The sequence below is a fragment of the Gouania willdenowi genome, chromosome 19 (assembly GCF_900634775.1).
Source record: "Gouania willdenowi chromosome 19, fGouWil2.1, whole genome shotgun sequence".
Lineage (NCBI taxonomy): Eukaryota > Metazoa > Chordata > Actinopteri > Blenniiformes > Gobiesocidae > Gouania > Gouania willdenowi.
This window is the reverse complement of record NC_041062.1, coordinates 5,918,907-6,154,434: the sequence shown is the minus strand read 5'-3', so window position 1 is coordinate 6,154,434 and position 235,528 is coordinate 5,918,907. Positions and strand designations below refer to the sequence as shown.

Genomic DNA, 235,528 nt, shown 5'->3' with positions numbered 1-235,528 from the left:
CAGGTGAAGAGGAGTGACATGATGTGATGAAAGGGCGTCTGTCACTCGGGCTGGAGACGGAATATTCCGCGTGGACAGTTGACAGTTTCAATCACCAGAGAATATATTTGTCGTGAACTATGTCTGTCTTTTTTAGAGAAACTTAAACACACACACACATATTCACGCGGATACCAGCACTTAGTTTCACGGGTTCTGAGGGAATGTTTAAGAAAAACGTGAATGAGAACATGCAAACTTCTGTAAGAGAAAAGAAACACTGAATTTAAATCTATGGGTCACCACAAATGAGGGCTGCACGATTATAGAAAAAATTATAATCACGACTATTTTAGTCATAATTGAAATCATGATTATTTGTCAACATAAAAAAAATGTAAAATATATTCTTTAAACATGAATAAAATCCTTCAAACAGTAAAATCAAGTATGTTCACAAAACAAAATATATACAAAAAAACATTACTTGAATGCAAATAAATAAAAAGGTGCAAAAAGGTGGAGGAGCTTGCATTAAACAACTTAAAATTTGCATTAATAAGTGTTTTTTCACGTGTGTACCATGTTTTATTCTTGTAGATATCCTAAATCGTGGACATTTGTTTTATTTAGCAAATAAACCATATGTATAATTTTTTTAAAAAAACTATTAAACCTGAAAACGGACCAAAAATGGTAAAAATGGTTAACAGTCAACTTATGTTATTCATTTTACATTTAATATGCTTCAGATGATTTACAAAAAAAGGGAGATTACGCTATAGAGCGACATCTTGTCTTAAACATTACCCTATCCACTTAAAACAATCTATGAATAAGATTTAATTTAAACGTATAATTTTACAGGGGAGAGCTGCCGTAAAAAAAAGACACTAATACGGTGTTTATTTAAAAAAGCACATTTGTTTTTAAAATCATTAATTAAATCGTTAAAAAAAATAGTGAATATACATTTAAAAAATCTATTTGTCACATGGCTGTCAATGCAGTCGAATAAAATTGTCGATTATGCATTGAAACGTGGGCAGGTATAACCTATAAGACCACTTCAGATTAAAAACTAGCTAAAGTAGCTCCTAAGAATTTGGAAAATAAGTGCATTTAATCGCTTCACAATTGAAAAATGACAAGATCAATGCCACACTTGTGCAGCTTCTTTGGATGAATGTTCATGCAGCGTATAATTAGTTCAGCGACGAATGAGAAAACTGCAGATGCACAGAGCTTGCTTCTGATAGTTCAAAGAGGGAAAGAGCTTCCATCAGCACCTCAATAGCCCACTAATGAACACATTGTATCTTGATTTTGTAGAGCCCACGATAACAAAGTGTACAAATGAAATCTCTTCCACAAGAAAATGCACAGCGGATTTCTTTTGTCGTTTCATCTCTCTCCCATATAGGTGCAACATAATGTCAATTGATCTCATGACCTAGTTGAAGAAAAATGTGTATCTTTTGTGCAGGAAACTATTTTTAAACTCTTCATTACATATAAAAAGTAATACTTAGTAAATCAACTGTATAGATTAAAATTCTAGGTTTTATAATGAAAAAAAGTTGTTGAGGATGATGAGTATACTTCAAAGCATTTGGAACCTACAACAACAAAAACCTGAATCACACTGAGGCTAAATATCTCCGTTGATTTTCCACCGTTGCAAGTTCTGAAAACATTATAAGTGAGAAAGTGACCAAGTAGAATATCAACATGTGCTCGTTTGATCCATAAAACTCGCGCATACACATTTAATTCGGACATTTCTGATATTTTCAGAGATTACTGACTGGTTAACTTCAAAACAAGAGCCCGATTTACAAAAGCGTTCAAAAAATAATGGAAGAAAAGCAGAGATTCTTTTGTTTTGAAAAGGGGGATGTATGACTTTTAGCTTGAAGGGCCATTTTACGTTCCGCTTGCAATGCATTATGGGGTGGTTGAGTATGACTAGTGTGTCCACCATGCATACTTAAAAAATGTCCCGATATAGTATACTGTACATCCGGGTATTTATCACATACTCAATCTTTGCATATGATCTAATGCAGGGGTTTCAAACTCCTTTTAGTTCAGGGGCCGAATACGGAGCAGTTTGATTTCAAGCGGACCACAGCTTTAATGGAGGAAAACGAGTAATTTCACCGCCACTGTGCCCTAGTTTGCACTTCTACGTATATAAAATACAAAATATTTAAGAAATCAACCCTATTCAAGCAATAAGAGACAGATATCAGTCCCAACAGGATATTGACTTTACATTTCCTAGATTTTGTGACCAATTTGTATTTAATAAAGGGAAATATTATGTTATAATTTTAGGAAAATTTTCTCTGTGTCACTTTTACTTTCTTCTACAGTCCGAATTGGATGCGCAAAAGGGCCGGATTTGAGTTTGACATGTGATCTAATTTTGATGTCAAACTTAGTATGAGTAGTATGTTAATATGCAATTTCCAACAAAGCCAATCTCTCTAAATTGAAGTAGCCTATTCTAGTCAGACATTTTCATATTCAGTTTAAATTGCCAAATAATTTTCTTTGTGACTTTAATATTTGGTTGCTTTGCGAGTTGTGTGCGTTGATGGTTTAATATCATGGATACCAAACGTTTCGGCTGTAATCCATGCAGATACTCCAGTTTCCATCCATGAGTTTAGAAGACAGAGCTGAACACTGAATGACCAAACTGGACATTCCTAAAAACCTTTCAGTTCATTGAATTATTTATTGTTCATCTCCTTTTCACGTTATTGTGACAGAGTGAGTAATACGTGCTGAAATCGAGGCCAGAATGGAACGAAGCCAGTTTGTAGCTTGTGTTGATGAGGTGCCCTCGGCCATGTGATGGGTCAGATTGGATATTTAGCTAAACCACCAGGGAAGGTAATTGTTTTCCGGGAATGGCAAAGGTTACATGGGAAAGCTGAAGGAAGACATTTGCGAACGGGGAGCTTCAGCAGGAGGGGTACGGGTTGGTGATGAATATGAGCTTTCTCTTTCTCCTCTCTCTCTCTCTCTCTCCCTCTCTCTCTCTATTTCCTTCTCTTCGCCTCCTGTTTCTTGTCGTTGATAGACAAGCGGATGCCTCCCGTCGGAAGGTGCTACTAGACATCGCCAGTAACATTGCATCTATTTGTGTGTGTGTTTTCATGACAGTTACGGGAGCTTGTCATCATGCTCCCCTAGATCAATGGAGAACAGTTGCCTAGCAACTTGCTGATCGGGAGAAAGGAGGCAGAGGAGCAAGAGAGAGAGAGAGAAAGAGAGAGAGGGAGAGAACGAGAGCGGCATATGATTAACAATGAGGGACGTGGAGAGGTCTGAAGAGGGAAGGAAAGACAGATGAGAAGTGGGTGAGATCGACAGTAAAAAGAAAAGCGGTGGTTGGATGAGGAGAAATAAGAGCTAAGACATACAAGCTCAGCGTGTCCAATCCCTCTTTGTGTGTACAGTAAGCGTGGGAGGGGGAGGTGGGAGGTAGTGAATGGATCACTGGGTGTGAATGCATGAATGTCTGCAATTGTGCAGTGAGTGTGTGCAACAGCAGTTTGGGGACTGACGAGTTGATGTTGATAGTATCGCGCCGAAATAGAACATCAAAGGGCCGTACCAAAGCGACGCCAGCAGCACAGTCGCTCTCATTTAGCGGCTGATTTAATTATCTTTATCTTAAAGGAGAACAAAGTGGTTAAATGCAATGCGTTGGAGGCGAGCGTCAGTGGAGATAAACAGCGGGAGGGGTGGTGATGGTGGTGTGGGGGGGGGAGTATAAATGAAGAGGAAACTTGGGAGGGAGATGGATTTGGACAAGAGGAAATGAGAAGAGGAAGGAGGGCAAGGACGAGAGGAGAAAGAGATGGATGGGAGAGAGTGCGGTGATCAAGTGTTGGCTGGGCCTCATGAGATGCACACATATGCTTGGGCTTGTCTGTGATATTTCCACAGCCTCGCTCCTCTCTCAACTGGTGATGGAGGGTGTGTGTGTGTGTGTGCGCGCGCGTGCGTGTGCGTGTGTGCATGTGTGTGTGTGTAGAGCGAGGAATAGTTGCACATCTCAGGGGTAAACTGTGTGACTGAGTTAGAATAACATGTGGAAGCAGAGAGGCAGTTAAACTTTATGGGGGATTGAAAATGGACAATTAGCATCCCAACGATTTCACCGTCACCTGGAACAGTCTCCTCGGTTGTCATAGTAACTCTGCTCTCCCCCTTTCTCACACTTCCCGACTCATGCAACCCTCTGTGCTAACCTCCATTATCCTTTGCATACAGGGAAACCCTTTATAGTCAGATCATCTATGTCATCGGTAAAAACGGTTTGGGGCGGATTTCTCAAAACACCTGATTTTTTTCAAGCTTGTTTAACATTACACGGCTAAATTAAAGCGATGTGCAAAGATGTCAAATTTTGCACAATTGGAACTTAACTTATTTTCCACAAAGGCATCTGTAATTAATAAAAGGTTTGTCAAAATGTAATTAAAAAATAAAATATAATAATAACACCAACAAATTAAATTCAAAATTTTAAAAAATGTATCAGGCTCTAAGTATAGCAACATTTTTTTACTCTAAAACTAAGAAAAAAAAACCCTCCATTCAATGATGTTTTGGCCTGGTGCATTACATTTAATCTGATTGGTCGGCTATGATGTGATGCATTTAGTTGTTGTCTGGTCATTTCATTATTTGTAGTTTCACAATGTCTGTTGATCATTTTAAAGAAAAAATATATATAATTTACTCAGATACGGATGGGTGTAGAAATGTAACAAATAACGTACATAAGTACAAGTAAAATTACTGATTTAGAAATATAGTCAACAAAGTACAAGTACCCTGAAAAGAAACACAGTACTTCTAATCCGTTACTTTCACCTCTGGTGATCAAAGAAAGGGTCGTGTGTGTTTGTGCAGAGATGTCAAAAGTACTGATATCTCCTACTCTAGTAGAAATACTGTTATTTAATTGAAATTGTACTAAAGTACAAGAAAAGTCACACATAAAATACTTGAGTAAAAGTAGCTCAATTAAATTGTAAAGTAAGTTACTTGTTACTTTCAATTCCAGGTTTATTTTTTGTATAACAAATTTTGCCACTGTGTGTGTGTGTGTGTGTGTGTGTGTGTGTGTGTGTGTGTGTGTGTGTGTGTGTGTGTGTGTGTGTGTGTGTGTGTGTGTGTGTGTGAGAGAGAGAAAGAGAGAGTCAGAAAGAGAGGAAAAATCAGCTTAACTCAGTGCCTGAATAAAGAAAGTCAAGGATCTATAGTTCATTAGTTCTCGCGTCACTGATTCACGATTGTGTGTGAGGACAGTGTGTGTGTGTGTGTGTGTGTGTGTGTGTGTGTGTGTGTGTGTGTGTGTGTGTGTGTGTGTGTGTGTGTGTGTCAGTATCAAAGTGGCAATAAATCCTGACCTGAGTACTGCTGCGGGTTGTCATGGCGACGTAGACCCTCTGAGCCAGCAGCGCCCAATGCCCTACAGCGAAGGGTCAGAGGTGAGAGGGGTTTTATGCAGTGGACGTGTCCTTTAGATGGAATAATGAACAGAAAAAAACTCAGGAACAAGAAACACCGGCTCACCTTTAACTCCTTATTCCTTAGCTTTTACCCGACGGCCTTAAAATGTCCCATTAGCGACACATCATATATGAACGACTCAGACATTACTTTGAGCTGATGTAAAGGACACACAAGCTCTACACCATGCACACACTCATAAATCTGTTTTTTTTTTTTATATACCTAAGATACCTAAGTCAGCAGAAAGTAGGTGATAAAATAAAATGGTCTCAAACACTGTCCTATCTATTCTAAAGTGGGAAGTTTTATACCTAAAATTCATAGATCTCATCAACTATGTTGCAAATCATTTCATGACAAATAAAGGCTACTTAAATATTTATACTAACTTCATGTGCAGTGTATTTTCTGACAAACCAGATTTGGCCTTGAGTTTGACACATTTCAGTAGGCATTAAGTTCTTTCTTTGTAAAAAACAATAATATATATAACAGAAACCTTTTTCTTTGTCATAGTAGCAAGCGTGCCACTTGTGTAACCATTGGCGAAAACTGAAAGCTTATAAACAGTACCTATTGACTATATCAACCCATTGATACATAATAATTACAGTCTTTATTAGAATGGTAAAAATCACCAAATTATGTAAAATAAATGTCAAAGTGTTGATTACGTCATACTTGGGCCACCTTTGTATATCATATAGGTAAAAGAATGGATGATCTGATTCATATTAAGCTAAAATGGCCACAAACACTATTAGCAACACTGTCAATCGTATTGTCTGCTTACATTAATCCAGGAGGGATTGTCCTGTTACAATAACCTGTTTACAAGCATTTAAAAACCCAGTTGCTATGTGACGAAGCTATCTATTGGTGTCCTTTAAACTGGATGGAATGGAAACCCACTGACTGAACCCAAAGTTCCTCCCATTTGGACCAGCAAGTTGAATCATTCGGTATTGCCATTTAAATTCAATTTAAAGGTTTAAATTACCATTAAACAGGTTTGTCATGAGTTGAATGCAACAAAAAAAAAAAAAGAAAATCAGGGACAATCTTTTCAATGTCTCACTGGTACGATTTATCATGATGCTGCGCTGGTGATCGATTGAGTCTTTCACCCATTGTTGGCTTGGATAGGCTCCGGTGACCAGCAACCTTAATATAAGATGGTATAGATTACAGAGGAATGGTCTGTCTCATTCATTTAGCCTTGATGTTGGGTTGTTTCACAATAAATGCAACGAGTGAGATATTTGTCTTTTATTGTTTAGAGCAAGCACTGGTGTTCTAATAAATAATCCCTAAATTTCACCCCTGGCCTTGAATGTAGATATACTTAGAGCATGAGAATTTATTTTATTCTAAAATTAATTCATTGGTGTTATTTAAAAAAAATAATTGTACATTTTGACAACCTTTTATTTTATACATGCCTTAGTGGAAAATAAATTAAGTTAAAATTGTGCAAGATTTTATGTATGACTATGTACTTCTACTTGAGTAGACAGAGGTAAAAGTAATGGATTACAAGTACTCATGTTACTGTAATTGAGTTACTTTTATGGGTGCTTTTGCTGCTTTTTTGAGTATATTTCTAAATCAGTAATTTTACTTGTATTTCAATATGTTTTAAAATAAGTAAAGTAATTTGTTACATTTCCACAACCAACCGTTACTGAGTAAATTATCATTTTTTGTGATAATTGTTTTTATTTACATTTCATTGTCAGTTCATGAATTGAATTATTTTGAATTGAATTCATTTGCATTATTTTATTTTAAAAAAGAAAGAAATGTACATTTTGACAAATCTTTTATTTTATACAGATGACTTTATGGAAAATAAATTAAGTTCCAGTCGTGCAAGATTTGGTCTCTTCCTTTTTAAATTTATACATGAGATGTTTACTGTATGCAAGGGAACCGTGGGAGGGTGACAGTAACTAGTAACTTTGACTCAACGTCACCCATTTCCCACCCACCCACCATCATCCATGCTTTGTTTGGTCCTTGTCGGTCATTCTCCATCCGCTGGTCAGATGATCAATGCTAATGCCTGCTGTGAGTCCTAAGGACACACCGATCCATACACAGATGGACTGCATGCTTGCACTTGGGCGTGCACGTGTGGCGTGTGCACGTACGGGGGCATTTATGTGTGCACACGTGAGCTAATGTTATTTGTGTTTAGAAACGGCAATTCTTTGATGAGGACAGGTCAGCGCTATTGTTATAAATGAGAGCAAGAGTGGGAGGTGACCTCTACTATACCTCACACACACACACACACACACACACACACACACACACACACACACACACACATGCCTGTTTGCACTATTGGCAAGTGGAATTAGTAAATGTATGAGCTACACAGAAACTCATTACAACGCGATTAGAGACAAACCTCCCATTTAATCTCATTTAGAAAAGGGTGGTTGCCTGTCAAACACACACACTCACGCACACAGACACACACTTATACAAACTCACTTATGGAAATGCAAAATGGACACATGCCCTTACCCCAAGACTTACTTTTGTGTATGACAGCTGAAAAGTATCACGTAGGGGATTTAAACTCTATTAATATTTAAATTTGGAGTTCAAGTACTCAAGTTTAGTTAACTAGAGTGAATTGACTTTACTAGTGAAGCAAAACATGTCGTTAGTAAGCATTCAAAGCTGTCAAAGGGGTGGGGATAACATCCCAACCAACCAGGGAGCTGTATTTGGTTAAAATCCCACCTACCTCATTTGAATTTGGTCTACTTGTAATGAATCGTTTGGCTTTACTAGTACTCCTAGTGACATTTTGAGTGTACTAGTAGTACTAGTAATCAGAATCAGACAAAACTATATTTATTCCCGTGGGGTAATTAGAAAGGCAAAGAGCGGCATATAAAGAAAATTAATGAAACAATAATAATATTACCTAGAAAAACAATCGGAGAATGCAGACCTTCGACAAGGAGCTCAAGCTCAGCCAACACGCTCCGGTCACGGTAACATGGTAAACTCGGGATTACCATGACTACCTGTCAACATTGAGCTATTGACTCATCATCACAGGTTCCACAGTGTGGATGGGAAAATGAATGGGATATATATATTTTCTTTTGGAAGCCAGAACATCACTAAAATTTAGACACCTGTTCTTTGTCCCATTTATCAATTTTCCTGAAAATTTCATCGAAATCCATTCGTAACTTTTCAAGTTATCTTGCTAACAGAATGACACACAGACAGACAGACGGACAAACTGAAAATGGTAAAACATAACCATACCGCTCTATGCTTCGTTCCACTCTTGACGGAGGTAATGAATCAAAACAGCACTAATAATAATAATAATAAGCTGAATAACAAGGAGCAAATGAATGATAAGGTGCCAAATGCTAACAAAAATGTTGCCCTACTTGCTAGTACCCCAAAAACAATGAAGCATAATATTCTAACAATGTTATAGGTAAACACTTTTGAAGTATTACCAAACATTTATGAGGAATGTTCTTCTGAAACATATTAGGAACTGAAAAAAACTACCCGCAAACATTTTTTAGAAGGCATTGAAACATAATAATGTTATATCTGAACACCTACAGAACGTTTTTACCAAACGTGTATAATGTTTATAAAGAATGTTCTTTTCTTACTTTTAAAAAACGACCTTCAAAAATATTACCATAACATTAAAGGCGACATTCTGAGAACCTTTATAGAACCAAAAAAATCTAGCTGGGAGTACCGGAGTAGAACTTATTAAGAAAGCAAGACTTAAAGGAGCATATGGAAGGATTTATGAAAAAATAAACATTCATTATAAGTCTTTTAATGCTAATGAGTGATGAAGCGCTCAAAACCAAAGAGAATGAGCCCACACACATACCTGCCTTGAACAGATTGTGTGATACATTTTGTACTGCCGTTCCGGGCACAAATTTCAAGCGCAGTTCTGCAGACGTGATGTCAAACAACAGCTTGGAGAGGCAGCCCAATACCGAAAATAAAAAAGAATGAGAAGAAGACGACTTGGAGACTGAACGAAGACAAGCACAGTGGACTAAACTACTGTTTGGTTCCACAGATGAATGCAGAGGCATGTGCAGAGGCATGTGCACAGGTCTTACAGTAAACAGTCACAAATAAATAACCGTGTCACAGTTGGAGTGCGGAACGGGCCGCATTTTCTCATCCGAGTCCGACCCAACAGTGAAAACCTCGTTTTCTTCTTAAAGAAATTACATACTGTATGTACGTTTGTTTTAGTGGTAAGCACCGATTTGATTAACAAACAACTGTTAATGTCAACATCAGATCAGCGCACGGGTAACAAGTGAAAGTAAAACACAAACAAGAGACACGCAAGAGACCCATCAGATCTATTGACATAATCCATGTATCAAAGATAAGGATAACCCATGTGATTGGGCAGAAAAAGGAATGTTTCAACGGTGTATTCTTTTATAATCATCTAAACAGATTACATGAACATGGAGCCGCTTTCGTTCCGTGAGTACCGCAAGATGGCCGCATCTACAAACACATCTACAGACTGTGGAGACGTTGCTCCCCACCTGCCGTCAGAGAAAGATATTTTGCTACTAAATGCTAACAAAGACATTACCAAACTACGGGAAGAGATTCGTTGCCTTTCTAACGAGCTAAAAAAGAAAGATGAATTACTCACCAAGTATACGGGCACGGTTGTACAACAGTCAGTAGCGCTGTCATCTGGCATCCATAATATTCCATGTGACAACGACACAGTTCCCTGGGAGAATCCGGACCCAGGACTGTCCTGTTCCACACCACGCGGGCTGAGGTTGTTGTCCGCGGACATAGACGACAGAATAACACAGAAAATGGCGTCCCTCCTCCTCCGGTAACTCTCCACAATTGTTTTGAAGCTGAATACCTCCACCACCACGTGGATTCAATTCCCACTGGCCAAAAACCTCCTCTGCAGCCTGTCGAAACCTCCTCAAAGCTGCAGTCCAGAGACATGCTATTGCAGCACCACTTCAATGCCAGCTGTTGACAGATGATGGCTGCTCTAACTGTTACAGTTAAAGCTACAGCTGCTGCAGCAGGAAAGGAAAAACGCTGCGTGCAAACGACACTATGACACCAAACCCGACCACCAGTTCTAAATATCTGTCCGAACCCGACCCTTCCAGTGCCGTCGGGTCCCGTAGGGTTTCTGTCGGGTATCGATCCATCCTCTCGTCACACTATCAGCTGTGTTTTGGTGCTAAACAGTTGATGCGCGCCCCCGCGGCAGCTTGGCTGATGGCTGCAGTTACACTAACCACCGTGGTGTCACTATGGATTTCTAGATCCTGCCCTATGCTATATGTTGCTCAAAAGATTACCAATGCTGGTAGACTGTTTAAGTCTACCAGCATTGGTAATTGGTAATTCCAAGCAATGAGTGTAATTTAAAGTGGAATACCAGAAAATACAGTATTTTATTGAGCACTAGTACTGTTAGTTTGTAGTGAATTTGCCCAAAAAATTGCCTAAAAAGGGACTAAGAACATTTCCTGATTATTTTTAAATTAATTGAATCTTTCGGAGTACCCCTTGCAATGTGTTCCTGTACACGTACCTCTGTTTGGGAACCACTGATCTACTTGATGTCTATACATGTAAAACAAAAATACATATAAGACAAGCCTCTCCATCCAAACACCGTAGCACAAACTGACATTAATGCAAGCACATAGCAGGTTGCTGACAGATGACTTTTTATTTTCGGTCGTATATTTTCTCTGCTGGCAGCTCAGACACATTACCCACACACACACACGTATATATGTACAGTGACCTTCCCTTTGCTGAGTAGGCAAAGAGTCAGGGGTCAGTGTCTGCTGTCAGCCTGTCAAAGGAAGGAAGAGAGAGGAAGTAAACACAGGAGGAGGAACGCAGTGGAAGAAAAGTAGAGAACGGATCTCCTCATCTACCTCATCATTTAATATAGACTAATGCAATCATATCTGTCATGGTTCATGTTGGCTGATAGAGGCAGTGATTTAAAAATGCTCATGGTTTAATGCATTTTCCTGGTGCCTCTTAAAATCTGATGATGCATCACATCACGCCTTGATGGCTCTTGAAGAAACAGATTTAACCTGTGCTGCATTGTGCTGAAAACAGCCTCCATTATCACATAGTTTCATCTCTGTTAATGACAAAAGCAGCTGTCATACTAGAATTTATTTGATATTACAAAAGTCACCGGTTGTTCGGAGATGTCAAATATGACAATTTCGTCATCTAAGATCATTTCACAGCTTTTTAATTTTACCTCAATGGCAGTACGCAAATCAGTGTTTTTCAACCTTGGGGTCGTGATCCCATGTGGGGATGCCTGGAATTCAAATGGGGTCGCCTGAAATGTCTAGTAATTGATTTAAAAAATGACTGATTAAAATGATATTTTTGTAGATTAAAAAAATAAAATAAAATTCCTTTACAAATTAAAGCACCACCTCAAATATAAATCTAGTTTAAAAAAATACAGTATATAAATTAAATAGTTAATTAAATAATCAAATAATAAAAATGTAAATTCAATTTTTGTAATTATTATTCTTTTTCAAATTAAAACCCCACACACAATCTCAAACAATAGTATCTAGTAAATCTAGTAAAAAAAAATAGTATATAAATACCATATAAATATATATAAATACCAAATTAGTTGGTAATTTACATTTTTTACGTTGTCGAGCGGGTCGGATTTGGCCCCCGGGCCTTGAGTTTGACATTTGTGCTTTAATGTGTCACTGGACGCAGGGACATGAATAGAGTGGAGTGAATGGAAAGTAATAAAATAAAACATGTACAGTAGCTGGCGATATGAGCCTATTGAAGTTTGTTGCAACACACCAATAACCAAGAAAGAAGAAGAACAAACAATAATAGATCCTCATTATATTTATTTTTTTACGTTAATGTCAAATTCAGTCTGTATCTTTTATAAATCTGTGCAAGTCTTTACTGTAGCAGTAATTCGCTCTACATAGGATTGCTACCTTTATATAGTGTATGATATTTCGACTCCAAAAGTGCTTTAAACTGAATTTTCCGCAGTGTTTTTCCTCTCAGCAGGAAGCAAATGCAAGTGTGTTGATATTTGATAATGTCATTAGGTCCAAAAGGTCAGTTGGCGAAGGGTAGGAGCAGGTATGAGGTATTAGTGGTGGTGGTCAGTCCAATTGGAAACCAGGTGCTGATGTTGAGATAGTTTCCATAGTAACTCTTCCTCCTCCTCCTCCTCCTCCTCCCTGTCGACATCTCTCGCTAACGCTCCCATCACACATGAGGACACACACACAAAAATGTGTGCACAGCTGCACACTCAGACCTCCCATTTTTATCACAGCGCATATTTATGTGGTCATGCCCTTCCGCTGTCGTATCTGTCACTCAAATCAATTTAGCCTTTGCTGTTCCAGCTGTGTGGTCACACTGATATTCTGCGGCTCAGACGTGAGGCTATACCTTTCTCACACTTGTACACCACGGTGAATTAAACGTGCAGATATGTCATGCCTCTAAACAGCTCACGTGTAAAGAAGACTACACTCTAAACAACATTTAAAAGGGAAAAACCATGTTCTGCCACAGCTTTACAGCAGTAAACAGGCTCCATTCATTGCGTTTTGAATTAGCATCTCAGGCGGTGAGGATTGCTCTTTTTACTGGACTTTGTGAGTATCACTTCTTTGCTTTACAAGCAGCTACTCGTCCATAAGCCTCGTAGTCTGAGAAGGTGGCGAGAGAAGTAAAGCAGACGTGTAAAAACAGATACATCCAGCTTTAGTGGAAGAGCGTAGGAAAATAGAAATGCAGCAGCTGGCTCAGGGAGCAGAAGGAGAGGACCTCTGAGCTGCTGCTGAAGCCCCTCCCAAGGACACACTTCAAAATGAACTCAGTAGAAGCATTTGCATGGGGTTTTATCTCTTTCTGAATGGATCAATCAAAATGCATGAAATTTGGAGAACACTTAAATACCCTTATGGTCTGCTGTCTTTGAGTCAACGTTTAGAAAACCAGTGGTTCTCAAATGCTTTTGGCTCAAGTACCCCTTTTCTCTTATTTCTGAATCCAAGTACCCCCTTTGTCCGATTATCATGATGGAATGAATGAGTGATAACACACATTTTAAAGAATCTAATTTAAAAGAATTTCTGGCGACCCCAAAGACATTTTTTTCTAGAATTAGTTTTTCATCATGTTTGAACTCAGATTTCTTTTCTTTTCTTTGTTTTTTTAACTGCATTTTAATTTAACTAGATTCACAAGGTTAAAGTACATAAATAGAGTTGTTTAAGACTGTGTGTTATTCTAATAAAAAAAAAAAATAATAATAATAATAATATTTTTTTAGAAGTGTCTATTTGTATGGTTGCGGTACGGAAAACCACCGGTGCTATTGGTACGATAACCGAAGTACACGTACGTAGCGTCTTAGGGTTAGGGTTAGGTAGTTGATACGGCAACCTTACAGATAACCACTGCCGAAAAAAAAAAAAAAATGTCATGCGACCTCATTTAAACTCCAGGCGACCCCACATGGGGTCCCTACCACAAGGTTGAAAAACCCTAATTTAGTGACTCCTGAATAGATTTATTTCTATAGTTTATCATTTCCGGTCATCTCATGCCTGGGGTGGGACAAGACAGGATATGGACCAAAACTCATATCTCGATATTTTTTCTCAAAATGTCGATATACAATATAAATCTCTCACCAGAACATTTTTGGGTTAAATTTGCTGATGAAAAATGCCACACAGGCACATTTATTAACAAAGCAGCTGCACAATATGTGCCACTGTTGGCTTTTTCTCTATATGAGAGACAGCACGTGTGAGTGAGTTCTGTAGTGTGGCTTGTTTAGGGGAAGGTCTGGGTTAGGACGCACACAGTAATCCATCTAACTGTGCTTTTTATGCTGTTCTGAGAAGTAGTGAAAGCAGTGACTGCTAAAACAGGTATTTTAATACATAAGCTATAAAATAAAAAATATATTGTTATAGGCAATATTGTAATATTCAATATATCGCAAAAATAGAAATCCTGATCTATTTTGAATCTCCGATATATTGCCCAGGCCTGCTGTGCAAGTGGCTAAATATTAAAAACAAGAGCACTCAGAGAGCATTTAAATTCACAATCTGGATCAAACTCAGTGCGATAGTTGAGAAACCAATCCGACATAACGGAGTCAGCTTTCATAAAGATTGATCAATTATAAACCGAGATATGAATTTTTGAAGTTTCACCAATGATGAGCGCTAGAAAAAAGGGAGAAACCACTTGGTTTTCTAGACTTATAGGATTATGTGCATATTCTGAAATATGGAGACATCCTCTGGATAGATAGATAGATAGATAGATAGATAGATAGATAGATAGATAGATAGATAGATAGATAGAAAGAAAGAAACATGGATATGTTCTGGTCAAAACCCAAAGAGAATTCTTGGTTCTTTGCCTAGGCTAAGAAAATAAATGGTGTGCTCTCATTTAAAGGGTATGTATGAATTATTCAATGCGTTTACAATGTTGTTGTTTTTTTAGTATTTACATAAAGATGAGATAATCAGAAGAAAAGATCATTTTACTCACATTTTCACTGATTTACTTCCAGGCTTTCGATTCAAAGATACCTAATTAAGAGTACTAATAAAATGTATTTCTTTTAGCATGATGACCTGCTGGTAGTTTTTTTTTTGAATGTGCAGCTGCCATTAGTCTAAAAAGAGTGTTTATCAAAAGGTTCATAACGTTGATTTCCAACTGTGTCGCCTGATGACGACTGCACACAATCAGCAAACTTGTTCAACAGTGTGAATCAAACAGACAAACAGTCTGCATGTAGAGGTGAAAGTAATGGATTACAAGTACTCACGTTACAGTAACTGAGTTGCTTTTATGGGTACTTGTACTTTTTTGGAGTATATTTCTAAATCAGTCATTTTACATTGTTTTGTCAACACCCAACCATTACTGAGTAAATTATGATTATTTTTTCATTTCCATTTCATGGTATATTCATGAGAAAGGGAACTGTGGCAAAACGTATTACCAATTTTAAAAATGGGGGTGGTGGTGGTGAAAGTAACTAGTAAGTTTAACTTTGAGTACTATTCAATAGTGATGGTGAGATGAAGCCTCGTGAGGCATCGTACAACTTGAACCAAATGGTTCGAGAAAGGGTTCATTTCTCGAAGCTTCTTGTGCACACGAAACCACGTACTGGTCAGGTTTATAACCACTGGTCAGGTTTATAATCACTGGTCAGGTTTATAATCACTGGTCAGGTTTATAATCACTGGTCATGTTTATAATCACTGGTCAGGTTTATAACCACTGGTCATGTTTATAATCACTGGTCAGGTTTATAACCACTGGTCATGTTTATAATCACTGGTCAGGTTTATAATCACTGGTCATGTTTATAATCACTGGTCAGGTTTATAATCACTGGTCATGTTTATAATCACTGGTCATGTTTATAATCAGAATCAGAATCAGAATCAGAAACAACTTTATTGACCAACTAATGTATGTTATACACGCGAGGAATTTGACTTGGTTTATTATCTTCGCCACATAACTTGTGAAGCATTGAATTTTTGTGTCGGAAAGTTTTGTGGCTCTTGGGAATGACTATTAATCCCAAAAATGTATGAACAATATATTTCTCCACATAAATAATCACAGGTATCTGTGCATAAATTTTCACAAAAATGGTTCTAATGACATATGAACCCAGACCCTCTGGATCTCCAACACATTTTTCAGCCCTGTTCTCTAAGCACTAAGGCCACCAGTCTCTTAACATGTCTTGGTGTAATGTTTTGTTTGCCTCACCTCTCGTATATGTACAGTATATAACAGTGGAGATGATGTATAGAACAGGAAATATTTTATTCACAAATAATACAAATAAATGTATATAATTATAATTATATATAACTGAATTGTGAGACATACGTAATCTCTCGTTTCATGCGTACATCCAAACTCATGCTCTCTCATCACTCATAAATCTTCCTCTCTCCATCTAAACTTTATCTAAACTATTTAAACACTATCCAGAGTCTGGCATTGTACTAAATATGTAAATATATCTCTGTGCCCCCACCTGTAAATATGTATATGTCTGTAACCTTTATTCATTTTATATTTTTTTGTATTTATATTTCTATTTATTTATAGCTTCTGTTATTGTATTGCTTATTGCACTTTTTTGGGGGTGTCTTTTGGGTTTTTCTGTTGTCTTTTTTACTGCAATCTATCTGATGTGAGCTGTCAAGACGGTAAATTTCCCCACTGCGGGATCTATCTATCTGTCTATCTATCTATCTATCTATCTATCTATCTATCTATCTATCTATCTATCTATCTATATAAACACTGAACGAATCGCAACTCTAAATAAATAAATAAATTTAAAAAAACCTACAGGTTAAACCAAACCTAAAGCTTATGATCCTGTCAAACCACCCGACAAACTCTGAACCACTTCCTGAAGCGGTCACGTGGTACAGCCGGCAGCAAAGCTTCGCTCGTCATCCTTTTGGCTCCTCCCCCAAACGAAGCAAGCCTCGATGCATGCTTTACGGAAACTCCATTACGCGACACAAGCTCCGTAGCCTCAGCACATCTCATAGCATCACTACTATTTAATTGAGCTACATTTTACTTGTACATGAGTATTTTATGTATGACTTACTTGTACTTCAGTACAATTTCAATCAAGTAACAGTACTTCTACTTGAGTAGAATATATCAGTACTCTTTACACCTCTGTATGTATGTTATTTAATGTATTGTAGGCCTATTGGCAGGATGCACATGTATCTGAATAAAACATACAGATGTTAAAAGCTCTTGTGCTAGTTTTAATGCACATATGCTTCACATTAGCCTGACCCACTGACTACCGTATACCTGAACAACGAACGCCTCCCATGAGTCAGTGGAGTAATTTGTGTACGTGTCAGCACAACTGAGGTGAACAAACTACTTTGTTACGATTAACTCCGGACCACTCATATGTTAAATATTTATCTGCTTTTCCTGCTCTTTAGAACAAAGTGTATTTACTGGTTGTTTTTTTTTTTTTTTAACCTGTCAGCTTAAGGTTGTATCTTGTACAATAAATGCTTGTGCTCCTGGGGAAGCACTCAAGTTAAGCTGCACTGAGAAAATCTAAAGTGTGTCGTTTTATGGCATATTTCAGCAGTTGTTGGTCGGGTTCAATCTTTTTCTGATAGAAGTTGTAATACATCTTTGAAATCTATTTAGAAACAAGAGCACTCAGAGATCGCTCCGCCAAATGACTTCTATGTCAGATATTGGCAGTTATCTGGATCAGTGATCCTGATCATGGTACCATGATCATTCACACTAAACAGGCATTGAAGAAATTTCTATCCCTATTAATAAAGATACAATAGGTCACAATGTATGGGCACCCCTATTCTTTTGAAAAATCACATAGAGAGGCGCAATCCGGATCCGATCTGGATGAAAGTCTGTTGGGTACTAAAGGAACTCCACGTCAAATTTCATAAAGTTTGGTCTTACAGTAAATCTAAATGACTTTAATCATGTGGTAAACCTTCATGCTTCTGTATTGTGTAATAGTTTAGCTTCATATCATGGACCTTGCCTTGCCATAGACCACAACACTGTGTAAAACTCGTGTCAAACTCATGGCCCGGGGGCCAAATTCGGCCCTTAGGAGGATCCAATTCGGCCCGCAGGTGAAAGTAAACATGAATCATTCTTTAAATGAACCTCATTAATTTTTGCAGGGGCTCACACTTATATTGCATGATTGCAGTCATTTTTTATGTTAAACAGTTGAAAAAACTCAAAATTCTTACAAAATCCTTAAATTTTCCTCAAATTATGACATATTTTCTTTAATTAAATAGAAATTGGTCACAAAATCTAGGACCTTGTCACTTATGGCTTGGATATGGTCATGGATACGTAGAAGTGCAAACTATCGGGCACAACAATGTTGAAAAAATTACTTGTTTTCCCGCATTAAAATCTGTGGCCCCTTTGAGATCAAACTGCTCCATTTGGCCCCTGAACCAAAATTAGTTTGACACCCCTGGTGTATAAGATTACCTGGACCCATTGAGCACATTTAATGAGTAAGTTAGACACTTTCTGACCTGTACATGTATGTACAGGTGATGTAAAGGGGGAACAGACTGAAAACAGGAGAATTGCTATAGTTGAGAGCTCTTTCGCTTTCTATCATTCCTACTTTTCACTGAATAAATGTCTTATTTCAACTCGCTCCTGTGGCACAACTGAAGTGGTGGCCATCGTCATTGTCACTTACGGATGTAATCAGTCGGATCCTCCCCGTTCTTGCCTCATTTTCCGCCTCCGATAATCGCGCTTTTTGTTCTGACGTGTGCGCGCTGTCCAAGGTGCTGCGGCAGCAACACGCGGCCCCGCCCATTCTCCCTAGCTCGCCCTCACACACACACACACACACTTTCTCTCTCGTAACCACGTGACGCGCTGTGTGCCGAGCCCAGCGGAGAGCATCAGACTGCACCTTTCCATCCGAGGCGCGCACACAGACACAGAGAGGAGTGAGGGAGACACTGACTCAGCGCAGGATAGATAGCTCGGCGTGGCCCGTCTCACCTCCATCGGCTCCTCTCTGCTGGATTTCAGGTCCTCCTCAGAATGGGAGGCGGAATCGATGCGATGCGCGCGGCACCGGTGCCAGCGGACCACAGGATGTGCGTGAGGTAAGGTTCTGCTTTGCTTTCCAGCTCTTGCGTCGAGGAACACCAACGATCTATGGCTAGACTTGATGTTGCTTCCATTATGTCATCTCCCTTCTAACAGTTACAGGTGTAACATAGGAAAACCCTATTATAATGACACCTTAACGCGCCGCTCTTTGTGCGGACTCTTGCACCAATTGAGCGCAAATTTGCCATTTTCCACAGGAATTGGCAATAAATTCACATTTTACGCGTCAATGATATTGTCCTGGTAATGGATACGATAAATATTTGGTTTGCATTGAATTTGTAACTTGTATTTTAGACCGTTTTACCTGGAGTTAAATACTCAAGTGAGAACCAGAACGGAGAAAAGCAGGAAAAACGGTGAAGCGCCATGGCTGCAAATCGACAATCGATATTTCAACCGCATTCATTCACCCCCCATCACTGACGTGATGTCCCCGCTTTCCGCCCTCTCAAAACCTTATAACGGAGATTTGCTGCTCGCAGCCCTCACACAGAGCTGCCCGACGTGTGTTCGGACATGTTTACGCGTCAGGATGCCTTTAGTAAATCGGTGAAAGGCGCGTTTGAGCATCCGCCGCAGAGCGCGTGCTGCTAATGATCTGTGGGGTACCACGATCCCCTTTGGAAAGACCTAAATGTGATAAATACATTTGATACTTCCTGTAAAGTGCCTGAATGTGAATATTTGATGCGTAAATGATGGATTAAGTGTTGATTTAAAGCGGTGAAGCAGTGGCAGGTAGAGCCTAAAAAAGCCACCTTGTGAGAATCTCCTGCGGCACGATGGGAGTCCTACTGAGGTGGTGCTCTGTGTGTGTGTGTGTGTGCGTGCGTGTGCGCGTGTACGTGTGTTTACACATCAGGCTTGACTGGGCCTGTGATGTATGACGAAAATTTATAAATTGGGTAAAATTTAAATGGAGTTGACTCTCTTTCTGTGTGTGTGTGTGTGTGTGTGTGTGTGTGTGTGCGTGTGTGGTAATTGGAGACTCACAGCAGCAGATTGTGCATTTCTTGGATGTGTGCATGTGTGTGTGCGCGGAAGGTTGTGAGTGTGTGTATCTCCGTGTGTGTGTGTGACCCTGGTTGATTGTGTCCTCTCTGTTCTCTCTGTAGGTTGCTGGAGAGAGTGATGACACGGCAGTGAGCGACACACACACATATACCTCAGTGACACGCGCACACACACGCTCAGGCAAGCACACACACTTCAAATGTTACCCTACTAAGGCAGAAGAAGGGGGGGCGGGAGGTACTGCTATGATGGTGTCATTTCTCCCTTTTACCAGTCTGTGAGACACACACACACAACCACACACACACATGTTGTCCATGGAGAGTTGACTGTATGGGGGAAAGCGCCGTGTATAGAACACAAAGATGGAGCCCACTATCAATTCATCACATATCTAGCCCTCACACAAGCACACAAAGACACACACTCCAGGTAGCTCATATGTCAGAGGAGAAGAATGAAAGACTGAGTGGAGAGGAGACTCTTGACGTCATCGAGAAAATACAAATACAAGGGCGATGCACGAGAAGATGCCCTAGGAGTGCTGAAAGGACAGAGGGAGCCGCTGTCTGTCACCCTCTGGACTGGAGCTGAATACAGGCCCACAGTTTGATTACCACTGCTACACTTGAGGAGAACCTGCAACACCTACAGAGGGTCCTACCGAGAGCCCTGCCATGACCCACAGGCCAGAGGAAACACTCCTGCTCTAGCCTTTTCTTCTTCCTTGTGTGTGCGTGTGTGTGTGTGTGAGAGAGAGAGCGAGACAGAACGAGTGTGTGTATGACTGTGATGGCGGTTTGTGTTTGGGTGGCAGCCCCCCTCCTCTTCCTCGGGCTGTGCCTGTGCAGCGTGGGGGGGCAGGCCCAGGGAGAGGTGCTGGAGTTCGGAGGTGTATCCAGCCAGTGGGGGCGGTTCCCCGTGTGGAACGCCTGCTGCGAGAGCGTGCTGAGCTTCAGTCTACGGACTCACAGCCAGGAGGGCCTGCTGCTCTACCTGGACGACGAAGGCTTCTGCGACTTCCTGGAGCTGCTTCTCCTCCACGGCCACCTGCGCCTCCGCTTCTCCATCTTCTGCGCCGAGCCGGCCGAGCTCCAGTCGGGCGTGGCGGTGAGCGATGGGCGGTGGCACGCAGTGCGTGTCAAGCGGGACTGGAGGAACACCTCACTGGAGGTGGACGGACGATTAGAAGGATGGGCGGAGGTGAAGAGCAAGAGAAGAGACATGACGGTGTTCAGTCACACCTACGTGGGCGGGGTTACGCCAGACCTTCACTCCTCGCCACTGCGCCTAACGTCCCCATCGGTTCGGGAACACCCGGCTTTCCGTGGCTGGATCACGGCAGTGAGCGTCAACAGTTCGCTGGTGACGCTGGAGAGCTCGGAAGGCATCACGGTAACGGCCGGCTGTGGGCCAGACCACCAGTGCCAGAACGGAGGGGTGTGCAACGTGGTCAACGATCAGGCTGTCTGCGACTGCTCCGACACAGGCTACCAAGGCAACGACTGCAGTGAAGGTAAGGCCCCAAATCATGCTGACTCATCACATATACATCATCTCTTATACATATGCACACATTAGCTGTTTCCATTACAGATTTTCGCCACCCCACTCCCCCAATATTTCTAGTATAATTGCGCTTTGATCGTATTTCCATTGGAGGTTTGGTAACATTTTACCTGAAGTTTAATAGGCTGACATTACGCTGTCATTATCTGTTATTAGAATGAATAAGTTGTCATGAAGGCTGTCATTAAGTGTCGTTCGCTAAGTTATGATACCTTTAGAGCTATGTTGGCATTTTCTGGGTTTGATGGAGGGATCTATTGGGGTTAGCGTTAAGGTTAACCTCACTAGATCACTCTATCTAACCCAAAAAAATGCCAACATAGCTCCAAATGTGTCACAGATTTGCCAACAATACTAAATGACAGCCTTCATGTTACGTTATTCATGCTAATGACAAATAATGCCAGCATTATGTCAGCCTTTATGTATAAAACTTCAAGTAAAGTGTTACCGAAGGCTGTTTTGGAGCCTCGTAACTCACGCGAAATCTCATCCCACATGTTTTCTCGGAAAGAAGTGGTCATGTGACCAGGTACGTCACATTCTGTAATGTGTTATTGTGGAAAAAGTGTTTCCATTGAGCGTTTGCGTTATGTGTCAATATCAAAACGTCTGAAAACCTCCTCATGAAAGCGTAAAAACATGTTGGCGATATTTTAGTGTTTTTTTCAAAATTCAGGTGGTTCTATTACCGATTTAGTTTTTGCACATTTCTAAGGGTAATGGAAACGCAGCTACTCGCTCCAATGCAAACATCCATACATACTGTTTTAATTGGCAATTGTACAAATGCTTCCCTTCAAACTCAAACAGGAAGTTGTCTATTATTCCACTCATACTAGCAAAGCAAAACATTCACACAAACATGAATAAAGTAGATTTCTGATGCCTGCCTGTAGCTGGGTTTCCATTACAGATTTTCCCAAAATAAAAGCGATATTTCTAAATGGTGACAAAGTGTAATTGCGATTTGAACGTGTTTCCATTGAAGGTTGTTTTAGAGCCTTGTAACTCCCGTGAAATCTCATCCCACAAGACTTCTCTGCAGGAAGACGGACGCTTAAACACTACTTATTACACTCTGCATTCCTTTGTTGTTTGCTGTCTAATCTGGCAGTAATAATTTTAAAGTATAATGCTAAGAAATGTCTCGTTCTCCTCTTCCGCGCCATGTTTTCTCGGAGAGAAGTGGTCACGTGACCGGGTACGTCATGTTCTGTGACGTGTTATTGCGCAAAAAGTGCTGCCATAGTGCTTTTGCGATATTTTTCAATATCAAAACGTCTGATAAACCTCCTCGTGGAAGCGTATAAACCTTTTAGCGATATTTGAGTGTTTTTTTTTAATTCAGGTGGTTGCATTACCAGTTTTTATTGCGCTATTTAGATTTTGCACATTTCCAAGGGTAATGGAAACCCAGTTACTCACTCCAATACAAACATCTATACATATTATTTTGCAATTGTACAAATGCATCCCTTCAAAATCAAACAGGAAGTTATCTATTATTCCACTGCTACTAGCAAAGCAAGAGGAATAAAATGGATTTCTGATGCCTGCCAGTGATCCTGCTTGAGTATAGACCTATAGCAGTCCATAGATCAGTGACTTTTGCATATCTTTAGTCAAAAGCTGTAGAACAGCTGCTGAAAGCTGCAATCATAATGTGAAAACTAATTTCATGAAGCTTAAAGCAAAGCCTTCTCTATGGTAAAGCTTTTGAGGAGCTCAGTCAGTGTGTTTGGCAAAGCTCACAGACCCTATAGATCAGGTATGGATGTGTGTGTGTGTTTGCTTGTGTTGAGAGACTTTAATTGAAACTGCGCTGAGAGGCTGGAAATCAGCGGTAGTTACATGCGTGACACCTGGCTGCCTGTGTTAATGGATTTGCATTGATTTTAAATGGCATTCACTGGTATTAACGGGTGCTGGAATGATGTGTGGACAATACATCACCGTGCCTTTAATTTAAACAGCTTCCAGCCTCACTCAGAAGACGCTGTGTTTGTGTCCGTGCAGCTTTTGTGTAGGTCTGCTTTTTTGGTGTCAGTGTTCCTATAATAAAAAAAAAAATGAAGTAGTTTTCTATCAGGAGCGACGCTGGAAAGTGTTGTAAATAGGTTTTTGCAAAAAAGGTGAAATTTATATCCCTCAGAAACACTGTTTCCTGCATTTTAAGGGCCAAAAGCTAAAGTTTTTTTTAAATATTTGTTACAAATGAGGTATTATTACAACGATACCGATTGAAACAAAGCGTAGGGGCCAAAATCACAGCATAAGGGCCCCCTACGCTCAACTGCACTGGCTAGAACCCTGTTCAGTAGAGCTGGGCAAAGTTTTCAATTTTGGCAATATAGAAAAAGACAAAATCTCATATATTGAAATATATGCATATTTTTTTTTACTTGTTTTTATTTATACAATCCCACAGCACAAATCACATCATAAATGTACTTAATTTTAATCATAAAGTACAGCCAAACATTGTCCTTTACAATTTTTCCATATTTCTTAGATACTTATTTTATTGCTTATTTGGTATTAAAACATTTTAGGAGTGGTAGCGATCTCCATATCTCAGAACATTAGGAAAAGAACAGTTAGATGATCACTAAGTGCATTCTATGCCAGACCTTCCCCTAAACAAGCCACACTACAGAACTCACTCACACGTGCTGTCCCTTCCAAGAGACCCTGTGTGAGACTATTGAGTTAAAAATGTTGAGATTTAAATCATATACAGTATATATAGCCATTTTGAGAAAAATTATCGAGATACGAGTTTTGGTCCATATCGCCCAGCCCTACTGCACAGTGTTTTGAATGTTTGGGGAGGAACAAACGTTTCTTCATACTGCCTAACAAGCATTTGGTCAGTGCAGGTGCCAAATTACAGGCTTGTGTAATGACGGTCATTACAAAAGGAAACACCTGCTTAATGTACCCGACTATGTTATGGCCAATATTCAAATGCTTTTCATGTCCAGCGTACTTATCTGTGCTGTTACTAGGGTTGGGGTCAATTACATTTTTTCAGTTACAATTATGTTTTAAATTACCCATGTTCAATTACAATTACAGAGACCAGCATTTTTTCCAATTACAATCAAATTACAAATATTTTTTATCTCCAGAAAGTCAATTAGAATTACGTTCTCAATTATTAAAGTTCAATTGCAATTAGGGCTGCAACTAACGACTATTCTAATAGTCGACTAGTCATCGATTAATGATTGGATGACAAATCAAACATTTATTTGCTCTATGTTGCTAAAAAAAATTTAAATTTGGCCTCCTGGGTCAAATTACAACAAATAAAAACCATAAATAAATAAATAAATAAATAAATAAATAAATAAATAAATAAAACAATTCCCACCTTATAGTGTAAACAGGTTCCTTACAAACACACTAGAATGTGCTTCAGTAAAAAGCTATAATAGCTGCCGACTCAAAGAACTGATGGGCTGATATTTTATGGAACATGTTTGTGCATATGGGTCACTCCATTAGTGTTATTGTATATAATTTATTTATTTCCTCATTTATACTGGAATTATTTTCTTAAAAAAAAAAAAAATTAAAAAGCACGTGAAAAGCAAAAATAACCACAATCATGTTTTTATTGTTTAATATGAACCACTGCTGCTGAATCTAGTTTATTGTATATCTGATAATGAGTTGCATAAAGTTATGGTTGGTAAATATCTCACTGATTTCCTATAATTAAACCAGATCAAGCTTGATGATTTAATCGTTAATATACTGAGAGCATTACTCATGGGATATTCTGGTGTAATAATCACAATATTTACATTACTGTCTATAGTTACATTACTGTCTAATAAGACCAGCTTTGTATGTGAACACGTGAAATATAATTTAAAAATATTGTGTTTCACAAGTTGGGACGGATGAATAGTGACGATAGTTTTATGCCAAAATGTATTTCACACACACGCTGTTATCTTTCCATAAAATTGTTAAATAAATCTGTGGCCCTTTGTGGTTTATTGACGATATCACGTGGACTTTTTACTTGTCTCTTCCTTTCATTAAGTGGTTAGCATTAGCTCTTAGCCCAGTCTTATGTGTCGGTGGTTAGCTTAGCTTAGTTAGCTTTAGTCCTCAGTCCTCTTTCCACGTGAAACACACGTAAAACACACCTAAAATACACGTAAAATACACGTAAATAACACGTAAATAACACGTGAAAAATTGATGCGTTCTTTACGTGTATTTCTCGTGTTCAATTCACGTGTTTCTGACCTCGATGGCTTTACGCTGAGCTCCTGGTAACAGCAACATGTTCTTACCAGTGAGAATGTTTTTGATTATAATCTCCCTCTAATCACGTCCGTAACACGCATACAGCTGTGAGCACAGATATATAGAAGGTGGGATGAAAAACAATGTCCGGCTCCATCCAGAGCTTTAGGAAGACGGTGATGACGTAACAACACATTGACAATTGTCAACAAAGACATTTGTCTGTGACTAATTCTGTTATCAATTTTTGTCGATAATGTTGACTAATTGTTGCATCCTTAATTACAATTAATCACAATTACTGAGCCTAAAATAAATAACCTAATAAAAATTAACCTCCCTCTTGTGTTAGCGTTCTGTTAGCATCTCTTCTGATAACAAGTCCTAAATCAGCTGTAAAATACACTAAAAAACAAATATCTTTCATCTAATGTATTTCTACTGGTTGCCTTGTTAAGCTTCCGAATCAATGAAAATATAGGTATTATTATTTTTTGATGTGGGGGACGGGGTCTGAGCCTTTTTTCTGTCAGTATACCCGTAGATTTCACTTTTTTTAAATGGTAAAATGTGGGAAAGCTTAATATGAAACATATTTATACTGTATGTGTAGAATTACATAGAACTGAAATATGGTTCCCCGGTTTTGTGTTAAATTCTAATTGTTTATTAAAATTTTTCATGGAATTTACAATTCCAAAGTGTTTTATCTCGACTCAAGTACAATTTTATTAAGATTACGGCAGTAACATATTTGTAAAATGACAATCACATTTATAATTACGCCATAACTGTAATCAGTAAGCAATTGTGAAATTACAGTTACAGTATAATTGACCGCAACCATGGTTGTTACTGTTTCAGATGAGCTTCACCTGACGCGTGGCCAAATTTCTATTCTGGATCAATAATCCTCCAAATTGCTGTTTATGTATTTTCTTCAATTTATTAATGTAAATTCTCCATTTGGGCCCCGTTAATTGAATTTATTTAATGGCCCTGAGCGGCCCCACCTCGCTGCATGGTCGCTGTTTGTCACCAGCTTGACGTTAACACCTCGCCCAGTGCTGCTATCAGCAATCACACATCCCTTTTAGCCACCTAGCTAATCACACCCCCAGCATTTACCAGACACTGGGATGACCTGGGTTGCCATAGAGACAGGACTAATAAGGAGAAGACCTCCTGCCAGGAGCCTTTCTTCTTCTGCTCCAACCTCACGGGTACCTTCAGCTGCCTCTCGGCTATTTCTCTCTGACTTCAAACATCTCGATGGCCACGTGTAATTACTTTATTTCCATGTGGCGGGTAATGATGGTGTGTTTGAGGCTTTTAGGAGGAGTGGAGATTCTTCAGCAGTGACTTTAAATCACTAAACATGAAGGGAAGGTGTTGTTGTTGGTTGTTTTTGTTGATCTGAGCTGAAATAATAATAATAATATGCAAGCACAGTCCTGTTTATAGCATTTAATGTAGTATTTGATGGTTTTCTGCTGAGATAGATGAGATTGAACTGGTGTTACAGGAGATATTTGAGTGTTTAGATTAGATTTTAAGTAAAACTATTAAAGCATTTCCCATTTGGCCCATTTACAGTATTTTTCATGATGTTTATAGTGGATGTTATTGTTGGACATTTTTGATTCTTATATAGATTAGTGTTTAGTGAATAAGTGACGCTAATAATTGATCCATCGTTGGCCAATTTTCTAATTTGGGTTTTCAGTTGTTTTTGATTATATATAAAATGTGTGTATATACATATATATATTAAACCTGGGCAATACATCAAGATTTAAGATGGATCGAAATTTCTATTTTGGCAATATAGGAAATTACAATATATATTTTTATTTTGTAGCTTATTTTGTATTAAAATGCCGCTGCGTTTGCTATGAAAAGCTCACTCGCACATGCTGTCCCTTATTGGAGAAAAAGCCAAAAGTGGCACAGATTGTCCAGATGTTTTGTTTATTAATGTGTAATAAATTTAACCCAGAATCGTCTTTCTGGTAGGACTTTATTGAGTTACAAATATTGAGATTAATATTGTATATTTTTGATAAATATATACAGTACATATATATATATGTATAAATAACTTTAGATTGTGGATTGTTGTTTAGTAAAAAAAACAATTTGGTGATGTGCTGTGGTAAACTGCACCTATTTGCATTTTTTTTAAAGACTATTAAAGCCTAAAAATACACACATTTTTAAAGTTATATAAGTACTTTCCTGTTATGTGTGTTTGTTGTCAGTATTTTGAGGAAATGGTTGCTTCAGTTTGGTTTTTCTATGCATAAATTCGGCGCTGCCCTTGGGATTTCCATTTGATCCCAGCCAGTTTAATCCAGTTTGCTTTTTAGCTTCAGGTTAGGGCATAGTGCGAGACACATAAAGCACACACATACCTGCACTGACACAAGCAACACAAACCCACAACGCACACAGGGAGAAACACATTTGTGCTGCGCGTGCTTCAGCAACACATTAGTCACATCTCTGCTGAGGTTTTTTTTTTTTTTTTTTCCGTTGGGCCGTACATCTCCAGGCTAAACAGGAGGCGCAGACATTTTACATCAAGGCTGTGTTTGGATAAGGATACAAAGTCTACGTTGCATTGATTCATTGATTCGTTGATTCGTTTGGCAGTAGAGGCTGGTTTAGAGTTTCACAGTTTGCTTTAAAGGTTATAAATGACTAATTGAACTGAAAACGCCCATACTTTTATACATTTCTTCATTTTAAAATACAGGATTACACTGAGGCTGCACAAGAAATCATTTTAAAACCATAGATCCCACGTGATGAAATGTGATTGATGTTTAAAAGGTTTGCGTTCTATTACAATAACTCTTCTTAGTTCCATAGCGTAGACGCCCAACAGTGTTCAGGTAATTGTACTCTAAATCTTGCAATAAGCAGAAGTGAAAGAAATAGAGTACAAATACTCACGTTACTGTAATTGAGTTGATTTTATGGGTACTTGTACTTATTTTGAGTTTATTTCTAAATTAGTCATTTTACTTGTACTTAAGTACGTTTTAAAATAAGTTAAATAATTCATTACATTTCTACACCCAACCGTTGCTGAGTCAGTTATTATTTCTTTGTTTTAAAATGATCAACAAACATTGTGAAACTACAAAAAATTAAATAACCAGCCTACAATCAAATGCGTGACATCATCGTAGCCGACCAATCAGATTAAACGTAATGTTTAATTTTTCCAAAAACACGTATATTCCGTGTCATTTAGCTATAGTTTATATTTTAGGAAGTTAATTCTGTGACGTAGATCTGTTTTGCATACGACGCCCCAGATTTGAAAAGAATAAAAACAACTTTGAAGGTTCGTATTTATTTTTTAACTACATTTAAATGCGACTCTTTGGATGTAATACAGCTGTTTAAAAAGCAAATTTGTTGTCACTGTAAATAAAAAATATGTGTACTGCTGTTTAAATCACAGTGCCTTTAGAATAAAAAGATCTTCCACACATACATATATATACTGTATATATAACATTTAGTTCTACGACAGCGTTCTAAAAAAGCAGAAGAAGAAAGAAAAAAAAAAAAGATAAATCAATTTTGCAACATCAACAAACTCATTCAGCCCTAGTTTGCTTCTACAGATTTCCTTGTTTTTCTTTTAATTACATAATTACGTTATTTCGCTTTAGTATTTAACTATCAACCTATTGGGGTTTTTGTTACATTTGTTAATCATTTTGAGAGAACTCAAAGGTGTTTAGCTGTGAGGGTTTACTAATGAAGGAATTTAGGGTGAACACTTGTGTGCGGTTTAAAAAAGGGTCTTTAGTGGCTTTTATTAGGCTAATCGCTGATAGCAAAATTGCTGCTGTGTCATGAAAATTGGTTCCAACTGGAACGGAGCTGTTCAATTAAATGATTGCAATTCAGAACCTGTTGACAAAATAGAGCAACAGAATCTTAAGAGCATATCTATTCACCTGTTTAGAGTTCAGTTTTTAATGGATAATTACTTAAATATCCTAGAAAGACTGAGAAGACTGTTTTATTTTTAATATCATGTGGAGCCATAATGTTTTCATGTTATTATCATGAAATAATGGCCTGGAGCCTCTGAATGTTCCCAAATTCCATTTCAATTTAGTTTTTATCGACTTTCTCTAATTTGATGTAATTACGGACACAAATGCTCAAAAGGGATCATTTGAACTAAACTTTATTGCTAATGATTTTATTAATTATTGCTTACGATCACGCCAAATCTCATCCGACCACATTTACTACACATTTAAAACCTGTTTAATGGGGGAAAAATATAATAATAATAATAATAATAATAATAATAATAATAATATGTGATATTCTCCCAAAACATGTAGGTAAGGGTATATATTCCATGACATATTCCTGTACATTTTGACGTTAACAAAGGTTAAAATAAATTGGACAGGATAATTATTTAGTTGATCATTGGCTGTAAAATAATAGTTGAAAAAATGATGGGAGTGTTTTGTTTAATGAACCATGCGCGAATTGAGCAATTTGAAGTTTATTGATTTGAAAAATTATACTTTTGTGAAACAGGGCTAATGAATTACTTGCTGAAAAAGTATTAATTATATTAGAATAACTTTTACATGAAGGATCAGGGTCAGTTTTCATCAATAATTACCACAATAAAATTAGAAATTAAGACATTTTCAAGCAAAACAATTATGTTGTCATGATGAATTAAAAAGCCTTCTATTCTGATTATAATACGAGACCCTCGGTAGTCCAAGGAAAAGAAGAAAAAAAAAAACAGATGGATATCTCAGGATTATTATTATTTGTTTGAACATTTCAAACAACTTTTTAGCAATTTTAAGTCCATCCATATTTGTTTTTAGCAGCTTTATGCCTCCAGCCTTTGTAATTGTTGTTGTTTGGCTGAAAGCAGGTATCATTATAATGTTAAGAATCAAGTTCATCTCTCCTCTGGTAACTTGAAATGACTGTCTTATTTTGAGCTAAGCATCTACACCGCAGCTGCGAAATTGAGAGATTAAATTATAACCCCTTGGAAATTAGAGAAACTCTGAATAATGAATCTATAAATGTAGACTGAAAATGCTCAGCTACAGGAAATAAAGGGATCTGTACACGGATGGTGTTGGAAGCAAGAAATAGCAGTTTGATGACTCTCAGTACTCACGTTACTGTAGTTTTTTGAGTATATTTACTATTATTATCTATTTATAGTTTATACATGAGATGTTTACTGTATGCAAGGGAACAGTGGCAAGATTTATTACCAAAAATAAACATGGGGGTGAAAGTAACAAGTAACTTATAATCTGAACTACTTTGTACTTGAGTATTTTATGTATGACTTACTTGTATTTGTACTTGAGTACAATTTCAATCAAGTACCAGTACTTTTTAATTGAGCAACTACTTGTACTATGGATTATTTTATGTATGACTTACTTGTACTTGTACTTGAGTACAATTTCAATCAAGTAACAGTACTCACACTTTAAGAGTAAGTAAACCCCTGCGTTCTGCTGACCTGCCACTAGGAGGGAAATGAAAAAACTGCTGTACCAGTAAGACACGCCCACTCTGATAGTCGGTGTGCGCAGAGACAGACTGTAATACACACACATAGCGAGGTCCTAAGCTGAAATTTGTCACTACACACAGCCTCATGCTGCGTTCACACCGGATGCGTCATGAATTGTTCGTGCGTGCAGATTACATACAAAGCCAATGGATAGACGCAGCCCAGAAGCAAAATCTGCCCTGCGCGTAAGTGCAGTCCGATCCGCACGTCAAGAGCGTTGGCCGTGCGAGCACACTCACGATTTTTTGTCATTTTTGCACATTCGCAAGAGTTGAAAATATTGAACTCCTGTGACCGTTTCACATGACGAAAGCCAATTAGAGTTTTTGTTGACACCGGTCTGTTCACCCATTCAACCATGGAGTAGAAGCTGTGTGTGTAAAATCTGTAAAACACAGCCTTTATAACCGTGACTGGACCAGGAAGGATTTGGCGTGGAGGAGAATCAGCGAGGAGGTGGTAGTAGCAGGTAAAAGTTCTCTCTGCAGCACTGCGCTAGGATAGAATTAGCCGCTAATCACACTGGCTTTTTTCCTTGGTGGTTTATGTTGATGAGTGGAGAAAAAGGAGCACTGCTCCTCGCTTCAGCAGACAGTGAAACTCATCAAGTTGGATGTGTCGCTGGTGGGCGGTGCTTCGCTTCAAACGCACATATGAAGCGAATGGGGACATTGCGGCAGAACGTTTCATGCGGCGGACGCGTCCGGTGCCGCAGCAGACGCATTCGGTGTGAACGCAGCATTGCAGACACCACTCAGGGCCCAGCTCTCCCACCACCCCGCGCACATAGAGATAAGACGGACACACACGTCCGCGCACATGCAAAGAAAGACGGGAATATGCACACTGTCGGTAATGACACGCATAGCTTGATGAACCCTCTGATTAGCGCGGAATCTGCTTTTTATAGAAGCACAGAGTCAAAAACATCACAGAAGGAACGCACACAGCATTAGACTTCCTTAGTGAGGCTGTCAATCAATGCTCACCGAGGGCTGTGATTGGAGGAAACCCTCCTCCCTCCTCTCAACATTAGTATACCAGACATTTTACAGCTAATTACGCAAAATTAAAATACTTTCACTAAAATGTGTAGAGTGGGACTAGGATCATCAACAGCACTACTTAATACCCAAATACATATGTAATCAGCAGGAAAAAGATGGTTTGTGGATTACTTACTCTTTAAGTAGGATATATCAGTACTCTTTACATCTCTGGTCAATACACATTTACAATTATCTTTAAGGTTGGTTAAAGAAAGCATCCACATTTATTTGTTGGATTATTTTTCTGAGATTTGTAATAAACTTTAAGCAATTCATTCGTAGATATTACAGTAAAGATTTTTACTCGTGACATAATTTCATGCTAGCATGAGGAATGAGCTACGCGTGTGATTTTTTTCTCTTTCTTCACATCAATATGTTAGCTGTAGCGAAACGTAACGATTCGATATATGCAGAACAAAGACGTATTAGGTGAAGACGGCTTCAGCAGGTCAATGCATAAATGTAATTACTGTCTAAGTCAGTTTGCCCTCCAGTGAAGGCAGAGTGAACTTGGCTTGTTAGGCCTGGACTGGCTTGCATTGTCCTTGAGGGCAAATCGCTGTTAGCATGCTAATGGCTGCACCTGTTTCTGCCATGCTACGAGCACAAGGGCAGAGGGAAGCACAGCCTTAAATCAGACTTATTATAACACGCACACACACATGCACTTATTAACATACACACTGACTCACAAAGCAATACAAACAAGCACTGTGTGTCAGTATTTGATCATGCATGCTCCTCGTGTTCCTGCACTGCTAAGTCATCCCCTACATGTTTTACCTCATTACTACTGCCATAGTCAATGTGTGTGTGTGTGTGTGTAGAGGCGTGCAGGTGGAAGGAGAATGGGAGAGCGAATGTGTATGTATGAGTGTGTGCGTGTGTGTGTTGCATGCTATTTGTCCTGGGCTCTGGGGAGAAGAAGCTACTCCAAGGTAAGTTCTGGGGTAAAACGGCTCTTGAATCCAAACCTAAAGGTAGGCTTGTGTTTTTACCCCCCACCCAAACAAATCTCTTCCACTAACCCCACTCGTACCCTTTCCAAACTACCAGTGTGGGTGGATATCTGTCCGTTTTTAGCTATATGTACCTGTCCATGTGTGGAGTGCTGGGAGAGAGATATACAGTGGGGCAAAAAAAGTATTTGGCAGCCACTGATTGTGCAAGTTGTCCCACTTAAAAAAAGGAGAGAGGTCTGAAATTTCCATCATAAGTTACACTTCAACTGGGAGAGACAGAATGTGCGGAAACAATCCAGGAAATGACATTGTATGATTTTTAAAGAAATTATTTGTATAATGGTGCAGAAAATAAATATTTGGTCAATAACACAAGCTCAACTCAATACTAGACAGAGGTCAAAGGCAGGGTTGGGTTGGATTATAATTGTAATCGCGTAATTTATAATTCATTACAATTATGGTGTAATTATAATTATAATTCTAGCCATGTTACAGATCTATATACAGTTCGACACACATGTAGTTAAGAATTGTTTAAAAAAAAATGTTTCATATCAAGCTTTCCCACATTTTACCATTTAAAAAAAAAATTAAATTGAGGGGGTGTACTGACACAAAAAAGGCCCAGATGCCCATAAATATAAAAACCTATATTTTCATTGATTATGAAGCCTAACAAGGTAACCAAGAGATAGGACACAAATGAAATGATAGATATTTGTTTTTAATGTATTTTACAGCTGATTTAGGACCAGTTAGCGTAAGAGATGCTAACAGAAAGCTAACACAAAAGGAAGGTTAACTTTTTATTACGTTATTTATTTCAGGCTCAGTAATTGTGATTAATCGTAATTGAACTTTAATAATTGAGAATGTAATTGTAATTGACTTTCCAAGGATAACAAATAATTGTAAGTTAATTGTAATTGGAAAAAATGCTGGTGACTGTCATAATTGAATTGTAATTGAACATGGGCAATTGAAAATGTAATTTTAGCTGAAAATTTTAATTACAATTGTAATTGCATAACTGATAATGAATTACAATTATGACACAATTATAATTGTAATCGTAATTGAAATAATCTGTTGCTGTTGTAATCATAATTTATTTGTAATTGAATTTAGATAATTGACATTGCAATTGGAAATGTAAATTCTATAAAAACTGTCAATTACAGTCAAATAAACTGGGGAAAAGTAAATGTAATAATTGAGAATGTAATCGTAATTAACTTTCAGGGCAAAAATGTAATTGTAATTTTAATTAGAATTGGGAAAAATGCTGGTCACCGTAATCTTAAACGAGTTGTTATTAAACATGGATAATTGAAGATATAATTGTAATTGAAAAATGCAATTAATACAGGTAACGAGTGGAGGATAGAAGATATTCTTAAAGAAGAAGTAACCGGTCTGTGAGAGACAGAATTCTTATTTTAAGCAAGAATTTACAAATAAATGATTTAAAAATCATACAATGTGATTTCCGGGATTTTTTTTCTTCACATTCTGTCTCTCCCAGTTGAAGTCCACCGATGACGAAAATTACAGACCTCTCTCTTGTTTTTAAGTGGGACAACTTTCACAATCAGTGGCTGTTAAATACCTACTACTGTATATATGCATACTTACATACATGAACTAAACTTATGGACAGTTTTCAGTAGCAATGCTGCATGTGTCCAAAATTGTGAGGTCTATGCGTGTGTGTGGACTTGGCATGTGCGTTACAACGGTAATCGAGGACAGGTGTGCATGCACAGTAAGTAACCATGGTGACCAAGGGCTTAGCATGCATGTTAATGAATGTTTGTCTCTCTTTCTCCTCGCCCGGCCGCAACATCCCTCCAGAGCACATCTACACTCCAGGTAGGTTGTAATGTCTGTCTATCTATCTATCTATCTATCTATCTATCTATCTATCTATCTATCTATCTATCTATCTATCTATCTATCTATCTATCTATCTATCTAGTCCGCTTCCGTAGATTTGACTTTATTTGCAAACCTTCGACTTTTATCACAATGTTGTATTTTGAGTTTATTTTCAAAATTTCGACTTTAATCTTGACATTAAATTTCAACTGTATTCTCAAAATATCTATCTATCTATCTATCCATCTCTCTATAAGACTGTTGTTGGCTATGGTGAATTGGTCCTAGTCCGCTTTCGTAGATTTGACTATATAAACAAACCTCACGATATTGTGATTTGAGTTTATTTTCGAATTTTCGACTTTAATCTCAACATTATATTTCAACTTTATTCTAAAAAATGTAACTTTGATCTCGACAGTTTGACTCTATTGTCAAAATTTTCGACTTTATTCTTGATTCAAAATCGGCCCTAATCCGCCTCCAATCTATCAATCTATCTATCTATTTATCTATACGACTGTTGTCGTTTATGGTGAATTGGCCACTAGTCCGCTTTAATTTCGACATTATTTTTTAACTTCATTCCTGAAATTTCAACTTTACTCTCGACTTTTTGACTTTGTTCTTGATTTGGGCAAATGTATTTTCTCCAACAAAATTGGCCCTAATCCACTTTCATACACTCAATCTATCTATCTATCTATCTATCTATCTATCTATCTATCTATCTATCTATCTATCTATCTATCTATGTTTCTTTACTCTTTCTTATTCCGTAGCTTTATTAGGTAGATACTTTCACCTCCATTATCAGATTCTTGACATTTTCTCCACTTCCTCGCATCTCTCTCTCTCTCTCTCTCTCCAACCACACTTGTCCTTAACACTCCTGTTCTTGACCTTTGTTACTTATCAGGCCCCTTCATTGTAAATAGCCGCACTATCTCTTCAGAGTAAAACATAGGTAGTATCGGTATATGTGTTGGCCTTTGTGGGAATGTAGGGGTTGGTTGCTGACATATGGTAAGTACCACATCTCATGAGCAACGCACCTGAAGTGGCTCCTGCCTCAAGGTTACTAAGACACAGCAGAAATGCGAGTGGCGTATACTGTAAGTGGCCTAGTTCTAATAAATTATGGCTCATGCTTACCTGTTTGTGCGTAAGTGTCACTCGCTGCCTAGGATAAGTAAGTGGCTCTGCTTCGAGTCTATTTTTTCTAGACATTATACAAGCAGGAAAACACATTTAAAAAAAATATAGAACTTTCTTTAGCTACCGGGACCATATCACACTAAACACACTCCCGTATTCCAGCAACACATACTGTAAATGCAGATACACGCGCGCACGCATGTCTCACACCTCAAGATCCTCTGCTGTGCTGACTGTGCTCTTGTTTTCCTTTTAAGGTCTGGCACACCTGATGATTGGCGACCAAGGTATGACATCCTCTTACTTCCAATTTCCTGTTGTACGTCCTCTGCTATACCATGACGCCTCACCCCTCCACTCTTAAACCCTCTCGTTACCCCCTCCCCCCAACCCCCCACCTTCTTCCATCTCATTACCACCTGGCACGGGAGGAAGTTGTCTCTCTAGGCAGTGAATGAAGGTCAGTTTTTGTTCTCTGGAATGGAGATGTAAAAAAAAAAAACCTGTCCCATTTGGTGTCACTTTAAAACAAAGCAAAAAGAAAAAAGAAAAGCTAAATTTAAAATTTTGGGTAACACTTTACTTGAAGTTTTGTACATAAGGCTGACATTATGCTGTCATTAGCATGAATAAGGTGTAATTTAGTATTGTTGGCAAAATGATGACACATTTGGAGCTATGTTGGCATTTTTTGGGTTAGGTAGAGTGATCTAGTGGGGTTAGGGGTTATGGTAAAGAAGAGTTAGGGCAGTGTTTCTCAAATGGGGGTACGCGATGGCACTACAGGGGGTACTTGAGAGAGTGAGGAAAATTAACAAAGCATTAAAAAAAATATGGGGTTTTATAATTAAAAATTATAATACTGACTATTACCAGCAACTGACAAAACGACAACAAAAACAGACAAAAAAAATATACTGAATAATAAAAAGAACAAACAACAAAACACTGGTACACAAAAATAACAGAGAAACATACAAAACGACATAAGAAACAACCAAACAACACCAAACACACACACACACACAATATAGTTTAAATAATACCAACAACACACAAAACTGACAACAAAAATACACAAAATAAGAGAAAACTATATTGAATAATAAAAACAACAGACAAACAACAACAAAATACACAAAATTGCAGAAAAAACACACAAAATTAGGTTAGAACATGAACTGAAGATACAAGGATGAGTCTTGGTCTCACACCAGGCGGAGATGACTGGAAATGATAAAATAAATATAGAATAAAAACTATCCAGGATACACTAATTTACAGTTGTCACTCATTCATTCCCATCTTTATGCTGTTTTTTCATAGTATTCTGAGCCAAATGTTGTAGTCGGACAAAGGGGTAATTTGACAAAAGTTACTTACTAAGGTACTTGAGCCAACAAAGTTTGAGAACACTGGGTTAGGGTAACTAACGACACTTAATGACAGCCTTCATGACACCTTATTCATGCTAATGACAGGTGTCATGTCATAATAATGACAGCGTAATGTCAGCCTTTTGGATAAAACTTTAAGTAAGTGATTGTTATAGAAGAAAATGAACAACCTGAGAGAAACTTCTGCAGAGATAATGTACAAGAGTCATGGCTGCTGATGTGGGAGGCAGTAAAGGGAGGGTGTAGCTGTCTGCTGCTGCTGCTGCTGCTGCTGCTTCTGCTGCTGCTCATGGTCATTGGGAAAGGAGCTGAGGGTCAGCTGAGCGACGGCCATCATGGTTTGTTTGATTAGTAGTTTTTCTTTCCCCCCCACCCGCCACCCCTCCTCTTCTCTCATCTGTGTGTCCGGTTCTGATGAAGGTAAATCAGTGTGTTTGACATTGACATGTGGAGGTGTTTGGGATCAATGACTGTGGCAGGATTCACAGCTATGCACACATGCACTCCCATATGGCTTCTCATCCGCCTCCGGCATGCAGTCCCAAATGTAAATCCCAACTCGTTTCATAGCAGTGTGAAAAGTAATGCTGTTGGACCAAATCCCCCCCAGAGTTTTGACTGAAATGCATCTTAGTTTTAGTACAACTTTGGTCATCAGGACTATTTTAGTAATAGTCTAGTTTAAGCAAACTAAATGACATTAAAGTGTAAGTACACCCCCAGGTTTTTGCTGACCTGCCACTAGGAGCCTTCATTATGGGTGTTGCTCCTAAGACACGCCCAGTCACAGCAGCCCCGCCCACATGGAGCTGTCAATTCATGCTCACAGAGGGCTGTGAGAGGAGGAAACCTAGTCCCTCCTCCCTTTTTTTTTTTTATAAGAAGGGCGGGGCCAGACGTCACTGATCTAATCTCAGCCAATAGCAAAATTCAATTGCAATAGCCACCGTTCAACCCATAGAGGGCAGTCACTCTGACATTTTACAACTAAAAACACTAAATTTAAATACTTTGACTAACAATGTGAAGGGTGGAACTAGGATATTTTTTTTTTATTTTGAGCATTTTAATACAAACAGAAAAAGCTTTAGTAGTATGTGTACATACATGTTTCCATTTGTAGCCTACATGGCTATTATGTATTAACATAAATATTGTATATAATAAAATACACTGCTCGAAAGGGATCAATATTACTTCATACCTACTCATATATGTATTCAGCCAGAAAAAAAAGGTTTTAGGGTGTACTTACACTTAAAGATTTTAGTCGACTAAATCTGTTAGCATAAGAGTTTATGCATTTTTTAAAAGATTTAATAGTAATTTTGGATGATATTAGTGTTTTTAAATAGACAGAGAGGTCTGATGTGATCAATGAGTAAGAAACATGAGTTCCAATTGGATTTCGTCACATGTGATTAAATTATAGATGAGTTTTTATTGGTTGGCAAAAATATCAATATATGTTAAATATAGTTTTCGTTTACATGTATTTTTGTTTTGTTTTTTAGTCGTAGTTATTGTCACTTAAGACTGTCTGTTTTCACTTCTTACCAAAAACTCACAGTGCTACCTCTTTCTCTTTCTTCTTCTTTCTCTCTGTTGTGGAAACCATCCTCTGTGATTTTAGGAAAGCTCAGAGGTACCCCACATACTTTATTTCATTCATATAGCTAAGAAGCTTTTTTGTTAGGATTGTTTTGATGTTGAAAATATTGACTATATTATAAGTCAGACATTTTGCCCACCTTTTTTAGCCCTAAATTTTGAATCCCAGTTGACATTATGCCTGAATGTTAAATATCTTTGGTAAGTTAAGCTCTAAATGCATGTGTGTGTGTGTGTGTGTGTGTGTGTGTGCGTGTGTGTGTGTGTGTGTGCCGAGAATCAAGCATTCATGCATGGTAGAATATAAGCTCCAGTCCTGCTGCGCTTTTGAAAATCTGAAGGTAGGTGCCGGTTCTCCGTCCCGGCTCTGCATGACGCTGATGAATCCACTGATTGGCTCACATAAAGACAGGCCTGGCATGGTGACAGGCTGATCTATGACTATTGTTGCTCTTTGATTGGATAAGAGAAGACATAATAACGGCTGTCTCCCATTGTGACGACGACGACGCTATGTGTTTTGTGCATTATGTACTATTTAATGAAAGTAATGTTCATTTGGGATGCCTGATATATAGATATATATATATAGAGAGAGTGTTTTGATGGCGTCTCAAACTATTTTTCAGGCCAAAGAAGTGACGAGCGTTTGTCTTTAATATGTTATGGTTTCATTTATTCAGACAACTTTGTTTTTGGAAGTTGACTTTGAAATTGACTGAAATTGACTTTGATCTCCTGACATGTTTTGACTGCCAATTGCCAGTCTTCCTCAGAGGCATCTGCTGAATGCTTTGATGTAAGCGACAGGGGGGCGTGGCCAGCCTGACAGAACTATCAAGTTAGCTACGCACAGAAAGAATTTATAAGGACTAAGGATGAGTACCTTTCACATTTTTACAAATACTCAATACCTGTGACTTGGTATCGGTACACAACCAATTTTCGGTACTTTTGTGTGATGATAAATGGTAAATAATAAAATCTTGCAATGCTCTGTTTAACATATTATTAATAATAATAATATTAACAGGAAATTGGCTACTCTTCCTCTCCCTCATAGTCAAAATAATGCGTTTAGGTACCAAAACATGGTATTGTTAGATTTTTACGTGAATCGGTATACCAGGTAGTACCGAGAGAATTAGATCGATACCTAAAAAAGTACAGAATTCGGTACCTATCCCTAACGAGGAGTAGGACACATCAAAGCGATCAACAGACGCCTCTGAGGAAGACTGACAGTTGACAGTCGAAATGTGTCAGGTGATCAAAGTGAATTTCAAAGCAAATGTCCTGAAAAAAGTTGCCTGAATAAATGAAACCAAAACATATTATTTCAAGATGAAATGAACTTGCTGAAGTGTTTTTTGCCACTTGTGCTGCTAAAGCTTTGAAAATGTCTGCCATGAATCATCCAGGTGGCAGGGAACATTTTTAATTGCGTCGGCTGGCTTATGCTCAGCATTTTTAAATAACCTACTTAAGCACCAACATGCATAACATATGTACACGGCATTAATACACAATCTATTTATGTGTCTGTGTTTAGTGGGTTCGACTGAAGGGCCTCAGAGTGGAACTGTTCCTCTCTTTGTGTCTTTTTCTTCAAGTAGTGAAGCATCTCAGAGCCTGGATACACAAAAGTGTTTGTGTGTGTGTGTGTGTGTGTGTGTACAGCATGTGCGAGTGTGTTTTTTTCCTCTGCATACTGAGATGTAAAGGCTGTCAAATGGTGTAGACGAAGCCTAGCTTAGGCTAGTTCAGCGTAAAGAGGCTTTTGAGGAGCCTGCGAAGCTGAAATGAGTTTCTTTGATGGGGCGGATTTGGTGTGGAGAGGGGAGTCTTGGAAAGATATACCGTGTGTGTGTGTGTGTGTGTGTGTGTGTGTGTGTGTGTGTGTGTGTGTGGGCTGGAGAATCGAGAAAAAGAGACGGTAGAAGACGAAGAGGAAGAAAAAGAAGCGTTAAAGGAATGAATGATGGAGGGAGCGTAGCAGGAAGAAGGGAGCGAGGGAGAGATAAAGCGAGTGGTTCTCCTGTGATGTAGAGCGACTGCCTGTATCTGCAAAGCAACAGCGGCTCTAGCGTCTGCCCTCCCCTAGCCCAGCCCTTCTCCAAGAAACACCAGCACTGATTGGGAGCTGCGGACCTTCCCCCCCTCCTCCTTCATAAAGCACAGTTATCATTCTTCCTGAAAACGATACCCAAAGATCACTAATCACTCTGAGTGGGTGAAAATTCAGAAATAGTGGAGGGTGGAAAAAAAAGAGGGAGCAAAATTGGATTTTCATACATATCGAGGAGCTAAAGGAAGAAGTGGGTAATGGATGTTTTTTAGAATTATAATCTGAATTAAATGCAAAATAAAAAAGATTCTCAGGCTATAAGTATAGCTATATTTACGAACTCTAAAACTAAGAAAATAACTGGCGCGGTGGATTAGGTTTACTGGTAATCCGATGGGTCGGCTATGATGTGAAGCATTTGATTGTTGTCTGGTTATTTCATTTTTTTGTAGTTTCGCAATGTCTGTTGATCATTTTCAAACAAAAAATTATAATTAACACAGTAACGGTTGGGTGTAAAATTGTAATGAATTACTTCTTTTAAAACGTACTTAAGTTTGAGTAAAATGACTGATTTAGAAATATACTCCAAAAAAGTACAATTACCATAAAAGCAACTCAGTTACAGTAATGTGTGTATTTGTAATCAGTTACTTTCACCTCTGCCGTTAATCATTTCAGAACAAAAAATAATAATTTACTCAGTAGTGACTTGGTGTAGAAATGTAGCAAATCACTTTACTTCTTTTAAAATGTACTTAAGTACAAGTAAAATGACTGATTTAGTAATCATTACCTATAAAAGCAACTCAATTACAGTAAAGTGAGTACTTGTAATCAATTACTTTCACCTCTGTGTACAACCATAGCTTTTTCACAGCACAAGATAAGACTTGTTGATGAATTAAATTTCAATTTTAGTTGCAATTACAATTTTTGGATGAATTAAATCAATTAAATAGTACTCAAAGTAAAAGTTACGAGTTACTTTCACTCCCCACGTTTATTTTTGGTAATAAATCTTGCCACGGTTCATTTGCATACTTCCATGATTGTTCCTGAAAACGATACCCACTACTCACTAATCACTCTGAATGGGTGAAAATCCACAAATTGTGGCAGGTGGAAATAAAAGAGGGAGCAAAATTGGATTTTCATACGTATCGAGCAGCTAAAGGAAGAAGTAGGTAATGGATTATTTTTTATTTTTTTCAGAATTGAGCAGCAATAATCTGAATGGATAATGTGCTTGAAGGAGCAGATTTGTTTTTTTTTTTCTCTTCGTGTCTGGAAAGTTGTGGTTAAGAAGGCGTTTGTAGATTCTGAGAATGTTGGAGAAGTTCTCTGGGAACGTAACGTATACAAACTCTGCTTATTGATGATATTTTTGATGTTCGTTACGCTTCCAGGCAGCTTGTGCAGTTAATAACAGCACTCACGTTACTGTAATGAAGTGGCTTTTATGTGTACTTATACTTTTTTTTTTTTTACTGTATTTCTAAATTAGTAATTTTATTTGTACTTAAGTATGTTTTAAAAGAAGTAATTTGTTAGATTTATTGCCAAAAATAAATGTGGAGGGTGAAATTTACTTGTCAGTGAGTACTATTTAATTGAGCTACTTTTTTATTTACTTACACTTAATTTTATTATTATTATTATTATTATTATTATTATTATTATTATTTTATGTATGACTTACTTACAATTTAATTCAAGTAACAGTACTTCTACTTGAGTAGGATAAATCAGTACTCTTTAAACCTGTGGTAACTTGTAACTTTAACTTTGCGTAGCATTTAATTCAGCTATTTTTACTTCTATTACATGTATGACTTATACATAATACTTGTACTTGAGTAGGATATATCAATACTGTTTACACCTCTGATTTTCGATAGCAATCTATTCTACGTAGACAAGTGGCCAGCCTGGGTCTGAGTGACCTTTAAAGATGTGCGTACGTGAACGGACGGATAAAAAGACACACACACACACACACACACACTCTCACACACAATAACCTTTAGAAAGTGCCCGCTGAGTAGGTGAGTGAGTGTGAGTTCAGTGTAAATATGCATGAGTAAGGCTGCCTGCACGTATTCTTCGCGGTCAGTGGATGGAGGCAGTATAGTGGGAAGCAAGGTGTGTGTGTGTGTGTGCGTTTGGGTGTGTGTGCTGTGCTGTGCTCAGAAGAGGGGGGATCATGACTCATCACTTACTCATAAAGCGTTGGCAATCAGAGCAGCTCATTTTAACACATTGTCTTAGTGGAGAAAATTAAAAAAAAAACACACACACAGATGGAGCCACACTGTTTAAGTCGCACAAATTCTCTCTTCTCATGTTTTTTTTAGAGTTTTTTTTTTTTTTTTTAATTCTCTCCTGCACGTACAAAGGCTTGTGTTCTGTTTCACACACACACACACACACACACACACATACAAACACGTGTGCGCACAGCGGAGGATCTTTGTGCTGACTCTAACATATGTGGGGTTGGGAATGTTAGCAGACGCCAAGGCAGGAGGAACCAGTCCGTACCAGTAAAGTACAGCATGTGCCCTACCTCTTACTCATCATCATAATCATCATCATCATCATCATCATCACCTAACAGTCCTAATAATAAATAGCACAAGAGCTGACGGTAATATTAATCATGCAAAAGCCTCCAGAAGCATATTCTGTTAATTTTATACAATGACGTAAATGATTAGTTTTGTTGTTTCTAATTGAGCTCAAATATTTGTCTTTTTATTCAGCAATAATTGAGCCAACAATTGAAAAAGTTGAATTATTAACGTTATTTTATACTGTAACCAGTGTTCATTTTGTTTTACGCATATTCCTTTGACGTTTTGTCATTTCAGTTATATATTCTAGTTTTAATCAACTAAATGACATTAGGTTTTTAGTCGACTGAATCTGTTACAGATAGAGTCCATTGATCAACCTGATTTTGAAAGGCATTAATGTTGTAAATACACACAGACAGAAAAATGATCACAAGTTCTGATTGGATTTCGTCCCATGTGACGAAATTTTAGTTAGCAAAAAATATCAATATTTTTACAAATTTTTAGTATTTTTTTAATTAGTCTTAGTCTTGTTATTGTCACTTTGGTCAGCAACATTAACACTGTCTTTAATTGAACCAATAATTTAAAAAGTTCAGTATTTTTTATACTGTTACCAGTGTTAAATTTTGTCCTAATTATAGTTTTTTTTTACTAAAATGCAGCTTAGTTTTCATCAAAATTGAATCGTCAGGACTATTTCAGTTATATATTCTAGTTTTCGACGACTAAATGACGTTAGGATTTTAGTCGACTAAATCTGTGACTGATAGTCGACCAAAATAAAAACGAGACGTCATCACATGAGTCGTCTTAGGTCCTCAAACACAATCTACTTACTTCCTATTGGATCAATTTCCAGCTTGTCCCGCCTTTAGTAGGTTTGATTGGATACCTTCCAAAAAATAAACTTATTTCTGACTGTATTTCGTCTCATGTGAACATTATAGTTTGGTTTTTATTAGTTAACAGAAATATCTATATATTTTGGTATTGTTTTCGTTCACATGCATTTTTTTTTAAAATTATGTATTGCAAACCCAATGAGTATATACTGTCGACTATATACTAATATGATTAGGATGATGAGTGTTCCCACTGAAGTGTACTTCCAAGTTTCCCAAGATGCATTTGGAAACAATAACTAAAAACCTGAATCACACTGAGGCTAAATATCTCTGTCGATTCTCCAACTTTGAAAGTCCTGAAAATATTTTAAGCGAGAAAGTGATCAAGTAGAATATCAACATGTGCTCATTTGATCCATAAAACTCACGGAAAAACGCATTTAATTCCCACATTTCTGAGATTTTCAGAGGCCCGTCATTGTGCTACTGACAAAACGTCCGGTTAACTTCAAAACAAGAGTCCTATTTAGAAAAGGGTTAAAAAGCGGATGGAAGACAAGAGGAGATGCTTTTATTTTGAAAAGGGAATGTTGGATTTTTTGCTTGAAGCCAGTCCCAGGACCATTTTACATTCCGCTCACAATGCATCATGGGGCGATTGAGTACGACTCGTGTGCCCACCGTGCATACTTAAAACATATATATCCGGGTAGTTCTTGTGTGCTCAAACTTTTCATACTATCTAATGTGAACGCACTACATACTCATTTTGACATCAGACTTAGTATGAGTAATACGTTAGTATGTGATTTCGAACACAGCAATAGTCTTGTTACCGTCACTTTAAAAAATGTAGTTGACAAAAACTATACGAACATTTTTAGTCAATAAAATGAACACTGACTAAAACAAATAAGTCTAAATATTTTCAGCTCTCCAACTATTATTCCCATACTACCAATGCAGGTCAAAGATATCTAACCAGACATTATAATCAACCTAATATTATTTAAAATGCTCACATTTTTTTTTTTTTTTTTTTTTACGTCACCTGACTTCTACTTCCTCAAAGCAAACCTCGTCCTTTGGGTGAAATCATGCAGCAAACCAAGCTATTTACAGAATGGCACATTGCAGGTTGAAATTGCCACGTATCGTCACCTAATGACACGGAGCATCATTCAATCACCTCACACTTTACCACGGCTAAATAATTGAAGTAATAATTGAATTTAATCATCTTTCCAGTGACTGATTAAATGTGGCGTCATTATCACTCGCTGTACATTAGTGTTCCATGGTACAGAGGTTAAAAAAAACACCACTTTACACTACATCAAACCTCAAAGGCAGCCATTATTGTGCAGCGCAATCAAACACTAATTGCTTTGCTTTGTAACTGTCTTTACTCATCCAAACTCAAACTACAATTTTATGATTCTTCTTGTGTTACATTTTGTCACAACGTTGTATTTACCACCTAGAACTGTCAAACGGACAGAAAGTAAGTGTTGCTTCAATTTAAATACTTTGTCGGTAACAATGCTTCAGGAAAGCAGCAATGCTAGAGGGTGAAAGCTTGCGTGCAGTCCTGTTATTATGGTATAGCACAATTTTAAGCACTCGGATGAACATGTCATTGCTTGATAGCGTTTAGACACATGAGCAAAGATATTTTCTTTTGCAGGAAGGAAATAACGCACTGGAATAAACATGTGATGTGTGTGGATGGTGTTGTAGAGCAGGGGTGTCAAACTCATTTTAGTTCAGGGGCCAAATATGGACCAGTTTGAGCAATTTGAACATTATTGTGCTCTATAGTTTTTCAATATCAGCGCCTGAAGCAAAAATTCTTCCTATTTTGTGGAATTATTTGTAAGAAATTGCCTCAATGGATTAGCATTAGCACTGTGCAGCACAATATTTAAATCCTGTAATGATCATACATGTCTATGGAAAAAAAAAGAACAATAATATAGTATTCCATCAATGGGTTTTCACTTCATCATGATTTTTTTTACATTATAACGTCATAATTACTTTACTTTACTTAAGTTATTTATTTGTTTGTCTGTTAGTAGGATTACATCACACCTGCAAAATGGATGTTGACAAAATTTTAAACAAGAATAGACCTTATGCCATGTAAGATTCCATTTTTAAGGATATCAGGATCAATATATTGATTCTGGATCAGTTTCATTTGGATCGGACCCGGATGACAGAATTATCCTCTATTTGTCTAAAATGTATGTGAAATTTTTTTTTTTACGTTGTTTTTGACCAGATTTACAGCAGTATTTGTGAGATTTGTGATATTTACTAAAAAATATAATGTTTCTAAATCGGAATGTTACATATGAAATCTAAATCTAAATGTTACGGGTGAAACTAAATATTTAGCTAATATGCAAATTAGCATTTAGATTTCATATTCAACATTTAGATTTTCATTTAATATTTAACTTTTAGATTTAACATTGACATTACATTCTTACGAGAAAAGAAAACATCACAAATTTCACAAATATTGCTGAAAATTTGGTAAAAAAATTCACATATGTGGTTTGTTACTTAATGTTGTTAGATTTAACATTTAGAATTAATATTTAGCATTTAGATTTAACATTTTACATTTCGATTTAACATTTCGATTTTTACATTTAGATTTCGATTTTTACATTTCGATTTCGATTTTTACATTTCGATTTAGATTTTTACATTTAGATTTAGATTTTTACATTTAGATTTAGATTTTTACATTTAGATTTAACATTGACATTATATTTTTATGAAGAAAAAAAATCAGAAATTCCACAAATACTGCTGTAAATCTAATCAATAATAACATTAAAAAAAAAAATCACACGTTTTTTAAACATGTTTTGTTGCTAAATGTTTATTTTAGCATGCGCAACTTTACAATTAATTAATTTTTTTGAATGTTATTTATTTCTTCGATCATAAAGAAAGAAAATTGTGAATCTAAATTCCTACACATGAATGAGTACATTTCTAACTTCTTATCAGTTCTGGTCCAATAACTAGATGTTGAGAATAAATAGATGTTCGTTGGCCCTTGTTCTGATAATTCTTGTGTATTTTCATGAGATTTGCAAAGTGAGCAGCACTCGAGGTGAGAGGAAGGAAGAGATTCTTGGTGTCAACAGGCAAGCGTTGAGTGATTGGCCGCTTGCCTTACACTGACTGGCATAGTTTTTGCTCCTGATGGTCACATCCTTGGCTGTGAAAAACACCACCAAAAAAACCAGTGAAAACAAACTTGTGGCCCCTCTGACCATCAACAGGAGCAAAGTAATCATGGCAAAGTTTTTTTTTACTGCAAAATGTGCGATTTTCCTCCATTTTCTCCCTCTCTACACTAATAGGGCCAATTTACCCTTGAATCTTCAAGACTATAACACCCATTACAGTGTTGCTATACAACACTCATTAGCGCTAAACAGTCACGCAGCTCTTGTAATGAAAACCACACACAGAGCTTTGCCCTCACTTCATCACAGAGGAGCATGGATACCAAATTCGACATTGGGGGGAAAAAAAAAAACCAAAAAAAAAAACCTGTGCATTCCCACTGGTAAATGTATAGTTTAACTCGTAATTGTGTGCAATTACAAATCCAGTTTGTGAGTGTGAACATTAGCATGTTTGAACAATCACAGCAGCGCTAATGGGGATCACGCAAAGTCAAGGCACCCTGTAATCACCTAAAAAAAATGTAGACATCAAACGGGAAGGATGAAGGAGGAAGATGGAGTGGAGGGAGGAGGAGGAGGAGGCGGAGGAGGAGTGGAAAAGAAAAGTGATGGTGAGGAAAGATAGGAGCACATACGCAAAGTGGGAAAAGAGAGGTGGAAAGAGAAGGTCGGAGACAGGAAGGGTGATAAGACTGACTGCAGCATTTCTCAGCAGGAGCGCCGCGTTTCTCCTTGGGACTCGTAGACACAGTCCCACGTCAGCCAGAATAGGTCCACCACTGATGTAGATAAACACACACACACACACACACACAAGTGTAAAGAGTACTGATATATCCTCAAGTACTCAAGTAGAAGTACTCTTCAGGGTTTGGTGTCGATTCCATTTTTCATTTTCAACTACGTCTTTGATTACCCATGTTCAATATTAACTCAATTATGATCACGTTGACCTTCATTTTTTCCAATTACAATCAAAATTACAATTATTATTTTCCCCTGAAAGTCAATTACAATTATGTTCTCAATAAGTCAAATTAAAATACAATTAATTACAATTACTGAGCCTGAAAAAAAATCACCTAATAATAAAAGGTGGTCCTAAATCAGCTGTAAAATACACTAAAAACAAATATATATCATCTAATTTCTTTCCTATCTATTGGTTACCTTGTTATGCTTCATAATCAATGCAAATATAGGTTTTAATATTTGTGGTGTGAGCCTTTTTTGTGTCAGTACACCGATAGATTACAAAATAATAATAATTGAATGGTAAAATATGGGAAAGCTTGATGTGAAAGATATTTTGATAATTGTGAACTACATATGTGTAGAACTGTACATAGAACTGTAACGTGGTTCCCCAGTTTTGCGTTAAATTATAATTGACATTTTTTATACAATTTTCATGGCAATTACAATTACAAAGCCAATTATTTAAACTCAATTTATTATGATTATGACAGCAACAGATTTTTAAAAATTACAATTAAAATTATGCCATAGTTGTCATTAATTATCAATTATGTAATTACAATTATATTTGATTCCAACCGTGGTACTGTTACTTGATTGAAATTGTACTCAAGTACAAGTACAAGTGTCATACATAAAATACTAAAGTACAACTAAAAAGTAGCTCAATTAAATAGTGCTCAAGGTAAAAGTTACTATTTACCCATAAAGAACCCGTGAAAGCAACTCAATTACAATAACGTGAGTACTCCATTACTTTCACCTCTGCACACACCATGTTTTTTGTGGCAAAAAAAATGTAAATATACTGCTAAGTTGATGCTTCGAACCTGTTCTAGAACTTTTTGTTTTTTTTTTACCTGGTGCTGGGAGTAGCTACCCAATTGGCGATTCACTTCACTACCCCTTCTGGCATTTGAAGTTCATTTCTATGCTGTTTGCAAAAAAAACAAGAACAAGCACACAATCTTGTGCACACACACACACACACGCACGCACGCACATGCACACACACACACACCGACATGCAGGGAAAATCACTAATTTACTTGTGATTCTTGTGTGGCTACTTGAATGGCTGAAATAGCCACTGCATTCATTAAAAAGCCATTACGTTACCTGTATGAAAAGACGTTTTTATGCCCCCGGTGTTTTTTACCGACCAGCTGCAAAAGGGATTCATTAAATGTGTGTACGTGCGTGTGCGTGCGTGTGTGTACGTGCACAACGGGGATATGCCTGAGCATTATATTGTTGAAACCAGAGGTATAAAGAGTACTGATATATCCTAGTCAAGTAGAAGTGCTGTTACTTGACTGAAATTGTACTCATGTACAAGTACAAGTAAGTCATACATAAAATACTATACATAATATAAGTACAAGTCAATTAAATAGTACTCAAAGTAAAAGTTACGAGTTACTTTCACCCCCCCATGTTTATTTTTGGTAATAAATCTTGCCACGGTTCATACAGTAAACATCTCATTTATAAACTTAAAGAGGAAAAAAGAGACCAAATCTTGTGCAATTGAAACTTAATTTATTTTCTACAAAGGCATCTGTATAAAATAAAAGGTTTGTCAAAATGTACATGTATTATTTTAGATAAAATAACACCAATTCATTAAATTCAAAATAAATTTAAAAAAAATCAGCTAAATTCTAGTACTCACGTTACTGTTATTGAGTTGCTTCTATGGGTACTTGTACTTTTTTTGAGTATATTTCTAAATCAGTCATTTTACTTGCACTTAAGTACATTTTTTAACAAAAAGTAAAGTCATTTGTGACATTTCTACAACAATCAATTAGTAAGTAAATTATTATTATTATTATTATTATTTTTTTAAACGATCAAAAGGACAAAATGAAAACGTATTGCACCGCGGTAAAACAACACTGAATGAAGGTTATTTTCTCAGTTTTAAAGTTCATAAATGGAGCTATACTTAATTCATTTTATTCTGAATTGAATTCGTTGGCGTCATTTTATTTGAAAAACAATTGTACATTTTGACAAAATCTTTTATTTTTACACAGAGATGTATTTGTGCAAAATACATTTGGTTTATACATGAAATGTTTACTGTGTGAAAGGGAACGTGGCAAGATTTATTACCAAAATTAAACATGGGGGGGGTGAAAATAACTCGTAACAATTTTACTTGTACTTGAGTATTTTATGTATGACTTACTTGTACTTATGCACAATTTCAATCAAGTACCAGTACCTCTACTTGAGTAGCATACATCAGTAGTCTTTACACGTCTGAAAAGCGGCTCAATTACAGTAACGTGAGGACTTGTAACGCGTTACTTTCGCCTCTGGTAGAAACGTGTTTAACTGCACACGTTTGAGTCGCGCACGATGCTTTGAGACAACACGTTAATCTACGCCGCACATGTGTGCCAATGGCGTGTGCACGTGTGTTGTTTTTTTTCCGCCTCCTCTGTGTATGTCTAAAAGGGATGAAACTGACTCTGATCTTATCCAGCTCAAGACAAATACACTGTTCTGCCCAAAGACATTGTCATGGAAACAAGCCGGTTTCCCTGGGTACCAGAGAGAGAGAGAGAGAGAGAGAGGGCCAAACAGACGGAGAGAAAGGCAGAGGATGAGAGAGATAAGAGGAACAAAAAAGGAACAATAGGCACAAGACTATATAATGGCAGGAAGTGAGCTGATCATTGTTTTTCCATGAAATGAAATTCAAAGCGATGGATAGCATCAGGACTAATTTAGTTACCCTTTGTTTGCGTCTGAAGAAAATTCACTTTAACGTTCTCTTAAACAATCCTATTGGCTCGGTAATAATTTTACATTAAATACAGGTTGCTCTTTATCAAATAAAAGTCCTAATTTGTTGATCTGCAAGCACAGTAAACAAATTCTGTCTGATTTTGTCGTATTTTATGTATGATGTAATGTCTGAATTCTAAAGAATTACCCTCCATCCATCCCTTTTCTATTCCTGGTTATGCTGTTAATGGCTCCAGGGTTGGAAGTATGTCATATTATTAAGGATGGACAATACGGCAGACACACAGTCCTTGATATAATCAATTCAATATCATTTAAATTCTCCTCATCTTTTACTGATTTTGTCTTTGCTGTTCCTGTTGGAGGTTGTCATTGCAAGTCATCTTCAATCATGCTCAAAAACACTAAGATAAACTGTTCCGAACTTCTGATTTATCGTAATATTTATAATTAACTCCCGTGTTTTTTTTTTACCAAGGAAGAGCACAACTCAGTGTTGCTAAACCACTAGGACAAGAACTGGTATGAATTCATAGACCATTTTGTAAAGCACTGCAAAGCAAGAACAAAAAAATCTCTAGAAATTAAATGTATTATAATTTCATGAGCATTCCAGGTATTTTATTTTGAAAGATTACACACTTCCGCTCATTAATTTGACTGCACCTGATTAGACGCAGTGCAGACCACTAGTCTAACTCACATTATTCTTCATTTCGATGCTTCCAAATAATGTTTGCATTCTGCTGCTTAAAAGTTGTTACCATTTTGTTTTCATTAAATCTTGATTTAAGATTATTCCTGTCAAACTCAAGGCCAAAGCTGATCCTTTAGAGCAGTGATTCTCAATTGGTGGGTCAGGACCCAAAAGTGGGTCGTGGACCTGTACTGAGTAAATAAACACTTCATGTCTCTCATGTTGAACTTGTCTTTTGTTTTGAAAGAAACTCTTCTTTTGACAGGTATGTTGCACAGGAAAATATAGAGATTAATGTTTTTAAAAAGAGTATAAATATGTGTTTTCAACAGCTATTTTTGAAAAATTGAATTTGGTTGGTTTGAATCACAATAAATGTGGGTTGCCCAAATTTAGCCCAAAGAACAAAATTAAAATGACAGAGAAAACTATGCTATTTTTTAATATTTATTATTTTTATGTGTACATTGTTCTACATGTTACACTTGCTTTTTGCAATTGTAAACGTGTTTCCCATGCCAATAAAGCTGTTTTTGAATTGAATTGAAAACATAGATATCTCAGCCACTACAAATACACAAAATTCAATAAAACTCCAAAATATTTGTAAGAAGAATCACAGTTTCCTCATGCTTATATCACACAGTAGCAGTCGTTTTTAATCTCAGATTGAAAGATCGCTCAATTTTTTTTTCTCCAATAACCTCTAATTTTCCTCAAATTATTGTAACAAAAATTCCCTAAATTAAATAGAAAATGGTTACAAAATTAAGGAATCTTTAAGTAACGATAAATCAGAGACTGATACTTTTCATTTATTGCTTTGGATATTGTCAGTTCCTTTACATATCTAAACTAGAGCACATTAATGTTGGAATTACTCATTTTGCGGCAAACTACTCTGTATTTAGCCCATGAACTAAAATGAGTTTGACACCCTGCTTTAAATTTAATGAAAATGTATAATAAATAGCATCTATACTTAAAGTTCACAGTTTTTTTGGCAGTGTGTGAGAATACTGAACCAGGTGTAAAAAAAAAACAGCTGAAGAAATAATAATAATGTACTTATACACTACCAGCACTGGCTGCATGTGTTTGGTATAAAAAAGAATAAATCAAACTTTTAATTCTGATGTGGTTTTTCTGTTGACATAAGACGATGGTAATTCCATCCATCAATCAATGCCGATAGCGATGAGGGTCCAGTCGCACTGAGATCTCTGTCAGATTACTCATGGTGCACGTTGGACAGGTCGCCAATCAATCAGGATTAACCCGTAGCTATAGACAATCACAGGCTAACACGCTTTCACTCCTGCTGTCAGTTTAGAGGCTTTAATTAACCTCAGATTGGTTTGTTTTACGTCAAAACTGATGTTTAAAATTCACAAATGTTCTCACAACCTGAAGATGACGAATACAAATAGCTTTTTATATAATATTATATTAGGTCATTTTAGGTCATTTTTACTATTATTTTTCACATTGTAATGTGAATAAACATCTCAGTGACTATGAGCAATATATACGTAGATTTAACAAAATAACAACAAAAACACTGAAAATAACTCCAAAAACACATGAAAAATAAGACCAAATACACAAAAAATGACACCAAAAACTCACAAAAACAACAACAAATACACTGAAAATACACACATTTCTTAACCAAATTAACGTTGGTCTTAACTACGTGAAAAAAAAAAAGTTGGTAAGTTGTTTACACTAATCAATAATACAAATTTACATTAGGGAAAAAAAAACTATGGAACTACACAAATATATATTGTATATACACATAAATATGACAGTGTACTGTATAAATATTGTCAATCAATGCAGTTATTGATGACAAATTACCAAAAATCCCAGTTATGTCACTAGGAATCAATGGATTTGAATGGTCCGCCATTAACTTCCGGGACAAAATTCACTCTTACATGAATCACGTGACGATCAAGCATTTTGGACGTCCGTTGTCGCAACTCTCTCTCTCTCTCTCTCTATACGGCTCTGGTCTGTTTTGTGTCACATGGTGAAAGGAATACTTTCAGTTTGGGTTGTTTCTCCAACAACAACCAAAAGAAAAGGGAGCAAAAAAAGAAATTGCAAGTCAATGTCCCTAGAATCCTCAACACTACTACTGTGATATCACCAGTCTGTTCCATAGTGTCACTGAATGGAGGAGAAAAAAGGCAGCTAAACTCTGCCAAACTGTGTGTGTGTTCACACTTTAAACTTAATACGTAAACTATGCACGCGTTAGCATATACTGTATGCATGCTCAAATCCAAATGTGGTCATCTATCACCATTGCTGTAGGAGTGTGGAGTTAATCCACCTGGCTGCTATTAGGACGTGATGCCTTCATGCAGAATGTTTGTGTGTGTGTGTGTGTGTGTGTGTGTGTGTGTGTGGACAGTCTGAGAGGAGCTGATAGCAGAACTGCATGGTGGGCTAAAAAACCAGGTTCAGGGGAACTGCTGTGTGCTATCTCCAGAATGACAGGGCGGCCATGATTGAAACTTGCTACACTAGGATTTAGATACATAAGCATTTTTTTTTTTCCCCCGTCTCCCTCGTCGTTTTCTCCAGTCGTCCTTTCCTTCCTTCCTTCGCTCTCCGCCACCACTCCCTTTCCTTATCTCGCATTTCAATCCTTCAAGCCCTCTTCTTCTTCTTTTCCATTCTCTGCTGCTTCCCATCTCAATGATTCTCACCGTCTTTTCGTTTTTTATTCCTCAAATACCCCCCACCTTTTGCTTATTTCCCCCCTTTCACTTTTGTCACCCTGCTCCTTCGATCAGGTGCTCTATAAAGCCCCCCCCCCGATGTGCTCCCAGCCTCGATCCGCCATTTTGATTCACTACAGCTGTCCATGATAATGTACTATTCACTCAATCACTTTTTCTCCTCTCTCTCTCTCTCTCTCTCTCTCTCTCTCTCGTCCACCTCCATCTCTCTTCCTGTTCCTTCTCTCTTTTAAACACACGTCCACATTTGCTATAACGGATGGTTGCCATGGAAATGCCTAATTAATGAGTGAAATGTTAAGGAGAGGACCCACGAGTACAATGCACGAGCAATGCGGGTTTGATCAGTGATGCTACTGATGGAGAGACAAACAGATCAGTTACACACACACACACACACACACACACACTTTTTACGCCTCCTCTGTGTTGTATTCATATTTCAAATGTCGACCCCCCTCGTTTACGTTTACTGGTACTTTTAATGTGAGATAATCATTTGTTTACTTCTAGAATTGTTTTTCTAGCATTTTTTACATTAAATCTAGGTGCATTTTAGACTATTATGTTTTTTTTTAAAAAAAAAAAAGAAGTACTGGACTTAGTTTGTCATATTTTGTGTTTGAGGGACAGATTGAGTTACTTGTAAAAGATAAAACATTAGTCACGATAATAATCTTTCTCTTACAAAGGTGTATTAGAGCAGATTAAAAGAAAAATATTGGCACTACAAGATTAAGGTTATAATATTTTGAGAATAAAGTTGTAATTTTATAAGAATAAAGTCGTAATATTTTGATAATAAAGTTGTAATTTTATGACAATAAAGTTGTAATTTTATTAGATAAGTGATAATATTTTGAAAATAACTTAATTTTATGAAAATAAGGTCGTAGTTTTATTAGAATAAAGTTGTAATATTTTGAGAATAAAGTTGTAATTTTATTAGATAAGTCATAATATTTTGAGAATAATGTTGTAATGTTATAAGAGTAAAGTCGTAATTTTATTAGATTAAAGTCGTAATATTTTGAGAATAAAGTTGTAATTTTATGAGAATAAAGTTGTAATTTTATTAGATAAGTTATAATATTTTGAGAATAACGTTTTAATTTTATTAGATAAGTCATAATATTTTGAGAATAACGTTGTAATTTTATGAGAATAAAGTCGTAATTGTATTAGATTAAAATCGTAATATTCGGTGTTAGTTGCGTTCAATTCAACGGGGAATTCTGAGCACTATACCATACCATTAGTTTTGTAAAATACAGCTTTACTCTCATAAAAGTATGAATCTATTCTTAAAATATTATGACTTTAATCTTGAAATATTACGACTTTAATCTCATAAAACTACGACTTTAATCTAATAAAATTACGACTTTATGTTTATAATATTACGACTTCATCATTATTATGATTATCATTTTTAAGTAAAAATGTACATTATTAAACCCCATATTTTTAATGCTATCATTTGTTAATAAAATAACATGGCGTACCACTATTCGAGAAACACTGTTCTATGTTACTAATAGTAATTCATACATTGTGCAATAATGATGATATTGTTTTTGGTATTTTCGGGGTTTGGCCAATGTGTAATTAAGCTGGGTCATATATGGCCCCTGAACCACAAAGCGTTTGACGGAACAATGTGTATTTTTCATTGTGAAAATCATTTTTGTTCCTCTTTTGAACCCAGTGTTGAAGCATTAGTATTTCCTTCCTGTTCCACTGCATTTTTCATCACTTTGATCGACACTGCTTCTCCACGGGATAAAGTGTGACGTGTGCTGTGTGTGTCAGTGTCTGTCTCACTGTTTACTCAGAGCTAATACTGACTCACTCCATTAATCTGAGCCACACCAGATCTACTCCAAACCTGCCCGCTTTTAATGACGTGTTTTAGGCTCGTCCCGAACGACACGCGTTTACAACACGCGGCGGTACCATTTTTTCTGTTTGCCTATTTTCCCATTTCCATTTGCGTGCTCTTTAATGTGTGATGTAATAGAATGGGGACGGGAGGGCCACGGTGTTCCAGATCGATGCAGAGATGTTTTATGTGCTGCTGTCTGTTTTAATGACATGTCGGTAAATTAGCGACAGAATGGTGCAACACCACGCTGAAACCTTAATGGCACCTCAGTAAATTATCGCTACGATGCTGCTGGTCGGCTGCGTGTGTTCTTCTCATTGTGAGCAACTTAAAAAATAAAAAAACCTTACCCACCCCAACTCACCCACCCACTCACGCCCCCCCCCCACCCCGTTATGCCACCTCATTTACATTCGCCTGGTGGGTTTTTTTTTTTTTTTCATCAGTGGGAATGTGTGAGTGCGTTAACATTTGTGGCTGGTCTGTGTGTGTGTGTGTGTGTGCGTTTCTCCTCTCAGTATAGCCTGCAGGCACTGAGTTAGTAATAGCTTTTCTGACAGCAATACAACAATATTTACAGGAACCAGAACACACACAAAAAAAAAGTACATAGTTGTTTCATTTCCTCAATTTAAATCGTATATTTTTCCCCCGTTTTGATGCACACACACGTGCGTACACGCACACACACGTGCGTACACGCACACACTTAATTAACATGCTGGGAGGAAAGGAATCACACACTAGGGGGAACTCACACACATGCTGGCAAACAACGTGTTTTTTTTCTCACTCATGTATTGACATTCACACTTTGGGGTTTTTTTTTCATGCAACTGAAGCAAAGAAACACAACTTTATTTTCACTCCCTTCAACACTCGCCTTTTTTTGCTGGAATAACTACTTACACTTTGAGTCTACTTCTTATTTCACCATCTTTTTCTATAGCCGCCCACCCTCTAGTGCAGAGATTACCGCCCCTTTTTCAGGTCGTGACCCTATTTTGAAATCGCAAATGACCCCAGAGACATTTACAAATACAGAGTAGCCAGGATTAGTGCACAAAGTGACAAGATGCACCACCTCAGATATTTTTATTTGAGAGCGTTTAAGTATAGAAAATACTTGTTTGATATTTATTGTGTGTGGTGATAATAATGGCGATATACAATATAAAAACTAAATAAAGTCTGACCAGGGTCAAATTTGCTAAAGCAAAAAGCCACACGGGCACATTTATTAACAAACTACTGCACAATATGTGTCAATTTTGGCTTTTTCTCCCATAAGGGACAGCACGTGTGAGTGAGTTCTGTAGTGTGGCTTGTTTAGGGGAAAGTCTGGGTTAGGACGCACTCAGTAATCCATCTAACTGTGCTTTTCATGCTTTTCTCGATATATTGCCCGGCCCTAGTGTGTGATGTGTTAATATGAAAAAGAATAATGTAAAAATATATTTTTAAGCAGTTTTTTTTAAGCTAAATGTTTTTGTTTTTTTGTTACTAGACATTGAAGGCGACCCCATTTTAATTCCAGGTGACCCCTTCAAGGGTCCTGAGCCCAAGATTGAAAAACCCTGCTGTAGTGCCTAGGTATGGGTACCTCCAGGGGTACGCAAATTGTCATCGGGGGTACATGAATAAAAAATACAAATTGGAAACTAGAATATAAATAGACCAACGGTCAGGAGCCTCCATGCATTACCACAAAGTACACATTAGCCAATGTAAGACAAGCCATGGTTTAAGATTATTATTCTTTTTTATTATTATTATTATTACAGTATATATTGTTCTTTAGGAGGATTGATCACATTCAGAGACAAGTGTCACTGTAGGGCTACACTGCATATGATTGAGAGAGAGATTTTTTGTCACATTGTTGATGTAATGATGATTTCACTGATGATTTTAATTGATTTTACTGATGATTTTAAATGTTCTTATTGATTTTACTGATGATTTTAAATGTTCTTATTGATTTTAAACAAATGAATGTTTTATCATGTAAAGCACATTGAGTTGCCTTGAGTATGAAATGCGCTATATAAATAAATTTGCCTTGCCTTGCCTTGCCTATGTGACATTACATCAGTGGTTCCCAACTTGTTTGGGTCATGATGCCAATTTAATATCACAAATTATCGGCGCCTATTTCAACTAGATTTTTGAGAAAGTGAAAGTATAGATTACCAGTTCTTTAAGATTGTTTTGTGTGTGATGTTATCATTCATACAGTAATTTACTTCCTGTAAAGTGTCTTTGAGTTTGTTTGTTTTTTAAGTGCTAACTGAAGTAGTATTATTATTGTAAAAGAATCATAATTAAAACATTTAAAAAACATATTTAAATGTTTTTTTTATTATAATACATTATTAGACCCCATTTGAATTCCAGGCGACCCCACATGGGGTCACGACCCCAAGGTGAAAAAACACAGCATTACATTAATACATTACGTCAGGTTAAATGTTAAATGCCTGATAGTGTACGGGACTGTGAATAGTTTGGGAGCCGCTGCTCTAGTGCATTGTTTCAAAATGGGGGTGCGTGTACCCCTAGGGTTACGCATTAGGGGGTACTTGAAACAGAAAAAGTGGAAAATTTAAAATAAATGTGTTTGAAAATATGTGTTTTATAATGTTTATTCTTAGTTCAAATGGAAATGACATTCATTATGAGAGAAATCTATGCAGGAGCCGCTAAACACCGTTTTATTCCACTTTTACAAAATGAGACTTTTTAAAATGATGTGTAGACGTACAAAGTGGGTACTTGGATTCAGAAATAAGAGAAAGGGGGTATTTGAACCAAAAAAGTTTGAGAACCACTGCTGTAGTGGCTCCTTGCCAGTTGTCGGTCGTGCTCGCTCTGGCTTCACCTTGCATGCATTGAAATCCCCCCCCCCACCCCTCACCCACTTACCTCCTGGTTTCCCTTCTTATTTCAAACTACAAGATGGTGGTTTTTGCCTGAGGCTCCATAAGCAGAGAAAAAGAGGCCAATGAGATGAAGACAGAGGAACAGAACAGAGGCATGAGCCAGAATAGATGTGTGAGGATGTGAAGAACACACACTAGATTAGATGCAGAGGAAAAAAGGGTGATGCTGGTGTGAAGGAAACAACGTCGGCCCTTGTTTTCCAATAGTTTGATGAGTGAGTGTGTGTGTGCGACGTTTGCGCTTATTTGTTCTCCCGCCGCCTTGCGTCAACGCTCGTTTGATGGTGTGTGAGTACGTGTGAGAGATAAGTGAGCGCGAGCTTAAGGATGATGGATTGCCGAACCTTGTTCTAGTGTCCTTGGGGGTCACTAAAGGATGTGCAAGGTAAGTCGCTATTGGCTGTCTGCCTGTTTTGCAGAATCCTAATAGGCTATACCCCCACCCGCTTCGGCTGCTGCGATTCTCCATCTTCATCATCACTTTTTTTTTTTTTTTTTTTTTTTACCCTCCCCCTCCTCCGAACTTTTCCACTGCGGCTGCACACACAGATCTGCACTCGTGTACACATACACAGATACATTCAAGCATTTAGCAAACATTGTGAAATAAAAGAATCGCTACAGATTGATAGAGAAGCCGTTCTGTCCAAGTATAGGATGCAGGGGTGGACAGGCCTTCTGGTATAGCAGTTGTTGTTTTTGACAAGCGAGTGGAGGCAGACAATAGACATGGTGACCAAAAATGGTCCAAACGTGGTGAGAAAAGAGTGAAAAGTGGGTAATATGAGCCAAAAGCAGTCAAGAGTGGCCAGAAAATGGTCAAATAAAGAGGAACCAGGTGGTATGTAATGGAAAAGGGTAGCTTAAATAGGCAAAATGTGGCAAACAATAGTGAAAAAGGGCAAAAATTTGGATCAAAAAGAGGCAAAATGTAAAGGGAAATGGAATAAAGTGGTATTTATTGGTATTTATAGCTTATTTGGAAAAAAATTGAAGAAAGGACAAAAATTGGACGAAAGTGTCAAAAAGAACTTGCAAAAATGGACCAAAAACAGTAAAAAAGGGATATTTATCGGCAAAGGGCAGCTAAAATCTGAGAAAAGTGGGAAATGGGACAAAGGAAGTTGCAAAATAGCCAAAGAATATTAGAATAAAAGGGGTTGAAAAGTTTCCCCTTTTAAGGTTTTCTCGGGGAATAATAATTACAGGTACATTTAAGATGGCTTCGATATGGTGTCTGATAATGTAGTGGGCTGAATTTTTGTCCCTGTCCATCCCTGAGTACACGTACCCCCAATTGAGACAAAAAGAGGCCAAATGTATGTTTTTTTGATTAAAAAGTGGCACAAAAAAAATTAAAAGAAAATGCAAAAATGGACAGAAAGGGGTATTTATTGCCAAAAGGTAACTAAAGTCTGAAAAAAGTGTCTGAACTTTTTGAAAAGGGGCAAAAATGAGAAAGAAAGTTGCTAAATGGCCAAAGGAAATAGGTAAAAAGGTGGTAAAAATAGGCAGTGGCTATCCGTACGGTTGCCGTATCAGTATACCGACATTCTATCCTTACGTTGCGCCCCTCATTGGCCAGTTTAGGTCACGTCACTAGGACTAAACCTAACCGTAAACCTAACCCTGACCCCAAAAATTGTTGCGATATAAGGTTGTAACCTAAACCTAACCCTAAACTTAAGACGCTACGTACGTGTACCAATAGCACCGGGGGTTGTCCGTACGGCAACTCTATCAATACACAATTTCTTAAAAACATTTCCCATTTTGAGGTTTTCTGGGGAAATAATAATTAAAATGAATACATAAAGAGCCACATGTTGAACATCACTGCTGACTTAATAACAGCTTCTACGTGGTATTACATGTTTAAAACACCTCAGTGTCTCTCCTGCATCCATAATGGTTGATTTCTAACCCACGACTGATCAAAGCCTGTTTGCACACATCCCATGCTACGATTAGCAGCAGCAGAGTGAAGTGTTTCCTGCGAGTACTAGCATCATCGTGGCTTTGCTTGACAATAATAACAATTTCAGCCTCATAAACAATATGCTTGTTCTGCACATCAAAGTGAAATCCAAGCAGACGCCGCTAAGCTCTGTTTTTTCCTCTGCCGTGTGCTGTGATGATGAACACCCACCATTTTATCACCTCTTGAGCATTTTTGTGAGAATCCGTGTGGGAGGTGGACACTTTGCACATACATTGTATTGTACTAATCTATGATAATGTCTAACAGCGTTATAACAGTTCCTTTTTCTTCTACTTCTTCTCGTTTTCTATATCTTCATCTCAGCTCGAGAGGAATACGTCGCCACCTTCAAGGGCTCCGAGTTCTTCTGCTACGACTTGTCGCCCAACCCCATCCAGTCCAGCAGCGACGAAATCACGCTCTCCTTCAAGACGCTGCAGCGCAATGGCCTCATGTTGCACACCGGGAAGTCGGCCGACTACGTCAACCTGGCGCTGAAAAACGGTGCCGTGTCGCTGGTCATTAACCTAGGCTCCGGGGCCTTCGAGGCCTTGGTGGAGCCCGTCAATGGCAAGTTCAACGACAACACCTGGCACGATGTGAAGGTCACCCGCAACCTGAGACAGGTAACCAGACAACGGGGGAGGAAGGCGCGAGGCAGCTCCACGTAGGTCCACATAAAGTGGAGGATGAACTTAGCAATCAATCGGGTCAAATAATTCAGCTTTCAAGAGAAAAAAAATATGCTGAAGCCTCCCACTTCAGCACATGTCCTCCTTTTATCCCTTAAATATTTAAACAGACTGATGGAAAAATCTGAAGCTCCTTTTTTTTTTGCGCCCACTTTAGCTCAGATTTTGTGAATCTGCTCTTCTTGCTCCTGTTGTGCTAACGTAGCACCAGAAGCAACAAGGCATACGATAATATATCAGCAGATTATTAATTTACTTCATACATTACTGACAATCTAGTACAGGGTTTTTCAACCTTGTGGGGTCGCCTGGAATTTAAATGGGGTTGCCTGAAATGTGTAGTAATTATTTTGAAAAATGGTAATACTTGAAGTGATATACATAAATGAGGCTGACATTACGCTGTCAATATTATGACCTGACACCTGTCATTAGCATGAATAAGGTGTCATGAAGGCGGTTATTTAGTGTCGTTCGTTACCCCAACCCCTAAGCCTTAATGATATTTTAAAATTGGGTGGAGCAATAGTCTAGTTTTTAATATCACAGGAAGCTGCAGACCTTTACCTCTTACTTTTATTGGGACATGGACCTGCTAGTTTTTTTTTACTTTGTTCTTTTATTTATTTTTATTTGATTTTAGATATACAGTAGAAGCTTTATTGTCATTCCACTGAAAACAATACAACAAAATCATACAGCAGAAATATCAAAATATGTGGTCATAAATAAAAGTAAATAGTAATAAATAAAGACAAGTGTTAAAAGTACTGGCTAAAATGCACAATAGTATAAGGCAAATGCATGTTTTTATTATTTTAATTTACTATTATAGGGGGGGAGGAGGGGTTCCTGTGGCCCGTGTCCATTACATTTCTAACCCTACCTAACCCAAAAAAATGCCAACATAGCTCCAAAGGTGTCATAATTTAGCGAACGACACTTAATGAACGCCTTCATGACACATGACAAGTGTGACCAAGAAAAAAAACATTATTCACTGATTTGAAAAGTATTATTCTTTTTCAAATTAAAACGCACAATCTTAAACAACTGTGTTCTAGACTTTCATTTTGCTAAATGTAACTTTAATTCAAATAAAATGCAGTAAATAGATTAAAATAAAAATGATCTGAGCTGGCCCAACTTGTCACTAATCCTGTCTACTCTGTATTTGTAATACATATAACAAACATGATCCAAAACTAATTGTAGAATTTTTGGAGTCGCCAGAAATTCTTGATATCAAAATGGGAATCACTGTTCCAGTCAAAGTTGGTTAATTTTTGCTCCTTTTATTAGTTAGTTTGAAGCTGCTACACATGATATTTTTTCTATTAGATAACTTCATAATATAGGCCTCATAGATCAATAATTGAAACATTCACTGGGAATATCAGCAACAAACTAGAACAAAAACAGGGTCAAGTGAATCCCTGTCCTCTTTCTCTGGTGAAGAAAAGAATGAAGTAAAAATACTTCTATGCATCTGTTTATGGTAGTCCACATCCCATAATGCATTGCAAGAAAATGTCAACAAACGAGTGGTTATGGTGGGGATGAAAACTAAATTTCAATCTTTTTTCTTTTTTTTTGGAGTAGTGTTTGATTCATTGATCTACGAGGCAAACACTGGTTTTATCTGGTAATAAAAAAAATATATTTAAGTGTGTATAGACTTTGGTGAACCAAACCAACTTCTGCAGATATTCTTCAGGTAGCGCACATGAAGTCTTTAGCATGAGATTAATCAATGTCGAGCAGGGGTCACCAACATGGTGCCTGCAGGCACCAGGTAGCTCGTGTGGACCATGTGAGGTGTCCTCAGGCCTGTTCTGGAGCTCTCGTCACCAATGAACTCCATCTATAATCTGATTTACTTGCTAGGCTTCAAACCAACACAGATAAAAACAGATGTAGTTAGCGCCTTAGAGTTACATACTGCTACACTGTATTAAATTAACATCTTTAAATGTTTATTTTCACTAAAACATTATGATAAATGTGTTTAGGTGTCGTAGATCTGGTATATGGGTTTTAACAAGATAAGTTTAAAAAAAATATGACACAATGGTTAAATTGTACAAACACGTTACATGTTTTACGATAATTTAAAGTTGTTAGCGAAATAGGAACGGGAGGTTTTTTGTGAAACGTAATGACAATGAAGCACCTCGATAAATTAAGAGAAATAAAATCTAAAGTAAAAATGTGAAAATTGAGTATTTAATAAGTGCTTTTTAAACTGGTAGACTATTCACTAGCTTTGAAGTAGATTGCAGTTTCAGAAAGGTTGGTGACCCCTTGTGTAGAGGCTGCGCTCAGTGGTCGGTTCCCCAACTGTAGTGAAAAAGCTCCTGAGGTTTTGGTCTTAGTTTACAGTGGGTTAACCACCAGACCAGCACTGTTTTCAGCTCTAGGTGAGTGCTTTTATAAAAGTCTGAGTGCATGTGTGTGTGTGTGTGTGTGCGTGTGTGAGAGCGAGAGAGATTGCGTACTAGACACTGATGCTGAAGAGCGTCCAGGTTCTCCAGGACCTTCCTGTGCCGTGACTCTACCGTTTGCTTGTCTGTACTAACTTGACTACTAACGTTACTAACCTGCAAGTGAAACTAACCACCATCCATGGAATGAATCATTCTACTAACCTAACCTGTGCCCTTCTCCTTAGCGAAACCACTCCAACCAACCTACTAACCTCACCAGAGGCCTTCTAGCTTTTTCTTTTTTTCTTTTTTTTTTCTTCTTCTTTTTTTTGTTCCCGAGTTGTTCTGTTCACAGTTTTTTTGCTTTCCTTTCTCCCCCTCTCCTACAAAGCACTCAGGCATTGGACACGCTATGGTAAACAATCTCCATTGTTCGGTAGATATCATTCTAATTGTTTCTTAGTTTGGGTTTGCCCCCGTGTCTATTTCCTTTTGAATCATAGACATCAAAAGTAAACCAATAAAAGGATAAATGCGGTTGGTAATCTCTTACGCTTTAAAAAGCCCCGCCCCTACTCTTTGCCAACCACTTTTTTTCTTTAGTTTCCCCTCTTTCCCTGCTTTTCCCCTCCTATCTACTGTTTTGTTTTGTTTTTTCTCACCACATTACTCTGTGACTTACATGTAGGCGTGCACTGATTGGCTCATTTCTCACCTGCACGCTAATGGAGAGCCTCCCTCCCTGCATGGCGTGACCTAAAAACCCTTCCTCTAACCGATTGGTCCGTAATGTAGAAAGAGAGGTTCCCTCTTCTCTTTTTTTTCTTCTTCTCTACCTCTCCCCCCCCCCCTCGTTCTTCACAATTCCATTGCATGCACTCCATTGTGCCTCTGGTTCATGCTGCCACTTCACAACCTATGGTGCCCGCTTCACCTGCGGCTGCATGCAGAGAGAGGAACAGGCTGCATGCTTTTATATTTTATGGACTTGTATTCGTGAGTGTGCGTGTGAGTGTAACACCTAACACCTGTACATATCTGTGTGTGTGTGTGTGTGTGTGTGTGTGTGTGCGCGTGTGTGTGTGTGCATTTATATCCGTGTGTTTGTTTATGTGTCATATCTCATTCAGACTCGCTGATCTAACAAACCCCCCCCAAGACCACAAACTAACATCATCAGATCTCACAAAAAACATGACATCATCACAACTACTAACAGCATCCAAACCATCAACCCTAACCTCAGTAACCCAGCACAAAGAGACAGCACTGTGGCTGCCAGCAGTGCAACTACTAACAGCTACTAACAAGTGAACAACACTAACAGATACTAACAACTGTTCTGTAGTGAAATGATGCTCGTGGAGACTTACTAACACCTGCATGGCCTGGCACAGAGCCGTTTAGACAGAGAGTTGCGACAACAAAAGTTCGACACGCTTGACCGTCACGTGATTCATGTAGACTCATATAGTTCCTGGAGGTTATTGGCGGGCAATTCAAATCCATTGATTTCGAGCGACTGGGATTGTCAGTAATTTATCATCAGTAACTGCATTGATTTACAATATTTATACAGTACACCGTCATATGCACACGTTAATAATGTATTATTAAATCATTCATAATTAGTTAATAATGCACACATTAATGGTTTATATATGCTGCTGATAACAATAATAACAATATCCAGTATGATTATTTAAAGCAGAACTAAGTAACTTGTGCTTAGCGCTGCCCCTACTGGTCCCTCTTGGTCCCTTCTGGCTATGTCACTGTCGTAAACACTCCGCACTCCCCGCCGCATGCCCCACCCCACAACTACATTGCTCTCCCAAGATGGTAGAAGAAATGTCTGAAGAGGTGGGTACTATCGAACACGAACATCGCCAAGTCTGCGTCCAATTTACAGCCTTCTTCTTCTTTGAGCTCTCGCCATCCAGCATATGCCTTCCCCAAGTGGATTTGTGTTTGAGCCCTCGATTCCCGTTTCTTTTTCCTCCCCTCCTCGGATAAAGGTCTTTTCTGCATTTTTTTTTTTGCTGGCTACGCCATGATATAAGTTTGAGAAAAGTGAATTTGTAGGCAACCGTGAGCAGCCACGGGGCTGGTGATAGTCTAGCATTAGTGTGTATTGGGATGTCGTGAAGCAGTACGTCTTGACGTGAGAACGAGAACAGAGCTGCGAGACTGGTACCGGTTCGGAGGCAGGGAAAGTTGCAAGCATGGTTTTCTAGCCAGAGACAGTAGGGGGAGATGAAAGACCCCCCAATCACCCCAAAAACACTTGTATTACCCTCAGACGGACTACAACAAGGATTTATTAAGGCGGAAAAAGTTACTTAGCTCTGCTTTAAACGTCTTACCATTCAAAAGTGCATCACAAACGGTCTACTTCACTCTAGCTCCATTGTGCTGCAATAGTCAACTGTTCACTTCCGGGAACTATTGTGAGGCTCCATGAACCGCCATTGCTGTAAAAAAAATAAAAATGGTTCATTGGCATGAACGGCTCTCTCTGAACGGCTCTGGCCTGGCAAGAATAGGCTTGACTAGATAGATAGATAGATAGATAGATAGATAGATAGATAGATAGATAGATAGATAGATAGATAGATAGATAGCACGGAAGCGAATAGGGCCATTTTTCATTTTGATGGAGAAAATAATTTTGGGAAAATCAAGAATAAAGTTGAGATTGAAGTCGTCGAAAAGTCGAGATTAAAGTCAAAAGTCAAAATACAATATTGTGATAAAAGTCAAAGGTTTGGCCTTTAAAGTCAAATCTACGGAACCTGACGAGGGCCAATTCATCATATACGACAACAGTCTCCATCAAAACTGGCCCTAATCTGTTTCCATACAGCTCCACCATTTCCAAGTTTGACTGGTTTGTCCTTCTGAACAGATTTTAGTTTTTGGCAATATCTCTTCAAAGTCCTTAAAGAGATTACAACGCTGTGTTTATGAGCTAAAAGAAAAATAATCTCTTTGTTATGAAACCCAACTTTGAAGTATAGTTTAAAGCATTCATATACAATACACAGCATTTTGTAGACAACCACGATCAGTGGTGAATTGGCCTAACTCAGCTTCCATAGATTTAACTTCATGAGCAGACCTTCGACTTTTAACTTTATTCTCAAAATTTCAACTTTATTCTCAACATTTCAACTTTATTCTTGATTTGCCAAAACTATTTTGATAGATAGATAGATAGATAGATAGATAGATAGATAGATAGATAGATAGATAGATAGATAGATAGATCATCTTTTTTTACTATGCAATCCTTTACTAATGGTTCAATCAGATTGAATACACTATAACATACATTCTTGGGGTAAAGGATTATTTTTAAAACGCAGAGAGTTGTGATCCACCAGGCACAGTCCTTGAGGTTATTTAAAGGCTCAAGTTATCATTCTGGACACTTTAATTACATGACGATGCAGCTTAAATGTAGTTTTAACATATGTTTGAAGGGACTCCAGAGACCGGCGACACATGTAGGAACTTAGCATAAACATGCGGTTTGTATAGCAGCTTAATACCATTACAGGAATCCAGTTACATCACACTGATTCAAACCTAAACCAAATGTCCCAACATCTCAACTGGTTCAAACCCAAAAACAATTGGGCCCTTTCTCCAACAAATGCACATACATTGTTACCAGAGTAACGGGGGCTAATTTGGCTGGTCAGCGCCTAGCTAGCGCTTAGCGCTACCTTTGGTGTGAGTATATAGCGTGTCCTTTCCCTGTGCTTTGTTGTGTAGGTGACCATCTCTGTGGATGGCATCCTGACCACCACTGGCTACACCCAGGAGGACTACACTATGCTGGGGTCAGACGACTTCTTCTATGTGGGAGGGAGCCCCAGCACTGCTGATCTGCCTGGTTCCCCAGTCAGCAATAACTTCATGGGGTGTCTCAAAGAGGTGCGACGACAACGCTAGTTGTGATTTTGGTTAGAATTACAGTATACGGTGTAATCCAAAGGGATCTATGTTTAATTTGTTATTATCTCTCATTATATCGACCATGAAGCCACTTACTGATGCAGATTAAACAATAGGCTATAGTTTGCTGACCATACGTCCGGATTTTCCCAGACTTGTCCTCTTTTCATGTCTTGTGTGAGGTTTCCCAGGGACCTTGAACGCATCTCGGATAACATGTGAATTTAAATGACCGTAACTCTGCTAATATTTGCTTTATCTAAGAAATGCCACCAGTTTCTGAAAGCCAGTGAGTTGCTTTTTGAAGCCAATATGGTTCATTATTGCGTTTTTATTCCCACGTGACATAATTGTCAAAGATGCAGCTTTGTTTTGATGAAATCGTCACACGAGACAAAGAGAAAGAGGATTAAAGTCCAAGAGAAAGAGAGAAACAGATTAAAGAGATCAAATAGAGGTGGATTTAATTGAAAAGGTAATTTATTGAAGTGTAAATGTATTGATTATTTAATGTTCTGTAAGTGTTGAGTTTTTTGTTTCTAGGAGGCAATGTTTCTCGATGATTGAGAGATTTTAAGAAGGTTTTTAGGATATTTTTGAAAGACAGATTGTTAAAGGGCATAATAAAGGTGACTGACTTGAGTCACCACTGATTTCAGATTGTTTTAAGTACTTGTTTTTAAACCTTATGGACAAAAACAACCTCTTTATTTATTACATTGTGTTTTGCCGTTACAAGAAAACGTTGAGTACTTTGAGTACGCCGAGGTCGGCCCGTGTCCTCTTTTTTGGAAATCAAAATATGGTCACTCACCCAAGACTATAGAAATGCCTAACATTAAATAAAAGTTACAAAACTGTAGATTTTTATTGTAGGCAATGTACTGTTTATTAATAAATCAAGTATCCATAAGCTGTGGACTGAATATACCAAATATTTAAATTGGTTTCCTAAAATAACAAAGAACTCAGAATCTACATAAAGACCATCTGTCTCAAACTGGAGAAATAACAATATTAACTCTTCCATGGCCTACTTTATCTGCGGCACACATTCCACCACAGACTCCAGTTTCACTGCACACCCGTTTTTCTCAGATATCTCTCATTTCTTTTGCCTCAATTCTTTCACGGATCATGCTAACGCTTTTCATACTTTATCCCATAAAGCAACCCACTCAGAAAAGCCAAAGCTTCTTCCCTTTGGCAGACCCACACAAACAGTCCCAGGCTCACACATGTATACACACAAACGCGCTCGCCGGCATCAGAGAGAATCAGTGATGAGTGTCGTTGAGGGAGAAGCTACAGCGCTAAGCACAAACATGCTAATTAGCTACGCCACAGAGATGCTCCATCCATTCGCTGTGCTCGAAATGGGCCACGGCACAGCACAGCACAGCACCGCAGCAGCTAAAGAACCCACATGACACACTCATGAGTACACACTAAGAGACATGCATGCACACACGAACATGAAACGTGAAGAGAAATGTCAAAGAAAGACGCAGAGAATGGAGAAAAACACAGATAAACATGTGTCTAGTTAACATCATAATTTGCTTTAAATATACATCCTGTCGTCGTTTACTTTTCATTGGTACAGACCTGCACAGAGACATAAGCAAACAAACCAACGGGCCGACACATGAGACAGAGAGCTATTTGTATCGGCAGTGAATGCACTCTGTGTTGCTTCATTTAGACTGATGGCATTTAAATGAGGCCGCCACTGTCAAAGTGAAACCCTCCGCTAACACATTTACATATTCAATACAATGAGATGATAATCTCTGTGAACAAATTAAGATGTATCGCGTCGAATCACATGCGTGAGCGATCGTGGTCATAACTGGATACAGTATTACTCCAACACACGTATACACACACACAAAAGCACACGATCAGCCAATTAAAAACTGAGGTGAAAAGGAGGTTTTAGTTTTTTTGATCACTGATTAAGGTGTGGATTAATAAACCAGCGCCTTTGTTTGTGCTTATCGTAAGACATCAAAATGCTCAGCACAATCCACCTTCTTAAAATCAGGGCGCTTATTGAAGGAGGAAAGGGGGGGTGGGCAATGTATCGAGATTCAAGATATATCAAGTTTTCTATTTTGGTGATACAGAAAATTACAATATTGCCTATATTTATATGTATATATATATATATGTTTTTTGTTTTTTTTTATTAGAGCTTATCTTGTAGCAAAATTCCCGTTTTGTTACCAGCAAATTGTCTTCCTGGTCAAAGTTAATTTGAATTAAAATTATCAAGATTTATACCATATATCGTCATTTAGAGAAAAATATTGAGATATGTGTTTTAGACCATATCGCCCAGCCCTACCCTCTCAGGAAATAAAAACTAAACAAACATTGATCACACCCAGGGGTGGAGCAGCCATTTTAAAAGTGAAGTTGTTCTAAAGGTAGGTCAATCGTCGACTCCCAATTTAGTTTTTAAGATACTCTAATTGAAAATCAATGCATTTTTGCTTGTCTTTACAATAGTATGAATATTAATACATTAATATCAAGTTTCAGTATGTACATTGGAGTAGCACACACTTCAAGCCAACATCCTTCGACACCTGTCTTGTTCGGTTATTGTTGAATTTTGCAGCTCAAACCATGCGCATGACTCATACCCAGTGTCAGTTGGTGATATTTTCAAGAATACTGCAGCTTTCAGAAAACAAAAACGTTCTTTACCCCCAATGAGCTTTTTATCGATTCCTGAACAAACAATGCAAAATTATTGGGATCATTCAGCCTGTGAATACAGCCAAAGCCTTACCGTCAGTTAACATCGCAACACAGTGTTTTATTGTTTCATTAATCAAGCCTGTACATCTGAATCACACAACGGTAAATTGAATCAACAAATAAATGTCAAATACAAAACAACTGACTGAACAGTCCAATAACTCTAGCAGCAATTTATATTTTTTTCTAGAATACAAGCATTCTGGATTGTTGGAGTAAAATTGCATCAAACAACAAGTTACAAAAGATCTAACCGGACCAATACGTAATCAATAATGAATCCTTCTGTAAAAAGTGAAGGAGAATTTTTGTTTTTACGAAAGTGCAAGTGTCGCATCCCCCACAGGTGAGACACGCCCAGAGGTGTAAAGAGTACTGATATATTCTACTCAAGTAGAAGTACTGTTACTTGATTGAAGTACAAGTAAGTCATACCTAAAATACTCAACTACAAGTAAAAAGTAGCTCAATTTTTGGTAATGAATCTTGCCACGGTTCCCTTGCATACAGTAAATATAATATCTCAGGAAGACACCAAATCTGGCACAATTTCAAATTAATTTATTTTCCACAAAGTCATCTGTATAAAAGAAAAGGTTTGTCAAAATGTAATAAAAAATCTTAAAAAATAATAACATTATTATATTTTTATGTAGTTTCCCAATGTCCGTTGATCATTTTTAAAACAAATAATAATTTACTCAACAAATTACTTTACTTTAAAACTTACTTAAGTACTAGTGAAATTACTGATTTAGAAATATACTCAAAACTGTACAAGTACCCAATACCCATAAAAATAACTCAATTACAGTAAGGTGAGTACTTGTAACCCGTTACTTTCACCTGTTGACAGATGTCTGGTAATGGTCAAAACCTTTTTCTTATTTTTTTGCTTTAATTCCAGCTCAGTTGTTAGCTCTCACATATTTCTAAGTTCTGCTGGCCAAACCTGAAGATGAAAGTGTTTATTTGAAGTGAATTCAAGTCTGGTTTTTTTTTCACTCTTCAATCTGCTTCCCTGAAGGTGGTGTACAAGAACAATGACGTACGGTTGGAGCTGTCCAGACTGGCCAAGCAGGGAGACCCCAAGATGAAGGTATGGACTTTCAATCAGCTGTGTACTGTCTTTGAGCCGGACAGTTTATTATTCTCTCAAACATTAGAGCTCCAACATCCTTTGTATCTCTGCCCCCTGTCAGACCCTCTGAGACCTACACTGAAGGGATTTTAATTGTCGATGAGTAGCCACGAGCAGCTTTTGTCTTCACTCTCTTTTCAGCGCAGCCGTGACTATGATTTTTTTTTTACTGCAGTGTAGAAGGAAAACCTCGGTTTTTCTGTTTCTGTCACTGTCACAGGTCAGTGGGGTGGTTTCCTTCAAGTGTGAGATCGTAGCGACGCTGGACCCTGTGACGTTTGACACCCCGGAGTCTTTTGTGGCCCTGAACAAGTGGACGGCCAAGAAGGCCGGATCCATCTCCTTTGACTTCAGGACCACGGAGCCCAATGGTTTGATGCTCTTCAGTCACGGGAAACCCAGACAACTGCAACGCAAAGACCCACGCACGCCTCCCACTATCAAGGTGAAAATAACTGATGACTAACAAAACTAAATCGATGAGAAACTTATGACAAAATCTGACCAAGAATTGCTGTGAGGAATCCCAATTCTTACAGTTACATTATCAAAATCCTGATACCGAGTCATTTTCCGTCTGGTAACTTTACAACACATATGGAGCACCTCAGGAAAAAATTTAAAAAACAAACGTTCAAACGTTTTTCATGTATATATTGCAAACTGTAAAAACAACAGTTGTCCTTAAAGGAGATATCTGGAGTTTCTGAGAAATCTATGTTCATGAAAAAATACCTAACTAGTATTTTTCTATGGTCTACTGATGGTGGTCATTCATATACGTCAATGTACAGTATATAAGTCCCGCCTTCGTCCTATAGACCCCTATACAAATTGAAAATACTGCTGCGATCGCCCAGCAAATAGGCTTCAACTTCCTGTAGCGGAGACTGCCAATTAAAGTGAATGCGCACGCGTAAACTGCACGGAAACAAGGCTGCGCAAACATGTATCACTCTGAGCAGCACAGCATTATGGAGGAGTGCTCAGAAAAAGAAATGTCCATCGCAAAAAGAATAACGATGACCCATAGACCTATATCAACGCGACCCGATGCGACCTTGTTATGTTCCGCTATGCACGTGCACAAAAGTAGAGGCGTGGCTTCTGGTAGATTGGCAGAGGCAGGGGGAGGAAGTGGAGCTGCTTAGGGAGGGACATCGAGATGTTCGCTTTTGAATTTTCCCTCTCTCTTAATCACTTTAATGGACATGTACGACGAAGCAGGACTTCCTTCTGTTGCGCTAACTACTGGGATATATTCAGTGTGTCCTGTACTATGATACTGGCTAACTTCTTGCTAAACTTAGTCTGAACACCTAACCTGGTCGGGATTAGGTTATGAAGTGGAGTACAAAAGTCCCGCCCCCTGACCAATCAGTTCTCTTGGAAAATTACCTGCCCATTCTTGGAAGATCCTGGTTGTTTAGGAAAGAAAGTTTATTAATGGATTATTGCAATCCTGTCCGTTTATCATCCGATGCATTAATATTACGTAATCTCACGCTTTTACGCATTAACAGTGTCAGCAGCTTCCTGCCTGTGTTTTTTAATTATATATTATACTGTTTTTAAATTGTATTTTTTATCATGTACAGGGTTTTGGTCAATTTTGGTTGTTGTAGAGCGCTTTAGAAGTAAAACTTGATTTGATATAAAGTCCAATGCATTATTATTATTATCATTATTATTATAAACTTAGTCTTACAAAATAAGTCTTAAAAGTATGTATTATTCGTGCCGATATCGCATCGGATCGATATTGGTATCGGGCTGCAATATCGGTATCGTATCAAAGGTGAAAAAGTTGTATCGGGACGCTAAAAAAAACCTTTTGCGGTTTTGTTGCTAGACATTGTTGCTGTTTTTGACAAACTGTGGCGTCTTTTTCTCATCTGACGTCCAGGTGGATTTTTTCGCCATCGAGATGCTGGACGGTCACCTCTACCTGCTGTTGGACATGGGCTCAGGAACGACCAAAACCAGAGCCATCGACAGAAAAGTCAATGACGGGGAGTGGTATCACGTGGACTTCCAGAGGGACGGGCGCTCGGGTAGGCTGACGTTAACAGAAGGGGTATCATTGGACAGCAAGGGGGGGGGGGGGGGGGGGGGGTTCAAAAGGGCTTGTATTTAAATATGAAAACGACAGAAGCATCCATTTCCTGGTGGGAGTAATTTCTCCTGTTTTCTTTCTACTGAGCGTTGTCTTTGATTGTAGATTGACTTACTTTAACATAACTCATACGGTAAAACTGTTAAGTGTACTCTCATATGTAGGTGTAATTACCCCAACATTAAGACGACAATTATAGTCATCACTGGTCTGTTTCCTCCTACTGGTTTAAGAAAAACTGAAAGCGCACACTCTTTGGTAAAACTATGTAAATATCTTGAAGGACTTTTTTCTCCACTGTGAAATATTCCTGAGTGTCAATCATTCTGCTGCTAATGATCCGTCATTGTTTATAGGTCCCTGGTAATTACCTGCTGAGAACTCCTCTGTAGAGACTGCGAAGTTGTCTCAATGGGTGTCTTGTTTGTGCACTGTAACTGTAGCAATGTTTAAAAATAAATCCGTCAATGATTTATTGGTGACAAAATGTTGACTGCTGCAGTTTCAGACCAGCGTGTCGCTGATGACTGAGGGGTTGTGTTGTTTCAGTCGTTTCTGATTAAAGCAAGAATGTGTTTTGATGTTGTCAAAGGTGACTATGACGGTCTCATTAGTTTGTTTTTTGGTTTTTTTTGGATTTTCATCAGGAACCATTTCGGTGAACAGTGTTAGAACAGCGTACACGGCCCCGGGAGACAGTGAGATCCTGGACTTGGAGGACACCTTGTACCTGGGGGGACTACCAGAGGACCGAGCTGGGCTCATCTTCCCTACGGAGGTCTGTGTAATGATTCCAATCTGGGTTCAGTGTGTGTGGGGCGCTGATTGTAATGTTGCACATGCTAAAATTAACAGCAACCTTTTGCAGCAATTAGCAGCAAACAACATTTGAAAAATTTGTTAATTTTTGAATGTTACTTTTCACCAGATTTACAGCAATAATTGTGAAATGTGTGATATTTCTTTTCTTGTAAAAATATTTCAATGTTACATCTAAATCTAAATGTTAAATAACAAATCTAAATATACATTTTAAATCTAAATGTTAAATGTAAAATATAAATGTTAAATATAAACGTTAAATCTAAATCTACATGTTAAATGACACATTTTAAATCTAAATGTTAAATGTAAAATATAAAAGTTACAATCGGCGCCTCATAAGTTTATTACTAGTGTTTAATATCGGAACTGCATCAGGTTTTTTGTAGTTGAAAGGTTTCCTGTGACTGCTTTGTTTGACTAAATATTGGTATCACGTGTCTTATTTCACAGTATATTAAGTCAATTGACAGCACCAAGGGGGGCCACAAGTTGGCCTAATTCTGTGCACCCACCCCCCCTCCCAAGGAAATGCACAGAACTACTCCAAAAACCCACAAAATGACAGAAAATATATACGGAATATAAACAGAAATATAAAAACATACTGCAAAAGCACATAAGATGAGAGAAAAATGTATTTCTGTTGGTAAAAAATCAACTGAAAATAAACACTTTGTGTATATGCTTGTAATTTATTTTCTAATTATGTTAGTTTACACGAGATTAGCTTCAGAAAAAGATGCAATAATTAGCACTTATTAGATACTGCTTCATATTTTTTGGCGTTATCGTTAAAGCAAACATTTGAATACAAGATAGTTCTGCAGTTTTACATTTTATTATATAGTTATTAGACAGAAACGCTTTATATTCTATGGGTGGATGAATTTTACTGTCAATACAACAGACGTGGGCCACTGGCGGCAAGGGGGCTACAGCCCCAAAAGTAAATGCGCAAAATGAGAAGAAAAACACACAAAATGACAGAAAATACATAAAAGGACAACAAAAATACTGCAGAAAAATGTACACAATGAGAAGAAAAACACACAAAAAACACAAAAATACACTGAATAAAATCAGATGTATTTCTGTTGGTGAAAATAAGCACTTGCAATTGTTAATTTGCGCGTATGCTTGTAATTCATTTTCTAATTATGTTAGTTTACACTAAAGATGCAATAATTAGCACAAATTAGGTGATACTTCTTCATATCTTTTGGCATAGAATATTACAAATTATTAAAAATTTACAAAATGACAAGAAATGAAACACAAATAAACAAGAAAACACACAAAAAAGACTCACAAACACAAAACTACAACCAAAATACACAAAATAATTTAATAAATGCATAAAATGAGAAGAAAAACTCCTAAATAACTCCAGATGCTGACATGAAAGACGATATTTTTTCTTACTTTTCATCAACATGTCAACAAAACGTTTTTTCTATTGTCGCTGTACTGACCTACCCACTGTATATGATTACTTTTCTCCAGGTGTGGACGGCTCTGCTTAACTACGGCTACGTGGGCTGTGTCAGAGACCTGTTTGTAGACGGCCAGAGCAAAGACATCAGGCGGCTGGCCGAGGCCCAGAGGGCGGTGGGTGTGAAGCCCTCGTGCTCCAGAGAGCCCCCCAAGCAGTGCCTGTCCAACCCCTGTCAGCACAACGGCATCTGCCGGGAAGGCTGGAACCGCTACGTGTGTGACTGCTCTGGGACGGGGTACCTGGGACGCTCCTGTGAACGAGGTGAGGGCTGGAAAATCCCTTTCAGATTCAAGTTAGAGAGAATAAAACACAAAACTTTTTAGATTTTCACTTGTGTTAGATCAGAGATGGGCAACCTTTATCACAGTGGGGGCCACAAAACTGTGATTGTCTGATCTGGGGGCCACATTATTAACATTATTGTGAGAAAAATGACCATTTTGAGCATTAAGACAGGAAAGATTCAAGGTTTTTGTGTGTTTTTATTGTTGTTTTGTGTTTTATGAGTCATTGTGTGTATTTATGTTTTCATTTTATGTTTTTGTAGTCATTTCTGTGTGTTTTAAGGAGTTTTTTTTTTGGGGGGGGGGGTGTCCACTTGTGTGTTGTTGGAGTAATTTCGTGTATTTTTATTTCTGTATTTATGTTGTTATTTTTGTGTGTTTTTCTGTAATTTTTTGTATATCTGTTGTCAGTTATTTTTGCAGGCTTTTCTTGTTTTGTATATTGTGTGTTCTTGTGGTCGTTTTCTGTGTTTTTGGAGTAATTATGTGTATTTTGTTGTCCTGTTATGGGTTTTTTTGTCCTTTTGTGTTAATCTATAGTTCTTTTGTGTATTTATGTTTTCATTTAGTGTTTTTAAGTCATTTTTGTGTGTTTTTATTTTTGTTTTGGATTTTTTGTAGTCTGTTTTTGGAGTGATTTTGTGTATTTTTTGTAGTCACTTTCTGCATTTATGGGTTTTTTTTTCTTTAATTTTGTTGTATTGCGTGTTATGGGTCATTTCGTGTATATCTGTTGTCATTTTGCGTCTTTAAAGTAATTATTCTGTATTTTTGTTGTTGTTTTGCATATTCTTGTATTCGTTTTATGTGTTTTTGAAATCATTTTGAGTATTTTGTTGTCTAATTATGTTTTTTTTGTTTAGTTTGTCCTTTTGTGTTAATCTTTATTCCTTTTGTGTATTTTTGTTGTTGTTGTTGTTGTTATTTTTGCTGTTTTTCTGTAACTGAGTGACTCAACAGTAAAAAAAATATACCTCGGGCTAAAGAAATGTTTCACCAAAAAATGTAAATATATATAGAAATATCATAAAAGTTTTATACCAATGTGAAGGAAAAAAAACTCTCAGAAACACCTCTGGTGATGGATTAAAATAAAAGCTGGCAGATAGTGAAAATATGCCAGCGAGTTTAAAAGCGTACAGTGAAGCTGGGAGAGTTTTTCTATCTTTATCCATACCTGTTTAACACAGTGTCTGTGTCCAAACACAAACTTGTAAAATGGAGGCAGAGGCAAAGTGAGTGGGAACAAAGGTGAAAGAGAAAAGGTGGGAGGAAGCTGCAGACATGTCTGTCGGCCCGCTTTGGTAATCGATGGGAGAGGAAATGTGCGGAAAGCAGGAAGCTGTGACAGAGGAGGGTGAAATCACCAGGCTGGAACGCCGCGTGACAGCAGGTGAGGAGACGAGGAGCAAAACAGGAGGAGAGAATCTTGACAGAGAGAAAGAGAGAGAGAGTTATGTGAAATTCAGGCGGAGGATGAAATGGAAATCAGGAACAGATTGGCAGAGGGACTGATACAGGACTGTAGAACGGAGCGAGATGGAGTCAGACAAGGAAAAAAGAAGAAGAAGAAGAAACGCTGTTTGCACCACAACTGCTGATGCGTCTCAAGTGATGATTGTACTGCTATATCCAAGAGGAGATACACACAGATGCACACCGACTCACACACAGATACACACCGACTCACACACAGATACACACCGACTCACACACAGGTGCTTTGTGAAAGTGTTGATCGCAAACTCTTTTATTTCTGAGGACAAACATCCCAGCACTAGCCTAGCCTTCCTCCTCCTGCCTGCATGTCTTCCTCAGTCCATCCCTCTCTCTGTGTGCGCGTGTGTGTGTGCGCGTGTGTGTGCACTGAGGGGTCACTAACGGGTGCTTCACTGGATTAAAGGAAGCACAGATGGAGAAGCAGATGGAGAGAGTGATTGGCTGTGTTTCTGCTTCTACCTGCGGTTTCTTCCTCCTCTTGTTCCCTGCTTTGTTTCACAGCTCTTCAATAGATTCATATTTATCTTGCAACTAAATAAAAATAAACAACAAGGCTACAGTCTTTAGGGACATTACACAATAAATAGCCTATAATAAGTTAGTTATGTCAGCATTTTGAATAATGAAAAATCTCAGCATTGATACAGTTTTATTATTATTTTGTATATTATACTCTCATTTTGTGTATTTTTGTTGTCATTTGTTGTATTTTTCTCTTACTGTGCATGTTTTTTTAGATTGTTTTGTGTGTTTTGGTTGTTATTTTATGTTTTGGAATCATTTTTGTGGGTTTTTGTTGTAACTTTTGTGTATTTCTGTATTTTGTCTATTTTTCTCTCTTTGTATGTTTTTATTGTCGTTATGTGAATTTTTGTTGTCATTTTGTGGTTTTGGAATTATTTTCGTGTGTTTTTTTGTTGTACTTTATGTGTATTTCGATTGTATTTTGTATGTTTTTCTATCTTTTGTTCATTTTTGTTGTCGTTTTGTGGGTTTTTGGAGTCATTTTGTATCATCTCTGGAGTCAATTACTTTGGGGGCCACATAAAATTAAGCTAATGGCCGTATGTGGCCCCTGAGCTACCAGTTTATTAATTTATCATTTTTATTATTGATTATATTTCCATAAACCCTAACAAAAAGTGGAATATAAACATATATACAGTATGTATCCCTTGCTGCCTTGGTTACTATAGTGTTTCTGGTTGGAGCCGCAGGCGTGTGTGCATGATGCAACAGCAGCATGCATCATGCACACATGCAGTCAGTGTGCATTGACTAGTCTTCTTTCACTTCCTGTATCAGTGGCTGTGTTTGGCTGGTGCTGAGTCAGGTGCTAGGCTGAGGGAAACATTAACCATCTCTCTTATTTAAACATCTGCAAATGCATTTGGATATCAGCTGTTTGTTTGCAGCTTTCAGTTACGTTTGTTATGATATCACAGAGCAACCATCCTCCTTTTATTTCTCCTTACGTTTAATGAGAGTTCATTTGCATTTCAGCCAAAAGCTTCTCTCTTTCCACCCCACACACCTCCTCCTTGTCTGTTTCTCTTCTCCTTCTCTCACTTTACTAAACCCTCCTCTGTTCACACTTAAACTCCCTACACACACACACACACACACACACACACACAATCTCCCTTTTTTTTCCTCCTTCTCACCTCATCTGAATTCATGACGCCTTCTTCCTTTCCTGTTTCTCTTATTTTTGCCTGTGCTCTAAAGCGTCTGCCACAGAAACAGGGAGAATGTCTCTGGAGTTTAGTTTGTTGCATGTATTTTTGTTGTCCTTTTGTGTTTTTGGAATCATTTTGGGGGGGGGTTGTTGTCATTTCTTATATTTTTCTTTCATTTTGAGTGTTTTTTTGAGTCATTTTGTGTGTTTCTGTTGCCATGTTATATATTTCTCAGTTATTTTGTGTGTTTTTTGTGTCATTTTGTGTGTTTTTGTAATCATTATTGTGGATTTTTGTGTCATTTTGTAATCATTATTGTGGATTTTTGTGTATTTATGATGTCATTTTGTACATCTCTAATTTTGTGTATTTCTCTTTCATGTTGTGTTTTTTGGGTCATTTTGTGTAATTCTGTGTGTTTTTGGAATAATTTTTGTGGATTTCTGTTGTCATTTTGTATATTTCTCTTTCGTTTTGTGTTTTTTTGGAGATATTTTGTGTAATTCTCTGTCATTCTGTGTGTTTTTGGAATCATTTTTGTGCATTTCTCTTTTTGGAGTCATTCCGTGTTATTCTGTCATTTCGTGTGTTTTTGGAATCATGTTTCTGTATTTCTCTTTCATTTTGTGTGTTTTTGAAGTCATTTTGTGTAATTCTGTGTCATTCAGTGTGTTTTTGGAATCATTTTTGTGGGTTTCTGTTGTCATTTTGTGTATTTCTCTTTTATTTTGTGTGTTTTTGGAGTCATTTTGCGTGTTTTTGGAGTCATTTTGTGTAATTCCGTGTCATTTACTGTGTTTTTGGAATCATTTTTGTGGGTTTCTGTTGTCATTTTGTGTATTTCTCTTTTATTTTGTGTGTTTTTGGAGTCATTTTGCGTGTTTTTGGAGTCATTTTGTGTAATTCCGTGTCATTTACTGTGTTTTTGGAATCATTTTTGTGGGTTTCTGTTGTCATTTTGTGTATTTCTCTTTTATTTTGTGTGTTTTTGGAGTCATTTTGCGTGTTTTTGGAGTCATTTTGTGTATTTCTCTTTTATTTTGTGTGTTTTTGGAGTCATTTTGTGTAATTCCGTGTCATTTACTGTGTTTTTGGAATCATTTTTGTGGGTTTCTGTTGTCATTTTGTGTGTTTTTGGACTCAATTACTTTGAGGGCAGCACAAAAAAGGCTGACGGCCGCATGTGGCCCCCGAGCCACCCGTTGCCCATGTCTCGCCTCATCTAAATTCATGACGCCTTCTTCCTTTCCTGTTTCTCTTATTTTTGCCTGTGCTCCAAAGCGTCTGCCACAGAAACAGGAAGAAAAAGTGAGAAAGGAGTTAAGTGGAGAGATATAGGAAGACGGGGGGAAAGAACAGAGGGATGATAAAGACGGGGAAGGCATGGAGAGTGTCTTTCGCTGTGTATGTAATTGGCCAATAAAAAAAAAACCGGGTCCTTGGAGGTAAACAGTTTAGCGGTAGGGGATTGGCCCCAGCAGGCAGCAGAGCAGAGAAGATTATGAATATGTAAATGAGAATACAAAAGACATTAAAGCGGGATCACCTGAGCTTGTTACATTATGACTTCAGGGCCTGGGATGTCAGTGATGTGGTGACTAACACACACCAACCAGCTGCAGCTATTTTTATATCCTGCTCTCTGGAAGGCGGAGAGAAAAAAGATGATGAATTAAGAGAGAAAAAGTGATGGGATAATTTCGCAGCGAGCAGGTTTTGGGTTTCAACATGTCGTCGTGACGAGGGAAACAAGGGAGTGAAGTGACGCTGTAGCGAAACTTGGTTAAAAATCTGATTTACACCCTGTCAAGATGTCTCAGACAAACTCATGTGTCTATTCCCTTGTCAACGCACCGTCCTCTTCCTCATCTCATGTATGAACCGAAAAAGGAAGACACCAAATTTTGCACAATTGGAACTTCCTCAAAAGCATCTATATGAAATAAAATTATTTTTAAAACAAAAATGCAAAATTTAAAAAAAATCCCAGGCTCCAAGTATAGCTACATTCATGAACCTTAAAACTGAGAAAATAACCAACTGGACAGGACTGGCCATCTGGCATACCGGGCATCTTCCCGGTGGGCTGTCGACCCAAAGTGGTCCGGTCCGCTACGTTTTTTTGACGATCGAGTGGAGGCAGACATGGTAACAGGTGGCCAAAAATGGTCCAAAAGTGGCAAGAGAAGAGTCAAAAGTGACTAAAATGGGCCAAAAGCAGTCAAGAGTGGCAAAAAAATGGGCAAATAAAGAGGAACCAGCTTGTATGTAATGGCAAAGGGCAAAATGTGGCAAACAATAGTGAAGAAGGGGAAAAATGTGGAACAAAAATAGGCAAAATGTAGCAAAAAAAAGGAAACGTGTGGTATTTGTTGGGCAAAAGTTGGCTTATTTGGATGAAAAGTGGCCAAAAATAAATGTAAAAAAGGACTAAAATTGGATAAAAATGCCAAAAAAAAAATGTGTAAAAATGGAGAAAAAATATGAAGAAAGTGATATTTATTGACAAAAGGATGCTAAATTCAGAAAAAAGTGTCAAAAGGGGCCAAAATTAGACAAAGGAAGGGGACCCAGGTGGTATGTAATGGCAAAGGGTAGCTTTAATGGGCAAAATGTGGCAAACAATAGTGAAAAAGGGCAAAAATGTGGAACAAAAAGATGCAAAATATGGGGGAAAAGGGAAACAAGTGGTTAATATTGGGAAAAAGTTGCCTTATTTGGATGAAAAGTGGCCAAAAGATTTTTAAGAAAGTACAAAAATTGGATAAAAGTGTCAAAAAGAATGAAGAAATGGATAGTTATTGGCAAACGGAAGCTAAAGTCTGAAAAAAGGGGCAAAAATGGGACAGAAGTAGCAAAATGGTCAAAGGAAATAGGTTAAAAAAAGAGGTTAAAAATGTTTTCTGGTGGAATAATAATTAAAATTAAGACAAAGAGCCACATGTTGAGCATCACTGACTTAATAACGGCTTCTACGTGGTGTCCTCTGATAATGTAGTGGACTGGTCTGGACAGAAAATGCCAGTCCAGCCCTACATTCACAGTATTATGACTCTGTATAAACTAAGAGCAAAAGTGATGGGATTGTTTTGCAATGAGCAGGTATCGGGTTTCAACGTGTCGTGACAGGGGAAACAAGGGAGTAAAAACGAAGCTGTGGCAAAACTTTGTTAAAAATCTGATTTACATGCTGTCAAGATGTCTCCGACAAACTCATGTATGTCATCTATTCCCTCCTTTGTCTCATTCTTACACTCACTTCCTGTCTGTGCGTCTCTCGTCCCTCTCCTGCACAGATGCGACCATCCTGTCATACGACGGCAGTAAGTTTATGAAGGTGCAGCTGCCTGTGGCGATGCACACCGAGGCAGAGGACGTCTCACTGCGCTTCCGCTCCCAGCGGGCATACGGCGTTCTCATGGCAACCACATCCCGGAACTCCGCAGACACCCTGCGTCTGGAGCTGGATGGGGGCCGCGTCCGACTCACTGTCAACCTAGGTAACCAACACGCTACCAGATGCACACATGGGAGAATCTTAAAAAGCAGTTTAATTACTTGTCAGTGGGTGGGGGTGGGGGGTGATGCAGCTTATGCTTGTTTTCATGTTGTCAGCAAGTGTATTGGATATTACATGGTATCATCAGAATAAATAGGTGTTTGTAGCTTTCACAGAGTCACAGTTTGAAGTGTAATATATAGAGTACTGATAAATCCTACTCAAGTACAGGTGTTGTTACATAATTAGTGAGGATGCCTTGTTTTCCGTGTTTTTCTTCCGTCACTGAATTTTTGCCCGTTTCAACTCCTTCAGCAATTGACCGATTTTGACAAAAACCAAAATGTGTCAAAAATTCAGCACAGGGGTGATTGTACTTTTGTGATTTGTAACTTTTATTTTTATTTTTTAATTACAAATGTTTTTGATTAAAAAAAAATTCCCCATGAATTTCGATTGGGAATTTTAGAGTTTTTTCATCTTTGAACTTCAGTGGTTCAGCCATTTTTTAATGTATTTCAACCATTTCAACTTTTAAAATATTCAGCTGTTTGATTGCTAATGTTAGGCTAATGTTAATGCTAGGCATATACTATCGCTAGGCAAAAGCTAGGCTAATGTCAGCTATTGATATTGCTAGGTTAATGCTAATGCTAGCTAATGCTAACAAATGTTAATATTAGGCTAATGTTAATGTTAGCTATTGCTAGTTAGTGCTAATGCTAGCTAGTGCTAATGTTAGGCTAATGGTAGCTAATGATAATGGCAGTTTAATGTTAGGCTAATGCTATTGCTAGGTTAATGATAATGCTAGCTAAAGCTTTTATTAGACTAATGCTAGCAAAAGTTACTGTTAACTATTGCTAGTTAGTGCTAGTGTTAGGCTAATGCTAGCTTTTGATAATGGTAGTTTAATGTTTGGCCAATGCTAATGCTAGTTAATGCTAAGCTAATGCTAGGCTAATGCTAATGCAGTGTTCAATGATGCAGGTTAGCGCCTGCATCCTCACTTGCATTTTCTTCAAGAAATGCAAATATAATAAGTAAAAAGTAGCGAAATTAAATGATACTCAAAGTAACTGTTACTAGTTTCCAGAGGTAGTAGAAGTACGTGATTTTCATTATCCATGATTTCTGCGTAATAAGTTAATTTTTTTTCTTTTTTTAATAATATGTTCAGGTTTCAGTTATTCAGACAATGTTTTTTCAGGAAGTTTACTTTGATCTCCTGACATGTTTCGACTGTCAACTGCCAGTCTTCTTCAGAGGCGTCTGCTGATCACTTTGATGTGTCCAATGCTTGGACACAGTTTTGTCCATGACTTCCGCGTAATGAATAAATTAAACCTTAACAGATAAAATGAACTTGCTGTAATTGTCACATCGACTTGCTGATACTTTAAAATCAGCCAGAAATTAAGTCTGGTTGATTTTTTTGGTCTTTAACAGCATTTTTGTCTAGTTTATATTGATTGATTAAGATTGTAGACATAATATTAGTCATGCCGCCTTTGTTTGCATTGAGATGAAAAGAATATGTCAACAAAAAACTGTGACAGAAATGATAAATCAACAAACACACACACAAAATAAGGATTGTTGTTTTTGTGTTGAACAGAGGGTCTGAAGCTGCACTCTCTGCTCACTTCCAGTAGACCTGTGCATCCCTAGCCCGCACACACAACTCACACACACAACACTACACACATGCACTAACCACTAAACACATTTTACAGAGGGGTGCATGTGTCGGTCTCTGGTTGTCTGCAGCCACGTCTTTTGAGGTTGACGCCACAATACACACCCGAGCACGATGGGGCTTTCTATACCAAAATAAATTAAAAAAAAAACATTGTAATATTTTGATTTGCTGTGGTGCTCTGGATGTTCGACAAATATTATGGGATGTGTTTACTGTCGTTTGACAAGTTGACACATGCAACCCATCTCAGTCATCCTGGTGATTTTGATTTGGTGGCTGACACTGTCGCACAGGCCAGAGCATTAAACGTGCACGAATCCCATTTTAAAATAACAGAGGGGAAAAAAACTATTTTGGCTGTAAAGAATAGAATAAACTCATAATTAATGTTGTTGATGTGCCGTGCACTGGTGGAATAAAGCACACAATCCATCCTCCATTGAAGGAGTGTGTGCGTTTTTTCTCAACAGTGCATTTTTTTTTAAATACAGAAAAGAAAAAAAAAAACGAGGAAAAGGTGTGTATTGACGTGTGCGTCCCCGAGGCGTGGAGCGCGTGTGTGTTTGTGTGTGCAGCATTAACCCTCTGCTCTGCTCTCCCTCCAGACTGTATCAGGATAAACTGTACAGCCAGTAAGTGATCCTCCATCTCACCCTAACTCCTCCTGCTTCCCTCTCCCCATTCAGTGAGTGTGTGTGTGTGCGTGCGTGCGTGTGTTTGTGTAATAATGCGCCTTTCTCACTTGGTTCATTTCTCTGTTTGTGTGTGTCTATGTGTGTGTGTGTGCGTGCGTGCGTGTGTGTGTGCGTGTGTGTGTGTGTGTGTGTTTAGCTACACTGCAGGAGAGGTGTATTTTTTGCTGAGGGCCAGGGTTTTCCAGGTCGGCCATTTTAGCGAAGAAGGATAAATGGAGGAGCGGGTGTGAAGCAGGGTTGGGGTCAATTCCATTTTTCAATTACAATTAAGTTTTCAATTATCCATGTTTAATTACAATTCAATTACGATTACAGTGACCAGCATTTCTCCCAATTACAACTAAATTGCAATGATTTTTATCGTCAGAAAGTCAGTTAAAATTACGTTCTCAATTACTGAAGTTCCATTACAATTTTACTAACTGTTATTCATATATAGCAGCCCTCAAATGGGGGTACGTGTACCCCGAGGGGTACGCAATGGCACAACAGGGGGTACTTGAGAGAGAGAGAGAAAGTGGTAAATGAACAAATGAAGTGTCAGTTTTGATCCCACCACAGGCATGAGATGATGAAAACTATAGAAATAAATCTATTCAGGAGCCACTGAATCAGTGTTTTTCAACCTTGGTGTCAGGATCACATGTGAGGTCGCCTGGCGTTTAAATGGAGTCACCTGAAATGTTTTTGTGTGTGTCTGTGTGGTGGGGGGGGGGGGGGGGGATATATTGCATGATGCTTTTTGTGGTTGAGAAATAACAAAAATGGGTTGCATGCACCTTGAGAAGAATATTTGTAAGAATATGTATGAAACCAAATTGATCCAAACCCTGGTGTGAAGTAAAGGGTAAAAATGAGAAGTGAGAAGGATGTGTGATAAATTCAGGTGATAAATGAGAGTTAAAGAGGTACACAGTTGCAGAGGTGTGAAGAGTACTGATATATCCTACTCAAGTACAAGTAAGTCATACATAAAAGACTCAAGTACAAGTAAATGTATTTTTGGTAATAAATCTTGACACGGTTCCCTTGCATACAGTAAACATTTCATGTATAAACTTAAAACAGACCAAAATCTTGCACAATTGAAACTTAGTTCATTTTCCACAAAGGCATCTGTATAAAATAAAAGTTTTGTCAAAATGTACAATTGTTTTTTTTTTGTTTTTTTTTTAATAAAATAACACCAATTGATTTAATTCAAAATAAAACAATTCTCAGGCTTTAAGTATAGCTACATTTATTTACTCTAAAACTAAGAAAATAACCAGCATTCAATGGTGTTTTGGAGCCGTGCATTACGTTTAATCTGATTGGTCGGCTATGATGTGATGCATTTGATTGTTGTCTGGTTATTTACTTTTTATGTAGTTTCACAATGTCTGTTGATCATTTTAAAACACAAAATATTGATTTACCCAGTGATTGTTGGGTGTAGAAATGAAACAAATTACTTTACGTCTTATAAAACATACTTAAGCACAAGTAAAAAAAAACTGATTTAGAAATATACTCAAATGGGTACAAGAACCCATAAAAGCAACTCAATTACAGTAACGTGAGTACCTGTAATCTGTTACTTCCACCTCTGCAAAGTTGTATAGCTGGTGGATGAGTGCAACCCAAAGTTAATGTTAATTATTTCACTGAAGAATCCCTAAGTTCTTCGTCATCCTTTGTTTCTTCTAGAAACTGTTCATGAGGGATTTTTTTTCGAGGTAGTGTTTCATTTAGTTTATTCTGGTGTGTCGATGGCCATCTGTGTCTGTGCGTTTACCAGTGTGTGTGTGTGTGTGTGTGCGCTCATGCTGTGAGTAAAGCTGAATCCCTAATGAAGTTATATTCCCTCGCGTGGAGTTTCTCTCTGTCACGACCACAGAGAAAGCAGCAGAGAGAGAGAGAGAGAGAGAGGGAGGCTCGGTGACGGTGAAGTGGTGGTGAAATGGACGACCGCAGTTGCCATAGAAACCCCACTAGCCACACAGCAGCACTGTTGCACTCCCTGCATGTCTTACCGGCCAATTTTAGACCAGTTGTCTCAATGAACATTTCAGTAGGCATCGACTTTTCTGGCACACCGTGGAGCACATGATAAATTATACATATAATATTCAAGAAGCTGAAGGAGAAATTTATTTAACAGCCACTCGCTGCTGAAACAGTCGACTCAGCAGTCGAAATAAAAGCCTCGGCATGGGAGAGATTTGAGTCTCATTCTTCCCGAAAGCCATTTGTTATTTGCGGCTAATGAAATATGAAACACTTTTTTTGCTATTTTGTTTTCATTACACTGCTTCATACATCCAAGTAATGGATATATCTTTCATTTAAGACCTAAAAACCTTTAAGGACTGTTTTAAATGTAGTAGAAAAAATATGTTGTTGTTGTAATCGTAATGTAATTGTCATTAAGTTCAGATAATTTACTTTTTAATTGTAGTTGGCATTGAAATTCTATAAAAACTGTCATTTAATCAAACAGAAAACTAAGGAACCATGTTACAGTTCTATGGCTCACACACATGCATAGTTAAACAATAAAATGTGTTTCGAATCAACTTTTTCCACTGTCACTTCTCTTAAGGATCATTTTTAATTGAAATCGAGGGGTATACTGAGAGAAAAAAAGGCTCAGACGCCCCCACATCAAAAATATTAATACCAATATTTTTATTGATTAGAAAGCCTAACAAGGTAAACAAGAGATGAGAAACAAATTGGATGATAGATGATATTTTTTAGAGTATTTTACAGAGGATTTAAAACATGGGTCAAAACAGACCCGCTATCAAAAGAGATGCTAACAGAAAGCTAAGAGAAAAGTTACGTTTGATGGGTATATTTATTAAAGGGTCAGTAATTGTGATTAATTGTAAATGAACTGTAGTACAGTAGTCCCTCGTTTATTGCAAGGGTTATGTTCTAAAAATAACCCGCAATAGGCGAAATCTGCGAAGTAGTCAGCTTTATTTTTTACAATTGTTATACATGTTTTAAGGCTGTAAAACCCCTCCCCACACACTTTATACACTTTTCTCAGACAGACGTCGACATTGTGGGTTTTGTCGGGGAGAAAACTTGCAAACATACAGCACTACAGAGTGCGCAGGATCAAAAAATTTCCCCATTCGCTTCATATGCACGTTTAAAGCGAAGCACCGCCCACCGCAAGGAGCTGCGGTCCTTTTTCTCCTCCTGATTGGCTTTTGTCATGGGAAACAGTCGTAGGAGTTCAACTCCTGCTAATGTGCGAAGACGAAAAAAAATCGGGAGCGCGCTCCCACGGCCAATCTATCCATGTAATGTGGTCGCACGAACATCTTGTGACGCATCCGGTGTGAACGCAGCATTAGCCAATCAGGACGCAGAACACAATGCGCGTTCATACGCTGTAAAAAAAAATGGATGCAAAATTGCACTGTAAAAAAAATCCGTGAAACACAGAGGCCGCGAAAGGTGAACCACGTTATAGTGAGGGACAACTGCAATGGAGAATGTCATCTGTAACTTTAATTGGAATTGGAAAAATGCAGGTCACCGTAATCGTAAATGAGTTGTAATCAAACATGGATAATTGAAGATGTAATTGTAATTGAAAAACGTAATTGAACCCAACCCTGGTTAAACCTCACTAATCTCACATTGTTCACTGACCTCTATTGAGGCACAGACCGAGTGTCAATGGCCCAAAGCTGAACATAGGAGAGAGTGGGTAACAGTTATGGAATGCAAGCCCAGACTTAATCACCCTGTAGCTGGCCACCTTTGATGTGGGAGTCTAGTGTTAAAAAGGCTGAAACGCCCCCTGATTCAAAGGAACAATAAACCCATATTACATCCTTCCTGATTCTGATTCTGTGATTATGGATAATTGAAGACGTAATTGTAATTGAAAAATGTAATTGACCCCAACCCTGGTTAAACCTCACTAATCTCACATTGTTCACTGAGCTCTAGTCACATCGAGATCCGACAAAAATCTGCTTGCCAAGAGTTTTTTCTCCATGAAACCCCAATTAGGTGTGTTGTGATGTGTCTGCCTCTCCCAGGTTGATGCAGATCACTGCCTCACTCTCCCGTCCGTCTGCTCATTCGTTGAGTATTCAGTTACTGCTGCTAAAACACACACACACACACACACATATACACATATTCTCCCTTTCCCTCGGTGCTAGGCAGTGATCCATGGTAACAGGATGAGATGCTCATGCCCAGAGCACAGCTGAGTCTCCTCAGGGGAACCCAGCGTCTTTCTCTGAACGCACAACGCAAAGATTTTGTCAAATCCACAAATCTCACATCGGGATATGCATTTTGATTGACTTCTCATTCTGCAATTACATTTTGCCTGACAGCGTATCACTATTTTATTTGCTACATCGCATCGCCTATCTAACTGAGAGTGTGGTTTTGGTGTTTGTTGCTGCCTGCGTGTCTCCATGATTAAATGTAGGGAAAAGCTTGACATTTTTCTGCAGCCGAATCCTTTAGGGTCAGTTTACTTCTAACCTCTGTCATTAGCTACTATAGGTCGCTGTAAGCCGAGTCTGTCACACTCCTCAAACCGCAGAGCCTGAGTGAACAAAGAGTGTATGTGTGTGTGTGGGTCCTGTGTGATGGTGGGTGTTCTGTTCAAGGTTGGTGGGGCGCTTGTAGGGAGTCGGAGGGAGGTGACAGTAAGGTTTTAGGTACAGTCAGTCTGTCAAACGTGTGCAGTCAACGATGTGGAGATATGAGCTGGCAGATGGGCAGAGAGAGAGCCATCATGAGAGGATAGCTCAGCTTCTTTCATTCTGCTGCACATCAGCACCTTGGAGAGCGCCGCTATGCTTCACTCTGTGTGTGTGTGTGTGTGTGTGTGTGTGTGTGTGTGTGTGTGTGTGTGTGTGTGCGCTCGAGGCCTAAGGCACACAACAAAGCACTGTGCTCCTGTGCTGTGTGCCCAGTGCCACCCTGAGGCTCACTGCTGCATTGCTGCCTTTAATGCAGGCAGGTGTAACTGCCCTCAGTAACTCGTAATCCCTCCCCATGGGATCTGGGCACACATTAGAAAAAGTATTTTTAACTTCAGGAAAATTTGCCCGATTTTGGGAAAATTATGTTGAATAACTTGAGGAAAATTTGCCAGATTTGGGGAAATTATGTGGAACAACTTGAGAAACAAATTTTGGAAAAATTAAGTTTTTTCAACAATTTGAGATTAAAAATGACTGTCGTCATGTGATATAAGAACTGGAAATGAAGCTCTGCAAATATAGTGGTTTTTATTTGAATTTTGGTGTGTGGAGGGCCTGAGATATCTAGAACTGAATTAGTTGGTAATTTACAAAATGGTTCACGTTTCTTTCCCATCATTCTTTCTTTCTCGAGCAAGCCAAATTTGATGCTCTAAAAGGCCGGTTTGGGCACCCGGGCCTTGGGTTTGACACGTGCTCTAAAGCAAAAAAGGATTTTGTAGTAATTTGTAACATGGAATTATAACGTTTTCATCTTCTCAAGATTTCAAAATTACTGAACACGATTAAATCTGTCAGTGATTCAGTCAGACTTACAGGTAAAAGCTGGGTTTTAGCAGGAATTTTTAAATCTCAAATTATGTTTTCACATTGGAGCAGCTGAAATATGAAAACAGAAGAGGAAAGAGTACAGAGCCCTGAGGGACACCATGACAGAAACAAAATCGGTAACACTTTATTTGAAGTTTTATACATAAGGCTGACATTTCGCTGTCATAATCTGTCCTGAAGGATGTCATTAAGCTGTCATTAGGTGTTGTTCATTAAATTATGACACTTTTCACAAAATGATGATACTTTTGGAGTTATGTGGCATTATATGGGTTAGGTGGGGGAATCTAGTGGGGTTAGATAGGGTATAGGGTTTGGGATTAGGGTCAGATAGGGTTAGGATTAAGATTAGGATTCAGGGTTAGCCTTCATGACACCTTATTCATGCTAATGACAGGTGTCATGTCATAATAATGACAGCGTAATGTCAGCCTTTATGCATAAAACTTCAAGTAAAGTGTTACCACAAAATCAATAGGGGGGGGTTGAGAACCAATATACTTGGCGTTCCGTGCTGGTGAGATGAGAATAAATTGATACGCTGGTAAAAAAAATTAAAAAAAAAGAGCTGAAATGCGCACGGACTGCATGAATATCTTGAGACGTGAAGGCCCCCATGGTGGTCAAGAGCGTGTGGGTGTGCAGACTGCGCGCGTGTTGGATGTAGGTGGTCATCTTGGCCTGGATTTGTTCACAGATGGATTGTCTCTGCGTAGGATTGTTGTGACTCATTGTCTATTTTTTTCTCTCTGTCTGGTCACATCATCTGTCTCTCTAACGTATATCTAGAATAATTTATCTGTTTTGTGTGTCAAGAGAATGATTGGAATGGTTGCTACCCTCCCCCCACCCCTCTCTTCCTTCCCACTTCATTTCCTCACTCTGTCCTTAAAATTTGACTCCACCTGCCTGGATCTTTGCTTCTGTTCTTTCTCTCTCCCTCTCTCTTTCTTTCTCTTTGTCTTTTCAAACCTTTGTGATTTTCGTTAATGGTGATCTGGACTATGTGTAGGTAAAGGCCCAGAGACTATCTTTGCTGGGTCGAGTCTCAATGATAATGAGTGGCACACGGTGAGGGTAGTACGACGTGGCAAGGGCCTGAAACTCACCGTGGACGACCTGCAGCCCGTTGAAGGTAACTGCTAGCCTACTAACATGCTAGGTATAAGTGTAAAAGAGTCCTACTGGAATAATAGTTTATTATTCAAAGATTTCATTGAGGGATTATCTCTACCAACAAGATGATTATCTTTGGCTGTACCCTATAGGGAAAGATTTGCCTCAAAGATATTCAAAAAAATACCCACAATTTTAAAGTTTTTTTTAAATTTTCAAGTGTTATTCAGCTTTTTAGATTTTCACAAAAATTTTTTTAGATTTTCACGTTTTTCAGATTTTTACATGTGTTTTTAAGATTTTCAAATGTGTTTTTTGGGTTTTCACACAAATTAAACAAGTGAAAAATCTGAAAAATACATATGAAAATTGTGGATATATTCGTGAATATTTTTGAGACAAATCTCTTCCTATAGTGCCATGTTTTAAATCTAAAGTTTACCCCTACCACCAGGTCAGATGGCAGGCGACCACACCCAGCTGGAGTTTCACAACGTGGAGACGGGAATTGTGACAGAGAAGCGCTTCATGCCCGCTGTGCCCTCTAATTTTATCGGCCACCTCCAGGGCCTGACGCTGAACGGCATGCCCTACATCGACCTTTGCAAGAATGGCGACATCGACTACTGCGAGCTCAACGCTGTCATCGGTTATAAGAGCATTGTGGCCGACCCTGTCACCTTCCGATCGCGCTCCAGCTTTGTCACACTGCCCACGCTGCAAGCATACTACTCCATGCATCTGTTCCTGCAGTTCAAGACAACGTCTCCCGATGGTCTGATTCTCTTCAACAGAGGGGATGGCAATGACTTCATTGTGGTGGAACTGGTTAAAGGGTAAGCTGGACAAATAAAACTGGATTTAGTTCAGTTGATGCCCCAAACAGAAACTAACTGGTTAAGAACCTAATCTAAACTGTGATGTATAGAAAAATCAAAACGAGATTGCTCAGAGAGAGTAAACATCCACCAAATGCCAAATCTCCTCATCTCAGTGATGCTGTTCATGTTATCATGATGATTCACACTTTAAAGGTTTGGAAGAAATGTATATCCTCATTAATAACATACAGTAGGTCAAAAGGTATGGGCATCCCCATTTATTCCAAAAAATAGCGATGAAATGTGAATAAATACGCAACTCAGATCTGCTCCAGATGAAACTTTTTTTTTATATTTTGCCAATGAGGAGAGAGATATTATTAGTATTGACGCAGATCCCTACCCCAGTTTAATGGAATCTTCCAAGGCGTGAGATTTATCTTTGGTTAATCATGCCAACAGACAAACAAATAAATAAACACAGCTGAAAACATTACCTCCTCGGTGGAGGTAAAAAGGTGAACCCCGAAAAGGTTCCTCCAGTATTTCATTTAATTGGATCGAAGCTGTACGACCTACCAGTAAAAAGATCTGTAGGGGTCAAAATTCATGATGTCACAAAAAATAATAAAATGTTTTTCTCTATAACTTGGTCACTGGTACCATTGAACAACATTTTCTTTCAATGTGTGACCTTCGCTGAGGGTCATATTTAAGGTCAAGAACTCCTCAGAAAAGTGAACAGTGAGACCTCAATGCTCTCAGGACAATGAAGCTCCGCCATAACTTGGCCACAAATTGAGATACAGTGCTCAGACTGGTACCATTGAACAACATTTCCTTTCAATGTGTGAACAAAATATGACCTTTGCTCAAGGTCATATTTATCTCCTATTCTAAAAGAACTTCATTGGCTACCAGTGTCTTATAGGATACATTTTAAAATTCTGGTTCTAGCCTTCTGAGCCTTGCAGGGTCAGACTCCTTCTTACATTAGTGATCTAATCCAGCCTTACACCCCTCCTTGGGCTCTGACATCTGTGGATCACAATCTGCTGATAGTTCCTCGCACTCGTTTTTGGACCAGAGGAGACAGATCTTTCCAGGCTGTTGCTCCCAGTCTTTGGAACGATCTTCCTCTCTCTGCGTTCAATCGTCTCTGTCGACACCTTCAAAAGCTAATTTAAGACCTTTTTATTTGTTCAAGCTTTTAATTGGGCTGCTATGTTGTCATGGCCTTTTATACTGTGTGTAATGTTTTTTTTTTTTTTTATTATTATTATTTTGACCTGTGTTGTGAAGTACTTTGTGTCTGAGAAAGGTGCCATAGAAATAAATGTTACTTACATATTGAAAGTCAAGGTCAGTCTTCTGTTTTTCCTGCAATATTACTTTCAATTTCATTTGTAAAAACAACAAACTTGTCAACAAATCCAGATACAAGTTGTCATTTTTGCCAATTTTCAATTGCTATTGCTATTGCTGATTCGTCCAACCATGTTGCATATGTGGACCCATTATTGTCACTTTTAACCTCTTTTCACCATAATTCATGCTTATTTTTTTATTATATTTGTCATGCCCATAGTTTGCCATTTTTGCCACTTTTTCTGTCAGTTTTTGTCCACTCTAATTTGCAACTTTTAACCAATTCCTATGGTTTCAAAAATCCCATTTCTCCACGGTCACTTTTGATCCATTTTATTTCTGATTAAAACAAGGATTTACAATCAATTCGATCAATTTGACAATATGCTATGGCACAAAAAAATAAATACTTTGTGGATAACAGTGGATATTATTCAGACAAATAAATAAATGTGGTTATCACAGATTCATAGAACAGTCTCAGTCATTGTGTCGGCCTTTGTTTCATCCTCTGCCGTCTTGTACTTTGTTTCCTCACAGCTACCTTCATTACATCTCTGACCTGGGTAACGGGGCACACCTAATCAAAGGCAACTCCAACAGTCCTCTCAATGACAACCACTGGCACAACGTGCACATATCCAGGGACACCAACAATCTCCACACGGTCAAGATTGATACCAAAGTCACCACGCAGACCACCATGGGAGCCAAGAACCTCGATCTGAAAGGTATGTGACCAATCAAATGTGTGTTCCGTTGCTAGCTGTGTTGTGAAGCATTATCATATATTCATTAGTCCTGAAATGATGGGCAGGAAAAGTTCGACCATTGGGAAATAGACTTATTTGCCTTTTAATTAGACGTAGATGTGAAGACTGATGTCTTGATTAAAAATAATTAGATCATACCAGCACTTTCATTACTCACTAATAACCTTTTTACACAATGTTTATAGCTAGACAAAGTGTAAAAGTTTACTTTTGGATGAAACAACAAGGATACATGTTTATGTTGTTCTACTTTTTAGGAAATGTAATCTAATGTTTTTGCTCTTCGACAGGTGATCTGTACATCGGGGGTGTTTCCAAAGAGATGTACCGTGACCTGCCCAAGCTCGTCCACTCCCGCGAGGGATTTCAGGGTTGCCTAGCAACAGTTGATCTAAATGGTCGTCTCCCAGACCTTTTAGCCGATGCCTTGGCAACCATGGGACAAGTGGAGAGAGGTTGCGAAGGTGAGGAGCAAACCCATCAGCAGATCTGCCCGAGCATGCACCGCCCCGCCCCGCGGCTTTCGCTTTCATTTTTCTTTTAACTCATGCACTTTGTTTAGAGCAGGAGTTCTCAACCTTGGGTGTTGTGAGACACTGGGAATGAGTCCCCAGATGCTTTTAAGAAACAAAAAATCATCTTATTTTTAACCGTATTCTGCAACTACGCCAAACTAGCCATATTTTAACCTATTTTCATCACTTTTTCTTGCCATATTTTTGCTCCTTTTAATGCACTTTTGCTACATTGCTCCCATTCCTGCCACTTCTCCATCAAATTTCAATGTATTTTCTACACATCTTTCCACTTTTAAGACATTTTCAGCACTTATAAACCCTTTCCACCACTTTTCCCACCTAATGTCGCATATGTTGACCCATTATTGTCACTTTTAACCTCTTTTCACATAATTTAACAATTTAACCACATTCACAATTTGTCATGCCCATTATTTGCCAGATTAAACTAATTGTTCCTACTTTTTTCTGCTATTTTTAAGCCAACATTGACACTTTGAACTCTTTTTATCACTTTTTTTTCATTTGCAACTTTTAACCAATTTCTGTGGTTTTTAAAATCCCATTTCACCACCTTTTTTGGACACTTTGAACCCATTTTATTTCTGATTAAAACACGGATTTACATCTTTACGGTGACTATATACTATGGTGCAAATAAAATACCTGGATAACAGTGGATATTATTCAGATAAGTAAATACATGTGTTTATCACAGATTTATATAACAATGGACCATCATTTTGCTGACTTTATGGATGGACCCCAAAAAGCTGGAACCTTTTATTGGGGGGTTGCGGGCTAAAAAGGTTGAGAACCACTGCTTTAGAGGATAACACACTAACCCAGCTCTTATCTTTATATTTTCATTATTTCTTCTCATCATATCTATCTCTATCTTTGTCTTCCACTCTCTCGGCAGTTCACAAGCGTCTGTGTGCATTGACTAACCATCTAACTTGATTTGCTTGTTTTTTTGTTGTTTTTTTCGTTGTCGTTTGTTTGGCCAACAAAAGTTACATTGATGAAAGCTGATTTGCAAGGTATAACCATTTTTTGTGAGCACATGTGTGTGTGAGGGGAGGAAAGAAGGTGTGTGTGCGTGTGTGTGTGTGTGTTGATACTACCCAGTGCTGTCCAATGTGCTTGTGGATCCCTGTGATCCAGAGTCAAAGGTCAAAGGTGACCTCTCCTCTACCACTAGCCACTGTAGTGATCTCATCACTGCAGTGACATTTCCACCGCTTGACTTGGGTTGACCGCAGCTCTACCACCAGGGTTGTTTATAGCAGCATGCCTCTCTGTCCCATCCTGCGCATCAATACTCAGCCTGTGAATCATCCACACCCTCTCCTCCTCGGAGTAGTTCAAAGTGCCGCGGAGGAGAACTAAGTTTAGAGCTTGACCTTCTCCCGTGTGCTTTGAACACAAGGCAAACACAGAGCGGTGAGAGACGGAGAGTATTGAGGAAAAAAAGGCCTCCAAACGTCACTCTGTGCTTCATGTTTAACTACTCATTACCTTGTCTTACCACCTGCATGCTCTACATTTCCCTCTTTTCAACTTTTAGTTTATCTTCTCCAGTAAAGAATGGAATTTTAGTTTCACTTATTATCACCGTCACCACACAAAAGACCTCTCGGACAATTTAAAGTAATTGGCCAAAGGAAATACAATTAGTAATTAGAGTATTTAAGCCCCAGACGAAACCATTGTGTTGCTTTATCTCTCTCTGTCAGTGATATTTCTATATTTCTGCTGCACCGTGTTTGTTCTGCAGGGCCCAGCACCACCTGCCAGGAGGACTCCTGCTCCAATCAGGGAGTTTGTTTGCAGCAGTGGGAGGGCTTCACTTGTGACTGCAGCATGACTTCATACGCCGGGCCATTGTGCAACGATGGTGAATGATTCTATCCTTGATTTTAATCCCATGTGCAATTTTTTTGTATGTAGGAGGTATGATTTTCAACTGATGCTAATGTTAATTTCATAAAAGAGGGGATATTTACTGAAGTTGAATATTATACGTTTTTAGGTTTTGCTTCGAAGTTTGAGACAATTCAAAATTGGGAAAGGATTTGCACCTTTTAACATTTTCCAACCTGAAACTGAAAACTAATGATGAAAACACGGTATTCGGGAAAAAAAAGTCCCATCGGTTGGCAATTACTGAAAAAAGGAGCTAATTACTGCCTCCTACTGGTAGATTTTTAAGGACAGACGCTATTCGCTAAAAACGCACTACAAAAATGGTTTTTCAAAATAAAAGAAGCACAGGGTTGTTCTCATTACTTTAGCCCACCAAAAATAGCTCCATGACCCACTGTTGGGCATGTGACGGGATCCTTTAAACCATTGATTCTCAACTGGTGGGTCGGGACCCAAAAGTGGGTCGCGGAAAGCTGGTCAAAAATAAATAAATACTTAATATGCCTTTTATTTTTAAAGAAACTTTTCTTTTGACAGGCATGTTGTGAAATGCACGTTGCACAGGGAAATATATAAATGTATGTTTTAAAAAAGATTATTCATTTGTGTTTTCAACAGCTGTTTTTTAAAAACTGAATTTGGTTGGTTGAATTCTAAAAAAAATCGGGTCGCGTTTCAATGACCGTATTAAAATGTGGGTCCCAGGGTGAGACTAGTTGAGAACCCCTGCTTTAAACCCAATAGAACTCATGATAACTTCACTTCACAACATCCACATGACCATAACAGCAGGGCTTATGAGCATTAATACGTTCAGTACATATGGTTATGCCATTTTGAAGTCAATCAAACAGACATGAAGTCTAACAAACCAAGAGAACAACATAAACATTAGGCTACCTGGAATCTCATATAATAAAGACAAATTTACAGTTCAGCACCACGGATAGCGACAACATCAAACTTTAACTGTTGAGTTGTTGGCTACTGTATCAATTGCTCCATACCCACTAGTTGCAAACCACTCAATGAAACCATCGAGAATCATTTTTAATATAATTTAGTTCAGTGCTAGTGTTTATGAGTGGTTTGCATGTGCTCCCTACCCTGAGTGGAAGAAGTAGTTCCCTGTGTCACCTACTTTCCTGCTATGGTGCAAAAAACCAAATGCAGTCTGGTATATTACACGTGCTTCACTACGTTGGCTGGAGGGCACCAGCAGGGGTGCACAAAAGTAGCAAAGGAGGGTCATATAATGGTTCACATGAATACAGGATACTTGGCTCTGAAGTCAAACATCCCCTTAAAAATGAGTTTTCTACACAATGAAATGAAAACATTATCCCAGCGTAGGCCTGCAGATGTGAATTCATTTCTTATGGTGAGAATTTGCTTTGGAACTATGCAGAGTTTGCATATTCTGCATACATCGTTAGACTTTAAGTTTGACAGTAGCCAGGGTTACGTACTGTATATATAGAAGATGGATGTTTCACTCTATGCATTTCACTCAAATTGCCACAAGAGGGTGCTGGCAGCTGTTATTGCGTTACTATCACCTTCTCAGATTAAGACTATAGTGTAACCTATTGTCCTCATGTAAAATAGAACATTATCCACGTTATGTACCTTAGCATCAGACTGAACCCAGCTCCCAGAAAGGCTTAATGATTGTATAATCACAGCGTGAGTCAAACAACTGTGTGTCTGTGTGTGTGAGCGTGTGTGTGCGTGTGTGTGGTTCTCGTGAGTCAGACGCGTGCAGTTATTCTATAATTAGTAAAGCTTTTAGGAAGAACACTCACAATGTTTAAAGCCACTTAGATGTGATATTTTAAATGCTGTCATTATTTTATCTCCTGTGAATACATTTGGTTTAATAAGAGAATTGACTCATGTAGAATATATATTCAGCATTACTGTTAGAGCTGGGCAATATATTGAGATTCAAGATATATCAAGTTTTCTATTTTGGCGATATAGAAAATTACAAAATCACCTATATTGATATATATATTTTTATAGCTTATTTTGTATGAAAATACTCATTTTAGTGCTTTCTCTACTACTCAGAACAGCATGAAAAACACAGTTAGATTGTTTGCTAATTGTGTCCCAACCCAGATCTACCACAAAACAAGCCACACTACAGAACTCACTCACACATGCTGTCCCTTAGACGAGAAAAAGGCCAAAAGTGACACATATTGTGCAGCTGTTTGTTAATAAATGTGCCTGTGTGGCATTTTGTATCAGAATCAGAAATACTTCATTTATCCCAGGGGGAGTTTGTTTTTTTAAAGATGTTCCAGAATATTTCAAATGAGAAGAAGAAACACTAAAACAAAGAAAAGAGAAAACGTACATAATTAAATAAAGAACTGTTAATTAAATAGAGAATAAATTCAAGTGCACACCTCCAGGAAAATATAATACAAATTTACAAATTAGCTACAAACTACACTGTAGTCAGCAAATTTAACCCAGATTTGTCTTTCTGGTTAAAATGATTGTGATTTATATCGTATATTGCCATTTGGAGAAAAAATATTGAGATATAAGTTTTGGTCCAAATCACCCAGCCATAATTCCTGTTGTGTGTCTGTGTCGATCAGCTGGGACAACTTACATCTTTGGCCGTGACGGAGGCGTGGTGGTGTACACATGGCCCCCCAACGAGAGGCCCAGCACCAGGGCCGACCGACTCGCCCTCGGGTTCAGCACCCAGCAGAAAAACGCCGTTCTGCTGCGAGTGGACAGCGCGTCAGGCCTGGGAGACTACCTTCAGCTGCAGATAGTAAGCACAACAAATCACTTTTTCACTTCACCTTAATTCAGCTCCATTTGAAGCCCTGTTAGCTTAGCCAATGTATTTGTTGTACATTTATTATTTACCAGCTAATGTCCAGAAAGGACATGGAATAAAAGCCCCTTATTCAATCCCAAATATTAAACAATTGGTCTGCCAAGCAAGTTTACAGTGACATAATGATGATACAGCATTATTTAAAATAAATAATGAATAAATAATACATTAACAAATTCAGGGACTTACATGCCTACTCTCAGCACCAAAATAGGAAAACAAATAACACCATGTTCACATTGTCTAAGGAGTCTCTTTTTTTTAAACTGAAATACATTCAAACTGCTTTTTATCTGTAAAAAAAATCCACATTTTGACCCCAACAACAGAAATGCACATCTGCTTTAAGGTTGTTTGTGCAAATTGATGTTTGAAATAAAATAATATGAGAAATCGATGCCTGATGAATTACTGTATATAATTTACCAAACGCAAACATTGAAAGTAAAAAAAATTCAAATTTTGAAAAACACCCCAATTGCCCATATTGTTTTGCACTAAATAATTAAGTAACTTAATTTTGATAACAGACCTACCTATATTTACTGTTAGTCCTTTGATTTTTTTTTTTTTTTTTAAAGTCCACAATTTAGTCATCATCAAGTTTTAGAATTTCATTAACTGACTAAATCTATTGAGGACTAATCAATTTTGTCATTAATAATATAGTATGCATTTTTATGATGTTTTCAAAATGTCCCCTGATAAATTAACTGTATACAGACATTTTAAAGCTTTGATCGGCGCATCTTATAAAGCATATGTAGACTAAAATATCAGTCTTGTTTTATTTTGTTTCAAATTTAAAGCTGGAGCATATAAGCTGTAGTATTAACACATGCACAAAATTCATGACAGGTTATGTACGACTTGTGTTTTATGTTTTTATCGGGACATTTCGGCTTCAAATGTATATTTTACTCACACTGTGGTTGTTTAGTTGTGTTTGCTTTACGCGCACGCGTGACATCTCAGACAAGAACTCTAAATAAATACAGTACGTAAGTAAGTAATACAGTACATTCTCTAACCACTGAAAACAATACAATGAAATATTGTTGGCAGCAGTCAATCACCATACAGCAGAAATATTGAAATAAATAAACATGTGGTCATAAATAGAAGTACAAAGTAATAAATAGAGACAAGTGTTAAAAGTAACGGCTATACGTTTACTATCTCAAATATAAATCTACCTCAAATAAAAAGCAGTTTGAAAATATCTTGTAACACAGAATAACAAACGTTTTTTAAAATGGGGTCACGACAACAAAAAGGTTGGGAACCATTGGTTTAACAAATCATTAATGAATTAATGATTTTTTTGTCACGTACCGCCAAAGCTTGTTTTAAAAAAAAAAAAAACAGTTTTGGCTAAAAGTAGAAACGCTACACATCTTACAACCTTGGCTTTTCAAAATAAAAGCATTACTGACGATGGCGTTTTCCATACCTTCCCTTCGCCTCCTCAGGACAAGGGCAACATCAGGGTAGTGTTTAATGTCGGCACTGACGATATCAACATCGAGGAGAGCTCCAAGTTTGTCAACGACGGGAAATACCACATAATTCGGTTCACCCGCAGCGGCGGTAACGCAACGCTCCAACTGGACGACCTGCCGGTCATAGAGCGTTACCCCTCAGGTAGGCCCAGCCCCACCCATGTAAGCTCCACCCACTTATTAAACCCCCTACAGCACTGCCTATCCAGGGGGCGGAGATTAATACACCTTAATAATAATTTATACCTTTTGATTGATGATTATTGTTTGTTTTTTTTTACTGTTTCTTTTTAAACATTGAGTAAAACTAATTTAACAGCAGCTTGTTTTCATGTTATTGTGTTTGAAATGATTCTACTGTATGTGATCGGACTCGAGCATTTATTTAAAAAAATGAAAAATAATCAATAAAATGAGATATAGTTGTAATAGTTTGTACGCTAGCCAGCCATGTCATGTTAGAAGCTGTTAAATAGTGTTTAAGGTAATTTATGAAAATATTCAATAGTTGTTTTTCTCGCTATAAAAGACAATAATACCAGTTGGTGCATTTCTGGACAAATAGTGATTTTAAAAAATGTCATATTTGGAGATTAATGTTTAACTAGTGAGTTAAAAATAAGGAAAAATAAGTGTATTTTGTTGAATGTAATTTTTCTGTTTTTACATTTTGTTGTTTTATATATATTTAAAGTGGTAATCCTATAAATTCAATGAGGGTTAGGGTTAAATGCTAAATGCTAGTTGTTGTGAGGTGTGTGTTGAGGCTCTTCCTGTATTGTAACACTAAACTCAGTCAGTATGTGGCAGCTGTAACGTTATTTCCCTGTGCTCTTGCAGATGTTAACCGCTGAAATGTCTCTTTAAATTAAACCCAATGAACAGAGAGTAAGAGTCCGCTCACTGGAAACATGGTGAATTCAGCTCCTCTTCTTTTTCCTGCACACCAAGGCTTTATACTTTAACACAGTCACATGCCAATGATGAGCAGACCATTACTTTCTTTTCATTGCTGTTCTTTTTGTATCCAGCTCCTGTACTACGTTTGGATGTGCGTAATTACTACTGTGTTCTCATCTCTAAATTAAAGGCAACATTGATAACGAGCGCCTGGCCATCGCCAGACAGCGAATCCCCTATCGGCTCGGTCGAGTAGTTGACGATTGGCTACTCGACAAAGGTAAAAACCCTGATTAAAATTCCTTAAAATTTTCAGCTTTAAAAAAGAAAAAAAAAAAACAATTTGAAGACATAGTTGACTTTACTGTGCACCATCAACTAACATCTAAAAAGAAATCTTAAATCCATAATTAAGTATTTAAAAAGTTGAGCAGCTGTAGTGTGTAATACTGTGTAAACTGTCTTGTTAGTGTGTTATCTGATAATATCAGGTTAAAGGGACGATGGAGAGTATTTAAATGTGAATAAATCAGAAAGTAGTAAAAGAAGTGCTGATAAAAGATGGTAAATAAAGTGGTTTCTCATCAAATTGTAACTATTAAATCATCTCCTAAAGATTTTATGTTGGGAAAAACATGTTTGTAATCCATTTAAAGTACAAGTAAAATAATAATGTGACCTGTAAGTATGATGTAAATTTGAAATGACTTTAAAAGAGTTCCCTTTAAACTTCAGCAGCTCCTTAAATAATTAGCCTCTAGTCCCTTTAACAGTGACTTTATAACCTGTGCATGCTTCATGGGGCTGTGACAGCAGTTCTCTCTAGATCTCTGTCTGTCTCTGTCTATCTGTCTGTCTGTCGCTCCTTCAAAACTATGATGTCGTGCCGCACCACCATCACCACAGCAACCATCTGTCAGCCCCGTCTTTTGCGAGGCCTTTCTCTGACTCCTCTTCATCTGCAGACTCTTCATCCTTCTTGTTCTGTTGCCTTTTCCTCACCTTTCTTCCCCTTCTTTTCCACCCATTTCTCTCAGTCTTCTTCAGCCTCCTTCACGGCTTCAGTTCGTTCTGTTCATGCTTGATCTTTCCCATCCTCTCACCATAGCTTAGGGGTGCTGGATTTTGTAACCTTCTTCTGTGTGTGTGTTTGTGTGTGTGTGGTGTGTGTATGATCACTGGAATGCACTGGCGCGTCCATCTTTCTCTCTCCCCCCGTGTGTGTGCTTGGGGTGTGTTTGTGCAGGTCGACAGTTGACCATCTTCAACAGCCAGACGACGGTGCGGGTGGGTGGCGGGGTCCCCGGCGGGGCCATGTTTCAGGGCCAGCTTTCAGGGCTCTATTATAACGGGCTTCGCATCCTCAACATGGCGGCAGAGGGACACCCACACATCAGGGTGGAGGGCAGCGCGCGGCTGGTCGGAGACATGCCGTCATCGTCCATCACGCCACAGTCCAGCGCCTCGGCTGGCGGCAACCGCTCTGACTCCGCCCCCTCCATCAGTGACATCACAACTACCACAGCCACCAACAGGAAGCAGGGAGCCACACAGGTCAGAGGGCACAGACACTACATGGTTTGCAGCTTTTCTGTCACTACTGGGGTTAAAATGTATCCTCACAGTGTGAAACTCCTGCTACTCATATGTAGGGTGACCATATTTTGATTTCCAAAAAAAGATGCCACTTGGGCCGACCTCAGTATACTAAAAAATCTACCTTGTAATGGCAAAATACAATTTAGTAGATAAATAAGTTGTTATTGTTCATTTGGCTTAAAGATCAATTTCTCTCTTTAAAACAAAGACTTTAAAAAATGACTGAAGTCAATCACCTTAATTATGCATTATAACAATTTGTCCTTAAAAAATCGGTAACACTTTACTTGAAGTTTTATACATAAGGCTGACATTATCTGTCATTAGCATGAATGAAGGCTGTCATTAGGTGACGTTCGCTAAATTTTGACACGTTTAGCTAAATTATGACACCTTTGGAGCTATGTTGGCATTTTTTGGGTTAGGTGGAGGGATCTAGTGGGGTTAGGTCGGGTTAGAAATTTAAAAGGTATATGGGCTACAGGAGCCTCTTCTCCCTTCCTATTAGAGTAAATTCAAAATAATAAAATAAACTAAAAAGTAAAAAAACAGGTCCAGGGTTCAATAAAAGAGGTCTGCAGCTTCCTGTCCAATTAAAAACCAGATAATTGCCCCACCCATTCTAAAAATTCATTTAAATAAGTAATTAAGATTTGGGTATAAAAGGGAAAATGCTATACAGGGAAGTGAAAAAGGAGTTAGGGATTAGGGTAACATGGGGTTCGGGTTATGGTAATGAAGGGTTAAGGTAACAAAGGGTTAGGGGTTAGGGTAACAAAGGATTAGGGTAATGAAGGGTTAGGGGTTAAGGTAACAAAGGGTTCGGGATTAGGGTAATGAAGGGTTAGGGGTTAGGGTAACAAAGGGTTAGGGGTTAGGGTAATGAAGGGTTAGGGTTAGGGTAACAAAGGTTTAAGGTAACAAAGCCTTAGGGTTAGGGGTTAGGTTAACAAAGGGTTAGGGATTAGGGTAATGAAGGGTTAGGGGTTAGGGTAATGAAGGGTTATGGGTTAGGGTAATGAAGGGTTAGGGATTAGGGTAATGAAGGGTTAGGGGTTAGGGTAATGAAGGGTTATGGGTTACGGTAAGGAAGGGTTGGGGTTAGGGTAACAAAGGTTTAAGGTAACAAAGCCTTAGGGTTAGGGGTTAGGGTAACAAAGGGTTAGGGATTAGGGTAATGGAGGGTTAGGGGTTAGGGTAATGAAGGGTTAGGGATTAGGGTAATGAAGGGTTAGGGTAACAAAGGGTTAGGGTTAGGATAAGGAAGGGTTGGGGTTAGGGTAACAAAGGTTTAAGGTAACAAAGCCTTAGGGTTAGGGGTTAGGTTAACAAAGGGTTAGGGATTAGGGTAATGAAGGGTTAGGGGTTAGGGTAATGAAGGGTAAGGGGTTAGGGTAATGAAGGGTTAGGGATTAGGGTAATGAAGGGTTAGGGGTTAGGGGTTAGGGTAATGAAGGGTTAGGGGTTAGGGTAATGAAGGGTTAGGGATTAGGGTAATGAAGGGTTGGGGGTTAGGGTAATGAAGGGTTAGGGATTAGGGTAATGAAGGGTTAGGGGTTAGGGTAATGAAGGGTTAGGGGTTAGGGTAATGAAGGGTTAGGGGTTAGGGTAATGAAGGGTTAGGGATTAGGGTAATGAAGGGTTGGGGGTTAGGGTAATGAAGGGTTAGGGATTAGGGTAATGAAGGGTTAGGGGTTAGGGTAATGAAGGGTTAGGGGTTAGGGTAATGAAGGGTTAGGGGTTAGGTTAACAAAGGGTTAGGGATTAGGGTAATGAAGGGTAAGAGTAACAAAGGGTCAGGGTAATGAACAATACTTAATGACAGTCTTTGTGACACATTATTCATGCTAATGACAGGTGTCATGTCATAATAATGTCAGCCTTTACTGTAAGTATAAAACTCTCATGTATACCTTCCTATAATCTCATGAAACAATCTCCTCCTAGAGAAAACTTTAACTTCCTACATTCCAAGTTTCTCCATCAGTGGCTGTTTCGTTTTCAAATCCCTGTCTGAACCTCCATGGAGGTTTTATCATCCAGGAGGGTCTACCTGCTGATATTGTTTAATTCAATCAACCAGTATTTGATCTCCTTCATTTCATCTTGGACTTGAGTCAATCTTCTGTTTTCCTCATGTGTGACAATTTGGTCAAAACGAAGCAGCATCTTTAATGATTGTATCACGTGCGAGTAAAATTACCATAATGACATGATACTGGCTGTAAAGTGCAACTCACTAGAAACTGCTGGATAGAGCAAATATTAGCAGAGTTATGGTCATTTAAAATCACGTGTTCCCAGAGATGCAAAAGAAAAAACCTGGACAATTTGATGAGTTTGGTCCAGACCAGACATGAAAACAGGACATGTCTGGGTAAAACCGGACGTATGGTCACCCTATCTCATGTAACGCCATAATTCTCCTCCTCCTATGTGACAATAGATGATTAAAAATGTGTAATTTCCTTTGATGAATATCTTTCCCAAGTTAATAAGAGGATGAGCATGAACATTAATCAAGGTCTGGAGGAAAGTAATATATGTTGAGCAAGTGGGAGGTTTTTTTAATTTAATCTTATCGTGTATTATACGGAAGCTAGTTATATTCATCAGAATTTAAATTAGAAGCTCAGCTTGATAATGAGTACAAACAGATAATGACTGTGAGTTAGCAAAATAAGCATTGGGGTTAATTACACTGTCGGTTTATTATGTAGATAAGCAAACCACCAGAATATAATGTGTTTAAATCAGTATAATACCAAGTGTTACTTTCATACACACTTATCATGTGGCTCAAGGTGGTTGTTGCCTTGGGGCTGGCATTCCTGCACCCCTGACAGTCTATTGTAATCCACATTATAGCAGGCTAATCTGGCCCTAAATCTGATTTTTATTGTCATTTATTTATTATTTTATGTTTTTATGTATGTTTTTTTCTTTGTCTTGTGTGTTTTTTGTGCCAATTGTGTGTTTTTCTTTTCATTTAGTATATTCTCTCATTTTGTGTGTTTTTCTTGTTTTTTGTGTGCTTCTGGGGTGATTCTGTGTGTTTTTCTTGTCATTTTGTCTATGTGTATTTATTTTATTTATCATTTTGAGTGTTTTGGTGGTCACTTTTTATATTTTGGGGTTGTTTATGTGTTTTTGGTATCATTTAGAGTTTTTCCTGTGTTTGTCTCTTATTTTGAGTGTTTCTGATGTCATTTTGGGCATTTTTTTTTAATTTAATGTGCAATATGAATGAGCATACAAAAAAATTCAAATTGTGCATTAAAAGCTACTGTCTTAACATAGCACAAGTGATGTGGAGTTTGGTTTGACATGTTTGGCTAGCGTTGTGTCAGTTTTCAAACAGCACAGTGGTTGATTCTGGACACTGGATTGCAGTGAAAACCATCTGGCTATCTTCACACGGCACATAGAGTTCTGCTTTTGCGTCACAAAGCTAAATCCAAACTAGCCAAAACTAAAATAGAAACACGTTAGAAAGCTGAAGAGTAGATGCTGAAGCTTTTTTTTTTTTGTGGGCGCTGCAGTCATTTTCACACTGACACAAGTTGCCATGGAGATTACGAGCCCCACGGCTTGCTTTCCTTCTCCCTCCCATCCTCGACTCCCACAGCGACCAGCTCCTCTGTGGATAAACCACCAGCTGTGTTAGACATAAATAATAGAACGCAGAGAGCTGTGAGCAAGGCCTCAGGCATCAATAATGGATATGAGAGCTGGATGGATGGCGCTGAAGAGTGACAGGGTCTTGTTTTCAACCCCTACCTGTTTATGCAAAGGTATTTTGAACAAACCATGCCTGGCGATGTTCTAAAGTGATGCCTGAGCTAAAAGTGGGAGCCAGTATCACTGTTGGAGAACTAGGTCAGACAGAGTGAGCTCAGCATACTGCAGTGTTTGCATTTATTCGTCTGCAAGTGGAAGCACTCCCATTGGTGCCCTAACCCTTTCTTTTTGTGTAAGTGTGTACATGTATTGTGTGTGTGTGTGTGTGTGTGTGTGTGTGTGTGTGTGTGTGTGTGTGTGTGTGTGTGTGTATGTGTGTGTGTGTGTGTGTGTGTGTGTGTGTGTCCTTGAAGAAGAAATCCACAGCTTCTCCATTGAGGCTCTTGAGTGTTGCCTGGCAACCACGTTGGCCTTAGCTAGTGCACACATGAATTTTGCAGAGATACACAGACACACAGACACACTTCTTTAGAACAATAGTCTTCACTTGCAGCACGTTGCATCACACTCGCATTCCAAGTTTTTGATTAATTTCATGCACGCGATTGCATGAGTTCATGTTATAGGTGTCTAATTTGCCCAACGGGTATAGTGGTGCATCATGCAGTAGAAAAGTGTTATTTCTTTTTCTCCTTTTGCATGTTAAAAAGTAGAGGAGATTAATAATGCATGATAGCCGAGCACCAGCCAGGAGAAGAGAGGGAGAGAGTGAGCAGGAGTGTTTATGCTAGAGGCTTTTTCTGAGTCACAGACATTGAGTTTTAGTTTTGATGTTCGCCGTCCTCCGTCTGTGGATCAACTTCGTTTGTCTGTGTTCTATGGAGCGCCGAGGCTCACTTTAGCGTCTCATTGGCTCCTGGGCGACCACCTGACCCAGACTCCTGAACAAGCTCAAGCTTTTCCTTTAAATCTTTGCATCTCTTATCTTAGTTTTCCTATATATTTTTCATTACCGTCACCTCTGCTTCTCTCTTCGCTGTCTCTCCCTTGATATCTTTCCATATTTACCCATCAATCCCCGCCCTCCTCCTCCCCTCCCTCTGTGTCTGTGGTTGAGCTCCAGTGATAGGCTGTTAATGCAGGCGGTGTACGAGTCTATCTCACCATCTGCAGTAGTGGAGCTATAGCTCCTCTCCTCTCTCTCTCATCCGGATCTCTTCATCATCCGACCAACTTCCGCCCGATTCCGCACTTGTATGCCTGCGTTGAAGTGGCTGTAAAGAGAGGGGAAAAAAGCCAAATGGAGCATGTGTGGCTTTCGTAGAGTTTCTTTCTAGTTGTGAAAGTCTAGCAGACAAGCTGTTGAACCTTCAGCGAGAGCACAGCCACTATGTGTGAAATAGGCAGTCAGGGAGGCATTGACGGTCGTTGGCACTGTTCGGCTGCTCAGGTAGATATTTCGCTCTTTTTTTTTTTACTTTTCACTCAGTCTCTGTCTTGATTTTCCTTTTCGTGTCCATCTTAATATCTGCATGGTATAGTAAAGACTATGAAAAGATGGGGACAAAAGGAGGGCGAGGTTGTTGTTTTTTTTTTCTCCAACATTTATTTAGTGGTCATCTGTGATGTCGTTTGTCAGTGTCCCTATTAATCCCTCATGTCCGCTGCTTCCCATGTGATAAAAAAAAAGATCAATACTCCAATTGACACCCTGTATAATTTGAAAGGGGAGTGTCACCTGATGAGGTGATGTCAGATCAGAGGAGGAAGAGACTTTTGGGGAATCTGCTTTAAAAAAAAAATAATCAGAGCAGATCTGAAGGTGTTTTTGAGATTAACAATGAAGTGTGGTGTTGTGACATTGATCGTTGACGTGCCTTCTGCTGGCTGATTGGTTCATCTGCTATTTAGACACCCTGGAAATGTCACAAAGGGCTATTGACTGGCTGGAGACCAGAGGCCAAGCTAAAACTAGTAGCATTTGACAGCCCAGTGAGCAGAAATGATTGGAAAGGCAGTAGAGGAAAGAGTCATTGGTTGAGCATCAATAGTTGATGTGTTTTAGGGGCCAAACCAGACCTATCAGGACCAGCAGATGATTGGACAGACCGTGTTTGTGTCTGGGACACAGACAATTTCATCATCTCTTTGTTTCCGCTCTGCTCTCCCTTTCTTTTTCTAATTCTGCCATGGCGGTTCTTCTTACATTTACTGCAATGCATCACAATCCAATTTTAATTTAGTGCCGGCACGAAGCGCCCAGTGTGGTTTAAGCGCACGCACACGCACGCACACACACACACAGGCACATTTATATCTCTCATGTCGAAACGTCAAGGCAGGCGATATTTAACAGTAGTTCATGAATATGCACGGCACATTAGCACAGTGTTAAGTAAAGACCGCAACACTTTGAAGTCCTCCTCCTCCTCCTCCTCCTCCTCCTCCTCCTCCTGTTCTCACCCCTTTCTCCTGACTTGCTTCCACCTAAATTTCCTTTTATCATCCATCTATCTCGCACTCACACCCCGCTCTCTCTTCTCTCCTCACACTGGTAAAAAAAAAAAATCAATGCACAGGTCCCCACTAAGAGTAACAAGCACACTTTTTTTTTTTTTTATCCTCCATCATTTTAACAGCCTGAACTTAGAGTTGCCATGGCAACAAGAGGAGAACGGATGGAGAGGGAAAAAGGGCGCCTTTTTCCATTGAGAGGAGCGTGAGGCACAAACGAATGGTGTTTACAGTGATGTTAATGGAATAATGAAGGGTAGGGGTTGAGTATGAGTACAATAAATGCGTCTCCCCTGCACTGAGGGGCTGAGTAAAGGAGATTCAAATTAGCCGTTGAGAGCTGGACATGAATGATCTCAAGTGGGCCACAGGCTTTTGGCAGAGAAAAATAGTCATTTCAACCCTAATGTGCTCTAGTTTTCACTTCCACGTTTAAATGACGGGTAAAATACGTAAGACCTTGATTATTTGACAAACTTTTATTTAATTTTGGGAAATTTTGTGGAATAATTTAGGGAAAATGGCAGGATTTTGGGGGAAAATTGAGAATTATAAAAATGACTACCATCATATTATAATCATGGGAAAACTGTGAGCCCTGTGAAAAGTGTAGAGCAGGAGTGCCAAACTCATTTTAGGTAAGGGGCCAAATACAAAGTAGTTTGACCTCAAGTGGGCCGCAGATTTTAAGTGGAAAAACGAGTAATTCCAACATTATTGTGTCATAGTTTGCACTTATATAAGTACATATTAAATATAAAATATGTAGGAAACTGACAATATCTAAACAATAAGTGTCAGTTCCTAGATGTTGTGACCAATTTCTATTAAATGAAGGGAAATACTGTATATGTGATAATTTGAGGAAAATTGAAAGATTTTATAAGAATTTTGAGGATTTTTTTCCACAGTTTAACATTAAAAAGGACTGCAATAATGCAATATAAGCACTGGGAAAACTGCAAATAGTTTCATTTTTACTTTTTCCTGCGGTCCGAATTGAATTGTCTAAAGGGCCGGATTTGACCTCACGGTCCTAGAGTTTGACATATGTGGTCTAATATGTCAAACATCTTGAATAATTCGTAATCAGAAGTGTTCAGTCTGTGCCTACTGAGGGGTAGCGTCAGTGTTGTTTAGTTTTCAATGCACTATAAAATGTAGATTTGAGCTCCTAAAAGTAGCAGATGTAATCTTTTCCACCTGAACTGGTTTTCCACAACACACATGAACATTTTCCAGTATCAGATAGGAGAGGTAGAAGAAGTGAGAGCCAGGGGAGAGACTCTGTGGAGATGGAGGGAGGGTTAGAAAAGCTGCAGATTAAAACCAACTGTCCCCTTGTGGTTTTGAAAAGGATTCATTGTTACTCTCCTCTGCTCTGTTCTCCATTTCTTGGCGTCCATGTTTTGGCCGCCTGCCATCACCGGGGGCTGACGCTGCCATCACTGTTTGTGGCTAACTGGAAAGCTAGTGGGCGTCAGATTGGCGCTGTGAACTCACACGTAAAAGATTACCAGGAGGGGTGTTGAGTACAGAGCTGTTGTAAATAACGAGTTGGCGCCTGTATAATAACGTGATGTTTTTCTTGCTCTTACAGTCGGCCGACGACCTGTTAGTGGCGTCCGCTGAGTGTCCAAGCGATGATGAAGACATTGACCCATGTGACCCCAGCTCAGGTGAGAAAACTCTCCATTGTGATGCCATTTGGGTTCATTTCCAGCCCATGTTTTCTTCTACTTCCACTAAGGTTCAGTTTTTGCTCCATTTTTGTGCCTCGCAACGCTACATTTTTTATATCCACTTTGGTTCATACCGTCAGGCGGGCACAAACACTTGGCTAGCAGGCTTTTTTTCCTTATTTTTTATGTTATTACTCTATGTTAACATTTTTGATCTTATATTATGATTTATCTTGCCTCATGCTTCTTATTTCTCCTGGCTGTAATTGTAACAAAAGTAAATTCCTCCTGGGATTATTAAAAAAAAATGTATTCAGATTTTTGCAATTTCTTTTCACCTTCTTTTCTATGTTATTACGATCTTTTTTTTCTTATTTAATGGAATCATTTGACCTCATCCTGTCAAATATTCTCATCCCGTACGGTCTACTGTATCTTATAAGCCTTGATGTAAAGAGCACCTGTGTTCCTTTCTCAGTAATGAAATCTGTTAACACATTACAGCATGTGATGACATGTAAACAGCTTCAGCTCCCAGCGTCAGCTTTCTCCCGCCAGCATGGAGTATTGTATGCAAAACGCTTGTCAAATAATTCATCACCATGATACATTGTGTTATTTGGCTTCATCTTCCTGCCATACTGTCTGTGCATGTCGGAATCAATAACCATTTCCTGATGCTCCAAGATACGGTTCATTATAATAGTAGAGTTCCAATAGGGTCGGATTACACAGTGCTGTTGATTTGAAGCCTTGCCTGCCGCTAAAAAACTTACATTCTGTCAGTATTTAAATATGTGTTAATTTTGATGAGAACTTTTAATCTCATTTTAGTCTTGATTTAGACCAATTTTAGAATGCATTTAGGTTAAGTAACATTTCATTTTACTCCTTTTTTTAAAAAAATTATTTGACAGTTTTGTTTTAATGTAATAGATTTAGCTAAATTATGTTTGATATGGTAGTAAAAACTCCATTGTAAGCATAGATTTAACTAACTAGTCCTAAAACTGAAAATGTGCCATGTTACTCTTAATAAAACATTTCTAAGGCCTATTAGAGAAATTGAAATACATAATAATGTTAAGGTTTCATTTATTCAGACAACTGTTCTTCAGGAAATTTTGTTTGATCTCCTGACATGTTTCAACTGTCAACTGCCAGTCTTCTTCAGAGGCATCTGCTGATGATGTGTCTCTGATTTCCACGTAATAATTCCAGCAAGTTCTTTTTGTCTTCTTTTTGAATAAAGACAAAAAGAACTTGCTGGAATAATTGCATAATCATGTTCTTCACAAGTCGTCGTTTATTTTCTGTATATTTCAATGAACGACTAGAAAGTTTAAATTTCAGTTACGATAATTATTTGGATAAAAAGGATTGGTTGGAATCTAACTTGTCCGGTCGTCTTTTTTGTCACATTTTACTCACCAGATAAAGCAGCGTTGAATTAAGGGTTTTGTATACGTTTTAGTTGACTTAACACTGGTTGATATAGTTCAGTGTTTCCCAAACTTTATTGCTCCATGTACCCATGAGCCTTCATTTCTTATCGCAAGCATCCCTTATTTAGGCATTTTTTTTCATTTATTTTGGATTTTTTTTGCTCATTTTACAGTTTGAACTTCACCTTTTGGTGTATTTTAAAGATCTGTGCCAATAAACCTAAGGCCTCAGTAACCACAAACAAAATAACATCCCAAAGCTTCACACTGCAGAGGGGAACCAGACAAGGCTGTCCACTCTCACCTTTGCTTTTTGCAATATTCGTTGAACCTCTCGCAGCAGCTGTACGTCAGAACTCTGTTATTAAAGGAATCCACTCATCCATCTCAGAACACAAAATTAATCTCTACGCGGATGACATTTTACTCTATTTGGAAGAACCGCAATCCTCTTTAGAGGAAGTATTTAATCTAATAAACAGCTTCTCTAAATTATCAGACTATTCCATTAACTGGACAAAATCATCAATCCTCCCTTTGACAAAAAACTCTTGGAATCCTGCACACCAAAATCCACAACACCCCTCCACCACAAATACAATTAAATATCTAGGCTTAAATATATCACCAAACTTAAATGAATTAATTAAACTAAATCATGATCCGATGTTGGACAAAGTCACAGAAGATCTGCGGAGATGGAACAATCTCCCCATCTCACTACTTGGCAGGATAGCCTCAGTTAAAATGAAAATCTTACCAAAAATAAACTACTTGTTCTCAATGATACCACTAAAACCACCAAAACAATGGTTTCAAAGATTAGATTCTACAACTACAAAATTCTATACTAGAAATAAAAAACCTAAAATAAGCCTTTCTACCCTTCAAAAAAACAAAGACGAGGGTGGTTTAGAAGCCCCTAATTTCATGCATTATTACTTAGCAAACCAAATACTATATTTAACAGAATGGCTAAATCCAAAAGAATACTACAACACCTGGCTAGAAATAGAACAGTTAGACTGCAAACACATTAAACTCTCTGATCTCCCTTTTATCACTGCGACCCTCAAACATCACAACTGCTTTAAAAACCCACTAATTGCCTCCACACTGACTGCATGGTGGAAAGCCCTGGACATCACAAATGGCCAATTAAAAACTAGTATACTCTCTCCAATCTGGCACAACCCCGACTTTAAAAATAAAAAAACACCACTCTATCTGAAGACATGGGAAGAGAGTGGAATCACTCATCTCCAAGACCTTTTTGAAAATGACAAGATCAGGTCATATAACAATCTAACCCAAGCATTCGATATAAATAAAAGTAACTTTCTACAGTACTTACAAGTAACAGAGACAATAAAGAAAACCACTCCACTAGACTTAACTACGTTACAACCTCCAGAACTGGCTATATATGAAAAAAATCTCAACAAAATCAAAAAAACTCTCAAAAATATACAGAGCGCTTTCGAACACTAACTGTAATTACTTACCAATCGCGAAGTGGGAGGCCGAACTCTCAATCACCCCGAGCACTGATTTCTGGGCAGAAATTTGTTGTAATACTTTTAAGATGACAAAAAACACAAACCTTCAGCTAATTCAATACAAGGTCCTCCACAGATCCCACATTACCCAACAGAAAATGCATAAAATGGGCTTCTCAGCAACAGACATCTGCTCTCAGTGCACCCAGAATACAGCGGATTCCTATTTACATGCCTTATGGCTTTGCTCCCCAGTTCAACACTTTTGGATTCTAATCACTGAAAAACTGTCCTCCATTTTGGACTACAGAATTCCTTTATCTCCAAATCTTTGTTTGATTGGAGACCTGACAATGCTTCAACCTCCAGCAAACCAATCACAATCAATCCTTGCGGCACTAGCCATAGCAAAAAAAACAATATTACTAAATTGGAAAGACAAAAAATCCTTAAACATAAACCAATGGCAAAATCTCCTCACAGAATTTATTTCCATGGAAAAGATGTCTGCTCTCAGAAAACAAAAAAAAATAACGTGCTTTGAGGAGCGTTGGACTCCTTTTTTAATTGCATTAAATCTAAATTTTTAAAAGCCTGATGATCTAGCCTGCAAGCGACTGCCAGCACCACTCTTTACTAACGCACTAGCCCAACTGTAGGCCGGGGCCGCCTTGGGCCTCTGGGGTGGTCTTGGTCAGGATGGCTGGGGTGGGTTGCCGGGGTGCCTTGTTGCCTCAGCACGGGTGTGCATTCCTTCTGGGTGTTCACGGGGTCCCGGGGCTGTTTGATTTGGCGCCGTTGCCCCTTGCATGCGCATCTGGTTGGTCTCTGGGGCTGGGGCCCTGCGTGCTCCCCTGCCGCTCCTTCCCCTTGCTCCCTGTCCCCCTGTCTCGTCCTCCCCCCCTCCTCCTCCTTTGCCCTTGCGCCCGCCATCCTGTGGGGTTGGGTTTGGGGGGCTCCCGTTGGCCTGGGGCGCTGGTGGGGGGGCTGTGGCTCCCGCCTGGGGGGCGGGCGGTGCAGTGCCGGGTGGGTTGGCTGGGGGGTGGTCTCGTTGGGGGGCCTGGGGTGGTGGGGTCCTTGGCTCCGGTCCGGGGGGATCCGGGGTGGGGGTAGCTTTGGGGGTGGCTGCTGCCCGGGGTCGGCGATTGCCTCCTGGGTTGCTGGGTGGCGGGGTGTGGCTGTGGGTTGCTCCGTCGGCCCTTGCGGGTCCTTGGCTTGGCTCCCTGGGGCGCACCTTTGCTAGGGATGTCGCTTGCGCGACGGGCTAGGCGGGGCCCCCTCGGGGGCTTTTTGTACGACCGCAATGGCCGGGGTGTGGACGTTATGGCTAGGGGGTGGGGTGAGGGGTGCTATGGGGCCTCCCCGGGGGTCGTATTGGGCGGGTGTGCGGGGGCGCGGCGCGTGGTTCCTGGCCCGGTGGATCCGCGTTGGGATTGGCTGGTCTGCTGGCTGGGTGCACCGGGCGCCGTGGGCGCGATTCCGGGGCGGGGGTGCCCCGGGGGCGGATCCTTGGGCTACGTGTCCGGGGAGGTGCTCTCCGGCCATCTGCCCGGGGACCAGCCGCGGCTCGTGGCGGCGCTGCGCAGCCTTGGGCGGGGCGGGGCTGGTGGCCTTGGGCCCGCTGTTGTTTGGGGTGTGCTGGCGTCGGGGGGGTGTCTCGTGCCGGTGCGTGGGTCGTCGGGGATTGCCTCCGTGGGGGGGGGGGGGCTCTATTGGCGCCGTTGGTGTGGGGGGGCGGTTCCGGGCTGGGGGTGCTTCGGTACTCTGGCTTGCCGGTCCGTGGCTGGCGGGGTGGCCCTGCTTGGCGGTGGATGGCGTCCTCTCTCGTCGGGGGGGCCGGGGCCGCCTCCCGGTGGAGAGTGTTGTATCGTGGCGCCGGGTGGGCCTGTGCTGGCCCTGGTGCGGGCATGGGCCTCCCCCCCGCTCGGCCGCTCCCCTTGGTGGCGGGGTGGCGTTGCTCCGGGCCGGCGGGCGGCGGGGGTCGCCCCCTGGGGCGCCGGGGGATGTTGTTGGTGCCTGGCTGTGCCCGGGGGTGGGGGGTGTCGCCGTGCTCCGCGGGGCCGGCGCGGTCTGGGGGGTGCCGTGGGGGGGGGGGTCTCCGGCTGTGCTGTTCCGGGGCCCGCAGTGCCACTTGCCCGTCTGCGCCATCTACCCTCTCGCGTGGCCCGCCACGCGGACGGGCCCGGCTCACACTGGACAGGCCTCCTACATGTTCACTTCACCCCACTCCCAGCTGGTCTGGCTCACTCACAAAATGCACCACACACCAATATCCAACCCTTGGGGGGCTGGATGGTGGGGCTGGGGGTGGAGGGGGCCGCCACCTGTGTTACTATGTAGTGGCGTGGGGGCGGCCCTCCCACCTCTAGTTGCCTTACTAATCCCTCCAATTTTAATCGCATCTCAACATGTCACCCCCCGGAGGGTGTATCATCTTTTACACCCTCCGGCCTATTACACCACATACACATAAATCCACAGAGGCTGGAGGGGGAGCACCGCTCCCCTCCATCCCCCTTCTTTTAATTACACCCCATACATTCACCAAACACACACATTCACACAGGGGATCGGGAAGTGCCTCTCCATTGGGGAATGGAGAGGCACCATAACAGGGTGGTGGGTTGGTACACATATTTGGGCCTCTCCGGTGGGGGCCTGGCCCCTCTGTTGGTGGCTGGGCCACTGCATAGAGCAAAAGCACATCAAGATGGTGCGGTCGGGCGTGGCGGTGGGTCTCGGGGGGGCTTTGCCGGGGTCTCTCCTTGGGCTGTGTCGGCCGGGTGGGGCGCGGGGGTGCCTCTCCCCCTTGGGTGTGGCTTGGTGCTTGCTTTGTCTCCTGGTGGCCTTGGGGGCGGGCCCCGCGGTGTGCGGGCCCGGGGCGGCCTGCCTCGCCGGTTTGGGGGGTGGGTGTGCTGGGGGGGTGCTGGTGTCCTCGCCGGGGTTGGGGCGGGGTTGCTTGGCGCCTCGGGGTGATGCTGTTTACTGGGGGGCGGCGCTAGCTGTTCCGGTGGTGGAGGTTGCTGTCGGCCGCCTGGTGGGTCTGTCCTGCCGTTTGCGGACTGGTGGGTGGGTCCGGGGCATCTTTGGCTGGGGGCTGCTGTCCCGCACTTGATGTGTGCCGTTGGGGTGCCTCCGTCCCCGCGGTGGGGATCGCCGGTTGCTCGCGGGCCGGCGGGGGGCGCTGCTCCGTGGCTGGCGCTGTCCGGGGGGCGGCGGGCCCTGGGCTGCTGGCCGTGGGCTGTCCGGGGCTGTGCGGTCCTGCTGGGCCGTGGCCGGGTCCCGGGCGGGGGTGGGGGATGCGTCCCGGGGGCTTGGCCCGGGGGCTTGCCCTTGGGGGGTCCTGGTCCCGGGGGGTGCTCCTGGGGCCCGGGGTGCTTGGCCTGCTGGCCGGGCCGGTCCTGGCGGGGGTCTTTCGGGGCGGGTGGCGCGTGCCGCGCCCTTGCGTACCTACTGGTACGGCCCCTGCTTGGGCAGTGCCCCGTGAGGTAGGGTGTCGGGGGCCGGAATAGGGGGCCACATCCCGGCGGGGCGGTCTGGCTTGGCCCTTGGAGGGGGCCCTGGCTTTAAAAAAAAAAAAAGAACTGAAGCTCGTGGCGCGGGCGGCATCAGTGAAGGGTGATCTGGGGCGCCGTGGGGGGCTAGGTTGGGGTGCCTGGGGGCCGGCGGGGAGACTCCCAGCGGCCCCCTGGTGCCTTATGCGGCTTGGGGTGTGGTCGTCCTCCCTGGGCGGGCTGCTCCTGGTGCTGCATCCGTTCCGGGTCCTTCTGGCCTGGGGTCGGGCCCCTGCTGGCTCTGGGCTCGCCGGCGGGTGCCCACTGGCTGCCTGTTCGGCGCGGTTCTGGTCGTCTGCTGGGTGTGGGCTTCGGCTCCTCCGCTGGGGCCTCGGGCAGGGAGTTCTCTGGGCCCTCCCCTCGGGGGGTTAGGCGCGGGGGTGGGGTGGGGGGGTGGGGGGGTCGATGGGGTGGGGGGTCTGGGGGTTGGGGGTGGGATCGGTGGCGTGGTGCGCTGGGTCCTTGGCTCCTTGGGGCTTTCTCGGGTGTGTATGGGGGGGTGATGGCTGCCTCTCGGCTTGGGATCTTGGGGGCGTTCGGGGGACTGCTTGGCCGTGGGGTGGTCGCCGGGGGCCCTTAGGCTGCCTGCTCTTGCTGCTGGCCTGACTGCTTCTTCGGGCCCGGGGGCGGCTCTTGGGTTTTGCAGTGGCGGTACTTGGAAATACATTTGTCATGGATGCACTGGCCTTGGGCTGTGGGATAACACTCATACTGGGCTCAACCTTAGACACGTTGTTCCCAAATACCTGTTTTATGGAATTTCCACTCACCTCTTCCTCTGTTCACAGCCACCACCATTATTCCTAAACCACACACTGGTCACCAAACTGGCTTGACAACACAACAATAAACACAATATACACAACCACAATTTCACATCGCATCACTTAAAACTATTCCTCACCCATTCCATATCCTATCTTGTATCCCTCTTCCCTGCTAACTTCCCCACCCCCCTCCAACCCCTCACCTTGGTGTAACACTGCCCTCTCTTTTTTACATCCTCCCTTTAATAAAGTATTTCTTACCCTTCCCTAGGGAGGGCTGGTGACGGTCACAATTATGCAATGAAATAAATAAATTTATTTAATTGCAATAATAAAATATGCATTGCTGTCAAAAGATTGCACTTCTTGTAGTGTTAACCTTCGAAAGCATGTGCAGACAAAGTAAAAAAAAAAAAAAAAAAAAAAAGATCTGTGCCACAAATTATTATTGATGGATGAGAAAAAAGTCTGCGTGCTGACAAATGTTTCTGTGCACCTCCTGAGAGATGTTAAAGTACCCCTAGGGATACACGTACCCCAGTTTAGGAACCAATGATAATAGATCACGATATTGTGTTGTATTGTCCTTAAGGCTAACGCATGCTCCTCCCTTCACAGCTCGCCCTCCCCTGCCCGAGGTGAAGGTCTTCCCGGGTCCGTCCGAGGTGGTGCGAGAAAGCAGCAGCACCACGGGCATGGTGGTGGGGATCGTGGCGGCCGCCGCTCTCTGTATCCTCATCCTCCTCTACGCCATGTACAAGTATCGGAACCGCGATGAAGGCTCCTACCACGTGGACGAGAGCCGCAACTACATCAGCAACTCAGCCACGCAGCCCAACGGCAGCGCCAAGGACAAGCCACTGGGCATCGCCAAAATCTCCAAAAACAAGAAAAACAAAGACAAGGAGTACTACGTCTGAGGCAGAAGACAACACCCGACGCGCCGGCATAAAAGCATACACCTTTATATATAATGGTATATGTACATAAATAGATATATTCGAAAACAACAACACACACACACACAGACAAGCTGATGTTAATGTTTACTATCCAATAAACACAAAATATACACACACACACACACACACTGAAGCACAAACATCCACGCACACGCAAAGACTGACCCTGGGGGCACGAGCCCTTTACTGTACAGTATTTACCAATGTGCAGAGCCTTTGCACAAGGCTTCTTTTAATGAACTTAAACATCATTCCAAATGATAGAGAAAGCACCAGTTGAACAGCGGAGGAGGAGCATTTGACCAACACACTCTGCTGCCTCAGAGAGGTGGAGAAAGACTTTTAGGCAAAAGCACAAAGGCAGACGGAGTGTGTGGAACAAGAGGCAGAGCATCAGAGATATATCAGAGCACCAACAAGTGTCTCCTCCAAGCTTCTGCCTTGGCCTTCCTTTCTTTCCTGAGATCAGACATCAGGCATTGACGAAGCACAGAAGATGAGGAGGAAACAAGCGCTCCCAACGTTCCACATCCAACGCCCTCGACATAACAGGGCAGGGATTCAGGGTGTTTCGCTATGGAGATGATGTACCACAAGCAAAAGAGGTATAGAAGCCAAACAGGTGCCTGTCAACACAATGGATGGGGATGTGGATGCCATGCTGCAGAACTGGAAAAATAACAAACACGGATGAATCAGTGATTGACTGATTCCTCCTTCTTCTTTCTCCTGGTCAGGATACTTGAGACTTCTGATGCTACCTACAGACACCAGTCACACATGACTGTTGTGTCACAGTCACACACAGATACACAGAAAAAACAAACAACCCAACACGTGCAGATACGCTGACCTGCAACGTGAAGGAGCATTGGTATCTTCTTGAACCACACTACTGAGGACTATACAAGAAGATAACGGTGAAGGCGACAAAGACCTTAATGATTAATGTTGTCAATGACTATGAGGAACATTGGGACAGTGGAAGGGATGGTGGGGAATCTTATTGCACGTGAATTATCTTACTCCGTGTGATTTATACTGCATTGAAACTCCAGAGGTTAAACCATCAAGCACCATCCATCGACTGGTTTCCAATTGACTTTAGGCTCAAATCTAAATTTTCAAAATGAGACTCATCTCATGTGTGCTGCATGCCTGAGGTTGGGTCAGGTTCGTCTGTAGGGGAAGTAAGTGGATGTGTGTACAACAACAACCATGTGTAGGCTATGTTTTGTTTTCCAGCTTGAGAGCTCATAGGCCACGCCCACTCTACATGCTCTAACCAACCTGCTTTTTATTTATTTTTTTTTACTAAAAAAAAAAAAAGAAAAAAAGAAACAAGCTGAGGAAAAGAATCAGTCAATCACAGGAGGTGACTCATTGATGATTCACAGATCAAAATAAATGTTGACATTTGTTGCTGATCCGCTTCATTGATGCTAATGGCTGCAGGTTGCTTTATTTCAGTAAGTCTCTTCATTTGTTGCTTTCTCTTCGCATTGTCATGTATTCACGCCGTTGGTTGGGTTGACTGATCTGATAATACACGATCCAATTGCAGCAAAGACTAATACTTCTCCTTTGGGCAACAGTTTATAGACGTTTACTACGAGTCTGAGCCCACCAAGTGTAGCCCCTCCGATGAGATATCAGTACAAAACAGTGCCATGACATGAACACGCCCCTCCAGTTCTTCCAATAGATGTACAACTCGGATGCATGCCAAATGGACCCGTGCAAAGACAGACGGGAAACTGACTGTGCGTGAGATTTCAGAGTGAACTGTTGAAATTAACTTTTTTCGAGTTTCTCTCCATCCTTTCCGGCCCCCGTTCTTGTTTTCCTCTTGTTTTTCCCCGTCTGGCCTCTCAGTTTCTCTTTATCCTTCCCCCTCCTTTCCCTTTCTATCTCTGTTGTATTGCCATCTAAAACAAAAAGGAGGTGTCTGAACCACTGGCATTCTAGATTTAGGTGTTCATTAACCATGTTTATTTTCTATATGTACAATTTTTCTACAGTATTTACTTTTATTTTTATTGTTACGGTTCTTTGATGAACATAAAGTGGAAATTTATTATGAAAAATAGTTTTGAAGATTAATGAGTAAATAAAATATTACCCAAGTGAGTGCATTGGTGTTCATTTTTGCTTACCTGTCTTTTTTGTGGTCTACTACAGGGGTGTCAAACTTTTAGTTCAGGGGCCAAATATGGACTGGTTTGATCTCAAGGGCCACAGACTTTTGGTAGAGAAAAGGAGTCATTTCAACTCTAGTGTGCTCTAGTTTGCACTTCCACATATAAATGATGTGTGAAATATGAACGATACAGACAATATACAAGCAATAATTGACACAGATATCACTTCCTGTAGGACATTTTTATCTCATTTGAAGAAATTTTGTGGAATAATTTCAAGAAAATGGCAGGATTTCAGAAAAACTGAGAATATAACAAAAATCACTGCTATCATATGATAATCATGGGAAAACTGTGAGTTTCATTAAAATTGTGTATTTGGAGGGACAGAGATAACTGAATTAGTTCTCTTTCATAGTTAAATTCTCCTAAGGACGGAATTGGATGCTCTAAAGCAGTGGTTCTCAACCTTTTCAGCCTGTAACCCCTGAAATAAAGGTCCCGGGTACCCCCACTGTACCCAAAGGTGGTTGAACACAGACATGAACATTGAAGAACAGTCATGTGGTGGAAAAGGTGGTGAAATCGCACTTTAAAAACCACGGAAATTAGTTAAAAGTGGCCAAAAACAGACAGTAAAAGTGGTTTAAAAATGGTTCAGTGTTAACATTAGTTAAGAGGGGCCAAAAAAAAGAAAGAACAATTACTTTAAACTGGCAAATCAAATAATGGGCATGAGAAAATGTGAATGTGGCTAATTTGGCAAAAATAAGCATGAAATATGGTGGAAATGGGTCAACATGTGTGACCTTAGGTGGCTCATGTGCATAAAAGGCATTGAAATTTGATGAAGTGGCAGAAATGGGAGTCAGTGGGGTAGTTGCAGAAAAAGAGTAAACATTTGCAGAAATGGTCTCAAATTGTTCCAAAAATATTCTTGGTTTCTTAAAGGCATCTGGCAACCGCCTCCCAGTGTCTTGTGACCCCCCTGCTCTAAAGGGCCAGATTTGGCCCCTGGGCCTTGAGTTTGACACGTGGTCTAAAATGTCAAATATCTTGAATAATTTGTATTCATTAGTGTTCAGTCTGTGCCTACTGAGCACGAGCGTCAATGTTATTATTTCGTTTTCAATGCACTCCTAAAAGTTGCAGATTTGATCTTTTCACTCTCACCTTTAGTTTAAAGAAAGCACAAACTGCAGCTTAGTCACATGAAAGTCTCACTTTGTCAGCCTGAGACGTGCAGACACACTTAAATATCCTCACACGTCCCGAGCTGCTCTTTGAAGTGTGACTCAGTGCTGTAAAACTGCGTAAAGTCTCTGCAGATTTGCTGTTTTGCTGGATGACAGCTCGCTGAGATTGCAAAAGCTGAGCTCAGGTGGAAGATGCTATATTTCAACAAACACCTCCCATAAGTCCTGCTATCTTCTCCTCTTCTCGCTGTATCTACTGTCACTATTTGTCTCAGCTCAGCAGTCTGAGCTCAACAAAAGGTTTTGTATTAGGCCTCAGCCATCTGCTGCTCGGCTGACCTTGGCTACAGCCAGCTGGCACTGAGATGTGGAAATAACATTGTTCAATTTATAAAAGGTGAGGAGCAAGGTATTTAAAACGCTCTACACCTTCTTTCATAAGCCAACCTCTTGTTTTGATTTATTTTTAAAGATAAATATGTCTGAATTTAAACATAAATGCATAAAATGTATATTCTCAAAGAGTTAAAGAGAAAAAATATATAAATAGCTGTGTGTATACGTATGTGTATGTTTGGACAGATGAACGTATAGTGGATCACATGAATGTATAATTTATAGATATATATTAATGAATTATGTCTCTTTTTATAGTGTAAATAAGTGCATACTACATATAGGTTTATACTTAATCCTACTCCTTTTCGAACACGTACAGGCTTCACGTGCAGGATTTTGTAACCATTTTTTCTCACTTTGCTTTATTTGATTTATTTTTTTTTTAATGACTATTACTATTACCATTTTTATTGTGGTAAATACACTACTGTTGCGACAAAATATACAGATTAACCATTTCATGATGTATGACTGCTGTCATGAGAAGTAAATACTAGTTGTGTCCTAATAATTGTTTGACAAAGGTGACAAAACTACATTTTGTATACGCCTATGTATTCAAATCATGCTTTTTTTCTAATACATGTGTCAAACTCACAGTTCTGGGGCCAAATTCGGCCCTTTGGAGCATCCAATATAGCCCGCAGGAGAAAAAAAAACATAAATAATTGTGTAAATGAAAATCAACAATATTTGCAGGGGCTCATATTTTATCTTTGGTAATAAAACATCTCATGTATAAACTTAAAAAGGAAGAGACCAAATCTTGCACAATTGGAACTTACATTATTTTCCATAAAAGCATCTGCATAAAATAATAAGTATGATTCTTTTTTTTAATAAAATAACACCAATAAATTCAATAAAAAATAAAAAATCAGTCTCTAAGTATAGCTAAATTTATGAACTCTAAAACTGAAAAAAATAACCAGTATTCAATGCCGTTTTTGGCACCGTGCATTACGTTTAATCTGATTGGTCGGCTATGATGTGATGCATTTGATTGTCGTCTGGCCATTTTTGTAGTTTCACAATGTCCGTTGATCATTTTCACAAAAAATAATAATTTACTCAGTTATGGTTGGGTGTAGGAATGTAATTAGTGACTTAACTTTTTTTTTTAAACATACTTAAGTACAAGTAAATTTACTGATTTAGAAAAAAGTGCCCATACTCACAGTAACGCGACTACTTGTAATCCATTACTTTTCCCTCTGCCAACAACTGCCATGTAAACGTCAAATCTAAAACATGGAGCAACAGTAAAAAGGCGTCCTTGTCTCATTAATCATGTTTCTCATTTACCTTGAAACCAACTGGGGGGGCTTCCTTTCGCACGAGTGATTCAAAAAATGTAGAAACCTTCAAAATACATTAGCAATGTCTTTGTTCTACTGGGTTTATTCAAGTGCAGCTTAGGCTTTGGCACCAATTCCCGCTTTGAGCGAGAAAACATGGGCTGCTTTCCATCGTCTCCTGCACAGGTGGACGGTAATCAGTGACAGATTTAGCAACCGTTTCATATCAAAAGTGAGAGCGTACACACACACACACACCAACTAGAAGAGCATCATTTCCACAAGATTGCATTTTTATGCAATATCGCTATGTACTCATTTGTTTATTGCTTCCAACACTCAAGGAATAATATATATATGTGTGTGTGTGTGTGTGTGTGTGTGTGTGTGTGTGTGTGTGTGTGTGTGTGTGTGTGTGTGTGTCTAGAACTCAAGGCTACATATTTCTTCCTGCTTTGGAATAAATGTCAAAGAGTTTCTTTCCACGATGATGAAGTTCCCACACTACAACACACATGGACGTGCATGAAAACGCGTGGGCGCACAGATTTACACACTCATCAGTGTTCCAATAGAAGAAGAATCAAGCTCAACGTCTTTAAAGGATGCAGTGTGAGGAACACACACTTTGTTAAATGACTGTGTGTGTGTGTGTGTGTGTGTGTGTGTGTGTGTGTGTGTGTGTGTGTGTGTGTGTGTGTGAGACATGGACTCAGCCACAGTGTCCTTGCGAGTCGGTTCTGTGTGCTGTTGATGTGTTTTGAGCTTTATAGAAAGTATTATGTCCATTGTTATCCAATGGTATTCATCGTTCAACACAAGTGTCACACTGAAGACTAAACATTGTCCCACCTGGACCATTGGGCTATTTTTATTTCCAGTTTGTTTTGAGAGAGGCACATCTTCTACCCCGCAGCATTCCAGGTTATTGGTTAACAATATTTGAATGTTTCTGATTTGAACGCTTTCATTTAGTCATTATTATTGGAATTAAACCAATCCATACATACCATACAGACAATTTTTCCTAATGTAACCAATTCCCTTAACTTGTTGTGACATCAGTTGTTGAAAGTTACAGGAAAGAGAGACAGCAAAAATCCCTACTTACACTATTATTTATAGAGACATCAGCCCAGGAGCTCCCTCCAAAATGTTGATTAAAGCTAATTTTTTTTTTAACCCTACTTAGTGACTGATAGGTCACATTTGGTTTTTGAGTATAATCCTGTGAAATTATTTCCATAAACATAGTCTCAAAGTCACACAGAGTCCATGGGTAAAAAAAAAATATTGTTTATTTAAAGTGCTTATAGACTACATTTACTTCAATCCTTACATTATCCATGAACTCATCTAACAATAAAGATTGAAATATTTTTGACTAACTCCCGTTGATGAGATACATTTTGATGAAAAAGCACGAAAAAACAAAAACAAATAATGTTCCTCTCCCACTGCAATGGCACACCGGTGCCTGAAAGTACTGTTAGATTTACTATATTCAACGGTTCAATTTGTCTTAAAAACGTTTGGTTTTTATTGTTATCATAGTATTTATTTACAGGTTATACTGTGCTATTGATTAACATATGTGAATTCCAACTTATGGGGGTGACTGGAAGGGTAAAAAACAAAAACAAAACAGTCCACGTAATCAGTAGGTGGCAGTAGGCAGCACATTTGGTCCAATATTATACATTTTACATGATTTAAGCAAGTTGCATGCCATTGGGTGTCCTCCAAAGCTAATTCTAGCTGATGTAGAATACAAGGAGGCAATTTTAGGAGTTATATATTATTGAAAGATCCGTTTTTTTGTGTGCTCGTTAATTTGTACACATTAAATTAGTCTTCTATCAGTTTGAATTTATGAGCGGAATGTGATCCAGAAGTGGCACGCATGCGCAAAAGAGGTCCTGAGGTACGAGGTGGAGAAACAGCTGAGGTGTTGCATTTCAAATGCTTTAGGATTAACATTAGCCTTGCATTACAATTAACCTAGCAGTAGCATTAACCTAGCATTAACATTAACCTATCATTAATATTGGGCTAATATTACCAAAAACCTGGCATTAGCATTAGCATAGCAATAGCATTACTATAGCTATAGCATGGGCCTAGCATTAACATTAACCAAGCATTAGCAATGGCCTAACATTAGCATTAACTTAGCATCAGCAATAACCTTGCATTAACATTAGTCTAGCAATAGCATTAACCTAGCATTAGCTTTAAGCTAGCAATAACAATTACTTTGCATTAACATTAGCTAGCAATAGCTTAGCATTAACATTAATGTAGCATTAGCATTGACCTAGCAATAGCATTGACATAACAATAACCTAGCATTAGCTTAGCAATAGCAATGATATTGCAGTAGAACAGGAAAAACCAGTATAACCAAATAGAAATTTGCACAGTAGCATTAGTTAAAACCCAGTATAAAGTATAAAGTATAAAGCCAGTTAAAAATCACTCTCAGTGAATATGATGCGAATCCATGAATTTTCCAGTGACATTATAGGCCCCTCCCACTGATCACAGCCTGTTTTTACTTCATTAGCAACCTGCGCCCATATTATAAGATTCATCCAACACTATGTTGAAGTCAAAACGACATATCGTTTTGAACGCAAAGCATGATGGGAAATTTTCATATTGATTCTTGCTTAGGGCTGGACAACCATCATGTGTATCAAATATAAGGCAGTTTGAACTTTTTGTATTTGAGTTATATTTTTCAATTATGTCGTGCCATAGTTGCTAACAGTGAACATGACTGTAAATGGCGCCAGTCAAAAAACGCAAGGTATGATGGGAAATGTTTCAAGGCAGTCATGAATAGACTATAATTTGTGTGAATTTGAGGCTGATTGAACTTTGTGTGTCAGAGTTATGGGGGTTTTTTTAATTGTGGCGTGCTTACGAAAATTAGCATTGCAAATTTGCAGCAGCGCCACGATCAAACCGTTAGAGATACACCAATTCCTTTGAAGTATTTTAATCTTCAGTGGCTCTTAAGTCTTCTGGTCGAGTTTGAAGCGAATCGGGCGAAGCCCCTCAGACTAGTTTGCGCAAATAAGTTTCCAGGGTGGAACGCCATTTTTGACCATTGACCCAAGATGGCTGACTTCCTGTTTGGTTTTGGGCAGGGTCATAATGCAACTTTTTGCTCATCCTGGGGTCAATAACATACGTATGTGGCGAATTTCGTAAGCATTGGTCAAACCTGCCGGTCGTACGGTTCCATCGTATTTTTTAACGATTTTTTTCATTGTGCCAAATTATCAAATTTTTCAGCAGGCCTGAGGTGCGTGCAATTTTTGGCGAGACTTCAGGCATTTTCAGGGGGTCATATTAGCGATCAAATGGGAACTCAGAATAATAATGGTAAATTTGAGTAATTACAATTGGGTCCTTTCAGACCCCAATAATGCATTGGATTTTATATACAGTGCTTTATCATAGACACTCAAAGTCGCTTCACCGAATTGAGGGAATTATTCTTTCACTCCACACTTAGTGGTGGTAAGCTACTATTGTAGCCACAGTTGCCCTGGGGTAGACTGACAGAAGCGAGGCTGCCATAGTGCACCACCAACACTCACTCACACATTGTCTTGCCCAAGGACACAATGACAGACACTACTGGAGCGCCTGTCCCCCACTGTGGCATCCGGAATTCCCAGTGGTCTCCCATCCATCAGTGTGGCACTGATAACATGTATAATATCATAAATATTTATTAATTCTAAGAACTCGCTCTCCTTCCACCATCTTTTTTATTTACGTCTGGGACGCAGAATTATGATGCTATCTCATTTAGATGACGTACGGGTGGAATTGTACAGTTCACATTGACATGAAAAAACTAGACACAGGTCACATCTGGGCTAAAAAATAAAATAAAAAAAATCGGAAATCACCTGCAGTGTGAACATAACCTAAATCCTCCACTGATTAATGCTAGATTGTTTTTTTTTGTTGTTGTTGGTTTAGTCAAAACCAAAAACTTTGTGTGAGAGAAAAGACTAAAGTGAAAAGTATCAAGATCAACAAAACTGCAACAATGAAAGAGGGTTTATTATAATTTCATGTTTATATTGATTCCCTTGTACCTAAACCTAACAAATACACAAAGTCAGGCAGGTCATAAACCAGTGTTGCAGACCCCACAAGCAGAGCAAAATACTCTAAAATAAAACACATGCACACACACACACACACACACACACACACACACACACACACACACACACACACCCTGGAGCAGAGACCTCCTACATCCTCATACACCCATGTAGCTTTTCACACGCCCCCCAACATTCATCAGTGCATGGCAGGGAAAAACTCCCAAACACCTCAGAGCTGCTTTCCTCACTGACCTTACTCTGAACCTAAAGTCCACGGGCAAACAAGTCGCAAACAAACCCCCTCTTTCTTATGAACGTTGAATCCAGCCTTCCTCCATGTGAAGACTGCCTTGGTGGAAACGGCTGCATCTAAAGGATCAAGGACAGAGTTTTTTTCCACAGTGAGCGACCATCATCGTGGCCGTGTGGATGATGGGGATGATTCTAATCATGCTGATGGTGGTTAGGATGGCGTCGGCCTCAGCGCCCAGCACTAAAATGGACCTCAAACCTGGACCAGAGTTGTCCAAACCATCGTCATGCTCCTGGTACCAGATGAGAGTTGAGGTCCCAGAAATGACCTTGAACATCTCTAAAATTGTAACGTATCTGTGAGTAGACACATTTGAACACAAACGCCACTAAAAACCAAAAAGACGACATAGATCTGTAACTGGATATTGATAATGCGCATCTGATGAATATTCTTACAATTCTACTTTTTAAATTATCTTGGACTTTTTTGTCTGTTCAAATATAATTATTATGCTTCCCCTGTAATTATTTTGTATTTGTAGTCGTTTCTTGTCTATTGATGATTTTTTCTTCTTCACTGAATCTTAATGTCGGTGCACCAACTAATCCAGAGGTTCCCAACATTTTTTGGGTCGTGACCCCATTTTGATGATATCACAAATGTCCAGCAACCCCAGAGACATTTTTCTTTCTTCTAGAATTAGTTTTTGATTGTGTTTATTAAACTGTGCTACAAAATAAAGCAGCAAGTGCGCCACCTCAGATATTTTTATACTGCGTTTAAAGAAAAAATGATAATAATTTGTATTTGAGAACATTTAAGTATAGGATAGTTATTTTATATTTAATGTGCATTTAAAAATAATCATTCTGAGATTTTTAGTTTGTTTTTTTTTACCCATTACTAGACATTTCAGGTGACCACATTTTAATTCCACATGGGATCCCAACCCCAAGTTTGTAAAACCCTGAACCAATCTGACCAAAACCAAATTCAAATTAAAAAGACTCATATTATTGCTATTGCTTTTGAATAGATGTGTTTTTTTTTGCTAAACTCCAAGCATCACGTGTCAGTTTTCCAAGAGAATACATGTAAAGCTGTAGCTTCCATTCATCATCATCCATCACACAAAATGCAGAGGACGGATAATGTTTATTATTCCATCATTCTATACTCTCTAATCCTTACATACTGTATGTCCTATTGAATACAGTGTATAGCAACATAGCAAGGGCTGCTTTTGCAAATCATCGTCAGTTTAGGGGGAAATCAAAGATTCCCAGTGGAGCTTTTTTCCCATAAACAAACAAATGTGAGATCCCGCTGTTCTTATCATTGTGCAGCATTTGCTTGATGACCGATACTTTGTAGGCTACTATAATGCCAGCCACAGTTTGAGTGCAGTGTAATAGTAGACTGGACTATTGTAATGGTCTTCTGACATGAATCACCCCCAAAATAGACTTTAAAGTTCTGCTGCTTTATGCATATGACTGGGAGCGAGATTTTTAATCATATTATTGTTGATTTTAGGGTTTTACTGCTGATTTGAAGTGTTTTACTGCTGATTTTAATATTTTTACTGCTGATTTAACTGTTTTTACTGCTGATTTTAATGTTCTTATTGATTTTTAAACTGTTAAATGTTTTTTGTTGCACTTTTTAATCATCTAAAGCACATGGAATTGACTTGTAGAAATGCGCTATACATCTGCATACATATCTGCAGGGCACAAAAGCACAAATCTACAGTTGAGCTTTTTCACATCAGTAATTGTCTTTTTTCTTCTTCTTTTTTTTAATCCAAATGTTGATTGAAGAAGTGCACGTCTTTCATATGTCCTTGGGGGTACAACCAGTCAGCTGCTGAAGGCGATGGACACTCGGAGTACACATCTACCTATTTTTTTCATTTTTTGCAGTCAACAAGCTATTTTCAAGAGATCCCAAGGACTTTAAAAAAAAACTGGAGGGGTGGCGTAATGATCTGAACCACCTGAAGCAGTTGTAGAAATTTGCACAAACTTTACGTCACACAATGACAATGTGACCTAATTAAAAAAGGACAACATTTCGAGGCGATGCAGGCACAAGTAGTTGCTATTCACTGGAGACATGCAGTGGATTCCTGCGTGACGATGTGTGTGTTCTCTTCTGTTCTCTTCAGTTTGAAGGTCAAGGCTTAGGAACGGTGGAGTTGTTTACTAGCATGTTGCGGCGATGGAACAGGATGAGAGGAGGGGATACTGAAATACTTTTTAAATGAAAATACATTTAAGCTTGAAAGAAATAAAAGCATTCTTTACTGAAGCTGTGAGAAATGTTTGAATTAGGGAAGTCAACAGGTTTGCTGTCAAGACACACTTCAGGATACATTTATACACTATTGTTGACTAAGACAAATGATTTTCAGGGTGTGATTTGTATGTGCGTGATGAAGTGTTTGTGCTTCAACAGAGAAATCAAGCGGAAATCAATCCGAGAAATCCCCTCAGGAGCTTTCGTCAACTTCAAGAACCTCACCAAGCTGTAAGTGTGAGTCTTTCTCTCGTGTTTCTTTTCCTGAATAATCCGCAGGAAAGCAGAGGATTTTCAAAATGCCTAAGATATTAATCATAAAACACAGGAGATTAAATGGATTACAAGGAGGACTTTTCGAAGCATTGACTACAGTTTGTGAGTTAGATTTCATATAATTTATTGACATAAATGCCATTATCATGGTCAAAATGATCAATTATGACCATAATAACATTGTAACTTTCTATTCTGGTACAAATTTTACAAACTTTGGGTACTTTTTGTGTTGTGTTCTCCCACATCCAGTTAACCCAACAATCCAAAACCATGTATGTTGAGTTAACTGGCATCTCTACATTACTCACTCAACTACTCATACTGTTAGGAGTGTGTGAAGAGATCCTCCACTGTTTTTACAAATGTGGCCTAAAACATTTGAAATGTATTTATTAGAACATCTATGCCTTAAAAAAATGCAGTATTTTGCACCATATTTGTTTTATGAACTTTTGAAAATGGGACTACTTCACAGTTTTAGAGCTTGTGTTCCGCCATTTGGAAATTACATGATTGATGATGTCACATTGCCCCATTTTGCCTGTAAAAATCCCATTGTTTTCTAATGGAGTGAAGCATTCTGCCTGCTTTTCAGATCATTTACCAGCTTTTTCGGTCAAAATACCGATTTCTGCTGCTTTTGGTTGCCCTAAATATTCAGGAAACGTTAAAGATGCTGATGTAACCCTCTTTTGTTTACGGAAAGAGGATAAAAAGAATAAAAACAATCTGTAGCCACAGAGGGCGACACTTCTAACTGTGTGGTTTGGTAGTAGACAATGAAGCAGAGAAGAAGAGCTCTTAATAAGCCCTTAACAGTGTGTGGTTGATGTACTGATGGATGCTGACAATGGTTACATCAACATCTTTATCTTTTCCTGGTTTTTAGAGCAACCAAAAGCAGCACAAGTTGTAATTTTGACCTTAAAAGCTACTAAATGATCTAAAAAGAAGGCTAAATGCTTCACTCCAATAGGAAACATGGGATGTTTACAGGCAAAAGGGACGTAAGACATAATCAATCACGTGATTTCAAAATGGCGGAACATAGGGTTTAAAACTGTAAAGTAGTCCCATTTTTAAAAGTTAACAAAACGAATATGGTGCAAAATAATTCTTTTTGTTAGGCATTTATCTTCTAATAAGGACATTTCAAAGAAGAAAAGTGGAGGACCCTTTTAATGCAATGATCCCAGATACAAAAGCACACCTTCAGGAATTTTTTGTGGTCAATACCTGGATGGGTGGAAGTTATTTTGGCTGAAAATTATGGCAAAAACAGAATAAATTAATTTAATTTAAAAAAATAAAACAAAAAAAAAATTGAAGACATTTAATATTGGTGCTAAAAGAAAAATGAATGAATGAAGCATTGTGTGTTTTTCATGAAAAGATTTCAATCGCTCAGTTGTAGAAAGACCCTGACTCATTTTCGTGTTTTTTTTTTCTTCTCTGTTTGATGTTCACGGCCCTGTTTCATCTGCCCGCCTTACATTCTCCAAATCTGCTGTTTGTATAGATCAGTCCTGCCTCCTTTATGACTGAATCCTTAAATTCAACCACTTTTCCATGTTCCCTCTACCTATACAGCCACATACTGGAGAACAGCATGCTACAAACAATCGGACCCTGTGCTTTTGCTAATGTCCCTCACCTCCGTTATATGTAAGTACTGCTTCACAGACGTGGCATGCAGTCAAGGTTGGAGTATACATGTGTACCTGCATCAGTGTGGTGTAAAATCCAAACCCCAAATGTTGTAAAATCATTGCACGTTGTGTCCCAACGCCCCTGGATGTTTAGTCTTTGTGAAGGAACACAGAGAGCTGTGAGCTCTGGGAAACATCGTCCCCGCAATAGTCGAGTTTGGAAAAGTGACTGAGACACAATATGTGAAAGACTAAGTAACGGGTGAAGGTCTGACAGTTTAAAAATGTACATACATGTCTTTTTTTCCCCTCAGTTTGATATCTGAACACGTTGCTTTGACGACTATAGGACCTTTCGCTTTCTCCAGCCTCCCTAAACTCACTGAGATGTAAGTATTTCATGCAGGTGATAGCAGAGGAATTACATTTTTCAATTACATCTACATCTTCAATCATTTATTATCAATTGCAACTTCATTCTAGGGTTGTGCATTGCCATGAACCTGGCGATACGATTTGCTTGTCACGATACGTTATATCCCGATACAATAAACATTGTGATATATCATAATTACAAATTTTACCTTTACAGTAGTAAAGTACAAAATGGTATTAAATACAATTTATAATTTTTTTTTAAACTTGCAAGAACAAGTAAATGATAACTAACTGTAATTCAAGTGATATCAAAAACAAGTGGTACAATTATCAAACTGTGAAAGACTTTCCAATAACTTTTGCTTCTACAACAGATTCTGAATTTGTGAAGTTCTTAAAAAAAAAGTAACCACACATCTATAAAAGTGCCCAGTATGTTTTATGAAAATAAAGTTGCAAGTGTCAACTTCCAAGCTAAAATGCACTGAAGAGTGAGGTAGTTAAAAAAGGTCTGATGTGGTTCACTGACACCTAGTGTCGTTTGATGTATATGTATGTGATGTATATGTTTTTGGTTAAAAACATGATAGAAAAATAATCGATTTGGACAATTTTTGGATCATTACCATAATCACGCGGTGAAATATCACAATATATCATCAAATCCTTTTTTTCTTACACCCTTATTCAATTTTTACATACTTTTTTTATTTCTTTACCAATTACTAGACATTTCAGACGACCCCATTTTAATTCCAGGTGATCCCACATTGGGTCCCGACCCCAAGGTTGAAAATCTCTGGTGTAATTTATAGAACTGTAACACGGTTCCCCAGTTTTGCGGTCAATTAAATTGTTATTGACAGTTTTTATAGAAAAAGTCAATAGTCTGAACTCAATTACAATTCAAATGTGATTTTTCAATTATGTCATAATTGTAAGCAATTATCAATTACAATTATAGTTGACCCCAACCCTGTAAGCAGAGCATGTTGGAAGCAAGAGGCTGACTTCTTCTTGTCTATTTCAGATTCATCACCAAGTCGATCCAGCTGACTGACATCCATCCAGACGCATTCACAGACATCCCACAGCTTCGATTTTTGTGAGTACTAGAAAAACCCCAAAAAAAGCAACAATGAGCCTGTTTTTCTTTGAGGACAGTCAATTCAAACTGGGTCATGGCCTGTTACAGACGACCCACTGGACCTGAACCATCGTTCGCTTTTTGTGTTGGATTTCCAGAAATAGAATTTAGTCCCGTACGTACCTCATCACAAGGAGGTCAAAAAAATACATAATTTCACAAAGTTTTGCACAACAGAGTGCTTTCATCTATAGTTCTATCTTTCAAAGGGAATTTCAAAGTAACTGTCATGAGAACAAAATGCCTCACAGTCAGTGCCACAAGTCTAACTTTTATGCCAGTTGTTTGTGCTAAGTGGGACACATGAGCAGAGCCCCCAACAGCACGTGTCAAACTTGAGGCTCGGAGGCCAAATCTGGCCCTTTAGAGCAGTGTTTCCCAACCAGGGTTACGTGGAAAAATTAGGAATTTATTTCCAAGATAATAAAAAAATATTCTCAGTCATTTCACAAGTCCGTCAATAAAATGGTACGAGTGTACTACGATTTATAATACAAACGTTTACCATAACATTATTTCTTATATTTATCTTTTTATTGCCTTGAAGGCAACATAATTTTATGTTTAATTTGAGTTAAATAAAAAGATAAAGCCAGAATATTAATTAAGTTCAATTTATGAGGATGAAATAAAATTACTTGCGTTGAATATTCAGTTGTGTTCTGTTCTACTTTTGGAGAATCATGAACACGTGAGTGAGTTGGTACTCATGGTATGACAGAAAGGCTCAAGGCGTACACAAGGCAAGAAAGGTTGGAAACCACTGCTTTAGAGCATCTAATTCTGCCCGCAGGAGAAAGTAAAAATGACAGAAAAGACATGTATCATTGTGTAAATTACATCTCAGTCCCTCCAAATACACATGGATACAAATTTACAAAATTTCCCACGCTCATATCACATGATGGCAGTTATTATTAAAACTCAAATTGATGAAAAAACTAAAAAAAAAAAATTACCGTAAATGATTCTACTAAATTAAATAATTGTTCATAATATCAAAGAAATGTAAGTGCTTTTAAGTTCAAGGTCACTTAATGCTTGGGTATTGTCGGTCTCATATCCTTTATATGTAATTTATATCTGGAAGTGCAAACTGTGGCCCACTTGAGATCAAACTGGTCTGTATTTGGCCACTGAACTAACTAACACCCCTGTTCTACAGTAAAAAAAAAATGCATCAATACAACTTTTAAACATAGAACAAATTGGGACAAACACATGAATACATTTTACCCAAAGCTATGACTTGTGTTTATTTCAGTTCATCTAAAAAGCAGAAATTATTGCCTAAAAAGTGTCTAGTGAAGTTTTATACAGTGTAGCAGTCGGCCAACAGGCGTGTAGAGCCTGATAGTGTTTCCCACCTCTGCACTGCTTGCTTTTAATGTCACTAAATCACATGCTATTCCCTGTACGCACTGCGTCATGAAAAGCATGAATCCAACCCAGCGTTATTGCACTGCAAGGAAAACAACAGGCACAGAGCATGTAGTTTAATGTAAAGGCACAGACAGAAATTAGTCTTGTGATGATTGGTGGCCTGCTGTGTCTGTCGCTCCCTCGTGTTTAAATTCATTTATCATCACAAAGCTTGGTAGAAAAATCATTTTCCATTGTTTACAGCAGCGAAGGAAGAGAGGAAAGGAAAAAGCAAATACACGATTTATCCTCTGCAGAAAGGAATACACAAAACAATTTAAGCAATATATTAAAAAGTGAAGTTTTCAACAACATACAATAAACCTGAGTGAAGTGCGGAATGTAACTGAGTATGATGGATAAAAATTATGCACAAAAAGATTTTACAGCAGCATTTATGGATACTAAAAAGGCAGTGGAGGATCTGTTTTCCAGTCATTTTTGTCAATCCGTGTGTTATTGGAGCCAATTTTGTTTACATTTTGTATATATTTATTTTTTGTTGTTTGTATTTTTTGTGTGTTTTTTGAGTAATTTGTGTATTTTTGTTTGTTTGGCTGTAAAAAGTTTTTTGTGTTTTTTGTGTCTTTGTTGTGCATCATTTTGTGTGTTTTGAAAGTCATTTTGTGTATCTATGCTAATGTGTTGTCTTTTTTGTGATAATTTTGTATATTTTTCTCTCATCTTGTAAATTTTTATCTTTGTTTTAACCATTTTTGTGCTCATTTTGTATATTTTTCTCTTATTTTGTTGTTTAGTAAACATGTTTTGTCCTTTTGTCTGTTTTTGTCTTTTTGGAATCATTTTGTGTATTTTTATAGCTGTTTTTGGAACCACTTGTGTATTTTTGTGTTTTGGAATTAATTTTATTTTATTGTTATTTCCCCCCTGTTATTTTTGTATATTTTGTTGTTATTTTGCATATCTTTCTGTTATTTTTGTGCATTTACTTGCACCGATGTCTGGTCTACAATGGGACCCTGGTCCAAAACTAAATATTTGCAAATAAATTCATACTCATCTGCCTCCTCTGTTGATCCTGAAATATTAAAATACAAACCAATTAAATCAAACACACTTGAAAATGCATGTTTAACTTTATTGTTAAACTAATGAAATGACGTCTAATTAAAAAAGTTTTATTGCACCTCGATGTGTCGTGATTCATTCTCCCATCATTCCACTAAATCACTCTGGCCTCCTGGGTATTACGTTGTGTTTCTGTGTGTTTTCACTATGCTATAATCACAGTATTTTTCTCTAATATTTAATGGTTAAATCTCCTCGTCACAGGACCATCTCCAACACGGGGCTCAGAATTTTTCCGGACTTCTCCAAGATCAACTCAAAGGCCTCCGGTTTTCTGCTGTAGGTGTTTGTGCGCTTTCCAAATGAGTCACAAACACATGCTGAAGTACACCCACAGACACACATGCACCCTTTTTCTCCCCCATGTGCACCAGAATTTATAGACGATTGTGTGCGAGCAAAGGATTTAATAGACCTAGAAGGAATCACCTCAGCCGACATAAAACACGGGCTTGCTGAGGTCGAACTTATAGAACCAAGCATCAGCAGAATGAATCTTCTCTCCCTATAGTCTCCCCCTCCCTTACTTTATAAAAATCTGTGTCAACAGGCAGATATCAGCTTCAAACACACACTCAGTCACACAACCCTTCACATATTTTCCTTTTGATGATGCACTTCTATCCATAACTTCTCAGTGTTGTCATTTATGGTGTGTTGTGTTTTGAATTCTGTGCTACTTCAGTAATCTGGAGGATAACAGTCACATAGAGAAAGTCCCAGCCAATGCCTTCAGAGGCCTCTGCGCTCAAACCATCATGGAAATGTAAGGGATTCATCTTTTTTTTTTTTTCTCACAATGCTCCATCTTAAGATGTGTGGGCACTCACACACTGATGAATATTTCCTGAAATGTTCTCTCTGCATCTTTTGCTGAGCGATTCCTCTCTCTCGTCTCCCTTTTTCTGCAGTTTTAACTCTCTGCTCTCCGTGCTGCCGCTTCCATGTTTGATTGATTTGCTTCTTTAGCTGCAAATTACAAGTGAATCATGCTATAAAACAAAAAAAAAAACAAAAATCATGCATCAAATCACAAAAAATCTTAATGAAAATCTACTGCTTTGTGTTTGCATTGTTGTTTGTTATTTTTGTGTAAGTAATGGCAAAGAAAGTGTTGTTGTTTGGTTGATCAGCTTCATTGAAGTCCTTTATTTTTTCTAGTTTTGAATTTTTTGCCAATTATTTCACTTAATCCTGAAGATAAGCATGACTGGACAAAGAATTTATAGTTTTATGTCAAAATATCATTAAATTACAACTCCTGATAGGTTCATTTGTATACACGGTGTAGGGCTCATAGATCAATAAATCAAAGATCATTTACTAGGAAAATAAGATATAAAGGGTTGAAATTGCGGCACAAAAATTGGTAACTGTAAACACTCACTTATTGACATTGTTGTTAAAGTTTTACACATTGCATTGTGGGATGTGGAGTCCCGTATAGGGATGCTAAGGATTGTTTTTACTTCATTCTTACCATGAAGCAAAATATCTTTGATTTATTGGTCTATGAGACCTATACTATGTCTTTAACTGTTGAAAAAAAAAAATAAACGTTTCACATCAACTCAAATAAAAAAAATTAAAATAAATAAATTTTCTAAAAACATTTTAAAAAAACACCTTTATTCCTTCCTTGTGGCCTATCATCAAATGGTTCACGGACTAGTCTGCAGCCCAGTTGTTGGAAACCACTGCTTTACATGGTAGTGCAACATTTAGTCAGAATTGATCAAGTTAAACTGTGCAAGATTTAAAAACATAAGGACAGACATTAGACAGTTTTGTTTGCATTCAATGTTCCCATCCCTAAATAATAATGGCACATCTTTTAAGCACTTTTTGGGGCAGAAAATCAGTCATTGTTACAGTATTTTGGAGCATGGCACTGTTGTTAATATCACATACATTACTTGTGGATTTTTCTGTCTACAAAAACACTGTAACAATTCATTTTTAGAAATAGGTGCTGATTAACTAAAATTCGAATTCTCTACAATAAAAAGCAAAGACTTACCAACTTTCCTCAGGGTTTTGAGTGAAAATCCTCCTTATTTGTACAGCTTTAGCAGGTGGGAAAACATAAAGGCCGAACGCCAGATCTAGCATTGATATTTCACTAAAGTTGGCGGTTGGTATTGGTTTGTGTTCGAGGCACATGACTATGATTTGGCTTGTTTTTCTTCGAACAGACGGCTCACCAGAAATGGCATTAAGGAGGTGGCGAGTGACGCCTTCAATGGGACAAAGATGCGCAGATTGTGAGTCACAGACAGCAACACAATGGTTTGTTTACCAAAGAAAAAAAAAATTTCTATTCCTAATCATCCTTTCACTCTTTCTTTCTTTTTTAGGGACTTAAAAGGAAACCAAGAACTTAGTTACATCCATCCCAATGCTTTTGTGGGTTCCCGTGAGTTGGTAGACCTACTGTAAGCATGACTAGCCTCTTTTTAATTGATGTGTATTCAGGGTGTGCTCTGGGAAAACAAAAGTGTTTTAATGCAATTAATACTACAACTAATATTGAAAATGTATACAGGTACAAAAGAGAGCTGGAAAAGATTATTCTTCAATTAAAGCAGTTTCTTTTTCATTGAAAGATATATTTTCTCCCATAATTTATAGTCAGTTTTGGGAGTAATTTTGTTGTTTTGTCTCATTTTTAAGCCATTTGTGTATTTTTTGTGTGGTTTAAGTCATTTTGTATATTATTGTTGCCGTTTTTCTTTTGTTTTTGTTTTACTGGTTGTCATTTAGTATGACTAATTTTGTGTAATTTTGTTGTCGTTTTATTTTTTATTTTGTTGTCGTTTTTCTCGGGGTTTTACTAGAGATTTGTGAGTTTTGTTGTCATTTTGTATATTTTTGTTGGTTTATTTGTCATTTAGTATGTCTTATCTTGTGTAATTTTATTGTTGTTTTATGTATTTTGTTATTGTTTTGTTTTTTTTTCAAGGCATTTGTGTATTTTTTGTATAGTGTTTTTTGTTCTAGTTGCCATCTTGTGTAATTTAGTTGTTTTATTTATATGGGCATTGCATGTATTTTATTATTGTTTTGTCCGTTTTTAGCTTTTTGTGTATTTTTGTTTTTTATTTGTTCTAGTTGTCATTTATGTATTTATATTGTTGTTTTGAGTGTTTTTGGAGTCTTTCATGTATTTTTGGAATTCATTTTGTGTATTTATTGGTAATTATAATTTACCTCCTTTGTTAATGTATTGTTTTGTCGGCATGTTTTTAGACACTGCCTCTCTGAAATGCCAGCTTTTCTAATAAAAATAAATAGTTTAATACCTGATCACAGGTTAGAGCTCTTTCACGCGCAGTGAATTGATGAGTACCCCTCATTTTAATAATAGAATCCTTTCGTTGTCCTACAGGGACGTTTCACAAACAGCCCTCAGCTCTCTGCCGCACTCCATCCTCGGGGGACTGGAGACGCTGATAGCAGAGTCGGCCTTCCATCTGAAAGAGCTTCCTCCTCTCCGACTCTTTACTAAACTCAGCTCGGCTAACCTCACATACCCGTCACACTGCTGCGCCTTCAACAACACAAACAGCAACGGGTAGGCTATGCCAGTCACACAAACCATTAAAAATGTTCAGATATATTTGTTACATAAAGTATTCCATCCTAAATTATAGATGGCTTTCACTTATGGGTCATTCCATGTCATTTCAACAAATTTTCAGGACATCCCACGCACTTCGGTCTGAAAATATTCAGAATTTTTTTTACCAATTGTTCCGTGATTATTCAATAGGCAAACTTTAAGTTTTTAGTTTGATTGGATGAATACTTTTTGAGATACGGCCAATTTAGTGAGGGGTGTATGTGTCTATTTTGGTGCATCCCTATTTTTCTTCCATTTTAAGCTTCCAATATCTCAGGAGCTACGTCATATAGGAAACTGTAACTTGTTACAGTAATACAGCTCCACCTACTCTTTCAGGACGTATAGCAGATCTTTTTATATATTCTATTTAATGGACATGACAGCCCCTCAAAATTGGAAAAAATGTGTCAGGGTTTCAGGTTGTTTGGGTCTTCAGTACACCATTTTGCATATGCCTCAGCTCCCTGTAATTTGATCATCTTTCAACTATGTACATAGACTGTTCACAGCACTAATGATTAGTCAGATATATGCATTAGTTCTTGGGTGACAGTGTCTTGAAATATAAAAAAAGTACCTTTTTTTTTTTACTATTTTCATTGGCCCATAACTGCATGTGGGAAAGTAAGAAAAAAAAATCTGATCTCCATTTTAATTTATAGTACAAATATTCCTCTTTCTCGGGATAAACAATTTTTCTTGATGCGATTTCTTAATTTTTTATTTTGGACCCCAAATACTGTGGATATTGAAAATATTTCACTAGTAACATAAAATATATGAATTTCAGACCAAAGTGCGTGGGCCATTTGTGAAATGACATGGAATGACCTTCATGTCACATGTCCTTCATTAGTGGAATAGCTTCTAAAGAGCTTTACATTGTCCATCACATTCACACACAACTGATCACTTGCTATGAGTTGGAAAATGTGAAAACTAACTACCTGTTCTGTGTGTTTTGTGTGTGGATGTCATTCAGCTCCAAGTGGAACTTGATGTGTGCTCATCCTGAAGCTAAAGATAACCATCCGTTCTACGAAGAAAACTGCATCAACTCCACCTCGGTCACCTGCAGGCCAGTGTCTGACGAATTCAATCCTTGTGAGGACATCATGAAAATGAGGCCTTTACGAGTCCTCATCTGGATCATCTCCATCCTTGCACTGCTGGGAAATACACTTGTCCTCTTTGTATTGTTAGGTAAAATATAAAAATAACAACGTATATCCAATACATTTCTTAAAATTACATGAAATAAATGGAAAATGTATATTTATTACATAAAAAAACCCAAAACTAAATAAACAGTCTTTTAAGAATCTTCTCAATGAAGGATTATCCATGACGTTTGCTACATATACTGTTGTAATTTGTATGTGGAAATGCCACCGGGGGGCGCAAAAACCAACTACAATGGCTACTGCTATTGTTTTAAACCATAACTGTAGTGAATTTTACTCCATCAAAGATAATATATAATAGAGGTTTTGTTAGGTTATATTGTTTAAAAGTCCTTCTAGAGCAGCAGGAGATAAATCAACACTTCCATTTGTGAGATTCGTTTGCAGCTATTTTGCTTGGAGAAGTCATATTGGCTGTAATGACACAGTTTGTAACCAGGCTAATTGATGATTAGGGTTGCTCTGGTGCAGTGGTGGACAAGCGATCTGGTATACCAAATAGAAATCATCCCGGTGGGCCGTAAACCCATAGAAGCGAGTGGGCACTATGTTTCTGTTTTTTTCTTACCAAGGAGTGGAGGCAGACATGGTAGGTGGCCAAACATGGTCCAAAGTGGCAAGAAAAGAGTGTAAAGTGACTAAATTGGGCCAAAAGCAGTCATGAGTTGTCAAAAAATGGGCAAATAAAGAAGAGCTATTTAATATTTAATGGCAAAGGGTAGCTTAAAAGAGCAAATAATAGTAAAAAAGGGCAAAAATGTGGAACAAAAAGACGCTAAATGTAGGGAGAGGAAGGAAACAAGTGGTATTTGCAAAAGTTAGCTTATTGGAATGAAAAGTGGCCAAAATAAATTAAAGACAGGACAAATATTGGATTAAAGTGTCAAAAACAACTTGCTTTTTGAAAACAAGCAAAAAAATTGGACAAAGGAAGTTGCAAAATGGCCAAAAGGAAAAAGATTGCTCCGGAGACAATCTGGCCAAAAAAAGCAGCGTTTCACCTCCGCATACCACAGTTTCCATTTTCTGCATCTTTGTCACGCTAAAAAAAAAAAAAAAAAACACTTAACGCTAATGTCCGAGCACGGCCCAGTGCTTGACAGTTTCCGCCGGCTTTGGAGCTTCAGTAGCTGATGGTGGCTTTTTTTATATATCATATTGCACAGTATTAGTTCCTTGTAATGCATTCTTGACCCTCTGTGTTTACAGGCAGCCACTCCAAGATGACAGTTCCTCGATTCCTCATGTGCCACTTGGCCTTCGCCGACCTCTGCATGGGAATCTACCTGTTAGTCATCGCAGCAGTGGACACGCTTACTCGTGGCATATACTACAATCACGCCATGGTCTGGCAGATGGGTCTGGGCTGCAATGCTGCGGGCTTTTTCACAGTAGGTTTTGGCTTGATCGCACTCATCTGAGACACCATGACACCCTCCAACATGCACATTAAAGCTGTAAACCTTGAAGTGGGGTTTTTTCAGGTGTTTGCCAGCGAGCTGTCAGTGTTCACGTTAACAGCGATCACTGTAGAGCGCTGGCACACCATCACACACGCTTTAAGGCTGGACCGCAAACTACGACTGAGGCACGCGTGTATCATCATGACGGCGGGCTGGATCTTCTCCCTGCTGGCTGCACTTCTGCCCACAGTGGGGGTCAGCAGCTACAGCAAAGTATGTACTTTGATACAAATGGATGCTCTCCATTTACTATGATGCAGTGTTGACATTTCATAGTTTGCAGAGGTGTAAAGAGTACTGATATCCTACTCAAGTAGAAGTACTGTTACTTGATTGAATCTGTATTCAAGTACAAGTAAGTCATCCATAAAACAGGGTTGGAGTCAATTACATTTTTCAATTATCCATGTCTAGTTACAACTAAATTATGATTATGGGAACCAGCGATTTGTCCAATTACAATTAAAATTACAATATTTTTTTTCTCCTTCGATGTTAATCACGATTATAAAAGTCAATGCAATTTCAATTAGTTTTAGTTATGTCATAATTGTTATACGTAATATAATTTCACAATTACAATTGTAATTGACCCCAAACCTGCATAAAATACCCAAGTACAAGTAACGAGTAGTTCATTGAAATAGTACTCAAAGTAAAAGTTACTTTCACCCGCCGTGTTTTTTTTTTTTTTTGGTAATAAATCTTGCCACGGTTCCCTTGTATACAGTTAACATCATGTATAAACTTAAAAAAAGAATAGACCAAATCTTGCACAATTAGAACTTAATTTATTTTCCATCTGTATGAAATAAAAGGTTTGTCAAACATGTAAAATTATTTTTTAAATAAATACCAATGAATTCAATTAAAATTTGAAAGAATTGTCAGGCTCCAAGTATAGATACATTTATTAAATCTAAAACTGAGAAAATAATAAGCATTATGTCTAATCTGGTTGGTCGGCTATGATATGATGCATTTGATTGTTGTCTGGTCATTTCATTTTTTGTAGTTTTACAATCCCTTTAAAACAAATAATTTAAATAATTTACTCAGTAACGGTTGGGTGTAGAAATGTAACAAATTACTTCTTTTAAATTGGAGATAAGTACAAGTAGAATCACTGATTTAGAAATATCCTCAAAAAGTACACATACAAGCAACTCAATTACAGTAACGTGAGCACTTGTAACCTATTACTTTCACCTTTGCTAGTTTGTAACGGTGTTGATGTCTTGCTGTAGGTGAGCATCTGCCTTCCTATGGACGTGGAGTCTTTGATGTCACAGATCTATGTTCTATCCCTCCTTCTCCTCAACATTCTGGCCTTCTTCTGCATCTGCGGCTGTTACCTCAGCATCTACCTGACCTACCGCAAACCTTCATCAGCGCCGGCCCACGCCGACACCCGCGTGGCCCAACGCATGGCCATCCTCATCTTCACCAACTTCGTCTGCATGGCTCCGATCTTCTTCTTCGCCATCTCGGCTGCCCTAAAGCTCCCGCTCATCTCCGTCTCCGACTCCAAAATCCTGCTGGTCCTTTTCTACCCCATCAACTCCTGCGCCAACCCCTTCCTGTACGCCTTCTTCACCCGAAAATTCAGGCGCGACTTCTTCATCCTCTCGGCTCGCTTCGGGTTGTTCAAGACTTGGGCTCAGATTTACCGGACAGAGAGTTCTTTGTGTCAACATCCAGTGTGGATGTCGCCAAAAACCAGTCGTTTGATGGCGTCCTCCCTCGCCAATACAATGAGTTCAGATGGGAGGCAAGGATATTGATGGACATCAAACGATCTACTTGTACAGACTATTTTCTGATTTATGAACGGAGGCCTTTTACTCTCCATTTAAACCACAACAAAACAGAAAAACAATCTGTAGAACAACTCTTGTCTTCCACTAGTTTATCGCTTTTGTAAATAGGGCTCTTGTTAAGTTAACCAAAAGTTTTGTCAGTAGCACAATGGCTGTTCTCAGAAATGTCAGCATGAAATCTGTTTCTGAGAGTTTTATGGATCAAATGACCACATGTTGATATTGTACTTGGTCACTTTCTTTCTTAAAATGCTTCCAAAACTTTCAAAGGTGGAGAGTCAGATATTTAGCCTTAGTGTGTTTCAGGTTTTTGTCATTGTAGGTTAAAAATGCATCTTGGGAAACTTGGAAGTATACTTCAGTGGGAATGGTCATCATCCTAACCATAGTTATAGTTTATAGTTGACAGTATATACTCAGTGAGTTTGTAGTGCCATTTCAAACACAGTATTTAACAACAGACTCTATAGTGACCCACAAAACTGAACACATATCGTACAGTTTTATCTGGTCCCTCAGTTCTGCTTCACATAAACATTATAATGCTTCATCATCAACATTTTCTGTGATTGTGTGAATGTTTGAATTCGAGCAGAGTTAACACCAAGCACACAGTGTACCTTTGAAGCCCTGCTGTGACCTATGCGCTAACCCAAGAACAAACATGAATAAAAACAACTGCAGACAGTGTTGATCATAACAGAGGTCAAAGTATTGTGTTAAGTTAGGTTGAACCTGATAGGCCGTGATGGATTGGATGCATTTCTACTTCTCATTCAAGCTAAGGAGGCAGCAAAGTCACAACAATGTCACTTCTTTAAGTAGCATAATCTGCTTTTCAAACAGTTGGCAAAATGCTGGAAGAACAACATATCAAGCTATTAGCATTCATTCAGGACACAGTATCATTGATATTGTTGTATGCAGTTTCTCAAACACCCAAAATTTCTTGAGCGCCTTTATTTTTGCATCTCAAAAAACAGATGAAATCTTTTGTTTTTTTGACCATATTTGTAAATTAAAAGAAACTTTTCTACCTGTGTTGTTGAAATAAAATATATCTTTGAGAAATGTCTTATTGCATTTCATGAAACACTAACATATCGTGTCACAACAAATCTCTACCCAAAACACACACCCAAAAAAAAAAAAAAACACTATCAAGCAACGCCGTCCTTCGTAGCATCCAAAGCTTTCAAGGACAAATTCAACCCACCATTCACCACGTTGTGTATCAAGATGGGTGGGCAGGTGTGGGAGGACAGGCTACACAGCTGCTCTCTCGGCCTATTGCAGGGCATGGAAATGGAAGCCAGATTATGTGCAAAGACTGGGGAGAGTTTCAAGGCTGCAGCTGCAGGAAGGAATCTGGGTCCACCTCATTGGTATGGATCCAATACCCCCACAGCATTGGACTAGGGAGACAATTTACAGGCTTTAACCCCTAGGAGGCGCTGGTTATTAATAATTTGTTTAGTCTCTTGCACTAGGTGTCCATTCAGTAGTGAACAATACATGCAAGGTCACAACTTTCAACAAGCACGCACACACACACACACACACACACACACACACACACACACACACACACACACACACACACACACACACACACACACACACACACACACACACACACACACACACACACACACACACACACACACACACACACACACACACACACACACCTTGTTGATGCAAAATTATTTAAAATAAAGTTAAGGGATGGGTTAGTTTATTTGAAATGTTCTGCTTTAACCTAAAATTGACCCACTTTTTCATTTTTAAAAAAAAAAGACAATTAAATAACTATATTATATTGTATTACCCCGCGACCCTGAAATAGGACAAAGCGGGTCTGAAAATGGATGGATATCTTTCATAACTTATATCGTTTGGTCTCAAAAAAAAAAAAAAAAAAAAACATAAGTTAACCTGTTTCAGTATTTTAAAACTATTGGTAATTTTCTTGCTTTAAATTTAAAAAAAGTGATTGTTTTTTGGGTTTTTTTTTAATTTAACTACATTATTTACACCTGCTTTGACTAATGTCATTCAGACAAGTCAGTTTATTTGACTTGTCTGAATGAATTACCCTTTAGCTTAAGGAATAGGAATTTGTAAATAATAATCATACAAAAGAGAGACTCAACTGTATTATTATTATTATTATTATTATTATTATTATTATTATCATTATTATCAACTTTTTGGGGTATTTGAACACACACAAACTACAATTATTCATACTTTTTAATAAAACAAGTAATTCTAAAAACAATGTAGTTGTAAGTTGTTTGTTGTGTTTTGCCCAGTTTATTAAAACTATTAAATCTATAAAAGCTAAACAGCGCGCTCTAATGGCCTTATGGATTAACAGCAAGTATCAACCGCCAAAAAAAAAAAAAAAAAGAAAAAACATTTTTAATAAAGTTGTATTCATTAAAAAAAAAATAAAAATACATTAATGAAATCTATTGAGGCAGAAAATTCCAATGAAGACACTGTTTTCCATAGCAAGTAAGATAATATGAGTTGAAGCAAAAGTTAGCATTTGGATGACCGAAAGGTTAAAAATAATAATAATAGAAAGCACTGTAGGTTCTTCATTCCATCTGCTGCATTAAGGCTGTATTTCACCCACAGGAAACATGATGGCACTCTGCAATAACCGTGACATCGCCATAATGATTAATGTTTCACATATGATGTACATTAGACATATGCACAGTATGTATGTTCTGGCATTGCTTTGCTTTTCTGCTGATCTGTTTTGCGCCATTTCAACTAGTGATAGGCCGATACATCGGCCGGCCGATATTATTGGCTGATTTTTGCTTTTTTCTCCCGTGTTTCGCATCGGCCGATGCAGGCTGCTGCGTTCACCGATCCGCGTTATTTACAGAGAGCAGAAATATTTTTTACTTGTTCTACGTCACCTGTTTTTAATATTTTTTTTTTTTTTTTTTTTTTTTTACTTGTCGTTCTACCTCACCTTTGTTAATTTCAATAAATGTTCTTTTTAAAAAATTGAGACTTGTACCATTTGTTATCGTCGTGTAATTTTTATGAATGAGGGAGCAAAAAGTGGAATCGGCTCAAGAAAATCGGCAGTCCGTATCGGTCATCGGCTAAGGCTGGCGGGGGACAAAAAATAAAATAAATCAGTATTGGCATCGACCCAAACTATATGAACTATGTTTGAAAACTGAGCAGTAAGCCTTTAGGGTATTTACTCTACTACACATCTAAAGATAGGCTGTAATAGAGTAGCTGGTAAATATTTTTAAAAAAAATTAAAAAATCTTTATTACTATGATATTAAGGTTATGTTATAGCTACATTATAAAATGGTTATGTTTAGGGCAAAAGCTCAAGTTAGGGCTAATTGTTATGAAATTGACCTATTTTGGAGGAATTTTATTGGCTGTGACAAAAGGAACTCTTTCTGAAAGTTTTAAACTAAATGGATTAACCGTTATATATTGATCACCATCAGATGTTCTCCAATATAAATGAAAATCTAAATGCTTGCTCATTTTTCATGCATTTAGATTACATGCTTCAAACTTATGGCCAGGGGGCCAAATCTGGCACTTAGAGCACCAAATTCAGCCCGCTGGAAAAAGGAAAACTGATGAAGTAAAACATGAAAACGTTTTCTAAATTACCAATTAATTCAGTTGTAGTCATCTCAGCCCCTCCAAATACAAACATTTAATTCAAATCCACAACATTTGCTCTCAAATGTTCCAAAATCTGGCAAAAAAATAAATTAATTAAAATGATTCCATGAAATTTCCCCCAAATCAGGGAAATTTAAGTGAGATCCTGCAGGGACTGATGTCGTCACATACTATATCATTTATACGTGGAAGTGCAAACTAGGGTACATTAATGATGAATTTGCTTTTTCCCCCAACTAAAATCTGTTGCCCACAAACTGGTCCGTATTTGGCCCCTGAACTAAAAAAAAAAAAAAAAAAAAAAAAAAAAAATAGTTTTAAAGCGTGCAGGTGGGATTCTAGACGCTGGGGAAACAAGTCTGAGTTAATTATTTTTAACTATGCATTTGCAATGGGTTCCCAGTACAACCTTTAGGTGTTAAGGGGACATGTCGGTGTGTTCATACTTTGATCAATTCACCGCTTGACCGATCCCGAACCCCAACAGAAAGGTTTGTCAAAGCAAATGTAACAAAGCTGTTGATTGGCTGCCCGACGATGGGCTTGTGAAAGACTATCTGTGAATGGTAAATGTAACCCTGCTCTTTTTTTTTCTCGCGATTGTTTCCCGTGTGGGTTAATGGCTCCTCCTGCTTCGGAGTGAGACGGAGCTGGCACCGATCACTGAGACGGGGGGAAGGCACTCACAGCACGGAGGAAAAACACAGCAATCACACCCCAAAACACAAGTGGCTTTCCTACCGCTGCTGTCCGGGTGCATCTGGGAAGACAGACAGTACGGGTGGCGGCTCGGTTTCGGGGCTAAATTTAGCAGCGGGTGGTCGAGGATAGCAGGCTATTTTTCTAACAACCAGCTCCCCAGATGAACTCCGTCCGAGCCACGAACCGGAGACCGAGGCGGGTGTCGAGGCCGCGCCCGGTACAGCCAGAACGAAACAACGGGGAGAGAGGTAAGGAGGGCTGAGACCAGCTACTAGTTATAAATTACGTCTGAATTAGGTGTTAGCCGTCTTAACGCAACCCTTACCCTGTCTTTGACGTGCCAGTGGGTGCTCCGGAAGCCGGTGGTGCTCCGCAGGAAAACCCCAGGCTTCTGTGTCTCGGGCCAGGCCGCGCTTTGTTTGGCTTGAGTGATCGGGGCTAGGCTAACCCTGCTAGTTTAGCTTGTCAGGCTAGGCAGAGGTGGGGGGTTGTCTTCTGCTAAATGCGTAATATGGCTACACGATCAGCAGTCGGAGCTCCTTTTAAACTAAAAACAGTGCGTCTTGTCTCTCCAGCTACTTACTTCTTTTATGCATTGCTGCTGTCATTGCCGTGGGTCGGGGTGTTAACTTGCGCTGCCATTTTTGGGGTGTAACGTTAACAAAAACATTAGCAACCAACGAGCTAGCTGCCCCTGCTCCGTGAGGCCACACACAGATCAGCTGCCATTGATGATACGGCGTAAATTCTAAGGGACGCAACCTAGTCCATTTTGGGCTTTTATGGCTGCAGATTTACCACCACTTGCAGCTTTTATTCTCTCTCTTGTTCCTCCAGCCCCCAGCAAAGGGTTGTTTACACCGCGGATTTACCAGCTACGCACTTCAGTTCTTTAGCCTTTAGCTGCATATCTGATAGACACCATCGCCGGTTCCTGTTTTAATTGCACTGTCAAAGAACAGAGCATGAATTAGCACACATGATACCAATCAAAGACAATTGCACACCGGATGAGAGCGGCTGGGGAAACATGTGCTGCAGAGGCTGCATCTGTCAGTATCAATCACAAACCTTTGTCTGCCTGCACCAAGCCGGCTGATAGCCTGCATAGTTGTCATACTGCTAAATGGAAAAAGGGAGCCTAATGCCCCCCTTTTCTAATAAATACAAGTACAAGCTCCTGGCCAAGTAATCTATAAAAGAAGTGGAACCATTTTCTGCAGGCTTTAGACACATCAATGTGTCTTCATTTGTCCCTGTAATTCATCCACTGTGCTATCAACGCCAGTCTGTCAATGGACCTAAATGGGCAAGCAGGATCTTTGTGAAACACTACTTACACCAGTTCTGCAAAATACCCACTGATCATCACATTATTAATGATTGCAGACATGTATTTGCTGTACTCTGCTCCAAGAGATGTTTTAGTTGCTGTACATTAAAGCTATAGCTTGCTTTAGGACAAGAAGTCCAGGAAAAGGTGAAAGGATGATTAGGATGCCCCCGCCCACCCTCTCCCCCCCCACCCCCAGTTCCCATCATGTTCTGTTGGTTTACCTCAAGGTCGTCCCAGGACATCCCGATGAGGATTCATCCTTTCTAATTGGGAAGGATAGAGACAGGTTGTCATTGTTTATTTCATGTTTCGAGGCATTCAAGATAAAGAAGTTATTGGCACTCTTTTTAGTGGTTTAGATGTTACTGCTGCAGCTACGGTTAACGAACACATCATGTAAACGTACATAGATAGCTTTTTATTGTCATTGTACGCAGTCATACAACACAATTTAATAGATAGAATAAATAGAATATAAATAAAATCTTAATAAATGAAGCCAAGGCAAATTTATTTGGATAGCGCATTTCATACACGAGGCAATTCAATGTGCATTACATGAATAAAAAAGTGCAACAGAAAACATTTAACAGTTTAAAAATCAATAAGAATATTAAATTCAGCAGTAAAAACTTTCAATCAACAATAATATGATTAAAAAATCTCCCTCCAAGTGTAATGTAATATTTTGTTTGTTTTTTTCTTAGTGTATGTTGAGTTTGTGGGAAGAAGCTGTTTCTGAGTCTCTTAGTCCTGGTTTGGGTTTATCTGTAGCTCCTGCCAGAGGGCATTGGGTCAAACAGGTGGAAGGCAGGATGGGACGGGTGGGGACAACCCCATGATGTTGTCTGCACTTTTTTTTTACCACCCTCTGAAGCCTCTGGTGCTCTGCTACAGTGCAGAGGGTGAACCACCAGCCTCCTGAAGTCTAGGATGATCTCCTTGGTCTTTGTTGTGTTTAAAATTCATGTCAAATAGAATCATATAAAGTGTGTGCAAGAGATTTTATTTGGATTTTTCATTTAACTACTAAGGCTGTTTTGGAAACTGCATACTTAATGTACTACTCATACTAAGTCTGATGATGTCAAAATGAGTATGTAGTGCATTCACCAAGATTGCGTATGCAAGAAATACCCGGATGTATACTATATGGGGACATCTTTAAGTATGTGCGGGAGGCACACTAGTCATACTCAACCGTCCCATGATGCTTTGCAAGCAGAATGTAAAATTGTCCTTTAAACTTTAAGCTAAAAGTCAAACATCCACTTTTCAAAACAAGAGCATCTCTTCTTGTTTTCGTTTTTTTTTTTTTTTTTTTTACACTTTTGTAAATCAGAATCAGTTTTTGGACACTACAAAGAATTTCATTTGGTGGATGATGTGAAAAAAACAAAAAAAAACCAGAGACAGTATAATAATAATGAATATAAAGGTTGATTATAAATATGAGCATATATACAAATAGGGCGCTTGTTTTGAAGTTAACCGGAAGTTTTGTCAGTAGTACAATTGAATTTCTCCGAAATGTCGGCATGAAATGTGTAGACGTGAGTTTTATGGATGTTCATATTCTACTTGATCACTTTCTTGCTTAAAATGTTTTCTGAACTTTCAAAGGTGGAGAATAAACAGAGACATTTAGCCTCAGTGTGCTTCAAGTTTTTGTTGTTGTAGTTTCGAAATCCATCTTGGGAAACTTGGAAGTATACTTCAGTGGGAACGGTAATCATCCTAACCATAGTTGTAGTAAACAGTATATATTTGTAGTGCATAGCACGTAGTATGCCATTTCGAACACAGTCATACTCAACCGCCCCATGATGTATTGCGAGCGGAACGTAAAATGGTCCTGGGACCGGCTTTAAGCTAAAAGTCATTCAGTGGGAATGGTCATCATCCTAATCATACTTATAGTCTATAATAGACAGTATATACTCATTGAGTTTGTAGTGTATAGTATGGAGTGTGACATTTTGAACACAGCCCAAGACTGTCTCCCTATGATCAGTTGGCTGTACATTATTCTAAAACAAAAAATCTTTAAACTCCAAATAGCCTTTGAAACAACCGTATTATCATTTGTTCTGTGTCTACTTTCCTTCCCAACAGATGAGGAGGCTCCTGCAGCAGCCGCAGCAGAAATGGCTATTGAGGAATCTGGTCCAGGAGCTCAGAACAGTCCCTATCAGCTTCGCCGAAAGACCCTGCTCCCCAAGAGAACCGCCGCTGCCTCCGCCACTGCCACCGCCGCCTGTCCCAGCAAGGGTCCAATGGAGGTAAGATCCAGCCACTCTTTACAGGTGCTCGCTTGTCATTCAGAGTAAAAAGTTGTGGAATATGATATATTTGTAAAGGAGGTATGGTTAATGTAAAAAAAAACAATTATTGCATGGTTTCAGTGTGAGCATTATATTGTATTTAGGCCTGGGCAATATATCAAGAGCCAAGATACATAGTGATTTCTATTTTGGCGATTTAGAAAATTACAATATTGCCTATTATGTTTTTATTTTATAGCTTTTTTTTATTTTTAATCAAATTACTCATACGCTACTTCTCAGAACAGCATGAAAAGCTCAATGCATCCTAACCCTGATCTACCACAAAACAAGCCACACTGTAGAACTCACTCACAGGTGCTTTCCCTTATAGGAGAAAAAGCCCAAAGTCGCACAAATCTTCTGTTAATAAATGTACCTATTTTGCATCAGCAAATTTAACCTAAAATTGTCTTTCTGGTAAGACTTTAGTAAGTGAAAAATATTGAGTTTTATATCGTATATTGTCATTTTGAGCAAAACTATCGAGATATAAATTAATATATAGATTAATTTTAGTCTTTTTTGCCCAGCCCTAATTGCATTAATTCTTTATTCACATTATAGTTTACAAAATGTTAATAAATGGAGACTTTGTTAATGTTTAAGTTAGGAAATCTAGTAAAAATTAAAGGGCTAGGATTAGATAAGATAAACTTCTTCCTCCTGCTTTTCATTCATGTAAACTGTTTTGCTGTCATTTCTTTATTAATCCATTTTATTTTAAATTGTCATTTACAAGAATAAATAATACAAAGTTTATAATTATATGTGACTCAGCAGTTGAATGCTTCGGTAACGCTTTACTTGAAGTTTTATACATAAGGCTGATTACGCTGTCATTAGCAGGAATAAGGTGTCATGTAGGCTGTCATTAGGTGTCGTTTGCTAAATTATGACACCTTTGGTGCTATGTTGGCATTTTTTGGGTTATGTGGAGGGATCTAGTGGGGTTAGGGTTACAAACAACACTTAATGACAGCCTTCATGACACCTTAGTCATGCTAATAGGTGTCATGTCATAACAGTGACAGCGTAATTTCAGCCTTTATGTATAAAACTTAAAGTGTTACTAATGCTTCTGACTTTAACTCTGCCATGACGTTTTTTTTTCCTACTATGTATTTCCACAGGGAGCCTCCACGTCGTCCACAGAGGCCTTTGGCCATCGGGCCAAGCGGGCACGAGTGTCCGGTAAGAGCCTCGACCTGCCAGGTGTGTGTTAAACCTCTGCAGCCAGGCAGTTAGATTGCTTGGTTTTTCATAGCAGAGCATGTTGCTTTCTTTATTCTCCTCTTTGCTGCCAAATCAGACTTAGTTTTCTTGTTTTTGGAAATCCATTTAAATGCATGTCTACATACTATATAATAATACCTGAAGTATAGGGATTCCTAACTTATCTTGTACCATATGTGTGTGTATATATGTTGTTGTTTGTGTATTTTTAGCAGCCCCAGCAGAGCAATATCTACAACAGAAGCTCCCCGATGAGGTTGTTTTGAAAATTTTCTCCTACTTACTGGAGCAGGATCTTTGTCAGGCCGCTTGTGTGTGTAAGAGATTCAGCCAACTGGCAAACGATCCCATCCTATGGTCAGTGTCAGCTCAACAGATTTACGTTTTTTTTTTTTTAAATATCACAGCCTCTTCAACAGAAATGGTTATAGTTGTTTTTGTTTGTTTTTTTTCTACTAGGAAGCGGCTATACATGGAGGTGTTTGAGTACACGCGTCCCATGATGCACCCAGAGCCAGGCAGGTTCTACCAGGTCATCCCCGAAGAACACGAACACCCAAACCCGTGGAAGGAGAGCTTCCAGCAGTTGGTAAGTCAGTCTCACTGATCGTTTCATGTTCATAGCAGTACATCTGTGTCCGCGTAGATATTTATGTCTCATTCTCTTCTCGTGATTAATTTCTGGCCACCCCAGAGACATTTTTTACTTCCTCTAGAACTAGTTTTTGATCATATTTGTTATAGTGTGTTACCAATACAGAATTGCCAGGATTAGTGCACAAAGTGACATATTTTTATACTGGATTTATATTTGAGAAAATTTAAGTATAGAAAACAGTTGTTTGATATGTATTGTGTGTGATGTGTTGATTTGCAAAATAATATTTTTTACACAATGTTAAGTATAATTTTAGTCCGTAAAGTGTTTTTTTTTTTCAGGCGACCCCACATGGGGTCACGACCCCAAGGTTGAAAAACGCTGTGGTTAAGTGGTTTTTCTTATGAAGAAAAGATTTTTCTCTAGACAAAATAGTGGCAGCTAACTTTTTTTTTGGGGAGGGAATCCTGCATTTAACCTATTTTTTAGTGCACATTTGTTTTTGTGCTTATTTGTGTCATTTTAAATTTTGAATAGTAAAAAAAAAATAAGAGCATAATTAGTTCAGTACTGACATGACAGTGATTTCTGAACAGTTAGCGAGCAGTAAGAGTTTAAAGTCTTTGTTTCAGGCAGTTAGATCTAATCTGAAGCGTAGATATTTTGTATTTTGTTTAGATAGTGTAAATATGATTCCATAAGTGATGACGTACAATAAATGTGAAAACACTTCAAACTAAATATTTGTTTTGTCTGTTTCCTACAATGTTCTGCAGTTGAGTTTACCACAGAGCTTTAAACTGAACCGCCTGTTTTTGTTTTGTGTCACGTATAATAGCATGTTGCTGTTAGTTTTTTTGCTAACGTTTTTAAATATGCATTTGTTAGTTTGTAGCAGATTGATTAAAATGGTTACTGATTCCTATTGTTACCCATTAGATGCCATTGAGGAGTTGTTATTGTTTTGGAAAGATGGTAATGCTTAATAATGTGATCATCACCATGATGATCTTGGATTGTGTACTGAATCAAAATTATGTAATGTTAATATTTTTGGCTCTGCTGAAGTTTTTTGTTGACATTTTCTGTCACATCATCTATATATGGCAACAACATATAGTGACCATGGTGTATTCTGTGTTCCAGTACAAAGGTGCACATGTAAAGCCAGGCTTCGCTGAGCATTTTTACAGTAACCCTGGGAGATACAAAGGCAGAGAGAATATGCTGGTAAGGAGACATTATTTTTTGTGTATTAGTATTAAAATAGTTTTCAGCTTCTAAGTATTTTGCCGTTTGTTTCTGTCTCCATCAGTATTACGACACCATCGAGGATGCACTGGGTGGCGTACAGGAAGCTCATTTCGATGGTCTTATTTTTGTTCACTCCGGCATCTACACAGACGAGTGGATTTACATAGAATCCCCCATCACCATGATCGGAGCAGGTCAGCAGCTTGTTTCCTCTCAGAAAGGCTGTGATCACAATTATAAAAGTGTTTAACGCACAGTCACTGGTTTTTTTTCTCCCTCAGCTCCCGGTAAAGTTGCTGACAAGGTGGTGATAGAGAATACCCGAGATTCAACGTTTGTTTTCATGGAGGGCTCGGAGGATTTATATGTGGGATACATGACTATCAAGGTGAGACGTGGAAAAGCAAAACAAAATAACACCATTCTTTGTGTCAAAAACCACACATTTATAGTTAGGAGAATGTTATTACTATAGTGACAAGGTTTTAGTATCTACATATAAAGCAGGTGTAGGCAACTTTTATCACAGCAAGGCCACAAAAACATGTTTGTTTGATCCGCGGGTCACATGATCAACATTCATGTCAGCATTTAGAATAATGAGCGATCTGAGCACTAATACAGGAAAGAACAAAGAGTTTTTATAGTACTGTTGTGTGTTTTTCTGTCATTCTGTGTTTGTTGTCTTATGCATTTATGTTGTCCTTTTGTGTGCATTTTTCCTGAAAAACATGTTTTTTTGGAGTCATATTGTATATTTATGTTGTCATTTTGTGTTTTTTTTTTTTAATCATTTTTGTGTATTTATGCTGTTATTTTTGCTTGTTTGTTAGTACTGTGGGTTTGCAGAGTCATTTTTCATGTTTTTCTTTCTACTTTTGCTGTCATTTCCTGTAATTTTATGTATTACTGTTGTCGTTTTGCTCATTTTTGGAGTAGTTTTGTGTGTTTTTGGAGTATTTTCTGTATTTTTCTCTTGTCTTTTACTGTATTTTCCTGCAAGGCTCACATACAAGAATGAGTTGGTTTCACTGTTGCTCAAAGATCTCTAAAACCAAATGGACTGGATGTTTAAAATGGTTTTGTAGGTTTGGAAATTTCAAAAGAAAATTATTATTTTGGATATAAATTGGTAAAGGATTTGTTGCCAAATGTCTCTGTGTCTATTTGTATATTACATACTGTACATAAATACAATAGTAGTTATTAAAGTAAAAGACTCGAAAATTTAAAAACCAGGGAAAGGGGTATACTGAGAGAAGAGAGTTTTAAGTAAGTCATGTCAGAGACATCTTATTTTACGGTGGTTCTTTTCTCATGTGTGTAAACGTGACTGTTAATGTGTGAAATGCCATTGAACTTTTCATGTAAAAAAGAAAAGAAAATTAAAAAGTGCAATCAAGGCTTTAGGAATTATTTTTATTTATTTATTTATTGCTGTAATGCTTTTTCTCAGTGGAGTTGATATTTTCCCTTCAGTCGCATTTAATGAGCAAATTGACTTGGTCAGGACATTAGTTGAACACTAAACTGTTTTGTTGGAAGTTGTCTTCTTGCAATCGATTGAAACTATTTTTCAACTTGACTTTCATTATTCTAAAAAGCCTCTTAAGCCATCTCCATAAATTTAGCAATTGTTTGTTATTATAATGTCACTTGATTATTGGACATTTACTGATAGATAGAACAAGTTTTCATTTAGGTTTATTACATTTCCTAATGGACTCATTGCATAGTAATAACATTAAAGGGCATGCTATGCTGCATTGCTGATAAAACCAGTCCAAATCTTGTTTTCTACAGTTTCAAATCTAGTGTTATACGTTTGGCAGTAGAAATTAAATTCATTTGCCTTCTCTTCCCAGTTTAATCCTGACGATAAGTCGGCGCAGCACCACAACGCCCACCACTGCCTCGAGATCACAGTCAACTGCAGTCCCAACATCGACCATTGCATCATCCGCTCCACATGCACAGGTAACACATGCTCCTTCACAAGCACAGGCCTGTTGAACATCTGAAGTTATTGAGTTAGCACTACGCAAGTTGTGCTAATTTGATGTGCTCATGTGTGAGACTAATTTGTTAATTGAATTTTAGAGCGAAAGACAAAGGTGCATGTTGTGTTTTAAATGCTGTGAGTGTTGCCGGGAAGGATTTTTTCATCAATTTGTTATCTTTCTTTGTTCACGCTGTCTAAAAGTCATAATGTTTTTGTCAAATAAAAAACTAAATGAAAAGTTTGCTGAAGGCTTAAATTAATCAGGATTTATTTAATCTAATCAGCTGCTAACGTGGAGGTAAGGGGTTAAGTTTGAGTTGAAAAAGTGAGAAATGATAATGGGGCCATCAGAAGTAATCTGAGTAAGAAGTAAATACATGTCAGTTGAATATTATATTTAAACATGCCAACGTTGCATTAACAGTTTATAAATGATTTTAGGCTTACAGGAGTATTTTTCAACCTTGGGGTCACCTGAAATGTCTAGTAATAATAAGGTAAAATAACAGTTTTTTTTTTTTTTTTTTTAAACTTCATTTATTGATTTATTGTATTTATCTATTTTTCACAATTATAAAAACAATACATAATATCATAGAAATAGATATGCCGTGCAGGAAGAGGCAGCAAGCTCAAATAGCTTAAATAATTATTCTTTTTAAAAAATAAAACACCTCACATAATCTCAAAAAACTGTATTCCATACTTTCACTTTTTTCAAATATAAATCTAGTTTAAATAAATTGAGAATTTAAAAGAAATTTAGAGAAAAAAAGTCTCTGGAAATTTGTAATACAAAAATGGGGTCACGACGAGAAAAAGGTTGAGAACCACTGGCTTACAGTATATTTTATCAGCGTAAAAATGTGCACATAAACTCATAAACTGAATTTAAAGGTGGTGATTGTTTTGTGCTGATTGGCTGTAACCTTTTGTTGGTTTGTCTTGTGTTCAGTTGGTTCAGCTGTGTGTGTCAGTGGACAAGGAGCATGCCCCACCATCAAGCACTGCAACATCAGCGACTGTGAGAACGTTGGTCTGTACATTACAGATCATGCACAGGTAAAACAAGAAGAAAACGTGTCAACAAAGTGGGTTTTTTAGTTGAGTTTTTTTTCACTTACAAAGTTTTTCTTCTTTTGTCTTACAGGGCATTTATGAAGATAACGAAATTAGCAACAATGCATTAGCGGGAATTTGGGTGAAAAACCATGGTAACCCCATCATTAGACGTAACCACATCCACCATGGAAGAGATGTGGGCGTGTTCACGTTTGACCATGGAATGGTAATTGGCATAATTTTTTTTGTTTTAACGACAGCAAATCACACAGGATGAACTCTGGAGCCTTTTTTCTCTTTTTGTTTCAGGGTTACTTTGAGAATTGTAATATCCATAGAAATCGTATAGCAGGCTTCGAGGTGAAGGCGTACGCCAACCCCACAGTGGTGCGCTGCGAGATTCACCACGGCCAAACGGGCGGCATCTACGTTCACGAGAAGGGGCGTGGCCAGTTTATAGAGAACAAGATTTACGCCAATAACTTTGCTGGGGTGTGGATCACATCCAACAGTGACCCGACAATACGGTACAGACGCACACACACACGTCACACTTTGTGCGACGACTCAGACTTAGTTTGTTTCAATACGTTTGTTTTCTGTGAATTCAGGGCAAACGCAATATTCAACGGTAACCAAGGTGGAGTGTACATATTTGGAGACGGACGAGGTTTGATAGAAAGCAACGACATCTATGGCAACGCTTTGGCTGGAATCCAGATTCGAACCAACAGCTGCCCCATAGTACGGCACAACAAGATTCACGACGGACAACACGGAGGCATCTATGTGGTGAGAAAGCAGCCAGATTTGTCCTGTAAAGTATCACTTATTTCCACTAAGTTCTTTAAAAAAAAAAAAACACACAAACTTCTTGTTAAATTATTTTTTTCTCTACTTGTTCCATTTTTTTTTTTTTTTTTTTTTTTGTAGCACGAGAAAGGTCAGGGAGTGATCGAAGAGAACGAAGTTTACAGCAACACACTCGCAGGCGTGTGGGTGACCACGGGGAGCACGCCGGTTCTCCGCAAGAACCGCATCCACAGTGGGAAACAGGTGCAGAACTTTTGGGTTCAAAGAGAAATTAATGAGTAAAATTCAAACATGCTTCAACCAATATGTTAAGGTTTTCTTTTATTACTTACTTTTTTCAGGAAATTTACTTTTATCTCCTGACATGTTTCGACTATCAACTGCCAGTCTTCCTCGAAGGCATCTGCTGATCGCTTTGATGTGTCTTTGTTTTCTTTCTGGGCTAAGTTAACATTTTTACTCTTCCACACCTGGGACTTTCTTCTCCAGAGACCATTTGGTGAAAGGGGGCGTGGCCATCCTGACGGAACTATCAAGGTGGCCACTCCCAGAAAAAGTTCATAAGGACACATCAAGGCGACCAACAGATGCCTCTGAGGAAGACTGGCTGTTGACAGTCGAAACATGTCAGGAGATCAAAGAATACCATAACATGTCATTCAAAAAGACGAAAAATATATGAAATATTTATATTATATATATATATATATGTTTTCTCTAAATATTAAATATAATAATGTTGACGCCTTTAGTGCTGCGTCAGTGACTATTCATTTTATTATGGTTGCACATTTCTATCTCTCCAATCTTTTTTTAATCATCTATTTTCTTTTATTCTGGTAAAGAAAGTGACAAAGTTGGGTTGCAGATCCAAACTATCCTGTACAACTGAAAATGTTCATACATTTCTTAACAGTAGCATTTTAAAACCTAAATTTGTGTTTTTCCTCCCTCTGCCTTTCAGGTAGGAGTATATTTCTATGACAACGGTCATGGAGTGTTAGAAGACAACGACATCTACAATCACATGTACTCCGGTGTCCAAATAAGGTAACATTTGGGTACTTTAGCATTAGCTTTTTTTTCAGAACTTAGTTTTTAAAACATGTACCGCATGTTGAATCTTAACAGGACGGGGAGCAACCCAAAGATCCGGCGCAACAAGATTTGGGGAGGCCAGAACGGGGGGATCCTAGTCTACAACTCAGGTGTGTATGATGAACTACTGTCTGCGCAGAGCAGGGATGGGTTCAATTACAATTATGTCTTCAAAAGATCCATGTTCAATTACAACTAAATTACAATTATGGCGACCAACATTAGTTCCAATTACATTTACGATTACTATTTTTCCCTTTAAAGTCAATTATAATTGTTTTGAATTACAAAACTTAAAATCAGAATTACTGAGCCTGTAATAAATTATCCCATAAAATGTCTTAAATTAGCTGAAAAATACACTACATTATATTAACCTTTATCCAATTTTTCTTTAATTTCTTAGTTACCTTGTTAAGCTTCTTTATCCGTATAAATATTGGTATTAATAATTTGTGGTGTGGGTGTCTGAGCCTTTTTTGTGTCAGTATACCTCTTGGATTTTATTTAATTTATTTATGGTAAAATTATGCTCAAGAGAACTGACGGGGAGTAGGAAAACTTGATATGAAACATGTTTTAATAATTAACTACATAATGTAAGCTGTAAAACTGTAACACGGTTCCCCGGGTTTGTGTTTGAATTGTAAATGATATGAAAAATGTTATTTTGAACAAATGCAATAATACAAGAAACAATAATCAAAAGATTTAATACAGAATAATTACATATATTACTGCACACGCATATATTTTGTGTTCGAAAGGAAGTGGGTGGAATTTTAAACTTATTAGCCCCACCCCCTTTTTTACAGTAACAACTAATCAATTTTTAAGCATCCTATTTTCCAGCCATTGCTGCTGTTAATAAATTGTCATATCTTTATATGATTTTGATCAAATATACAAAAAAAAAACTTATTACACACTTTCAAAATTGTCACACAATGTAAAGATATGTTCTTTATATTTTCTTTCACATTTTTTGATATTTGTACACTCACTTACTTTACTTTAAATGACAGTTTATATGGAATTTCAATGCCAATTACAGTTATAAAGTCAATTATCTGAACTCAATTACAACTAAATTATGATTACAATAGATGTTTTAAAATTACAATTAAAGTTATAATTATGTCATAATTGTGATTAAACATGAATTACGCGATTATAATTGACTCCAACCCTGCAGGTCTCGGCTTCATCGAGGACAACGAGATCTTCGACAACGCCATGGCTGGAGTTTGGATCAAAACGGACAGCAACCCCACGCTGAGAAGAAATAAGATCCACGACGGCAGAGACGGAGGCATCTGCATCTTTAACGGAGGCAGAGGTATTTAGATGGCGATGGGTGGAGTGTTTGTGTATGAGTAGCTCACTGTGGGACGCCCTCAGGTCTTCTGGAGGAGAACGACATCTTCAGAAACGCTCAGGCCGGAGTGTTGATCAGCACCAACAGCCATCCCATACTACGCAAGAACCGCATTTTTGATGGTTTCGCAGCAGGTGAGTTCGTTAGGAAACAACTTGATGATGACATTCAGGGTTGGGGTCAATTATAATTCTAATCACGTAATTGATAATTAATTACAATTATGACATAATCATCTGTTGCTGTTGTAATTGTAATTGAGTTTAGATAATTGACTTTGTACAGTAATTGTTATTGCCATGGAAATTCTATTCAAAAATGTCATTTACAATTTAAATAAATGCAAACCTGTGGATCCATGTTACTGTTCATACGTAGTTAGCAATTATTAAAGTGTGTTTCATATCAACTTTTTCCACTGCCTGTCAGTTCTCTTGAGGATCATTTTACCATTTTAAAAATAAATACATCTAGGGGTATACTGACAGGAAAAATGCTCAGACCAAAAATAATAAAACCAATATTTTCATTGATTAGGAACTCTAACAAGGAAACCAAGAGATGAGAGATATTTTTTTAGGGATGTCCCCATACAACTTATTCACTTCGATACGATAACAGCACAAATCAAACATACTTTTATTACTTGTTTTGTAGTGTGGAATGTTAGAAAAGGCTTGATCAAGTGATGTTACTCAACCGGAGAACATTAGTCAACAACAGTAGGTATGAGAAAAACTGACCCGTTTATTATTAACCAATTGGTTACATACATTTTACCTTTCAACATAATATCTACAGTTTTCTACAATTTAATAAATATATATCTGAGATTTTAGATGCAGTCCGAGAAAATCTGATATTTGTTGTCTGGCTGATATTGGACGGTCACAGTTTTTTTTGCCTATTTATTAAAGGCTCAGTAATTTTGATTAATTAAATTAGAACTTTAGTAATTGAGAACATTATTGTAATTTATGTTCAGGGGGAAAATAATAATTGGAATTAGAAAGAATGCAAGTTGCTGTAATCGAACATGAATAATAAAGACATAATTGACCCCAACCCTGACTGACATCATTCTTCCGCATCTCCCCTCTGAAGGTATCGAGATTACCAACCATGCCACTGCGACGCTAGAAGGGAACCAGATCTTCAACAATCGCTTTGGGGGTTTGTTTCTGGCCTCGGGGGTCAACGTCACCATGAAAGGTAAGACTGTGCTTTTGTTTTAGGATTATTTCAGTCTGTGATGATGTGTTTGTGCCGTCAGACAATAAGATCCAGAATAACCAGGACGCCATCGAGAAGGCTGTGAGCAGAGGACAGTGTCTCTACAAGATCTCCAGCTACACTAGTTACCCCATGCACGACTTCTACAGGTAACCAGCAGCACATTCATCATACAGTAGCTCTGTGTTTAATCCTCCTTTTACAAGGTCAGGTTTAGATACATTCATGTGTTTCAGGTGGAAAGGCTTTTGATTGATTGTAGTTTGTAGGGATGTGAGGATATGTACTAAATCAGCTAAAAATCGATGCAGAAAGAGGGGATTAAAATGGATACAGCGCAGTATGTGCTTTCATACTCTGCTTAAACAATAGGGGGCGCTGTGACTGTTTTAGTTCTAAACCAGAAACATAAGCTGCATTAAAAAGTAAGTCACTTCTATTTTTTCTACTGCATTAATGATTTGAAAACATTTATTATATGTTTATTTTAAAAAATAACTTTGCATGGTGTTAAATGAAGAAATGTGCAGTTTATTTTAGTTTATGAATTCAAACACTTTGTAAGAAGGTTATAATAGGAAAAAGTTACTGGTAGTTTAAAAAATTCTTTTCAATTTAAATGAAATAATAGTCAGTGCATCATTACATCCCAATCTTTGATTTTTGAGTTTTGTGTTTTTAAATCAGGATTTGAATGGAATCATTGGTTGAGTTTATTTTAACACCCCTGGTTAGTTGTCATTATAATGTAGGTGATCACTGACTGTTCAGTGAAGTTTGTGCAAAAACATTTCACGATTAACTTTATCTGTTCGCTTTTAGCAACAACAAACATACTTTTTTTTCCTTCTAAATTGAATGAAACACCTTTTTTTAAATGTAATTAATTAACTTCAATACATTTGAACAAATGCTTACCTGATTAGATGGTTAATGTGAACCCAGATATGGAGGACAAGTTGGTTAATAAAAGACAGCCAATGGTTCCTTTGCAAAGGTTTTTTGTTACGATGCCCTTCAGCTGACACCTTTAATCTTTCTTTCACTTCCCTTTTACTGGATGACCTGTAATGTAATGTGATTGTGTTTTCTCTCCCCTGCAGATGTCACACCTGTAATACGACAGATAGGAACGCCATCTGTGTCAACTGCATTAAAAAATGCCACCAAGGACACGATGTAGAGTTTATACGGCACGATCGGTACAGTTGACTTTCTTATCGTTTAAAAATGTGTTTTTCAGCTGCCTTCATTCTTACAGAGATTATACGGTGAGGGAACATTTTAGTCTAGGTCAACAGTTCCCAACCTTTTTCTTTGTTGTGACGTCATATTTAAATGGATTCTTCTGAAAAATCTTTTTTTTTTTTTTTTTTTTTGGACCCCAGAGCTTTTTGGGGCCCATCCATAAAGTCAGCAAATGATGGTCCATTGTTCAATAAATCTGTGATAACCACATTTATTAATTTATCTGAATAATATCCATTGTTATCCAGGAAGTTTACTATTATTTGTGTCATAGTATTTGGTCATCTTAAAGATGTAAATCCTTAAAAGTGACCAAAAACTGGTGAAAAAGGCGGTGAATGGGATTTTAAAACCCACAGAAATGACACAAAACAAAGAGAAGTGGTAAAAAGGGTTCAAAGTGTCAATATTGGAGTAATTAGTTTAAACTGGTAAGTTATGGGCATGACAAATTGTGAATGTGGTTAAATTGGAAAAATAAGTGAGAAATATAGTGAAAATTTGTTAAGTGACCATAATGGGTCAACATATGCGACATTAGGTGGAAAAAGTGGTGAAAATGCATTGAAATTTAATGGAGAAGTGGCAGGAATTAGTAATATAGCAAAAATGCATTAAAAGTAGCAAAAATGTGGCAAGAAAAGGGGGTGAAAATATGTTAAAATATGGTTTGGTGTAGTTGCAGAAAAAGGGTAAAAAGTGGTGGAAATGTCTTGAAAGTGGAAAAAAATTGCAGAAAAATGCATTAAAATTTGATGGAAAAGTGGCAGAATTGGGAGTAATGTAGCAAAAATGTGTTAAAACCCTGGTCTAGGTCCATGTTGACATGATGCAACAGTTTACATATCTGAAAACTGTTTAAACCTAAAAAAAAACTGATGATAAATCTTAATGTGTTTAATTTTTTTTATAAATCATTCCAGGTTTTTTTGTGACTGCGGAGCGGGGACATTGTCCAACCCGTGCACGTTGGCCGGGGAACCCACGCATGACACGGACACTCTGTACGACTCGGCGCCACCAATCGAGTCCAACACGCTGCAACATAACTGATCCCGAGCAACCGAACGCATCACGTTGTCGGCACACAGTTACACACACACATACGAAAACACACACGCGCGCGCTTATATATACACACACACACACAACATCGGCCTGCAGCCACGAGGAGGGAAACCCCCGGAGAGACTCTGTTAAGCGGCGCTCTCAGTGGGACGGAGGAGCTGCAGTGGAGGCAGATTCCACTCGAGGGAGCAGTGGAACCTCTAAATGGATACAAGACTCTGCAGGAGCTATTTTTTTTTGCAGTCTGGGAGACGCAGGAGATCAGAAAACAAACGAGAGGCAGAAGGCAGGATGTCGACAATGCTGCTGCTTTTTCTTCTTCTTTTGTTTTTTTCCCTCAAGAACTGCCGTCAAACACTTCCTGCTTCCTCACTTCCTGTGGCTGCACCGGCTGTCGTTACCCGGCAACAAATGGACACATGTTGCTGTAAAAAAAAGTGTGTGGGTTTTATTTTTTTGTGTAAAGGACAAATGGAAAGTGTGTGTGTGATGGAGCACTTGAGCTTTTTTTTTTTTTTTTTTTTAATGGAAAAAAAAGTTCTGATTATTGATTTTATTTCAATGCTTTATCATGTAGTTTTGTATTTTTAAGCAAAAAAAAGCTGACTGTATTTGAATGTGTTTTATTTTATTATATATTATTATTATAATTATTATTTTTCTTCGGTTAGCGTCCCCCCCTAACTCCCCTCCCTATTCCTCCTCCTCCTCCCCCCTATTGGAAGGCTGCAGAAACTCAGACGTCTCAGTGGTGAACTTCTTTCTATGAAAGAGAATCTGATTTTAAACACTACAAAAACCCTCCTCGGTCATTCACGCATGTGGAGCCTCTTCACGGTTGTATAAAGGTGTGTGTGTGTGTGTGTGTCCTGTACAGTACAAGTTTGTGTGTGTGCGTGTGTTTACATGTTTCTACGTTGATGCAGTCAGTGTCGTGTGGGGCGGGGTTTTTTTTTTTTTTTTTTTTTAGCTGGGACTGATGAGTTTCTCTGCATGGCCTTCCCCCTTCCCCCACCCTCCCCTCCCCCCTGTGTATTGTGGTGACTGTGGCTCCTCATGCAGCCTGAATCGTATGCATGTACCATAACATCTAGACTTAATATATTGTGAAGTATTCAATAACCATTATGTAGATGCTAGTTGGAATTCAAAAAGGGGCTATACTTTCTTAGAAAGACAAAAGAAGCAAACAGGAAACTGGCCATTTCTAAGAAAATAAAACTTTATTAGATCAAGGTGTTTGTGTTTTTTTTTTTTTAAAGAGATAAATGTCTATCTAAATAATTTTGTCATGTGCGCTAAAAATTAAGTAGCAATACACAAAAAGAAAACAGACCATGTGTATGGAGCGCCAATTGTAAAGTTTGGCAATTGGCACAGCAACTTCTTGCAACATTTAGCAATAAACCACGTTTAAAAAAAAACGTATGTGAAATGTTTTGTTACTACTTACGTTCACATGTTTTTACAAGAAAACTAAATATCACATGTCAATAATAAATCTAAATGCTAAATGTTAGAGCTAAATGTCACAGGTTAAACTAAATCTTGAATACTTAATATTTACAATAGCATTTAGTTTTAATATTAACATTTGGATTCATATTTAACATTTAAAGATTTAGATTCAATATTGAACATTTAGATTTAACGTTGACATTTTTACGGGAAAAGTAAATATTCCAAATTTAATAAATATTGCTGTAAATCTGGGCAAAAGTAAATAAAATATTTCACGCCTTTTTTAAACGTGGTTTATTGCCAAATGTTGCAAAAAGTTGCTGTGCCAAACTTTACAATTGGCGCCCCATACGCCTATATACTTACTTTTTTTTGTAAAAAAAATATGACGATGTTAAATATTAAATCTACATGCTAATTTGCGTATTAGCTCCACCCGTGACTTAAAATTTACCTTTAGCATTTACATTGATCACAAATTTCACAAGTACTGATGTAAATCTGGTCAAAAGTAACACATCTAACGGGCCATTTCTAAAAAATATATATATATATTTTTAAAGATATAAATGGTGTTTGTCTTCCATTATCTTAATATTCCTGTCATGTGCTTTAAAAAAAAAAAAAAAAACTACAAGAAAGCTTCACACACCGCATCGATCCTTAACCTTTACCATTTGTTCTGCGGTATAAGTGTTATGTCCCTCCGGTCGGTGCTGAAAGCATCTTGTGACTCATTTAGTCGAATTTTCTTCTCATTGATGTGTTTGTTTAGCAATTGCTTGGATTTGTCAGTTTTTCAATTGTTGGCACCATAAATGAACAACAAAAACAATCTTTTGTCCAGAATAATCCACCCAACAATCAGATTAAACACTGACTGTCCAAAACAACATGTAAGCAGTGCTAGCGATGTTGTGGAAACTAAAAACTAAAGTGTAATAAGGTTAGAAAAGCCTCTATTTTTTAGTGACAAATCTAACACTGTGCCAGGTTTAAGTGTCTGCTGCTTTCCTCAACAATTTGATTAGTCGGATTATCTGTGATGCATTGATTACACACACACGTAACGCAATTATTGAATTGTTTACAGCAGCTGAAGAAAAAGAGGTCAAACACAAATCGAGTGACATCTGTATCCACGACAAATACTTTTATTGAAAACTGTACAACAATAGTTTTTTTTTTTTTTTTGTTTTTTCAATAACAAGAGCAGTTTGAATTTTCATACGACGTCACATTCAGACACTTTTCTTAGAAACGCAGCGTGAGAGAATGTCGCTGATGTACGAGTTATTCTCATGGAGCAGCTTCTGTTTCATCTTCTTTAATTCCGACTTAACCTCGTCTTCAGTCATGGTGGCCACAGGAAGTGACTTCACCCTCTGCAGGAAGTCCTCAATAAGGTTTTCGCCAACCTGCAGGACACACAGGAAGTCATGAGCACAAAAAAAATCATCTTAGCAAAGACAACTTCCTTTAATTAACATCATTCCGTGGCATTAGACGACTATTTTTGCTTATTCTGAGGTGGATTTTCTTTCAATCCTCCACAAAAGTCCAACTGTACTTTTTTCCCCCCATTATTTAATCAGTTTTTCACCAAGGTAAAGATAACTTTTGGCATATTTGTCGCAGTTGTGTTGGGAAACAAACAGTAGGAAAAAGAGAGGAAAAACTACTGTGGGAAATTTAACACATTTTACGGTGGGTATTCCCCACTTTAATACATCAAAAACTAAATTAAATGTAAAAGTGCAGCACTCAAAAATACAGGAAATAACCAAACATTGTTTGTAATCTGTGCCAAAAAGCTTCAGGAAAAAAAAGACATATATATATATATATATATATATATTTTTTTTAAGTCAGCTATTGAAAGTTTATTGTTCTGCTTCACTTCACATGTCGACCTTAATCATTATTTTTGCACTTTAGTTCCACATTTTGATCTATTGCAGTCTAATAATTTAAAGCTCTTTTAATTTCCGCTACATTTTTATGGTTGTTATGACTTTCTTTGTGTGTAGGTGTTTTGTTTAGTGTTTTTGATCTTTATTGTCAGAGAAGAAAGGTATTTTTGAAGATTGGCATGAAATCTAAATTTCCTCCGTCTGTGGCGCCCCACCTGTCATACCTCCGTTCCCCACTAGGGGAGCGCGCCGCACACTGAGAAGCACTGGGTTACACAGTTTAATGTGAACAAGCTTTTCCTGCGGCTCTTTTAACAAACATTTAAGAAAAAGCTAAAATAAGAGTCGAACCTGTTTGTCGCTGCGACGCCTCTTTGCTTCAGGCTCCTCCCCCTGTTCAGAATCACCCACTAGTTCCTGGAACTCCTCCAGTTCCTCCGCCTTCTCCCTCGCCATGGCGAGCACTGACGGTGGGAAACTAGCCAACTCGGCCACGTGGATCCCAAAACTCTGGTCGCACACGCCTGAGAAAAAAAAACGTTATAGCAAATACGTTAAAAAGGAAAAGAAACAGAAACCATAGTGTGTGTGTGTGTGTGCGTGTTCACCTGCTTTGACTCTGTACAACATGGTGAGTGTGTTGTGAGACGTCAGCGCCGTCACGTGCAGGTTGTGGACGGTGAGCTGCTGCGTCGCCAGCGCCGTCAGCTCGTGGAAGTGCGTAGCGAACAGGCAGAAGCAGCCGATCTTAGAGGCCACGTGTTCGCTGATGGCCCAGGCCAGGCCGAAGCCGTCGTACGTGGACGTGCCTCGGCCCAGCTCGTCGATGATGATCAGAGAGTTTTCCGTGGCCGAGCTGGAGGGGACGCACGCACACGGGGAGAAGGGAGTGACGCGTAGGGCCCTATAAAATCTATTTGATTTTTTTCCCCCAAATTCCAAGTTTTATGTTTTTTTCGAATTCCGTTTTTATTTTATTTTTAAATTCTGTGTTTTCCACATTTGTTTTTAAAAATTTCAGAACACATTACTTTTTAACTCTTGTGAGAAAACAAAATAAATCATAATAAAAAAGAAAACAATAATTAAACAAAAATGTATGTAAATAAACCAAAATGTAATTTAAAATAATGTATAAGCTACAATTCAAAGGTAGATATAAGTTGTACTGACATTTAATTATTTCTTTGTCATATAAAGATGTATGAGAGCAGCATTAATGTCACATAATTTTACCTCAGAGTTTTGATCAACTTAATTAAAATGAACCCAATTTATATTAATGACATTATTTCAAATTAACCTAATTTAATTCATCCTCATGACATCATTCCAGACCGTAATGATAAAACAAAAACAAATGAACACAAGGATGCAGCAATTATTTTACCACTAGGGGCCAGAATATTTAACAGTATTAGAAGCTATTAAGTTAACGTGAACCTATGATGTTTAAAGCTCCATTTCCGCGTTCAACAGTGGATTCCGTTTTCATTGGTGGATTGGTCGCCCTAGATGCGGTTCTTACCGGAGGATGGAGGCCGTCTCCAGCATCTCGGCCATGAAGGTGGACACTCCTTTCACCTGGCTGTCTCCTGCTCCCACCCTGGCCAGGATGCTGTCCACCATGCTGAGCTCTGCTTTCTCGCAGGGCACAAAACAGCCGATCTGGGCCATCAGCGTGATCACGCCCACCTGTCGGATGAAGGTGGACTTGCCTCCCATGTTCGGCCCTGCGGGGAAAGTCATACGCTGATGGTCACGTTAACTGAAAGGGGGAAAACTAAAGGTTTGACCCTTTAATTAGTGCAATATGTCACACTCCGTCATGTTCCAAATGTAATATTTACAAAGAAAAGATACAATACAACAAATGTATAAAGTATAAAGAGTTTTCTCAAAGCTTAGTATTGAATGCAGAATAACATATGCTTTTACATTGTACCAGGACCAGTTTCAAACAAAACCCATGATAGTACATACAGTATGTATGTGTGTGTTATACATGGGTGGGGGTTCATGTTCCATCATCAATCAGAACTACAATAAAGAACTTCGCCATGGAGGTCATATTTCTACCAACGTTTATGATTAGTTTGTCTGTTAGCAGGATTACATAAAAAGATCATGCATTTTGACAACATTATATCAAAGATAGGCCTTATGCTATAGAGGATTCCATTAAATGAAAGGGATCCAGATTAATGTACTGAATCTGGATAAAACATCCCAATCTCTCATCATTGGCAAAAAAGTGGTTTGTGATGACTCATTATGTCAGGTTTGTTACCCAGTTTCATCCGGATCAGATTAGGAATCAGGATTGTGCATTTCATCGTTATTTGTCAAAAAAATAAGAGCACACATACATTTGAACCTATTGTACCGTTATACTGGGGATAGATGGGTAATTTCAACCAATTTTTAGGACATCCCACGCACTTTGGCCTCAAAACATTCAGAATTCTTTTTCAATTTTTTCGTGATTATTCAATAGGCAAATTTTTGAATATTTTTTGCGATATGGCCAATGTAGTGAGGGAGGTATGTCTTGATTTTCAAACAAATTGCAGTTCCCTATGTGGTGTAGTTACTGAGATACTGGAAGCTCAAAATGGAAGAAAAACAAGGAAAAATCTACCCATACCGCCCCCTCCTCACTAAATTGGCCATCTCAAAAAGTATTCATCCAATCAAAACAGTAATTTGCCTATTGAATAATCACAGAAAAATTGGTAAAAATTTTCAGAATTTTTGGGACAGAAGTGTGTGGGACATCCTGAATATGTGTTGAAATGACCCAGAAATGTCTCCCAGAATCACTGATCCAGATAACTTCCATTATCTGGATAAAAGCAGATTTAGTGCTTGGTGGAGGTTTGTTTACGGTATTAGAGTTTGAACTTTAATTTGAAAATGTCAAGAAAGGACAAAAGCTCACTTTATTCTAGATATGAGAGACTGATTAATGTCTGACCTTTAAAGCTGCACTACTGCCAGGATCAAACAAGCTGATGTTTTGTCTCTTTATGTGTTTGAGTGTTTCCAACGCTGTCGTCACCTGTGATGATAAAGAAGCTCCTCTCGCCCTGCACGAAGCTGATGTCGTTGGGAATGAAGGCAGTGTCTGCGTCCGTCTCCATGCACGGGTGTCTGGCCTGCAGCAGCTCCAGTCGGCGCTGGCCTTCGCCTAGGAGACGAGGCCGCACGTAGGGCACGGGAGCGGAGACGGTCACCACGGCGAAGCTGGCCACCGCGTCCAGCTGAGCCACCACGTCGCTCAGCGCCTGCAGGGGATCCACGTAACCTGGTTCACGTGGTTTCGACGAATGATGCGGTTATGGAAAGATATCAAAGTGTGCAAAATGAGTTCCAGTGAAAGGAAAATGCCATCAGACAAACCATCTCCTGCCTAAAAGCTGAAAGCAATGAATGGTTTGGTGACCTTTGTAAATAAAAATGTGAATAAAATCAATTATCAGTCGTAATCTACTAGTATTCATGCTACACACACCTGAGGCTATGTTGATGATCTCCTTAACAATGGCGTTCTGGGCTTCCTCATACTCCTCCCTGCTCTTAGTGTACTCTTCATTCAGAGAGCTCAGTTTACTGTGGACCAAAGAATGACAGACACAAACAAAAAGAGTTTAGTCAGCGATAAAAAAAAAAACAGGAAAAGATCAGCACCGTGTGACACACACCTGTTAGTGAAGCGCACGCCGTTCTTCTGCACGTCCAAGGTGGTAAACTTCTTATTGTTCCGCAGACTTTTCTCCTCCTTGCAGGTCACTCTGAGGTAAAAACCAAGCATGCTGTTGGACTCCAGCTTAACGCCTTTACCTGCATCCATGCCTGAAACACAGGACGGGAACGAGTGAAGCATCCAATCAACTTCTGTAGTCTAAATATTACTATGGAGCAATAAACAAAGTAGAACATGCAGCATTTAGCAACAAAAACACGTTTAAAAAACGTATGGGAATTTTATTGTTACTTCTGACCATATTTACAGTAAGATTTGTGAAATTTGTGATATTTACTTTTCTCGTAAAAATATAATGTCAATGTTAAATCTAAATATTAAATATGAATGACAAATATTAAATCTAAATGTTAATTTGCATGCTATCTAAATATTTAGTTTCATCCGTGACATGTAGATTTAGATTTAACATTTAGATTTACATTTAACATTTAGATTAAACATTTAAGATTTACATTTAACTTTAGATTTAGGTTTAACATTTAAGATTTACATTTAATATTTCACATTTAGATTTAACATTGAAAATATATTTTCACAACGTGGCCACTGTTTCAAATCCCATTCGTCCCAGCCATTGTCGTCGTGAGCCAATTCTTCAATGATTGACTTTAATCCTCCTGTAAGTGTGAATTATTTCTTCCTGGAAGTCAGAAAGACTTCAAGCCAACCGACCTCACAGAAAGCATGAATGTGGTTTGAATGAATAATGGCTTGTGCGACAGGGCTGCGAGTTACAGACGTCAAAGCTAAGATAGCATCAGCAGAACAATGTAATAGCTAACAACGTTACTCGTGAATACTACATCTAAATGCATTTCTAATAGAATGAGAATGAGCGTTTAGGATTGAGTCAAAGTGATTTTATCTGGGCTATAATAAGCACCGAGCTCTCTGGCTGCACTGTTCAGCACCGCCTGCATGTTCTTCTCCAGCTCGTCCATCTTCTCTCTGAGCTCACTGAGCACTGGATCAAATGAGGCCTTCACCAGGAACTCGTGGTGGTCGATCTGCAGAGAGAAAAAAAAAGCTATGTTTTTTTTTTTTGACGAGCCAGTGGAGGCAGACATGTAAACAGGTGGCAAAAAATGGTCCAAAAGTGGCAAAAACATGGCAAGAAAAAAGTGTAAAGCGACTAAAATTGGGTACAAGCAGTCAAGAGTGGCAAAAATGGGCAAATAGGAGGAGCCAGGTGGTATGTAATGGCAAAGTGTAGCTTAAATGAACAAAATGTGGCAAACAATAGTGAAAAAGGGAAAAATATGGAACAAAAAGAGGCAAAAAAGGAAACAAGTGGTATTTATTGGGGAAAAGTTAGCGTATTTGAATGAAAAGTGGCTAAAAGAAATTAGAGAAAGAACAAAAATTGGGTAAAAGTGTCAAAAAGAACCTGTCAAAAGTTTTTGAAAAGGGATAAAAGGGGACAATGAAAGTTGCAAAATGGCCGAATTTGGTTATCCTATCTTAAACGGTTTCTGAGAAAAGCTGTCCCCTTTAACTCAGACGAACGGACGGAGCTCAAACCTATATCCCCCTTCCACACTTTGTGGGGGGGGGACACCTCTGATGTTGAGACAAACACTTTGAAATCTCACATGCATGTGTCAGACCTGGTTCATGTCCAATGTGGTTTCTATCATCTCCTGAAACTTGGTGAAGTCCGTCTGCAGATCCATGAACGGAGTGAGGAATGCCGCCTGCAGCAGGACCAGATGATTTCCTGGAAATTAGAGGCAAATCCAATCATTCAGGCCTGTGTCAAACAGTGTGAGCTCCTTCCTTCCAAACCCACCTGAGTGCTTCTCCAGGGCAGAGATCAGCGCTGGGATGTGGCTCACAGCCTGGTAGGCGCGGTAACAGTCCTGCAGAGTGGCCGTGTGACGATGAAACTTCTTGGCCAGTCGGTGAAGGTCGGGGAAGCGTCTCAGCAAGTCCTCGTGACATGTCTGCCTCAGCTCAGAGTCGCATACAAAACTCTCCACCAGGTCCAGCCTGTGGACACACGAGTCCATCAAAAGTGCCGCAACAGTTCCTGCTCCACACCAAACATCTTCCATCCTGATGCTGATCCCCTTTTTTAATCTTTTACCTCTCTTCTATCTTGGTTTTGTCCACGAGCGGCTGTTTGATCCACTGATTGACGAGCCGCTGACCTTGTGGCGTGCGACACTTGTTCAACAGTCCAGCTAGTGAATGAGCTCCACTGGTGTCCTCAGGGGAACCCTACATTACAAAAAATACAAGTTTCACTGCTCTCACATGGGTTAAAACCACAGTTTCTGTCAAACTCGAGCTGCGTTTTTCTTTTTTAGTGGAAATGTGACTTGTTCATCATGACAAGGGTTGTTCGCACTGACCTGGAAGAGGTTCAGGGCCCTGACGGCGGCGTTGTCCAGCCTCATGTACTGACTCAGGTCCAGAGTGGTCAGGCTGAAGGAGTTGAAGGTCGACTCGTCAGAAAGTAGCTCTAGAAAACGCACCACAGCAGCCAAGCACGACATCGCCACCTGGAAGGAAAACCACAGCAAAAGTGGAAATGCATCCAAAAAAAACAAATGACTAGTTTCATTTATTTTTTTTTATCCTTGTTTTTAATCAGGAGAAAACTGGGTTAAATGTGACCAAATATAGTGGAAATGGTGGTGAAATGGCTTTAACTGCAATTGGTTAAAAGAATCTAATTAGAGTGATCAAAAAAGGACAGAAAAAGTGGTAAAAAGGGTTCAAAGTGTCAATATTGGAACAAAACTGGAAAATTATGAGCATGACAAATCGTGAATGTGGTTAAATTGGTAAAAATAAGGATGAAATATGTTGAAAAGAGGTTAAAAGTGACAATAATGGGTCAACAAATGCAACAATAGGTGGGAAAGTGGTGGAAAGGGTTTATAAGTGGTGAAAATGTGAAGAATAGGCAATGAAACTTTGATGGAGAAGTGGCAGTAATGGGAGTAATGTAGCAAAAATGTGTTAAAAGGAGCAAAAATGTCATTTCTTTTTTATGAAAATAGGGTAAAATATGGCTAGTTTGGTGTAGTTGCAGTAAAAGGGTGAAAATGAGCAAAAATGGGCTTGAATTGTTCCGAAAATATTTTTAGTTTCTTGAAGGCATCTGGCGACCCCCCCCCCCAGTGTCTCACGACCGCAAATGGGGTCTTGACCCCGAGGTTGAGAAGCCCTGCCTTACAGGAGAAAAAGCCAAAAGTGACAAATTGTGCAGGTGTTTGTTAATAAGAGTGTGTGTGTAGCATTTTGCGTGAGCAAATTTAACCCAGAATTGTCTTTCTGGTATGACTTTATTGAGTTAAAAATATTGAGATTGATATCATATCGCTATCTAAAACTGCAGAATTGCAGCCTTCGAGGACGTTTTTTGGATATTAATTTTACATTCTACCATGAGTCACAGTTTATCAGCGTGAGATCGTCGTCTAAAACCTCTGATGGGCTTATTTTTAGTTTCTATGAGCATTCTCATTCAAATATGCTTCATTCAATCTATGCTCTATTCAAGTGTTCAGAAGGGCTTTAATTCCCTGCTTGTGTACTGCGTGAGGAAAGAGAAACACAAACAATATGGCAAACACAGAATGCCGCGCATCGCATTGATTCCCTCCTCGTTCAAGTGTTCTCAAAGGCCGGGAAAGAAATGATCTGATCGGGTTTTTTTCCCCACTACGTCCACCACACCGTTTCAAAACTGATAATATCCTGCGCTGTGACGCTAATGAGCTGCTCGTAGCGACGTGCACATCCCCGAGAGACGGAGAGATCATCGATGTTGCTTAATGAAGTATTGGCGAGCCGACCTGTTTGTCCAGCTCAGGTAGAGTGTTGCTAGACGCGTTCTCTCCTCGTTTGGCTCGCAGCAGTCGGTTCAGATCCTGGACCATGTCTTTGCTGCTGAAGTCGGCTCTCTTCCTTTCAGAAAGCAGCATCCCACCTCGCTGTACCACCTAGAACAACAAAAATAGTGATTTACATCGTCATTTCTACGATAATCAATAACCGTCGTATTACAGTAGGGCTAGTTTAAAAAAAATTATTATTATATCAGTCAGAATTCAAATCACCATTATTCAAATGATTATTTGTCAACCAAAAAGTGAATTAATTGTAAAAACAATGTAAAATATATTCTTTAAACATAAATAAAATCATTTTAACACTAACATCAAGTACGTTGACTTTTGCACAAAACAGAAAATATATTATTTGAATGCAAATAAATAAAAAGGTGCATAGTATTAATTAAAATATTTTTCAAGTATGTTCCCTTCACTCAGAAATCCATCAAACTGTGATTTTTATGCTGTTCTGAGAAGTAGTGAAAGCAGCGACTCCTAAAACAAGTATTTAAAAACAAAATAAGCTATAACTAAAATATATATCTGTATAGGCAAAATTGTCATTTTTTATATCCCCAAAATAGAAAACTTGATATATCTTGAATCTCGATATATTGCCCAGCCCTAATGTGTGTGCATTAAACAACTCAAAGTTAGCATTAATAATAGTTTTTTCTCGTGTGCCTAGCTTTATTCTTCGTAGAGAACCTAAATCGTGGAAGTTTGTTTTACTTAGCAAATAAACGTGTATAACTTTGAAAAAATTGTTTTTTTCTCGATTATGCTATTTTTGTAATCGTTGAGTGTAATAATCCAAATGGTAATCAAATTTCGATTAATTGCACAGCTTTTTATCAATGCATTCATGACATACCTCGCGTAGTTTGGTCCCCTCCGCGCTATTCTCGCCTTGGACCAGGAGACACTCTTTGGGGCCGATCTGTACCAGCAGAGACTCCAGGTTAGAGAAGATCTCGTTGTCTGGAAACTCAGAAACTCCCATCTTCCTCTGTGCCGCGTCGACGTAGCCGACTCCGACGACGCGCTGTCCATCAGCTCCAGTGGAAAAACGAACAGCCACGACTCCAGTGCAGCCCTCGGCTCCCGATCCACCGCCAAACAGGATGTCCTCGAGCTGGGTCAGGTTACCTGGAGAGGCCTGGTGGCATGACCGCGAGATACATGTGCTTGACTTTTTATGCAGGTTTTGTTGAAATTTCAAAACTGATACCTAGGGATGTAACGATTCACTCAACTCCCGACACGATTCGATTCACGATACTGGATTCACGATACGATTCTCTCACGATTTATTTTACAAAATGAGACTGTAGACAAATGATGATTGAAAAGTATTCCTTTATTTTTTGGGGGGGAAAAAAAAACAGAAAATACTGTTTTCCTTTTATTTTTCATTGTCAAAAGAATCCCTTGATAAACTATTCAAAATAATGCAATTTAACTAAAAATAAATCTTGAATTAAATAAATAAAGGAGTAATACACATGAAGAAGAAGCTTATTAATTTAAATTCTGGTTCTATAATAAACAACGCAAAACTGCAATAATAGTTCTTTTTCTTTTTAAAAGTGCAACTGAAAATGTATTTTGTGCCTTAACAATTGGACTTAAAAAAAAAAACGTCATTGCCCTGTATTTACGTCAGATATTTGTTTGGACCAGCAGAGGGCGCTGGTAACCCAGTGGTCGGTTGGCATGCAGCTAATCTAGCAGTGAAGAAGAGATGCTATGCTAGCAGACAGAGCTAATAGAATAACGTGACTTTTACAGATATCCATGTAATATTACAGATATTCTATCGGTGCTAAAGGGGTAAGGAATCATTTATTAACATATTTAAGAGTAGAAGGCAGCCAGAAAGAAAGTATTAGCAGACTCCGCCCGCCGCCTACACTTTTGGATAATCTTGGATCTGCTGGTTAAAAAAGATACTGCGATTCAATTTTCAGAAGATCGATATCAATCGTGATACTTCTGAATCGATTTTTAACTGCCTTACGATTAATCGTTACATCCCTACTGATACCACTTTTTTGGTTTTCCTTTCAAGCGCATAAAATCCTAAATAGGAGCTATTTCATGCTTTTAAATATACGTCTAAGAAAATAAACGTACCTTAAACTTTTAAAAATGCGCCCCCGCTGCAGTATTTAATCAGTAATGTGATGAAATATAAGTGAAATTGGCTGATGGCCTAATAAACACAGACAAAGGACAACATTTAGTCATTTTAAGGCTGTTTTTAAGGGTTTCGATAGCTCATTTCTTTTAATGTGATATTCATTGCCTCAAGCTTTCGGACGTAAGGCTGATATAAACGTCATATTTCGGTGTCTCTCTCCAGGATCTCTGTTGTGAAGCTGTTCTCAGCGCACACAGGTGGGCAGACTTCACCTGCTCAGCAGCTGATCCTCTTCCACAGAGGGTCTAAATGATCTCAGAAGTTTGTTTTGCTCCACCTCAGATGTGAGGATGCCGATTTTCATCTTAGAACAGCTTCTTTGCTTGTTTGACCTCAGTGGGCGAGGCCTCCAAAACAGGAGGGCGTAACATGTTAATGACAATCGAATTCAGCCGCCGCATTTATCAACATTTGTACGCTAGGATTGGTCAGATACGAATGTTTCATAAATCAATGCTGTACGATTCAAATGTGCACTCAAATTTGCACCCATTTTAACGCAAGGTTGATAAATGAGGACCACTGCGGTTCGAGTCGTCAAATTGGTAATAATAAAGGCCTACAAGTCATTTTTATTACCGGTAGGCTTCTAACTGGTGAAAATACCTCTGGTTGTATCATCTCTACCATTGAGAGTACTGATTGGTACCTTGTACTCGATCCTCCAGTCATGGTCCTTGTTGCTCTTGCCGTGGTTCCTGTACACTTCCACTCTGTACTGCCTCACCAGCAGCAGGTCTCGGACAAAGGCCTCAAAGTTCATCTTGCTCAGAATCACACTCTCCAGCTTGTGACTTCCTATTGATCAGTAGAAAGACAAAGAACAACCTCAGCGCACGCAATTATTTCAGGGATCGCACGTCGGGAAAAATGAAGAGAGGTACGATTGTAAGTGATTATGGAATGACAGTAGCAAATCGCTGACACGGTGCTATCAGATGATGTATTTACAGTAAATCTCTGAACCTGTGCACCTCACATGAACTCGTGCATCTGATAGTGAGCTTTGGTACAAAAGGATCTTTCTGTTGGAAGTCCTCAGAACAATGAATCACAAAAGCTAGGGGTGCAGCATCTTAGGCGAGACAAGAGTGGAGCACATGATTCGAACAAAAATTTCTCATTCATCTTCCACGTTTGCTTTTCGTCAGTGTCGTCGTAGGCTCTGCCTGAGCTAGACCCAGATAACTCTGACACAAGGGTGTGCACACTGTACAGCTACAGCAGACATGGGTAACTGGTGGCTTGGGGGCCACATTTCGCTCTAGGTCTAATTTTGAGCTGCCCCCCTCACTTTACAACTTAGAAAAACATCTAGAATTGAAGAAAAATACACTTGATGATAAAAATACAGCTAATGACTGCAATAACTCACAAAATGACAACAAATATGCACCCAAATGACTCCAAAATCACAAATTCACAAAAATACATGACTCATAACAAGTACAAAAACACAAAATGACAACAAAAAGACAAAAAAATGACCACAAAAACGGATAAAAGCCTTTGATTTTTGTTGTATTAATACTCGGGTTCTTATTCTAAATACTGATGCATATATTGATAATTTGACCCTTAGATCTAACACAATCATGGATGGATTTTTTTTTTTTAGGGATGTGAATCTTTGGGTGTCTCACGACTCGATTGCGATTCTTAGGGTCACGATTCGATTCAAAATCCAAAAATTGATACAATGCATGGTGTGTTAAGGCAAATTATGGCATCAAAACAATACAGTTTGTATAAGATCATTTTAATTAAAATTATTCCAATGATGTAATCACACAAAGGCAAACTTAAGACAAAAGGTAACATTTGTTCATGCTAAACAAATAAAAAACTTACTAACTGTACAAGAAATAACTTGCATAAATAAAATTGCGTGTGCGTGTGTGTGTGTGTGTGTGTGTGGTGAATAATAATTAAAATATTTTTTAAATGCATTTTTAATCAGTATTTTTTTCAATTACTAGACATTTCAGGCGACCCCATTTGAATTCCTAATAATAATTACCTGAACCCAAATACTTGATGACGCCGTTCGTTTTGAAAACCTCTTTAGCTGCAAACACAGCGTCTTTGCCGTGTACCGTGTAGTAGTCGTTGCGGTCAAATATCCTAAAGGTGGTGTCAGGTTTCTCCGGCATGGAGGAGATAAAGCTGAGGAAGCCATGCTCGGTCGCGCTGTCCATGGACAGGTTCTGTTTCGGCTGCACCGCCATGATGGAAACTCCCGCCACTGCCGAAGCCAAACAGGAAGTGACGTTTCAATTGTGACGTTGTTGCTGCTCAAAAACTGACCGCTTCACACTGAAAAACGTTATTTTTGAGGCCTAGTTATGTTTACAATTAGTCAAATATGTAATTTTACCACCAAACAAAGTCAAAGTTAAAACATATAGTTGTTTAAAAATGCAAGGTAGATATTGAAGGTACCAGAGGTGTAAAGAGTACTGAATCCTACTCAAGTAGAAATACTAGAGGTGTCCCGATCCGATATTGATATCGGATATTGGTCCGATGTCAGCCAAAAAAACAAATATAAAATTTTATCGGACTGCATCCAAAATCTCCGATATAAGCGCTCCGATAATTTATTTATTTTATTCAAGTGTAGAATACTATAGATATTATGTTGAAGGTTAGTTTTTCCTCATACCTACTGTTGCTGACTATTGTTCTCTGTTTGAGTAACATCACTTGATCAAGCCTTTTCTAACATTCCACACTATAAAATAAGTAATAAAAGTGTGAGTGCAACACGGACCAGCACCTGCATCCTCATGCAATTTTTTCAGGAAATGCAAATATTCTTGTTATTATAATTTTACTATCAATATCATTAGAATGCAATATTATGCTGTATATTTATTACAGATCGGTGTATGGTCTCAAAATGTTATATACAGCATGATAATACACCTGTGGTTCCCAAACGGTGTGTCACGGCACACTGGTGTGGCAAGTCCGGGTGTGCTGTGGGATTTTGTGACAACCATAAATTTATTGTAATATACAACTACACAAAAATAATTATTTTTTTCATTTACTACTTTGTATGCACTCATTTCGTAAAACATTCTTTAAAATATTATAATATAATAAATATTTCATGAGTAATGTAGTTGTCTTTGTCATTTTTTATTTGGCATTAGTGAATAATTATGCACATTTACAGTTATTGTACATGATATGATTGATAACACGTGTTATAAAGGCTATTTTGCAGAATTGGTGTGCCTTCAGATTTTTACTTGTCCTTTGGTGTACCTTGGGCACAAAAAGTTTGGGAACCACTGTATTACACAATGGAATTGCACATAAATCAACTCAAGCGCTAAATTGAGGTTTTCATATGAGAAAAAACGTCATTGGTGCTGTACTGTATAGTTCCCAACCTTTTTTTGGGTCTTGACCCCATTTTGATATCAAATTACATTATAACACATTTTTGGCAACCCCAGAGGCATTTTTTTTCTTCTAGAATTAGTTTTTGATTGTGTTTGTTGTTGCACAAAGTGACAAGTAACAAAATGCGCCTGCTCAGGATTGTGTGTGGAGCAGAATAATTACTAAAACATTTTTAAAATTTTTTTTTATCAGTATTCCAGGTGACCCCACATGACGTCATGACCCCAAAGTTGAAAAACACTGCTGTAAGAGCATCAGCCATTGATCTGCTGACTTTTTTTGTTTGAAAGCACAATAAAGATCATTACGTGCCTCAGTGTCATATGCTGCATCCAATCTCTCTGTTTTCCCATAATGACACAGTAATCGTGTTTCCAAGAAGAAAAATAATAGTTTCACATATGAACGCATGAATGAGACACGGTCTTCTAGAAAAAAAAAGGTTTCATAGAAAAATATTAAATGGGGCAAGGAATACAATGCTATATGACTTTAGTCATTATCATTAATATTATTATTATTAGAGGGAAACTTTTTGCTATCATTTTAACTTCATTGCAACTTGACAAAACCCAATGTAAAATAAGCCCATCTGTAAATAGCTGTATGAATATGTTCTTAAACTGTGAATGTGATTATACAGGGTCTGTCTGTCCTATATGCTTATGTTATAGGACTTTCATATGGCACTGTCCAAAAAAAAAAAAGAAAATAATTTACTGGAAACCATTGAAGGATCATTTGTCTACGAGAACAAACATTTTTCCTGGAAATTCACAAATGAGTATTAAAGCAGCACAATATCAAAATATCCTGATACGCTACACTAATGTAAACACATTATGTCAGAAATAAAGTGTTCAAATGCAAAAAATATATATATATATATATTTGAGACCCAAATAATTGCATTTTATTTTGACTGACTTTTTGATTGAAAAGGTTTGTTTTGATTGAAGTGATTTTTTTAAAAATTTATTAATTGAAATTTTTTTTTTAATTGAATAATAAAGACACAAATCTACCTCCATAAAATGTCATATATTATACACTTGGGTTATTTTTCTTGTTTTGTGTTTTTTTCTTTTTCTCTTTCTTATTTTTTTATACTGAATTTTATTTCAACTGGATTTATATTTGAGAAAGTGAAAGTAAAGAATACAGTTGTGTTTTAATTTGATTTTTTTTTTTTTTTAAATGTATATAGCTTATATTTTTAATTAGTAATAATTTTCAGCACATTCCATGTGACCCCATTTAAATTTCAGGCGACCCCACGTGGGATCATGACCCCACGGTTGAAAACCACTGCATTATGATGTGATATTAACTGAGTTCGCAACATATTTTTGTAACAACTTTGTAACAATCTTTATAACATGCTTTTCTTAAGACAAAAATCAATTTAAAGGAAGATGGACGAAAAAAGTGTCTGAACTGAAATACTTTTTTCTCAAATAAAACTTTGCAAATATACATAGCAATGCTTTTTTTTTTTTTTTTTTTTTTTTTTTAATAAAACCTGTATTTAAGGGATGCATTATTTTGGGATAGAGACATTTTGCCTATTTTATACTGAGTTTTATTTTACCTTGATTTATATTTGATAATGTGAAAGTATAGAATACAGTTTAAGATTGTGTGTTGTGCTTTAATTTGAAAAGTAATAGTAATAAAACATTTAAATAGTCTATATTTTTAATTAGTAATACTCTTTTGTAACACATTCCAGACGAGCCCATTTAAATTTCAGGCGACCCCACATGGGGTCATGAACCCAAGAATGAAAAACACAGCATCATGATGCAAGATGAATTGTGAGTTCATGACATGATTTTGTAGGAACTATGTAACAATCTTTACAATATACTTTTCTTAAGACAAAAATCAATTTAAAGGACAAAAAAAGTGTCTGAATTGAAATACTTTTTTTTCAAATACACTTATCAATGCTCTTTAATAAAAGCTTTATTTAAGGCATGCATTTTTTAAATTTAATTTTATTTATTTATTTATTTATTTGTTGTTGTTGTTGTTAATGTAATGTGTTTGTTGATGATTTTAAATGTTTTTTCTGATGATTTTAAATGTTTTTTTCTGATGATTTCAAATGTTTTTTCTGATGATTTTAAATGTTTTTTTTTTTCTGATGATTTCAAATGTTTTTTTTGTTCTGATGATTTTAAATGTTTTTTTCTGATGATTTCAAATGTTTTTTCTGATGATTTTAAATGTTTTTTTTTTTTTTGATGATTTCAAATGTTTTTTTTTTGTTCTGATGATTTTAATTTTTTTTTTGTTTTGATGATTTTAAATAAGCCTGACCTTGGGAGATGACTGAGATTCACGTGAAGTCATGAGCTTTATATCAGCTTCGCACTAGCCTAACATGATCGGAACAAATCAAGAAGAATAAAGTGGTGTTGCTGTGGAAATTGTCCCAATGCCTTCATAATGTGGGTTTTCGTGCAGAAAAAGAAAAGAAAAGAAGAAAAAAAAAGGTGTTTTCCGCACGACACTGACGCGTTGACGCACGCGTATCTCTGACCAATGGGAGGCCGGTGCGCACCCAGCAGAATGGGAATAAAAACCCAGCCTCTCATCAGCTTCTCATCATCCTCTGTCTGTGTGAACAAAATCTCTCCTTATCTCCACATCCTCCTCCAGAACCACTGACTCTCACCGATCATGAACGGACACTGCAACGGGAGCGTGAACGCCGAGGCGGAGGAGTTCTGCAACAGCTTCGGAGACCTCATCATCGACACCAAGAAGTCATCCGCCGTTCACCGCCAGCACGAGACCTCCCGGAAGGAGTCCGAGGACAAGTGTCGCTTACCGGCCCTGGAGGCCGCCTACACCAACATCCTCAGGCAGCTCGGAGAGGACACGGACCGCGAGGGGCTGCTGAGAACCCCGCTGCGAGCCGCCAAGGCCATCCAGTTCCTGACCAAGGGCTACCATGAGACCGTGGAGGGTGAGTCATTGGCACATTGGACACTTTCACAACTTAATGAGCATGTGGGCAGGGGCGGGTCTAGGAAATCTTGGTTAGGGGGCACTGCAGGGGCACAGACTCGGATTATGGTGGTTTACTAAATTTAAAATAACAAAACAACCACTTAAAATCCCTAAAATGATATAATTATTTACAACATGTGCATTTCCCTTATATGTTGAAGCAATGAAGTGTTAAACATCTAAAGAAAAAAAAATGCATGTGATATGTAGTTAATGCTATAAAAAAAACTATAATAATTATTTATATACAGTATATATATATATATATATATATATATATATATATATATATATATATATATATATATATATATATTAGTTAAAGTTGTAGATTTATCACTGTTTTAACAAAAAAAATAATACTTTACAAGATACAATTTAATTTGTCTTTTGTGAATCTGGATGGGGTGGCACTTGGGGTGGCCAATCAGATTTTAGGGGTTGCACATGCCATTCTATGCCACCCCTTTGGCCCCGCCCATGCATGTAGTGCAGTGTTTTTTTTCCAAACTTGGAATGTGTTAAAAATAATTACTGGTGAAAAAAAATTATATATATGTTTTAATATTATTATTTTTGTTACTTAAAACACACAATTTTAATCAACTGTATTCTATACTTTCACTTTCTGAAATATAAATTTAGTTCAAGTAAAATGCAGTAAAAAAAAAATAAAAAATTGAAAGTAGAAGACAGAAAAAGGAAGAAAAAGACAAAATACAGTATAAGAATATCTGAGCTGGTGCATCTTGTTACTTTGTGCATTAATCCTGGTCTATTTGTTACACAGTATACCAGGGTTTTTCAACCTTGGGGTCACCTGAATTACATTTAAAAAAATAATCATTTTATATTATTATCCTTTTTTTTTTTTTTTTAATTAAAGCAACACACAATTTTTCTTCTAGAATTAGTTATTCATCATGTTTGTTATACTGTGTTACAAATACAGAGTGGCCACAATTACCCCAAGGTTGCAAAATCCTGGCCTAACCCCTCTGAGTCAGAATTAACCCAGTGTCAGTATAACCTCTCTGAGTCATAGTTACCCCTCAGAGTCAGTATTATAAATTCAGTAAAATGTATTAATAATGACTAACAGCAGGGGGCACTGTGCTTGCTGCCCAATTTCCCTTTTTGATTCTGTTTATAAAAGTTCTGATTTGTTTGCAAACCAATTTTTGATCGATAAATTATTTTTTTAGTTAGTTTTTGATTAATGCTGATTATTGATCTGAATTATTTGACTTCTCATGTGAGTAACATCTCACGGCCCCTTTAATATGGTTCAGTCTAATTGAACTTTCCAACGTAGAAAGATTCGCGTGGTTTGTAAAACAAATTGAAAAATGTAAATAAATGACTTGAAAACCTAAGAGTCAATTCATAATAATAAAATTGCAAATAATTGATAATCGATCTCAAAATATTATTTTTCAATTCTACCATTTCCCTTAATGCTGTGAAAGTTAGCTCCATATAAATACTTGCTTGTTTTTTTTATAAGAAATGCTAATTTTGTTCCATCTTTTCTACAATTAATGAAATTCTAATAATGCACCACATTAGGACTCACTATAAAGGAAAACACTCAATGCATGATGAGTATTTACTTTGATATCTGTAAATAACTGTTTGGTTCAGCTTAAAAGGCACAACAAGGCAAATATTATAGTGAAATAGCTTTATTTAGCATTTAGATTTGGTGGTAAGGCTCTGTCCTGGGACCTCTCTGCCCTTTCCAACAGCTGAGTGGAAAGTCCAACGCGAAGGAGCTCCCATTCGCTTTTCCATGAGCTACATGAAGAGGCATAAGCAGAGAGAGCGGTCAGCAGGACCCCCTGGAACGGAAGCACAGATGTTTAGATGGCAACAAAAGACAGTGTTTAATTAGACAGAAGAGGAGGAGCTGGGGTGGGGGTGGGTTGCGAGGCGTTAGCAGACAAAGCGTGCAGAAGTAGGCGTGTTTCCGTGGTTAAAATGCAGCGCTGACACCAACTCTAACCAATGAGAAGCACAGAACATGATCAGCTGGATGATTAACTGATTAGCGGATGGATGCTATCAGTTGTTAACTGCTACTGACAGATGAAGGGGCTGGACTAGCTTGACTTCCGAACTAACGCAATGCTCATTTTTTTTCTTCTTTTTTTAACTTTTTTGCCCCCAGACATCCTAAACAACGCCATATTTGATGAAGACCATGATGAGATGGTGATCGTGAAGGACATTGACATGTTTTCTCTGTGTGAACACCACATGGTGCCATTTTTTGGGAAGGTTAGTGTGTCCACGTGTTTGAATATATTTGTGTTGATGCTGTATTTGTCGACTCTTGACCTCTGTTGGTTCTTTTCAGGTTCACATTGGGTATATTCCTAACAAGAAAGTGGTGGGACTGAGCAAATTGGCGAGGTACGGCACTCACTCCCACACCCATCCATCCATCCATCCATCTTCTCCCGCTTAGCCGTTTCCGGGTCGCGGGGGCAGCATCCTTAGTAGGGAGGCCCAGATTTCCCTCTCCCCGGCCACTTCCTCCAGCTCTTCCGGGGGGACCCCGAGACGTTCCCAGGCCAGCCGAGAGACATAGTCTCTCCAGCGTGTCCTGGGTCTTCCCCGGGGCCTCCTTCCGGAGGGACGTGCCCTGAAAGCCTCACTAGGGAGGCGTTCAGGGGGCAACCTAATTAGGTGCCCGAGCCACCTCATCTGGCTCTTCTCGATGCGGAGGAGCAGCGACTCTACTTTGAGCCCCTCCCGAATGACTGAGCTTCTCACCCTATCTCTAAGGGAGAGCCCAGCCACCCTACGGAGGAAACTCATTTCGGCCGCTTGTACCCGTGATCTTGTTCTTTCGGTCATGACCCAAAGTTCATGACCATAGGTGAGGGTTGGAACGTAGACCGACCTGTAAATCGAGAGCTTCGCTTTTTGGCTCAGCTCCCTTTTTACAATGACGAACCGGTGCAGACTCCGCATCACTGCAGACGCCGCACCAATCCGCCTGTTGATCTCTCGCTCCATCCTTCCCTCACTCGTGAACAAGACCCCGAGGTACTTGAACTCCTCCACCTGGGGCAGAACCTCATCTCCCTCCCGGAGAAGGCACTCCACCTTTTTCCGGTCGAGAACCATGGACTCGGATTTGGAGGTGCTGATTCTCATTCCGGCCGCTTCACACTCGGCTGCGAACCGATCCAGTGAGAGTTGAAGGTCACGGTATGTTGGAGCCAACAGGACCACATCATCTGCAAAAAGCAGTGATGCAATACTGAGGCCCCCGAACCGGACCCCCTCAACGCCCTGACTGCGCCTAGAAATTCTGTCCATAAAAGTTATGAACAGAATCGGTGACAAAGGGCAGCCCTGGCGGAGTCCAACCCTCACCGGAAACGATTTCGACTTACTGCCGGCAATGCGGACCAGACTCTGACTCCGGTCATACAGGGAACGAACAGCTCCTATCAGGAGGTTCGATACCCCATACTCCCGGAGGACCCCCCACAGGAATCCCCGAGGGACACGGTCAAATGCCTTTTCCAGGTCCACAAAACACATGTGGACTGGTTGGGCAAATTCCCATGACCCCTCAAGGACCCTGCTGAGGGTGTAGAGCTGGTCCACAGTTCCACGGCCAGGACGAAAACCACATTGCTCCTCCTGAATCCGAGGTTCAACTATCCGGCGGACCCTCCTCTCCAGTACCCCTGAATAGACCTTACCGGGGAGGCTGAGGAGTGTGATCCCTCTATAATTGGAACAGACCCTCCGGCCCCCCTTCTTAAAAAGGGGGACCACCACCCGGTCTGCCAATCCAGAGGCACTGCCCTCGATGTCCACGCGATGTTGCAGAGTCATGTCAGCCATGACAGCCCCACAACATCTCACTCCCACACTATGGGCCTATATGATTCTAGTGTTAGTGCCAGGCGAGTGCGTTCTTCTGTTATCTCTGTGTATTGACCTGGAGGCTTAGCGTCTAAACCCACTGACCATAATTCAGTCCCCTCAGCAAACCAAAGTCTAAACTCTGTCCGCTCTCAAGCCACGATAGGCAAAATTCCTCTCAGGCCTCTGGAACTCACAGAGTTTGGTCTACTTTTACAAATGTATGAACATATCTTTAAAACAGTGGTTTTTCATCTGTCAATAAAATGGGGTCACCTGAAATATCTAGTACAGTAATTCCTCATCTTTTTTGTCCAGTGAACCCACTTTGCACTTTTTTTTAAATCATGTGTACCTAAGGCTGCACGATTAAGGCCAAAATGATAATCATGATTATTTTGATCAATATTGTAATCACGATTATAATCACAATTATTTATCATGTTAGGGGAAAAAAGTCTGTTTCTATTACTTTTAAACAAAATATATGTGTACAGTTTACAGTGCAAGATAATGGTTTAAATAAGAATTATACAAAAAAAAAAAAAAAAACTTGAAAAAAATTAACCCAAGATTTAAAATGTACCAAAGGCTAACAAAATAAATACAATATTACTATTTATTTTAAATGTTAATATTGCCGACAATCAGACTAATTTAATCGTGGCAACCGAAATCGTGATCATGATTAAAATTAGATTAATTGTGCAGCCCTATGTGTACCCCCTCTTCATATAATAAGTACCCTCTCCATAATAACATACAGTATGCTTTTTTATTTGTGTAACAGTGGGCTCTTCTAAACCCCTAACTTTGTCTCGAACATTGGTTCCCTAAGGCTTAATGATCTAAAAATTCAAAACAATAAGTGGAATTTAATTTAAAAAAAAAAATGACAATGCAACTTTTATGTGATGACTTCAATAGTAAGTAAATACAGTCCCCTTTGTAAAACGTAGCTAATTATTGTCTCCTTTTTTTAAGTGTGATAAAATGGCCTCTACAGCATGAAACAATCCCGTATCAATAAATTACAAGAAAATATAGTATTTTATAGAGAATAATACTGTTAGTTTGTGGTGAATTTATCCAAAAAAATAACCTAAAAAGGAAATATGAATATTTACAGATTATTTTTTAATTAATTTTGAAATCTTTGCATTCATTTAGAATTTTTTTTAAAACTGTATTTATTTTCCATTTTTATTGATCTATTTTTGCACAATTAAAACACCACACAATCTCCAACAACTATATACTTACTTATTATTTACTTTCTGAAACATAAATGTCGTTCAGATAAAATGCAGTATAAAACATATCTGAGCTGGTGCATATTGTCACTTTGTGCCCTAATCCTGGCAACTCTGTAACACAGTATAATAAACCAATTTTAGAGAAAAAAAAAAAATATAATAATGTAAAATGGGGCCACAATAACAAAATGTTTAGCAACTGCTGCTTTAAAAACAAGAGGTGTAGCCACTATATTTTGACAAACTTATTGCTAATTCTGGATTTCCTGTTACTAAGTTTAGGACATAATGATGGTTGATATCTACTCTAACTGCTTTACTTGTGTTCTGGTTTCTTCAGAATTGTGGAGATCTTCAGTCGGAGGCTTCAAGGTAAACTCTGCTTGTTTTAACCCTAATTTTTGAATAAAAACTTGTGTTTTTCTGATTAACTATTTCTACTTTTTTGTTTTTTTTAGTCCAAGAGCGTCTTACCAAACAGATCGCTTTGGGAATCGCTGAAGCTTTGAAGCCAAGAGGAGTTGCAGTGGTTATTGAGGCAGCGTAAGTATCATTAATATCAGAGGTGAAAGTAATGGATTACAAGTTATGTACTCACGTTACTGTAATTGAGTTGGTTTTATGGGTACTTGTACGTTTATGAGTATATTTCTAAATCAGTCATTTTACTTGTATTTAAGTACATTTTATAAGAAGTCAAGTAATTAGTTACATTTCTACATCCAACCGTTACTGAGTTTTGCTTCCAAATTATCAAAAGATATTGTAAAACTGCTAAAAATGAAATGACCAGACAACAATCAAATGCATCACATCATAGCCGACCAATCAGATTAAACGTAATGCACGGCACCAAAAATAGCATTACATGGACGTAATTTTCTAATTGTTAGAGTTCATAAATGTAGCTATAATTGAATTCATTGGTGTCATTTATATTTAAAAAAAAATGTACACTTTGACAAATCTTTATACAGAGGCCTTTGTGGAAAATAAATGTTCCAATAGTGAAAGATTTGGTCTCTTCCTTTTTAAGTTTATACATGAGATGTTTACTGTATATAAGGGAACCGTTGCAAGATTTATTACCAAAGATAAACGTGGGGGGTGAAAGTAACTAGTAACTTTTACTTTGAGTACTATTTAATTGAGCTACTTTTTACTTGTACTTGAGTATTTTATGTATGACTTGCTTGTACTTGAGTAAAATTTAAATCAAGTGCCAGTATTTCTACTTGAGCAGGATATATACTGTAAGTACTCTTTACACCTCTGATTGATATCAGATAATCAAGTTAAAAGGTGTTTTTTTAATGGTGCGTTCAATGGTCAGAAAAAAAGGGTGAAAACTCATCATTTACTGTGATTTCCAGGCACATGTGCATGGTGATGCGCGGCGTCCAGAAGATGAACAGTCGCACAGTGACCAGCACCATGCTCGGACTTTACCTCGAAGACCCCAAAACCAGAGAGGAGTTCCTGATGCTCTCACAGCGTGCCTAAAGGACCCCCCCACACACACACACACTCCCCGTTCCCCCTAATGCCATCAGAGTCCAGGGCCTTGGTTTTCAGCATCACACTGTCAGCGCAAGAGGGAAAACTACTGCAATTTAAAAACAACGACGACCTAAAACAACACAAACCAACAATTGCTGGATTTCTGCCTCTGGATCAAAACCTCAGCAGCAAACTGAAGCCCGACCCCTGAGATCCATTATTTTAAATCACTGTGAACACAACACAATCACATCTGTGGTGCCTTTCGTACATATTTTATTGCCAATTGGTAATATGTGTAAAAAAAAAAAAAAAAAATCAATCAGTATTGTAATAGTGAAGATACTAACGTTTGTCTTTTTTTCTTTGTTTTTTTCCTATTTGACGGGAAATTGAACGGTGCTTTTGCCAATCGGCACATTTGAACCTTTCTGTCCTTTATAACTCTAATTTGGATTCATTAAGTTGATAAGTTTATATAAAATGTGTAACATTTATAAACATTTAAAAACATTTGTATTATATGTAACTTTAAGACTCAAGCAAATTATTGTTATTTGAGTGGAATCTATGGATGCACTGAGATGTTTTTAATCAAAGAGCACATTATGTAATGTTTAGGAGTCTTTGCTGAAATAAAATTTGCTGCATTATGAAAGCTGTCAGTTTTTCTGTTTTTTTATGTCACAAGACACTGGGAAAGTTGGGATAAGTCCACTTTTAAAAGGTGCTTTGCTTCAATAAGACGAGATTCTGTTACGCTGATGATGACAGTAAAATCGTATGTGAAAATTTTGTGTAAGTAGCAAAATACAGGGTGGCGACCTGAAATGCTCAAATGCAAAAGTTAAATTTGCATACCAAAATGTCCATGACTAATTAATTTGGCGTCTAAGAGATTAACAACTCCATTCATTCATACATCGAGACTACAGGTAATTCTGGTGCCTAATGTCCATCTAACACATACAAAATGACTTCAAAAACACACAAATTAACAAAAACATGCAAAATTACAACAAAAACATTAGAATGTGACTTTAAAACACTCAAAAGGTCAGAAAGATTACACAAAATGACAACAAGACTATAAAATAAGACTCCAGAGACACACAAATGGACAACAAAAATACACAAAATCATGCCAAAAACTCACAAAATCATTCTACCAACACACCATGACAACAAATATACATTAAAAGCCTCATAATACATAAAATCACAAAAAAAACAAAACCAAAAATATATAATATGATTCCAAAAACACAGAAAAGGACAGAAAAATTACACAATATTTCAACAAAAATATAAAATACAACTGCAAAGACACACACACAAGGACAGCAAAATTACGCAAAAATACACAAAATCATGCCAAAAACTTACAAGATAATTCTACACAAAAAAAATGGAAAACAAAATTACACTAAAAGACTCAAAAGACATAAATCGAGAACAAAAATACTAAAAATTGATCGAAAAACACACAAAACAAAAACCTAGATATATAATACGACTCCAAAAACAGAAAAATACACCAAATGATGACAAAATGACACAAACCTCCACCAAAATCACACGAAAATGACAGAAACACAGATTAAACCCTTTGTTCTGGCCTGCATTAATGCTCAGATTGGTCATTATTCAAAATGTTACATCAATGTGGAATCAGACAATCACATTTTTTGTGGCCCTCGTTGTGATAACAGTTGCCCATTTCTTATCTGAACCAATCACACTTTCATAACCTGAAAATATTGGAGCGCTTAATAAATCCCAGACACTAAAACTTCAACCAAACATTACGTTTTACCATCCAACATCTTCACTTTTATTTTTTCATATAAAATTACCTTTTTTTCTTAAACATTACGAATACAAAGGGTTTGTTGTACAACCTTTTCACATTCTTAACCATTGGTGACAGTTTGTTGGACAATGTCACAGGTTTTCAATATTTTGTCGACGTCATCCATGTTCGAAATGCTTGATCTTTGGAAGCAGCAATAGACATTCTATTTTTGCAACATCAAACAAAGGATAAAAACCTAAAAAAAAATTCAAAAGCTTTCATTGTCTGATAATACTGAGGAAAAAAAACATTTTAATGAGCAGGGTGTAATATACAATATTCAAATCCAACAAACGGGTGTTTGTTCATTTTTCCAGGGGTGTGCTGGTGCCTATCTCCAGCTCTCATTGAGCGTTAGGTGGGGGTACACCCTGGACAGTGCGCCAGTCCAACTCAGGGCAGCACACATACAAACAACCACTCACTCCATCCACTCAGCCAATTTGAGACTCCAATCAACCTAACAGTCATGTGTTTGGATAGCGGGAGGAAGCTGGAGGACCCATATAAAACCATCCAAGAAAACATGCAAACTCCACACGGAGAGAACCCAAATGTCCACCCCAGGACTTGAACCCAGGACCTTCATGCTACAAGGTGGACGTGCTAACCAGCACACTGTCTAGGTTAATTAATGATGTTTGTCAGGTGAGGGGCTTGCAGTCAGTCAGTTCAGGGTCTTCCTCACCACTAAAACTGTGTAAAGTGCAAAGGAGAAAATGTTATCAGGAACAATGTCAGAGTCAAATGTTTTATAGACATTTGGCTTTTTGTTCTCAATGGTTTTTGGTTACAGAGTGTCAGATTCTGTTCACTGATTCTATGAGCAAAGGTTATGATGTCAAAATGTTAGCGTGTAACCTGAATGCTTATGTAAAATCATGTTTGGGGGATGTAGACTTGGTAAATGTGTCAACATATACACAGCATCGTAAAAAGGAGTCAAGGAGAGGTGAAGATGAACAAAGACCATGGAAGACACCCCCGTCATGTTGGACATCACAAGACCGACTGTGGCGAAGAGTGTGTGTTGGTGTGGGGGGGGGGGGGGGGGTCAAATCCCCACCCCTGGACTCTAAACTGAAGGTGGAAAAGTACCAGAAGAAGAACAACAAGGGAGTCAGAGAGAGTAAACTGTCTTTGGCATCCAGAGCAACCTGCTGTGAAGGAATCAGAGAACCACAATCGTGCTTGTAACGTTACATGTGTCAGGGTTATTAATTACGACATGTATCGGGGAGGGTTATTGATTACGTTAATAAATCTAGTCATCTGTGTGAGGTGATGAAAGAAGGAAATTGACTGGGTCATTGGAAACACCAGCATTAAAAGTTCTACGAGGGTTAAGCAATTGGGTCGGTGGCAATTTATATACCTGTTATAAATCTTAACGGTTGATCAATGGATGCAATAAAATTCGAGATTTTCTAAATATCACAACTATAATGTTTTATTCTCATTTTCTGAGATATCTTACACTGTTTTAAAGGCTTTAGGTGATGCCGATTAGTTTGTTAGGTTTGTCCTGATTGTGATATACAGTATATATATATCTCTCTATAAAAGCAAGGAATTTCTGTCTGTGTGTGTGTTTGTGTGTGTGTGTGTGTGTGTGTGTGTGTGTGTGTGTGTCTTCCTCAAATATCTCTGCGGATCAGGATCAAACTGACCTGAGCGTTTCAACATGGCTGCTGCTTGGTTCAAGAGTGTGCAGCATCGAATTTGTTTGGACGCCGCACCTCCTGAGTTTACGGACTCAGTGATGATGTCATCAGTTAGAACATTGGTCCTACCTCTACAGGTGATACTATGTTCCAACGTTCTAAAAAGCATCACTCTCTGAGCAATGTCGTTTTTTTACAGAAGTGCTGACACAGTAAGCACACTGTGACAACAAAACATTTACTATTACATATATTTAACTAACCCTCACCATTACTGAACAATTTATCACCTCTCTATAAAAGCAAGGAATCTCTGTCTGTGTGTGTGTGTGTGTGTGTGTTCCTCAAATATCTCTGCGGATCAGGATCAGACTGACAACAAATTGGAATGGGAATGGATGGAGTTCAACTCCCTACAGTGTCCTTGCTAAAAGCCAAAATATATGAAAACACAATAGTTATCACTCTACATATTTCACAATAAACCTAAATGTCCCTGACGTCCCACCTTCAAACACCACCTCATTTGGCCATCCATGAAAAAGCCACTTAACCTTCCACTTTTCTAAAGCAATACATACTTCCTATACGGGCACTGCACTAGTTTATTTTAAGTGTGTTTTCGTTGCGGTCTCATTTGAAGAATTAAATGTTTTCAGGACCCCCCTCATCCTAACTCGATTTTAACAGGTAGAAAATGTGACCTTCATTCAAAAAAAAGGTAGGGTTGTGATTATTCTGCAAAACTCATAAAAATAACAAAATGTCAAATCACAGATTTTAGAAATACGGTTTTCTTGTTCTATTTTTATGCTCAAATGTCAAGAAAGCCCGTCTCTCGTTCTTAATTTCTTCTTTGAGATTTAAAATAAAATAAAAATCCATCCACCATGAAGACAAAATGGTCACATTGTGGCAAATGATGAGTTTAAGGACACAAAATGGATAATGTTCCCCTGTTTGTTTTAAACTATTGTATGTGGTAATTACATTAAACCTTTAAACATTCATTTAAAAACAATGGAGGAAAAAAACGTTTAACGTGATCAAAGCAGGTGAGTTTGCCAAACGAGAAGGAATTCTGTTTTGCTCCCTCCTGTTATATTTTTTACAGTAGAGTGCTCATATTTGTTTCAGGTGGCTGCTGTGTGTGTTATGCAGCGGTGCAACCAGCACAAATCAAAGGACGTGTGCACGTGACTAAAGGCCTGGAGGGAGAACATGCCCTTTAAATATCAAAAGTAGAAGACGTCACAGTTCAACCTGTAACCTTTCTCTTTGACGGCAGTCTGTTGCGTATGTGACGGGGTAACACGTGCAGTTACCAAATATGATTATGTCACAGTAAACCAATTATTACAGCCACACAGAACAAATGTGAGCATGCTGTGCGTAAGAGGCAAGAATCAGAAAATGTACACCTGCAGGCAGAAACATGAGACAATGTCCAATTTCAGAATGGAAGTCTTTAATTCACTCAAAAAAAAGGAAAACACTACATTGCAATGACTACAAGTATTGAATTTAAACACAAGAAATGTAAAAGCTTGGGAGCGTTTGTACAATACGGTGCCAAGCTGTGTGTGGCCACTGATATTTACAGCAAAAATATGTGATTTCCTCACATTTGATAACACATTTATCTCCAGGATGATCCCTTCACAGTCTCTGTTCTGCTCACACAGACGTCTGTTTGTAGTTCTTAGTATCCAGAACTTTCTTTCCGCACATGGCGCAAATCCCTAAAAAGGCAAAATATGGGGAACAAAAAGAGGAAAAAAATTTAACAAATGGATTCAAAGTGTCAGGTTCACAGATAAACCACTGTATGCAGTCGGTACCTTTCTTGTAAGCACATCCCTGGCAGTAGTGGGATCCAGACTGATGAACCGAGCTCTTGCAGATCCTGCAGATGGCGAAGCCGGTCCTGCTGTAGGGGTTAACCCTGGAAGCCATCAAAATTGCAAATAATGACGTCACACCACGGTAAGGAAAAGATGATTATAATCTAAAGTATGACAGTGAGCGGATGGGCAGGTTACTCACCTGGCTTTTTTAGACGTTAACATCTTGTTCTCGTTTAGCTTGCGTCCACCACTCTCTGAATAAGACAAAGAGAGATTTCTTTTTTACTTTAATATAAAAAAATGATCTTACAAACAATATAAGATATGTTTACACTGATCCATCATACCACTATGTACATCAATCCATTATTCTAATGATCTAATCGCAATATGAGAACACGTGGTTATGTAACCGTATGAAAAGCTGCGATTTGCGATTTAAATAGACGTGCACTGTTTAGAATGTCTAAGTTTACAGAGCTGCACCGTTTCTGTATGCACTTTGCGGAAATGCCTTCATTTTTTTGACAGTATTGTACAACATTTGTTTTTGTTTTTATATAGAAATACCTTAAGTTTACAGTAATGCCATATTACTATTGTCTTTGCACTTTAAATTGTTCTTTTTCTGGGGAAAATGAACTGAAAACAGTACTGTAAAAGCTTTCATTTGTACTTAATTATACTTTAGTGTTTTAAGGTAAATTATCCATAATCTTTGTTACCAAGGCAAGAAGTGTCATTATTACACTATTTATCAAATCGCAATCGCAACATTGCTTACCAATCCATAATCGTAAAATTTCCCCAAATCATGCTATTCTGTTGCTTATCCTGCCTGAAATACCTGTAAATTTAGCATTGTCACGCTGCTCTACCGGTATTGTAAAGCAAAACTACATTTTCCCGCACAATTAAATTCTTACTTTACTTGCCACTATCATGCCACAAGAACACAAAGTAAGTAAGAAAAGTGTTGGAACTACAAGGTTTAGCTAAAATGTATAAGCAAAGGTTGAAGATTTGAATATATAATTCCATACAAGCCATTATAAACACATGCAATATCGTTGTGCAAATGGGTGCAACATGAGCAGATGGCATTTCATTCACCTAATCTGTAATTTTGCAACTACTTTAATGTATATAGAGGACAGAGTCTGCCATACATAAAAAAAATACTTACACACATACGCCATATTTAGGTATTAAATTACTTATTTATTGCGTATATTCATATATTTACTTCAACTTAATTAAGTCTTATTTTAACCTTATTCTACAACGTGAAGCAGCTAGTCTGTGATTGATTGGAACTAGATAAATACAATTTAAATGCCTAACATGTCATAATCTACCTGTGTAACTAACCAAGCAGCTAATCCTGTCTGTGTAATGAGGCCTTTAGCTCACCTGTAGTGTTTCGTGCTCCGTCCTTCCAGGTGTCAGGAGTGATCACTCTCCCGAGCTTCTTCTCACCTGAAAAACAAACAAAATACGTCGTTAAAATCAAAACACGGGAAATACAAAGAGTGTCAACAACAATGAAGTCCCGTTCACACACAACAGCTAGCATCACACGACGCTAACCAAGCTTCAAAACCACACTAACAGATAAAAACTCAAACACGGGGTGTATAGTTATATTTAGAAAGAGTAATACATTACATTTTTCGCAGACCATCTTCACTCTCAATCCGTTTACAGCGTAAAAATATCAAATTTAGTCGTTTTCGTTTCTTAGCTTCTACACTTTTGTAGCATTCTCTTCCGCTTTCATAAGACGTTCTTCTTCGTCGTCGGAAATTCCGGCAGATGGCGTAATGCTGCCCTCTACAGGTCGCCGTCTTCTACATTGTACGTGGATTTCAAAATAAAAAGACTTAGTAACGCATGCATAAATGTTGTATGTTTGGAATTATTTTAAAAATAAACATAGCCTATTTGTAAAGGAAAGATGCTTTTAACACACTGACAGGTAATATTAAGTCTCACGTACCACAGTTTGCATCTTAATATTTTTTACCAAAAAATAAAAATAAAATAAATTAGATCACGTTAGATTTGATTTATTCAATAGTTAAATAATTTTTCCTATAAAATATGAAACATGCATGTCGAATGATGTTGGACCAGTGCTTCTCAAAGTTCTCAATAACACTAAACAAAACACCTACACAGGCACACACGAAGAAAGTAATAAAGAGAAGCCTAAAAATGCAGCAGAAATATAAAGATTATTAAATTATTAGACTGCATTAGATATGCGACTGGGAACAAAATGTAACGTGGAACAACAGTGCAAAAATAATTATTTAAAATCAAATTTCTTTTTGGTTTTCTTGAGCTTTTTCCCACATATTGCAAACGATGTTCATTTATTTCCTGTGTTTTTGACTAATTAACTATTAGTCATCAACTAACACCTTCAAATATAGTTTACAGGTGATTCGTTTAATTTAGTTTTTGAGTTTTAATTTATTCATGTAATATGTTAGTTGCATTATGATTTTTACTTGTTCCCTGCTGGTTTATTTCATTCGTATTTTACTTAAGCTTTTTGGCACAGATTGCAAACAATGTTTATGTCCTGTATTTTTTACTACTGCGCTTTTACATTTCTTTTTTATGCAGGTGATTGGTTTAATTTAGTTTTTGATTAATTATGTAAAAGTTTACCGTTGTCCAAAGTGGGGAATACTGTACACAAAAAAGTTTGAGAACCACTCGAGACAGTTTTTTTTTAGTACATTTAAAGGCACGACTTTTATTGTGAAGGTGTAGCGGAAGTAAGCGTCACCCCGTGTTGACGGAAGCCGGGTGAAGTTCTTCCTTTTAGGATTAAGCGTCCTCCGCCGATTTCCTCACGTTTTATGTGTTTCTTCACCTTCTGATTCCTTCTTCACCATGTGGGACCATGAAATCAGAGCCATGGCGTCCACTCACGCCATCATCGCCTCCTCGGTGTTCATGGCCACGGTGTTACCGGCCGTGTTCGTCCCGGGGTTCTCGGTCTACGGGACTCACCTGGTTTGGCTCTACTCGGTGTCCGGGGCCGTGACTGCGGTCAGTGTCGCGGTGTTTTGGCTCCTCGGTATCACTCCGCCTACCAAGAAACACACACTGGGATACAAGGTCAGTTGATGATGGAATTTAAAATATAAGGTCCGCAGGCCAAGTCAGGCCCCCTGTAGTTCTTAATATGGTCCCTGGTCACATTTAAAACACCAGTGATGTTCTAGGTGTTAAACATAATTTAGTTCAAGGGCCAAATTCGGCGGGAAAACAAGCAATTTCAACATTGTTCTACCCTATAAATATAAGTAAAGTAATGGAAGTTACAGACAATATCCAGTATTTAAATTTCCTTGAGTTTGTGACCAAATTTGTATTGAATTTAGGAAAAAATTGTGGAATAATTTTAGTGAAATTGCATGATTTTCGAAAAAAAAACAAAAAAAAAAACTTTTTTTTGTCAACATATTGTGATCAAAATTGACTTTCAATACGTTTTGTATAATGTTAAAATAGTTTGTGTATTCATTTCTATTCATAGGGTAAATTGTGTGTTTGCTTTTTTTTAATTTTTTTTTATTAAATGTCTTCGCTGCTTTAACATGGGAATTCAATTAGTCAAATAAAAGTAAAGGTTTAATCGATTTTCATGATTTTGCTTGGGTTTATAGTCAAATGTTTTTGGTTTAAAGATAAAATTGAAAAGATGACAATTGCTTTTGTTTTTTTGTTTTTTGTTCTGTATTCATGTAAATGTGTTGTAATGTATTTTTGTCTGTTTTTCTCCTTTTTTCCCCTCATATTTCTTAGTTAATATTATAACATGTTGTTTTCTGTTGGAACTCAGTTGTATTAAATGCCTATTGTTTTTGCATCCTGTGCTTTTTAGATACTGCACTTGTTTACCTGTTATTTATCTACATGTTAAAAAGATTTCTCTTGTTCTCTGCAGCTCTCCAGGTTGTTTCGCTCCTGTCTCTACTTCTTCTTGTCGTGTCTTTTTTTCCACTCCGTTGTGGTTTTATATGGAGCGCCGCTGATCGAGTAAGTTTCAGCTGATTTTTCTTTTGCCCAAACTTTTAATTAATCAATATTTCCCTTTGATGTATGTAATACCATAAAAAAGAATAAATGATTAATTGGTATTTGCCCGTATACACATACTGACACAATCTGCAATTGATGAAGCATAAAACATCAGCTATTTCCCTATAATCATGTGCCAATATTAAAAGTCTTCAAATATGGAAACATCTTTGGTTGTTCTGGTTGGAATCATTGGATTACACCAGAATAAGGAACGATTTTGGAAAATAATCTAATTGCGATTTTTTTTCCTCAATCTTGTGATTTAATATGTGATTATTTTTTCAATGGCCTCTTGTCATGTATTTTTCAATGAACACAAGCAATAAATCAATCTGTTTCATAATAAACAATGAATGATTTTTTTTTTTTTTTTTTGAAATCGGAAAATTGAGAAATTTGAATCCGATATTTGTTTTCAGACTAATATCGGATCGATATTGGATCGGGACAACTCTACTGTCTACTATAGATTATAAGTATGATTAGGATGATGACCGTTCCCACTGAAGTATACTTCCAAGTTTCCCAAGATGCATTTGGAACCTACAACGACAAAAACCTGAATCACACTGAGGCTAAATATCTTTGTTTATTCTCCACCTTTAAAAGTTCTGAAATCAATTTAAATGAGAAAGTGACCAAGTAGAATATCAACATGTGCTCATTTGATCCATTAAACCTGCGTATATACACATTTAATTCCAACATTACGGAGATTTTTGGAGACCCTCCATTGGGCTACTTACAAAACTTCTGGTCTATTTCAAAACAAGAGCCCTAATTACAAAAGCATTAAACTAAAGGAAGACAAGATGAAGAGATGCTTTTGTTTTGAAAATTGGATGTTTGATTTTTAGCTTGAAGTCGGTCCCAGAATAATTATACGTTCCACTCGCAATGCATCATGGGACGGTTGCGTATGACTAGTGTGCCCACCGTGCATACTTAAAAAATGTACATCTGAGTGTTTCTCGCGTCCTTAATATTTCCATACTATCTAATGTGAATGCACTACATACTCATTTTAACATCACACTTAGTATGAGTAGTATGTTAGTGTGACACTTTGAACACAGCTCTTTTCTGTGATAGTTAGAGAAGGAACATGACTTTTTGTTGGTTTCTAATGATGCCACACTGCCCCAGTGTGTTTACTGTGAAGAAGTGCAGGTGAGTCACCTCAGTGATGTGTTCATGTGTCTCAGATCCGCTTTAGAAACCTTTTCTCTGGCTGTGCTGCTGACGTCTTTGACCACTCTGCGCTGCCTCTGTGTCCTCGGCCCCAGCGTCCAGGCCTGGATACGAGTGTTCAGCAGACATGGGTAACTAATCAAAAACAAACATGTCGTCCCTTGTGCCTCTGATTAGTAATCACGAGTGGGATTGTTTTGCCTGTGTCATCAGGGCCATGTCAGTGTGGGACACCTGTCTGCAGATCACTGTGGCCTGCACCGTGGTGGGGGCCTGGTTGGGAGCTTTCCCCATACCTCTGGACTGGGACAGGCCCTGGCAGGTCAGAATCAGAATCAGAATCAGAAATGTTTTATTTGCCATGTACAGTTTTGAGGACAGTACAAGGAATTTGACTTGGTGGTTGGTGCACAAAAACAAGCAACAAAAAGAAATAAAAGAAATAAAAACAAAACAACAAAGAACAACGAACAACCCAGCAACAATAATAATAATAATAATGATAAATATAAAGGATGAGGGATAAATAAAGAATAGATAGAGAATAAAGGATAAATAGGATAAATATAAATATATATATACAGTGCAGCAGATATCAAGCTGGTGGAGGTGGTGATCGGGTGTGGAGGGGGGGGGGGGTCAGTGGGTGACTTGGGGTGTGTTCATGTGGATGGTGGCAGAGGGAAAGAAGCTGTTTTTGTGTCTGGAGGTTCTGGTCCTGATGGACCGAAACCTCCTACCAGAGTACAGACGGAGTAAGGAGAGTACAGGATACAGGACATACAAAGAGAGAAAAATAAGCAAAGTCACTGCAAACACATACAAAACAACAACTAAAACACATGCAATGAGAAATAAATACACAAAATAACTACTAACACATACAAAATTACTTCACAAAAATACAACATGACTCCAAACACACAAAACAGCAACTAAAACACATGCAATGAGAAAAAATGCACTTCAAACATGCACAAAGTGACAACAAAAATACACACAATGAATCAAAACATACAGAACAAAACAACCAAAACATGTAAAATGAAAGGAATAATACCCCAAATTACTGTAAACATACACAGAATGATATCAAAAATACAAAAAATTATAACATGAATAGAAAAACAACATGACTCCAGACACATACAAATCAACATAAAAAACACAGTGCAATCAGAAAGAATATGCAAAATGACTCAAAACACACACAAAATGACTTCAAAAATACACAACAAAAACACATACAATTGGCCAAAAATTACACAAAATGACTCCAAACACACAAAATAAAAACATACACAATGGGGAAATAGAAATGATAAACAAAATGACTCCAAAGACACACAAAATGACAGAAAAATACACAAAATGAATCAAAACATACACAACACAACAACCAAAACACATATAATGTGAGGAAAAATGCCCAAAATGACTCCAAACACACACACAAAAACACTTAGGAGAAAAAAATAATTCAAAATGACTATGAAAATACACAAAATGACAACAAAAATACACAAAAGGACTCTAAACATACACAAAATAACAATAAAAACTTGTAAAATGGGTGAAAAATACACAAAATGCTACTGGGAGATGTGTTTCTGTGAATTGATCAGAGTCCAGTTTTACTTATCTCTTTTTCACAGGTTTGGCCTGTTTCCTGCAGTCTGGGAGCTATGATTGGTTTCCTGACGGGGCTTGTTGGCGCTCCCGCCTGGATTCACTACCATCGCAAACAACTCACATACAAGAGCAAGTGAGACGCACGCAGACAGATGTTCTGTCATGTCTGAGATTAAGGCGTCAAAGTGTTCCTGCTGGAGTTCTTTTTCACTTTCTACCGATTATTTATTTGCTGAAGAATTTCTGCTAGAAGGAGTTTTTTTGTAAAAATGATATTTTGTACATACCATGGCCTCACCTGAGTATTTTTTTGACTCAATAAAACTGCCTCATCAATACTGCTCAGCTACTTTTTCTGAATCATTTCTTTGTATTATTATTATTATTATTATTATTATTATTATTATTATTATTATTATTATCACTTATTTCTGAAAGTACCTCCAATATGATTCATTTGTATTTATGCTGATCATTTTATAACCTGGTGTTTCACCTTTTCATGGTAAAAAAAAAAACTGTTTTTATTTCATTTTACCAGTTAAATACTAAGATCACCAAGTAAAAATATCAAATGTATCAAAAATTAAACACACTAGGAATTATTTTTTTATGTTTTATATAGTTGTGTTTTAACTATTAAATAAAAATTAAAAAAAATTACAGCAGGAAAAAACCTCAAATTTCCTGAAAAAGAGTTGTCTGAATAAATAAAACCTAAACATATACAAAAAATAACTTGCTGGGATTATTCAATAAAAGGTTGCAACTGTGACATTTAGTAGAAAATCTAATCTGAGCAATGTCTGAATTCCAGCGATTCTCAACTGATGGGTCGGAACCCAAAAGTGGGTCGCAGACAGCTGGTCAAAAGTTGATCAATTCTTAGTGTCTATCATCTCATGTTGGACTTGTCTTTTATTTTGAAAGCATCTTTTCTTTTGACAGGCATGCTGTGAAATGCATGTTGCACAGGAAAATATATAGATTTATGTTTGAAAAACTAAATTAGGTTTGTTGAATTATAAAAAAAAAAAGTTGGGCCCTGATTTAATGGCAAAATGTGGGTCCCAGAGTGAGACCAGTTGAGAACCCATCTATTTACAGGGTTTTACTTTAGTTTATGAGAAATAGTCTAAATAAATAAAAAAAAGTTCAATCTTTAGTCAGAATTCATCCCAATATTTAAACGTTAAACACAAAGTTGTCTCGTCATGGCGTTAATCTGTTCCCGTGCCTTTTAAAATGATTTATTTCTTAACACCCACTCCCAGGTGCTTGAAATAAGAAATAATTTAATCAGTGTGATTTACATCACGTGGTCCAATCAGGCTGATTGATCCTCAAACCTGTAGGTGGAGCTGTTGAGTCACAATAAGTGTTTTTTATAAGAAGACATTAAAAAAAGGATAAAAACAACAAGCAAGTATTTAGTTTTACAGCTGGTTGGTCATTATGGAAAGAGTCGTGGGGGAAATGTACAGAGTTAAAGACAAAGATTAAAATGCTGGAACTACACACACACACACACACACACACACACACACACACATACTGCCTCTCTGACTAACTAATGAATGCAGCTCCTGTTAAATGGCCATTAATCTTGCTCCAACACTATTTCAACACCCCCTCCTCCTCTTTCCAGCCCTTTTTTTCACTTCCTCAGGCGATCATATTGATTCACTTTCATTTTAGGGACATTTATTCCCCTCCTTTCATGCTGCCCACATCTCCCTGTTCTCCCTTGTTGCCTGAAACCACAATGTAACGTACATTTACCACATTTTAGTATCAAATTGCACAGTAGAGTACTGGATGTTCTTGGATGACAGGCTATGTGCTGGTATTGTAAAATAAATAAAAAATCCAGACTACTTATCTCCATGTAGTACTATACTAAACTTTTGCATATTGGGAATGCTCTTATTCTGCAGTAATTCCTCTAAATTTAGGTTTAGTTAAAGTTCAAAAAATGTTTTGTGCTTCAGGGTCTGAATCTTTGCATAGTTTATAGATTCTAGACCGGCAATGGGCAACTTTTATCACAGCAGGGGCCACAAAAGTGTGACTGTCTGATCCAAGGGCCACATTGATGCAGCGAATAAGGATTTTGTTGTTGTTTTGTATATCTTCCTGTCATTCTGCAAAAAAAAAGAAAGTTTGTGTAATTTTGTTTTGATTGAGTGTTTTTGGAGTCATTTTGTATGTTTCTCTGTTATTTGTGTGTATGGTAGTAAATTTTAGTATTTTTGTTGTCCTTTAGTGCATTTTTGTAGCAAAGTTTTTGTGTAATTTTGTGTGTTTTTGCTGTTGTTTTGTATATTTATCTGTCATTTTGTATGTTTCTCTGTTATTTGTGCGTATGGTAAATGTCTTGTGTGTTTTTGGAGTAAATTTCAGTGTTTTTGTTGTCCTTTAGTGTATTTTTGCAGCAAAGTTTTTGTGTAATTTTGATGCTGTTTTGTATATTTATCTGTAATTTTGTATGGAGTCATTTTGGACGTTCCTCTGTTATTTTTGTGTATGGTAGACTAGACTTGTCTTATGTGTTTTTGGAGTAAATTGCATAATTTGTGTTGTCCTTTTGTGCATTTTTGCAGTAATTTTGTGTGTTTTTGCTGTTGTTTTGTTATTTCTCTGTCATTCTCGAAACAAATTATGAGCCATTTTGTGTATTTTTGTTTTCATTTTGGAGTCATTTTGTATGTTTCTTTGTTATTTTGTGTATGGTAGTTGTCTTTGGTGTTTTGGGAGTACATTTCAGTGTTTTTGTTGTCCTTTTGTGCATTTTTGCAGAAAACTTTGAGTAATTTTGCGTGTTTTTGCTGTCATTTTATGCATTTCTCTATCATTTCATGTGTTTTTTGAGTCATTTTTTTATGTTTACACCAGTAGCTGATGTCTGTTCTAGCCAAAAACCCTAATGTTCACATAAGCCTATATGTAAAAACTAATCAGGAATCTAATTTAGATGCCTTCCTGACTTCATATAGTTTCTCTTTGTATTCCTCATTAACAAGTCAAGGCACGCCATCATTTATCAGTAAACTCAGATTGTGCCTGTGATGTCCAATCAGGCTCCAGAGGCATATGGTGCTACCTGGGTTGCCCTTTGAACAACATGCCTGCTTCCATGGAAACACATGAACTAAAATCACACATCTTGTAATACAGATGGGATCAGGAAATTGTATTCTGAGGCACAGGAATGACCAACTTTTGGCTTTGGAGCTTATTTTATTTGACAGACCTAATGACCCTCTGACTCTGCTATTGATGCAGGGTCAAATGTGAAAGGTTAATAGAAGTTGTGACTGTATACCACTCAAGTGTAAAAGCCATTTTAATTCATACTTTAACTCAGAGGCTCTCAACCGTGGAGCCAGGGCCCCGTTTGGGGTCATGAGACACTGGAAGGAAACTAAGAACATTTTCTGAACAATTTGAGTCAATTTTTGCTTATTTTTACCCTTTTTCTGCAACTACACCAAACTTGCCATATTTTAACCTATTTTCATCACCTTTTTTTTGCTATATTTTTGCTCCTTTTAATCATTTTTGCTACACTACTCCTATTTTTGCCACTTCTCCATCAAATTTTAATGCCTTTTATGCACAATATTTCCACGTGAAAGACATTTTCGGCACTTATAAACTGTTTCCACCACTTTTCTCACCGAATGTCTAATATGTTGACCCATTATTGTGACTTTTAATCCCTTTTCACCATATTTCATGCTTGTTTTTTAAAAAATTTACATTACGTTAATATGTTATGGTTTCAATTATTCAGAAAACAGTTTTTCAGGAATTGTACTTCGATCTCCTGACATGTTTCGACTGTCAACTGCCAGTCTTCTTCAGAGGCTTCTGCTGATTGCTTTGATGTGTCCTTGACTTCTGCGTAAAAATTCCAACAAGTTCTTGTTGTTTTCTTTTTGAATAATATTTTAAGGTTTCATTTATTCAAACAACTTTGTTTTCAGGAAATTTAATTTTGATCTCCTGATATGTTTTGACCGTCAACTGCCAGTCTTCTTCAGAGGCATCTGTTGATTGCTATGATGTGTCCTTGACCCCTGCGTAATAATTCCTGCAACTTTTTTTTAATAAATATATTAAGGTTCCATCCAACTGTATTTTTGGGAAATTTACTTTGATCTCCTGACATGTTTTGACAGATCAAAGTCAATTTATTCAGGATGAATAAATGAAACCTAGTAAAGCTTTAAAAAATAAAAGGTGAGCCCACTCTTTTTAAAACCCTATGGATTAAGAATAAGACGTCATTGAATTTCATATGCTACTCTGCTATTTCATGTGTCGGTACTTTCAGTAGTATATAAAGTCCTTCCATTAATGATATAATTGTATTGTTTGTTTGACAGTGCACAGCCAGAGGCAAAGCTGCCTATTCACTCTGTGCCTGAACTCTTATGTAAGGTTGTTACCAGGGAAAAGATGGAAAAACAGCCTGAAGTAAGAAGGCGTAAAAGGAAAAGAAGCCCTTCTTTTTCTCAGAGGCTGGCATATGGTCACAACACCAATCAACACGCTTTTCTCTCCATGCTTCAGCCTCCATCTGGATCCCTGTGATGAAATCCAATCTGACCCCATGCTGTTAACTTCATTCCCCTTGTTCTTCTCACAGCCTTTTTTCTTTTTTTTTACCTCCTCCTCTTCCTATTTTCCACCTCGATTCAGATACGTCATTATCAGCATCGAGCAAAGACAAACCCTCAGAGAGCAGAGGGTGTGAACAAACTGATTTTTGCCTTGACCTGAGCATGAATAACAACAGGGTTTCACCTCGTGGTGCACAGCGTTGTGAACGTGTATTTTTAGGAAAACAAAAATGCGTCACACACGTCATGTGTCGAGATTTTAGTCCAAATGTTCTCCTTTTTTAAGATAAAATGTGCTTTGTGGACCTAAGCAGTGTGGGAGTCAAATATAATTGTAATTGTGATTGAAAAAGAAAAAAACTTGTGGCTGTTGTAATCATAATTTAATTGCAATTGAGTTCACATAATTGGCTTTGTAATTGTAGTTGGTATGGAAATAGGAATGTCAATTACAATAGATTTGAACACAAAAACTCCAGCGTATTTATGTTGAGGCTGTTTGCTGATGAAACTTCTGTAATTGAGAATGTTATTGTAGTTGACTTCCAGGCAAAAAAAATAATATTTGTATTTTTAATTGTAATTGGGAAAAAAAAAATGTCAGTTCCCGTAATCATAATATAGTTGTAATTGAACATGGATAATTTAAGATGTAATTGTAATTGACCCTAACCCTGGATGTAGTCATGGTTGGCAGTGCCTTTTCTGGTGCACGTTGTGGTTGTTCCATCAGTGAGACGAGGCCATTTGCATTCACAAACAAAGCCCGCTTCGCTAATTGATCTCTTCATTCAATTTCAGAGAACTTTATTTATTCATTATTTGTTCCTTGGCAATGCTATTATTGTGGCAGCAGCAGGGTATTGTGAGGGGAGATGATTTGTCAATCCCAGCCGCCCTTCCTCCAAAGCATTTCTCTACAAGGCTGTTGTTTTGCACGCATCTGCAAATCCATCAAAGTTTCTGCTTTGCTCCTCTGAGACCAAACAAATCACTTCTCTGTGTCACCAAAGTCAAAGCACCCAAAATCATTCACACAATAAAAGCAAATGACTACAGTATGAAAATGAGTGCTGCTACTGACGACGCGGATCATTTATACGCAGCTGCACAAACTAAACACAAGATTATCTTTGGGTTTTACATCCTGCATATTTAATGTTCGGCCGTACTGCTCCTGCTCATATTTTTCCTGTTTCCAGCAGCTGCTGCAGGCGGGCACTGATTTATTTACGCTTTGTTTCATTGAAAATATACAATTCAATTCAAATCCTGTACACGTAGCTAGCGATGCTGCTAAATAGGTTTATATTATATAATAAATAAAGATAAACTAACAATTTCAACATTCATGTACACTAATTTAGACATAAATTAATGTCTTAGCAACAAGTGACAGATACGTAACGTAAATGTCCTTTGATTTTTGATTTTTTTTAAACCAATTTCTATTTATTTTTGGGGAGATTTTGTGGAATAATTTCAGAAAAATCGCAGGATTTTTGGAAAAAAAAACTTCAACAATAATTTACAACTGAATTATATGCAGTCATTTTCACTTTCTCCTGCGGGCCGAATCGGATGCTCTGAAGGGCCGAATTTGGCCCCCGGGCCTTGAGTTTGACACATAACCATGATATTATTTTTTTCATTTTTTTTTTTATTGAGGTACTTTTTTAGGGTCTTCTAATTTTTTATGTTCATTTTTTCTTTTGTTTAAGGTTCAAATGTATGCAACCCATTGGTTAATATTAGATGCGTTGTTTTTATACATGATATATTGTCAGATGTTTTATTCTATTCATTGGTACAAACAAAAAAATATAAAAAATTGAATTTAAAAAAAATTAAAAAACCAATTATCACAACATTTGGCATGTCAGTCATCAAAATTGAATTCACATAGGTGAAATTGGATCAGTTTCCTCTGGAGAAAACTGAAACCGAACTGAAGTGACACACTGTCATATGGGATTTGGCTTTAGTGAGACATCAAATGTGATCATGTAAGGCCAAATTTGTTACGCAATGCCAGAAAAAAACGCATTTATATTTAATGGAAATACATTCCAGCGACATTTTGAGACGTGAATGTCCATTTTTCATTCCTTTGTATATCAGGTAGAAGCTGGAAGGCCTAATGAACCACAGGGATTTCTATAAATGTAAAAAAAAAAACATAATTCAATTTGAGATTTTACCCTAACTACCTTTATATTGATCAAGATGCCACATTTTAGACTGTTTCCTGTTTACATCCCACATAGAGGGATTTGACATCAATTTTCTCCAGATATGTCACACCCAGCCTCCCTTTCACACTCCCTCTTCACATCCCACTTGCTTCCTGTGTTTTGTGTCTCCGTTTAACCCCTGGTTTTCCTGCGTTCGCACTCCCCTCGGTGTGCACTCCATTAACAGTTGGAGGGCTGCGTTGCTGAGTCGTAAACATGTTGCTGCAGGGCTCCCATGTAAAGAGTGATGAGAAAAGAAGTCATTGTTGCTGGGGGACCATGGATTAGTGGTGATGCAAGAGCAATGAGAAAGAGAGGCCTGTGAGGTGATAAACAGCAAAGACAGAGTTTAATATGATGATGTTAGAAAACGAAATACCTAGAAAATATGTTTGCTTTTTAAGAGGGTTTTAAAAGACCTTTGGGATTTCCTTAAACTTTCCTAAAGCTTAATAATCAGCAGGACAGGAACAGAATAAGCTAAGACCAGAGGTAAAAGTAACGGATTACAAGTACTCACGTTACTGTTCCTTTTATGGTTACTTGTACTTTTTTGAGTATATTTCTAAATCAGTAATTTCATTTGTACTCAGGGGTGGACTGGCCATCTGGCATACAGGGCATTGTGTGGACGAGCGAGTGGAGGAAGACATGGTAATGGCCAAAAGTGGCAAAAACATGGCAAGAAAAAAGTGTAACGTGAGACTAAAATGGGCTAAAAGCAGTCAAGAGTGCCCAAAAAATAGGCAAATAAAGAAGAACCAGGTGGTATGTAATGGCAAAGGGTAGCTCATGTGCAAAATGTGGCAAACAATAGTGAAAAAGGGCAAAAATGTGGAATAAAATGAGGCAAAATGTAGGGAAAAAAGGAAATAAGTGGTATTTATAGCTTATTTGAATGAAAAGTGACCCAAAACAATTAAAGAAAGGACAAAAAATTGGATAAAAGTATCAAAAAAACCTTGCAAAAATGGACGTAAAATAGGAAAAAAGATATTTATTGACAAAAGTTTGCTAAAGTCTGAAAAAAGTGAGTTTGATTTGGTAATTTAGACAATAATTAATGTTTTCTCTGTTTTTTTTACTTTCTCCTGTGGACCAAACTCTAACAGGCTGATTTTGGCCCCGGGCCTTGAGTTTGACACATTAAATGAGATTAATAACATGACAACATGTAAACACTCGACAGGGTGATTGTAGGAGGTGGTTTTGGTCGTGATCCATCAGAGTTTTCTTGAAAAAAGCTCGTATTATTGTCCCAAAGTCGCCTCTGACCTAGATTTCTCGACTTTTCTGAAAGCACCATTATTCTCCTTCGGCTTGGAAAAAAAAAAACAAATTAAAAGCGAAGCGTAAAAATCCCCGGATGAAGGTCGCTGGATGAATGTGTTCTGATGTTAGTGTCACATGATTCTTCTTCAGTGGGGAATCAATACAAAACAGCCACGGGCACATCAAGGTCAGCACACTGGCTTTTATACACATGCTGAAAAGAAACAGTTTCTCTTTTTTTTTTTTACATCATACAGTCATGAACTAGGTTAACTGTAAAGAGTGGGGAAAAGGAGATGGATATATGGTAAGCAGTATCTAAGAAATGTTACGAAAAGCTTACAAAAAATTAAAAATTAAAAAAATATATCATTTAAGCTTGTATGATTTATCAATAGATTTGCCCTAAACCTTGATTTGACAAGTTGTTTGTCTGCACCAGAAGGATAAGATTCCTTACAATTCACTCTAGTTCTAAAAACTCCTTTTTCATTGAAACACCATTTATTTAGAACGTTAATTTATTGCTGGGGGAAAATAATTAAAAAAAAGGGGGGGAAAGAGAAAAAAGAAGGGCAAAATCTGAACAAACAACTTACAGAAATCAATAAACAGAAAAAAAAAAGAGGAGCCAGAGAAAAAGAAAAAACAGAAAACCCTGAAAATAAAGAAGAAAGAAAGAGAAAAAAGAAAAAAAAATAATAAAAAAAAAAAAAAAAAAGAAAGAAAAAAAAAAAAGAACAAAAATGAACAAGAAAGAAATGAAAAGAAAAAAACGAGAGAGAAAAAAGAAGAAGAAAAAGAAAGAAAAAAAGAAAAAAGGGGGAAATAGAAGACAAAAATAAAATAAATACAATTGCTGTTTGTTATTTATCACAGCTCCAATTGCTGCATTGTAATTTCCTGTTTTTGTTTTATCATTTTGTAAATGTAGTTAATCTATAGAAACAACACAAGGAGGGAGGCCATCAACAAAAGCACAAACCCATCATCAATGACACACTCTACGCCACTATGAGCATCAACTGTTGCAGGGAAAAAAAAATCTTGCTGCCAATTTGAGTTTTCACCATCTGCTCAGAGTGGTGATACATCCACGTTTTTCAGCTTTCAGCTGTCCAACCCTGTCCCTCCATCGATCATTGCTATTCTTGGTAGGCAAGAGGGTCTCTGCTGTTCACCAGGCTGTGCATTATGGGATGCTTTCCTGTACTCTAACAGGATCAATAATTGGTGTATCTGTACACACATGCTGTATATTTAGTAAAGACAAAGCTTTGTTTATTGAAGTCGGTTGCATTTTCAGAGATGATGTGTATGATGTAGCGCTGCTGGACAATATATCAAGATTTCTATTTTGGTGATATTGCAAATTACAATATAGCCTTCAACGATACATTTTCATTTTATAGCTTATTTTAGATTGTTACGGCAAATTTGCGGTTGACCTCATTTGGAGACATGATTTATTGCTCTGGTTGAGTGATGGAGTCCAGGCGTGGCATTGATGATTTTATAAAAAAGGTTTATTATAAAACTAAGTAAAAAAGGGTACAAAGTGGAACAAAAATTAGTGACCGTCCGGCCGGACGTTCGAAGGCAGAGTGAGACACAGTTCTAACTCAACACGTATATTCCCCCTCCGTCCTCCCCCCAGGAGATAAAGAGTACAGGGTGGAGGTGATAGGAGAGAGTGAAAAGAGACAGTTTCTTCTTTGGGTCAAAACAACCAGTTCTGGTATCTGCTGGTTGTCATGGGAGTGGAGGTGTGTGCGTTTATGTGTTTGTGTGTGTGAATGGATGTGTATGGGGTGTGTATGTGTGAGTATGTGAGTGTGTGTAGGCATGTGACTGTGTGATGCCTCCGTGTCTGAGAGATAAAATGTGTTTTGGAAAGCTGACCTCGAGAAGAGAGCAGAAAACATGAGACAGCAGAATACTTGTCTTTGCTTTCACTACTTCTCAGAACAGCATTAAAAAGCACGGTTAGATGGATTTCTGAATGTTTCCTCGAACCCAGACCTTCCACAAGGTCAAGGACAAGCCACACTACAGAGCTCACTCACATGTGCTGTCTCTTAGAGGAGAAAATGTTAAAAGTGTCACATATTGTGCAGCTGTTTGTTAATAAATGTGCCTTTGTGGCATTTTGCATCAGCAAATTTAACCAATATTTGTCTTTTTAGTAAGATTTTATTGAGTTAAAAAAAATGTTTATAGCCATTTTGGGGCGACTGTGGTCAGTAGTAGAGTGGGTCGTCCAGTAACTGAAGGGTTGGAGGTTCAAATCCCAATCTATCCAAGTAATTGTCCTTGTGTCGCTGGGCAAGGCACTTTACCCACATTGCCTCGTATAAATGGGTATGAATTGCGCATGAATGTTGATGGTGGTCAAAGGGGCCGTATCTGTCCGTATGACCCAGGGCAGCTGTAGCTACATTGTAGCCTACCACCACTGGTATGACTGATGTGAGTGATGTGAATGAATAATGGTTTCTGTAACGCACTTTGAGTCTCCTAAAAAAAAAAAAATGCTACATAAATCCAAGAAATAATTATTTTGCAAAAAAAAAAAGATCAAGATATGAGTTTTGGTCCATAGTGCCCAGCCCTATATTATGTTGCAGGTGTGAATACATTTTTTCCACAATATATTTACAATGAAAATCTTACACATGTAAACACATACGAATACATTAGTTTTTCCTTTAAAAAAAAAAAAAATATTACACAAGCTCAATTGATCTGCTCTCAAGTTGTTGTTTTTTTTTTACGAGACAAATAATATTCTTTGCACTTTTTCCATCAAAACAGCTATTTAGTTGGTTTGTTGCTGGGAAAAAAAGAGAGAAAATAAGGTGAAAAAATGTAAAAAAAAAATTTAAATTAAAAAACTTCCAAACTTTAAATTAAAGTTAAGTTCACAGAATGCTTCACAGTGGGAGTCGAACCCTTACTGTGTTCAGTCGTCATTTCAGTGATCAATCTATTATTGTGTATTTATGGTCACAGGCTTTTGTTCCACAGTATTGAAGTGGTATAAACATGTGACAAAGAAGAAACAAACATAAAAACGTGAGCCAGGAAAAGCCCATGGTACGCTGAGGTGAACCGTGAGGTGATCCCATCATCCCCTGCACTATTGGCCTGATACTAAACATCAGTGGAAGGAATCTGGTCCCACTCAAGTGTCACATGTCGGACTGCTTCTCCCTGAAAGTATGAATAAAATATGCTGTCTCAACAGAAAAAGGACACGTACGGTACACATGGAGACAGCAGAGAAAAGGCAGAGGCTGAGGCCTATCCTCAGATGAAATGTCCAGGAGCGTCTGACATCACACCCAGGGCCCACTCCCATAAATAGTGAATGAGCCGAGGCATTACTTTAAGCCAAGTGAGCAGCAGCAGCAGCAGCAACATCAATGTTCCAGAAAGAGCAGCGAGGGGGAAACCTGAGCATCTTTAGAACCATCGTGCCATATTAGGGCTGGGATCAATTACATTTGTAATTGATATTTAAAGTTATTGCATAATTATAATCATAATTGTAATTTTAAGAATCTGTCGCAGTTGTAATCATAACTGAATTGGAATTAAGGTTAAAATAATTCAGTTTGTAATTGTCTCTACCATGGAAATTCAATTAAAACTTTTAATTACAATTTAATTAAATGCAACACAGGTCTATGGCTCACACATATGTAGTTAATAAATATTAAAATGGTTCATATTAAGTATACTCATAGAGGTGGTAAGGGTTAGAAGAGTTAAGGGTTACTGTTGGTTAGATTTAACTGAAGGACTGTATAATAGGTTGGTTCGTTGAGTGTTTAAGCTTCATTCGCCCCCGGGGCGTCGGTCAGGACACAATAACGAGAGCTTGAATGGATGAAGTTTAACTATTTAGTCAATAAGCCAAATCAGCATTATCAGTTCGCATGCGCGATTCCCGGGTCAATATATCTGGGTCAGAGTTCACGACTGCCCAGCGTGTCAACAAAGCCCCTGTCTAGCGGAACAACCGGCTACTTATACGGACTTTTAGGCATTTACTTTGCTTAAGGTCGTTTTAAGGCAATATGCCAGGGTCCCATTGTTCAGTGCGTGGCTGTTCCAACGGTACACGTGGGCTTAATACGTGGATGAAAGAGTTTTGCCCCATTCACGAGTGCAATAAAGGAACCTCACGATGTATATGCGACCCGCCATACGTACTCATCCCATTTCCTACTGAAAGAAAAGATCTAGAACGTCGTGCCGAATGGATTAAATCAGTAAGTTTGACATATACTGTACTACATTAAAGCTAACTAGTAAACTAGTATATAAATATTATATTGTGGTGTACATGTTAGAGAGGTGTCTCTCACCCAGCAGGTTTCGGGGGTTTGTTGGCGTCCTTTTCTTTCTCGCCACAATATGCCCGATCCCCCCAGGATCAACTGTCAACATTGATCTCAAGCAGAGATTTATAATCAAGGTTGACAGCCTCTCGTTCCTGCTGATTTGTCAAAACTATAGGCGCTTTTTGAAATGACAATGCCCAAGCGAGGGCCACCAGTTCTTTCTTCCTCTTCCCAGTAACAACGTGTCCACGTCTCTTACAATATTCTTTTAAAACATCCACTTTACAACGCTCAAAATATTCAATATCTTTGTCAGACTCGGCCATGTTTACGTTTTATGATACGAGCTAGGCGGGAGCTAGGTAGTCCTGACCTTTGACCCGGACCAGCATGCTTTGCGCGCAGCGAGATGCCGAATCCGCTTATAGTTGCAGGCACAGGTGAATAACAGGCATGAAGACGGATGAAACAATGGGTACAGCTCTGAATAGGTGTATGAGTGTGGTTATCCAACAATGACACACTGCACAATGGACTTTAAAGAGGAAGAAAACTAAACTTAACCGGAGTTTAGTCTCCACTGCAGCTACTAATGATCAGTGCTCATGCTGTTAAGGTGGAACGGGTGAGTTAACGTCAGCTCTTAAGGTGGAACGGGTGAATTAACATGAACCCTAGGTGGACACATTAAATGCAAATAATAATAAACAATGACTTAGCCTAATAACTTAAAACATCTGGAGCCTTTCTAACAGTTACAGTTAGGATATAATACAAGTTTTTTTGAATAGGGACGATACAATTTTACAGAGTAACGATACTGTGAATGTCACTGATGATTTGTACAAAGAGTTTATAGTTATTGCTAAATTCCAACTCTTGTCCCTAGTTGGGCTTTTACATCAGATATTATAATAAATGCACTCAAATGTAAATGTAAAGACAGTAAAATGACATCGTACACACATAAAAAACGCATACAATCATCAAACGCTATATAAATAAAGGCTAGTAAAATTGTAATTGAACTTTAGTAATGGAGAATGTAATTGTAATTGACTTTCAGGGGAAAAGTAACACAATTCTGATTTAAATTTGCTGATGCAAAATGCCACACATGCTCATTTATTACCCAACAGCTGCACAATATGCATGTGGGTAAAGTGCCTTGCCCAGCGACACAAGGACAATTACTTGGATAGATTGGGATTTGAACCTCCAACCCTTCAGTTACTGGACGACCCACTCTACTACTGACCACAGTCGCCCCAAAATGGCTATATAAATTTTTTTTAACTCAATAAAATCTTACTAAAAAGACAAATATTGGTTAAATTTGCTGATGCAAAATGCCACAAAGACACATTTATTAACAAACAGCTGCACAATATGTGACACTTTTAGCTTTTTCTCCTCTAAGGGACAGCACGTGTGAGAGTTCTATAGTGTGGCTTGTCTAGATGAAGGTCTGGGTTAGAATGCACTCAGAAATCCATTCAACTGTGCTTTTCATGCTGTTCTGAGAAGAAAGTAGGGACTCTTAAAACGAGCATTTTGATATGAAATATGCTGTAAATATATATATATATACACACACATCTCAATAATGGCAATCATGTAATTTTCTATATTGCCGAAACAGAAATCTCAATATATTGCAGAGCCCTACCGTGGATCTACAAGACACCATCAAGCAAAAAACAGACATTTTTCACCCATTAGAATTTATTAAGATACACATCTTTCATTCAACATAGACATATACAGTTATCATTGGCTTGATGTCTTTACAGCAATAAATTGTCATCCAAGCAAAGTCCCAAGAGGTGGCGTCGTAACGAGAGTGAGCGGCAGCAATTCATTGGTAGATCCTGAGTTTGTGTTGGTCATTTCTTGTTGGGATGGGCTGCGATGTACAGTGCTACGATGCAGTAGACCACGCCCCCTACTGTGAGAGCCATGGTGGTTCTGTAGAGTAGCCTGTCGGAGAGGCCGCGTTTCAGGTGAATGGGAACGCCGTCTGGCTTCTAAAAAAGGAGGAGGCGGGAACAGGAGCAATAAAAGCAAAAATAAGGTTCATGACATTTCAATGGAAAGCATCAAATTGAATGTATGTTCTTGAACTGTTATTACAGCTCAAATTTAGACGTGGGTCTCTGGAGGCCATGAATATTGAAACCCATACAAAAAAAATTAAAAAATACACAAAAAAACCCAGCAAAAATAGAAAAAATGACAACAGAAATACACAAAATGAAAAAATTCTCAAAAAGACAATATGGTGACAGAAATGCACAGAATTACTCGCTCAACACACAAGACGACTACAAAAAAGACAACAAAAACCCATTAAATTACTTTAGAAAGCACAAAAAATGAAGAATTAACAAAAAAAGAGAAACAATGCATAAAATGACAACAAAAATACAAAAAAAATGATAGAAATATATATAAAACAACAAAATGCTCAAAAATTAGTATGAAAACAGAAATGCACGGAATTACTCGCTCAACACACAAGATGACTACAAAAATACACGAATAATGCATAAAATGACAACAAAAACCCAGTGAATGACTTAAAAACACAAAATGATTGGAAAAACACAAATCAACAACAGAAAACCTTGTTTCTTTCCTGTATTAATGCTCAGATTGATTATTATTCTAAATGCTGACACAAAATAATGTCGGCTCAGATAGTTCTACTTTGTGGCCCTGCTTTGATAAAAGTTGCCCATCTCTGCTCTAATGCATTATCTTCAACTTTTACATCAATTTTTAAGCACCTTCAAGTGAAAAACTGGCTGACAAAGTTTCACTGCAGGAAAAACTGATATAAATCAGGACTATTCATGCAGGTGAGCTGCCAGGAGGAACATTTATTTTTAAAAGGCAATCACAAAGGAGGAGGAGGAAGAGGAAGAGGAAGAAGAAGAAGAAGAAAAGAAAAAAGAAAAAGAAGATGAGGAAAATAAAAATAATAAATACCTGGAAAAATCTCTGGAGTTCGGGCACCTTGTTTTTTCCCATGTGGTCCGCCGTGCTCACGCCTTCTGACACCACCTTAGTGGGTGTGGCAAAGATCATGGGTGGGGACTCTGCTGGCAGGCCTGCCTTCAGCCCCTGAGCAATGAAAGCCATTAAAGAATGTCAGTAATCTGCTCTGCTGCTGTTTGCCGAGCGCGTTTAGGAGCCACTGCTGTGTTTATAAAGCAGATGAGAGTTGTTTTGTCTGGAAATTGTTTGGCCTTGATTACATTCAGAGAATAAACAACAGATCTGTCCAACTAAATGTTTGTTCAAACACTTAAAATTATGGTTAAAGAAACTGAGTCCTTTGAATTGCCTGTAGGGGTGAGTGTGTGTCTTTGATTGATAATGTTTTATATAAAATGTAATACAACAGTGTACGACAACACTAACGATGGAAGTTAACCCTACAAATCATATAACATCTTAAATATACATCTACTTTATTATTGTACACATCAACGAATATTATTTAATTTCATTTAATTAACAAAAAATATATATATATATGAAGCTGTGATAACCACATTTATTTACTTATCTGAATAATATCCACTGTTATCCATTATTTGAGCCATAGTATATAGTCATCTTAAAGATGTAAATCCTTGTCTTAATCAGAAATAAAATGTAATTTAGAAAAGTAGGAACAATTAGTTTAAACTAACAAATAACAGGCATGACAAATCATGAATGTGGTTAAATTGGCAAAAAAAAAGAATGAAATATGGTGAAAACAGGTTAAAAGTTACAATAACAGGTCACATATGCAACACTAGGTGGGAAAAGTGGTAAAAAAAATATTTATAGGTGGTTATAATGGTTTCAAAGTGCCAAAAATATCTTAAAAGTGAAAAAAATGTGCAGAAAATGCACTCAAATTTGATGGAGACGTGGCAGAAATGGGACTAATGTAGCAGAAATGCATTAAAAGGAGCAAAAATATGGCAAAAAGAAGTGATGAAAACAGGTTAAAATATGGCAAGTTTGGTGTCGTTGCAGAAAAAGGGTAAAAAAAAATAGGCACAAATGGGCTCAAATTATTCAAAACAATATTCCTAGTTTCTTAAAGGCATCTGGCGACTGACGTCAGAAGAAACAAATCCTACTTTACTTGAAACAAAATTAAATATTCTTTGAGTGAACAAATTAACAATACATTTTAGTGTAAAGATTTGTCAACAAAAGGTTTTAAAACTGTACTACAGCCATATTTAGACAGTAAAAAGAAGAATTCCTTTGGTATTTCCAAATGTTGTAGATGCTAAGGGATAATGCAAGGCCTTAACTGACTGAATGCTTTCTGCGAGTAATGGACAATGGAAGTGCCTCTTTGGATAATTTATTAAAGAGCACAATTAATGTTTGAGGCAGTTATGATGAGCTACACTTACACTCCTAAACAACAACAACGTGTTGCTGTGTTTGTTTCCACAGCTAGAATCACTGAAATTGTTAAGAAAGGTGAGACATAAAAGACAAAATCAAGAAAACTCTTAATTACAATTAGTTCTTCATTCACTATGTTTGTTTTTGGGGTCCATCCATAAAGTCAGCAAAATAATGATCCATTGTTCTATGAATCTGTGATAACCACATTTATTTATTCATCTGAATAAAAATATCCACTGTTATCCAGGAAGTTTATTATTATTATATTTTTTTCCAGTAAATGTGCAAAAAACCGCTACCGCAAACCCAGGAACTGCCCCGGGCTCGCAGATGAAGCCAGGCCAGCAGAAAGAGTGGGGGCCAGGGAGCCCCAGGCCACCCCCCCACGACCGAGCAACCCCCCAGACGCCCCCAAGATTCTAGGCTGAGAGGCAGCCACCGCCCCCCACACACACATCCGAGGAAGCCCCAAGCACCCGGCGCATCCCGCCACCGACCCCAACCCCCAACTCCGAGGCCCCCCGCCTCTGACAATAATGGGTCAACGTATGCGACACTAGGTGGGAAAAGTGATGGAAAGGGTTTAAAAAGTGCTGAAAATGTCTTGAAAGTAGAAAAATGTGCAGAAACTGCATAATTAATTAATTAATTAAAATTTGATGGAGAAGTGATGAAAATGGGAGTAATATAGGTTAGAAAATGGCAAGTTTGTTGTAGTTGCAGAAAAAGGGTAAAAATCTGCTAAAATGGGCTCAAATTGTAATAAAATATATATACACTGTATATATATATATATATATATATATATATATATATATATATATATTCTTAGTATCTTGAAGGCACACTTGATGTACCCTGCAGTGTTGATAAAAACCTTTAAGCAGCCACTCTGCGATAAGACTTCTAGCCACGGAGGCTTTAAAAGTTACTGGGACACCCATTAACTATGGAGGCAGAGGGAATTATTAAATATGACATATCGGGGCCCAGGCACATTAGTTCTACACTATTTCAGTGATGCTGCTCGTCAAAATCTTTACAGCAATGATTTTGTCCCAGAAACATGTCCTGCTTTTGTATCGTAATAAAGGGTTTTGTAGGATACTGGACAAAGAACGAATCCCTGCGGGTTAGGTAACCTTCAAACTCTACATGGGACGAAGATGCGATTGACTTCATCATCTCTGTTGGACATCCACTGACCTTTCTCACATCGATTTGACAAGTATATTTGCTGGTTGAAGAAGCTTTGAGGAAAAAGACAGATGGCACGCAGGTTAAATGACCTGTTTTTCAAAGGCTTTGATTTGGGTGTAAAATCGTGTTGAAATTTCTTTCGTAGAAAAAATCTTTTGTGAAATTTATTAGCCTTGAAACGTCACAAAAATCTATTCAATAATAAGGACTAGGTTCAAGATGAAGGGCAAACTAAGTTGCCATAGTGACATGGGAAGCAAACAAGCCTGAAACACAAAAGACAGGTTAGGAAGATTTCAACCACTTAGAGAAGGAGAAGGTTAAATTGTTCTTCTAAGTTTGAAGGCCAAAGCTAGAAAAGTTAAAATCAGGTTCACACATTCATAAAACGGACCTAAATCATCCAGACTAAAAGGTTTCAGGACTACGGTAGCTTTTCTCTTCATGTCCATTTCTTCACGTTACATTTCCCCCGTTCATATCACGGCTTTGTCACAAAGGACCGTTTTCACACTATTATTCTGAAAGGTCGTTCACAATCTACAAGCCAGGCTTTGGTGTGAATCTACAGCCAATTTAAAGACTCATTGTTTGACTAATCTGACCTTTAGGAGGTTCATTCATCCCAATATAGCTTCTTCAAGGATACGTTTTGTATCTGGAGCAATAACGCAAGCATATTTTGTGTCTGAACTCTGACGTGCGAGTTAAATATCTAAATGCACCATGGAAAATATACTTCTGATGTCCCCATTTGCTAGCCCTACTTTCTAAATTACTTGTTTAACCCTATTTGGAAATAATAATAATCACATTCTCTAGTTTTAATATACATTTTAAATAAGAAAACTAATGACAAGTTGTGTTTTCATCAGTAAAATTTACTTATTGAACATGACATGATTATGACTGAGCTAATGTGCAAAAGTAGGGTGAGGCCGAAGCCAAATAAAAAATAAACGCTTGGCCGAATACCGAATATCGAATGCGGTTGTTAAGTTTTTCACTATTTTTTTTTTTAATAGTGCATAAATAGCCTAGAATACATTTTTAGACATGTTTTTTAAAGAAAGTAAATGTTAATTGAATATTCTGACATTTTTTAGATATTCCAGTAGCCTTTGCTTTTTAAAAAAGTTTTTCATTTATATTAGCCCTATAAATAAAACTAAATATGTATTCCTAAAAACCTAAAGTGCATTAAAGGGGAGGTATGATGAAAAAAATCACCTTATAATGGTTTTGCTACAGTGATATAAATCCTTTAGCCTCATTCAGAGGGCAAAAGTTGAAAGAGTTCTGTTTCCTTCCTCCATTGTTATTCAGTCAGCTTTATGTTATGTCATAGATTATCGTAGATTGATTTCTGTCCAATATATTGATAATCGCAGTATCGTCATGTCGTGAGATAATCGTTTTCGTGAGCCATGTATCGCGTATCGTACCGTGAGGTACCCAGAGGTTCCCACCCCTAAGTATCATGATACGTATCGTATTGCAACATCCTTGCCAATACTCACCCCTATTTACTCACATCAATATTTGCACTTTTACCTCCAGCCAGAGTTCAAGTTTAAATCTCATGTAGAGCAAATAACATGCACAATCTCCTGCTAGAGGATTTGGTAAGTGTACTGCACATGTACTGTTTCAACTTCTGAAGCTCAGGAAAACACAATTATTTAACTTAAATAATCCCTGTAAAGCATTTTGGCAAGATTTTCATAGGACATTATGACAAAATATGAATATATGTTGTAGGTTTATGTTCATAGCTATTTTCTTTCTTCCAGGAACTCAAAACAAATATATTGTACATAACAGTTCAAGGATAGAAAGTACAATAGATCAGTATTTAGAGACAGAAATCTACCAAATTATTGCTTTCTATTGTTAAAAAACAATAGAATTTAATCTGATGAATAAAATACAAAAAATAAGCACAGGGATAATAGTATTCATAAAAATAATATTGTCCAAATGCAAACAACCCACTAAAACCAGGACAATAATTTACCTTTGGGTTCCAACAACACACCAGTTGATTTTAGATTTTCTACAAGAGTAAATTTAGTTTTTATTTGAGTAAAAAATGTAAACCTGTACTCCAACTTTTACAAGAGTACATCTTACAAAAATATCAGTACTTTTAACTTTAGTTAAGCATGTGTATACATTGAAACCCATCTGTGCACTTGTTGAATATTATATTTAATCTACATCACGTACAACAGCAGCTCCGTATCAAGGTCACCCGAGCCGGGTCAGGGCAATAAGCCACCCCGGGTTACCGCGTCCCAGACTCACCTGCGGACTGTAAGCGGCCCCCGAAGCAGAGCCGGTCAGTTTCTGAGTGAAACCACTAAACTTGTAGTACATGTTGTGTTGAAGGACAGAGATGTCGAGAAACTCCGTCGGCCACAAATTTCCACACAGAAGAGGGCCTTCCTGACTGTGGCACTGGAGAATGACGTAGGAGTTAGCTGCTCCCACACTGCCTGAACAGAAAGGGTGCAAAAAAAAAAAAAAAAAAAAAACTCCCACGTAAGGTTTACTTGAGGTAAACACGGTACGTATTTACAATAAACAACAATGACAATTAAGAACTGAACAGAAAATAAACTAAAAGCAAAATAAAACTGAAGGTCTATTTTTATAATTTGTGACTTTTTAAAAGCAGGTTGAGATAGGAAAAAACTTAAATTAATTTTAAATATTTATAACACATTAAAAAAACATGGCACCGTTTTCTAATATCTGCATACATGAGTGAAAAATATTACCAAATATAAAATGGAGCTGTAAAAAAACAGTTTTAACTTTCATTATTATTACGCCAAACTTAATGTGACCAAACAAGTGATCGAAAACCAGAATATAAATTCAGAATTTACACCTTTTCGCGGTGACATCATCATCCGGGACATTTGCCTTAGCAACACCCTCCGCCATTTTGAGAGGGGTTTACATTTGCCTGACAACCCCTATTTACACTATTTACCGAGGATAACACAAAGGTTTTACTCAATGTTGTACGAATATTTCAGCAGATTAGAGCCAAAGGCCAAGCACCGATATGAAGGGAAGTTACATCTGGTTGGTTTGGAGTCATGTCCATACACAGCACCTCAAGGTTCATGGAAAAACGACCCGACAACATGGCCTGCTATTTAAGAGTAGCTCATTAACAGCCCTGGCGTCTACACAATGGAGAAGATGAGGACTTACAAAAGCTTGGATGCATATATTTTCTTTAAGGTTGGCTAATGTATGTGTTTTTGTGTCTATATAGGCCTGCGTCATCATGATAAATGGCTCGTTACGCGATGTGGCTATGTTAGGCTAATAATATAATAATAATAATAATACAGCCTAAATTAAAACATAAATGAGTATATGAAGCACATTTGTTTATTTAAGTCAACACATTGAATATTTACTGTTAATTTCACATTGCTTGTCTTCAAGTTAGACATACTAGCCATAAACATTTCAGTCATTACTGAATAAATTACAATTTAAATGTAGGCTAATTCATAGTCAATGTCATAAAATCAGTCAGGAAGAAATTAGATTCATAAAATACACAACCTACCATTAACGTAATATCTACTGCAAACATACGACCACTTTGATTTTGGGCTTCATGTAGTTCCATCTACGTTTGTTCGCCTCAGTGCTTGGATCCATAATTTTCATTTCTGTCGGTATTCTGTAAAAGGATATCTTTACCTTCAGCCAGGCGTGGTTATGACAGCCAAATACTACGCAGGATTTGGGCATTATATGATAAAAATCAGCCAGACTGCAAAATCTCCACCGTGATATCAGCGGTAAATAGCGGTTGTTAGGCAAATGATTACCACTCTTAAAATGGCGGCGCGCGTTGCTTAGTCAAGTGCTGACGTCACTCGAAAAGGTGTATATAGCTAAATTAGCTGCATGAAATATTTACAAACACAGCACCTTTTTTAGAGAATTAAAAAGGATCGATATGATGTTACGGCTGTTTTTTCTTTTTTTTTCAATTCCAGAAATGTTTTGAAAAACTTTACATTACACAAAAATAAAATAAATACTGCATAAAAATCTAATTCACAAATGGCTTTGGTAAAAACTGATTTCATATTTATTCTATATGTATAGGGAAACATTGTTTATCTTTATGGTTAACAATTTGATTGCTTAAACAACACATTTTCTTGATCACAGTTTTGAATTATTGTTGTTTTAGTATCATTGATGTTCCACTCAAATATGCTTCCTTTCTTTCAGATCAGTTTTTTCCTCAAAGAAGTCTTTGCAAAATAGAAAATATAACTTATCGCCATGAAAAAAATTGTTTGTTTGTCAACATGCTGAATCCTGCACTAATCAATTAAGTGAGAGCGCTGTTGGATTGTCGGCGAAATATGGTTAGTGAAGTGTGTGAGAATGTGTGGTCACACAAGAAGAAAATGTCACTCTTTGCCACTATGCTATAAAAGACAAAATAACCCAAAAATATATATAATGGTTCCTTTGCAGTGTTTTTCTAAATATATAAATATTATATCTATGTCCTGGGTACTTGTACTTTTTTGAGTATATTCCTAAATTAGGATTTTTTTTCTTGTACTTAAGTAAGTTTTAAAAGAAGCAAAGTAATTCATTACTTGTTTCTACACCCGACAGTAAATTATTATTTTATGCGATTATTTTCATAGTCTCATCCTAAAGTCAGCAGTTTGTTATGTTTATGTTGTCATTTTTATTCTTTTTATGTTTATTATGTTGTTATCCAAATAGCACATTTGGCATGGCACTGTTTTAAAGTTCATAAATTTAGCTATACTTAGAGCCTGAGAATTTTTTATTTTAAGATTTTTTTTATTTTTTAGTGGAATTCATTGGTGTTTTGTGGTTTAAAAAAAAAAGTACATTTTGAGAAAACTTTTATTTTATACAGATGCTTTTGTGGAAAATAAATCAAGTTCCAATTGAGCAAGATTTACTGTATGTAAGATTTATTACCAAAAATAAACGTGGGGGGTGAAAGTAACTAGTAACATTTACTTTGAGTACTATTTAATTGAGCTAATTTTTACTTGAGTACAATTTCAATCAAGTAACAGTACTTCTACTTGAGTAGGATATATCAGTACTCTTTACACCTCTGCTTCTGTAGCACAGTGCTGTGTGAACAAACAACCACAAAAGAACTTGTATGGCATAGCATGTTTAGATGAACAACAGCCGGGCCCGTGGAACGTCTCCGCTCCGTATAACACAAACCACGTTCCAGAGAATTCAGTCAAATGACTCGGTTCTACCGAGTAAAAAATGGTCTCCGAGAGGCTCTTGACATCCACTCATAGGATATCCATGTCAAATTACAGCCCGATTCAATGAGCATTAAGGGAGGAGTAGTCGTTTGAAAAATGGGGCCCCCTGGCACCCCCTGTGGCACATACGGAGTAATGGGCCCCATTCATATATCTGTATGTGTCAATGATTTGGTACCACAACTGTCGCAATATTTGACTCAGAAATAAATGAGAAAACTGCTTAAATGGAATATACCAAAAAAAGTGGGCCAAATCAAATTGTGCGAGGCATAATCGTAATCTACGTTGAATTACCTTTGAAATGATATATCACACGACTATGTTCCCATAAATTTGGAAATTACCGGAAATGTGGGGTGGGCCCCATTTCAAACAAAGGACTCTGAGCATCTCATCCTATTCATTCATAGAGTATTCATACCCATTCCGATCTAACAAGAATGAAGGAGTAGTCGTTTAAAAAATGGCGCCCCCGTGACACATATGGGCAGTGTTGTGCTAGTTACTGACTTACTTACTCGTTACTTCATTCACAAAGTAACTCAGTTACTATTTTGATTACTTACACCAAAAAGTAATGCGTTACTGGAAAAAGTAACTTTTCAGTTACTTAGAATTAAAGAATGTATTATTTATTTTGGGTAATTTGTGTCCATACAGCTTCATATTAGTGCTGTAATAATATAATAATCCACTGTTGATCAACTGTTATAAAACAACCATAAATGATGTGCCTATAAAGCACAAAACAGCTGCTCCAAAATTAAAACAATATATTTTCAGCCTTAGCACAGTCATGTAAAGTAAGCTGTGCATATTCCAGGTGCACATTCTTCTGTTGAAAATGTTAGAAAAATAAATGTGTTAAAACTAATTCACAGCATTTTTCTCAGCTACACAATGCTAAACATATCAGGCTAATGAGCTGCTGTTAGCAGTGACTCAGCAGCAGTGACAGACTTCTTATTTACAACAACATACCGTGTAATAGTTTGGCTGACCTGTCCCTGGATAACAGTCACAGTCCGTTAAAATCCAGCCGCAGCGTTAGCTTAGCTTCACTGATGCATCTTTTGGAGACAAAAATAATGCGCGTATTTCCACTTTGAGAAGCTCGTCCTGCTCTGGCATTGACTCGCCATGATTGACGCACGTGATGTAAAGAGAAACACGCTGACAATTCTTCTTCTTCTTCTGTTTTACCGTGTTTAGCACGGCGTCCCGCAAAGATATGTAGCGCCACTGTAAACAGGAAGTACACTGCAGCTAACAAAGTAATGGACAAACGCACCATATTGTAACAGTAATGGCGTTATTTCTTTAGAAAAATATTGCTTTACAATACTAGTTACTGTCAAAAGTGACGTTGGGGCGGTACCAACACTGCATACGGGGTAATGGGCCCCATTTATGTATTGGTATGTGCCAATGATTCGGTATCACCAAATGTCGTAATATTTGACTCGCAAATAATTGTCTTTTCTTTTCATTTTTGGGGCCCCTTGAAGCCCCCCTGGGCCCTAAATTGAAAATGGGACTCTGAGCGTTGATGCGTACACATCCATAGATTACACCTACCAAATTTCAGCTCGATTTGTTCACAAAGAACAGAAGAGTAGCGATTTTAACTAGTGTACACAACAAGAACAAGAACAAGAACAAGAACAATAACAAGAACAAGAACAAGAACAAGAACAAGAACAAGAACAAAGTGAGTAGCGTTTTGAGTCCGGTAGCCCGGCCTAAAAAGAGAAAAGATCTGAATCTAAAGGCGTCTTGTATAAATGATTATCATTGTCAGCAAAGTCACACCAAGAGAGCAAAGGCAGCGGTGAGGGCGAGAGCTCTCTGGTAGAATTGCACAATCGCTTGAAAGGCTTAAACCCAGTGAGTCCAATTTGAAGTGCTTCTTCTTTGTGAGACAGACTGTTATGCAATCCTCACCTCTGTGTGAAGCAGAAGAGTCCAGCAAATCTCACTTGCCAACAGCTCTGGATTTCTTTAAATTTAAAGTTACATCCCGTTACTTAAGGAAAAAAAGCTAAATAAAGCAACACGTCTTGAAGTCAATCAGGGCAGATGGAATTTGTGTCTCTAATTTTAAAATTAAATGAACACCATATGCAGAAATACACCAACGCTCATGATAAACCAGTGCAATTTTAGTTAATGAAACCTCAGTCTGAACAGTTATATGAACCAGTTTGTTTGCTCTGAAGCCATTACACAGCCGCAGACATTTTTGCGTTGAGTAGTTTTATTATCCAAGTTTAAACATCAATCACATTAATTACAAGTTGGTTGTGTAGAGATGAAAAAATTGCGGGCCGATGATTCTCATCAGTCTTAACAAAAATACAAAGTGCTACAGGCGATGCTACATGATTTACGCGTTGTAAAGTCAATAATAAAATAATTACATTTTCCTTTCTTATTTTTTTGACACTTGCAAACAGAAAAACACAGCAATAACATCATAGACAACAGGATGCGATGAATATAAAACGGGGAAACATTCAAGATTGCAAATATGATGAGGAAATAACGTGAGGAGACTTTAGGACAGGGGTGTTTAAACTCATCAAATATGGACCAGTGGGCCACAGATTTTAGGTGGGAAAAGAAAAAATTTCCCAGATTTCAGGGAAGTTTTGTGTAGTAGTTTGAGATATTCTGACATGCGATAAAACAACTGGAACACTGAGCTCTGCAAATATTGTGGATTTTAATTGACTTTTGTGTGTTTGTAGGGGGTGAGAGATCTACAACTTCAAGTCCGGTGGTTAATGTTGTTGTTACAGTAATGTAGTCATTTTGTTTGTTTAAGTGGTTGCTAAGTGTGTCTTTGTTGTCATTTTGTGTATTTTATGAATACGTTTTGTTTTTTTAAAAAATATTTTTGTGTTTTTGTTCTTAATTTTTGTACTTTTTTTTTGACATTTTGTTGTTTTCTGTGTTTCTGGAGTTTTGTGTGTTATGTTGTTCTTTGTATAACTCTTAACTTCATGAATTACAATTTTGTTTTGGGGTCGCACAAAATTAGACTGAGGGTCACCAATTGCTTACAGCATGTCTGTTCTAAAGGAGTGGCCCCCTAGCTTTGAGTTTGACACACATGCTTCAGGACAAACAAACAAAAAGATTAAATGATGATTTGATTGCCTTACTGAGTGAAGAGTGCCTACATATATAATATAGAGAGTGGGGGAGGTGTTTGTTTGGATCCCATGTCCCTTTGGCAAATCAAATCATCATCTGAATCATGAATGTCAGATTCATTATCTGTGACTGTGTGTGCTGCTCATTTTTTCCCTTCATCTGATGTCTTTTGTCTTTTTTGTCAAACTTTCAGTGATCTAATGCAGTGGATGTCAATATTTTTTGGCTTAAATACCCTCTTTGTCCAACTACAACATTTTGCTCAGAATATACAGTATGAAAAAAAAAATAAAAACAACTGTAGGGCACAATGATGGAATGAATTAGGGATAACACACATTTTAAATAATCCCACTGTAAATAAGTGGAAATATAGTAATTACTTGTTTTATTCTTTTTGCACAAAATGTATTATTGTTGTGTGTCACACTTGCTTTGGCAATGTGAACTTGTTTCTCATGCCAATAAAGCTGTTTTTGAATTGAATTGAATTGAATTGAAACAGTATTTAGTGACTCCTAATTTGTGATGTTTCCAGATTCAGGAAAAGGAAAATGTGTGAGCCGAGAGTGTGTTTGCGTGTTTTTGAAGCCTACTTGAGTGCACACTAATCAACCGTCGTTATGACTGACATGTTGGAGGATGAGGTTGCCATGGTGATGCAGTCACACAAATACATACATTCATTTAAAAGCAGGGCACACACCACAACACGTCTAGTTATCCCTAATGCCCAGAATCTCTCTGCGTTCAGTCATTTCTGTCTCCTTATCCTCCATCACCACCCCCACCCCCACCCACCAGCCCCCACCTCCATTCTATATCGCCTTGTTGAATCTGCTCCAGCTTTATTGTCTGCCCCCAGTTCCTTCTGACCTCTATTCGTGTGTCATTACTTCTGCTTGGCAGAAGCTCCTGTCATACCTGCTTTCTTTCCAATCATTTTCACACTTTCTCACTTCTTTTATTTTTTTTTTTAAATTTTAACAGGATAGGTGTAAGCAATCAATCCGTGTACCATTCGTTCTTTTGGTTATTCTGTTTTAAAACTAAATCAAAATAACATAAGTGGTGTATGAAGGTAGATTCAATCAAAGAATGCAATTACTTGG

The 235,528-nt window shown here is 38.2% G+C and overlaps 8 protein-coding genes across 26 annotated transcripts; 5 read left to right on the top strand and 3 right to left on the bottom strand.

Moving 5' to 3' along the window:
• The first annotated feature begins 19,043 nt into the window (after window positions 1-19,043).
• nrxn1a (neurexin 1a) lies at window positions 19,044-124,562 on the top strand. Of its 15 annotated transcripts, XM_028476711.1 has the most exons (26): window positions 19,045-19,340; window positions 20,466-21,880; window positions 35,679-35,696; window positions 37,118-37,147; window positions 39,891-39,902; window positions 62,908-63,209; window positions 66,093-66,116; window positions 69,482-69,643; window positions 73,461-73,532; window positions 73,795-74,019; window positions 75,481-75,628; window positions 76,338-76,468; window positions 78,019-78,271; window positions 84,770-84,973; window positions 87,280-87,306; window positions 93,949-94,071; window positions 94,507-94,888; window positions 96,782-96,972; window positions 97,305-97,478; window positions 99,313-99,432; window positions 102,077-102,258; window positions 103,800-103,971; window positions 104,920-105,009; window positions 105,976-106,283; window positions 114,124-114,202; window positions 122,089-124,562. In XM_028476711.1, the coding sequence occupies exons 2-26, from the start codon at window positions 21,148-21,150 to the stop codon at window positions 122,388-122,390; spliced, it is 4,464 nt and encodes a 1,487-aa protein (XP_028332512.1). In that variant the 5' UTR covers window positions 19,045-19,340; window positions 20,466-21,147; the 3' UTR covers window positions 122,391-124,562. The 15 variants fall into 15 exon arrangements, with proteins under 15 accessions (XP_028332521.1, XP_028332522.1, XP_028332528.1 ...); XM_028476720.1 differs by lacking the exon at window positions 104,920-105,009 and having other exon boundaries at window positions 19,044-19,340; XM_028476714.1 differs by lacking the exon at window positions 35,679-35,696.
• A 7,256-nt stretch (window positions 124,563-131,818) lies between these two features.
• Window positions 131,819-148,360, top strand: fshr (follicle stimulating hormone receptor). Of its 2 annotated transcripts, XM_028475368.1 has the most exons (14): window positions 131,819-132,213; window positions 134,319-134,390; window positions 136,029-136,103; window positions 136,402-136,476; window positions 137,496-137,570; window positions 140,328-140,402; window positions 140,809-140,889; window positions 142,319-142,387; window positions 142,481-142,558; window positions 143,512-143,697; window positions 144,731-144,951; window positions 146,142-146,323; window positions 146,417-146,608; window positions 147,643-148,360. In XM_028475368.1, exons 1-14 carry the CDS (start codon window positions 132,032-132,034, stop codon window positions 148,177-148,179), a joined length of 2,100 nt encoding a protein of 699 aa, XP_028331169.1. In that variant the 5' UTR covers window positions 131,819-132,031; the 3' UTR covers window positions 148,180-148,360. The 2 variants fall into 2 exon arrangements, with proteins under 2 accessions (XP_028331169.1, XP_028331170.1); XM_028475369.1 differs by lacking the exon at window positions 140,328-140,402.
• Window positions 148,361-152,508: 4,148 nt separating this feature from the next.
• Window positions 152,509-169,778, top strand: fbxo11b (F-box protein 11b). Of its 4 annotated transcripts, none has more exons than XM_028475367.1 (22): window positions 152,509-152,854; window positions 156,058-156,224; window positions 157,400-157,460; window positions 157,718-157,859; window positions 157,962-158,091; window positions 159,247-159,330; window positions 159,416-159,548; window positions 159,636-159,742; window positions 161,220-161,331; window positions 162,312-162,418; window positions 162,507-162,644; window positions 162,728-162,945; window positions 163,030-163,210; window positions 163,352-163,474; window positions 164,196-164,281; window positions 164,363-164,439; window positions 165,525-165,668; window positions 165,731-165,841; window positions 166,812-166,919; window positions 166,981-167,089; window positions 168,044-168,142; window positions 169,112-169,778. In XM_028475367.1, the coding sequence occupies exons 1-22, from the start codon at window positions 152,767-152,769 to the stop codon at window positions 169,239-169,241; spliced, it is 2,655 nt and encodes an 884-aa protein (XP_028331168.1). In that variant the 5' UTR covers window positions 152,509-152,766; the 3' UTR covers window positions 169,242-169,778. The 4 variants fall into 4 exon arrangements, with proteins under 4 accessions (XP_028331168.1, XP_028331166.1, XP_028331165.1 ...); XM_028475365.1 differs by having other exon boundaries at window positions 157,715-157,859; XM_028475364.1 differs by having other exon boundaries at window positions 157,400-157,481.
• A 2,084-nt stretch (window positions 169,779-171,862) lies between these two features.
• msh2 (mutS homolog 2 (E. coli)) lies at window positions 171,863-184,695 on the bottom strand. The gene is made up of 16 exons (XM_028477026.1): window positions 184,468-184,695; window positions 183,097-183,245; window positions 181,119-181,403; window positions 180,206-180,352; window positions 178,754-178,903; window positions 178,486-178,619; window positions 178,189-178,388; window positions 178,007-178,116; window positions 177,283-177,406; window positions 176,335-176,485; window positions 176,145-176,242; window positions 175,692-175,937; window positions 174,159-174,363; window positions 173,239-173,486; window positions 172,982-173,154; window positions 171,863-172,135 (listed from the first exon to the last, which is right to left on the bottom strand). The coding sequence occupies exons 1-16, from the start codon at window positions 184,673-184,675 to the stop codon at window positions 171,959-171,961; spliced, it is 2,805 nt and encodes a 934-aa protein (XP_028332827.1). The 5' UTR covers window positions 184,676-184,695; the 3' UTR covers window positions 171,863-171,958.
• A 3,753-nt stretch (window positions 184,696-188,448) lies between these two features.
• On the top strand, window positions 188,449-195,940 carry gch2 (GTP cyclohydrolase 2). The gene is made up of 6 exons (XM_028476785.1): window positions 188,449-188,841; window positions 191,056-191,165; window positions 191,245-191,300; window positions 194,370-194,401; window positions 194,488-194,572; window positions 195,403-195,940. Exons 1-6 carry the CDS (start codon window positions 188,553-188,555, stop codon window positions 195,530-195,532), a joined length of 702 nt encoding a protein of 233 aa, XP_028332586.1. The 5' UTR covers window positions 188,449-188,552; the 3' UTR covers window positions 195,533-195,940.
• A 4,554-nt stretch (window positions 195,941-200,494) lies between these two features.
• cript (cysteine-rich PDZ-binding protein) lies at window positions 200,495-202,782 on the bottom strand. The gene is made up of 5 exons (XM_028476788.1): window positions 202,564-202,782; window positions 202,309-202,374; window positions 201,095-201,149; window positions 200,890-200,993; window positions 200,495-200,790 (listed from the first exon to the last, which is right to left on the bottom strand). The coding sequence occupies exons 1-5, from the start codon at window positions 202,577-202,579 to the stop codon at window positions 200,726-200,728; spliced, it is 306 nt and encodes a 101-aa protein (XP_028332589.1). The 5' UTR covers window positions 202,580-202,782; the 3' UTR covers window positions 200,495-200,725.
• A 908-nt stretch (window positions 202,783-203,690) lies between these two features.
• On the top strand, window positions 203,691-208,167 carry pigf (phosphatidylinositol glycan anchor biosynthesis, class F). The gene is made up of 5 exons (XM_028476786.1): window positions 203,691-204,030; window positions 204,863-204,954; window positions 206,205-206,321; window positions 206,404-206,512; window positions 207,846-208,167. Exons 1-5 carry the CDS (start codon window positions 203,803-203,805, stop codon window positions 207,957-207,959), a joined length of 660 nt encoding a protein of 219 aa, XP_028332587.1. The 5' UTR covers window positions 203,691-203,802; the 3' UTR covers window positions 207,960-208,167.
• A 13,843-nt stretch (window positions 208,168-222,010) lies between these two features.
• On the bottom strand, window positions 222,011-228,398 carry cox7a2l (cytochrome c oxidase subunit 7A2 like). The gene is made up of 3 exons (XM_028477188.1): window positions 228,238-228,398; window positions 223,297-223,431; window positions 222,011-222,332 (listed from the first exon to the last, which is right to left on the bottom strand). Exons 1-3 carry the CDS (start codon window positions 228,307-228,309, stop codon window positions 222,192-222,194), a joined length of 348 nt encoding a protein of 115 aa, XP_028332989.1. The 5' UTR covers window positions 228,310-228,398; the 3' UTR covers window positions 222,011-222,191.
• Window positions 228,399-235,528: the final 7,130 nt, after the last annotated feature.

Coding starts and splice junctions, on each gene's coding strand:
- nrxn1a (XM_028476711.1), top strand. CDS start 21,148: ATGACTGTGATGGCGGTTTGTGTTTGGGTGGCAGCCCCCCTCCTCTTC. Junction 66,117..69,481: donor CAGGCATTGGACACGCTATG/GTAAACAATCTC, acceptor TTTGTTGTGTAG/GTGACCATCTCTGTGGATGG. Junction 97,479..99,312: donor AGTGGAGAGAGGTTGCGAAG/GTGAGGAGCAAA, acceptor TTTGTTCTGCAG/GGCCCAGCACCACCTGCCAG.
- fshr (XM_028475368.1), top strand. CDS start 132,032: ATGATGGGGATGATTCTAATCATGCTGATGGTGGTTAGGATGGCGTCG. Junction 140,890..142,318: donor GCTCAAACCATCATGGAAAT/GTAAGGGATTCA, acceptor TTCTTCGAACAG/ACGGCTCACCAGAAATGGCA. Junction 142,388..142,480: donor GGGACAAAGATGCGCAGATT/GTGAGTCACAGA, acceptor TTTCTTTTTTAG/GGACTTAAAAGGAAACCAAG.
- fbxo11b (XM_028475363.1), top strand. CDS start 152,767: ATGAACTCCGTCCGAGCCACGAACCGGAGACCGAGGCGGGTGTCGAGG. Junction 157,860..157,961: donor GCAAACGATCCCATCCTATG/GTCAGTGTCAGC, acceptor TTTTTCTACTAG/GAAGCGGCTATACATGGAGG. Junction 164,282..164,362: donor TACTCCGGTGTCCAAATAAG/GTAACATTTGGG, acceptor GAATCTTAACAG/GACGGGGAGCAACCCAAAGA.
- msh2 (XM_028477026.1), bottom strand. CDS start 184,675: ATGGCGGTGCAGCCGAAACAGAACCTGTCCATGGACAGCGCGACCGAG. Junction 178,389..178,485: donor AAAACCAAGATAGAAGAGAG/GTAAAAGATTAA, acceptor GTGTGTCCACAG/GCTGGACCTGGTGGAGAGTT. Junction 174,364..175,691: donor GAGCTTCTTTATCATCACAG/GTGACGACAGCG, acceptor CTTTCCCCGCAG/GGCCGAACATGGGAGGCAAG.
- gch2 (XM_028476785.1), top strand. CDS start 188,553: ATGAACGGACACTGCAACGGGAGCGTGAACGCCGAGGCGGAGGAGTTC. Junction 191,301..194,369: donor GGACTGAGCAAATTGGCGAG/GTACGGCACTCA, acceptor TGGTTTCTTCAG/AATTGTGGAGATCTTCAGTC. Junction 194,402..194,487: donor CTTCAGTCGGAGGCTTCAAG/GTAAACTCTGCT, acceptor TGTTTTTTTTAG/TCCAAGAGCGTCTTACCAAA.
- cript (XM_028476788.1), bottom strand. Junction 200,994..201,094: donor TTAACGTCTAAAAAAGCCAG/GTGAGTAACCTG, acceptor GATGGCTTCCAG/GGTTAACCCCTACAGCAGGA. Junction 200,791..200,889: donor GGGATGTGCTTACAAGAAAG/GTACCGACTGCA, acceptor TTGCCTTTTTAG/GGATTTGCGCCATGTGCGGA.
- pigf (XM_028476786.1), top strand. CDS start 203,803: ATGTGGGACCATGAAATCAGAGCCATGGCGTCCACTCACGCCATCATC. Junction 204,955..206,204: donor TATGGAGCGCCGCTGATCGA/GTAAGTTTCAGC, acceptor CATGTGTCTCAG/ATCCGCTTTAGAAACCTTTT. Junction 206,322..206,403: donor CGAGTGTTCAGCAGACATGG/GTAACTAATCAA, acceptor CTGTGTCATCAG/GGCCATGTCAGTGTGGGACA.
- cox7a2l (XM_028477188.1), bottom strand. CDS start 228,309: ATGTACTACAAGTTTAGTGGTTTCACTCAGAAACTGACCGGCTCTGCT. Junction 223,432..228,237: donor GGGCCGCTTACAGTCCGCAG/GTGAGTCTGGGA, acceptor TTCATTGCTCAG/GGGCTGAAGGCAGGCCTGCC. Junction 222,333..223,296: donor AACTCCAGAGATTTTTCCAG/GTATTTATTATT, acceptor CTCCTTTTTTAG/AAGCCAGACGGCGTTCCCAT.